At 37.7% G+C, this 256,729-nt stretch overlaps 1 protein-coding gene across 1 annotated transcript; it reads left to right on the top strand.

Moving 5' to 3' along the window:
* Positions 1 to 30,467: 30,467 nt before the first annotated feature.
* Positions 30,468 to 201,348, top strand: LOC120426361 (protein embryonic gonad-like). The gene is made up of 3 exons (XM_039591121.2): positions 30,468 to 31,623; positions 138,619 to 138,696; positions 200,278 to 201,348. The coding sequence occupies exons 2-3, from the start codon at positions 138,619 to 138,621 to the stop codon at positions 201,256 to 201,258; spliced, it is 1,059 nt and encodes a 352-aa protein (XP_039447055.1). The 5' UTR covers positions 30,468 to 31,623; the 3' UTR covers positions 201,259 to 201,348.
* Positions 201,349 to 256,729: the final 55,381 nt, after the last annotated feature.

The following is a 256,729-nucleotide window of genomic DNA, read 5'->3' as shown; positions in this document are numbered from 1 at the left end:
GAATTTCCCTGTGTTTATTTTTATCCCTTTCTCAACGGTTTTGAACAATGTAATTTCGGACAGCAGCACGCGGCTTCAATTAGCGGCGGAGAATGCGTCGTTGACCATTGTTCCAACGGGGAAGGTCTCTCGGCAGGTGGCAATTGGGCACACCCACAACTCACAAATCCTGGCCGCTGAAGTTCGTTGCACTTCTTGCTGCTGCTGCTGCAGTTGTGCGAAATAATCATTTGTGAGATCTTTGACACGGTGTGATGGACGGTGTTGGTGGAGTGGCCGGATTCAATTTTCACGTTCCTGAACAACACTACCTCTCTTGTGACAAACCCCTTTCGCGGACACGCCGGACAATGATCGAAAATGAGGAATTTTAATTTTCATCGCGTGAGGATTGCCCATCCGATATCATTTTCAGACCCCGAGATCCAGACCCAGGCTTGGAGCCCAATGATGAAAATAATTTATCTTGTGGGTTATTTTTTAAATGTTCATTATAAGCAAATTTGACAGCTGAATATGTGTCATTGACGTGTGGTACGTGTAACTTTGAGATTCCGGTTCAGACAAACCAGAGGAGTGGCGGAGGACACGAGAAGCTCGCGGGAGGATTGACGTCTTTCCCCAGAAATGATCAAAACTTGAAGGACTTGTTTTTGGATGAAGTGACCTTAATTGAGTGGCTGAACATCCTTGAAAATGAGCGCAAACCGCTATATATCAGATTGTTATGTAATTATGAAAAAAAAAAAAAAACAAACTGACTACATATTGAACTAAAAACTAAAGCGATAATTGCAATCCTTCGATTTGCAACGGTCCCAAGAGTTAATCAAAGCGATATAAACATCCCCTTTTAAACAATCGTGGTAAGAGCAAACAAAATCAATGGCTTCTAACACAACAAACGATAGAACGGCACTGTTTTCGAAGTACCGTAAAGTTCACCAACGAACAAACAACTGCCACCCCGGTTCAACAGACAGCCCAAGTCGAAAAACAATTTTTCATTACCACCGTTTTGTAATTTATAGCCCAGCCAAAAGTTACCTTTTGAGTCGCTGCTAAAAACCGACCCTGGCCGTAGTAAACCAAACAAAAAAGAAGAGGTATGAATTTCTAACAATGTTTTGATATGTTTGCATCCCGTGCCTCGTTTTTCGACACCTTTGTTCCACTTCCAGGATCCCTTTGGATGACAGCAAGGACGACGACTGTGGAGAGTCGGGGAAGAAACGGAGAATGAAAAATGGTTACCTCTTGACGATAAAAGGTGAAAATGTAACACAATTCGCACCCCGAGCTTGGAACCAAAACAGACAATGAATTGTTCTGTTGACCAACATACATATTGACTTTTATGATATTAATAAATTCTCGAGGATCGCTGAAACAGGACGACGACGACGGCGAACGACCTTTTTTGTCCTGTTTTGCTCGGTTAATGGATCTGTACCGACTGGAAATGATAGGGAGCGAACGAAGGCATTGAATGAACAGGGAGTACGGCAGGGACTTCGATCACGGTGAAGAAGGGAGTGCAAACCAGCTCATAAATTACGTGAACTATGAAGCAGTGACGTGATGCTAATGTTTAACATCGATTCATAATGCTTGGTTGGGGAAAGCTGTTGAATCTTCCTTTTTTCAGATCACCTTGCTGGACTGGTTTGTGGCCTTCTTTTATCTAAGCAGCGCACAGTGGGCGAAATGGAACCCAAAATCGGACTTAATTGAACGCGGCTGATTCCCTGGTATGAAAAATAGTGTTTCTTATGTAAAAAATTCGAGGAATCGATTGGTGATGGTTTCATCCACCGCACGAAACGGCAAAGGGTCCATTTTGCCCCAATTCCCCATTTTTAACATTTTTTCTTTACAATCGGTCTGTATTTAGAGCGGAGGCTTTATGCGGCCATCCAAAATGCACTTAGCTTATGCGAAAATGTCCCAGGAATCCAGTAAAAATATCCACTTGCACCGCAAAAATCATCTAGGGTCCATTTAACCCCAATTCCGCTATAAAAGCATTTTTGGCCGTTTTCAAATGTTAGGTCAGATTTAAAAAATCTGAAAATATTTTTATCGTAAAGATCAGACAATTTTACATAAGAATGACTATTTGCACTTGATAGTTTGACACATTTATGTTGATATAGAAATTAAACTTAATGAAAAGGTTGAAGAATCAGTTTTGGGCCAATTTTCCCAAACGCAGAATAAACTGCCTTCTAAATATTTTTTATTTTTATCAACTTAAATGTGTCAAACTATCAAGTGCAAATAGTCATTCTTATGTAAAATTTTCTGATCTTTACGATAAAAATGTTTTCAGATTTTTAAAATCTGACCTAACATTTGAAAACGGCCAAAAATGCTTTTATAGCAGAATTGGGGTTAAATGGACCCTAGATGATTTTTGCGGTGCAAGTGGTTATTTTTACTGGATTCCTGGGACATTTTCACATAAGTTAAGTGCATTTTGGATGGCCGCATAAAGCCTCCGCGCTAAATACAGACCGATTTTCAAGAAAAATTTTAAAAAAATGGGGAATTGAGGCAAAATGGATCCTTTGCCGTTTCGTGCGGTGGATGAAACCATCACCAATCGATTCCTCGGATTTTTTTACACAAGAAACACTATTTTTCATACCAGGGAACCAGCCGCGTTCAATTAAGTCCGATTTTGGGTTCCATTTCGCCCACTGTGCAGCGTAGCACGCATCCGAGAGGAATATGCTCTCAGGTTGGGAGTAAAAAGGTGAATTTGATAGACTATGAGAATAAACACGAAGTATCCGAGAGAATTCAATTCCGAATTTACGTAACGAAGTACGTTACCCGCTATTATTCACTCGACTGGTTGAATTTGACTAATTTTCTTTAATCTCGCACTTTTTTCGCGATTTTTTTAAATTTATTTTTTTATTTTGATGGAACTTTGTCCATGCATTCCTTATGTCGAAAGACGCTATTATTAGTCGTTAGAGTGCCCAGAATATGGGACTTTTTTATTCAAAACTTCGCTCTACAACAGGCCCGTAGCCAGGGGGGTGGGCTTCGGGCTGAAGCCTCCCCCCCCCGAAATTTTTGGAAGACATATGGAAGAGATGGAAGAAGAAGAAAAGAAGAATAAAAATTTGTTCTTCCAGCTCCCACCAACCCCCCCCCCCTCCCGAACCAAAATTCTGGCTAAACTACTGCTCCACAAGCTGACTATTGTTCAATGAGCTATTTTCTGACTCTGGGTCAAATATAAGAAAAATGGTTAACAATTACCCGTTGATACTCGAAGGTGAAGTTTGTATGTGGAAATTCGGTGCAATGTATGTAAAATCCAATTTGTTTACTGTTTGGTCTGCACAGTGCGCTACAACTTTGTAGAGCATACCAAAGTTGTAAAACTCGATCCTGAAAAGTTATTAGCGATTTAAAAATGTTATTTTTGAATAAAAAAACATTTTTTTCACCAGCTTTAGTGTTAGTGGGTTAATCTCAACCAATTTCGCTCAAAATTTGCACAAGTTCTTAAAATATCCCAAAAACAGCTTTTCGCTTGTGGAGAAGAGAGTCATTTTTTCTGGGCATCTTGCTGGTCGTACAAAAAGAGTTTGTAAATGTATGAAATTCTGTAACTTGAGACCGATTTGGTGTCTTCGACAAAGTTGTAGCTAGAGATTTTTTAGGATTTCACGGAAGCCGCGTAATTCGTGAAATTTTGCTCTGGGTCGTGAAATTTGACCATTACCGTAAAATGTCGTGACATTTGGAAAATTCAAAGAAAATTCTCATAAATTATCTTACGATTACCTTTACTTTTTCAAAATACAATTATAGGTAGGGCTAGTGATTTTTCACGGCAAAAAAAAAAGAAATTTCGCGGTCCGCCAATTACAAAACATTGTAATTTCACGGCAATTTCGCGGTTCTTTACAATCTGCATTAAAAAACGCAATAAATTTTTATTTAAGAATTACTATGTATACAAAGTGGCAGCGCGTGGCCGAATGGTTACGCTGTCCGCTTTGTAAGCGGATGATTCTGGGTTCGATTCCCATCTGCTCCAACCTTCCATCGGATGAGGAAGTAAAACGTCGGTCCCGGCCTTAGTTGTTGTTAGGCCGTTAAGTCAATCCAGGTGTAGGAGTCGTCTCCATGCCATAAGTACAAACAACACACCAAACCAAGCCTACTCCGGTGGAATCGCTGGCGGCGGTTGGATTCGCAATCCAAAGGTCGTCAGTTCAAACACTGGGGTGGAAGGTTCCTTGGAGTAGAAAGAGGTTTGGGTGCTCTCCCCATTCAAGCCTTCGGACTCCTAGGTTTGATTTTTGATATGTATACAAAGATACTGAATATGTTAGCAGTATTTCAAGTTCAAAGAAATTAACCCCTTGACACAAACCGTAAATTGAAAAAAATGGGGTCCAATTTTGAAAAATCTTGTAAAATTTTCATCAGCTAAATTTGCGATTTAGCTATTTGTTGAGATTTAAATGATTATAAATTACTGGAGTATCCACAAAACGATAAACACCTTAAACAACAGATTCATCAAAAGTACAATCAGTTAAATAACTGAAATATAATTGTTTTTGATGTTATGATTTTTAACGAAAGGAAAATTGGAGTAGTTTAAAAAGTTTAGGGAAAATCCCATTCGTTAACATTTTGTTATTGATAATAACAGAAATCAACAACAAACAACAAACAAAAATTTTTCCTTCAATATGTTAAATAAATTGAATAAAAACCTAGAGAATAAACTTAACTATTTTTTTTTATTTTCCTCGCATGCGTGTAGTAAAGAATATCTCAAACTGCTTTATGTTAGAAAATGCTTTTTTTTATAATTAATGGCTTGTACAATCAAAGAACTTTTTATTTATTTTTTCAAAAAGTTTTCAATCTTCTAAAAATCTTGTGCATGAATAAAAAATCTAGGGTTGAGGAACAATTTTACAATAAATTATATTGAAATTCACGGCATTTCACGATATTTACCAAATTTCACGGCAAAGGCAAAATTTCACGGATTACGCGGCTTCCGTGAAATCGCGAAAAATCACTTGCCCTAATTATAGGGATGCAATTTTTTAAGGAGAATTAGGAGAATAAAATTAGATTCAAATGATTAGTTTATAAATGGAATTTCACCTAGATGCATAAATTACGATAATCTCTTATAATGCGATCAAATAAAGCAGCCCGATTTGTCTCACTTATATTTCAACAATTTTTTACTTTGTAAATGCTTCAGATTTGTCGAAAGTTAGGCCAATGTAAAGTTTAGCTGTGTTTTTTTTTTTGCTAAATCCCTCTTAAATATTTTCCTACAAAACATTGGGGCAAAAAATATTTCGAAAAATAGAAATGTTCACGAAGAAAAGTTAAACAATCGATTGTAAACTATAAAGAACACATTTATTTCTGCATTTATGATTAATTGGGCAATTTAAGACCATCATCAAATTTGGATTTTTGAGACCACGGATTTAAAAAGTAAAAAAGATCTTTAATTCATTGACATTTTAATGTTCTTGAATTCATCTAAAACTTTACATAAATGAGTTGAAATAATACATTTTTGGGATCTTCAAAAACTATTTTAATGTGCCTATTTGTTGAGAAATTTAGAAAGGTATTTTGCGATTGCCATGCCGTGAAATTTCAAAACGAAAAGAAATTAAAAATGTGTACAGTCCTGACTCGATTAAAAAAAATCACTTCGGGTAAGGGTGATTCTCTACCAACTCACACGAAATCGGGAAAAACTTTTTTTCGTAAAACCGCGATATTTCGTGATGATAACAAGCACTCCCTTATGTTTGTATATCAAAATGTTTATAATTGGGTCCTTAAATGAAGCTTATATTGCAGATATTATTTTTTACAGCGATAAAGCTTATTTTTCTGAGAACAATGACCTTTTTGTACGACCACAAAAAGTTTAAAATGATTTTTTAAATTAATTTTGAAAAATTTACCTCGCGATCCTTCTTGACAGAAAAGGTCCCTACTTGAAAGCTAAAGCAAAACAGCAAAAAAATTAAGAAAATATAAATATTGAAATAACATACCATGTTTTCAACATTTGCATGGAAAAAGTGTTTTTTTAATGCATTTTAACACTAGTTCAGTTGTTTTGCAATCATTAATTTTCAAAAAATGTAAGATTTGACAAAAACAAAAATTTTAGCAAAAAAAACTTTTTGCGATACTAAACATAGAAAATTTTCAAAAAATCATTTTTTTTAAATCAACCCAAACATGCTAAAAATGATTCTAAACGCAAGGGAATGCAATTTAAATTGATTTCATCTGATTGCATTCAAATTTACATTGAAATTAAGAAGTTTTTTGAAAAAAAATATTTTTTTGCCCCCTGATTTTTCGGGCCAACTTCGAAGGGGGGGAGTCAAAAACTTTAAATAAAATTTGTACCAGCCTTAAAACTTAGATAAAATAATCGGAAAAAAAATCCGTGTTCCTTTTTCTACAAGAAAAGTCCTATTCATAACCTTCAACTTTGGCAAAGACATCAATCGATCAGAAATTCCCTTCTCAAGATACAGAATTTCAAGCATATACTTACCGATTTTGTATGCCCAGCCCCATAATGTTACGGAGACTTGACATAGGGAATGCATACACAAAGTTTCATCAAAATAAAAAAAAAGAGAAAAAAAGTCTATTTGCGAACTCGTAGAGAAGATTCAGTTGATGAATGAAAATCAGGGCTGTGGAGTCACAGTCTGAATCGGAGACGGAGTCGGATAATTTAATAGAGCTTGAGTCGTAGTCAGATTATTGCTTTTCAAAAGCTGCTTGACGTCAATAACACAACCAAGGCTTTACTAATCATATCCTCATGATAGTAAAACACCTGAAACTTCCCCACATGTAGTTAAAACGTACAGCAAATTCTCACACTTTTTTCGACCCTCAATCTCAAACTAAACTTCAGATGACCGCACAAAAGTGCACTTCGACACCTCGTTACCGCTTTTTGGCAGTAAACGCAGACAACCCCCCTCGAAGCTTGTGCCCCGCTGCCTTGCAAAGTTTCTTCGCCGGCTAATGAATTCCCGCGAAGCTGTAAAAACACGGTGACGGACTCAACAGGCGCCCCGAAAAAAACTAAACCATATCTTCGCGTAATCAGACCCATCAAAGGCGTGGGACCTTCTCGCGCGGTCTGGATCTGGTTTATTACGGTACTGGCGAGGAGATTTGTGCGGGTTGCTCATCGTTTGGCACTTGATGCTCTTGATTATCGTTGGAGTAATTCATGAGCTACTGACTGCTAGAAGTTTGTTTTATCTCTTTCTGGAACTAACATACTAAGCAAAGTGTGCCATTCAAAATAGTTTTCACTAAAAGGTTAAATGTTAATCCAATTCTTAAAGATACGACTTTATAGCAAGACAGCGAGTAAGAGAGTGAAATGGTCTTGAACCGATAATACGCTCAAGTTTTAGTAACCAAGTTAGAACAAGCTGTATGATCTTAGAATCATCGCATCAGATCCATAGTAGAACTTTTAATATTAGTAAACACCGCATTGATAAATCAATCTAATCGATAAAACCACATCCAAAGACACACATGGCACGATTCATAAGAGGAAAGCCTCCTCGTGCCGTTTCAATCATCGCGCGCATCTCAACTTGATACCCGAAAACGGACTGCTCTTGAAGCTTCCCCAAAATCCCAGCAGGAAGCAGCAGCAAATTGGACATCAACATTATTTATCGACACCGTGAAGCAATTTACGAACCAACAAACGGAACATCTCCGTGGTCGTCGTGCCTCTACTCTTCACTGCTGCGGTTGATTGGAGCATCTCAAGGAAGCGATCTTTACAGCTCTGCGACGTCGACGACGAACCGCCTGAGGTCTACTACCGTTTTTTTTGTGTGCCCGTTGGTCGGATTGTTTGCGTTCGCGTGGTCCAAAATCGAGTTTTAAAAGTCCGGTGCGTGAGCCTAAATAAATATCAATACGACCAATAAACTTACGCGGGGATCTGTTTTAAGAAAATTTGTAGGTATAGTTTGGTGGACTCAAAACTAGAGGTTAACGTGAATACTTCCATCATTGTCATGATTTTTCATTCAAAGATATAAATTTTGCATCGCTATCAATATTTTGACAAAATTCCTTTAACAAGTTGTTTAGAATAGTGCCCTACATGTGCTGATACTTTTTGGTAACGATTATCCCATGCCTTGTAAAGTTATGTAAATCGTCATTAATCAATGATTTTCTTCGAAAATGATCAACGGCTTCACCTTAAGCTTTGTGTAAAAAACTGATACCGTAAACTGGGGTGACTTTGATAGCCCGGGGTGACATTGATAGAAATTTGATTTGGCCACTAATTTTGATACATCCAATGTAACAGTCACATTTTTGCATATTTGTTCGATAATAAGCTATCCCTTAATGCTTACATACTCAAAATTCTCAAAAATGTTTAGATATTAATTTGACGGGCATTTGAAAAACCTATCAAAGTCACCCCGGGCTATCAAAGTCACCCCAGTTTACGGTACTTTGATCATGTTAAAAATTAAAAAGTGACAGCAGCTAATTCTGAGTCCGCCAGTCTATCCCACCAGTAGCCGTAAGACCCACCAGCCCAAGGTACTTGAATGAAGAGTCAAGAGTGGTCGCTGGACCTGATCCGGACCACTCGTCAACGCATGGTTGGACAAAATCAATTTACGCTAAAAGCTCCCCCTCCCCCCAGCTGTCCACCTGTCCGCACCTGAGGAAGAATCGGTCACGAGCAAAACTGGAACAATGCGATCATAAAGCGTCCAAATTCAATAAAATCATTTCGGTGAATTTACGATGACAGCGGGGATATTTATGTCATCAACAGCGGGAGCCGAAGCGCGTCTCTGGATGTAAACACATGTGATGGTGCTTTCCCCCACAAAAAAGAAGCATCTCCGAAAGTCTTGTTTACATTGGCCATTTTGTCGCGGGCTGCTATGATGGACCACGTGACCGACCGACCGAAGATCTCGGTGGAGGCTGCCGGGGATGATCGATCAGGGGAGCACGCACGCGGGAAAAAAATATTTACTCACGATTTATGTGGGTAATTAATTTCATGTTGATCAAGTTGGTATACCTTGTGATGATATTGCCCAATTTTGATCGAAGCAGCACTTTATGGCGTGCTGGTTATGTTTAATTTTAAAGAATACACTGAAACCTCGATGGTTTTGAGTCTGAGCCACTGCAATTCTAGGCAACCGCTACATATGTCATCCTTGTGGCCTTGTTGGATATCACATCAAATCAAAATCAAATCAAATCAATGGGTCATTCCATCTGAAGCGGAACAGCATTTGAAAACTACCCTCTTCGATCCTGCTCAAATTTGGCAGGGCTGTTGGTACTATCATAACATGCAAGAATCCTGAATTTCATCCAAATCGGACCATCCCCTCCATTTTTGTACCTCCCCAAAAATCGACTTTTTGACGATTTTGGAGCGAACCTCCTAGTTTCAAACGGCGATAGCTCAGGAACCACAAATCTTAGAAGGTCGGACTTAGACTCAATTTTGAAGGAAATTGGACGTAGATTCCATTTCCGTGATCAAAATTATGGTTAATTTATTTTATTTACCTGTATTACTTTAAAATTCGATATCTCTGGAACGGAACATAATCATTTCTGTCGATAAGTGATTCTTATGTAAAATTGTCCGGGGAATACGATGGTGAGGTCAATTAAAAAAAATAAGTTGGGGTGTTTTGAGATACGGCCGTTTGAAGTTTTCAATTGCGCAATACAGGTAGACAAAATAAATTAATCAAAATTTTGATCACGGAAATGAATTTTACGTTCAATTTCCTTCAAAATTGAGTCTAAGACCGACCTTCTAAGATTTGTGGTTCCTGAGCTATCGCCGTTTGAAACTAGGAGGTTCGCTCCAAAATCACCAAAAAGTCGATTTTTGGGGAGGTACAAAAATGGAGGGGGTGGTCCGATTTGGATGAAATTCGGGATTATTGCATATTTTGATAGTATCAACAGCCCTGCCAAATTTGAGCAGGATCGGAGAGGGTAATTTTCAAAATTGCACTTTTTCGTGCACAGTTGAGATGGAATGGAATGGAAAATCATCGAGTTGAATTTAATTTCAATATTTTGCCTTCCTCACTGAGGTAAGGCTATAATCCTGCTCTAAAAATGAACTTTTTATTGAAAGCTCAAAGACCCACCTTCATGTATACATATCGACTCAGAATCGAAAACTGAACAAATGTCTGTGTGTGTGTATGTGTGTGTGTATGTGTGTGTGTATGTGTGTGTGTATGTGTGTGTATGTATGTATGTGACCAAAATTCTCACTGAGTTTTCTCAGCACTGGATGAACCAATTTTGACCAAACCAGGTGCATACGACTTGGTTTAGGGTCCCATACATCGCTATTGAATTGTTTGAAGTTTCGATAACTAGTTCAAAAGTTATGTATAAAAATGTGTTTTCACATATATCCGGATCTTATTTAAATGCATGTAAACGATGTCCGGATCCATCATCCGACCCATCGTTGGTTAGGTAATCAAGAGACCTTTCCAACGAGTCCACAACATTGAAGATCTGGCAACCCTGTCTCGAGTTATGACCACTTAAGTGATATTTATGCACTTTTTGAAGCCGGATCTCACTTAAATGTATGTAAACGATGTCCGGATTCATCATCCGACCCATCGTTGGTTAGGTAATCAAGAAACCTTTCCAACGAGTCCACAACATTGAAGATCTGGCAATCCTGTCTCGAGTTATGACCACTTAAGTGATATTTATGTACTTTTTTGATGCCGGATCTCACTTAAATGTATGTAAACGATGTCCGGATCCATCATCCGACCCATCGTTGGTTAGGTAATCATGAGACCTTTCCAACGAGTCCACAACATTGAAGATCTGGAAACCCTGTCTCGAGTTATGATCACTTAAGTGATATTTATGTACTTTTTTGAAGCCGGATCTCACTTAAATGTATGTAAACGATGTCCGGATCCATCATCCGACCCATCGTTGGTTAGGTAATCAAGAGACCTTTTCAATGAGTCCACAACATTGAAGATCTGGCAACCCTGTCTCGAGTTATGACCACTTAAGTGATATTTATGTACTTTTTTGAAGCCGGATCTCACTTAAATGTATGTAAACGATGTCCGGATTCATCATCCGACCCATCGTTGGTTAGGTAATCAAGAAACCTTTCCAACGAGTCCACAACATTGAAGATCTGGCAATCCTGTCTCGAGTTATGACCACTTAAGTGATATTTATGTACTTTTTTGATGCCGGATCTCACTTAAATGTATGTAAACGATGTCCGGATCCATCATCCGACCCATCGTTGGTTAGGTAATCATGAGACCTTTCCAACGAGTCCACAACATTGAAGATCTGGAAACCCTGTCTCGAGTTATGATCACTTAAGTGATATTTATGTACTTTTTTGAAGCCGGATCTCACTTAAATGTATGTAAACGATGTCCGGATCCATCATCCGACCCATCGTTGGTTAGGTAATCAAGAGACCTTTTCAATGAGTCCACAACATTGAAGATCTGGCAACCCTGTCTCGAGTTATGACCACTTAAGTGATATTTATGTACTTTTTTGAAGCCGGATCTCACTTAAATGTATGTAAACGATGTCCGGATTCATCATACAACCCATCGTTGGTTAGGTAATCAAGAAACCTTTCCAACGAGTTCACAACATTGAAGATCTGGCAACCCAGTGTCTAGTTATGACCACTTAAGTGATATTTATGTACTTTTTTGATGCCGGATCTCACTTAAATGTATGTAAACAATGTCCGGATCCATCATCCGACCCATCGTTGGTTAGGTAATCATGAGACCTTTCCAACGAGTCCACAACATTGAAGATCTGGCAACCCTGTCTCGAGTTATGATCACTTAAGTGATATTTATGTACTTTTATGAAGCCGGATCTCACTTAAATGTATGTAAACGATGTCCGGATCCATCATCCGACCCATCGTTGGTTAGGTAATCAAGAGACCTTTTCAATGAGTCCACAACATTGAAGATCTGGCAACCCTGTCTCGAGTTATGATCACTTAAGTGATATTTATGTACTTTTTTGAAGCCGGATCTCACTTAAATGTATGTAAACGATGTCCGGATTCATCATCCAACCCATCGTTGGTTAGGTAATCAATAAACCTTTCCAACGAGTTCACAACATTGAATATCTGGCAACCCTGATCGAGTTATGACCACATAAGTGATATTTATGTACTTTTTTGATGCCGGATCTCACTTAAATGTATGTTACGATGTCCAGATCCATCATCCGACCCTTCGTTAGTTAGGTAATTGAAAGACCTTTCCAACGAGTCCACAACATTGATGATCTGGCAACCCTGTCTCGAGTTATGACCTCTTGAGTCATATCTGTGTACTTATTTTTCTGGATCTAAAAAAAATAGCTGAAATATGTGTCCAAACCACTCATATTACCCATTGTTGGTAAAAAGTGAGGAAGGCATCAACCACATAGGTGGATAAAGTTAGTTTTTTATACAGATTCTGGAAATAGTCTGAATTTTCATAGAAAAAAATTAAACAAACTTTTTCTATAACTTAAACAACAGTAAGAAAACTGATCAAATTTGTTTTTTTTCAACATTTTTTATTCTAAAAAATAGTTGCTAAGAAATTATTGTTTATATCGCAGCTTTAAAAAAATTGTGTTTTAATTTTATGAATTATTTCTATTTTTCAGAGACTCAAAATTAATCCACTTGTTTTATATTCTCAATTCAAGTAGAAGCACACACAACATGGTCCCCAGAATCATGTGTAATATGAATTGTGGATTTTTATGACTTGATTGCAGCAGCAACAAACCACCGTTATATTCTGTGCAAACTCAGTAGAATTTCCATTAAGCTCATCAATTTCAAGGCTTAAATCACATTATTTCGCCCTTTTAACATGTTATTCGTTATTTAAAAATCAGAAAACTTTTTTTTTCAAAACGTGTAGGAAATTGTACACTAGTTTCATTCAAACATCAAAAACGTCAATAGTTTCTAAGATATTATCGATTGAAAATTAAGGGCCCTATGGCCAGTAGTCATCGTAATTTTACCAAAGCAATTAATGGTCGGTTCCACATTGTCAAAAAAGAAAGTGTTTGAGGATTTATTTATTTAGCGTTTCAAACATATTTTACTAATGATGAACACTTTCATGTGTGGATTTCTTTTAAATTTTAGATTAAACTTAACTCGAATAGTAAGAAACAGTGCTGTTAAACGTTAATTAACGTTAACGCGTCCGTTAATCGTTAAAATTAACGTGAACGCGAACGGAGCCTACGTTGATCTTAACGAGAACGTGAACGGAGCACGTTAATTAACGCCGTTAATTAACGCGTTAATCCTTCTGAGGCCCCGACTTTGAGGGCCTGTATATCCCAAATGACAACATTTAGCGGGTTACTTCCAATTGGACTTGACTCTATAAGCTCCCGGAAGAGGTATTTGGCCATCAAGGCCACCGGTTCCGGCAACCCGGAACTTCCGGAAAACATATTTTTTACTGGTTTTATCAAGGAACAAGTATGTGAGTAAATTTTTCAAACGAATGTTTTTTTGTTAATCTTAACATTGCCTGTTTTGGGTCGATTCAGGCCAACTGTGGCCACTCCAGAATCGGTTCCAATGTACACCATATACTTGATTAACACAACAAAATGGGGCTGTTTAAATCGAGAAACGTTTAAAAAAAGAATATCCATGACTTAAGTTGAGGATAATTTTCAAAATTTATCAATTGTAATTCGTTTAATTTTATTATTAGCACATTTTAGCATAATTTTGGAAAACCTAGGATGTTCTAGTTCATCCGAAACATCCGGGAATGTTTTGCAACAGGCTTACCAAAGAAACAAGTCGACAACGGACAACGGATACTACCCAGACTGCTTCAGTAGTATGATAGGTTACAGTGCATTGTTGTAACAATTTATTGGGATGTTCTGAGTCATCCGAGAACCCCTTGGAGTAAGGGGTCGTGCATAAACCACGTGGTCTACTTAGGGGGGGGGGGAGGGGGTCCGAAATCCGACCGAAAAAAACCATGAAAAGCCATGGGGGGGAGGGGGGGGGTCGACGGTTGACCACGTGGCCTTTAAAAAAAAATCTTTTCTTAAAAAAAAAACAAAAAAATACGCGCTTTGAATTTACTTATATGCATACATTTTTTGTTACACTTCAAAACCATACAATTATTGTGTTTAAAATTATTACTTATATTTCAATGTCATAATATTTTCCAATTCAATATTGAATTATATATTTCGGCAGATTCATATCAATACTTTGAGCCTGTTATTGAATGTACACTTTTTAATACTCATGTAACTACGTCTTGCAAAAGTTTAAAAGCTGTTAAAAAATAAAGTGACAGTATCCAAAGTTAATATACCCTAAAAAATGCGTACCAAAATGCAAACACAATTTCTTTTTTTTTGTTGATGGTATCAAGTAGTTAAAAATGTGCTTGCAAATTTGCATTGAAAGTAGATGTAGTCTTCGATAGTTCTATTTTGGAACAACTTAAAAAATAAATATTGCTGACAATTTTATAAGATTTTCGTAACAAGGCAAAAAACTAAATATGTATTATAAATGAAGTATCTAAAAATGATTCTCTGCGAAGAAAAAAATTATTTTCAAAATCTCAGATCTTAGCTAATTACTGTAGCTGGTCCTATAAGTGATCGAAGAATCTGAATCGAAAGATTTCCTTTTGACACTTAAAACAAACTCAAGATATCTTGTATCTTCTCTCTCATGCAATATTTTTTTAAGTTCAAAGAAACTAAAAACCCCAATTTCAGGATCATCGCGCAAAATTTCAGTTTCACTACCTAATTTGCAAGTGAAACGTCTAACGATACATACTTTAAGATTCACCAAAAAATTTGATGAATATTTTGGTCTAAAATATATTCCTTATTTTATGGGTTACACCATTCGGATTGTTATATTACATAACAATTCATAAAATACACGTTTACTATCCATCGTTAAAGTTGTAGGTATTTTTTTTTAGTTTTTCATTTCTTGAGCCAAAGAGAAACATGGGCAAACATTTTAGATTTTTAGAGAAAAAAAACGAGCTTCAAGCAAACATTGTTTTTGTTCTCAATTATTTAAAAGAATAAAAAAATAGGGGCCAAAGGTGCCCTTTCCTGAAAATATTAGTTTTTCTTTAAGCTGAGAAAATATACTATACCCTCAACTTCATATTTGAGATAAAACCACTCAAATATATAGACACATTAAAATAATTTAAGTTTTAAAGATTCACTTAATTTTTAAATGCCGATATCAATTTGTGAAACAAATTTCAATACAATGCCGTTAAAAATCAACATAAATAAAACTCCTTAAAAAAGATGGAACGGTATTTTCAACTCGCTGGTTCTCGGGCATAACTCAACCAACCGGGACATTTGGCATCCGTGTATATTGGACATGCGTTGGGCGTCCCAGTGTTAATAATTTCAAAGATATTTAAAAGATTGAAAAATTAACTTATTCAATTTTTTTTTGTATTTATTTTGAGGTAATATCTCACTATCTCAGCAACCAAAAGTTGGATCAAAAATCTTAAATCATAGATAATTGCCTATTTAAACAACTGAAAAAAATGTAAAATAAATTCCAAATTTTAGCTCAATCTTTTTTTAATTTTTTTCAAAACACGTAGTCGATAGCAAAATCAATTTAAAGTAAGAGTAAGACTTAAACAAATTGGATGTCCATGACTAAAATAATGATTTTTAGCGCGTTGTCTACACCCGAGCATGGGTAAATAACAAGGGAAATGCGTAATAATACCTTTCTCTGGTATCAATACCAAATTTTGGTATTCCTGGACCCTTTAAAATTTGTCTTGAGGATTATGCAAGACCAAAATGTGGTATCATATCAATTTAAGGTATTGTTTTGATATTGCAAAATTGCAGAATTTGTCAATGGTCGAACACCACATTTTGGTATTCTTTTGGTATTACAGTGTTTTATCAAATTCCTCTGAAACTATGGGAAAATTTTGACTAATTTTGACAAAATAATTAATTTTGCGCTAAAATTATGTCTCAAAGCGAATGCTTTAATTGAAAACCGGAAATTTCAAACTTGATTTTAAACATTTTTGATATACCCCCTAAAGAAATGACTTGAAATTGTTGAAAATTTTCTATGTCAGGATGGCACATTTTGGTATTATTTTGGTATTAAAGTGTTTTATCAAATTCCTCTGAAACTATGGGAAAATTTTGACCAATTTGAACAAAATAATTAATTTTGCACTAAAATGATGTCTCAAAGCGAATGCTTTCATTGAAAACCGGAAATTTCAAACTTGATTTTAAACATTTTTGATATACCCCCTAAAGAAATGACTTGAAATTGTTGAAAATTTTCTAAGTCAGGAGGGCACATTTTGGTATTATTTTGGTATTAAAGTGTTTTATCAAATTCCTCTGAAACTATGGGAAAATTTTGACCAATTTGAACAAAATAATTAATTTTGCACTAAAATGATGTCTCAAAGCGAATGCTTTCATTGAAAACCGGAAATTTCAAACTTGAGTTTAAACATTTTTGATATACCCCCTAAAGAAATGACTTGAAATTGTTGAAAATTTTCTAAGTCAGGATGGCACATTTTGGTATTATTTTGGTATTAAAGTGTTTTATCAAATCCTCTGAAACTATGGGAAAATTTTGACCAATTTGGACAAAATAATTAATTTTGCACTAAAATGATGTCTCAAAGCGAATGCTTTCATTGAAAACCGGAAATTTCAAACTTGAGTTTAAACATTTTTGATATACCCCCTAAAGAAATGACTTGAAATTGTTGAAAATTTTCTAAGTCAGGAGGGCACATTTTGGTATTATTTTGGTATTAAAGTGTTTTATCAAATTCCTCTGAAACTATGGGAAAATTTTGACCAATTTGAACAAAATAATTAATTTTGCACTAAAATGATGTCTCAAAGCGAATGCTTTCATTGAAAACCGGAAATTTCAAACTTGAGTTTAAACATTTTTGATATACCCCCTAAAGAAATGACTTGAAATTGTTGAAAATTTTCTAAGTCAGGAGGGCACATTTTCGTATTATTTTGGTATTAAAGTGTTTTATCAAATTCCTCTGAAACTATGGGAAAATTTTGACCAATTTGAACAAAATAATTAATTTTGCACTAAAATGATGTCTCAAAGCGAATGCTTTCATTGAAAACCGGAAATTTCAAACATGAGTTTAAACATTTTTGATATACCCCCTAAAGAAATAACTTGAAATTGTTGAAAATTTTCTAAGTCAGGATGGCACATTTTGGTATTATTTTGGTATTAAAGTGTTTTATCAAATCCTCTGAAACTATGGGAAAATTTTGACCAATTTGGACAAAATAATTAATTTTGCACTAAAATGATGTCTCAAAGCGAATGCTTTCATTGAAAACCGGAAATTTCAAACTTGAGTTTAAACATTTTTGATATACCCCCTAAAGAAATGACTTGAAATTGTTGAAAATTTTCTAAGTCAGGATGGCACATTTTGGTATTATTTTGGTATTAAAGTGTTTTATCAAATTCCTCTGAAACTATGGGAAAATTTTGACCAATTTGGACAAAATAATTAATTTTGCACTAAAATGATGTCTCAAAGCGAATGCTTTCATTGAAAACCGGAAATTGCAAACTTGATTTTAAACATTTTTGATATACCCCCTAAAGAAATGACTTGAAATTGTTGAAAATTTTCTAAGTCAGGATGGCACATTTTGGTATTATTTTGGTATTAAAGTGTTTTATCAAATTCCTCTGAAACTATGGGAAAATTTTGACCAATTTGAACAAAATAATTAATTTTGCACTAAAATGATGTCTCAAAGCGAATGCTTTCATTGAAAACCGGAAATTTCAAACTTGAGTTTAAACATTTTTGATATACCCCCTAAAGAAATGACTTGAAATTGTTGAAAATTTTTTAAGTCAGGAGGGCACATTTTGGTATTATTTTGGTATTGAAGTGTTTTATCAAATTCCTCTGAAACTATGGGAAAATTTTGACCAATTTGAACAAAATAATTAATTTTGCACTAAAATGATGTCTCAAAGCGAATGCTTTCATTGAAAACCGGAAATTGCAAACTTGATTTTAAACATTTTTGATATACCCCCTAAAGAAATGACTTGAAATTGTTGAAAATTTTCTGAGTCAGGATGGCACATTTTGGTATTATTTTGGTATTAAAGTGTTTTATCAAATTCCTCTGAAACTATGGGAAAATTTTGACCAATTTGGACAAAATAATTAATTTTGCACTAAAATGATGTCTCAAAGCGAATGCTTTCATTGAAAACCGGAAATTTCAAACTTGAGTTTAAACATTTTTGATATACCCCCTAAAGCAATGACTTGAAATTGTTGAAAATTTTCTAAGTCAGGATGGCACATTTTGGTATTATTTTGGTATTGAAAGGTTTCATCAATTTTCTCTGAAACTATGGGATTTTTTTTACCAATTTGGACAAGATAATAAATTTTGTGCTAAAATGACTTGAAAAAAAAAACAAATACTTTAAAAAACGAGTCAATCGAAAGATTATTGAATTTTGGTGAATTTCAATCCAGTTTTATTTTAATAACACTTATTTTTCAATCTTGTTATTTTTCAGAATCTTCAAGAACTTCATGCACAGGCCGTTCATCAATGACAAATGCATTCGGTGTGGTGAAGAATATCACTAAGAACAACATGGAATCATCAGGTGAGTAGATTTGGCTGTTGCATATGAATCATTTCCGTTTTTTCACTAACCTCAACTGCTGCACTAAAAATGGTATGAAAATAACAAATACCAGCGACCAAAATGTGCTCTTGGTTGCCCAGTAATAGATGGTAAAATACCATCAAATCATACCAAAATCATGTATGTGGAAGACCACAGGAATACCAAAATATGATTTTCCAAGGGCGCGGGAATACCTGAAATTAAAACCATGGCAATACCAAGTTTTGGTATTCAAGCAATGTTAAAAAATCCAGAAGACCTCAACTTGGTATTGAAATGGTTCTATTTTGAGGTTTTATTTTACCCTTGGAATAACATGGTTTGGTATTGTTGTGCCCTTCCACATACAAGACTTTGGTATGATTTCATGGTATTTTACCATCTATTACTGGGCAACCAAGGGCACATTTTGGTCGCTGTTATTTGCTCAAGTAATACCAAAATTTGGTATTCCCGTGTTATTTACCCCTGCTCGGGCAACTTTTCCAAAGACACGAAATTGATTTTCGAGCAATTCTATACAAAATCGGTCTTTATTCTTAAATTTTAATTTTTGATTTTTTTAATCCGTCTGAAACCTTTTTTGGTGCCCAAGCCATTTTGCATCATTAGTTTGTCCATATAGTTTTCCATACAAATTTGGCAGCAATGAAAATTAAAAAATCTGTATCTTTTGAAGAAATTTTTGGTCGATTTGGTGTAAAATCGAATTTGCAATCTAAAAGTACATTAGTGAAATTTTCATAAAGTGCACCGTTTTCAAGTTATAGCTATTTTTAGGTAACTTTTTTTTAAAAATAGTTGCAGTTATTAATTTAAAAAAATAAGTGCCCATGTTTGCCCAACTTTGAAAAAATTTTTTTTTTTGAAATGCTGAGAAATTTTTTTGTTGCTTTGTTGCTGAGATATTGCCATGCAAAGATTTTAAAACAGAAAAATGGATGTTTACTACCCAAACAACCCATAATTTGCTTATGTCGATATCTCAGCAACTAATGGTGCGATTTTCAATGTTTATAAATAAAACTTTCGTGAAATTTTCCGATCTTTTCGAAATCAATATTTTCAACAAAAAAAAATTAAGACTAACATTTCAAAAGGTCGTAATATTGAATGTTTGTCCCTGTCTCTGATTCTTGTATGGAGAAAAAAATTAAACAGCTCGACTTTTTTGGACACACTGAATCATTGGAATCAATCATGCTTAATTAATAAGAAAAGTTGCTTTAGTTTGGATTTTTATGAATGTTTGGAATTAAATAAATATTAACTAGGAGCTTTCATAACTAGATATTTTCCTTAAAATAAAATGAAAATATTTTTTTCCTGAAACAAAACTTTTCTATTTAATAAATTTCGATTTTAAGAAAATATTTAAAAGCGCATTTAAATTAAATCATGAATGCTGTTTATATATCAAAATAGCTTTAATTCTTAAAGCATATTTATTCTGGATGCAATTAATTGCACTGCAATTCCATTATTTTGAATACATATGTTTTACTAAGTTGCTTGTTTTGTTGAGAGTATTTTTTACTATTTGTACCATTCCAATGAATTGTTATACTGTTATTATTTACCGTCAGTGGGGGTGACTATGGGTCAAAAAACGAAACACCTCTCGAAATTTCTTAATAACAAAAACAATTTAATTAACATCGAATATCTTTCAACGTACATTTGTTCTTAGATAGTTTACTAACATTTTCCCAAAATATGGTGGATTTTGATGAACACTGCCTTCAATGCCAATAGTTTGAAAATTGACCCAATCTCACCCCTTAGAGGGGGTGACATTGGGTCAAATGAAACTAAAATGATGCTGAAATTCAAAGATATGGTAAAAACAAGTCATCCAACAGCGTTTCTTGTTCGAGGGAATCGTATTGACACGCTACAATGTTTGAAGTGGAGATTTTCAAACATTTGGGTAGTTTTCGAGCAATTCTAACAAAAATATTAGAAAAATGATTTTTCGAGAGGTCATTTTTGGCCAAAAACGTACCCCAACTTTAGACATCTGCCAAAATAACAGGATTTGTTCTAGGAACGAGAGTTTTTCAGCGAAGTCTTTTTAAGATGTCCCCTACACAACCCCTTTAACAGAATTCAGTTTCATTGAGAATAACCTGAGAAATAGTAAAATTCGTAAATAATCACTTTGACCCAATCTCCCCCCAGACCCAATGTCACCCCCACTGACGGTACCTTAAACTTTGTGATATCATACTTTTTTCACACTTTTAAGTGAATTTCTGTTTTTTTTTTTATATATTATTAAATTGGTTTTAATGGTGTTACAGCACCTACACAAATTAAAATGTTTTCTATTTGACCCAATGTCACCCCCTCTAAAGGGTGAGTTTGAGTTAATTTTAAAACGATTGGCATTTATGAACGGTGTGATTATACTAGCCATATTCTGGGAAAATGTTGGTAAATTCAGGAGCATTCCCCAACATTATTTATTTCGATATAATTTGAAATGTTTTTATTGTGTTAAAATAACAACAGTAATATCGTTTTTTGACCAAAAGTCACCACCACTGACGGTACATCATTTGTGGATAAACATTTTTGACATCTATACTTATTTTGTCTTTTTTTTTTAAAGATTTTTCACCTGGGAGGAAAAAGCCACGTGGCCATATAGGGGGGGGGGGGGGGTTGGTTGGCGTGAAACCACGAAAAACCATGAGGGGGGAGGGGGGGGTCAAAAATTCTCCAAAAAAAAGCCACGTGGTTTATGCACGACCCCTAAAGACCGGTGAGTCTACCGCTGTAACAAGCAGGAGGTCGGCGGTTTTTGACCCCGGCACATACCCGAATAGCTTCAGAGAGTATGGTAGTAGGATGTAACAAAAATGACTTTTTGGCGGGCATTCAGGGGTTTGTTCCGGTGGGCATACTGAGCCCAAATCCCAAATATGAGCTTGATTGGACGCAACAGGAGCTGGCGCTCCGCCCTTCAATTTTAAATGGGATTTAACCCGCAAAAAAAGATTTTTTCAAAAATGTCAATTTTTGAGGCATTTTGGCCACTGAAGCGTTTACCAAAAACATCCCTGGTGTGTAGGCCAGATCCTTGCGCATCTTTTGGTATATATAACATTGAAGTTTGGAGCACCCTGGAGCTCGGTACAGACCTTCAAAGCTTGGCATTTTTTCGAAAAATCGGTCCCAGCAAAATCAAATGGCGTCTCGGGCGTCGCGAGACGCGACGCATATCTTTTTTGCCGGGGCCGGTTTTTCGAAAAAATGCCAAACTTTGAAGATCTGTACCGAGCTCCAAGGTGCTCCAAACTTCAATGTTATATATACCAAAAGATGCGCAAGGATCTGGCCTACACGCCAGTGATGTTTTTGGTAAACGCTTCAGTGGCCAAAATGCCTCAAAAATTGTCATTTTTGAAAAAATCTTTTTTACGGGTTAAATCCCATTTAAAATTGAAGGGCGGAGCGCCAGCTCCTGTTACGTCCAATCGAGCTCATATTTGGGATTTGGGCTCAGTATGCCCATCGGAACAAACCCCTGAATGCCCGCCAAAAAGTCATTTTTGTTACACTCTAGTATGGTAGGCTACTTTGCTAATGTGTTGGAAAGTCCTGAGTCATCCAAGGACTCTCTGGGGTTAAGATCTGCGGGTCTACCGCCGTGACAAGCCAGAGGTTGACGGTTTTTGACCCCGGCACATACCCGAATAGCTTCAATGAGTATGGTAGACTTCTTTGTTAATGTGTTTGGATGTCCTGGGTCATGCAAGGACTCCCTGAAGTTAAGATCTGACTGACAGCTTGTCACAGTTCTGCCGTCTCTACTTCCACCGTAAACATGGAAACCACCATGCAGCCCAACCCACGAAGCCTATCGTGGGGTGGGTGGGTGTTTGTGTTTTCATGGTAACCAGCGTGGTTTCCATGGTTACGGTGGAAGTAGAGACGGCAGAACTGTGACAAGCAGCAGGATAGCTGGCCTACTTGGATTCAGTGCTTTGCGACTGCGTCTGCTTGCACTATGCTAACTCAGTGCTGGTATTATCGAGGCTCTCGCGAGAAAATTTTCTCTCTCTCGAGTTCTCGCCGCGAGTCTCGAGCTGCCGAGAGAAACTCACCTATTGCCCGTGCTCTCCTCCGCTCGCGAACGGGCTTTCTCGCGAGCCAGAATTGCCCGTTCGCGAGAAGTTGAACGTGTTAGAAACGAACAAAAAACAACACAGCGATTGAAGTTACACTTCTATACCATCGCCTGGTTCGTATTCATAAGCCTGATACACAAATTGCTAGCTTGGGACGAACGTCTAGCACGAGGCGCTCGCGAGCGCTCGCGGCGAGAGCGAGAACGCGAACGAAAATGCGAGCGCGAGCGAGAAGAGAAAAGTACTACAAGTTCTCTCCCTCGTTCGCGAGCGAGAAATGCTTTCCTTCTTCTCGTTCGAATTCCAACAATGATGCTAACTGAAAGCACCCACGCCAACTGTAGGTTTTTTAACTGGACCACCGAAAACAATAGGCAGTGCATTACAAAAAAACATGGAATCATGGTCGTAGGCATAATTTTTTTCCATATTCAAGGTCAAGTTCAATACAAGGTCGGGTCATGAGGCGTCGGCATGATTCCGTAGCAACTTTTCAAAACGGCGTAACCTTGGATGTTGGCCAACGATAGCCGGTTCCGGAGTGGTCCGGTTGGGCCAGCAAACATAGGCATGACCATGACAGATGAAAGCTTTAAATTTCACAGAGTTCAACATGTTACATGTAGGGGGTTTCAATAAGGCAGTCTTCGGAACTGGGTACAAGGTACATTGGAACCGATTCTGGAGTGGCCACAGTTGGCCTGAATCGACCCAAAACAGGCAATGTTAAGATTAACAAAAAAACATCCGTTTGAAAAATTTACTCACATACTTGTTCTTTGATAAAACCAGTAAAAAATATGTTTTCCGGAAGTTCCGGGTTGCCGGAACCGGTGGCCACGATGGCCAAATACCTCTTCCGGGAGCTTATAGAGTCAAGTCCAATTGGAAGTAACCCGCTAAATGTTGTCATTTGGGATATACAGGCCCTCAAAGTCGGGGCCTCAGAAGGATTAACGCGTTAATTAACGGCGTTAATTAACGACGTTAATTAACGTGCTCCGTTCACGTTCTCGTTAAGATCAACGTAGGCTCCGTTCGCGTTCACGTTTAGGTTAACTTTTAACGATTCCGTTAAGTTAAACGTCGTTAATTTAAACGTTTAACAGCACTGGTAAGAAAGGCAAAAAGATGAATTTTATTAAATTATCACATTAGAACATTTTGATCTCAAATAATATTTTAAATCCTAATATAATCCATGAAATCTTTTTTGGATGAATACTTTCCGAAAATCACCAGTTTTTCAAAAAATCGTAACTTGGAAAATAATTAATCATCCGCCATACCCTATAGCTCAAAAAATGGCACTATTTGTCCATTAACATCAAAAAATTTAAGGGTAAAGTTTGTCAAATCACTCTCGAGATACAGATTTTTAAATATTTGCATCAAACTTTTCTATCGACTGCCTCTAAATTTGTATGGAGATCTGTATGGAAAAACCAATAAATTTCTTATTTGGATCATAAAAAATCGATGGACAAAGTTAAATCCATATAAAAAATATCAAATAAAAAAAAAGTTTTTTGCTAAATTTTAGGTAATTGCTCAAATAGCTTTTTAAAAATCATTTTTTCGTATATATTTAAGGGACTTCACAGATTCAAAATGGTATTTCAATGGCTTATAAAGGTTTATAAACTGTTCTGTAGAGTATCAGAATTTATAGAAAAAAAGTATGGTAGGATTATATTTATGAATTTTTGAGGTTATTTAAGTAAATATCAAAATTATGCTTGAAAAACTGATAAGCCCAAAAATTGAGTACTTTGCTTTGCTTACTTTTAGTATTTTGCTTTGCAAATGAAGATTGAATTTAAGAGTCTCCTTTGTCATGGTGATAACTAATGTCTTTCAAACCTGAAAAATTAAATCAAATAACAAATTATCAATTTTCATAACAAGAAATTTGAATCTACTTATCTAGCGTTACCAAAAGTTGCTAGTAATATTTCAAAGTACTTTAAAAAGATTTAATCTTAATTTTTCTGCAAATATATAGAGTAATCAATAATAAGAATAAAGAAAATTTGCCCAGTAAATCAAATAGCTGAATTTTGAGAAAAAATCATGATGGATATGTAACAATAATTTGAGCAATCCATTTTTTTTAATTAAAGACGTTGTTTTTTTAAGGAGTTATAAGACTATGGCAAACAAACAAACAAAATCGCACTTTTTTGTTTTTAAAAAATTTGCCAAACTTGCAAACTTGATTGCGGCAAACCTGCAAACAAAGCCAAATGTATGCAGGCTGACGTGGCAAATGATGCAGGCAAACAAACAGAGCAGGCCACCTGTCAAAAAGTTTATCTGCTTGCGAGTTTGTTTGTTTCTTTGTCATAGTCTAATACGCCCTTTAACAACGGCTTAAAAGTGGAAATTATGTCCAAAGCAAAACTTGGATCAGAATTTCGCTTAGAAAAACATTTTCAGAAAATACCAATTGACAAATTATCACGGACGAACTAAGAGAATCAAATGTTAGTTTTTAAAAATCTTGTGATACATTTTTTAAAGCCAAAGTATTGATTTTGAAAAAAAAACAGTTCTAATTTTCCGTAAAATCATTAAGTTAATTCATAAAAAAATATACAAACATTCGACAAATTGTCAAACTTATACCTACCTCGAAATTTGTAACAATCTTGTAGGACACGAGTTAAATGTGTCCCGTTGATGTCGAAAAAGGCGACTTCATCTGCTGCGAATGCCATAAGGAGCCCCAATTGTGCGGCCTTTTTGTGGTTTTGGTTCTTCTTCAGAGAGTCCCCCCGACCCGGTAAGTAGCGCACTCTCAGGCGTTGCCCCTTATTTATGCGCTCCGTGCTCGCCAAAAAGGATGCCCGTGCGCCCCACCTGGTCAACCTTGGTTTTGTAGGGTCTTTTGGGGCGTGACAGAGAGGCCGTTGGAAGGATTTTTGCTTCTTATTCAAAATACCCCAACTTGCCCTATTTATTCAGCGTTCTTCCCGTTGAACACAACTCCGAGGAGCCTAAGTAATTGTTCTACCTCCAAAGTTGAGTTCTTCTTCCCAAAGTTCACCGTTATATTTATGTTAATGGTAGCCGCGCGGTTTGCGGTTTCAGATTTGAGAGTGGACCCAGGTCAACCCCTCCCCGATCCTGGTGAATTGTGGGAGATGTGTTGTGTGCGTGTGTTTTTTTTGGAGGTTAAAAACTGGCAAGTCGGCAGATGATCATCTTATTTAAGCATTCATGTCAACACTTTTAACGACAAGGCTATGTGTTGGTTTTGGGAGTGGCAGAGTATCTTGATGACCGTGATTTATGGCTTTTCCGAGTTGTTGTTTGCTCTGTTTTAATCGAACTTGGTAACTTATGTTTTTTACTTGGAGGCTGTTATGAACTCTTCTACTTTATTTAGAAAGTTCTTTGCTCAAATTCCTGGATGAGCGTCTTCAGCGTCTTTCTACTCCCCGTAATGAAGAATTTAGAGTTCAAATCCCAATCCTTAACCAACCAAACCTCCAGTTCAGTCTATCCTCAAGGGCATCACGAAGATGCAGAAGCGCTTTTGGTATGTCACCAACCTCCCAAGGTACCTCAACTGGATCGCACTAAGAGGTGTCTTTCCGTTCCCATAAAAATACTTTCGCCCATTTCATGGATCCCGACAAGGGTCGTTATCGTCGTCGTCGCCGAGGACGGTACCTTGTCTGGTCAAACGTGATTGTCGCTTTCGAGTTATGCCCGGTCGCGAAGGTTGCCTTCTAGCAAAATATGCACTTAGGAATCGCGAGTAGCTGTTTTTGGATCGGTAAACTATCGGTTTTAGGCAGCAGCAGGAGCAGCAGCAGTGTTTACTTTTCAACAAATCCTATCATATATCAAGTGCCTTCATCAAAATAGTCGTATATCACTGGGAGTGTTTTAGTTGAAGTTGACTAGCTAGCAGTTAAGTGTAGGCAGAAGCAGGGACACCGAACAAACAATCTCATAAAAAGTATCGTAAATCATGTGCAGAAAAACTGCAAAGCATTCCAATGGTTTGTTTGTTTTTTTTTTTTGCAAACTTGATCTATATATTCCAATGAAGGTTTGCAATACCATTAAGTCTTTTGACGGTGCCATTTTTGGGGTTTCATGCAAATTTAGTATCACTTCAGCAAAGTTAGAAACAACCTGGATCGTGCCAAGTTTATGGACCATTCAATCACTGCAGAAGTGGCTTGTTTCCGGATCGAATAAATAAAATGAGTTCAGTCATCCCTCATATTCGGAACAGTTTACAGATCGGCAAATGTTCAAAAAATCATAGAAAAATGATAATTGAACCTAATGATTCGCTTTTACCTTCATTTGAAAGCTTTTCTTGCGATCTTTCGATTGCTATATCAAACAACTGCAAATTTTGACTTGTATATCAAGTTTTTGAAGAAAAACTGTGACCCTTGAAATCCACAAATTCGAAACACTTTTTTCTTACGGATGTAAACAAACTTTGGTTCTCTCCATGAGTACAGAGTTTTTACAAAATAATGACTTTACGCACTGAAAACAACGAAACTCAAGCTTAGTTATGTTTTATGAATGGTCTGATAACTTTTTTTTGTGAAAATAGCAGTTAAATTCAGGTGTTTCACAATTGTGGGAGGCACAATAACATCCTACAATTATAAAACAGGCAATTTGGAGGCAGTGTTTGAATGCTCTGAATAAAAATGTCTCGAAATGCAGTATTTTGTTCAAAAAAGAACTACTTTTACTAGTGAAATAGCAAGAGAATGTCCAAATAAAGGTCCTTAAAATAGTAGGGTCGCCAGAAAAGATGCATTTGGCAAGCTGTAGACAAATTATCACAAAAGTGTTCCGAATATGTGCGATGACTGTTGGTTCATAAGTTGATTGGAAGCAATTTACTGCACATAAGCATTCTAATCACTGTTGAGTTATTGATGCAGTTTGGTTCAAAATCTGTATCTTGAGACTGGATAAATTTGGTGTCCGCAGCAAAGTGTATGTTATCACATATGTGGAACTTTAGATTAAAAAACGAGGACAGGACAGGACAGGTGCTGCCTCTCGCGTTGGAGAGCTGCAACTTTTCTACCAGTTTTTATGGCAGTTTTGCACACCGATGGGTCGTCCATAGTGCGTGTAGTAAGAATATTTTGAATTTTATAAAATTATTAAAAGTAGCAAATTATGTATTTTTAGTTTTGGATAACAGCATGTATTTCCATCCAGCACATAATGTTGACTCAACGGCAATTCGGCTTGCAATTTAACTTTATCATTTTTGACTGAACCCTTGTAATAAAACTCGGAAACTTTTAAAGGGCCAAAGGTGACCGCCTTGGACGTCATCCATAAAGTATGTCACGCTAAAATCGGCCAAAAATTACCCCCCTCTCTCCTATGTCACACTGGCTCCATTATGTAACCTATGTGTTTTTCTTTTCCTACTTACTTCCTTAAAATCAAATTTTAATTTTCTAGTAAGTTTCCTTATATTCAACATTTTTAAAAGTTATTCATACGACAACATCCCATTTTTCGTTCAATTTGTTGATTTGTAGAATGTAATTTAATCGTAAACAGATACCGGCTACATGAAATATGCATTGACCCCTCATCCGATCAAAAGTGGTATCGAGAAATTAAAAGTGAGAGTGTGTGCGTGCAACATGGAGTTAAACTTTTCAAAGTGTCATGGTAACCTTCACAGCAACTTCATAGAAAGTTTAACTCCATGTTGCACACGAAAACGAAACTATTGGCACTACGCCCCCCGGGGCATGGCCTTCCTCTAACGTGGGATTTCTGCTCCAGCGCCTCTGACGAGACAGGAGGTTGCACACACTCTCACTTTTAATTTCTCGATACTGAGAAGATGCCTCTAGTAAACAAAATCGCAGCATGCCATGATTTGAATTTTAATTTTTCTGCTCGCGCGCCTCTCGTGTCAGTCGTTTGTTTTTGCAATTTATTTACTTTTCATGCTCCAAAATGAAAATAAAATTCATTTATTGCGCTTGAATTAAGGATGGTGGAAAATCATTTACTTAAAATATTTATGAATTATTGATGAAAGTATGACTTATGGAAACAAAAAAATCCAAAACAATTTCTAACAAAATTCAGATGAAAAATCAAATTTGCAATCTAAAATCACTTAACACATCTTTCCTTAAAGTGCACCGTTTTGAATATATAAGAATTTCAAGGGGATTCAAGTAAAACTCTGGAAATACTTTATAAAAAACTAGTTATAATTAACTAACCCTAATTTTTCATTTCATTATATCTTGGAAACTATTGGTTAGATTTTTTAATTTCAAAATTTTAGAATCAATTTTATTTAGACGAACTTTTTTTTGATATTTTCGAATGCTGGGCTGGATTTTAAAATTTTGAAATTATTATTGTAGAAAATAGCAGAAAATTTCCCGAGTGTTTTATTTTTTAATCAATCAGTCAATTAAATCCATAAAAATATTCCCCGATGTATCGCAGGTTTAAAAAATTGAGCTTAATTGATGATATGACACTGACAAAATCTCGTTTTGACAAAGTATTAACTATAAGAAACTTTATTGCCACAACCAGCAGTCCAATCAACAAGGATAAAAATAGGATTTATTGATTTGCTTTTCGTTTATATAGATTCAAGTTGATTGCATTACTATTCTTATGATTGTCAAAATTTGATGTTGTTTTTAATGTTTAATGTTGTTTTTTTGCAGCAAGTTCTGAAACAAAATATTTTATGTTTTTCGACCAAAATTATTCTTTACACTCCAGATAAGATTTCTAATTTCCCTTTTAGTTTTCGGATTGCAAGCCTTGAATTTCTTTTAGCAAATTTCGAAAGTTTTTAAAATCATGTAAAAGATGAAAAGTTAAAAATGACATGCAACCATGAATAAATTAACTTTGCATTTTTTCATATTTGCACAATCTCACTGCTTCATCCCTGTCCATAAAACGCATCTTCCCCTGCGTCACCTCCCCTTTACGTCGACAATCTCGCACCAACAACGACACTGCATCCACGTGAGAACCAAGTCTGCGCATCCGATAACGGCAACACGCTCGCCGATATCGTTTTCTTCTCTCGCACATCTTCTCCTCTCTCTCTCAGCCTCAATATCATCATGTTTACCGAAACCTGACATCGGCGGCGGCGGCAGTAGCATAAATCGTGCCGCAGGCACGCTCTCCTTGCGCGTCAAGCTCAAGCCATGCGAGCATCTTCTCTGCAAACATCACCGCGAGAGAGCGCGAGAGAATGATCATCATCGTCATCGACCGACGAGGGGTCCACCAGTCGGGAGAGTCAACCAGCTCTGAGGGCTTCGACAGCAAAAAAAGATGCGAAGCACACAACACAAATAATGTTATGGGTTTTACCTTGATTTTACCTATATGATTCCTCCAGTCGTGATTTGACTCTTCTCCGTGACACATCTCCCGCGGCGGACCTCAACTCATCGGCTCATCGGCTCGTTTGTTGGCTTCGGTTGGTTTGTTTTGTTGTCGTTACGAGTGATCATCTGGATCGCGAGCAGGATTGCAAGAACGAGAGCGCGGTTCGTCGCTTGCCGGAAGGTGTTCGCGCGTTCAAGTCTCCCGTTGAAACAAGTGCTGCTGGACTGGTGCGCGGGAAGTGTTTTGGATGTCCGGAGGGTTGTTTCGGAGCACCCAGTGACCTTGAAGTGTGCTGCTGATCGGATTTGAGAACAGCTGTTGACGGATTCAGTGCGTGGTGAGCAGCTTGTTGAGCTGGCCGAAGACCGTCCGACGGAAAGGTGTGCAGAAAATTGCCGTATGCTAATGAAGTGATATCGCGTGTGCGTCCGTGTGTGTGTGCGCCGCCGGAGAGGTTTGCTGGTCGTGCCGCCGATTAACGACTAATTATCAGCGAATTAGTGTCACTTTGTAGTGGACCGCCAACGGCACCGACTCGGTGCAGACCTCCGGGAAGTTCGTGTAGTCCCGACGGCTCGGCGCGCGAATCGCATTACACGTGGGGTGGTGTTGCGTTACCAGTGCACGTTTTGCGCCTTAAGAGGCGGCGACTTGAGCGCGACAAGTGCGTGTCGTAGCGCGGCGCTGAAGAAGTGGATGTTTTTGCATGTTGAAACAAGCTTCAAGTGATTACCACCGGCCTCCTGAACAGCAACAACATTATCGTGTGCGGGATTTATGAACTGCAAGTGGGTCTTCGTGTGCCTCTGCGAGCACTAATGAGCATCAAGGGAAGAAAGTGATACCTTCGAGACCGTCGACGATCTAGATCTCTAGACAACGGGTCAACTTGCCGTTTTTTGGTCCTAAAAGTTCAACCTGTGCGAGATTTCCGAGTGAGTTCTTCGTGGTTTAATTAACGGGTTTGACGCGTCGCAACTCTTGTGTGAGTGTATTTTTTTTCGGAGGTTCGAGGAACCCCATCAGACCATCTTCAGTCTACTGTGTGCAAGTTTTTGCGAGAGGTGTCTGGTACATCTCTTGGAGCAAAAAAAAAAAGACTTGCTAAGCTGCCACTTCCTGGATTCCTGGGCGCTTCTGCTGAGTTAAAGTTGCTGTTGGTGGAGCTCGTGGAGCGCAAGCAAGGTTAGTGGCGTTTTTCGATAAATTATAAAAATCGTGTTGGTTGAAGGTGCGATACAAAAAACTTTGTGTGTGAATAATTACTCAACTTGGCACTTGCATGGCAATTTGTACACACAGTTCACTGCACATTTTTGGGGTTGTTGAAGATGAGATGAGGTGTGGAAATAATTCGTCGTCCTCAAGATGACACCAAATAATTGGCTGCTCTGGCTGGAATAAATGCGATGACGGTGAGATTTTTTTGCTTGTTAGTTTGAGCTAGTTGCGGAAATTTGAATTCGTTAAGATTAGCTGCAAATCTGTTTTTGCATCATCTTCAGTAATTTTGGTGCAATTTTGAATCCAATCGATACAATATTTTAATTTAATTTAAGCTTATTATTAAAGTCTGACTAGATTTGAGAACAGACATTGAATGTATTACTACATATTGGTATAAAAATTCCATATTTTTCATGACCATGGGCATACGTGTGTTAGTTTATTAAAGGAAATTAATTTAAACTTAGTTTTTGCTTGTACTGTTTAAACTCATTTGCCAATATTTTCCGAAGCCTCCGGAGCATCGAATTTAATTTAAAAGTATGAAGAAATCCAATCAACTGTACAAAATCAAATATACATTTTTGCAATTCTGTTGTAAAACTTGTTGTAAAGTTCCTGGACATAATGACCTACTTTTCATCGCCAAAAATGTCAGTACTGAAAAGTACTTTTTGCAACTCCAGTTTTCTTATTTTTCCTGTTATTCTCGAATATCGAAACTGCCTACTTTTCTTCACCAAAAATAACAGAATCAAATGTTAGTATTTTTCGATACAAGGGCTGAAAAGTTCTACTTTTAAGCACTCAAATGATTGTTAAAGTTTATCTTTTCGACACCTAACAGAAATTGACTAAACACATGAACGTTTGACTTAAATCTCGTTCAAATTATGTTTTTCTGAATTGTTTTTTTTTTTCTTTTCGTTTTTAAAATGCACGATTTGTGCTGAAAAACTTCTATTTTAGCATCCTTTTCTGCACTTGCATCAAATAACTTTTTCGATACTCTTTTGGGGTTTGACACTTATGTTTATGGAAAATGACACTCAAGCGGGGAAACGAACGTTTCAAAAAAATCTTTTCAAATGGTTGTATTTAATTGAAAAAAAAATCGTTGCAGATTTTAATTTTTAACTCTCTTATTCATCCAACGAGGTTTACCGACTCATTCCGAAGAAATCTTTTAATCGAAACTTGCTGCATAAACTACTTTTTCTAGCATTATCTTTAATTTGAATTAATTTGAGTTAATTATTGACTGCCTGATTATATTTTAATTTAATTATAATTATGTAACAAATTCTATTAAGTTATCAACTTTCTTTAAATATCATAAAAATCATTAAAAAACCATCATCAGGAATAAGTTTGGTGGATTTTTTGCCTTCCTCACCTCACTGAGGAAAGGCTATAAAATCACTCGAAAACTGAACTTCTCAATTAGACCTCCTAGACCCACCTTCATGTATACCTATCGACTCAGAATCGAATTCTGAGCAAATGTCTGTGTGTGTGGTGAGATGTTGATCAAAAAATTGTCACTCGATTATCTCGACATTGGGTGAACCAATTTTGTCCGTTTTGGCGTCATTCGATCCGTTTTGGGGTCCCATAAGTCGCTATTAAAAATTATGCAGTTCAGTTAAGTACTTCAAAAGTTATGCTAAAAAACGATTTTAACAAAAGTCCAGAAGATTGTAAAAAGGGTGGTTTTTGTAAGAAAACCCGGCATGTTATACATTTTTAGAAAGGTATTTCAAAGACCTTTCCAACGCAACCAATACATTGAAGATCTGACAAACCTATCAAAAGTTATTAGCACTTAAGTGTTATTTATGCACTTTTTGGAAGCCGAATCTCAGATATCATGATGAAAACGTTGTCCGGATCTATCATGAAACCCGTCGTTGAACAGGTAATCAAAAGACCTTTCCAACTCGTCCAAAACATTGAAGATTTGACAACCCTATCAAAAGATATATGCACTTAAGTGTTATTTATACACTTTTTCGAGGCCAGATCTCAGATATTTTGATGAAAACGTTGTCCAAATATATCATGCGACATATCTTTGGATAGTTAATTAAAAGACCTTCCCACGAGTTTGTTTGGATAGCATTACCCTTTAAATGAGAGGAAGGTACCAACCACCTAAGGGTGGATTAATTAACGCTTTTTTCAAGTTTTTGTTCTTCCCCCTTCCCAACATTCCCAGAATCAATATGAATGTTGGCTTGAAGATACTCACATATTGTCTGAAAAAGATAAAACAAGTGTTTGATTTCACTGTCAAAAATATTATAAATTTAAAAAAAATCTATGCAAGGGTTTGTTTTCTCAGCGTGACAGACATAAACTACAACAGACTTATCTTAGCTTATGTAATTTTGTTTGGTTATCTGTAAACTTTAATCAGCTCATATTAAAATTTGATCCTTGATAAACAAAGTGAAACTATAATCACACTTACTGTGATTTGAGTGGTCTGGAATGAATTGTATTTTCAAAATATTGCCCATCTTATTAATTATCAAGTTTAAATGTGGATTGTAATGTTTCTCCACAGAATATTATAGAGCTTTATGTTTTAATGAGTGTAAGCTGCTTATTGTTCTGTTAACACAAATCTCTATCAGTAAAAATCTAAAAAAAAAAACAATATAGTTAAACAAATGTCCTCTATGGGAAACTTCTGGTACCTGTTGAACTTACCAAATAATACAATAATCACATTGTTAGAACATTATTTGGTACTGGCATGTCCCTGTTCAAAATATCCTAAAATATTTGAAGTACATTTTCAAGCACATTTCACTATTTTTCGCATCATTTTGAAGTAGACGAAAACTGGCTCTTGTTGGCCTTAGATAATACAGTACTAAATTAACTCTGGATGAAAATTTGATCTTGTGATCATTCGCGACCCGCTCACTTCGTTTTATATAAAAATACAATTAAAAAGTATAAATAACTGTAAGCGGTTAGTTTTATAATGAAATTCACACGTTAATTAAAGCAATGAGTTGATTAAATTCAGTATTTTCATACAAAATTTCCCACCTTTTCTTTATTTCCCATTTTAGACGAATTAAAAAAAAGTGGCGGCGATTTTGCTGTAAAAACGTTTTCAACTTAAAAATTTGTTATAAAAATTTATTATAGTGTAAGAAATTATTGAACTCGAATTCCTACGTATATTTTTCAATTATAAGCTGGTTAAATTTCGTTAAATACAGTCTAGATCCATTAGAAAGGCGAAAACTGGGTCCTCTACAATATTAAGTTTGTAGTCAAATGGTGATGAACTTTATTTTTCAAAAGATTTTCAAGACTTACTTATGTGTTACTGTTTTGAATTTGGGTCATTGGTATTAGTTGTTCAATGAATAATCTAAAAATATGGTATATTTTTAATGTTTACCAGTACAGTATAGACTCGATTATCCCAAGGCCTTGAACAAATTTCACTTCAAATAACCAGATCTCCGGGTAATACAAAAAATGTTTTTTTTTGTATTACTTTTATTGTCGAGCTTATAAAAATGGCCCTTTGACTACTCTAAAGCTATTTAGAATTTTGCAATCCAAGATGGCCGCCAAAATGGCGGTATTCAAATATTGAGAAAATGCATTTGATAATTTAATAGGGGATACGTCATTCAAATTGGACTAAATTTGGGTCGCAGAACCCGAATAAAAAAAAATCGGATAATCAAACTTCGGAAAATCCAACTTCGGATAACCAAGGGTTCGGAATCGAGTTTGACTAACACAAAAAATTATTCAAGCCGTATCAATAAAAAATCTAATAAAAGCACTTATCAAACAACAAACCATTCAAACCACAATTCCTTCGCTACGGCGCTAATTCGTTGATCCGGTTAGCCAGCCAGCAGATTACCGCTGCAAAATTCCCGCGAAATGTTGACAATCTGTTCACCAATAAAAATCGGTGCTAAAATTCTCAACTATCTGCTACACTTTAGTTCACCGTATCGCAGCTTTGATGGTGGCGGCACAAAATCAAAGCGTTCTCCGATGCCACCCTTCACTGGGACTGGAAACCCGGGGAACTCTTTGTTTTATGCCGCAAAACGCAAATAAAAACCGCCCGCTCGAACGCAAAATCAATATCGTAAAAATAAGCCCATATTGCGATCGCGAGAGTCGTCTTCGCGGTTGGTCATCGCTGCCTGCGGTATCGGATCTGCCCTGGGCGGCCAAAGACAATCCCGGCTGTCAAGATGCTAATTTTTGCGGCATAAAATCTACTAAAGGACCGTTTTCTCCGACGCAGGGTACGCGCGATAAAAATCGATTTCGAAAAAATGGTCGAAGATCAACGTTGGTCCAGTATGGCACACGACTGCGGAATGTGCACGGAAAATTTTCGGCTGTCAAAAGTGTGAAGAATTAAACACATTTTAGTCGCACATTTTTATTACGAAGGTTTGAACGATAATGATTTATGTAAATCTCAAGAATATCTTGTGAACGTGAATATTCACGATATCATGAACAAAAATTCATGAAAACGTGAATATTTTTTCCGTGCTTCAACCACTATTTTTACGATCCCCCAAAACCGATGATAAAAAGTGTAAATTAACAAATGACTAATGACCAGGTCACCCGTTTGGTCGTCTCTCCGTCATCGTCGCAGCCGTGCTCCCAGATCTAGATCTCTTCAGACGACACGAATTGGTTCGTTGTCATCGGCGACGGAGCTCAGAGTCACCACCGCCGATATGTCGGTGTCGGTTGATCGTGGGAAATGACATTCGGGAAACTGTTCGGGCGCGAAGTGATGCGTGTTTGTCTTTGCTGTTAACATGTTAAATGGTGTTGTTTTCTGGGGCCGTTTTAATTTCCTCATTGGGGCTAGCTGGGGGTCGTAAAATTGTATTGATTTGGAGTTTCGTTGGAGTGGTGACCTCGCCGAACGCACCTCTGGGAAATGGGCGAAGTTTTGGGGATTTTTGGAGCTTTTAACAGGTCAGTTTCATATTACAGTCGGAGGTTTTTCACCTAGTGTGACTGAATTAGGCGTTTGCGAGAGATTCATTTAGATGAATTCGAGATTTAAACGTTTGGTAAAAATTCTAGAATAGGATTTGAATTTTTTTTAATCAGTTTATTCAGGCCGTGATCAATTATTGGAAAATTCCAAATGGCGTCTGAAGTTCTAAGACTGTCTATTTACATAATTTCCACCACATGCTCGCGTAAATCAAACAAAAAATTCTTAATTAACCGAGTCACACAAATGCACACAAACGCGCTCGTTCCTAACAAATTGCACCGACTGCAAAAGGTTAATTTATTTCACCATCGTACTGCACTCGTCCAGTCGCGGCCGCAGGTACCTACCACTGGCGATCAACTAGATGACTGCGGCCACAAATCAAACCATCCATCCGCCCCCAGGACTGACCCCCCGGGCGAGCAAGCGCCTCACACCGAATTGGCGGCCGCGTTGATCAGTATTCCGCCGACGTTCACGCACTCAAATTAGCAGCACTGACCTAATGCCAGGACGGCGGCGGCAGATGGCGTGTGGCTTTGACTAAGCGAAGAACAAGCGCCGCATGCCAGGATTTTTGCTCGCCATCAATCAAACAGGTCCATGCGAGCAAGCGCGGGTCTTCCGACACACTGACTCTGGAGAGTGTGTGGAGAGTTGGACGTAGCATTCCCGGTGGTGACCTGTGCGACCAGCGCGCTGATGGAATTCCCCCTGCGTAGATGATGTTCTTGATTGCGCGAAGCGATGCACTGCGGAGATCACGTGACTCACCGGTGTGAACTTGTACGGAAGTGATTTGCACATTGCAGTTCTATTGAATTCTTTGTAGGATGCTCAAGAAATCCAAGATTTCCTCTTGTATTTCCACTTAAGCTGTACCTGAAAACTTATACCATTATTATATTTTTTAAACATACAATAGGGTAATTCTCCGCCAACTCACACGAAATCGGGAAAAGTTGCCCCGACCCCTCTTCGATTTGCGTGAAACTTTGTCCTAAGGGGTAACTTTTGTCCCTGATCACGAATCCGATAATCCTTTTTTTGATATCTCGTGACGAAGGGGTGGTACGACCCTTTCCATTTTTGAACATGCTAAAAAAGAGGTGTTTTCAATTATTTGCAGCCTGAAACGGTGATTAGATAGAAATTTGGTGTCAAAGGGACTTTTATGTAAAATTAGACGCCCGATTGTAGAGCAGATAATAACAAAAAAAAATGTTTTATAAACATAAGAGGTTTGGTTATATCCTTCACGAGTTATCGCAATTTTACGAAAAAAAGTTTTGTTATTTAAAAAACGGAAAAAAGTTTTGTTATCAAAAAACGGACCTCGGATTCGTGATCAGGGAGAAAAGTTATTCCTTAGGACAAAGTTTCACGCAAATCGAAGAGGGGTCGGGGCAACTGCTGTGTGAGCTGGCGGAGAATTACCCACCTAATCATTATTTTTTTTGTCAATAAAACATGATAAAGCCAATTCGGTAAACCTTATCTGTTTTGGCACCACTTGATTTTTTGCCTTGTTCATATTTTCAAACAGAAATTTTTAATCTGATCTAATCTAATCTAATCTAACCCTAGCGCAGGCAGTCATTCGAGGGCATGTTGGAAAATGCCTTAGGTTGATTAACGCCTAGCATCCTCTTGTTTATATTAACATTTGCAGTGCCCCATTGCAAAAGATTGCATTGAAACATCACAAACGTTAAAGCGGCCAGGCCAACTACATAAAGTTAACAGCAAAGATGACTCGTTGAATTAGATTAAGTTTGAGCATGAATGTTCAAACAACAACACAATTCTGAATCTACAGGGGAGGAAGAAACGTGGGGTTCTCCCGCTCACGTTCCTGTTTGTTAAGGCAACAAATCGTTGGAAGCCACCATGCTCAGAAGTTTTGGTGCTCCGGGACCCTCGGGGATGGGACATTGTATTTCCACAAATGCCTTGGACACTATTTGCCGTGGTTATAGCGCCACAACTCGTTCATATTGTCAAGCAGAAATTTTTAATTTTTAATTAAAGTATCTTAAGAATCAAATGATTTAAAAGTGTAAAGGATGACTTATCCTGAAAAAGCACAATTTTAGAAGGTATGGTTTAGCAAAGTTTTCTGCAAATTTCAAAATTTACTTTAATTTTATTTGAAAGTTTTCATTTCAGAATTGTCTAGTATTCAGTATCCCGATACTTTCCAAAAATTACTATTAAAAAAAAACTTAAACACGTCCGTCATATATTCTACTAAATCGGGTCTAGCTCATTTCCCCGAATGACATTTCCCCGAATGCCATTTCCCCGAAAATCATTTCCCCTAATTGGTCACATCCCCGAATACCACTTCCCCTAATCATCCACATCCCCGAATGCCATTTCCCCGAATATCATTTCCCCTAATCGGCTATATCCCCGAATGCCATTTCCCCTAATCGGCCATTTCCCCGAATGCCATTTCCCCGAAGTGACACTTACGCCAATTGCCGTTTATTTAAATTTAAAATTACCCGAATTTGCATATCCCCTAATCATCATTTTCGCTAAAGCCTTTTTCCATGACTAACAGTTATTTTCTTTCTCAATTTTCCGAACAAACAGCTTTTTCGGGTATGCTGTTGATTAAATGTTGTAAATTGGGTAGTAAAGCCCTTTGTCAATTTTTATGAACAACGGTAAGAAACACGATTAAAAACCATTTCTGATAACTTTTTTTTTCATTTTTATGCAAAAAAAAAAGTTATTGACAAGACAACATTTTTTCGATGGATCAACTATGGCCCCCCTGGATCGAGCTGTCAAGTAGGAGCTTTTCTGCCAAGAAGGGCCGTGAAGTGAATTTTTAGAAATTGAATTAAAAATCCATTTTAAATCCTTTGCGATCGTTCAAAGGGTCATTGTACTTAGTAAAGCTTATTTTTCTTGTGAACAATAATATCACAAATTTAAGCTTAATTTTAGGACCCAATTACTAAATTTTTTGTTGTTCAATTAACATTTGTGTTCAACCGCATGATTAGATGTTGTTTTTGAGAAATTTGCAAGGATTTTTTTTTCGAATTTTGTTCAAAAATGCAAAAAATCGAACAAATAGTTACATAAGGCTGGTACAAATTTTTGTTGATTATACTTTTCGCCAAATCCCAAACCAGCAATGTGAATAAAATGATCAGTGTGAACTGGGTTCTACTGATACGGGGTACTACGAAAACCGCACGGTATGTTTTTGAATCATAAAAAATAACAAAACTTCTATTGCATTATTATTATCATGTCTATAAGAAAAAGGTATTTGTTTTGAGAATATATAAAAAAAAAGTCTGTAACAATATTCATTGTATTTGAATGAATAGTACCAAACCTTCCAACACCACTTCCCCCCTAAAATGCTACGTCTGTTCTGAGTGAAGCCAAAAAGAAAGTTGATCATTCAAGGCCAATACGAACCTTTCAAGAAATATTATATGTAGTTTGATGTGATAAAAAGTGCCATCATTTTTTTTTTCTTATAGAGTCGACTCTCTGGCTGTCGATCTTCTAGATATCAATAATTCTCCATCTATCGATGAATTCTTCAGTCCCTGTTTGCTTTAAAAATCTCTTCCGGTTGTCAATAATTTCAGTTTTCATGGCTTGCACAGACATTTTGCTTGGCGAAACGAAGCTTTAAAGGGTGTTTGAAATTTGTGTGTTTTTGTTTGATGGACATTGCCATGATTCTCTCCCATAGCTGGGTATCAAGAAAAAAATATTTTCAATCGAGTCTTCATTTTGCATCGTTCTGTAATCTGATGATTCTCTTCCTCGACGGTCCCTTGGATATTGACAAGCAGAGAGTCGACTGTAAAATGCGATTTCCCCGAACGCGGTCAAGCCGAAATGCCCGGTGCCCAGGAGCGCGCGCGCTCCGGGGCACCGGGCATTTCGGCTTGACCGCGTTCGGGGAAATGGCGTTCAGGGAAATGACTATTCAGGGATATGACTAATCGGGTAAGTGGCATTCGGGATTGTGGCCCATTCGGGAAAATGGCATTCGGGAATGTGGACGATTAGGGGAAATGGGAAATTCGGGTAAATGGAATTCGGGGAAATGACTATTAGGGGAAGTGTCTTTTCGGGGAAGTGGCATTCGGGGAAATGTCCCTTCGGTAATATGGGTTTCGGGGAAATGTCATAGATTCTACTAAATCATATCAATTAAAAAATGGTCAAAAATCTTTTCTTTGTGATAAAAAGTTATTGAAAATGGCATTTTTTCCGCGCGCCAATTTTTCAGAACAGTCCTAATTATAATCTGCAACTGTCAAAAAAAAAAAAAAAAAAAAAAAAAAAAAGAAAACGATCAGAAAATCCTTATCCATGTTGCAGATTTTCGAAGGTTTTCATAGTATTTTTTTATGGACACTGAACAGCCTCCAAATTTGTATAGAGACTCATATGGTGAAACCAGTTATGGAATATGGCTTGTTTTGACCTCAGCTTCTGCCAAATCGAAAAATATAAAAAATCTAAACAAAACAGATGATTGCTGAGTAGTAATATAATATTTAAAATTTAATGGGAGTGATGACATTTAGGCTGAAAAGGGTATCATCATCATCATCAGAGAATCACCACTTTGCGATCAGTTTGCTCCAATTCCAAGTCTAACATCTTGCAAACTTCACCGTCTGTTAGATATCTCAGGTGCACGATCAAACTTCTACCTTCTTACATCGCAAAAGCCCGCATATTCCCAACAGCATCCAACGCAACATAGAGCAGACTTCAGTCAAATCTCCACCTGAGCACGCTGAAGTACAACCTGACTCGATCGCACCAGGACAACGGCAGCTGATCTTGTTCAACTTTCAAAAAATCAAATTCCTTCAAAGAGCACTTGCCAGCATCCACCTGGTCTGTTGCGCACAGCAAAAAATAAGTCGCAAAAATATGAAAATACAAAATAATAATAATGTATTTTTCAAAATATTTTAAAATTAAAAATAATACATTATTTAAAAAAAACACACTTTTTACCGTTCAGCGACAGCTCACAGCTATCTCGCGCGCGTAACAAGATCAAAATGTCGTGAGACAGATTCTCTCTCGCGGTGACATTTACACTTTTGAAAGCAGAGCAGCAACGAAGAGCGATCGGTTTCGTTCGCACACAGTCGCAGCCTTGCAGATTTATCACCACCGATTAGAGACGAATGTGATGAGCGTCACATTCTCTTTCACTGCGTCGTCGTCGCGGCGCTAATCAGCGAAATTTATCGCGCACGAGAGCGTTAGACGAACGCACTCGGTAGTGAGAGGGAGAGCGAGCGATCAATGAAGCGCGAAAAGGCGGTTCTTTGAAAGGAAAATTGCAGGTTACGCTGAGTGGTGATCTACGGTGACATTAGGATCGGTTGACAGACGTCATTGATCAGATGGGAATCGATAGTGGCATGAGAAAATCGATTTATTTTATGATTAAAATATCAATTTGGCAAAGTTGATTTTATGGAATAGATAAAAAAAAAACGAAATCTTAAACTTTAAGGTTCGTCACCTGTAATTCTCACGCAACTTGCCCAATAAATCCCACACCTGCTCCAGTTAGTCACTAAAACTAGATCACAATCTAACACTCTCGTCGTTCGTCATCGTCATCGTCGTCGTTGGCGGTGGTGGGAGAAATGGAATCGGCAACCCACAGCACTTTCCTTTGGCCAAACTCCGCCCATCGGCTCTGGCGCGCACGACGACGACGAGAGACATCGACGGTCGTGTAGCATGAAACTCCTGCGCTGCTGGGCTGGAGAGAGCACGCGCACACTCGGGCTTGTTGCTGATGGTGGTGAGAGAAAGAGCTTGGTTTGGAGCATTTGCGAGCAATGTCGCATTTTTCTCTAGTAGATGTGTTGTGTTTGGTTGGTAGATCATAATCGTCGTGGAATACTGTCTGGGAAATATATTTATTAATTTTTTTAAACTATTTTCATTATTAAGAAATATTGTTCCAAAAGTGAAAAGAAAAATTAAGTTGATTTTATAGCTTTCGGCCTAGATTGCTAATACCATTCACTACATTCTTCCTTTCATCTACACTTTTTGGGGCACCAGCCGTGGGATTCGAACCGGTGACCTCCGGATTGTGAGTCCCTGCGAGGTCTGTAATATTACTATGATACCCGGGCAGACTTTGAATAACTAAAATGCACAACATTTGTATTCGTTTAAAGAAGTGAGTCAAATTCTTTTTTTGCTTGATTTTCTTTTAATTTCAATTGCTTTGTTTTTTAAACTCCTCCTGAAATCGTTGCCCATTATTTCCGATTGCGATCCAGTTTTTCAATTTGCATACCATCCAATCAAACAGTTTTCAACCGGTAGCAGTCGGCGAATGGTTACTTTGTAAGTGCACCACTTGTAATTTCCAACCTAGCCCAGAAAGGGGGTGGTATTCCAAACATCTTAATTTTTCCGCAATCACCATCATTTGCTCCACCAGTGGTGAAGGATCGTTCAAACGAGAGAAAACGAACCATTCAGCATACCTCCTCCATTCATTCACTTTGGCGCGTAGACCTACTCAGAAAGCAATATTTTATAGTGCACCATAAAAATCATCGAAATAACTAGCTAAAAACCATCATCGCACGCTGAAAAGCATAATTTTACCTTCTTCCCTTCTACACAGCTTGAAGACGAGTCGCAGTCTCGTCAACGCTTGAGCTTCGCCAGGGCGGCTTGTCTAAAAGCGGGTAATTTAGCGCCAGCAGATTAGATTTATCTGTGCGCTGCATGCAATCACGACCCTGGATCCTCATCGCTGTGGCAAGTGTTAAAGGGAAAAGAAGGTCTTTGGCGGTACGCAACATCCCCACCACCACAACCTTTGCCAGTTCCCATCAATCTCCCATCATTGCTGGTGCAGCTTTTACGAGAGTTGAGTTAAGTCGGAGACCTGAAGCTAATGCCTATGCATGCCGGGTCGAAATTGAGCGATAAAACTACATTCTAGTATGCGAATTTGATTGGCCTGTGGCGGGACCTTCGATCTCGGAAGGGTCGGCTGGGATTGGGTTTGATGAGGGTCGTACAGAGGTCGTTTGATGGTACGAGATGTCTTGAAATTGGGATTTGAACTGTTGCTGATTAAACGTAACTATAAAAACTTCTTATTAATTTAAAGGAACCCAGGTATAAATCCTTCAAATTAGGGTTGTGGAGTTGGACTGTGACTCCAGGTCTTAAAAATGGACGTTCTCACTAACTTGTACTCCAGGAACAACTCCCATACAATGTTGTCGAGCCTAACAAAGTCTCTAACTCTTCAGAGTCAGAGTCAGAGTCAGAGTCAGAGTCAGAGTCAGAGTCAGAGTCAGAGTCAGAGTCAGAGTCAGAGTCAGAGTCAGAGTCAGAGTCAGAGTCAGAGTCAGAGTCAGAGTCAGAGTCAGAGTCAGAGTCAGAGTCAGAGTCAGAGTCAGAGTCAGAGTCAGAGTCAGAGTCAGAGTCAGAGTCAGAGTCAGAGTCAGAGTCAGAGTCAGAGTCAGAGTCAGAATCTAAAGCCAGCCCTACAGCGTAAAGTTAGCTTCAATGACGATTCGTTGAAATTGAGTAAGTTTGAGCATGTTCAATCAAAAATCAGTTTTAATTCTACAGGCTAGGAAGGCACGACCCATGGAATGCTTTTACAAACGTTGATCCCAGTAGCATACTCCAATCTAACTTTTATCACACCATTAACCTTCGAACTCTAAAGTGATCAGCTACCTCGCGGCAAACTCCATCAATCCCCCCACAACTCAGCAATCGCTAGCTGTCCCAGTCCTGTCTGCAATTACTCCCAAGCCTTACATTAACTCGCACCAACCACCCCTAGCTGCGTTCCTAATGAAACCATTACGACGCTGCACCGCACTCCATTACCAAGGTACTCCACACGATCAGGTGTGCGCGATCTCGGTTGTGCACTTCGCCTTCTTATGCAACTCTTGCAGTCCACACCACACAAAAACCAGAGGCGTGAACATGCTTGTTCTATTGATCTGGAAACATAGTCATTATCTCCAGCGCTGCCAGCGCTCAAACATCTTCATCGCACTCTCATTTGCTGCTGCTAGAGTAAAAGGAGAATCTCCCGGAGTGCGTATCTTGCGCCTACCATCGGGGTTCAATTGATTTGTTAGCACACGGTGGACTAGTGTCTACCAACCTCGGCATAGCTTGAGGCAGCCTAGATCATCGAGGTGAGATGCAGATCGCCGAGAAATTGCACCCTTTAGCGCACGCTGAACCTGCGCCATAGTTTGAAATACGAGAAGTGATCTCGCGATACGATCAGATGCAGCGGTCCTGGAGGTACGCACTCCATGTGAACCGGCTTATGCAAATATTGGAGCAGGGCGCTGTCGGCGCAGAGCGTCGTGTAATTTCAATAAAAGCCTATACTTAATACAGATTAAATTACAATTATTAATTATCCCCTAGGCCTCCGTACCTTCTTGCGTACCTCCTCCTCAAGGTATTGCGTGTGTTTCCTACAATTTCTCCCTTTCCCCGCGTGACTTCGCCGCGACTTCTGCTCGCTGACTTCGTCTATTTTGCATTAATTTATTTGCGTTTATGTTTCACATGGCTGTTCCAAAGCCTGGGCCTCTTTCTTCAACGTCGTCGTCGGAACACAATGTTGGCAAGTTGGTAGAGGGGCGCATTAAATAGCGCAAAAGTGATGATAAATTACCGGGCCACCGCCACGATCACGGAATCCGGAGCACGGTAGAGTGGCTATTTTTTTGCAACAAGTTAGAAAGGCGACAACCGATCCGGTGGAGGGGCGGTCTTTATTTATGGTTGGCTGCCGGGACTGGTGAAGGTGTTGACTCGATAATTGATGCGATTAGGGTGGGAATTAGGAGCGTGAGCTGTCCGCGGCATGGTGACCAGGTGGCGAATTAGGTGGGAATGCAGGCGCGTGCGCGTGAGTTGAACAGGACTGAGAAGTTGGATTACTCTGACTCTGACTCTGACTCTGACTCTGACTCTGACTCTGACTCTGACTCTGACTCTGACTCTGACTCTGACTCTGACTCTGACTCTGACTTTGACTCTGACTCTGACTCTCTTACTCTGACTCTCTTACTCTGACTCTCTTACTCTGACTCTCTTACTCTGACTCTCTTACTCTGACTCTCTTGCTCTGAATTCAAGAAATTCAAAAAATTCAAGAAATTCATAAAATTCAAGAAATTCTAAAAATTCAAGAAATTCAAGAAATTCAAGAAATTCAAGAAATTCAAGAAATTCAAGAAATTCAAGAAATTCAAGAAATTCAAGAAATTCAAGAAATTCAAGAAATTCAAGAAATTCAAGAAATTCAAGAAATTCAAGAAATTCAAGAAATTCAAGAAATTCCAGAAATTCAAGAAATTCAAGAAATTCAAGAAATTCAAGAAATTCAAGAAATTCAAGAAATTCAAGAAATTCAAGAAATTCAAGAAATTCAAGAAATTCAAGAAATTCAAGAAATTCAAGAAATTCAAGAAATTCAAGAAATTCAAGAAATTCACGAAATTCAAGAAATTCAAGAAATTCAAGAAATTCAAGAAATTCAAGAAATTCAAGAAATTCAAAATTCAAGAAATTCAAGAAATTCAAGAAATTCAAGAAATTCAAAAAATTCAAGAAATTCAAGAAATTCAAAAAATTCAAGAAATTCAAGAAATTCAAGAAATTCAAGAAATTCAAGAAATTCAAGAAATTCAAGAAGTTCAAGAAATTCAAGAAATTCAAGAAATTCAAGAAATTCAAGAAATTCAAGAAATTCAAGAAATTCAAGCAATTCAAGCAATTCAAGAAATTCAAGAAATTCAAGAAATTCAAGAAATTTAAGAAATTTAAGAAATTCAAGAAATTCAAGAAATTCAAGAAATTCAAGAAATTCAAGAAATTCAAGAAATTCAAGAAATTCAAGAAATTCAAGAAATTCAAGAAATTTAAGAAATTTAAGAAATTTAAGAACTTCAAGAAATTTAAGAAATTCAAGAAATTCAAGAAATTCAAGAAGTTCAAGAAATTCAAGAAATTCAAGAAATTCAAAAAATTCAAGAAATTCAAGAAATTCAAGAAATTTAAGAAATTCAACTCTCTTACTCTGACTCTGGCGCCAACTCCTCGAAAGTTTGCTGCAGATTTTCTATAGCAATTTGCACATTTAAGATGCTTTTTATCAAGGAGTTTTATACCAAACCATTTAAGATGAAAATCAAATTAGACTGAGGAAACAATGAGTCATAGTCACAGACCTCGAAGAAGTTTCGACTCTACCGCCGTAAAATCCGGCTTCAACAACTACTCCCATGAAAAGTTTTTGAAAATTTGCCGACTCAAACCCTCAATAAATACTCTATTTCATGAACTCTGCCTCCAACTTCAGCGCATACTCCACTTCTCTGAAACAACTAACACATTATTCTTCATTCATTCCTTCACGAAACAACTACAGCCCTCCAACATTCCCTCAATTCCAAAACGCCCAGCAGGTTCCACATTCTTGACAATTTCACACATATTTTCCAAATGTCACGTCTGCGGAACATCCCCCTCGGGAGTCACCCTCCTCTAAGGGCACCAGACGATCTACAAAACCGCCACAATTTCAATAAACTAGTCCACACACACATGTGCCCTCCTCGTCGAAGCCAAATCGTGCCGTACAATTACTCCAACCTCCGCCGGATTCATGTCCATCTCAATCGACGAAACAACTCCGCCGCACGTAGGCTGCGCGGAACATGTACCTCCCGTGATGCCCCCTCTCACGTCACGTCCAAGGGCGGAGCTTGTAGCGCCACTTCCAATTCAAACCCAGTACCAGACCTGCACCAAGGGAGGACCAAGGCATGGGGGGCAGACAATGAAAAAACGATTACATATATTTTTACATTTGCATCGCAACTGGTTGCATAATTTCGCGATTAATTGAGAGTTATGATATTGGTCCAGATATTACATACGGTCGTCATAATTGCGCGCACGGTGGCTTAGCCGGGGATGAGGTATAGAGTGACATCCACCACGGTCGTTGGGGGTTCTTCCAGCACGAAGAACCAGAAGCCACTACAAGCTGGTGAACATCATGTGGGCTCATGTTTTGTCCTCCGGGCCCCCTCTCTCCTTCGGAGACGCGCGCAGCAACAGGTCGTACACAGCTTCAGGGAAGATTCTCTACCTTGAACAATACCGTTCGAAGGACCCCGTATGAACACGTCGCAACTTCTCCGTCTGGTTCTGCCGTCGTCGTTTTCGTGATCATGTTTTTATAACAAATATATTTGAATATAATTTTCTCCTCCGCGACGACGACGACCTGCTCGAGCGCTACTGGATTTTGCTACCGGTTTCCAAGACCATCACCATGGCCATCGCGGTCAGGTTCAGCGCTGTGTTGATTCGAGAAGGATCAACCGGGAGATGTTACCCGCGAGAGCAAATTATCATAAACAGCGGTCATGTTCTTGACTGAATGGCAAGAATCGACGCCGCGGTGCCATTTCTTCCGTCTTGGTTTGACACAAGAATCGCCGGGAATGATAATTCGTTTGGCCGCCGGGCGATGGTTTCAGGTTTCATAGACACAATCCGGTCGTGCGCAAATGGTAGCACTATTAATTTCAATACGGTACCAGACAACAGCCGGGTTGTCCGCCGTTTGGACTGTTTGGAAAAAACACGGATTGGCCTAGGTGAGCCTAGTTTGGTTGGTGATATGTGGCGTCAAGGGCCGTCGGAAATGAAAGATGTCGTTTGGATGGCGACGTCGGCGTTGGATTAGCATAATACTAGTCAATGGAATCTTCGACGTTTGAATAGTTGTAAGGTTGAGACAATGAACGCTTGACCACACTGTGCAAATTTACAGGTTGATATGAGTTAGAAACCTTGCCTGTTTTGATTAGTTTGTCGCCGTGCTAACTTGTCGTACGTGCATTTTAAGCAAAATTGAGTTAAGAACGCCATTTTGTGCAGCTCTTAATGCCTCACCTTTTGACCTTCACAGATCCCCAAAATTCGATTCCTGAGAATCCTGATATATTCAACGAAATCCGAGAAAACTTCTTGCAATCTTGTCACTTCCTGAAAATTGAGCTAAGTGCGATAACTGGCCAAAGAGATTTCAGGTCAGAACGCGTTTGACGCACGTACAGGTTAGACTACCGTAAATATTTGTAATTATAACTCGGGACTCTGGCAACCAACTTCAACAAAACTCCGGGACAATGCATATAATGGTCAGCCAAACAAAACGTGTTTGTATTTGTTTACATTGCGGCTTTCGTTTTTGTTTATTCAAGGTTTTTCTCGAAACGTCGAAATGGTGGGTGCGAAAAGATAGCACGACGACGACGAGTTGTAACAATCCTTTTGGTATAGATTTGAATGTTTTAAAATTGACGATTTTTCCAAGAAGAACAATTTATTCGTACAAAATAAGAATTCAAAACTATTGGATTTAAACCCAGCAGAAATGGAAAAGACTGCGCCTTAACACGCACGGCTATCAGGCCATTGAAAAATGATAGGATACTAGATACAAGGTCTCTGGAGAGTAACGGTGTTAGTGTCTATAATCGTAACAAGCAAAAGGCGCCTTATTAGTAAAATTCAAAACTTCAAAAAACTCCAAAAATTTTCATGAAAAAATAGAAAAAAAATAAAAAAAATAAAAAGGATTCTAAAATAAAAATAAAAGTATGAAATTTTCATTAATTAAAAAAAAGAAATAAAAGAAAATCGAAAATTCTAAAACATTTAAAAAACTTAAAACAAATATGAAAAATTTAGGAAATTTTAGAAATTAAAAAAAAATCATGAAATTAGAAATTCAAGAAATTCAAGAAATTCAAGAAATTCAAGAAATTCAAGAAATTCAAGAAATTCAAGAAATTCAAGAAATTCAAGAAATTCAAGAAATTCAAGAAATTCAAGAAATTCAAGAAATTCAAGAAATTCAAGGAATTCAAGAAATTCAAGAAATTCAAGAAATTCAAGGAATTCAAGAAAATTCAAGAAATTCAAGAAATTCAAGAAATTCAAGAAATTCAAGAAATTCAAGAAATTCAAGAAATTCAAGAAATTCAAGAAATTCAAGAAATTCAAGAAATTCAAGAAATTCAAGAAATTCAAGAAATTCAAGAAATTCAAGAAATTCAGGAAATTCAGGAAATTCAAGAAATTCAAGAAATTCAAGAAATTCAAAAAATTCAAGAAATTCAAGAAATTCAAGAAATTCAAGAAATTCAAGAAATTCAAGAAATTCAAGAAATTCAAGAAATTCAAGAAATTCAAGAAATTCAAGAAATTCAAGAAATTCAAGAAATTCAAGAAATTCAAGAAATTCAAGAAACTCAAGAAATTCAAAAAATTCAAGAAATTTAAGAAATTCAAGAAATTCAAGAAATTCAAGAAATTGAAAAATGAAAAAAAAAATATTCAATTAACAAGAACATAACAAATATAAACAAATCTAAATTTTTTAGTAAATTTAGAAAATTCAAATAACGAAATATGTTTATCTCCCATGTTGCTCACCGTATTCATACTAGTTTGACTAATCTATTAAAAATGTCTATCAATCATTCCATCATCTATCCTCGAATTATTTAAATAAGTGTTATTAATTTCATTTTATTCTGTTCCAGGTAATGTCAACATAAGAAAATGTCAATCTATCAAATTTGGAAAAGGTTTGCACTTTATTTTCATTCATAGTCCTCATGTTCTTGGGAACTAGATAACCAATTTATCTACTAGTTTGATTACTTGCTTTTATTTGTATTTTTTAACCCTAGTAACGTTAATCAGTTATTTTGGATTATACAAATTATGTTACTATTCTGTTATTTCAGTTGATCCAGGATAATCACACGAATAACCCTTCCCTTTATCCCTTTCTCCTGTTACAACCCTGTGCCCACATTAAACCTCAATAAAATTAACTGTTAATAATCGCAATAACTTGCGCAATTAAACCCTTAAAATTTTACACATCCTCCCTTTTTTGCCCCAAAATGGAGCGAATGTTGTCGACGCTCAGTTCGCGGTTGGACGCCATAAAACCAACACCAGAACCGCTCGACCGCACGATTTTTTTCCTCGCGTTGGTTATCAGTCCACCCCAAGGTTCCCAGGCCCGGCTGGGGGGAAGCAGTGGAGAGGGGATCACCGCAATTCGAGCGCATTTCGAGTCGATAATTTGCCATTTTCTCATTTTATCGGAAATTAATCTTCGCGTACGATCTTAACGACAGCCCCCAGCAGCGGTTATTGGACCCCTCGGCATCCTTAAAGAGAGGCCCCTTGCGCAGAAATTAACCGAAAAAAACCTGGCCCCCAGAAATTGGAATCAAATTTTACGATCGTGAGCACACACAGCGCGCGCAGCTTTGACTGCCTAATAAAACTATAAAAGCTCAACGCAAAAGCTCGCATCGGTGGGAAGTCTCCGCGCGCTCGTTGTGGTGGTAATTACCGACGCAGTCCTGCGAGAATCTCCACAGAAAGGACTCATTACGCGCAACGATCGATCGGTACCTCCCAGGATATCGCTCGTTACCAATTTGCATAATGATCAGCCCGAAATGGGCTCGTTAAGCTGCACTGAATTAGTTCTTTAAAAATACATTTTGCAAACGCTAAAAACACACACACACAACCAGTCTTTTCGGTGATGTTTGTGGTGCCATTTTATGATCGGTCCACCGCTTCGTGTAACCAGAAACCCCACTCCGTCGAAGAAGATCCGCTGCCGTAGATCTTCGAGGTCGGTTTCTTTTGCAGGCCCCCAGCCATTATCAGGCGCGTCGCTTTTCGCTTTTATTTAAGGATTGGTCAAATTTCTTCCGCGCGCGCGTCTCACGAATCGATAAAGATGGGCAAAATATGACTCGTAAAAATGCAAATAAATTTACCCCCAGCCTGACTCATCCTCGGCCGTGAGTGACACGCCCAGTGGCTAGTCGGATTGTGGAGCGAGGTTTGTTGCGGGCAGCATAAAGCAAACCGCACCGGCTGTGACCGACTACTTTAGGGTAGTAAAGCCTGTGATTTAGAAGAGCTTTGAACCTGTTAATACTTATTTTTGGGATTTACGGAAGCAAAATTGCCACAGAGCAAAATTGTTCTAGGTGGTTCATTATAGGACATGAGAGGCTTGATGAAGAAATTATAAATTCTGATTCACAGTGGATAGTCTATTCACGCCAGGTTACACATGCTGCCATTTTGGATTTTTTTGGGGTCAGTATTTAGAGAAAAATTAGTGCTATTTAGTGCTCCAAGAGCAGATTTAGTTCTCTTCAAATTTCCATACAAACTCCCATACAAAATATTGACACTCACGCCAGGTTACACATGCCGCCATTTTGGCTTTTTTGGGTCAATATTTAGAGGAAAATTAGTGCAATTTGGTCCTCCAAGAGCAGATTTAGTTCTCTTCAAATTTCCATACAAACTCCCATACAAAATATTGACACTCACGCCAGGTTACACATGCCACCATTTTGGATTTTTTAGGGTCAATATTTTGAGAAAAAATAGTGCAATTTGGTCCTCCAAGGGCAGATTTAGTTCTCTTCAAATTTCCATACAAACTCCCATACAAAATATTGACAATCACGCCAGGTTACACATGCCGCCATTTAGGATTTTTTTGGGTCAATATTTAGAGGAAAATTAGTGCAATTTGGTCCTACAAGGGCAGATTTAGTTCTCTTCAAATTTCCATACAAACTCCCATACAAAATATTGACACTCACGCCAGGTTACACATGCCGCCATTTTGGCTTTTTTGGGTCAATATTTAGAGGAAAATTAGTGCAATTTGGTCCTCCAAGAGCAGATTTAGTTCTCTTCAAATTTCCATACAAACTCCCATACAAAATATTGACACTCACGCCAGGTTACACATGCCACCATTTTGGATTTTTTGGTGTCAATATTTTGAGAAAAAATAGTGCAATTTGGTCCTCCAAGGGCAGATTTAGTTCTCTTCAAATTTCCATACAAACTCCCAAACAAAATATTGACACTCACACCAGGTTACACATGCCGCCATTTAGGATTTTTTGGGGTCTATATTTTGAAAAAAAAAAGTGCTATTTAGTGCTCCAAGGGCAGATTTAGTGCTCCTCAAATTTCCATACAAACTCCCATACAAAATATTGACAATCACGCCAGGTTACACATGCCGCCATTTAGGATTTTTTTGGGTCAATATTTAGAGGAAAATTAGTGCAATTTGGTCCTCCAAGGGCAGATTTAGTTCTCTTCAAATTTCCATACAAACTCCCATACAAAATATTGACACTCACGCCAGGTTACACATGCCACCATTTTGGATTTTTTGGGGTCAATATTTTGAGAAAAATTAGTGCTTTTTAGTGCTCCAAGAGCAGATTTAGTTCTCTTCAAATTTCCAGATTTAGTTCTCTTCAAATTTCCATACAAACTCCCATACAAAATATTGACACTCACGCCAGGTTACACATGCCGCCATTTAGGATGTTTTTGGGTCAATATTGTTAACAATGAATTAATGATTTTTCAATTTGTATGAATAAGTACTCTGGCTGATGATGAGTAATGGACATGAAATTGAAAATATACAATAATTTTTACCTAAATTAATGATTTTTCAACTTTTATGATTTAGTGCTCTGGCTGGTGATGAGCAATAGACTTGAAAATGAAAACATACTTTGATTATGACCAAAATCAATGATTTTTCAACTTGTATGAATTAGCGCTCTGGCTGGTGATGAGCAATAGACATGAAATTTAAGATAAAGAGATATCCTGTTTCTGACAGTTGTTTTTATTAGAAAGCCTATTTTTCATTTTGTGTAGTGCCTTACTTTTTGACCTACACAGATCCCCAAAGTTTGTTTTCAAATCATTAAAAATTGAAAAAAACTCCGTGCATTGTTGTCACTTTTCAAATGAAAGAAGTTTCAATCTTGTCGTGCTATCTTGACACAGCCTGAAAATTGATGTAAGTGCGACAACTGGCCAAAGGGAACGCATTTGGCACATGCACAAGCCCGACTACCGTAAACATTTTTAATTATAACTCAGGACTCCGCAACCATATTCAACAAAACTTCAGAACTATGCACATAATGGTCTACCAAACAAAACGTGTTTGTTATTTTTTACATTGTGTGCTTTCGTTTTTGCTCATTCAAGGTCAATCATTGAAATGCGTTTTTCTCGGAACGTCAAAAAATGACGTACGACAAGATAGCACGACAGCGTCGAATTGTAAAATGTTCTAACCGTTTTCACGAATCACCTGTATTAATTGACTTGATATTCAAAATTAGTTAAACTGTTCTAATAGTTCTTCAATTATTCCAGCTTTTGAATGGATTCGTTTATTTCAATTTTTTAAAACTTTTTTATGATACAAATAAAACAGGTTGAGATTCAAACCTTCTGCCAAAGATGTCAAGTAACGCAAGTTGACTTCAGGAGATTAAATAAACTCTCATCCCTCAACCAACCCAAATCGCGCACCCACCGGCAGCTGCTGATAAAGGTGACAGCCCGGTCATAACAAAACATCGTTTTTAGCGCGCTTTCCTTCAAAATGCTGGAAGCTCCTTTTAACTTGACACCGATTGTAAACATGTCACCAAGCCGGCGACGACGGCCCTCAGCTCTCCCCTTCAACCGTGGCGGTGAGCTTTCAAAATAGCACCCTCTGCTAATAAAATATGTAAATGGAACAAAGTTGAAGTGACTAGCCGAGCTGAGGAAGACCGGTTCTGCCAGTTGAAGAGGTGACGATCATCGGCTCAACAATCGACGATATCGCGCGCGCGCGCATCGTGTTCTTGATCGCGGCTATCGAGTCTAGAAGGTGTTTGCTGAGAAGATCCGGGACAGGGTTGCCAATTGGCTGGGGTGCTGCTTCCTATAATAGGGAAAGGGAGATACCGACTGCACAAATTGCAGTGCTTTGGGTGCACCGCACACGCAGATTGCACTATTAATCAAGGGTTTAATCTGTTCTAATACGATTGGAAGTTATCGTTACGATCGAATTGGAATGGGGGATTATTCAGCACTTACGTGCAGTGTAGTTTCACACTTAATGGCATTTAGGTGCTTTTGAGAGTGAGGAAAATCCGTGATTATTAGTAACTGCCATTTGAGTTTTGAATTTTAAGGTTTCAGCTAAAAAATCATGATAATTGAATTTTACATGAAATCTTATGTAATTTCCCCGAACCTTTTCGTATGAACCACTCCTGATTTGGCCACGCTTATTTGCGCACGATATCTGTAGACAAAAAAACTCTAAACGTCATCTCGACGTCATCGTGCTATCTTGTCGCACCCGCCATTTTGACGTTCCGAGAAAAACGCGTTTTAATGTTTGACCTTGAATATACAAAAACGAGAGCACGCAATGTAAACAATAACAAACACTTTTTGTTTGGCTGACCATTCTGTGCATTGTCCCAAAATTTGGTTGAAGTTGGTTGCTGGAGTCCCGAGTTATAATTACAAATGTTTACGGTAGTCTAGCTTGTACGTGTGACAAACGCATCCTGACTTTCCTGGCCTGAAATCCCTTTGGCCTTTTGTCGCACTTACATCAATTTTCATGGAGTTACAAGATAGCACGACAAGATTGAAACTACTTTCATATGTAAAGTGACAAAAATACACGGAGTTTTTTCGGTTTTTGTTGAATATCTCAGGATTGAAATCGAATTTTGGGGATCTGTGAAGGTCAAAAGGTGAGGCATTGTGAGCTGCACAAAATGGCGTTCTTAACTCAATTTGGCTCAAAATGCACGTACGACAAGTTAGCACGATGGCGACGATCTCACGTGGCCCTTCTCAACTGTGTGGCCAAAGACATCAAGTGTTTTGCTTTTCCAATACCTCTCGTAAGCCCCACGAGATCCCAGTCGAATTCAGCTTCCAGGGGCCGCTGACTAACCAAGGTTCACGTTTCACATACACCCAATCAATCGGCTATTACGAAGCCCGAATCGTTGTCGCTCAAAAAACCTATTGAAATGTCCCTTTCTACAAATGACATCCCCCCGCGAAGAAGACCAGGTGACTCCGGCACGACCTACCGGAGCAGAAGCCATTAATCTGCCCGCGTCCCAGCGTCATCCTCGAACGAGGGTCTGAAATAAATCACTTGCTTACACACGAAACGAAAACAAGACGGCGCGTCCCGCTCGCGTCCCCGACTTGAGCCCGGGTCCTGAAGACGGTCTACAGCTCAACTGGCCAATTGGCGATTATTTCTCCCAAAGATCAATAAATAAATCAACCATCCATCATAGACCGGCGGGGCTAAAGTAAACTAATCAAATCTCAATTCAAACATGAAACGATTGAAATTACTTTTATATTATCTCGTCAGTCAACCGAGGCTGGGGGGGACCTTCAACCACTTGAGATGGCCCCACCAACCTCCACCAGTTATAAAGTCATCTTTTAGTTGAATGAATTAATTACAGGTACAAACGACTGATGTACGCATGGGGTGGCTTTCTACCTTTATCGAAGAAGTCGCGTTACGAGGAAATATTTCTTTGAGAAATTCTCTGCAATATCACAATTTTTTGTTTCAATTTTTATTCGTTTACCGTAACAACAAATCGTTGAAACCTTTGGAGTGGGCAGCGTATCGCTGATTTGACAGAGAAAACTCCCTCCTAAAACCGTACAAACCCAACGCAGTTGGGACGCTCCAAGACGCAATGCTCTGAAGATGGTCCACTTTGCTCACACGGCTGTGACGATGCCTCTAAACTAGTTAAATTAAGCCTGAACGATGCATGTCGAATTATTTTGAGTGATTTATTACGCTAGCGTACTGCGCTCCCAGGCTCTTCAAGTTGGTCGGTCGTACACGGTGACATCAGGTACAAATGTCCCTCCACTTAACGTCAGCGGATGGGAACGTGATAAAATTTGATGAGTTTGGACCCCTTGTTAGAGCCCGAGTTTTAGGGTTGGTTGATTTGCATACGAGAAGATTTGGACACTTTTTTGAAGATCTCAATATCGCCAGATCTATCCAGCGTGGAGTTAAGCGATACAAATCGGACTCTCTCTCACTCACCTTAAACTCGAGATGATTAATGAGTCCACTTCTGTTTTGTCACCTGGTTGCGGGGTGCGTGTTCCGGTTTTCTCATCGAACATTGCAGATCACATTCTGTTACACGTTCGTCGCCGAGCCGGCTCGCAGTCATTCCCGGTGTGCAGTTTTTTCGTAAATCTCGTAAAAAAAAGAAACCCAACCAGTTTCCTTATTATTCATTACACAAACGAGCAGCTCGACTTTGACTAATGATCATCTGGATGACACATCAAAACTCTGCCCTCGAAGAGCTGCTGCGAGGTATAATTCATTCCGGACAGAGAGAGAGAGAGAGGTCTCAACAGTCCTTTAAAACTCTGCAGCAGGAAACTGCACAACAAAACCTACCTACAGCGCCCGGTTTGTGCCCACCCTTCCCGAAGAAGTCCTGAACAAATTTTGTTCGCTCCACTGACAGACGACGGATAATGAGGACTGCAGCGTGAATTTATTCACGCCCGATCTTCGCTAATACCCGCAGTATGAACCTTTTTTGGCGGGGGGAGACCAACAGGACTCCCTAATTTGGGGCGCGCGAGTTCGAAATCTGATTAAGTGATATTTTGGGGCGGGAAGCCTCGGGGACAGGGCCCGGATTATATTTGGCCGGTGGACGGCCGTTTTTTGCGAACACCTCGAGGTAAGAGCGAAAAATACGCATTTAATTATAAGCCTGATTTATGAAGTATTTGGATGAAAAACGACGTCACCCGATTACTACCGTTGGGTTTTCGGTGGCGTAGGCCTGGAAGATTACGTACCGTCTACTGTGGTAAATTTGGTTAGATGGGGAAATTTGAGACAACTTTGAATTGCAGATTTAAAGCACTTGAATGTTCCAAACGATTGTCTCCATTCAGACTGCAGCTTTAAATTTGCATCAGTTTACGGTATTGGTGAAAAAAAGTTGGATGCAACATTTTTTGGATGTACAATAGGGTGACAATAAAAAAATCGACCTCAGAGATACCTCAATTCCTTACACAGCAAAAAATCCGATGGTAAAATCGCATGCAAATGCATGCACATCACCTTCATCGAAATAAACACTTAATAGTACACACTGCATGTACAATTTTTGCAAACACAAAAAAAGTTGCAACCGACGGGATTCAAACCCAGCACCAACAGTAAGGACTGGCGCCTTTGCCCACTCGGCCATCAGACCGGTAAAAAGCTTTAAGGATAAACGCATATATGAGCTTGACATTTTGGTCAATTAGATTTCTAATTTAGGGCGTAAAATTACATAAAATTACATTTAATTACATAAAACTAAGCAATATTTATTTTACACCCAGCACTTTACACGCAGCTGGATTACTACTTTTTTAGCTGTGTAGGCAAAAGTAAGTAACTGTGAAAATGTTGAGCAAAATCAGTTAAGGTTTAAGGGTCGCTATAGATCGCTAAAGTTGGTGAATATATCCTTTCATACATAAACGTCTTCTTTCAAACTCTAATAACTCGTCAGGATTAACTCAGATCTTGTGTAAAATTTTACATAAGTATGTCACACTTTACAATGATCCGACACATTTAACTCCATCTTTTGCTGAAATTTTGAAATTTTTGCTTTTCCCTATACATTTTTGCAAATTTTCTCATACTCAGATCAAGGACCAATAGCGATCCTTGAACCTTAACCAATTTGGCTCAAAATTGACACAGTTACTTATTTTTACCTATAGCATCAAGTCAGAAGGTATTTCTCAAGATTTCTATTTTTTTGTCACCCTTGTCCTAAATTCACTCCCAAAACTAAAATTGGTGTGAGAAATATTTCATAGTAAAAAATTATACGTATTTTCAAATAAATTACATCTTAGACAAAATTGTTAGGAAATTTCTCTTTAGATGCTATTTTTAAGCTCGAGAGCTTTTTGAGACTTCTAATTATGGAAAATACTTAATATCAACTAGATAGATTTATTTTTTTAAATTTGATCAAATTTTATTCATGGATTTCATGTTTAGGTTTGAAGATATTTTGATAAAGTGTACTTTTTAAAGTTAAAGGTATTTCTGGTCATTTGCTAACAAATTTGCAATTTAAGAATACTTTATGATGGAATAGCTGCAGTTTTTTATAGCTTAGAAAAAATATAATATTTTTGATCAAGTAGATTGGAGATATCTAATCCAGCTGATTGATAAAATACCAACTCTTATTGAAAAAAAAAACTGTTGCGATGTTTTTCAATCTTATTAAGCAAAAAATTTATTATTTCACCAATCATACCCACTACAAATTTAGGGCTTTGTAGCTCTTTCAAAAGGTTACCCCTGATTCCTTATAAAAGTCATAAAAGATTTATATTTTTACAACATCAAATCGGCCGATTTCATGCATTTTTGTTTTTGTGAATTTTTAGATTTGGCTCAAACTTTTTGGGGACCTTTCCTATGATCAAAGAAGGCATTTTGTGTCATTGGTTTACCCATGCAAGGCTTCATACAATTTTGGCAGTTGACCATACAAAAATGGTACGAAAATATTCGAAAATTTTGTATCTCTTGCAGGAATTTTGTGATTTATTTGGTGTCTTTGGCAAAGTTTTAGACATTCACGAGGAAAATTCAGAAAAAATAGAACACGAACAAAATATATTTGCCGAATTTTAAGGTCTTTTTCCCTTAAAAATATTTTTTTTTATGGCCATATTTGTTTATTTTAAAAGATTTTATTAATTGTTTTAATCCCAAAAACACAACTTTTGGTGAAGGTTTTCGAAAAATAGAAACTAAACTTGAAAACTTTTTTCAGTTTTTAATGCAATGCAATTTATAATGCAAAATCATATTTGCAACTTTAAATAGCTTGACAGATTTTCAAAATAGAGTGCACTGTTTTAAGATATAGCCACTATTTTTTTTATTTTTTATTGAAAAAATCTAGTTCTCAATTTTATTGAATAGTGTCCGTGATTGTCCATTCCTGAAATTTTTTGAAAAAATTAAGAAGATCAGAACATTATTTGTGAAATTTGAATAACTGAAAATAGTTTCTGAGATATTGATACTGGAAAATAAAAAAAAGCTGTTTGGATAAGACATTAAAAATCTTAATTAAAAAAAGCTTAATTGAAAATTTCAAGCCTGAATTTCCCAGATCCATTTATGTTTCTATCAAAAATTTGCAAATTATTAATTTGAGAGAAAAACATTTCTTTATTTTTTTCGTCTGTAGTCCCAACATGCAACATTTGTAAAAATATTAAAAAGTCTTTTTTGATAAAAAATACAAAACTATGCATTTTAAAAAAGAGCATCTTTGATTTTTTATTGCAATACAAAAAACAACAATAATTATCTTTTTCCAAAAATGCGTATCACTGATTAGATTACATATTTTATTTTAATTTGGGAGAACTTTTTTTTCTTAGTCACAATAAAATAAACAGAATGGTTTTTGTCCACTTGTTTTACATATTTTATTTTAATTTGGGAGAACTTTTTTTTCTTAGTCACAATAAAATAAACAGAATGGTTTTTGTCCACTTGTTTTCTTTAAAAAAAACCCAACCCGGGCAGACGGTAATAACAAAATTCATGCCATTTCGATAACAAACACTGTTAAAATAACAAAAAGTGTTATGGTTTCTTCAATCAATTTTTGCATAAGAGTTAAATAACAGTTTATGTTATCATAACAAAGTTCGTTATTGGTCTGATATTAATTGACATTAAAAACAACATGAGAATAACATATGTTATGGAAGAATGTCTCCAAATGTTATTGGGATGATCGGATTAGTTGTTAAAATAACACAAAATAATAACAAAGATTTGTCCAAAGAATAGTTTAAAATGTTATTAGCTTGTTATTACAATAACAATTCAATAACAAAAAAATCATAACGAAGAATAACAAAACATGTTATAAATAACATAAAATGTTATTGGGCTAGTATTTTCAAATATCTAAAAGTGTTATTTCCGTTTGCTGCGGAAATCATAATTTAATCATAATTGCCGAAGGCAATCCCTTCTCAAAATACAGTTTTCTGAATATTCTTATGTCCATTTTGTATGAACCTCTCGCAAAAATGTTTGTAGCCTTGGATTGAAAATATAATGACGCACAATGGCTTCTTTTGACAAGGTATGGACAAGTTTCTAAATAAAAAAAAATGCAAATAAAAGTCAATTTGCGAAAACGTAGAGAATTACTCAATTGACATTTCAAACTTTTTGATAATAATGGCCAGTTGACTGTGAGTCATCGGATAAGTTTCGAGACCATCCATAAACCACGTGGACAATTTCCTTCGGAAAAGAATTTTTTTGTCTGGTACGTGGACAATTGCTTACTCCCCTAATGAATGGTCACTATGAGACAAATTCATTCCATTGATCAAATATGATTGAATTGAAACTGTAAGCTTCAGTTCTGCGACGCAGCTTCAGTCACAGCCATCCAAAACAAGACTAATGAGTTCAACCAAGTGCAACCGGTGAATCCCATTGGAGTCACTTTCTTCAAGAAATCAACCCAAAAAGACGCAAATCGAGTTTGACATCACCGCATTCCGAGGAGAAATTTCGCGCTTGTGCCGGAAGTTCAGCTCGCTGCAGAAACTGACCTCTGAAGAGCCCTGAAGAAGCTGCAATTTCCCACACCAAATTTTGAGTTCGTGTCTTGCGATGTCGTCTTCAGGACCATGTCTCCACAAAAAAAACATCGCAAGACATCAGCGTGAAACCCGTTTTTGAGGGGTTCCGTGCAGTTCGCCCCAAAACAAGAAACGCTCGTAAAATTTACTCCAGTTTTAAGCATCTTGTCTCGGGGAGAAATTTAAATTAATTATGAACATAAAATCGGCAAATTGCTTTTAAATTGCTCCCAATGCGAACTTTACGTTTGCGGGGCTGGTTTTGTTTTGTTTTTTTTTCGAGTTCCGTGGGATTCGAGTTCGGTAAACCCACCAGCATCTCATCGGGAGAGTGTCAGATTACAACCCGTTGATACCTGTTCCAGGATCTGCAACGCTAATAAGTGGTAATGAAAAAGGCTCGTTAGACCACCTACGTGAATGGAATAAGGTTGTGTGTGGAGTGCACCCGCGGGAGTCTTTGGGCTAATTTTATTCATGAGGTCGTAAAATTAAACGGATTTGGTGGGAAGCCTTGGCTTGTTTTCACATGTTTCAGGATGGTGAAGTTGGCGACGTTTTCTTTTTTCAAAGTTTCGGCTCAGGTTTGCTGGTTCTAGAAACTGGTCATTCTCTGTCAACTCTCGCAGCTTTCTCCCGAACTTCTATTATATTTTTGAGAAACTACATATTTCGCTTTTTAATAAATATTTGAGTTACAAAGTAAACGAATCTACCTAGTTGTAGTTGGAATGGAATTGGTTCCTTGCAGTAAGCTCTTTTTTTGTTGTGCCACCGTGCCATACCTTCAACAGGTGTCCTAGTTTCTTGAACTCTCCCTCTTAAAAAGGTGTCACACGAACAACATTGTACAACTCAATTCCTTCCCTTCACCAGGTCAGGTTGACATCGTACAACAAGGGTATTTTCACCTTGTTCAACATCGTCGTAAAATTTAACGATAATGTTCACTCCTCTCCAGCGAGTTCAAAAAAGCAACAGCTAAAGGGGTGCGTCCACTATTTACTCTGTGGTTATCACTGATCCAATTTTCTAGGTTCTCTCCCGTTAAACACTGAAACATTCCAATTCTCCAAACCTCAGGCGGCGTCTGCGGAAGGCCCCGGCGATCTCATGCTCAAACAAGATCCGGATGTGATAATGGTTATTGCTTCTAACGTCGAACTCATCACTTTGACCAACCTAGGCCTAGCAGCAGCAGCTCTTCGATCGCTGTTTCGCGATCAATATGCTAATTAATGACCAACCAGCCGGTCGTTGGATCGCATTACCGTTGCGGTCAATTTGCTCCGACCTGCTCTCCGAGTGGTGGCGGAGGAGGTCCAAAACATATTTCGCGCGGCACACGCTCCAAGTCTTCTAACGAAGAGGGTGCCGGACGAGTACGCGTGGGTTGGCCACTCCGGTTAGGCTTAGCAGCGAAGGTGCAATTTTTCTCACATCGAAATCAACGAAAATTCCCAGGCTCAGGCGATGTTCAATCTGCACAAAACAGGATGGCATTTCCGCAATATTTTCATGACCGCTCATTACCATGTTCCGTCGGTGGTTGGCGAGAGGTTTGGTAATTTGTACCCCTTGGCCTAGAGAGGAGCCAAAGGTGATTATGTTATTACACACTTGAGATCGCGCAGCCGCACTCGCGAGCAATAAAATGTGACCGATTTTGCGCGCCGAATGGTAATTTTATTCAATTACCTTCCAAACACAGGCAAAGTCAAGTAACGTCGTTAGACCTGCGCCGAAAAACGAAGAAGATCGCGTTGGAGATACCGTTGTGAGGCGTTACTTTGGATTTATTTTTAAAATCTGAATCATCATCAAAGCTATTCAAAATCTAATTATTCGCTTTACAGCATTGCCTTGGCGTTCTCGATTACGAAATTCCTACACGAAACTAGGGGTCCAGAGGCTTGATTGTTGAGACAATTGCAATCCACTTTTGACACCCAACTACCCTGGGATTCAAACTGACGATTGGATTGTGGGTCCAACTACCTACAGGACTGTAATATTGTGTATCTGCAAAAAAATTGAAAGAAAAACAATTTAAATATTTTGAGAATGCTAAACAAACTCTTATGCTATATGTAATTGGTCCATGTTGAACAAACAGAATCTTCACAAAATTCTGTTTGAGGTTTCCATTGCTGAAAAAAATGCGTTTGAAGATTAAAGTTTGCAATTTGAATACTTTCAAATTGCAAACTTGAAATTGTTTCTTAAAGGAGGATTTCAAAAGAGCTAACGTCATGATTCGAATTCCCGGACGCTTCGAAACCCGGACACTTCATCTTGTTTTATCAATAATTTGGATATAAGTTCTAATTATGAATGTCAAAACTGTGTTATTTGATGAATTCCAACATCAACTTTCATTTAAAGTTTGTTTGAACGCTGTAGTTAATGCCAAAACAATTAAATACAATAAAATTATAAGTTTACCAAAAATGCGAAACATTTCAGTTGAAATATTTCATAGGCGTTCGAAGCACCGGGAAGGCAAAGCAAAAATTAATGGTTTCGATTTCCTTGAATTCTAGCATATTTTTATATAAACTATCGATTGTTTTGATGTTAACAGCTTATTTGAGACCTAAAGAATGCCATTCACTAACATTTCAGTCCAAATTTGTGCGATTCATTAGTAAAATCGAGTGTCCGGAATTCGAAGCAAAAGTGTCCGGATTTCGAATCAGCTTTTATCAGTGTCCGGGATTCGAAGCACAACAAGTCATTTTTATTTTAAAATTCTGATGAAAAATTGTTAGGAAAGACATATCTTGCATGCTTCTTCTTTATACTACATCCTTATGATATTTCTACATTTCCAACTTATTACATGATTTTTTGCCAGCTACAACAAAAATGATATGCTACTAAGTGTCCGGATTTCGAATCAATTGCAGCCCATAATTGTACGTTTTTTTCGTTTTCAAGAAATTATCTTGAAAAAAAGTGTTAAAAACTTGTTTAGATTTAGATTGTGTATTTTTTAAATTTTACATTTTTGACTGTTTCTATTTAAACATAAGACTTTTTATTTTGCTCTGTATATTTTTTTCAATCCTTTTTCAGCTATTGGTATTGTGTTTTGTACCCTTTGTCACTGTTAGATATTTGCTTGTTTTTGTTTTTGAATTAAATTAAAAAATAGATCGATTCTTTAATAGTTAATAAGTTTTCAAAAAATAGAAACAACAATCAAACAATAACGTTTTAAAAAATTCAGATTACTTGGAATGAGGAAAATAAGAATGAAAAACATACTTAGAAGTTCAAAAAAAAGTTTTGAAGGAATCTTATGAATTTACTTTAATTTAATGGTTTTTGCAGCATTGGCAAGTTAAAAATATTTATGATTATATAAAAATATTTATGATTATAATAAAACTTTCTTCACAATTAAATAATAATAATTGTACAAAAGCTTAGTTATTATTTTAATTAGGAGTAGTTCTCTACAGTTTCACTCATTTTATCGCGATTTTTGATTTTTTTTTTTATTTTTATGAAAAATTGACCAGGCATTCCCTATGTCAAAAGAAGTAATTTTGTATCATTAGTTTTTCCATACAGGTATCCATACAATTTTGGGGGCTGGTCATACAAAATGTATGAACTTATGTATTTTCTGATCGAATTAGTGTCTTGGGCAAAGTTGTAGATTATGATTAGGACTTTTCTGTAAAATGGGTATACAGAAAAAAAAACAGATAATTTAAAATTTATTTTATTTTATTACTTCTAGTTTAATTCCCTTAATCCATTTTTTTATCTTCGATTTTTTATATAAATACATCTTCTGAGTCGTAGTGGATAGATGGTGCAAAATCTATTTTAGGATATATGGAATTTAAAAAAGCCGGGACCGTGGTGTAGGGGTAAGCGTGATTGCCTCTCACCCAGTCGGCCTGGGTTCGATCCCAGAATTTTGAGACGAGATTTGTCTGATCACGCCTTCCGTCGGACGGGAAGTAAATGTTGGCCCCGGACTAACCTAAAAAGAAAGGTTAGGTCGTTAGCTCAGTCCAGGTGTAGGAGTCGTCTCCCTGGGTCCTGTCCTGGTGGAGTCGCTGGTAGGCAGTTGGACTCACAATTCAAAGGTCGTCAGTTCGAATCCCGGGGTGGATGGAAGCTAAGGTGTAAAAAGAGGTTTGCAATTGCCTCAACAATCAAGCCTTCGGACACCTAGTTTCGAGTAGGAATCTCGCAATCGAGAACGCCAAGGCAATGCTGTAGAGCGAATAATTTGATTTTTTTTTGAATTTAAAAAAAATCGTGTTTTGGTAAAGTGTCGAAAACCAAGACAAAAATATAAAATATAATATTTTTAAAGCAAAATTGAATTTGCAATCAGCAAATACTTTATATTTTGTTTAATAAAAAGTACAATTTTCGAGTAATGCAAGCTACTTTTAAGGGGACTGGGCCATTCGGCAGAATGACGGTCGGCGGAATGACGTTCGGCAGACAACCAGAAGGCAGAAAAGGTCATTCGGCAGACAAACATTCGGCAGAAAGTACATTCGGCGGAAAAGTACGAATGGCAGAAAAATGTTCGGCAGAAAAGGTCAAATGGCAGACAGGGTCATTTGGCGGAACGTCGATTGGCAGAAAAGCACATAAGGCAGAATGGTTCATATGGCAGAAAAGTACAGAAGGCAGACAAACAAATGGCAGAAAAGATCATTAAGCAGAATATATCATAAGGCAGAATATTATTTGGCAGACAAAGTCATTTTTGTCTAACTTCCTACCAGCAACTTTATCGAGACAGAACCCAGTGAGACAACCTGGACTGAGCTTACGACTTAACCTGTAGGTCCGACGGGGGCCAACATTCAATTTCCCGTCCGACGGCAGGCGTGACCAGACAAATCTTTAAAGGGCATAAAATTTCCGATCTTTTGCTGCCCATACATCAACGAAACGAAACTATTGGCACTACGCCCCCCGGGGCATGGCCTTCCTCTAACGTGGGATTTCTGCTCCAGCGCCTCTGACGAGACAGGAGAAACCGGGACCGACGTTTTACTTCACCATCCGATAGAAGCTCAGTGGATAAGGCGGGAATCGAACCCGCGTCTCATAGCATCATCGGGATCGGCAGCCGAAGCCGCTACCCCTGCTCCACGAGACCCATCATCAATGTTTTCTATAAAACCCACGTTTTTAAATACCTGGGCTTTTTGCCCAGTTTGATCCACTAGAAAAAAAATTACGAAAGTCCATACATTTTTGGCAGATTGCTCAAACGAAACCATAACAACGTTTTTGCTTAAGTATTTAAAAACGTGGGTTTTATAGAAAACCTTGATGTATGGGTATCAAAAGATCGGAAATTGTATGCCCTTTCCAATGCCACAGAGATTGACTTGTGAATCGTGGACCGGTTCGGATGCCGGCGGATTTTCCGACGATGAAATTTCGGGTTTAAACGAAATTCCAACGAAAAATCTATTCTATCGATACAAAGACTCCCAAAACGGTGTTATACCCACAATTAGCAATTCTATGGTAATATATTGACGTTCAGTTAAATTAAATGTTTGCAAAACTAAGTTTAGATAAGTTTTATATAGAATTTCCAGAGTTATTTAAACTTTCATACTAAGTAAGTAGTAAACTTGATATTCAAACCAAATTATTTTGTTAATCAGTCAAGGATGCCTATTTGGAGTTGGGAGACTGGAATTATGGTGATTTATCAACAAATAACTTTATTTATGTTAATTTTTCGAAAGGTGTAGGGGAGAGTGGGGAGACTTGATCCCCTTTTTTTGTATCGCACATAACTCTGCCAATTTCTCACAAAACTATGAACTTTTTGCAAGAATTGAAAGCTTAAACATACAACTATGTTTGGCTAATAAGGGTATTTCATCAGATAAACTCTTCGAATCATGCCAAGCGTTTTAAAAAAATATATATTTTCAAAATGTTGGGAGTAATTTGATCCCCTATTCAACATTTTGAAGAAATCTTAAGCAAAATGTTTCTTATTCATCCAATCTTTTAATTTTCTATAAGTTACAGCAATTTCACATTAAACCTGTACGTTTGTTTTCAAAATATAACAAGTTTAGCATGCAAAATATTTAAAAACTTAAAATTTTCTTTTTTAGACCAAAATTGAGCATGTTTACAAAAGCTGGTAATTTTTGTTTACAAAACTTTTGAAAAATGGTTCAAACTGCAGTAAGTTATGTTCAACTATACTGAAAGAAACTATGTACGAAAACCCAGCCCAATTATTTAATCTTGAGGCTGATTCCAGTGACTGTAAAAATGCAGGGATCAAGTCTCCTTGAACGCACTTTAGTGTTTTCTAAACTTATCAAAACAAAGAAAAAAGATCTCTTGGAAGTTTTTTGCAGCACTTTTTAGAAAAATGTGTGTAACTCAATCTAAACATTTTTTAATTTTTTTTCTTTGTTTTCTACAATGAGTTTTAGTTGATTTCACACAACTTTCTAGAACAAAGCCAATTGTTTTACCCACATGCTGACGAGATACAGGCTTGGGATCAAGTGTCCCCGGGGATCAAGTCTCCCCACTCTCCCCTACAAACTTTTGTTGCACCTTTTTTTATTTCTTTTTATGGAAATCATCTTTTCATGAGCTTTTTATAGCAAAATGTTCGGCATGAGTTTCTGAATAAACGTAGTACTAGGTTTTTGACAAACTTTTAATTGTTTATATGTTTCATCACAAAATGTGTATAGTGCCCAAGGGGTGTAAATATTTTTTTTACATACAGTACTTTCTTTTAATGTGTACCAACATTGACCAAAATATGACATCGGTATTACGTCTACAGCCCGAGTTATTCAACTGTCTCATTATAGACGCACTTGGCAGGAACAATGAGACACTCTACGAAAATCAATTATTTTCTAATAAAATGTCATGTTTTAGTATTGTTCCGTTGCAGGTAACTTGCCTTAATTATTTTAAAACAATTTTACCAACTTGAAACTTAAATTAACAAAAGTTATACCAAAAAGTATTAGAATTTTGTAAAATCCATATATTTATACCAAAAAACTTTATATTTTTTGTTAAATGGAGTTAAAACTCAATAAATTTGCCAAAAATCACTTTCAATTAATATTTTGAAAAGTTACATATAGTGCGTCCATCCCGGGAATTCCCAGGACAAAACTCCCGGGATTTTTCCAAAACCGGGAATTTCCGAATCCCGGGATTTTTATATTTTATCCCGGGAATCCCCGAAATCGGTAAAAATATCAAATTTTGGTCTGGAAATTCAGATTTTGTTGTGGAATAGATGAACAACGATTAAAAAATAAAAATAAAATATTAAGCATAATTTTACTTATAGAGAATAATTGTCAGATCCGTAAATTGCCGTAAATTGCTTAGCGCTTGAAATATTTTCGCTTCACTTTTATATTCATGAATTTAAATTGAAAAAAAGTAATTTTAAATATTTTTTTATGAAACATCTTTGGCAACAAAGACGAATGTATCGAATCAGAACAGCTGTTTTAGTTTATTTTTTGCATAATGTTTTGATTTTTCTGATTGATTTCGGTTAAAACAGAAACAGAACAAAACAATTAGTACACCGATCTCCAAATTAATTGCTCTGAAATCTCGTGTACTTATTCAGTTTGTACTTCAGATTTTCTCCAGTTGGCGGTAGGGACATTAAGATAATTTGTAAAATATTGTTTGTTATGATTTTATCTGCTGTTTTTTTATTTGTTGTTTTAGACATTTTAAAAAATTGTTGAAGCTTTTCTGGTCATGTCATATAAAAAATAAAAATATGTATTTATAAGAGACTTATTTAATTTGAATCACACTGGATTAAAAATTTTGATACATTTAAAAACCAAAGCACAAGAAAGAGCAAAAACTAATCTTTCAAGCTATTTAAAACGGCTATTCTTGTTCAGATTGAAGAGTAGATTTTCACCAATGAACAGTATTGAGCTAAATCCATGATTTTTATCGCCCTAGTTACATAGATTTTGAAAAGAAGAAAAATCAAAGTGTCTCATTGTTACCCATGGGCTGAAAGGAGTGAGAAACAATAAGGTAGCCCTGGATTCTCGGTATATTCTTAATTTTGGCCAAACCAAATGAAAGGACATTGTAGCCCAACTCATTCCCTATGAAACGTCAAAAAAAAATCTGGAGAAATGTTAGTTTTGGTGTTTACGGCTGCCTATGAGCGAAAAACTAATTTTTGTCCATAATTTACTTTTACACCCCAGAATCAAACATTAATGAATAACTTTTCAAGGGAGCTTCCATAACCAAAGCCACTATTATGGCAGACGTGTATCGTGTAGACACACCTTTCCCCAAAATATGAGCCTGTTTGGTTGAAACTACTACTTGTGAGAGCCATTTTATCATTGTTCCCCGTGTCTCATTGATGACTACTCTACCCTAACCTACATTGTCGTGTTTGCCATTATCATTAGAATTGTGAAATTTTGTGCAGTACAAGTGAAAATTATTCCCAGTCAATCAATCGGAATTCTGAAACGGAATTAAATTCGAATCGATTACGTATTCCGTGTCAAACGCAACAACCGATACGTACACGGAATAGGAGCGCTAGTTTATTGTAAACATATGGTACGTTCGTTTAAAGAGCCGGTGCGGCACTGAGTGACGCACTCGTCGGTGCCAGTTTTGGTTCAATCGAACGTCATTTGTCAGTGTGCGTGGAACTCGCATGAAACTGAAAAATATATTGAAAAGCACTAGAGTTTCAGTTCCAAGATGGCGGTGAAACTCTTGCGGCACTAGCGCGAGTTTCTTCAAACAAACACTTTGACAGCTCTGAGTGCGGCACTCAGTGCGAAACTAGCCCTCAAACGAACGTACCATTATAGAAACAGACCCCCAAAATTCGTTTTAAATACTGAGATATTCCACAAAAACCAAAAAAAAACTTCGTGCATTTTTGTCATATTCCATATGAAAGAAGTTTCAAACTTGTCGTGCTGTCTTGACACAGCCTGAAATTTGATGTAAGTGCGACAATCGGGTACTAAAGCCCTATGTAAATTTTTATGAACAACTGTAAAAAACACGATAAAAAACCATTTGTGATCACTTTTTTTCATTTTAATGCAAAAAAATATTGACAAGACAACATTTTTTCGATGGCTCAAGTATGGTCCCCTTGGAACGGGCTGTCAAGTAGGACCTTTCCTGTCAAGAAGGACCGTGAAGTTAATGTTTTAACTGGCGGATCAATTCTCAAATTTAGTTCTCGGCTTATCAGTCCCAGTAGCAAGTAAAACGAAAATTTTGTTTTTTTTTTTATATATAATATCATTTTCAAGGGTTTTTTTAAAATTGAATTAAAAATCCATTTTAAATCCTTTGCGGTCGTTGTACTCAGAAAAATAAGCTTTATCGTTATGACCAATAATATCACAAATTTAAACTTCATTTTAGGACCCAATTGGCCAAAGGGATTTCAGGTCAGAAAGCGTTTGACACAGATACGAGCTCGACTACCGTAAACCTTTTCAATTATATTTCGGGACTCCGGCAACCAAATTCAGCCAAACTTCGGGCAATGCACAGAATGGTCAACTAAACATAACGTAATTGTTATTGTTTACATTGCGTGCTCTCGTTTTTGTTTATTCAAGATCAAACTTTAAAACTCGTTTTTCTCGGAACGTCAAATACGACGTACGACAAAACAGCACGACAGCGATAAATAATTGTAAAGAGAGGTTTGGATTATCTTAACGTGAAGACTTCCATCATTGTCATGATTTTTCGTTCAAAGATATACATTTTGCGTCGCTTTCATTATTTTGACAAAATTCCTCCAACAAGTTGTTTAGAATAGTGCCCTACACATGCTGATTCTTTTTGGTAACGATTATCCTTGAAAATTTATGGAAATCGTCATTAATCAATGACTGCCAAGTAGGACGCCAATGACTGTGCCACAAAATTTTATAAATTTTGAAGCACATTTGATTTAGATCAAAAATTCTTTCAGTGGCTTCAAGAAGGTAATAACCGGCACATGCTGATTCCTTTTGGTGCTGAAATTCGTTAAATTGAATTTAATACAGAATCTATATATATAAAAAAAATTCGACGGTTTTGTTCGAACGCGAATCAGTTCAATACGGAGTGTCGGATCGAGGTGCTTTTTGTTGCGTTAGGTTGGTGTAAGCCCAAGGAAGGTTTATATGCTAAAAAATTTCCACTTTGGCCACTCTTGGAGCGATTCCGGAGCATCTGCAGATTGTATGGAAAAATGTACGTAAACTCAAATTTTGATCACAGGAGGCTGAATTAGCAAAAAAGCAAAAAACGTCAAAAAACGAAAAAAAAAGCAGAACGAAGTTTGTCGGGTAAGGCTTGTATTTTATAATGATGATGATCAATTTTCTTCGAAAATGATCAACGGCTTCACCTCAAGCTAAGAACCAGATTATCCGTTCGACGCAGTGATGGACGCAGAACTTTGCGGCTGTCATCATAGCCTGCCTGTCATCGACCATTGAACATAGTATGCTCTGAAGATTGTTCAACTGACAGATCACAGAAAAATCGAACTGTCGCAAAGTGCTGCGTCCACCACTGCGTCAAACGAATAATCTAGTTCTCACCTTTACCGTTTCAAACCTGTGGACACCTAGTTTCGAGTAGAAATCACGCAATAGAGAAACGCCAAGATAATGCTGAAGCTCGAACAAGTTATTTGTTTTGTATGATTGACCTGAAAACCGAAATTACAGCACACCACAATGGTCCTGAATAACAAAACCGTGCGTCGTCGCTAGAAAACCGCTTAACAATGTCGAAAAATATTGATATTTTGAATTTTGACGTCGTACGGTTGCACGGACGACAAACGATGGACGGACTCAGCAAGGTGTACAAAAGTACCGCGAAAATGTGATCTTTTTGTACTTTGATTTTGAGTCTAAACAAATAGATTTTTTAATTCATTATTGTTTTGTGTATTGTTTTCGAACGTTTCCAACTAAGAAGAGATCCTGCCAAACAAAGCTTTCTGCTGAATGGTTTTCTGCTGAACGACTTATTCGGCCCAATGAGTTATTCTGCCATTTGTACTATTCCGCTCAACGACATTCTGCCAAACGACTTATTCGGCCTAACGAGTTATTCTGCCATTTGTACCATTCCGCCTAATGACATTCTGCCAATTGATTTTCTGCCGAACAAGCTTTTCTGCCAAACGTATTTTCTGCCGAATGGCCTTTTCTGCCGAATGACCCATTCCGCCGATTGTTTTTCTGCCGTTCGGCTTTCCGCCGAATGTCATTCTGCCGAATAATTTTCTGCCGAATGGCCCAGTCCCACTTTTAAGTATGCATTTTTGATTTCTTTTCCTTTTTTTTCGAATATTTAAATTGTTCTTATGAGATAAACACCCATGATAAAAATATTTTTGAAAAGTTGAAAAAATGTCCTACAATTTTCTTTTTGAAACTTTTAAAATCGGGCAATTAGTTTCTAAGTTGCAACTTCACAAAGATCGATTTTAATCGATAAAAATGTTTTTTTTTTCATGTGTTAACAAATAAGCCTGTTTTTTATTTTATTTTCAGTATTCGGATGTAGTATGCAATAATAAAAAAAAATCTATTTGTAGATTAAATCAAAAGGAATGTTTGATTTTTTTGCCAATTCCATTGATAGAATATCCAATGACATCATAATGAATTACGATATTATTATTTTTTGAATTATTTTATAGAAGCCATATTTGAAAGAAAATCCAAGACTATATTAAGTTACAAGATACCGTAAACTGGGGTGACTTTGATAGCCCGGGGTGACATTGATAGAAATTTGATATGGCCACAAATTTTGATACATCCAATGTAACAGTCAAATTTTTGCATATATGTTCGATAATAAGTTACCCCTTAATGCTTACATGCTCAAAATTCTCAAAAATGTTTAGATATTAAATTAACGGGCATTTGAAAAACCTATCAAAGTCACCCCGGGCTGTCAAAGTCACCCCAGTTTACGGTATATGAAATAGTGATCTTATTATCTTCTAGTTATATAGTTGTATTGAATTAAAAATGTTAGAGTAAATATTTGAATCCAAAAGGGCTTTAGAAATGAGCTTTGCAGACTTTACAAATGCACATTTGCAATCTCCAAAGTAACAAAAATCTTGATATAATTACTAAAAATGTTGTATCATTAAACAACTATGTGTGAAAATACTTTATTTTATTGAAATAAATGTATAAAATGTCCTTCAAATTATTGGCAACAGATCAAAAAATTTGGCCAAAAACCTGAAATTTCCTTGGAACAAACGCGCTCTTGGTTGTGACAGTAATTCCAGTATGAGTCTCGTATGTTTGCCAGGTTAAGCACTCGCTCTTAACTCCATCCAACTTGCTGAGTTTCAATATTTATACAACTAATTTTGCCAAATTTTTGATAGAAACTTGCTTGCTCACTTCCTATTGGGCTAAGTATCACTCGATTTCAGTTGAGAACGCTTTTAATTAGCTGTAATTGAATGTCAAAGTGCTTATATGACAACATTAGAGGCACGCTAGAATTAGATGCTGTTCCCCTAAAAATTTCATATTTAAAGGTATTTAAACCTAAGGTGTCTTTCCATAACGCTACCTAATCTTACGACAAACTTTCAGTGGCCAAATCCACCCTTGCGACGGTTCTCCCATCGATGCACACCCCTCAGTAAAATTATTGTGGTGTTATAATTTCAACTGTTATTACCCACCGCCGCCGCCGAGTCTCATCATCGTTTCACACTCAATTGTTGTCTCACGTTTGTCTCGAACCTTCAAGACTCCTTCTTGCTCTCAACTCAGTCCGTAAGTAATAGCCGGTCATTAAAGTTATCATTATTGAATTGTTATGATATTTTCAATTTACCATGGACACTTTAGCGGTGCAGAATTTTGTTGATAGACTCTCTGGTTTGCGATCTGATCTTTAAGAGAAGGAGGAAGAATTGGCCCGACTTCGAGAAATGTGATCTTGCGCCAAGGTGATTATTGTAATTTGCGCTAATTTCGGAAATCGGTTCGATTGAGGTATCGAAACAATGTGCACGGGTATCGATGGCTTCTCGATCTTGAGGGGGAGACTTATTAAATTAACTAGAATTGGATGATTGGACGGGCAAATTTGGACCGATTTGGTCAGCAAATCGGGTATCGGTTTCACTTCCGCAAGAGGTAAGCTGTGGTTAAGGTATTTTGAACTTTGTAAGATTTCAAAGGTCTATTTTCGCTCAAATTTAAATTTTATGTATTTGGTCCATTTTATCAAACTTCGAAACAATACGGTGGTCTTCTCTCCAATCAAATAAAACGCTCAAAATATTAGTCATCAAAAATCTTTATAACCGCCAAACATAACGCTCTCTTTTCTTCGCCACAACCAAAAACCCAATCGAATTAGATCGTTCACCGCAACAGTTTTCGATTTCTAGAGCTCCAATTTTACCCCCTGCGGTGCTTCGTCCGTGTCCAAATTCCACCATCCAGCCACGGGGATGATCCGATTAGATCAGGGCCATTTGAAACCCCGAAGATGGGTCGATTTTTTACGATAATGACACTTTGGCCGTTGGAATGTGAACCAATTTTCGAGCCGGTCCAAAGTAAAAGTCCAACCGTGTCGTCCGAAATTAATTTTCATTAATAACATCTTCGTTTTGGTTTGCGGTCCGATTCCACCGAGCGATCTTCTTTCGGGAGATACCTTCTCTTCAGAGATCATGCCCCAAAGCGTGGGCGGCCCGAATTTGTTCGCTCGAAAATATTCGCCATTTTTCATTCGAAAAAGCACCCATAAATTCTGATTAAGCTACTCTCTGGCAGAGACTCAACCTTCTCCTCCTGTTGCTTCTCGCAATCGAAAATTTAATGCAAATTCAACAACACTTCTTCGGAGTTCGGTGCAAGTGTTATCGCGAAAGCAATTACCTTAAATTAGAGCGTAATTTTGGGACGCCCCCCTCATGTTTTGGCTAATAAACTTGCAAAAGTTACAATCTTGGACACATCGCGTAGCCTCTTTCGACGTTCGAGTCTTGAATGTGGCGTAAAACGATAACGAGCGCTAAAAAACAACGAACAAATCAGAAATCGATTAGCTCGTGCCGCCCCAAGTCAGCTGGGTGGTCGACCTCATTTGCAGCATTAAATCGATACCGCGCTGAAGTTGGGTACTTGATCGTGAGATGGAGCGTTGCAGCGACATTCGTTAAGGTGTGTAGTGCACTTCCAAAAGTGGTTGCAGGTGTTACTTGGAGTGACAACCGGAACGAATTGGAGGTGGCCCTTTTGGGTGTGTACTACAGAAATTGAAAATTGACGAATAAATGGACGATCTGGCAATCCTGTTTATTTTTATGCGTAGTGAGACTATTCTTACTTTTCAAGAAGAGTGCTGTTACTTTATGTGAAACAGAACTTCAAAAACTGATTTACAATTGTTTAAAAATTATATAGATTTTTTGGAAGTAATTAAGAAAATAGGCATCTGGCAACACATGTTAAAGAAAACAAACAAAACAAGATGAACAAAAATACTGAATCTTCCTTCTCTCTTCTTCATAACATTACTCCATCTACCGCAGAAAAACCTGCAACATTGTCTACCAACTGCCAGCCAGTAACTACACCTCCCCCAAGCTTGTTAAAACTGGTGCACCCCCTCCGGTCATCGAGTCTCATTACGCACAATTTGTACTCCAACCAGGCCGGTGTAAATCGGCAGGTCACGACTCGCTCCTATCAATTACCTGCTGGACGGTCTCGGTCGATCTATAACTAACGCGCCTGATTAACACACACACACAAAAGTGTGCAACACCAAATTGATCACACCTCCCCCCAAAAGTGACTATCCAATTACCGACTAATTCCCGCAAGACTAACCAGCAAAACTTCGGACTAGCAAAAAAGCTCCCAAAGCTCGTTAAACAGCAACCACCTCTCCAACTCAGCGCCCAAATTAATGTATCGTGATTCGCCTTTTCCCACACATTTTGACGGCTTCGGGGGCCTCTGCGCAGAAGAAAAAAACCTGTCATCGTCCCGACCCGGGGTATGAAAACGGGCTTTGATCTACATTACACAAGCACACCTTTCAACGGGGCCCGGACCAATGATACAGATATCTTCATTTGGGGCTGAAGTTGGGGGACCTTCCGCCGGTTAGCCACGGTTGATGGATGGTTGTTTAGCACCCCAACCTGAAATGTCCTCGGCCCCCATCACGATTGGGGGGTTTCAATTGGGTGGCAGGGTTTGCAGAAAAATTCAAAGGAAATATTTTTTTTTGTATTTGTAGACTTGCAACTTTTAAAATATTTTTGTTCCTCAGTGAAAAACTGAACTTTTTGAAAGTTTGAAACCCGGTACCATCAAACCCTCGCCTTGTCAATTCCTTCAAAAATTCGCCTCTGGTCGCTTCCAGTCAATCGGACTCGTTACTTCACGAAGATCTTCTTTTTGCTCTCTCGTCTGCCAACTCCACACGCGGATCATCAGTTTGGAGGTCTTGTTATGAGTTTGGACAGATAAACCCAACTCAACAAGAAATCGCAAAATTTGGGGGGAATTCGCTCGCCGTCAGACCAGCTGAGTTGAGTCTCAAACATGCCCAATCCAAAAATTAGATCAAAACGAGCGCAAAAAATACAAGCCGGTTCCACGCCGGTCAGCTGGTTGGATCTTCATCTGGAACTCCGAATCACCAGAAGAAGAAATTAACGATCGCGGTCCCCGGAGGGCTATAATTTGGCGAATTTCTCTTCGCCGTAACATGCTCCCTCGGAAACCCTGCCGAGACTAACTCTATTATGACATCTCAATAATGGGCGAATGGTATCAATTTCGTGAATCAATATTTGTTTAGACATATTTGCTCTACTTCTGTTTCTTCGAACCAGCAGCAGACATCGCCGGATGAAGTCGTCAAAGATTGGAGGTGACTTGCGTGTTCAAGAAACGTGTCGAAAGCTACACGACATGTGATTGAAGATTGTGTGGCGCTCCCTTCTAATTCGTGTTTGAGACGCCACCTCGCCACCATGTTTATCTGGAGACCACCTTAAGTAGCCTCCAGTGGGTCCCTCAATCAAGCAACAACATTGAGATATTAACCAGATCACACCTACTTTGGCCTACAAGGAGGGCAACATGATACTGTTCGACTATTAAGACCTTCGAAAAACATAAATTCTCGTCTCAAGTTGTCCTCACCCGCACGATCTTCGACTGACATCAGCACCCTAAGCACAGTGGGCAAGCTTCTGATCCAGCCCGGCCCGGTCGCCACTTCAACGGCGGCAGCCAGCGGCGTGACGAGCTTTTTTCTACCACCGCTCAGAGCCAACTGTCGAAGATCATTTTTGGGGATCAACAGTCTCTCAGCGGCTGAATGAATATCTGAAAATAAAGCAAACAAACTCGAGCGAGTACCCCGGGCCGGAGCAGCGCAGTGCAGCATTCCACTTGGTTGAAGTACGAGACATGACCTGCGCTCTTGAAGTGTACAAACCACCTACCCTCAGACTTTTGAAAACAAAAAAAAAAACTATGATTAAATTCACCTATCAGTTAAGACTGTACAAAAATACAAAAATACAAAAATACAAAAATACAAAAATACAAAAATACAAAAATACAAAAATACAAAAATACAAAAATACAAAAATACAAAAATACAAAAATACAAAAATACAAAAATACAAAAATACAAAAATACAAAAATACAAAAATACAAAAATACAAAAATACAAAAATACAAAAATACAAAAATACAAAAATACAAAAATACAAAAAAACAAAAATACAAAATACAAAAATACAAAAATACAAAAATACAAAAATACAAAAATACAAAAATACAAAAATACAAAAATACAAAAATACAAAAATACAAAAATACAAAAATACAAAAATACAAAAATACAAAAATACAAAAATACAAAAATACAAAAATACAAAAATACAAAAATACAAAAATAAAAAAATACAAAAATACAAAAATACAAAAATACAAAAATACAAAAATACAAAAATACAAAAATACAAAAATACAAAAATACAAAAATACAAAAATACAAAAATACAAAAATACAAAAATACAAAAATACAAAAATACAAAAATACAAAAATACAAAAATACAAAAATACAAAAATACAAAAATACAAAAATACAAAAATACAAAAATACAAAAATACAAAAATACAAAAATACAAAAATACAAAAATACAAAAATACAAAAATACAAAAATACAAAAATACAAAAATACAAAAATACAAAAATACAAAAATACAAAAATACAAAAATACAAAAATACAAAAATACAAAAATACAAAAATACAAAAATACAAAAATACAAAAATACAAAAATACAAAAATACAAAAATACAAAAATACAAAAATACAAAAATACAAAAATACAAAAATACAAAAATACAAAAATACAAAAATACAAAAATACAAAAATACAAAAATACAAAAATACAAAAATACAAAAATACAAAAATACAAAAATACAAAAATACAAAAATACAAAAATACAAAAATACAAAAATACAAAAATACAAAAATACAAAAAAAAATACAAAAAAAAATACAAAAATACAAAAATACAAAAATACAAAAATACAAAAATACAAAAATACAAAAATACAAAAATACAAAAATACAAAAATACAAAAATACAAAAATACAAAAATACAAAAATACAAAAATACAAAAATACAAAAATACAAAAATACAAAAATACAAAAATACAAAAATACAAAAATACAAAAATACAAAAATACAAAAATACAAAAATACAAAAATACAAAAATACAAAAATACAAAAATACAAAAATACAAAAATACAAAAATACAAAAATACAAAAATACAAAAATACAAAAATACAAAAATACAAAAATACAAAAATACAAAACCACAAAAATACAAAAATACAAAAATACAAAAAAAAATACAAAAATACAAAAATACAAAAATACAAAAATACAAAAATACAAAAATACAGAAATACAAAAATATAAAAATACAAAAATACAAAAATACAAAAATTCAAAAATTGCAGGACTTGTATTATAATTATAACTATATTATAATTCAAGGGTCGTCAGTTCCCGGGGTGGATGGAAGCTTATGTGTAAAAATGGGTTTGCAATTGCCTCAACAATCAAGCCTTTGGACACCTAGTTTCGAGTAGCAATCGTGCAATCGAGAACAGCAAAGCAATGCTGTAGAGCTGATTTGATTTTGATTTTGAAATTACAAAATTTAAGAAATTATGGCAATGGCTTATTCGCCAACCTAATTCATCTCTCTTCATAAGAAAAACAACCTCATCACCCTGAGATCACTTTCTGGACCACGGGGTCTGTGGGTTGTACTGCAAACCACGATCCTGAAGCGACCGATCAATCAAGGTGTAGGATCCCCAAAAAAGCAGCACGTTCCGCTCTCCCTCGCCAGGAATGCATTCATGACTGGTCGTACTTTTTTTCGGGTAGGACATTCCCCACCCTCCAAGCTCTCTCCACCTCCTCGAACTTGTGTCCAAGAGATGTCGATTGCGTGAGTTGAAAATTAAACCACTTTGCATTGTCTTGTCGTCAGTCAGTCAGAGTCGGAGACGTCGACGTCGACGAGTACGGGCAGGTTATTTTTTGTTGCTTTTCTCCCAACTCATTGTTTATTATTCAACCTGAACTTTGAGGATTTTGCTGCCCACACGAGTCTCGTCTTCCCTTTAAGATCTTCACCCCACCTTGGGGAGGGGGACTTTGGAGACAATGAGTGCCATTGTTTCAATTGGGTTTACCCTCGGCCTAACCGCAGTTTCTGAATTCGGAAGTAGAGCAGACCGCGGCGCGGTTGACAGTTCAGGGCAGCGTAGATCCAGCGGTCATTCGGGCGCGCGCGCGCTCGGTCTGGTCCAAAATTGGGCAGAGGAGAGAGTGTGGGTCCGTACAAGGACCACGCGGAGTGGTGGTCACGTGGAGTGGGCACCGTGATGGTGAGATTGAGATGTCACTTGGCGGGTTTTGGGTTTTCGGGGGCCTTGCTTTTTGGGAGGAGAAGAACCGCCTTGAGCAGGGTTAACTTGAACTTCTTTGTCTAGGCGGTGCCGGAGCTGTCTAAGTTGGTGTTGTCTTAATTAACATGGAGTTACCATGGGAGCCTCATTGGATAAATGCAATTTGAAGCATATACCATACTAATACCCCTATTAAGACATTGAAAATCGATTGAATTATTACATTGAAATCCCAAAATTCTTTAAATTTTTCAGACAAGGCCCAAATCTGCTTCGTCGGTATAATTGATGAATTGCAAAAAAGAAGATAAAAAAAACTCTCAACTGCAATGTTAATTTGCATACCACACTTCCTCTTTTCAACTTATTCTGAACAAACCAGCGCTCGTTCGAAAAAAATCTCAACAAAAACCAAACAAATCATCCACCTTAAAAAAGGAACAACTTTGACGAGCCCGCACTCCAATTCAGCACACCTCAAACAAAAAAAGGGTTCCCCTCCTGGTGCACAAAGAAATCATCACGTCATCGCACCAAGAAGCTCACCCAAAGTCAAGTACGTTCCATTTTCGGGCAGTCCTCCCCTTCCTTAAGGGATTGGGCAAGGGGTCCTTCCAGTTGTTCGTATTTGCATCGCACACCACCGGTTCGTATCGAATTGGGCCGCGACTTCGGCAAACTCTTCAGAAGAAGTTGAGAAGGCGAAAAAGGTCAACAGCCATCATCGCCGTCGGTTTGTTCCGTGAACCACTTTTGAGAGAGGTTATGTCGCGCGATTGTAACAAGTTTTTTTGAGGTCCTTTCATTGTGCGTTTGTTGTTACGTGCGTTAAGGTGACAAAAGGGGGATGCCGAGATGATTAATTATTATGGTTATTAGGGTACGTCACAAGAGCAGAGTCGTTTGAATTTTAATGAAGCGTGCGAAATCTCACACAATAAAGGTTCAGGAGGGACTGCTCCGAGGGTCCGTTCTACGAGGGCAAATGAGTAAAGCTTGTAGCGCGGCATGCCGCCGTCTCACAAGACACTCCAGAAGCCTTTCGTTCGTTTGTCAATGTTTACATACATAGAACAGCTTTTAAGGTCGCCGCGGCACATCGACCACGTCTTCTTCGGCGGTGGTGACTTTTTAGGTCACGTCCGGAAGAATATGCCACAGTCAGCCAGCAAGACGCGGTTCCGTAAGCGATGTCTACAATGTGTGTAGTCGGGCAAGATGACCATCTTCTACGACTATCGATTCTCTCTTGACTACGCCGCATTTTTATTGTCCGCACTCACAGCACCACCGTAAAGGTGGGTTGGCTGCTCCACCCCTTGTGAAGAACAGGGGTTCTCGAAATAAGGACCATCCATGAAACACATGGACACTTTTTGGAAATTTGGAAGTTTGGTGCCTTCGGCGAAGTTTAGGCGAAGTTTAGGAACCCGTTAAAAAATGTTTATGTTTTTTTTAATGTTTTTTTTTAAATTGACTTTAACTTTTTAAACACATTTATACTAAAAAGGGCAACTTCTACGTTATAGTTATGATTGTGCAAAATGTCGTATTGGAGTCATACAGTAAAAAATGAGAAAAAATAAGATGTTTTTAAAAAGATATCTACAATATTTGTTATATTCATTATTAAAGGTCAAATGAAATATATTTTTTTCGGAAAATGTTCAGTTTTTTACAAATATATATTTATATATCGTATAAAATTTATTACAATTTTAATTTTTAGTCTCTGTTGATCGGACTGCTGGTTGCTGAAGTACTACCAGTTAAATCTTTTCTCAGTATTATTTAAGTAGCCCTGATCCTGCGATTCTAGGAAGCAATTGTTCCTTTTCTATTGTTAAAAATGAAACTCTTGTGAAATTTTCCACTTCTGTCTATAATTTTCAAAATTTTAAAATCAGTTTAAACCATTCGAAAGGAATAAAAACACTCAGTTTGGGTAATCAAATCTGGATCTGATCTAGATTTTGAATCAGATCTAGATTTAAAGCAAATTAGGCACTGAGAAAAATTCACCTTTCGCAATATTTTAGCTTAAACAGTAAGTTATCTCAGCAACCAGGTGTTTGATTAGCAAAATCAAATGGAAATAAGGAAAAGTTTCCAGCTTTCAAAAATATTTTTGTCTACTGCTAAAGTAATATAAAATTACAAAAAAACAGAACATCTTTCGAAAAATTTCACCTGAAAACCTTAAACTTTTTTTTTATTTATTTTTGATTGCAAATTTGAAATTTTGTTTTGACCAAAAAAAAAACTAGCATCACATTTTTTTCAAAAAATTCTGGAAATTCATATCTCTAATTCCAGATTTTCACAATTCTTAACTCCAGCTTAAAAAATGCATTTTTTGACTCCTTAAAAATACATAAAATATCGACAATAAAATAAAGAATTTTGAATGCAACTTTAAGTGATAAAAAAGTTATTTCAAAAGTCGGGATTTTTTTCCGTGTACCTTTTTTCTGAAGTGTCCTGATCATAACCTACAACTTTGCCGAAAACACCACATCGATCAGAAACTCCCCTGGTCTTGCCTTTGTATGCAAAAATTGCTGAACTTAGGGACCCAATCCTGAAAAAAATGGCTATAAAAATATCAAATTTGGGTGTAAATCCTTTTGAAGATAGAAATTTAGGGAATGAACTAATAATTATATCGATGAATTCCGCAGTTTCAAAGATACCACAATGTGTATGACAAATATATTGGTGTTCCAAAAAAATTAATTTCTGGTTGATTTGTTCCGTTAAAATACTGTTTTTCGAATATCTATTCACCTGTCCATTCTGAATGACCCTGCCGCAACATTGTTTGAAACCAAATGGTTTCTTTTGACTTAGGAATTTATGGACAATAAAATAAAACAAAGAAAAGTCTCAGTGAAATATTCTTGCATGAAAACTTTATTTTGGTTATAAAATAACGCATGATAAGGAGATTAGAAGTTTAAAAGATTTGATGATTGAAAGATTTGAAGATTTCAAATTTTTAGTACAGTCCAGACTCGATTATCTGAAGGCCTTGGCTAATGTCACTTCGGATAATTGAATCACAATTTTTTTCGCTGTCTTATTTTCGATTGTTGAACTCTAGTATGGCCCTTAAACTACTCTAAAGTGATTGAGAATTTTTAAATTCAAAATGGTGATGACGAAATATTGAAAAAATCCTATGAATGTCTACTTTAAATATGTATTTTTAGTAGACATTCAACTATTTAAATTTGACTAAAATGGGGTCGCAGAGCTCAAATTTGATGTTTAAAGCAAGAATATATATGAGACACGATTTTTTTGGTAGTGATTCGATTATCCGAAGTCTCATACAAACCTTCGGATAATCGAAACTTCGGATAATCGAGTTTGGACTGTAATTGATGAATTTTTTTTTTATTTTGAAAATTTACTCTAGAAATTTAAGATTGAAAGAATTTAAGATATCATATTTATTTATTTATTTATTTATTTATTCAATTAAGTAACGTAAGACTTCATGTCTTTTAAAATGTTACAATGTTTCAAACTGAGTGAGGTGGTTTTTGTTTAAGCTTCTTGCTAATTTTGTGTTGCTCTCATTCCCTAACTAATTAGTCTAAACGATTGAGTTCTTCTAATAAACTCTGCTTAAAACTCACAATAGTGGTACACGATTTGGTAGATACTGGTAATGAATTCCAGAAGACAATGCCTCTTGCAAACATTGACTGACTATAATAAGAAGAATTAAAATGAGGTAACAAGTAGTTTAATGTGCGCGTTTGTCGAAAAGGTCTTAATTTAGATAACAAATAATTAGGTTTTTTAGTGAATATTATTTTCTGTATTGTACAACATGATCTGAATCGATAGAACTGGGCAAAAGGACAACCAATTAGTGATTTTTGCAAGTGGATAACCCTGGAGTAACGAGACAAATTGTAGACATATCTGATGCATGCATTAAGTGCGATACGAAGTTTGTTGATAGCTGCGGCCGAAGCATTAGTATATACAAAATCTCCATAAATGAAATGAGGAAATATTAAGGACTTAAAAAGCCTTGTTTTCGTGGCAGAGTCAAAATGTCTAGTAACTAAGTTAAGGCGTTTTAGCACTCCAAAGATTTTACCACATTGACTGTTTATGTGGGCATCCCAATCTAAATCAGATGTAAAGATAACACCTAAATTGTTAACTCTATTTACAAATTCGACCTGTTCGTTTCCAAAAAGTAAAGCAGGACAAACAATAGAAGATCGCAATTTGCTAAAAATTATTGCTTTAGTTTTGGACTGATTAATTGGCAAAAGGTTGTGTTGAGACCACTTGTAAATATTTGAGAGATCTTTGTTTATTTTATTTCTAATAACAGACAAATCAAAAACGGAATCAGAACAAAAATAAATCTGAACATCATCAGCAAACAAATGGATTGAGCAATGTTCTAAAACTAAGGGTAAATTATTGATAAAAAGAGAAAATAGTAACGGTCCTAAAATGGAACCCTGAGGAACACCAGATCCAATATTTTGAAAAGTTGATAATATCCCATTACAAAAGACAGCTTGACTGCGATGTATAAGGTAAGATTCAATAAGTTTTGCAGCTGACTCAGAAAAGAGAAAATCAGAACGAAGTTTGTTTACAAGTTTTCGATGTGATACCCGATCGAACGCCTTAGCAAAGTCTATTAATAACAGAATTGCAATTCCTTTTTTATCTAAAGTTAAAGCGATATCGTCATGGACTTTCAGCAAGGCTGTTTCTGTGCTATGATTTTTACGAAAACCAGATTGATACGGATGCAGTAGGTTCAAATCGTTGATGAATAAAGAAATTTGAGTGTTAATAAGTTTCCCAAAAACTTTTGAGAGTGCACTCAATATACTAATTGGTCGAAGGTTAGTAATTGCAGAGGAATTACCTTTTTTCTTAATAGGTATCACTTTAACGGTTTTCCAGCCCTGGGGATAGATAGAGGTCTTAATGATGCTATGAAAGAGGTGTTTAATCAGCGGTAAAATTAGTGGAAGCATAATTTGTATAAATTTGATCGGAACACCGTCTAGGCCAAAAGCGTTGGATTTTATTGAAAAAACCGAATTAATAATTTCATAATCAAGAAAAGGTTTGAAGGTAAAACCATTTGGACAGGCTGCAAAAGTGGGTATCGTTGAATCATCCATGGTAAAATTAGAAACGAAAAAGTCATTAATTTGCTCACTAGAGATATCAATACTATTACTACATCGATTATCATTTTTGAGTCCTAGTTTTTTAACGTTATTCCATAGTTGTTTGCTTGGAAGATTTGTGTTGAATTTCTTTCTATCATGAGTTGATTTTGCTTTTCTTATCAAAAAATTGGTACGATTTCTAAGAATTTTATAATTCACTTTATCACTATCAAGTTTAGAGGATTTCCAAGTTCGATAGGCAAGATCTCTGTTCAACATGGCTCTTTCAATATCAGAATTGAACCAACAATTTTCATGTTTTATACGCATTGACTTTAATGGAACGAACCGATCATGAAGATATGTTAAGTTTCTCATAAAAAAAATCTAAAAGAACATTAGGATTGTCAATACTATAAAAGTCACCCCAGGCAAAGTCATAAAACGCATTTTGGAGTTCAGCAAAATTAATTCTTTCGTAATTTCGAAATTGTACGGTACTGTCAGAGGTTTTAGATAAAGAGTAATTTAAAGAAAAAATGATCATATCATGATGAGAAACTCCAGGTAAAGAGATCTGATCATTTTTAAGAACCATGTGAGGGGAATCAGTGATAAAAAGATCAAGTAAAGAACAACCTGAACTGTAGAAATAAGTTGGCTCGGAGTTGATGAAAGAATAACAAAAATTAGATACAACTTCTCGAAGGTGTTGCAAACGATATGAATTATATAATAGGTTGGTATTGAAATCACCTATAAAATACGTAGAATTGTATTTAACGCTAAAATTTTCAAAATGGCTTTTTAAAATATCTGCACAGTTAAGATTAGGGGGATTATAATATACCGCAAGCAAAAAGTTTTCATTAGCATGACGAAAATCAAGTAGAAGAAATTCTGTAATTTGTCGGCCATAATCAGCATCGTAGATGGATTTATTTACAATACGACAGGACAAAGTGTCACGATAGTAAACACAAATGCCACCACCATGTCTGTTTCGATCATTTCTTATAATTTTATAACCCTCAATTGCAATCATTTGATCAGTGATCTTATCACTCAGCCATGATTCAGTCATACATATAATATCGAGTTTACTGTTTAATAAGACCGATTTAAGTTCATAAAATTTTGAGAAATTCCTAGCACAAATGCTTTGAACGTTAATGTGACAAATGTTTAGATGATCTTGATTCAACATAGCATTTAAAACAATACGGGGAATGTTTGCAGAGACACTTCTAATTCGGGAATTATCCATAATCAAAAATAAGTGGAGGTAGTTTCAAGACAGAGCATACTATAGGACCCAATTCATTTAAACTAATATCTAGGGATGAGAGGCAACACTTAAATCTACTTAACATTCTATAAGATTCCAAATCAAACTCCTACAATCGTCGCAGTTCACCCAGTACAAAAGTAAATCAGCAAATCGATGTTAACGGTCAAAGAAATGTTTAAAAATACAAAAAATATTATCAGTACACCATCACCTTCAGACTTCATCAGCAGCGGCACCAACGCGGTTCAGGTGAAACCAGGCTCGTCTCCAAGGGGCAGCAGCAACAGCGCAGCACCCATAACAGCACCCAGATCAGCAGCAGCAACTCCAACGGCACCCAACAACAGCAATAACTTTCAGGACGGAAAAGGGAATCACAGGATAACTCAGGGAACGGAGTCAAAGGATGGGGGCTTACGAGAAAGAATAACTTGAAGGAAAAGGAAGATTGTTAACTTTAGGGTTTTTGACTTTCAGGAGGGGATGGAATCATGGATAGCTGTGGATGGGAATCAAGGGAAAAACTGGGAAGGAAGGAGAAAAACTTTTAGGAAAGGGGTTTCTTGCAGCTCGCCAACAATTGCCCCGTCGAAAATACGCCAACAGGATCGGCACCAGCAGCAGAACGGACGCAAACGATGCCATCACGGGAGAAGACTTGATGAAGATGTCCTTGCTTCTTCAACTTGAGGGCTTCAGAGCGTACTTCACGGGCCTGGGGTGTCAAGTTTTCATTTAAGAAGATCCTGTTGTTACTTTCAAAGCCTACGTCTCGCAGTGTCAGGTTCCGACTTCGTAGGTAGCGGCCATACAGCTCGATCCTCTCGTTCCTGATAGAAAACTGGCACAAGATCGGCGGGGAAGTTCCAACGGTTATGGCTTGTTTGGACAGGCGTTTGAGGCTCACAATAGGCGTGTTTGCGGGGTTGTACGCAAGTTTGGCAGCAATCATTCGAAACAGCACCTGCAGATCTTCGTTCTGGCTGAATGGGACACCGTTGAGGATCAGGTCATGGGCACGTTCCAGGCGGTCCAGTTGATTTGACACAGCATACAGATCATTGCGGGTTTCGTCGAGCCGTTCGGAAACTTGTTTAACGCTGACACTGCAGTCAGTTTTTAGCTCCAACAACTTAGCTTCCACGCTGGTGATACGGATTTCCAGGTCCGACTTGCAGGAATCGATGCGTGAGTTGGTATCCTCGAACAACCCTTGAATTTTGGCCCACAGATCGCCAAGCGAAGAGACGTCATCGCCCATTTCGTCGATTTCCCTTCGACTACGTTTGTTGATGTTATTCTTGAGAGCGAGAGTACTCAACTTGTTCAGACTGGAAGAGCGTGTCACAGGTCTGTTTATATTCATCTGTCAACAGCGTTCGCAGTTGAATAGAATAGGCGATCTTCACTTTGCACAATTCTGAAGGGCTCGCAAAGAAAACGTGGACAATCGCAAATTGTTTTCGAGAAAAAATACACCAATTGGTGGTGCAGCTGCAGGCCTCCACGATCAGACGATCACAGCACTGGAGTTCTATCGCGACCGAACGTTTTGAGACAGTTTAAAATCAAACTTCAGGTAAAAAGTACCGATTTCGCCGCGACGATAGAGTTCTATCAACCGATTGTACACATACCCTTCAGGATTTTTTAGAGAAGGGTAAATCTTCATAAATTTAATTATTGTCATTAAAATTTCACCTTAAGGGTGCACAGCAACTAAGGAAGTTTTTAACATTTTACCAAAATATGGTGGATTTTGATAAAAATGATGCTCAAATACAACGATATGGTAAAAGTCACCCAACAGTGTTTCTTGTTTGAGGGAATCGTATTGACAAGCTACAATGTTTGAAGTGGAGATTTTCAAACATTTGGGTAGTTTTCGAGCAATACCATCAAAAATATTAAAAAAAATGGTTTTTCGAGAAGTATTTTTTGACCATAAACGAACCTCAACTTTAGACAGCTGTCAAATTATAAGGATTTGTTCTTGGAATGTGATTTTTTCAGCGAAGTCATCTTAAGATGTCCCCTACACAACCCTTTTAACAGAATTCAGTTTCATTGAGAAGAACCTGAGAAATGGTAAAATCCGTAAAAAATCACTTTGACCTAATCACACCCCCCAGACCCAATGTCACCCCCACTGACGGTACCACAATGTTTGTAGTAATAATATATATCACGTGATTAAATATGCATCTTTGATATAAAACTTTATGTATCATTAAAATTCTGGAGTTACTTTTTTTCTAATAAATAAAAATGTGCTAAAAACTTTTTGTATTGCGTTTTGGGTTATGACCTACAATAACGCAGAATTTAATTTCGCCAAATTGAAGATTTTTTCAGCAGGATTTGTATATTTTTTAGGGATGTTTGCCGGATTGAAATTAAAATATGCATCTTTAAAATAAAGTTGGTGTACAATTCTAGAATGATATTTTTTTGAGTGTATTGGTATTTTTTACCATTTTATAAGTGTTTAAATTTCAAAGTACCTTGAAAAATACCTTTGTTATGAGGGATAGATGTTCATAGTTCAAATACATAATATTATTTTTTTAGATAACGAGTTAATGTATAGATTGTTTTGTCAGCGATTTTCAAAAGAAATATACTGCCTCTGCTGATTTTTTTTCCGAGTTAATGAATGCATATAAGAATCCTGAACAAACAAATAAAAGTTTATTCTGAATGTTAACCTTATCGTATAAGTTTTTAAAAAAAATATAAGGGTCATTCCAAGTCAACTGAGTACACTTGTGGGCCAGACCTTCACCAATTCAGACCAAACTTTTACTGATATTTTTGCAATTTTAAGACCAAAAGACTTTCTCCTGGTTGCATTTTATAGGAAGTTATCCAAGGAATTTATTGGATATAAAATATTAACCCTCAAATTCATCCGATTTTCTTATTTTGTATTTTTTAATTGGATCACCATCGTGTTTCCCGGAATTTTAGAAAATAAGAAATTATTAAATGCCTCAAACTATAAGAAAATAAGAATTATTAAATGCCTCAAACTGAACCAAACCATTTGCGCGATGTGTCGCGCCATCACACTCAATTAATTATTTAAACTTTTGAACACCTTTTCAGAAGAATTTACTCAGACAAATATGCAAAGAGAAGATGCTTGCATTTTATTTTTAATTTTAACGGTTATATGTAGAAAATGTGACAAGGACGATTTCTGTGGATTTTTTTAAAATCATAATTTAGTTTTGTTAACTTCAAAACACAAAGAGATACTTTCTGAACCCCAGCAATAGCAAAAAAAAAAGATTATGGTGTCCGATGGAAAATATTTTCCTTTCTATTGCTCGCCACGCGTTTGTTGTGTGCGAAGAAGATCCCCGTCGATAGTCTCCGAAGAAGACCCGCGCAGCATTAAGGGCATCTGCCCTGCCAACCACCACTTTGGTCTCGGTGACCACAAACTTCAATTAACACAATGGCAATTATTGGTACCGGCAGGATCCTGGTCCGGGGGAGCGGTCGGAGAAAAGCCGTTTCCGCGGCAATGGTCACATCTTCGTGGTTTGGCCTTTTCCCGAAGACCCCGTCGCCGAAGACGCGGGTACAATTAGTTCCATTGAATTTGCGCGAGTGCACCGGCAGAGTCGCAACACACACGTGTGCACAAATTTACACACAATATAAATATGCACAAATTGCACACAGTTCATTCTTCGGGGGGCCCTTACGGAGCTGCACAACGTTTTCTGATGCAGGTCCCTCGTCGTAGGGAAAGAGAGATCTCGTCCGAGCCAAAGAAGAGTTTTATTGCTCTTGACGTTGCGTTGGCTTAACCGCAGTCATGGTGTTGCAGGTTAGGCTGCAACCGTACGCACCGCAAAACTCACACCCTCTCTTTTGAGGAGAGTAAAGTGCATTCAGGTGATTTCTGTGAACCATAAATTATGATGTAATTTCCCCGGGTCGCGAAACGATTTCAATTCATAGAAAAACTCCCTAGAAGAAGTTTTTCTAGTGAACTAATACTAGGAGTCAATTTGCATGGAACAGGTGCCTGTGACTGATGAGAAGCTGATCCCCTTCTCATTGGTTAACTTCAAATTTTCCACTTCAGCACCTTCAGCCAATTAGTTTACGGGAGAAACTCGGTACTGTCATTCATACATTTTCTACGCTCCAGTAAACCGGCGGCCACAAATCCTCATGTTAGTACAAAGTAAAGCAAAGCTTAAACCAGAGAGCGGAGAAACCTCCGACCAACCAGGGCTATTTCGTGTGAGGCGGAGTTTCCTCCACAACGTGTTCAGCGAAGCGCGAAAAGCTCAACAGCCAATCCCTCTGTACGAATGAGGTGGGGCTCGATGGAGTGATATGAACATCACTTTCTCCTATTCCAAATCTGACTCCAACAACAACTACCATGAAAATTGTTTAAAATAAAAAAAATCGACTCCGGGTCCAAAAAGTACCCGGCTCCATCGACTCCCACTCCGACTCCACAGCTTTGTTATTTCAAATGGCTCATTTTACCCCCCTCAAACTACAACGTATCACCAGTGGCACTACCTCATCTACTACTAATGGGGCTCCCCCAGCCACTTACAGGGCCCTTCCCTTCGGGCCAATCCCTCACTCAGAGCTCCCTCAGATTTCACGCGTCCACATGACGATGAATAATACGTTTTTAATTCCCACGAATCTCGGTCGCATTTAATACGGCGCAGGTCACTCGCGAGCCGTTCCATTAAATTGCAATTTGGACAACCCCGGCGTAAAGCTCTCGGAACATTGTTGATGATGATCCTCGGCAAAGAATTACCGGTTCACCGCCGCTGCAAAGCCGGACGATTCCCAGCCGAACTTTGCTCAACCCAAATACGTGGATTCAATAAGCGCGGGTTCTCGGGGCCGGATCGCGACTAATAAGAGGGCGCGAAAAAGTCCTTCAAAGTGCATTTTTAAAAGCCATTTTATGGCAGCGCTAAAAATGGCACATTCCCAAAGTTCTTTGCACAGTCGCTTTACAACGTCGCAACGGTCGTAAATCTGCTAAAAGCACACACTGGCGGTGACGACGACAACGGTCACCTGCAGAAACGACAATAAACACCTGTTGTGCGGTGCTACTCCACGCCCTCTCATGGATTTCATCCGCCCTAGCGAGTTCTGCGATGATCCGACTGACTGAAGCTTGAGAGTTTGTTCGTATGTCGGTGTAACTGGTTGTAGAATTGTATTTGGTTTTCATTAATTCCAACATTGAACAAAAAAAAAAACTGATTCAGTAGTACACCATCTGACTGATTCTATGGATTAATCTATGTTGAGGAATAATCTGTTTGTGAAATGTCCTACTAGGTGAATAGGTCATTCAGTAAAATGTCCAACTCGGTTGAAACAATCGTTTGGTTAGCTAACTTGTTGGTAGGGTTTTGCCTTCCTCACTGAGGTAAGGCTATAATCCTGCTCGAAAAATGAACTTTTTTAAAACAGCTCGTAGACCTATATTCATGTATACCTATCGACTCAGAATCGAAAACTTAACAAATGTATGTGTGTGTGTGTGTATGTATATATGTTCCCAAAATTCTTGCCAAGTTTTCTCAGCACTGGCTGGACCGATTTTGATACGATATGTCCACTTAAGTGATATTTATGTACTACTTGGAAGCCGGATCCCACTTAAATGTATGTACACTATGTCCAGATCTACCACCGGAACAATTGTTGGTTAGGTTATCAAAAAACCATTCCAACTAGTCCAAAACATTGAAGATCTGGTGTAAAATATAGGTATTCGGTGCCCTCTCCCCGTGCCATACCTTCACACTTAGGAGACCCGGGAGGCGGAGTCTTGTCGCAAAAAGAACGATACACACCTGTGGATCCGTTGACAAAACCGCAAGGTTTAAGAGGGCCACATTATAAGGTGTTACGTCGATTCCGTTTTTCCGTTGAAGATCTGGCAACCCAGTCTCGAAATATGGTCACTTAAGTAATATTTATGTACTATTTGGAAGCCGGATCCCACTTAAATTTATATAAACTATGTTCGGATCCACCATTCGACCCATCGTTGGTTAGGTTATCGAAAAACTTTTCCATTGAGTCTAAAACTGTTGGGACTGGGAACCTTGGCGGTTACCAGCAACAGAACCGCTACCAACCTGGAGGCTCACTACTGTCAGCGTGCTTGACAGGAGGCCCGACGTCAACAGTATCAACAAGCTTACGTCAGCATCCCAGTTCTGGTGTCATTCGGATTTGTGAACTCGTACAATAAAGTATTATTTAAATTCGTATCGTTTGTGTCCTTTTATTTCCTTCTCCGGTGGCCCAACTGTGCGAGTTTTCTCCGATACAACAAAAACATTGAAGATCTGGCAACCCTGTCTCAAGATATGTCCACTTAAGTGATATTTATGTACTACTTGGAAGCCGGATCCCACTTAAATGTATGTAAACTATGTCCAGATCCACCATCGGAACAATTGTTGGTTAGGTTATCGAAAAACCTTTCCAACGAGTCCAAAACATTGAAGATCAGGCAACCCTGTCAAGATATGTCCACTTAAGTGAAATTTATGTACATTTTTATTCAGGATCTAAAAAATAGATGAAATTTGTGTCCAACCCCAATATATCACCCATTGATGGTAATGAGTGAAGAAGGCTTCAACCACATAGGTGAATTAAGTTAGTTTTTTTTCGAGTGAAATTACTAAATCAGTTGGACGAACTTATCAGAGAAACATTCTTTTCAATAAAAAAGGGCTGATTCAACAAAATTCGGTAAATAACCTGTTTGGTAAAATATAGCTCTGAGTGAAACAACCTATGAATGAAATAACATAACCGTTTGAATTACCTATTAAAAGTAATAACCTTTTCAGTGAAATGACCTTTTCAATGAAATTGCCTGGTCAGTTCACTGACCCTTAGTATGAAATGACCTATTTGAATAAATGACCAAGTTATTGGAATGACCTGTTAAGGGAAATTCCCTTTTCAATTTAATGACCTTTTAAGTTAAATGTCCTATTTGTTGAAATGACCTATTTGGTAGAATGATCTTTTTGTTTAAATAACCTATTTGTTGAAATGACCTATTTATTGGAATGGTCTATTTGGTGAAATGCCCTATTTGTTTGAATAACCCATTTTTTAAACAACTTCTTTTGTTGAAACCTCTTTGTTAAAACGATATTTTTTGTGAAATAACCTATTTGTTTAAATGACTTATTTGGCGGAAAGACCGATTTGTAGGAATTTCCAATTTGATAAAATGATATGTTTGTTGAAATTACCTGTTTTTAATGAACTTTTTGATTCGGTGGCAGATTTTTGACCATGTTTTTTTAAGGCTAAAAAGTTGCGGATTTGTATCCCCTTAAACATTTAAAAAAATCTCGAAAATCAAAAAATAAGTATTTTGAGAAATTGAGTTCCACTAAAAAACTAACTTAATCCACCTATGTGGTTGGAGCCTTCCTCACAACAATGGCTGTACACAAGTTTCATCAATTTTTTAGATCCGGCTTCTAAAAAGTACATCGATATCACTTAAGTGGCCATAACCAACGATGGGTCGGATGATGGATCCGGACAAAGTTTACATACATTTAAGTGAGATCTGGCTTCAAAAAAGTACATCAATATCACTTAAGAGGCCATATCTCGAGACAGGGTTGCCAGATCTTCAACGTTTTAGACTCGTTGGAAAGGCATTTTGATAACCTAACCAACAATGGGTCGGATGGTGGATCCGGACATAGTTTACATACATTTAAGTGAGATCCGGCTTCAAAAAAGTACATCAATATCACTTAAAAAGCCATATCTCGAGACATGGTTGCAGATCTTCAATGTTTTAGACTCGTTGGAAAGGTCTTATGATAATCTTACCAACGATGGGTCGGATGGTGGACCCGGACATAGTTTACATACAATTAAGTGAGATCCGGCTTCAAAAAAGTATATCAATATCACTTAAGTGGCCATATCTCGAGACAGAGTTGCCAGATCTTCAATGTTTTGGACTCGTTGGAAAGGTCTTTTGATAACCTAACTAACGATGGGTCGGATGATGGACCCGGACATAGTTTACATACAGTTAAGTGAGATCCAAATATATATGAAAACACATTTTTATACATAACTTTTGAACTACTTATCGAAACCTCAATCTGTATAAAACTCGATCTATGGGACCCTAAACCAAGTCGAATGCAACAAGTTCGGGTCAAATCGGTTCAGCCAGTGCCGAGAAACGTGAGCTAGTTTGTTGGTCACATACATACATACACACACACATACACACAGACATTTGTTCAGTTTTCGATTCTGAGTCGATATGTATACATGAAGGTGGGTCTACGACGTTTTTATACGAAGTTCATTTTTAGAGCAGGATTATAGCCTTACCTTAGGAAGGCAAAAAAGTTGATTAAAAAATCTGCAATTTTTTCCGTGTACATACCTATTTTTTCTCAATAGTCCTCAACAATACCTACAACTATGCCGAAGGCACCAAATTGATCAGAAAATTCATTCAAAAGTAACAGCTGTTAGAATATTTACATACCATTTTTGTATGGACAGCAGCCAAAATTGTATGGAGACTTGTATGGGTGAACCAATGACACAAAATAGCATATTTGGTCATAGGGAAGGCACCCACAAAGTTTGAGCCAAATAAAAAAATACAAATAAAATCCATTTCGGGTTTTTGTAGAGAATTGCTCAACTGTTTGTTTAAATAACCTATTTGTTGATAATATCCTTTTTGTAGGAATAACCTATCTGCTGAAATTACTTGTTAAGGGAAATTTCCATTTCAATTTAATGGACCTATTTCAAGAAATGACCTTTTTGATTAAATGACATATTCGGTGAAATGACCTTGTTGTTTAAATAAACTATTTGTTGATATGACCTATTTGTTGAAACAACCTATTTATCAACGACTTTTCTGTTGAAAACTATTTGTTAAAACGATCTATTTTGTGAAATGACCTGTTTGGTGAAATGACCTGGAATTGAATTCCAGAGTAAATTTTCAAAACAACCTTTGACTCATGGTTTTCCTATGTAGATAGGACCTTTTTAAACTTTAAACAAGAACTGAATGAATGAGCCTACTTTTCTACAGCCTATTAAGATCTGTGAAGAAGAACCCCAACTCAGATATTGTTGACTGTTCTACTCTCAGCAAAGGACGCCTTTATTGGCAAAAGGTGGCATTTTTCCTTGCCAACGGCGCAGTTAAGTTCCTCAAGTCAACTCTTCCACGCTTATGTCTGTGTGTGTTTGTTTGATTGAGCTGAGGACGTCCGCGTGAACAAGAATGCGCGCTCTCGAAACGAGTTGTTGCTGACTGGAGAAGAATAATTGATCGGGTTCTGGCAGTATAGAAACGGGATTCACCTGTTTTGTCGTGCTTTACCTGTTTGTTTACATGGTGGTGGTGGTGCTGTTATGGCGTTGGGATGGCACTGGAGGCGCCACCGCTTAAGGCGGAATTGTAACCGGGATGATTGACGTGACAATGTAGGGTGAGTCGATCAAGATGAGGAACTGATTTGATCGTTTAATATTATTCAAAGATATAGGACAACCGCATTTCTGACAAAAAAAATCTGACACCATAATATAATTTTCAGAAGTTTTTAGTAAAAAGTTGATCATAATTAATTAATCATTTGCATAACAGGCCAATGAGATATAAAAAATGTTAGTAAATATATTTAACGGCGAAATAACAGCTTGCGATTGCCCTGCAAAAGACGCAAATTTTAATCACTTTAATGAAATTTAAATTAGATTAAACATAAAAATATTATTCTTAAATTACTTTTTCTTCTTATTACAGGTAAAACATCAACAAAATAAATACATTCGTACCGAATCGTAATCGTTCACTCCAGGTAAATATTCTGACTAGGCTTCATCAAATATGTAGATCAAGCCATAAATAAAAATCAGCTTCATCCTTCTTCAACCTCCAAAAAGCAACTTCTCAAGTATCAATCGAACATTCAGAAAATCCTTTCAAACTCGCGTGAAGTTTGCCCAAAATTCGTGATTGAATTTTTAACGAGTCCAATATTTCTCAATATACATCATAATTCCATGCAAATTTTGCGATGTCGTTGCTCAACTCTCAAAAAACCTCCAACCAAGCCATCTCTCAATCAGCCTCCGGATCGCTCAGGTGTGCAAGCCGGTGTGACACCCCACCCTGGGTGTGATGTCTTTCGTAATTTTTACGAGATAATTTTTCTGAAGTGAAAAATTCATTTTAAATGCAAATGTGTATACGCGCGTATGTACCCCCCTCAAGAGGGTAATCCAACACTGGCGTCCACCTGCGCGAGAGTCATCAATTTTTTTTTTCGGTCAGGCCAAGAATCAATATTTCGAACCGGAGTAGCGGAGGTGTAGCAGGTCTTCGCGGAGTGGCGGATCGGCCGAATTAAAGCGGAAATTTATATGCATTTAGATGACCATTTATTACCATTAACTTCGCGCGGAAGAACTGCTTTTTCGAGAGTAAATAGGGAATTAATTCAGGCGAGGTTCACGGGGCCGACACGAAAAAGGTGGTGGCGCGAAGAGGCCTCATTAGTCGCTGACAAATGGTTATTGAAAAATGTGCTCGTACGGTCCTGAAGATTTGGGTGTTTTTTCGGGGTTAAAATAGATAAATTATTCCAATATTTTGGACATTCCGGATCGAAGTGGTGCGATAGCGCACCAGCAACCGAAAGGAGAAGGCCTGCAGGGTCTCAGCGGAACGGTATCGACGCGTGCTCCCGGAGTTTCCATGAATTCCTGAATTTGGAGAAGTTGAAAAGGGGAGACTGGGGTGCTTTTGAAAATTATATTTAAAAATATACTTCTGTTGAGACGCAGGGTCGTCAAAGTGAAAGCGCAGTACATTCGAAAGGGCCATAATTTGTGACTTGCATTGTAGCTGTCAACTTTGTCTGCCAGCGGATTGTCATTCATCATGCGGTGTACACATTCACTTATTCATCAAATTGTCTCATAATCATTTCAAGCATTTATCAATCTTCATCTCACACAGCTGCTGTCGCCTGATAACAAACACCACAGCACGGCACATAAGCCACCATGCAAACTTCCCAATCATTTCGCGCAGAAATTTCTGTGATGAGCCCCGCAGGTGTGCACTTGATCGTGTTAGATAAGCGCCATCGCACAGGCCAAATTGTCATTCAGCGCAGGTCCCGGTAGTGTCCTCATGCCTCGTGGAGCTTTGCTGGTTGTTGTTCGTCCACAGATCTTCACAGCTGGAGCTGTGACAGATTTCAAATAAATTATCTCCAGCCGTACACATTCTTCCTAGCGGGAGGTTGCATTATTTGTTCTGAAGATGACTGCTGGCTGGGGACTCTTCAGCGCCAGAAGCATCGAACAGGCAAGCTCAGCTACCAATGTTTGGCAAAAGGTGGGGGATTCTCTGGATGTTTGATGCTCACTCGTTGCTATTTTCTATTTTTTAAATTATATTTGATTAAACTATAAAAGAAAACTAAAAGATCAATTCCAGCCCAAACAAGATTTTTCAGCTACTTTTTTACTTACGACCCTGTTGCACTCGAAGAGGAATTTTGAGAAGGACGTAAGTTATTTAAATATTTTTGTATATCTTAATTTTAATATAGCTGTACATCGTACAACAAGTGGGTGAAAACATACTTGTTGGATTTGACGAACTGACTGATTTTTGCGTGAAACTGTCTAAAGAATCGTTCCCTGCTATTGGTTTTTACGCTTAGACCTTTGAAAAAAAAAGTTTTTCTTTTTGCAACGCTATATTTATTTTTTATCAAAAAATATTAACTACCAAAAACGTGGACATACTTTCAAATTTGACTCTTAAGCTTTAAAATATAAAAATCTCAAAAAATTTCGCAAGTTTTTTGTTTTTTTTCAGTGTATTTTTTTCACAAAGCACGTAAAATTTAAAAAAAAAATGCATTTTTTGAATCTATTGAAATTTACATTCGATTTTGTTTCCTTTAAAATAACGTGTTCAATATTTAATCTAAAGCGGCCTAACATTTTAATTTGATTCTTATATTCAGAAAAAATCTTTTCATTTTTTTTAGATTTAGAAGGCTAGGAAATCAAACTGTAAACAAATATGACTGAGTGGTTCTCTACGATCTCGCAAATCGTTTTTTCTTTGTAATTTTGCCTTCCTCACTGAGGTAAGGCTATAATCCTGCTCTAAAATTGAACTTTTTACTAAAAGCTCGAAAACCCACCTTGGTGTATACATATCGACTCAGAATCGAAAACTGAACAAATGTCTGTGTGTATGTGTGTGTGTATGTGTGTGTGTATGTGTGTGTGTGTATGTGTGTGTGTATGTGACCAATAATGTCACTCAGTTTTCTCAGCACTGGCTGAACCGATTTTGACCAAACCAGTCGCATTCGACTTGGTTTAGGGTCCCATACGGTGCTATTGAATTGTTTGAAGTTTCGATAAGTAGTTCAAAAGTTATGTATAAAAATGTGTTTTCGCATATTTTCGGAAGATGAATAAATGGAAGTAAACTGAACCAAACATCATCATGTTATACATCGTTATTTAGGTAATTGAAAGACCTTTCCAACGAGTCCACAACAGTGAAGATCTGGCAACCCTGTCTCGAGTTATAACCACTTAAGTGATATTTATGTACTTTTTTGTAGCCGGATCTCATTTAAATGTATGTAAACAATGTCCGTATCCATCATCCGACCCATCGTTGATTAGGTAATCGAGAGACCTTTCCAACGAGTCCACAACATTGAAGATCTGGCAACCCTGTCTCGAGTTCTGACCACTTAAGTGATATTTATGTACTTTTTAGAAGCCGGATCTCACTTAAATGTATGTAAACGATGTCTGGATCCATCATCCGACCCATCGTTGGTTAGGTAATCGAAAGACCTTTCCAACGAGTCCAAAACATTTAAGATCTGGCAACCCTGTCTCGAGTTCTGAACACTTAAGTGATATTTATGTACTTTTTTGTAGCCGGATTTTTTTTTTTAAAATGAGAAAATATTTGATATGTGCTTCAAATTCAGTTGAAAATGAAATATCAATCGGTATTATTATTAAAAAATATTTTAAGAATTTTAGAAAAAAAATCTAACTTTTTATGAATTCATTCTCAAAATATTTGCATTATGTTCATTTGCTTAACTAAATTATTAAAACCATAGCAGCAACTAAAGTAAGTGTACATAAAACGTTAAATAATTCAAACTTTAAATCTTAATTTGAAAAAAAAAAGAAAAAACTATGACCATCAAAACATAAAATTCCCAACGCATTTTTTTAAGCTAATAAAAAAAATTCTTCCAAAAATTTCAATGTCTCCCAGTTTACGGTACTTGAAAATCATAATACAAATATTGTCTTTGGTGGTCTTTTGTACCAATAAAAGTGAATAGCAACAAAGAAACTGTCTAGTCAAATATTTCTTCTTCGATTTCAACAAAGTTTAAAATAATGTCACATTTATAAAAGTAATAATTTAATTTTTTAAATGTGCTTGATTATTATGTCAAATTTGGATGAAAGGGACATTACACATTTCTAAGTTAATTTTAAATAATTTCTGTTAGAAAACTACAATGTTCTTGTCAGAAAATTGCTACCTGATTCTAGATGTAATTTCTCCATGATTTTTAATTGTGTAACTTTAACATAACTTTTTTTTTTAAATATTCAGTAAAATTTAAATTCCTCTCAAAAATCCTAAAAATTATGTTGAGACAAAATGCATTATTTTGTATAATTATTAAAAGGGAATGACCTTATATTCGGATGAAAAGTCATTTGTCATTACACTTCAAAAAATAAATTTAAGTATAAATTGCACATTTTTTCTGAAACTCACTCCCAGATGCAAAAAGTCGTAAGAGCCGCTGTGACCTCCGGCATTAATTTTACTTTTTCTTCAAATTGAAACAACATTTCATTGGTTTTAAGTTTAGAGTGATTGAAGGACGTGTAGATGAACAATCGAAGCATTTTTGAAATTGGTTTTTCGTAAGTAGGTAGAATATCGATGCAAAAAGGGCTTTGTTTACCAACGGCTCTTACGTTTTTTTTTTAAACTAATCTGAGAATTATTATTTATTTTTTTGCTGAACTGTGACTCCGACTAAGGCATCGGCAAATTTTGCTCTGGCTTAAAGGTTCTCAGAATTTGGAGACTTGGAAATAGATCTTTGAAATTTTTCCGACTCCGACTTAAGCTCTTAAAAATGATTAGTTTTTATCGATTTGTTCACAGTGAGTATTCTCTTAATACCTTTTGTTGAACATTCTTCCATCACTGCAAATAATTTTCAAAAAAAAAGACAAATTTTGTTATTAATTTTTTTTCATTAATAACTTTGAGTGACCCAGATCTTATTTTTCAATGCGTCAAATTCAAACCTTGACCAATTATAAATATAAAATTGTATTATTTATGGATTTGCAAAGAATTCTCTCAACACGGACAATTTCTCGGAATGACACTGACTGCTCAATAGAGCGAGCGCCACAGCAAGGTGCTATGTCCGACAAACGATGCTCATCACGAACTGACCAGCATCCGGTGGATCCGACTCAAAGGATCCCCTCACAGCAGAAGAAGAAGACACCCCACATTCGTAATCTAATTATAAACCACGCCACGAGCTCGAATCAGAGCATCAAAACGGGTTCTGGCCGCCGCCGTCGACTCCCTGCGCGCCACTACTGTGAAAGCTCCGTTAAAATTCGACGCGCCGTAATGACTCATTCATCTTGGACGCGATTGGTGGTGACTTCATTAACACGTAGACGAGATGTTTTTCCTCGCGTCGGGGCCGTCTTCCGGCCCCGTCCGAACCACTGTGGGGAGTGGACGGACACCCATTGGAATTCCCTCTGTGGCTTTGAAAGTATCACAACACGCAGTCTCCGGTCGTACGCGTTGCTATTTGGGAAATTTGAATAACCATTAAGATCGACACTGCTGGTGCGGTATGGGGACGCCCGGCTGGTGATAGTGAAGTTTGGGATATCTTAAACAGAGGGAAAAATCTAAAACAAAAATAAGGTTTAAAAAGATGCATTTCATACGTCCCACCAACCTAATAAGCCTTCTCTCCTCTCAATCAGTTAATGATGGGTTAGCTTATTAGCCCTTTTCAAACGGCAACTGGTTCTATGCACTATACCCTCATTGTGCGGATAATAAGACTCACCATCGATGTGTGAAACCCCGCGCGAACCTCTGGTATTATACTTCACCGAGCTCTGTTCGAGGTATGAAAATTACCCGTTGCATCGCCACCAGTCCCAATTCAAATCTACCAACCGCGCCGAGAACCCGAGTACGCCGGGGATCAAAAGTGGCAGCCCGCAAATGTGTTGTGTGGGGAGGAAGCTCAATATGTGTAGGGAAGTCACGACTTGGCCGGCGCATTTGGTCTGAAAATGATATAGAAATTAACTAATTTCGGTCATAGATTAATGGCCGGAATGGCCGACGCCACCGACGTAGGTTGGAGTGGGGCCAAGGTGAGATGAGGAGGAAGGATCGGATCAAGTGTGATCAAAGATGCAACCGATTGGCGAATCGGTTTGATTGGTTTATGATTGCCTTATTTTATACAGGCGAGAAGTCGTGGATGGCCTTCGGGGCGGCTCCGGTGGTTGTGCGATAGGGTGACAAACTTGATTTAAGTTTGTACAAACACTATAATGCAATTGTATCAGTGGAAATTTCAGATATCAATGCTGCAAATTAAATGTTAAACAATTGTCAATTTTAGACAGAAGCTTATTTAAAGTTTTTGTCTCTCAAAATAAACATTAAACATGACTTCTAAAATGTTAAATACAAAAAGTATTCATCGCAATATGCTTTATAAATTAAAATAGTTATGTTACTGTCAAAAATTTACTACATTTTAACGTATAATTCTCTTTTTCGTTCGCATTTATATGCCTTTTCGTAATATGTGATCTCATGTATTCTTAAAAGTAAATCTAATCCACCGTTCTTTTTTTAAATTTCTATCAAAGCTTATTTGTCCCCTGATTTATATGGACAAAATTACAATTGGGAATTAAAACGCAATAATTTTGATAATACTGAAATTTCCAAAAAGTGGAAATTGTTGAAATAAAAGTTAAGTAGTTCTAATATATTTTCAAAATCGACTTTTTTATTTTATTATTATTTTCATTTATTTCATATATCAAAAAAAGACTTTGTGCATTATTAATCTTCATACAATTTTAGGAGCAGATCTTACAAAATGGATTTATAAATTTATTAAACTCTGTATTTTGATCGATTTGTTGTCTTCGGCAAAGTTGTAGGTTATGATCAGGACTTTTCGGAAAAAGGTACACGGATTTCTTTTTATATTTGGCTCAACATTGTCACAGATACTTATTTTTGTTTAAGGAATCGAGTCGGACGGTATCCCTAATGTCGTATTTTTATTGCCACCTTAATGATGGTGCATAATCTGGATTCGGTTCAATATTTTTGAAAAAAATTTTTTTTTTTTTGAAAATGACGACAAAACGGGCAAAAATAATTAAAAATCCTTTTCAAAAATCAAATCGACTTTGAAAACGAAATGAACCTTAGAATTATTTTTTTTGATAAAATTAACCTTTCTCAAGTCATAGCCATGTTTTTGTATATATTGCGCAATTCCCACTAACTTGGACTTCGCACTATATTATTGCTATCAATCGCACTATTGCGACTTGTTAAACTGCCTTGGAAAATTTAAACTGGAACTGTAAATAAACAAAACATGGTTGCCTAGCTTTTTGAACTCTTGTCGTCAAAAGTGCGAGAAAAAAGTGCGGGCTAAATCCAAGTTACAGTGCAAGAATCAATAATTTGGATTTTTTTTTTAGGTTTTTTTAACATTAAAAAAAAACTAAATGAAAAGCTGAGAAAATTTCCCGTAATTTTCTCTCTGAAACTTCGTAAATCGAACTAATTTCTGAGATACAGTCTCACAACGAATTCGCATCAATGAAAATGAGATTTTTTTTCCTGAGGAGTAAATATTCCCAATTTCACGGCATTTCACGGGATTGGCCAAATTTCAAGGTCCAGAGCAAATTTCATGGTGCGGCTTAGCTGGAGTCACAAAAAATCACTAGACCAACGCTCATTCGACGTTGCACGCACACACATAAAGGAACAAGTTTTTACATAAAAAGTTGGTATTTATGCGTGGAAATGTAATTTTGAATATAAGTTATGGTTGTATTAAGTGTTTTGCACAGTCTAGAACCATTCAATTGTTTAAAAATAGTCAAAATATTGTTTAGAGAGGATTTTACGAGTCAGTCATACGACACGAATTAAGTGAGTGTAGCTCATTTTTTCACGTCTCTCATTCTCCAGCAGCCGACCGGCATGAGTCAGGCAGCAGTGGTTGAACGGACAAAGTAGGCTTACAGTCACATGCTAGCAGTGAACTGACATTTTGGCTTGTTTCATGTGTACGCTGGGTTGGAAACATTTTGCAGGCCTGCTCGCAGCTGCGTTCTGTCATTTCTTTGGATTATTTTACTGTTATCCGTCAATTAGTATTTTGAATTTTGTCCAAAATAAATAAGTCATTTTAATTTTCAAATCTTTCGAATGGTTTATTGACTGGCAGAAAATTCTAAGGTTTTATACAAAAAAGTATAGAAAAACATGGACATCTGAAATCCACTATTTTGGAGCACTTCGTCTAAGAAATACTTTTTTTTATCATCACTTAGAAACAGTGCTACAAAATCGTTGATTTCAGGAGGTCGTGTTTTCTTCTATATGAATTCCACTTGAAATGATATTTTCAACAATTCAACGAATTCAAACAATTATCCCAATAAGATCAATGCTCAGTATGGTTTTGTTAGCAGTGTATTCTGTTTTTGTCTCATTCGATCCGTCTTGGGGTACCATAAGTCGCTATTTAAAATTATAGAGTTTAGTTAAGTACTTCAAAAGTTATGCTAAAAAAACGATTTCAGGAAAAGTCCGAAAGATCTAAAAAGGGTGGTTTTTGTAAGAAAAGCCATCATGTTATACATTTTCAGAAAGGTATTTAAAAGACCTCTCTAATGAGTACCGTAAAACGGGGTAACTTTGATAGCTGGGGTGACTTTGATAGGTTTGCGATTTTTCCGCAAAATGATGAGTACAATTAAAATACGTATGGAATGGTTTAGAATCATACTGACCGTGGTAATGACGTGTTTAAAGTACCAAAAGAAGAACTTTTCATACAATTTTGAAAAGTTTTAAAAGTTAGTTAACTATAGCAAAGAAATGTTGATGAAAGTCATGATTTTAAACTTCTCAAAGTGTCATGATTTTCTCATTGAACATGATTTTGAATCAGTAAACGGAATGAATTTTCGGATTTATTGGACAATTTTCCACAAGGAGAAGGTTAAATAAGTTTATAAACAATAAATTAGTGTATTTTTGATGCATAATTTAAATAATCTCCAAATTTATAGGCAATTTCAATTGAACAAATTTCATGTGAAATGTGAAAACTTGTGATTTGTGCTTCGAATTCAGTGTAAAATGCAATATAAATCGGTAATTTCTTAAACAAAACGAGTTTTAAAAAATTTCAGCGATTTTACCTAAAATTTAAATGTTTTTTTTTGTTAAAAGCTTATAAAGTTAGTAAACTAAATATAAACATTGATTTTTTTCCTTAAAAACTATATTAGCTACTTAAGTTATGGTACATTTAATGTACAAATAAAGTTTGAACTTCTTGAATATGATTTTCAAGAAAAACTATGACTTTCAAAGTCACCCCGAAATTTAAATAAGAATTTTTAACGTAACTATTTTTCTTTTAAAAATACTTTTTTTCCAAAATAGTGCATGGACTTTGTGTATCCATGTTGAAATCCTATCGAAGTCTTCCCGGTTTACTGTACAAAACATTATCAAAAGTTATGAGCACTTATTTGTTATTTATGCACCTTTTAGAGGCCGAATATCAGATATTTTGATGAAAACATTGTCCGGATCTATAATGTGACCTGTCGTTGGATAGGTAATCCAAAACTTTTCCAATGAATTCAAAAGATTGAAGATCTGACAATCCTATCAAAAGTTATAAACACATAAGTGCACTGGATTATGAAGATCTCACTACCCAATCTGATGGTATGAATAATGAGTCAAATTGATAGAACACTGAGATCTCATAACAATCTAGTAACCCTGATGCTCAACTTATGAATCGTGTGATTTGACTCTAGGACATGTGTTGCACAACGGGTGATGGAAATGATGTACTCGCTGCTGGAAGGTCAACCCGCGATATCCACGATGTGCACCGTGTCAAATTGAGCATTGCTGCCATAATTTAGCCGCTTTCGACGAGGGCCATCCCATAAATTATGAACTCATACCGAAAAAAATCTGCATACTCAGAGGGCCTACAAGCCACAAAATCATCTCCAAAAAAGTGTATATATCTTGTAAAAGTCATTCAATTCAATAACGACTGCTACGGCATCGTTAACGCCAGCCAATGGGTTCATAAATATCCTCGGATGGCGCAACGACCAGCCGATGAAAATGAGAATTAATGGCCAAAAGTGCAACGCTTCTGGAAAGTTTTGGTGAACACCCAAAACGTCCGTTTCACAAAGGGTTTTTTTTTGGTCTGTCGTTATCGGGATGAGCCCCCCCGGAAGAAAGTTTAAAGAGGTTCGGGTTGCCTAAAATATTGCACTAATTATGATGGTTTAATGAATTTTAATCAATGTACACAAGGAAAAAAGAGGGTTTTTTTTTCGTTTGAGGGAAGGGCCTTTACAGATTAAACGCCCTGAAGGGAGGAACCCATAGCTTTTGGTGGGCCCTTCGAAGAAGAAAGGCCATCCGATGAGGTATTTATGACATGATGCGTTGCGTGCAGACTAATGAAGCGACCCGCAATTAAGATCAAACATTGGGGTTAATTTGGTCCGAAAGGATGGGCGCTCTTGCTTGGGGTTAAATCATCGCGTTTTTCCCTGGGGGGTAGACGTAAAAAACGCATTGATTGGTGTGATGAGACATGTTTGCGAGAGGCATTCTCATAACTTAAGGAAAGTGACATCTTATTTGAATATGAAGAGCTCAAAAACTTCTACTATCATTTCTGTTGAAAATATTGACCTTATTGAACAAGCACTCATGAAATTCGAAATCACGCGCAAAGAGTTCAAATTAGGGGAGAGTGGGGAGACTTGATCCCTGGGGACATTTGATCCCAAGCCTGTATCTCGTCAGCATGTGGGTAAAACAATTAGCTTTGTTCTAGAAAGTTGTGCGAAATTGAGTAAAACTCACTGTAAACACAAAAAAAAAATTAAAAAATGTTTAGATTGAGTTACACAGATTTTTCTAAAAAGTGCTGCAAAAAACTTTCAAGAGATCTTTTTTCTTTGTTTTGATAAGTATAGAAAATACTCAAAAATTATTCAAAAAAATATTTTTTATACATGAATTGTTTGTAAAACTTATCAACTCCAAAACCCTTACGCATTTGACGTTAAATGTATCGTCATACTATTTTTACAATCAATTGTTTAAAAAAGTGCGTTTAGGGAGACTTGATCCCATAACTTACTGCAATTTGAACCATTTTTCAAAAGTTTTGTAAACAAAAATTACCAGCTTTTGTAAACATGCCCATTTTTTGTCTAAAAAGGAAAATTTTAAGCTTTTAAATATTTTGCATGCTAAACACAAACGTACATGTTTAATGTGAAATTGCTGTAACTTATAGAAAATTATAAGTTTGGATGAATAAGAAACATTTTGCTTAAGATTTCTTCAAAATGTCGAAAGTGGGATCAAAATACCCCCAACATTTTTAAAATGCCGGTTTAAAATATTTTTTTTTTTTGATTCCAAGAGTTTTTTTTTTGATGAAATACCTTTATCAGCCAAACATAATTGAATGTTTAAGCTTTCAATTCATGCAAAAAGTTCATAGTTTTGTGAGAAATTGACAGAGTTACGTGCGAAATAAAAATAGGGGATCAAGTCTCCCCACTCTCCCCTACATGGAACGACTCTTTTTTCTCCGTGTAGATACTCCATAAATTTTCCCAAATTCCAGGTGATAACTTAATGTACAACACCATTCTAATTGCAATAACCTCATCAGGTCTATAACAAGCTCTAGTTTGAAAAACTCAATGAGGAAGCCAAACCTCAAACCTTCAATCACACCTCATAGCACCTGATCTCAACCTTGGCAGAAAAACAGAACCCATAATAATTACTGTTTATTTTCGGGTGGAGACTCTGCTCCAAATCCCGCGCGGCCTAGCGCTCCGGGCAACACCCGCAGCTAGGCTAGTCCCAACAGGTGAATTTCCGCCGCGCAAGGGCTCTCATTAAAGGCCATGAAATTTATCACAATCATTTATTAGCCTTTTTTCGCGAGCCTCTAATGAGTGCGCACGCTCGGACAGTACCACTTAATCTGCGGTCCGGATGCTGGGGACGGATTGGACTGTGGAGGTCCACGGTGACCACAACTGAGTGGATTGTGGTTGGTCATCAGCTATGGGTGGATCGATGTTGCCGTATTGGTCAGGTGTTGAAGTGATGAGGGGATTAACCGTAAGGTAGAACTAGTTTGAATTACTTTATTTATACACGTTGAACTTTTCCCAAATTCTAATCTACTTAAAAAGATAGACTTTTACTCTTAAACTCTTACCAACTCTTCAACAAAAGGTATTGATAGAAATCTAGATTAAATTTTTAAAAGGTCCTGCACCCAAAACTGCGCAGTGCTCGTTCGTGAGAATAATGGCCTCAAGTTGAGAGAATAGTGGTACCATTCACGAAAACAGAGAACACTGCTCGAGATGGGCGAGAGAATTATTCTCTCGAGGTTCATTTGCAAAAAAAAGTTCATCCGTCAAACAAAAAAACAGTGTTGGTATTCTCGCGCTCTCGCGACAAAAAATCCTCTCTCTTGAGTTCTCGCCGCGTGTCTCGAGCTGCCAAGAGAAACTCACCGATTGCCCGTGCTCTCCTTCGCTCGCGAGTGTGCTTTCTTGCGAGCCAGAATTGTCGGTTCGCGAGAAGTTGAACGTGTTTGAAACGAACCAAAAACAACACAGCGATTGAACTTACACCTCTATACCATCGCTTTGTTCGTATAACCCGCATAACCCTGACAAACGGCTAGCACGAGGCGCTCGTGGCGAGAGCGAGAACGCGAACGAAAATGTGAGCGCGAGTGAGAAGAGAACAGTACTACAAGTTCTCTCCCTCGCTCGCGAGCGAGAAATGCTTTCCTTCTTCTCGCTCGAATTCCAACACTGCAAAAAACTAAAAGTGTTGACTACGGGAATCGAACCAGAGGCCTTTGGCAGACTAAAATAAAACAAGACTAACTCAGTGACTTGACTTGGGTGGCACTGAATCCTCAATAAATTTTGAGAGAATGATTCCCTCGACTCTGAATTTTGGGTGTATCTGCATAGGAAACCCATGACGGATAGGTTGTTTTGAAAATTGAATCTAGAAATAAGGTTTCTTTTCAACTCCACTGTACGGTACAGCTGATCCGTATACCTCCAGGCTGACCAGTAACTACCACCAGCACCGCGCAAACCTAGCGCTTCTGCTACTACCGACTGCGACTGACTGCTAAGGTGCAAATAAGTACCCCCGAGACTTGCCATTAGTTAAGCCGCTTATTAGCGTTGTTATTTTGACTGGTGGCTCTCGCATTGTACACATTAGAGTGGCCACTTCTTTTGCATGAGACCTGAGCAAGACCTGAGTCGTCGAGCAATCCACTTCTCATCTGCTGCTGTTGATCCCCAAGGTGGTACTGTTTCAAAACCTGTTGGACCCGGAGAAGCGACCCACCACCACGTGAGTGATACCCAGGCTACCGAAACAAAACACACACCGATGTCTCGAGGATCATCTCGGGCTGAAGAAGATTCTTGTGCCCCAAGTGAGGACTCTTCACAGGGTTGATACTTGACTCGAGACTCGGTGCAGCGGCAGCAAGTGCGCGGATAAATTATGCATAATGAGATTGCATTTACGATCACGAGCTCACCGCTCGGAACAGCAGAGTCCACGACTTCCCAGAGATTTGGATGGGGAAGGGTTACCAGATGCACGAGTTAAAACTCGTACTCCCAAAGCAACAATCTGGCAACCCAGTTAGCGTAAGTTAGCCCAGTTAGGCCAAGAGTGGCAAACGTGAACTGCTTCTGGCAGAGGTAGACCTTCACGATATGTGTACTGCTACTAGCGCTGCTGTACAGTAGGAATCTTTACAATCGTCATCGTTTTGTGCCTTCATTGTAATGGGATTAATCTCATTTCCGACCTCCTCCGGCAAGTTTGAGCTGTTGATGCTCTGTTGATTTATTTATTTTTATTTATTTATTTATTTATTTATTCCGTATTGTAACTTAAGACATTGTCTTTTTTAATGTTACATTGTGTGTTCTGCTTGAATTCAATTTACTTTAATGAACTAAAACTAACTTAGGTTCTCTTAATTAACTAATGGTTTAGATTGAGGTTGATAAGCAGATCACGCTTGAAAATATTTTTGGAAGGAGTTTGTTTTAATGTTACAGGTAGTCTTGATCGTGTTGATACATGCACGTCAGTCAGTAGCCGGGGTGCTTTATGACGATCATCAACGTTCTCAACGCAGACAGCTTATCGCTCATTTGCTGCCGGTTCGACTGTGTACAGTACAAAACTAGAGAGAGAGAGGTGACAGTCAAGGTATTCGACGAGTGATCCATTTTGTGAAGGACGTGTGAACCGTTGACGTGTCGGAGATTTGCACCCGTCGAATGGAGAAGCTTCATTAATCATCACCATAGACTGCCTCCGGATCAGCGGAAGGCGAAAGTTGACATTTGTTGGAAGTTTTTTTTTCTCTCTCAAGATTGTTCTGAAGGAACGCATCGCAAGAAATCGTTACCGTTTCAAATGTTTTGTAAACAAAGTAAGGATTAGATCATTTATCATGCGATCATTAATCTTGTCATAGCTTCTATTGGGCGCAATTTGTTGAACAAATATGTTGCTAATGTTGTTCGGCTTGTGCAAGTCTAGTCTTATCATCAATTGAAATTATGTAAAATTATGTAGGTTTTAATTTCAACATAATTCCAAAAATTAAGACGATTATCATCATACCGACTTCAACTTCCCTGAACGCTTCAACCTCAACATTGTGTTCACCCAAATTTCCACCAAAAACCAACGATCCTGATTGATGGACAATTAACGCGCAAAGCAAACTGCGAAGCCGCGATCGCACCACTCACTCTTCTCGGGACCACGAGGCGGTCAATTTGAAGGTGTCGGATTGATTTCAAATTCATCATTTTGTGACGGGTGCATGCGAGCGTAGACCGGCCCACTGTCGGGCTACCAAGATGAGCGAATGTTCAACACCTTTTCCCGCGAGGTGTCTGGGAACCGGGTGTCGATGGTTGCAGCGCAGTGGGTTTGTTTAATTTATATGTTAATTTCTTTTGGCGCCTCTGCCTGTCAGGGTTGATTAGGGACGATGTGAAGTGAAACGCGACGAAGGGTTGCGCCGTAATTAAAAGTGACCTGCTGAAAAGGGCAGTTGGCAGATTTTTGATTGCGCTTGTATAATTGCGTGCAGTTGTTTTTGACAAGAGGTTTTTGAAAGATAGCTTCTGAAAAGAAAAACTGAAAAATTAAAAAGGCCTCATGACTCAATTATAGTCACGAGCAATACAGTAAAACAACACATCAACTACATCAAGAACAAAATTTGTGTTACAGGCCTTGAAAGCAAAGCTTGATAAAAAAATAAATCAAATATTGTTACTTCACTAATAGATTCGTTTTTTTTACATTTAAATCGGATAGAAATTTGTAGAACTATTGTAATTGCACAGCTAAAAAAGTAGTAATCCAGCTGCGTGTAAAAGGCCTGGGTGTAAACAAAATATTGCATTATTTTATGCAATTTTATTTGATTTTACACCCTGAAATATGTAGCCCATCCGTATGGAAAACGTTCTTGACCGAAATGTCAAGCTCATACATGCCGAGTGGGCTAAGGCGCCAGCTTTTACTGTTGGTGCTGGGTTTGAATCCCGTCGGTTGCAACTTTTTTTGTGTTTACAAAAAATTTACATGCAGTGTGTAATATTAAGTGTGTATTTTGACGAAGGTGATGTGTATGCTTTTTCATGCGATTTTGCCATCGGATTTTTTGCTGTGTGAATAAAATGGGCTATCTGGATGCCGCTCAGAAAAAAACATTTTCTTAAAAAAATCCTGTAGATGCCATTTGAAAAGTAATTCTTTTACAGACAAACGATTATTAGAAGTTATTTAGAAACTTCGGATGTATATTGAAATCTCGGCAAAGTTTTTTTTTCAGTCATTTTCTATCATTTCTCTCTATTAAGATCAAGTTTTTCTCATTTTAGTCAGATTTGAGTAGTTGATTGCCTGTCACATTACCAAACGCATTTTCTCAATTTATAACTTTATCAAAAAAAAAAAAAAGTTGAAGTCCATTTAGATAGCAAATTTGAATTAGCTTTTGCCTTCCTCACTGAGGTAAGGCTATAATCCTGCTCTAAAATTGAACTTTTTATTAAAAGCTGGAAAACCCACCTTGATGTATACATATCGACTCAGAATCGAAAACTGAACATATGTCTGTGTGTATGTGTGTGTGTATGTGTGTGTGTATGTGTGTGGGTATGTGTGTGTGTATGTGTGTGTGTATGTGACCAATAATGTCACGCAGTTTTCTCAGCACTGGCTGAACCGATTTTGACCAAACAAGCCGCATTCGACTTGGTTTAGGGTCCCATACGGTGCTATTGAATTGTTTGAAGTTTCGATAAGTAGTTCAAAAGTTATGTATAAAAATGTGTTTTCGCATATTTTCGGAAGATGAATAAATGGCAGTAAACTGAACCAAACATCATCATGTTATACATCGTTATTTAGGTAATTGAAAGACCTTTCCAACGAATTTACAACATTGAAGATCTGGCAACCCTGTCTCGAGTTCTGACCACTTAAGTGATATTTATGTACTTTTTTGAAGCCGGATCTCACTTAAATGTATGTAAACGATGTCCGGATCCATCATCCGACCCATTGTTGGTTAGGTAATTGAAAGACCTTTCCAACGAATCTACAACATTGAAGATCTGGCAACCCTGTCTCGAGTTATAACCACTTAAGTGATATTTATGTACTTTTTTGAAGCCGGATCTCACTTAAATGTATGTAAACGATGTCCGGATCCATCATCCGACCCATCGTTGGTTAGGTAATTGAAAGACCTTTCCAACGAATCTACAACTTTAAAGATCTGGCAACCCTGTCTCGAGTTATAACCACATAAGTGATATTTATGTACTTTTTTTGTAGCCGTATCTCATTTTAATGTATGTAAACAATGTCCGGATCCGTCATCCGATCCATCGTTGGTTAGGTAATTGAAAGACCTTTTCAACGAATCTACAACATTGAAGATCTGGCAACCCTGTCTCGAGTTCTGACCACTTAAGTGATATTTATGTACTTTTTTGAAGCCGGATCTCACTTAAATGTATGTAAACGATGTCCGGATCCATCATCCGACCCATCGTTGATTAGGTAATTGAAAAACCTTTCCAACAAATCTACAACATTGAAGATCTGGCAACCCTGTCTCGAGTTATAACCACTTAAGTGATATGTATGTACTTATTTTGTAGCCGTATCTCATTTTAATGTATGTAAACAATGTCCGGATCCACCATTCGACCCATCGTTGGTTAGGTAATTGAAAGACCTTTCCAACGAATCTATAACATTGAAGATCTGGCAACCCTGTCTCGAGTTATAACCACTTAAGTGATATTTATGTACTTTTTTGAAGCCGGATCTCACTTAAATGTATGTAAACGATGTCCGGATCCATCATCCGACCCATCGTTGGTTAGGTAATTGAAAAACCTTTTCAACAAATCTACAACATTGAAGATCTGGCAACCCTGTCTGGAGTTATAACCACTTAAGTGATATTTATGTACTTTTTTGAAGCCGGATCTCACTTAAATGTATGTAAACAATGTCCGGATCCATCATCCGACCCATCGTTGGTTAGGTAATCGAATGACCTTTCCAACGAGTTCAAAACATTAAAGATCTGGCAACCCTGTCTCGAGTTCTGACCACTTAAGTGATATTTATGTACTTTTTTGTAGCCGGATCTCACTTAAATGTTTGTAAACAATGTCCGGATCCATCATCCGACCCATCGTTGGTTAGGTAATTGAAAGACCTTTCCATTGAGTCCAAAACATTAAAGATCTGGCAACCCTGTCTCGAGATATCCTAACTTAAATGATATTTATGTACTTTTTTGTAGCCGGATCTCATTATAATGTATGTAAACAATGTCCGGATCCATCATCCGACCCATCGTTGGTTAGGTAATCGAAAGACCTTTCCAACGAGTCCAAAACATTAAAGATCTGACAACCCTGTCTCGAGTTCTGACCACTTATAATGCCACTTATGAGCCCTTGAGTGATATGTGTGTTTTTTTGGATCAAATTTGTGTCCAAACCCATCATATTAAATATCACCCATTGTTGGAAAAGAGTGAGGAAGGCACCAACCACATAGGTGGATTAAGTTAGTTTTTTCATTGGTAGCTCTTACGTTATTTTGAAAAGTAATCAAGACTTAACTTGAGTAAATTTACATCAGAATACAATCAAATGGTTTTTAAATCAAGGGAATTTTTCAACCATTCAAAAAATATATTTTAAGAATAGATTTGAGCCGAAATCTGAATGCACCCTATTTAAAGGAATTTTAATAATTTCCTAAAAGGCTTCTCTATGACCAAAGAAGCCATTTTGCTTCCTTAGATTGTATTTAAAATCAAGAATGACATTTTAAAAGGCCGTTTGATTTTTTGCCCCTTCATAATTTTGGAATTAAAAAATATTTGTTTGGAACAATTCAGAAAATTTCATGAATGATAAATTTATTTGATAATCTGGGATGTTGGGATTTAAAAATAGAGTGCTGTTTATGTAAAACTTGATACATTTGAATTAAAATGTTTTAGTGGTTGTATAAATGTAATTGTATATGACCTCAACTGTGTCTTAGGAAGGAAAAGACCATTTTTCAATATTTATTTGGCGAATTTTCTAGGCTTTCCAATAGTAGTTTATGCAACAAGTTGCAAAAAGAAGATTTTTTCAGCACGTGTCGCACATTTATCCAACGAGGTTCACCGAGTTAGATGAATACGACAAGTGCTGAAAAAATCAAGGTTAGCAACGAGTTCCATACAACATTTTTTGCATTTCTGAAAAACACCCATTGAGTGAAATTATAAGTCGAATGTTCATGTATTTTGTCAATAAATCGTTTAAATCAAAAAAATGTTAAAAGTATTACTTTTCAAGACTAGTGCTGAAAAGTTCAACTTTTCAGCATCCATTTCAGTGCTGAAAAGTAGAACTTTTCAGCATTTGTTTTGAAATGTGTTTCTTTTCGATTCTGTTATTTTAAGTAGATAAAAGTAGGCTGTTTCGTCACGCGAGAATGACAGGAAAAGTAGGAAGTTTCAAGACTGAATTGCAAAAAAACATATTTTAGCCCTCACGGGCGGAAATTTTTAAATTCGAAAAATTATTGATTTTTTCTCTACATTGAACTTAATAAAAAATGTAAACATTTAAACTGCAAATTATTTTTGTCATAAATATAAAAAAGTTACTTAAAAAATTGATTTTGCTTGATATTCAATGACTTTGAAAAACATAAAAATTCTTCAAAAAGTCATAACTCAGTGGAAACATTTTTGCACTTGCTTTTCTGTTGCTCAAAAGCTGTCTTTTTTGTCACAAAATTTTGAAGATCTAATAAAAAGGATTTTGGGAAATGATAATTTGTTTGATATTGACAATTTGAGGTATCGGAATTTGAAAATTGAGTGCCGAAAACGCCAACTTTTATAGGACATTTTATAAGTCTTCGAATAAATTTTGGGCACTATTTTTTAAATCGTAAAATTTATGATTTTTTTTCTCTAAATTGAACTATTGATCAAGTTTTCAGCCGCAAATTCCATTTTTTTGCCTTCCTCACTGAGGTAAGGCTATAATCCTGCTCGAAAAATTAACTTTTGAAAAACAGCTCGTAGACCTATATTCATGTAAACCTATCGACTCAGAATCGAAAACTGAACAATTGTCTGTGTGTGTGTGTGTGTGTATGTGTGTGCGTATTCCCCTTGGTGCTCAAAATTCTTGCCATGTTTTCTCGGCACTGGCTGATCCGATTTGAGTCAAATAAGATGCATTCGATTCGGTTTGGTGCCCCATACTGCACTATTGAATTGTTTGAAGATCCGATAAGTAGTTCAAAAGTTACGTATAAAAAAGTGGCAGAGTTGCAAATAGATCTCACATAAATGCATGTAAACTATGTCCAGACCCATCACCCGACCCATCGTTGGTTAGGTTATCAAAAGACCTTTCCAATGAGTCCAAAACATTGAAGATCTGGCAACCCTGTCTCATGTTATGTAACGTTGAAGATCTGGCAACCCTGTCTCGAGTTATGACCACTTAAGTGATATTTATGTACTTTTTTGATGCCGGATCTCACTCAAATGTATGTAAACTATATCCGGATCCATCATCCAACCCATCGTTGGATAGGTAATCGAAAGACCTTTCCAATGAGTCCAATACATTGAAGATCTGGCATCCCTGTCTCATGTTATGACCACTTAAGTGATATTTATGTACTTTTTTGATGCCGGATCTCACTCAAATGTATGTAAACTATATCCGGATCCATCATCCAACCAATCGTTGGATAGGTAATCAAAAGACCTTTCCAATGAGCCCAATACATTGAAGATCTGGCATCCCTGTTTCAAGTTATGACCACTTAAGTGATATTTGTGTATTTCTTTATTAAGAAACAAGCCTTACCTGACAATTTTCGTTCTGCCTTTTTTCGTTTGTTGACGTTTTTGACTTTTTTGCTTATTCAGCCTCCTGTGATCAAAACTTGATTTTAACCTTTCCCATACAATCTGCAAATTTTCCGGAATCGGTTCCAGAGTGGCCAGAGTCGTAAGAATCTTCCTTGGACTTCGCATTCGAACAAAACCGTCGAAATTTTGTATATATATATAGAAGGTAGATAGAATTTGTGTTCAAACCCATCATATCACCAAATTTTGGTAAAAAGTGAGGAAGGCAACAACCACATAGGTGGATTAAGTTAGTTTTTATAAAAAAGTTTCTTATAAATTATTTTTGTTTGAAATTCAATTTCTTCTTCTTCTTCACCATATTCGATTTTTGATAGGATTTGAAAATATAAATACCCGAACAGACGGTAATAACTAAATTTAACAACTACTGTTAAAATAACAAAAAGTTTTATGGAATATTCTTGCAAAATCCATTCTTGCATAATGGTTTAATAACAGTTTATGCTATCGTAACAATTTTTTATTGGTCTGATATTGATTGAAAGCCAAAACAACATTTTTTTGTTATGCCAACTGTTATTGGGATGATCGGTTTAGTTGTTATTACAATAACAATCCAGTAACAAAAAAATCATAACGACGAATAACAAATCTTGTTATAAATAACATGAAATGTGATTGGCCTAGTATTTTCAAACATCAAAAAATGTTATTCCCAAGTTATTTCCGTCTGCTCGGGTAAGGCCATTGCGAATTTTAACTCTTTCCTTCAATATTTTGGCAAAAAATCAGAGGACAAATAATTATAGTAAACATAGAAAATTTTCAGGAAAATGCATTTTTCGTTGGTTGCCAAGCATTGAGAATTGCATTTTACTAATGCATTGAGCATGCATTTTATTTGTTCTACGGTTTTTTGAATTCTTTTTTTTTATAATTTCTTGATTTCTTCCAACTTTATAAACTTAATTGAATCATTTGAATTTCATAATGTTTTTATTTTATTTCTTGTATTTTCTAAACAACGAGATAAGCTTCTAATGTTTCTTGTCACCGCTAGCAAACCATAATCAGAACTTTTCATAAAGAACGCTTGAATTACTTTTTGCTGACATTTCCTGAATTTCTTAGATATCTTTTTTTTATAAATGGTTCATTTTAATTTTAAATTTTTATGAGGCTGTTACAAATTTTATTTAAATTTCTTTTTCACTTTAAACCACACAAACTATCAGATTCCCAACAACAGTTAATAAAAAGCCACTCCGATTTTCATTGTACACCATATTCTTGATTTACACAACGAAATGGGGGTGTTTAAATCGAGAATCGTTTAAAAAAAGAATGTCCATGACTTAAATTGAGAATATGACTTAAATTAAGAATATATGGGATTACGTAATTTTTCGGAAAATTTTCAAAATGTGTAAATTGTATTTTATTGAGAAATGTTATTGAAACATTTTATCATGGTTTTGGAACACCTGGGATGTTCTAGTCCATCCGAAACTTCCGGAAATGTTGTGCAACAGGCTTATCAAAGAAACAAGTCGAACTTCAAGATTTTGACAACGGATCCTACCCAGACTGCTTCAGTGAGTGTAGTAAGCTACAGATCATTATTGTAACAACTTATTAGGATGATCTGGGTCATCCAAGAACTCCCTGGAGTTAAGATCTTTGGGTCTACCGCCGTAACAAGCAAGAGGTCGACGGTTTTTGACCCCGGCACATATCCGCATAGCTTCAGTGAGTATGGAGGACTACTTTGCTGGGGTGTTGGGATGTGTTTGGATGTTCTGGGTCATCCAAGGACTCCCTGGAGTTGAAATCTGTGAATCTACCGCCGTAACAAGCAAGAGGTCGACGGTTTTTGACCCCGGAACATATCCGCATAGCTTCAGTGAGTATGATGGACTACTTTGCTGATGTGTAGGGATATTCTGGGACATCCAAGGACTCCCTGGAGTTAAGATCTGTGAATCTACCGCCATAACAAGCAAGAGGTCGACGGTTTTTGACCCCGGAACATATCCGCATAGCTTCAGTGAGTATGGGGGACTACTTTGCTGGGGTGTTGGGATGTGTTGGGATGTTCTGGGTCATCCAAGGACTCCCTGGAGTTAAGATCTGTGAATCTACCGCCGTAACAAGCAAAAGGTCGACGGTTTTTGACCCCGGAACATATCCGCATAACTTCAGTGAGTATGATGGACTACTTTGCTGATGTGTAGGGATATTCTGGGATATCCAAGGCCTCCCTGGAATTAAGATCTGTGGGTCTACCGCCGTAACAAGCAAGAGGTCGACGGTTTTTGACCCCGAAACATATCCGCATAGCTTCAGTGATTATTGTAGACTAGTTTGCTGATGTGTTGTGATGTTATGGGACATCCAAGGAATACCTGGAGTTAAGATCTGTTGGTATACCACCGTAACAAGCCCGAGGTCGACGGTTTTTGACCGCGGAACATATCCGCATAGCTTCAGTGGATACGGTAGACTAGTTTTCTGATGTGTTGAGATGTTTTGAGACATCTAAGAACTCCTTGGAGTTAAGATCTGTGGGTCTACCGATGTAACAAACCAGAGGTCAACAGGTTTTGACCCCGCAACACATCCGCATAGCTTCAGTGAGTATGGTAGACTACTTTGCTGATATGATGGGATGTTCTGGGACATTCAAGGACTTCCTGGAGTTAAGATCTGTGGGTCAACTGACGTAAAACGCAAGAGGTCGACGTATTTGACCTAGGGAAATATTCGCAGAGTTTCAGTGAGTATGATAGACTTCTTGCTGTTATGTTCCGTCCAGAAAGTCCTTGTTACAGCCGTAGCCCCTCGTGTTATAACTCAATGGAGTTCTTGGATGACCCAAGACAGTCCAATACATTAGCAAAGTAGTCAACCGTACTCACTAAAGCTATGCGGGTCTGTCCCAAGGTCAAAAACCGTTGACCTCTTACTTGTTACGGCGGTAGACTCATAGATCTTAACTTCAGGGAGTCCTTGGATGTCGCAGAACATCCCAACACATCATCATAGTAGTCTACCATACTCACTGAAGCTATGCGGGTATGTCTCGTAGTCAATAACTATTGACCACTTGCTCGTTAAAGCGGTGAACCCATGGGTCTTAACTCCAGGGAGTCCTTGGATGTCCCAGAACATCTCAACACATCAGCAAACTAGTCTACCATACTCATTGAAGCTATGCGGATATGTTCCGGGGTCAAAAACCGTCGACTTCTTGCTTGTTACGGTGGTAGATTCACAGATCTTAACTCTAAAGAGTCCTTGGATGACCCAGGGTATCCAAACACATCCCAACACCCCAGCAAAGTTGTCCACCATACTCACTGAAGCTATACAGGTATGTTACGGGTTCAAAAACCGTCGACTTCTTGCTTGTTACGGCGGTAGAGTCACAGATCTTAACTCTAGGGAGTCCTTGGATGACCCAGAACATCCAAACACATCCCAACACCCCAGCAAAGTAGCCTACCGTACTCACTGAAGCTATGCGGGTATGTTACGGGTTCAAAAACCGTCTACCTCTTGCTTGTTACGGCGGTAGATTCACAGATCTCAACTCCAGGGAGTCCTTGGATGACCCAGGACATCCAAGCATATCCCAACACTCCAGCAAAGTAGTCGCCCATACTCACTGAAGCTATGCGGGTATGTTCCGGGTTCAAAAACAGTCGACCTCTTGCTTGTTACGGCGGTAGATTCACAGATCTTAACTCCAAGGAGTCTTTGGATGACCCAGGACATCCCAATAAGTTCTTACAACAATGCACTGTAGCCTACCACACTGACTAAAGTAGTCTGGGTAGGATCCGTAGTCAATATCTTGAAGATTCGACTTGTTTCTTTAGTAAACCTCTTGCTCAAAATTTCCGGAAGTTTCGGATGGACTAGAACATCCCAGATGTTCCAAAACTATGCTTACATGTTTCAATATCATAACTAAATAACATACAATTCATACATTTTGAAAACTCTCCGAAAAATTACGAATTCTCAAAGATTCTTAATTTAAGTCATATTCTCGATTTAAGTCATGGACATTCTTCTTTTAAGTCATGACTTAAAAAAAGTTGCGTAAATCGAGAATCGTTTAAAAAAAGGTGACTTAAAAAAAGAATATGGTGTACACCAGATGTGTTGATTTTCCACTTTTTTTAAGGGGAAAATCTCGTCGGTATCTCAAACTATATTCACTTGGAAAAAATGTTTTCTCTTGGAATTTAAACATACATTTGAGTAGCATCGAATAACAATTCTGATATGGATAATAAATCTGCTTCGAATTAATTAGCTGAACAACATGAATGACCCGAGATAATTTTCAAAGAATGCTTCTACGATATTCATTGTCTTCAAGATATTACAAGGTAACATATCCTGCAGCTACCACAGTATCCGTTACACCGAAGTCAATGACACTCCCTGAACAAGTTTGTCAGCCCCGAACAAGTCAGTCACTCAGTCAGTCAGTCAGTAGGTTGAAAAACATTAATTGGTTTACGCCTTCCGTTTTACTGCTACCCCTCCAGAAGAGGACTCCCTTATATATGCACTTTGCAAGCCCAAGTCCCGAGTCCAAGTTATTTTATTGCCACAGTTGTTTTTCGTTGCCGTTGGCCGTCTTCAGGAATCATTCACCCCACTCTGCGAGAGGAGACACTCCGCGGACAATGAGGGAAGTTGATCCGCATCTCCCGGTGACTGATGGGGTGTCGTTTCTCGCCGAGTGTGCTCCTTTTGCTGGGGGGACGACCGCGAAACAACGGCAAAATGTCGAAAATTTCAACTCGCCGCGTTGGACGTGTGGAGCCTGCGTCCGATGAAATGAGCAAGATAATTTACTTACGTAAGGACGTGCACTCATTTGTACCCCTGAAGGCATCTCCGAGAAGGCCCCGGCTGATGCTGCAAGTTTCGAATTTCTCTCGGATGGTCAGGTCGTCGTCGCGCGGATCAACCCAACTCAACAATGACAGTTCAAATTATTTGGCCCCTGTGTGTGTGTGTTGTCGGCGACGACGATAAGGTGCGTGATGAAATCCGACTTAACGGGGCCCGCGCTCCGACAATGACTCTATAGAGAGGTTGGTGTTTCAAGAGTGTCAACCCGAACATGACCGCCGAAATGCGTAAAATTTATTCAAATCGTGAACCTGCGTAGGAGTAAACTGCTTCTTCGCTTCAACAAACAACGTACACAAAAGTCCGCCAGTTTTTCGGCAGCTTTCTTCAGTCGTAAGGCACCAACAGTGTGGAGATAATTTTGATCGAGAGCATCGTAAATTAGCGGCCAGTGGAGTTGGATGCTGGAGTGCCTCGGGGGCACCTCTGCAAACAACAGGTAAACGACTTTATTTTTATCTTGATGGCCGGACGAGCCGCCGGTTGGGGCGTTGATGAAGTGTAGCGTGGATGGATGGGGACCGGCTATGATCTGGAAGTGGATCGACTCTGTTGACCAAACGAAGCCGCGCGAGAGCAGTAGCGCATGTTTGTGCATAATTTTCGGGTGCGTAAATGTTGTGAGCGATCGATAGCGGACGGATTTTGTTTGGTTCATTAGTTCGATCTGTTTGGGTGAAATCGATCACTAGTGGAATCAATATGACGAGTGCTGAAAAAATCGACTTCTTCCACGAGGTTTCTGCAACTTTTTTTTTCCTTTAAGATTTATGTTGGCAAGTTAAACTTATCGGAACTGTTTTGAAAAAGTGCTGAAAAGTTGATAATAAAATATTTGAAATAAATCGAAAAAAACGCCGTGCAAAATTTAATGCTGATACATTAAAATTCTTTCCAGCTTCACATAACTCGTGGGCAGCAAATTTGCTACCGCGACTACTTAAACCTTGTAATACACTTTTCGAGGGAAAGCTACCCGCCAGATTTGCATGCCCAGCAGCGCCACCAAAAAGTCGACCAAGTCGCTTCATGAAAAAATATATGACCCTTGCAAACCCATAAATACGACTCAAAAAGTCCTTGGGCAAAGTAGCTTAAGTGTTTCGCATCTTTTGCCCAAAATTTGCAAGCAAGTATCATCTCTTGCGAGAAAAAAGACAGTTCGAAAATTGAAGTTTTTTTTCGGGGCGACAGATGAATCCGATTCGGGAAAATGTTAAAATTTTTAATAAAGTCATTTATCAAGCTGAGCAGCAGCGCTGCGCGGCAAACGCTTTTCAGGGCAGAGACTTCAACGGGTGCACAAGCGCGAGCGTGCGAATCGCTGTCGATTCGGTTACGGTCAAAAGTGCTCCGGGTTTGACCAACGCGAGGTGACCTGTGTTCGTTTTGGGAAAGATTTTACGGGAGATTGGGGTTTGTAAGGTAACAAGGTGTGTGTGTCGAGGTTGCTTGTTGCTTGTGCAAGTTGTTGATTTCAGGGTTGCAAATTTACATTTTTTTTAATTTTTTTTTTTTCAAGTTGTTATTTGCCGTCAGCCATGCCAGATATACGGATAAATCTTTTTACAGATTTTTCAATCCCAAAAATTCCAAAAATCTGTATATGGGTCATTCCAGTTTAACTGAGTACACTTTTGAACTCGACCTTCACCGATTTGGACCAAAATTGGAGGAAACGTTCATCTATTGATTGTGCTGATTGGACCATCCGTTTTTTTTGGCATCGCCCTCGTTTTTGACGATTTTCTGAAAAAACTGTTTTTTTTTTTCTTTCAATGATAACTTTTCAACTATTTGAGCAAAAGGTTGTATTTTATAGAATATTGTCCAAGGAATTCAATAAAAATGATATTTTAACCCTTAAATGCCCACTTATATTATATTTAAACGTTTTAAGTATTAAAATTCAGTTTTGACCAACTCCTTATATTTTTATTTGTTTTATTTTATCACCATCGTGTTCTCCGGACAATTTTACATAATAATCAATGTAGACCTCAAACTAAAATGAACTATTCGCGAGATACAGAGATTCCGAGTGCTGCGTAAAATCAAACTTTTTTCAGTAAAATCGCTGTATCTTGCCAATAGTTCATTTTAGTTTGAGGTCTATATTGATGTTATGTAAAATTTTCCGGGGAACACGATGGTTATAAAATAAAACAAATTAAAATATAAGGAATTGGTCAAAACTTAATTTTAATACATAAAACTTTAAAATATAATATAAGTGGACATTTAAGGGTTAAATTATCATTTTTATCGAATTATTTGGACAATTTTCTATAAAATGCAACCTGTGGAAAGTCTTTTCTTAAGTATTTGCAAAGGTATGATTAAAAGAATAAATGTTTTTTTGAGAATCGTAAAAAAGAGGGCGGTGCCAAAAAAAGAACGATGGTCCAATCAGCACCAAATTTGGGATTTCTGTTAACTATCGATAGATGAACGTTCCCACCAAGTTTGGTCCACATCGGTGAAGGTCGAATCCAAAAGTGTACTCAGTTGACCTGGAATGACTCATATACAGATTTTTTAAAAATGGTTATATTTGAAAGTATTAACTATTTAGTAAGTAATTTATGCTTTAATATGATTAAAAAGCTTAAATCTGTTGTTAATATTTTTAAAATGTCTTCTATGGATTCGAATTCGACTAGATACAGATAAAATACAGATTCATTTTCAAGAAAATACAGATCTCCCACAAAATAATCTGGCAACGTTGCACAGTGGTCCGAAACCGAAATCTAGCGTGACAAAATTGATAGCGGCCACACGTTAAGATTTAGAGCTTTGGTGTCTTCGGGACAAATGATCAGGGTCAATAGGGGCATCTTTTGGTATGGTGGACATTAGGGTGGTCCAAATTTTAGGGTGGTTCAGAATTTTTATTTTGGCGGGATGACGAGATAGCGCTTTGGTGTATTCAGAAAATTTGTAGGGAACACCATTCTCAGCAACTTTGCCCAAAGGCACAAAGCTCTATCTTCAAACGGGAAGTTTCTAGAGCCATTTTTGTAATTGTTGAGGTCTGTATGAAAAAATGATTTTTTTGAATTTATCAACGTCTTCTAGACATTTGTAGAGCCTATCAAAACATACATTTTATTGGTCAATTCTATCAAAAGTTATGGGCAAATAAAATTTAAAAATGCTCATTTTCAAATCAAGATTAAATGAGTTACACAAAAAAGACCTCCGAGATATTTTCAGAATGTGTACATTCAGATGCTTCTAAGAGCGAGGTCAAACTCCACCACCTTTTCGAGTTATTCACATTTCAAAATGGCGTCTTTTTCGTCGTATTTTGGCTATAACTATCGTTTAAAAAGTCCGATTTTCGCTCTCTTGGAAGATAAATGTATGTTTTGATAAGCTCTACAAATGTCTAGAAGACGCCAACTCGCTACGACTTAAGCCTGAGTTGATAGAATAAAAAAACTCATTTTTTCATAAAGATCTCAACCTAAATTGCAAAAATGGCTCTAGAAACTTCTCGTTTGAAGATAGAGCTTTGTGCCTTTGGGCAAAGTTGCTGAGAATGGTGTTCCCTACAAATTTTCTGAATACACCAAAGCGCTATCTCGTCATCCCGCCAAAATAAAAATTCTGAACCACCCTAAAATTTGGACCACCCTAATGTCCACCATACCAAAAGATGCCCCTATTGACCCTGATCATTTGTCCCGAAGACACCAAAGCTCTAAATCTTAACGTGTGGCCGCTATCAATTTTGTCACGCTAGATTTCGGTTTCGGACCACTGTGCGTTGGTTGCAGATCCCATCTCAGCTCTCCCCTACATCCCAGGAAGCCCAACAAGAAGCTGCCAAGATGCTCTACTTAAATTTTAAATTTATGCATTATTCTTTTATTTCATTTGTGGTGGCCCGCACACTTCTGGCCGGTCATCGCGCGTCATTCTTCACGCTTTTGGACCGATCGAAAAAGAATCGCCCCAAGAAGACGGGGGTTGGAAGCCGTTTCATTGTCATCGCAAAAAAAAAATCGATAGAGAATTGCATCCTGCACACCGGCTCCCTGCGGGAGGTGCGCGGAGTACAGTTAGTTCACGGTGAATTTTTAATGATCCTGATTGAGAGCTTTGCCGGGTCCGGCTGGGGGGAATTACGGGCAACTTCCATTGTGTGTCCGGGTGTCCCGATTTATAATTCGACACCCCACCAGATCGGTAGCTCAAGGGCGTGAGCGCGAAATTTGCAAGATGTTGATTTTAATTAAGACTGACGGACCACATCAATCTTGGCTTTGCGATCGAGTGCATCGGAAATCATTGACCTGCGATCGGCTTTTGAGTGGTTGGCAGGTGTGTGGAGTTGGAATGGAATTTTGGCGGGGACCACGGAATGCGACGTGGGTTGGGATTTCTGCGTGTAAGAACGGGATTATTGCACCCCGGAGTGACACTTGGTCAAGTGACAAGGTGGTTTGATTAATGGACGGTTGCATTTTTTTGGCGAGAAACACTGTCATCTCGCGAGAGACTGCGCTTAAGTGACGAACCCACTTACGACGTTCGATTGGTTTGACAAATTTGACGTGGTTGGATCAGCTTAAACAATACACGGTATTTATTGCTGGTAATAAAGTTAGTTGATGCATTTTTCAAAGAAAGACACGATTTGCGATGCACAAGGCACGTTTTGATAGCGCTCAAGTCAACAAGTCACAACAATATTATTAGCACGTCTAATAATCTCACGTCCGCTAGTCATACAAACTAGTCAACCAAGTCGGCACCAATAATTACACACACAGTGGCCCTAGCTCGGGCAGAAATTGAAATTCCCCTCACTAATCCAATTTGTAATATCAATCACAATTACAGAGCGAAAGGCTACCTCCCAGGGGATGCGCGAGCGCGTCAACCAGTCGGAGTCGCTGGTCGTCACTGCGCGCCTCAGCGCGTATTCCAGAGCCTAGAATTCCAACGATCTCCGCAGTCGTGAGTTTCAGGACGACCTGCAACTAACAACGACTTGAACCTGACAAATGCGCATCATTGATGGCGAGCACTGGTCATGAATACTAATCGAATGCTCCGACTTGATCTCTGTTGTCCTTCTCCGTCAGGAACTCCGCCAATCCCCTCTTCAACTGGACAAATTGTCACAGATCAGCCGGAGATTGAACCGCCGGGCACTTCTAGCACCTGATCCCAGAGTGCAAGTTGTGGTCAGTCCCGCTGGCTGGTAAATATTTATCAAGTGCCTATTTTTGGTAGGAACACGAGCGAGCAAGCGCGAAGATCTGCTTCCCCCGTGCGGTCCCTTTGGTCATAACTCGCCCGAGCTGGTGGTGCGTTCAATGCAATCAAATGGTGACAATCGCGCGCCCGGGTTCAAAATTGGTTCGGACGCCCCTTCTTCCGCGCGGGGTCCATAAACCTTGGAATCGCTACCGGGATCACCGCAAAGGCCAAAACATTATAAATTTCTACCACACACAATCAGTGTTGCCAGTGGAACCCCGGGAATCCGCGGGACGGCAATGTGTTGAACATTCAGCATCCATTATGGTCCAATATAGGCTCCACCAGCTGCTGCAGTGTGTGTGTGTGTGTGCGAGCTTATAATGCAATTTATGTGACACGGGAGAGCATAGACCTGCGACTTGCCTTAAACCCCGTTCGCCAGGGCAGGGTTGGCAGCCCCAACAACAAAAGCGCGATCTCCGCCGGCTGATAAACTCTCCTTACACGTACAGATCGTAAAGCAATTTGTATTGAAGAGGCCATAAATGGAGTGACAGAAAGGGAGCCGGGATGGGATCCAAGCGAACGCCAACGGATAATAGAGCAGAGGCTTTGAACTTCGCTGTGGCCTGAAAGCGGGGTTTGCTGGGGGGAAGCTGGGAAGATTGATTGGGACACCAGAAGCGGGCGACTGTTTTGCTCTGGATGTAGCGATGACAGCTTGACTACCGGGCTACCGGTTAGGGATTCAGAGTTTGAAATACATGGAGAATTCTTGGTTGATCTGGTGCAACTTAAAGTAACTTCACAAAACCACCCAGAAGTTAAACTTTCTTCAAAGACCGTCAGGCAACGCCTGGTCTGTAATACTGTTATAATCCTACGATCTTCATCCCGATATTTCACCTTCAGCGCAGATGATTTATGTCACCAGCTGTATCATTACCGAGCAGACGCAATCTTGTCGTTTTGCACTCTTGTTGCCCCCCGTAATACCATCCTAAAGAAGCGAAATTGAAAAAAGCAAGTTTCGCCAAAGTACAGCACAATAAAATATTTTAATGTATTCATAATAAAGCACCACCAGAGTCGTACGCTGCTACCACCGACTGCGGAATTTTGGGGGGCTTAACATGGCCGGTAGCACTTGGCAGTTCGTACGATATCGCGAAGATGCAGCTTCTGAATCTGGGTACGCAACAGTCCGGTGTGGCACACATGGTGCAAGAAATTCGGTAGAAGATGAACATGGTAAAGAAATCCAAGGAATGTATTTATTGAAAATGATGATTTACGAGGTCATTAATTTTCTTCGATTGCGCAATCGAGAGGACATTGGGCAATGCAGAAGGTTCCTACTCAACTTGTACGAACTCTCTGCAACAGCTCCCAATCCGTTGAAATCCGTGTGGTTTGAGTAAACCTCCGTTCACCTGTGAAAATAAGCCCACCTGCTCGTTAATTGACAGCTTGATCAACACAATCAGTGCCTTGAACCCTTTATTAAAGCATCATTTCACCTTCCAAAGGTCTCCAAAACGAATACCTCAAAGTGCATTTCACCGTACCGTTTTAATCTTCCACCGCCGGTCCAGATATGACCAAATTTCTACCTCCCTCTCTTTCCCTCTGGATGGTGTCGCTCCGTTCAAAATCTTATATCTTAATCGGCCCTTTCGTCATTAAACGATTCTTTCACGGGCGCACACACGCACCGCAGTTGCTTAAAATCTTAATTACAAAACTCATCAACTTTAACGCTTTTGACGGCGCGACCTCCCCGTGTGGCCACCGGATGGGGGCCGGCGATCTCTCGCTTATCGAAAGTGCGCGCCGCGATTAAGTGACAGAAAGCCGACACAAATCCGAGCGAGCATTTTGGATTAATGTGCGCGCGCGCTTTCGAGAGCGGGACCGAAAAGTGCGCCAGCCAAGTTGCGCAAAGTGCAGGTTGAGATTTGGCACCGGTCACCATCAGTCAAGTTCAGCGAGAGGGGTCACACTTATTTTGCCAAAAAAAAAAGGAACCGTAATCAGGGGTGACATTTGAACCCATGATGCTGGTATCCAGTTTTTAATTCGACTTTTTAAACAACTATATTTTAAATATGTTTTATATGACAAAATATCGCTTTTTTAGCTATGGTATAGTAAATCATTATTTTAAAAAACCTGAAAAAAATGCTAAAGAATTATTTTATTTGTGTTTTCTCTCTTGATCTCGAAATATTTTCAAAAATTTTAAACCAACCTTCTTCTAAAAAGGCCAAAAACTAAATTATTTTCGACCATATCAAATGTTTGGGTTAATAAAACATTTTTAAAAATCGAAAAATGTCACGATACCGCCAGCCAGTGGGAGTGACATTGGGTTTGGTAGATGAGATTGGGTCAAGATTAATTTTAAACGGATTTTGCAAATTCTCAAGTTCTTCTCTACGAAACTTAATTTGTTTAAAGTGTTGTTTAGGAACATATTAAGAAAACTTTGCTGACAAAATCAAAAATCAAACCAAAATCTCGTTCCTTTGAGCAAAACCTGACAATTTGACAGCTGTCCAAAGTTGAGGAAAGTTTTTGCCCAAAAATGACTTCTCCAAAAATCAACCCTATACATTTTTTTTTGCAATGCCAATGAAAAGTAGAACTGGGTGCTGAAAAGTTGAACTTTCCAACAATTGTATCGAAAAATAACTGTTTTCAATATGTTTTTGTTTTGAACGGTGAATTTACTTAAGGGGTTAAATACATGTAAATCGGCTAAAAAGTCAGAGGTAGATGTGAGCACACACTAAATTTTATTTAAAATCTGTTTTCAGGGCATTAAAATAAACATTTTCATCTATTATCAAAACAATTTTGGAGACATTTGGTTGTATCATTGCCAAGATATAGCTATTTGAAGTTAGCAGTTCAAAAAACGGGTGCCACGATATCTTAACACTGCCTTGAGCAAATCGGCTCAAAATTTTTGTGAAGACTCGTTAAACCGGTCCTGTATGCACGACGAAGGCCGATTTTCAAAAACATATTTAAAAAAGGTAAAAATATTTTTGTGGATTTCATATAAAATATCGTCAGTTTTTGATATTTGTATTTTTTAAAAAGCAAAATTTCAAGAACGGGCTTCGTCATGCACACGGGATTGTCTTGAGAGTCTTCACCCCGAATTTTAGCCAATTTGGTCCATCCCATCTCGAGATATCGTGGCACCCGTAAATCAACTCGACGATCAGAGAAAAACGCTCACAATGTTTGACAGTCCGCTTTGCGCACGTCAAAATTTTGAGCTTAAAATCTTATCTAACTCAGTTTAATTCTGTAATATCTTCATGAAACTTTCAGGAGTGATTGAAAATCATCATTTAAGGGGATTCAACAAATTTTCTGCAATATGAAATTTTGTGATTTTCTACATGTATGTAACCCCTTAGCACATGGATGATTGACATAAAATTTCAATCAAAAAGCGTTTTTAGGAATTGCAAAAAATGTTGTGAACAACTTGTTGCAAACCATGATTTTATCAAAACTTTCGTCGTATTTATCTAACTCGGTAAACCTCGTTGGATAAATAAACGGCACGTGCTGAAAAAACTGCTTTTTGCAACTTGTTGCATAAACTACTATTTTTAAATTTCGTCGTGAAATTTTTTACTTTTCCTATCATTCTCGAGCGACGATACGGCCTACTTTCCTCTACCAAAAAAAAAACAGAATTAAAAAAAAAATAATATCAATACTTATTTTTACTTTTAAGCACTAAAATAGGTGCTTAATAGAGAAACTTTTCAGCATTAGTATCGAAAAGTAACATTTTTCAATATTTTTGACATAATGTTTGTTTGACATAACGTTACATTGAAAAAGGTTTTTTCGGGATTGCAAAAAATGTTGTATGCAACTTTTAACAAAACTTGTTTTTTTTCAGCACTCGTCGCATTTATCCAACTTGATAAACCTCGTTGACTTAATGTATCGTACTGAAAACATGTTCTTTTGCAACTTGTTGTATAAACTACTGTGTTGCAATTCCGTCTTGAAACTTCCTACTTTTCCTGTCATTCTCGCGTGACGAAACAGCCTACTTTTATCTACTAAAAATAACAGAATCGAATAGAAACACATTTCAAAACAAATGCTGAAAAGTTCTACTTTTCAGCAATGAAATGGATGCTGAAAAGTTGAACTTTTCAGCACTTGTTTTGAAAAGTAATACTTTTCAACATTTTTTTTGATCTAAACGATTTATTGACAAAATAATTTCACTCAATGGGTGTTTTTCAGAAATGCAAAAAATGTTGTATGGAACTCGTTGCAAACCTTGATTTTTTCAGCACTTGTCTTATTTATCCAACTCGGTGAACCTCGTTAGATAAATGTACGACACGTGCTGAAAAAATCTTCTTTTTGCAACTTGTTGCATAAACTACTAATTCGAAACAGTTCGAAAAGTCTATCTATGTATTTGAGCATCATTTTAGTTTCGTTTGACCCAATGACACCCACCTTAAGGTAAACTTATGGGAAATTTGAATTACGTACTGAAAAATTAAGTCTGTCATACAGATATTCCCAAAAACCACCAAAAAAACAATTATTTCAACATTTTTATTTTTAAAATCGCTGTATCTTCGCAAGGCTTGGATTTAGGACAATGGTCAATATGGAAACTTATATGTTAAATGGTCTGGGAAATAGATTTCCACTATTGGATTTTAAAAATTTTGTCGTTTAGACCACTTTTCAAAAACAACAGTTTCAGTAAATGATTTTTGCATTTTTTTAGGAGAGACATACCATCCTGCATTTTTTGTCAGTCTTTTTGTTACATTTCAGGCTATTTCTTCAAAAATTTTGAACGAAAAAAAATCGTGACATCACCCTAAAATTTGACTTTTCAACTTAAAAATCAAAAAAATTCATAGAAGTGGCGTGTATTTTTGTTGCAAAGTATTTTTTTCAGAAAGCCCGTCCTATTTCCTACAAGTTTGTCTTTGACCACTTTTTGATACTATGCAACGGCTTCGAGATACAGTGATTTTTAAATTGCAAAATACAAAAGTATTTAAATACCTTACGCCCTTCTCAAATGTTATTTTCGAGTACTAGAAATTTTGTGATATTCTGAACATTGTTTTAGTGTACTTAAAGGCATACGACTACAACTTTTTAGAAGCCATTCTCAAGATACATATTTTTAAATATTATAATTGCCGTTTTGTATGGACAAGAAAATTGGTAAATTTTGGAAAATCCTTGGTGACACCTCAGGCTCGATTCCTTATGCCTTTGAGCTCTCTAGTAATAAGCTTGCTGGTTTTCTTATCTAGTTAGCATAAGAGAGCACAGAGGCAGCTATCTGTACTAATTTTGAGACAAATCGGTTAAGATTTAGAGGTAGCTGTTTAGAATTGAAATGTGTATGGAAATTTTTGAAAGAAAAATGTTTGCAGAAAATCAGTTTGGTTTTTTTCCCGGAAGATGGTGTTAATTGTTTGGAATTTATGTCAAGCGTGAGATTATATTGTGCAAAGCGATCCGCGTTGATTCTGAATATTTATCAGCATTTTTGTACGACACGATTTTTCACCACCAATGTTAACGTTCTTCATCGATCCCTTAATTTTAAAATATTTGGTTAAAAATTTGTAAAAAAAATCTTGTCTTGCTATGGACGAACTAATGATGCAAAATGACTTCTTTGGTCATTAAAAATTACACGCAAGGTTGCATTCTGAAAATTGGATTTTTGTTGATTTGTTTAAGTTGGAGGTCAAAAATTACCTCACTAACTTTTAAGTAACTATTGAATAGATGCTCCGCTGTGAATCCACATTAGTTCATTTATCATGTTTAATGTGTATTTATGCAAGCATTTAATGTTAGGAAATTTCAATGCTCTAGCAAGAGTACAAGTTATTACACCAGTTATTTTTTTTTTCATTTACTCACAGGTTCTTAAAATTTAGAACGATTTAAAAAGTTATTAGATTCTTTAAAAAAAAAACAAAAAAAAAATAAATTAAACTTCCACCACTGCAGTGCACTGTCCAAACCAAGGAACTCCAAGTGCGAGTGTGACACCGGTTGCAACCGCGCCCGGGACGTGCTCTTTTTAATTAAGACAATTATCAGATCGTCTTCGGGTACTTTTGGGACAGGGCGCGAGAAAGTCTTCACGACCAGACTGTGCCCTCCCCACGTGTGAACCCTGCCAAAAGTGAAAGAATAATTAATCGCAAAATTAATCAATAGGCCTGGCCACTGCAGCAGAAGCCCAACTGCACCGTTGATGGGCAAAGGCAACGCGTTAATTGTAGTTTTATTTTTCGGCACTACCGCGGGAGTGACCGCGTCGGGAGATCCTTATCGAACTTGACCAGGTTCTGCCCTCTGAGCAGGCGCAGAGCAGTTATACGGGAGCAGGAGTTTGTCACGACGCGGAATCTCACGCGTTGGGTAGCCGAGACTTGTGACCTTTTTGGTTTTGTGTTGTGAGAATTTTTTGAGGAAATCGCGTTCATGAGTCAACGAAAGGAAAAGTTTGTGATTGTTGGGTTTTGGATGGATATGTTTCAAAACTAAGTTTGTAAAGTATGAGTTCAAAATTGCACAACCGTGCACTGCAGATCCAATCATGACTTTCCAACAACCGTGACGAGACATCTCCCAGGTGTGCTCATCTCTAACCATGAAGAATAGAGAAATTATGTATCGCCAACTTCAATCAGCAGTGATAAAAAGTAGAATTATTATCAATTCCAATTGACAGATGTGTGACGATCAGGCGCGAGCGCGCGCATTACGATATGAACAACAAACCGGACCGGTGTCGCGCCGACTGTTGGTCAGTCGGTGAAGTCTTTGATCGGAATTCGATCAATCGGAAGTCGGCTGTCATCGGTGTCCGGCGCGCCGCCGCCTGTTTGATTAAGGTAACACATTTCCCCGGGTGACAAATTGCCCTTCTGGTTGGACCAGGTTCTTCAAGCTACGCTTCGGACCTCCAGGGGTGGTCCGACCTTTTGTGAAATCAAGTTGTCGTCTTTTTTGTGGTTATGAGGCTGTCAATGATTTTTTTAGTGATTAAAATTAGCCACCATGTAAGGGGTGGGGCGTTCTGGTGTATGCAAAATTTCCCAATTTTTCTCTCAGAAAAGTACATCGAAGAAACATTTGATGGATGGGTCTGTAGCCCGTGGCAATACACGAAACATCACCGGATTGTTTACTTACAAAATGTATGAAGCCCGTGTACGGCCGCCGTTGTGCGCTGCAACTATCACGTTGTCCTGGCACAAGTACGCTAATTGCAGAAGTCGTCGCTGTTGTGATATCGTGTGGCATTTGGCATTTACGAAGAAAACAAAACATTTTGCAAAGTTTTTTTTTTCTGTTTCAGAAAAGATTATTTCTTGCAAAAGATTGTATGCTCCAGTCTATCCCCCTGGATCTAATCTCACTTTTCAGAATTAATGTCATCATTCATCTCAAAAATTAATTTATAACAAGAATTACTAAACCTGAACTCAGTTGTTAGCTGTAGCTGTTTGCTGTTATTATTTGTGTCATTCTCCGCCAACTCACATTGCAGTTGCCCCGACTCCTCTTCGATTTCCGTAGAGCTTGCTATAAGAGGTTATTTCTAGAGTTTATTTTGAAAAGGTCCTATAAACCAAATTTTGATTTTTTGCTTTTTGGGTGTTTTTAGAAGCGCCTTGAGTCAGGGGTATTCAAAAACACCCAAAAAGCAAAAAATGAAAATTTGGTTTATTGGACCTTTTCAAAAAAAAACTCTCGATTTGGTCTTTGATTACGAATTCGACGTCCATTTTTCAGATATCTCATGACGGGGCAACGACCTCTTTTAGATTTCTGGATTTTTACTAGAACACGTTTTTCAGTGATTTGTGGCAGAGATTTGTAACAGTGAAGAGACAGAAATTGGGCGAGAAAGGGACATTTGTTTAGAACTGGACGCCGTATTTGATTGCTAACTAAAAATTTCGAAAAAACGTATTTCGTTTTTAAAACTGTTTTTTTTAAATTACTGTATTATTACTGTACAGTAATTTAAAAAAATAGTTTTAAAAACGCTGCCATTTGACACCTTGTTACTCAATTATCAAAAGTCGTGAAACATGTCAATTTATGGGAAATTTGATGTACTTTTCATTTTTTTCCATTTAGATCAACATTTTTACTTTGAAACTGCGGGTTTTTTTTTTGCAGGGGTACTTTTAAGAGTGTAATGATGTTCTGAGTTATGAGTTATGAGAATTTTACGATTAAGTTTGTTGTTCTTGTAAGACATTTTAAAACCTTTTTTTATATTATGGCTATGGCTTTGGTTATTATGTTTGAACTGAAAATTGTTTTTCATATTTGAAATAATCAATTGAATATTTGAATTTTAACTTTTAACTCATATCAGCAAAAAACAATGCTTTGAGAACATTAGCAAAATCTAATAAAGTACTCCTTAAGGGTGCACAGCAACCAAGAAAGTTGTTGGTTTCTTATTCCAAAATTGTCAGCTTTACGGACCAAATCCTGCAGCAATCTGATTAAAAAATAGTAAAATTTTGTTGACAACTGTTTACTAGACAGTCCTGTAGGGGGTGAAAAAAAATTGTTGGTATTTCTCGTAGTTCTGAAGACACTAAAATGGCTGCAACAAAAATCTTGGTTCAAAAGCTCTGGCTTATGTGCACCGTTCAAAAATGGTTGAACGGTAAAAAAAAAATAATTTTTTTTTGATCTAGATGAAACTTTGTCCAACTATTCCATAGGTCCAAAAAGCCATTTTACATCATTGGTTCTCTATACAAAATTGTCCAATAAATAGTGCTATGAAAATATTCCAAAATCTTTCCATGATTTTCTGCTCTATTTTACATTTTACATTTTTAAAGGGTCGAATAATTTGATTAAATTAATTTAATTTTACGTTTTTTAAAAAATATTTTTATTGGACAATTATATTTTTGTTGGATATTATCTCAAAATTATGAATTTTGTTTTTTTTTAGATTTTTAAATTTTTGATTCAGATTTCACAAATAATCCATTCACAAGACACAGATTTGCGAATATTTCCAAAGCAATTTTCTATCGACAGTAGGGTGCCCAGGATATGAGTTCCTTGAGCTATTTTGGGACTTTGGGCCAAATATGAGCAAAATTGGCCAACATTTACCTTTTGATACTCGGAGGCAGGGATGCCACATGATTTTTAAAAATGTCTGTGAAAAGGTCTATGTTTGTCTGTGTCTTTGTCTAAAATTCAAATAAATCAATTTACAGTCATAGAAATCTATCAAAAATTGTGTTTTTAAGCATTTGAAGACTAACGAAATAAGTTTCGATTGATATTTTAACAAAATAACAATTTAATGAAGTTTTTAAAAAGTCTGTGTACTTCAAAAAATGTCTGACACGAGCTCAAATGTCTGTGAAACACAGACAAATCTGTGTATCTGGCATCCCTGCTCGGAGGTGAAGTTTGTATGGGAAAATTCAGAAAAATGTAAGGAAAAACCAACACTCTAACGGTTTTGTCTGCAGGTTGTGCTACTACCATCAAAATATTCCCAAAAAACGAGATTCTCATTAGAAAATTATTTTTCAATCTTTGCAGAACATATCAAAGCTGTAAAGCACTATCTTGAAAACTTATTAGCGATTTAAAAAAGTATATTTTGCATGAAAAACTTTTTTTCACCAGATTCAGGCCTAGTTATCAATGGGTTAATCTTAACAAATTTCACTCAAAATTGTCACAGGGGTAATTTTTTCTTGGCACCCTACTGGACAGCCCTCAAATTTGTATGGAGATAAGGGGGAGAAAAATGATTTTACAGACACCTTTTGATTAATTACTTTTGCAAAATAAACGGTCTATGTCAATTTTAAGCCAAATCAGTAATGTTTTAGGGTTCGCTTTGCGAAAGTTTTGTGAAAAATATCTTTTTATGCAAAATCGTCTTTTTTAATTAACTGATAACTTTTCAGGATCAATTCGGATCGCTTTGTACTAATCGACAAAATTTCCACACCTTTCGATTTCAGAAAACATTTTTTTTATTCCAAAATTCTATACAAATTTCAATCTTAACAGCCTAAGCCCCTAAACCCTAACCAATTTGTCTTAAATTGGGACAGATGCTTGATTTTTCCTAAGTAATCGAGCCAAGGAGTGCCACCTAGGATTTTCCAAAGTTTACCCATTTTTCTTATCACCCTATTAGATATTTGTACAGAGAAAACAATAATGGAAAATGGCTTATTCCGACCTAAGGAATCGATGGACAAAGTTTTATCCGATTTAAAAAATCACAATGAAAAGTCGATTCGCTTAAGCGTAAAGAATTGCTCTGCTGGATTTTTTTTATTTTTTTTGTTTTATCTAAAGAAAATTTCATGACCTAATGACCTTATAACATTGATTTATTTTGTAAATATATCTCCTAGAGAATATAATGTAGCTTTTTATTTTCGGTATTTGCAAATGGATGTTGTTTTTTTTCATAAATTTCAATGATTTAAAGTCCAGATTCGATTTTCCGAAGGCCTCTGAAAAAAATCACTTCGATTAATTGAAACTACGGATAATTGAATCACGAAAAACCACTCAGAAATGATTTTGAATTATTATATTCAAGATGATATGCATGAAAAAATAAATTCTATGTTTGTTCTTTCACACACTAAAAGCGGAAAAATGTTAAAAAAATAAAAATTTCATAAAATTAAAAAAAAAACATTTATTTGATATCAAGATGTTGTTAAAAATCAACATATCACAATTCAACATAACAACGACGAACCAACCAAACTCTCAGTGGCCACACTCGAAAGGGCTTGAAACTCGGCGCGGTTTTTATTGATTTTCGATGCCGTCAGCTATCATTATTTGTAATTAATTATCACACAACGAACGCATCGCCGCGCCGCATAATAACGGCCGGACCACCACCGTCGGCCATGTTTTTATTCTGGTCATTTTTCGAAAAGACTCGCTGGGTGTCACGTTGAGGCCCAAATTGATTTTTATTTCGTGCAGGTATTTAAACGGAGTCGAGTGCTTAACAAAAAAACAGCGCTTCGAGCGCATCTTCACTTTATTGTAATTATTATTATCAGAGCGTCATTTGGGATGCATTTCGACCACGGAGGACTCGATGGACACGTCGGGGGTCAACCGCGTTGATTTTCCCCGTAAGTTGGTCTCTTGGCCCTGAGTCACTTTATTTTTATTATTTTGCGTATCGCTTGGGCTAAATTAAAATTAACTTTATCATTATGCTCATCGCGGTACCACCACCAGGGTAACTGATCTTCTCGCTGAGCTTTACCTTAACCTGGGTTTTTCTTTTTTTTTCACTTTTTTTTGCAGATGAATCAACAGTGTAAGGTGTGCGGTGAGCCCGCGGCCGGCTTTCATTTTGGAGCGTTCACCTGCGAGGGATGCAAGGTAAGAGAGCGAATTTACACCGCAGAGGTTGATCGTCAACGGGTCTAGAGCTAGGTTCTTGACCTGGACCTGTGACACGTTGGGTTGACCTGTGTTCCTTTATGCGTATCGTATGTGCAACTTGGATGATTCATGGGGTTTTCATAATCGTTTCTTTTGAGTGGCTGAGTGAAGCATTCTGCATTTTTTTTGAATATTTTTTGAAGGAATTTGGAACATTTTGATAGACCAGTAGATTCACTGAATAAATTGAAGAAAACAGAAACGTGATATACCATCTTCAAACGAGTAGAATTTCTTAGTCATACATTGTCCAAAACTCATATTCTCGATCTTAAGCATCGTTTACCGTTATAGGCACCCCCGGGTAACCTTTAAATCGAATCTGGCCGAAACGACCCCAAACGGCCCATTCCACCTTAATTGAGTTGTCGTCGCTAGGCAGAACTCCAGAGCCCATCTCAAAACTCATCCAATTTATGACCCTCGACGGGGCCAGCTCACATATGTTCGAGGTAATCGAATCCCCCAGCTGGAGGTCATGAGTACATGCACTCATTAGCTATCCCTGAGGATGCCCCGGTCGAAAAAAAAGAGTCGATCTTATTTTCATAATTAGCTAATGATACATTGATTACATCATCACGAACAACGGTAAAATAAACAAAGTAAGTCATAAAACAAAATTGAACCGGCACATCGGGCCGATGACGATCCTCCCTTTTCGAAAAAAAGCGACATTGGTTAGGCACAGTGAAGCCCTCTTTATGTCGATATCCTACACCGACAGGTCGTGAGTTTCGCTGAGGTTAACGCGATGTGAGGAATACATTGTTGGTTTCTACCAAGTGTCGGGGAGGGACCCCTCGCTAGGGCTCCCCTTCAATCAGCAATCATTATTCCGTCCTCCCCTTAAAAAAGCCTTAAAAGCGTCCCGAAAACAAGCCCCGTTCCGGCAGGTTCCCATCGAAGTCGTCATCACGTGAAAACTTTCAATAACTATAAAATTATTTCACCTCTTTTTGTGCTCGAGCTCTAATGATTGTTCATAAAAATTGATGGCATTATTATTATTTAACTGGCACGTTTTAAAACAACTCGGCCCTTTCGGGGGACTGCCGCCAGTCCGCGATTATCACGCCGGCCCTCGAAGTCTTATTATTTGGCCACGTCGCTTATTAAATTATCTCTCTCTCGGTCTCAAGCGAAATATAAGGCACCAGGGCAGTCGGCGATTCGGGTTTTTATAGCGCGGTCCTTAGTGCTATAATTTGGTACCATAACATATCGCGCGGCTGATCGCGATCGATTGGCCCTGACACAATGGAATGGGACCCAGTCTGGGTCTTTGTTTTTCGACGGTTCTGGTCACGGGATGACAGGAGGGGTTATTATTGGGCAGGTCCACACGAAGAGTGAGAGTGAGGTGGGGAGCGGTTTTCCGTGCTCTAAACGATAATGATGTTGATGATGATGACGGCGGTGACTATGGCTATTTGGAGGGAGGGGGGAGAAGGACAGGGCAGGGGTTCTATATGGAGATGTGGCCGTGATCGCTGTCTCAATGGACGAGCTTCTGGAATGAAATATGTAAGGCAGGGATGCCATAATGTTGTATGTTCTCAGTATCTATATTTTTGACAAAAAAATTATTCCAATACAAATATTCAGCTTCATATTTTATCTTCCAATCTGTATCATTGAACAAAGCTCGCAAAATTTAATCGAGAGGTATTGATGGAATAGTCGTGGCAATGTATCTAATGCAAATCTGTTTATTTTATATTTTTAGTTCATTTCTTACCAAAAAATAAAACCTCATATTTCGGACCTCCTTTCAATTTATCTTCCACAGAATGAATCCTAGGTTTGGTTTCTTAGAAAATTCTATAGCAATCCGCACATTGCCTTTCAAATATTGAGCTGTGTAATCCGTCTTGTCGAAAAATTAGCAATAAACTTTTTCTGGGGCTTCCTCACGACCAAAGAAGGTATTGTGCAACATTTATTCATCCGTTCAAGTCTCTATACAATTCTGGAAACCTTCAATATTCGAGAATCTGTATCTCGGGAAAGGATTTTCTGATCGATCTGATGTCTTCAGATAAATTGTAGGTTAGAATAAAGAAAAATTCAGAGAAATATAGTCATTTAAAAAATAACCAACTTTGTAATTTTTTTTTCCTCTCTTTACCCAAAATAAAACATTATTTCACTTTTAGTATATAAGTGGAAAAAATCCACTTTTGAGCCACCAAACAAGTAAAATAAATGATCAGATTTTTCAGATTTTCAGATTATGCATAAAATTTTGGAAGGGATGAATTTATAAGCAATACAAAGTTTATATTGCCAAGGTCAGCCAAAAAATAGTAGTTTTAAGATGTTCACTAGTTTTCCCAATTATCCAGGTTTGTATAGGGAAGCAACTCCCAAGTAACATTTTTCCAGGAGTTCTACAAGAGCTCTTCAAGATAGCTACAGCATAGCAGTTTGGACCGCGGTAGGATAAAATTCTCTTCAAAACTTTTCAGGTGTTTGGAAGAGTACTTGAAGAGAGTTTTATCCTACAACGGTCCAAACTGCTATGCTGTAGCTATCTTGAAGAGCTCTTGTAGAACTCCTGGAAAAAATGTTACTTGGGCTTATATGATCAAAATAAAAGTGGGGATCAATCAATTTAAATAAAGTATTCTTTTAAAATGTCATCCAAATCTGACATATTTAAAAATATTTAATAATATTGGAAAAATTCAAACAAAAATTATAGTTTCTACGACAAATCAATATTCTAAAAAATAGTCTTCTGATTTGAGCTCATTATCAAAATAAAAAAATCATTTTATTTTTCCTTGAAAATCTATCTTCTTGGGTTTTTTTAACTAATTTTTTTTAATTGGTCTGTGGGAATATTTTTTTTAATTTGTGTTGCCTCTAAACAATGCAGAAGGGGGGGGGGGGGCAAATAAAATTAATATTTAAATTTAAATTAAAAGCCTTGGGTATTAAAATGCAATTTACACTAGCCCAGTTTGTTATGCAATCATTGGTTTTAAATTTTTTAAGTATTGAGAAAAAAATTATTGTAATTTTAATAATGTGCATTGGATTTTTTTCAATTTTTTTTCAAGCGAGCCCAAACATGCTAAATATGATTTGCATTTCAAATATATGTTGATAGGACTTTTATTTCTATCAAAAATTTAAGTGTTATAAAAAATACATATTTCAAAACAAATATAACGTTTTGTAAAATGAATGATTTAAAAAAATACTATGTAATAGTTTTTTTCTGTACAACATACTGTTTTTTGACAATTACAGGTAGAAAATTAGAAAGATGTATTCTACAATAGCCAAGAAGATTCTCTAAATTTTTTTAAGCATTGCAAATCGTTCAAATAGTTTAAGAGATAAAGAAAAAAATATTATTTTAATTGCATTTCAAAATCAACCAATTTAATAATACAAACATTTTAATTAACTTAATAAAAAGTTGCTTAAATACACATGTTAAAATATTTTTTCGTAACTTAATTTTTTGGTTGATCAGATTTCTGTTTTTTGTTCAATGCTAAAATTTTAATGTTTTGTGATTTTTTTTTAAATTTTCTGCAACATTTTTTTAATCAAGCCTAGCACCTCTTTGAAACATTTCAAAATGCTAGACTTAATTTCAAAATATTAAAATTATTTTATAGGGAACAGAAAATTTCACATTTGTTGAAAATTGAACATAGACCGAAGTCCTTAAATATCGTTAGTTAGAAAAAAATATTGAAAAACTGTATTTCATCAGCAATCAGCTACCCGATCAAAAGATTGCAGATCTAGTCAATAAAAGACAAAAAATACAAAATACAAAATATAATTCAGTGTTCGAAATCCACAGGAAAATGACTTTAGGTTTTTTTTTCTAAATTGTTTGAAAATTTCTGGGAAAACTAAAGTTGATTTGTCAAATTCTTAAAAAGTTTTTTTGGGTCAACTTTGACCATATTTTTTAACAAATATCCCTTCAATTTAATGTCAAAACAATCGTGTTTTTTTGTTGTGCTCTCTCTTTATTGTGGTAAAAAGCTACTTGTTTAAGTAAACAAAAAAAATTAGGCAGTCAAAAATCACAAAAAGTGACTAGAAAATTATCTCAAACAACTAGTTGACAAAAGATAACTATTCAAATTTGTTATGCAGGCCTTTAAGACTGATAATAATTTAAATGCACTTAAAAATACAAAAAATAACGATAAAACATAAAAAAAAACAAGAAAAAATTTGTTTTTCGTTGAATAAAATGTAATATGTATTATGAGAAATTAACAATTAGCAATAAACAGTTAAATAAGAAAACAAGATTTTATTTCCGTTTTGCTTTATCATTCAGAAAACTTTTCTTCAAAACATACAACTTCACGACACGAAATCAATCAGAAAATCCGTTTTTAAGATGCAGATTTTGGAATATTTGCTTGTCTAATTTGTATTAAAATTAGTAAAAACTGTTTGAAAACACTCATAATGAATTTTAATTTTATGATTACAGAACGAGAAAGGATTTAAAACCAAGAGCAAAATTTGTTCTGCCATCTGCCAGCACTGCCTCGATATCCCCTCCAACCAAAATCCCCCAACTTTCCGTCCCCAAGTCTCGAAAAATAGTCGCCTTCCCCAACAGAAGTGTTTCCACGAGGCGAGAAAACTGACAAAAGGCCCCGAAGTGAAGGAAACCATCAACAAAAAAAAGTTAAAAGACGCCCGAGCAAATCATATCGTAAAACGGTCATAAATCCTTATAAAGTTATATTTTCGAGTAAACATAAAAATTTATAGCTTTATTAAGAGTTTTGTTACGATTTTTCGGGGTCTGTTTTTGCTTGACCGTGGAGAAACTGGTTCGATCGTCTTCGGAATCGATTGCGTGTCGTGGGGCTGTTTTTTGGGGTTTTTGGGACGGACGGCAGGAAGCGTTCCGAAGCGTTCGGTAATTACAGTCGGATACGGTCATTGCGTGGTGGAACTTTGGCGGTCTTAACATTCCGATAGAGTCCTCCCATTGAGCCTAAGTAGCGTGAAATCGCGAGACGGATCGCGCGAGATAATTGAGGGCTTTTAATCAGACGGCAAAACATTGCGAAAACGATTTATGGCTTATGCGTCGATTCGATAAGCACTGCATTTCCCATTCGCCCGGGTCTGTGGGTCATTTTTGCGTGAAATGTGTTGCACGAAAAGCGCATATTTTTGTTGTGGACTTCTTGGCGCATTTTGTAAAGTGGACCTGGGCGCGCTACTTAATTAGCCGCGACCGATGTTGATTGAGACACTTGGCTTGATGGAGGTGATAAGATTTTATGGGGGCAATTTTTGGGAAGTTCTCCTCGTTCATTATTGGGACAGGAGAAGAGTTGTGGGGAAATTGAATGATTTCATGGAATTTCGTTATCGAGGGCATTCTGTTTGTTTACCAGGCACCCCATACAATGTTGAAGCTTTCAAGACAAAAAATCAACCTTTGAAATGCATAGGACCAACTGGGACATTTGACCAACTGAAGACATTTATTTGACCGACTGGGTCATTTGATCAACTGGGAAATTTGAGCAAGTGGGCCATTTACCCATCGGGGACATCTGGTAGACTAGGAGAGACATTTGACCATCTGGGACATTTGACCATCTGAAAGACAGGGACAAACTGGGACATGTGACCAACTGGGACATTGGGATATTTTAACACCTGGGACATTTAGCAAACTGGGACATTTGACCAACTGGGACATTTAAACAACTGGGACATCTGACCAACTGGGACATTCAACAGACTGGGACATTTGACCAACTGGGACATTTGACAGACTGGGACATTTGACCAACTGGGACATATGAACACATGGGACATTTAGCAGACTGGGACATTTGACCAACTGGGACATATGAACACATGGGACATTTAGCAGACTGGGACATTTGACCAACTGGGACATTTAAACAACTGGGACATCTGACCAACTGGGACATTCAACAGACTGGGACATTTGACCAACTGGGACATTTGACAGACTGGGACATTTGACCAACTGGGACATCAGACCAACTGGGATATTTTAACACCTGAGACATTTAGCAAACTGGGACATTTGACCAACTGGGACATTTAAACAACTGGGACATCTGACCAACTGGGACATTTGACAGACTGGGACATTTGACCAACTGGGACATATGAACACATGGGACATTTAGCAGACTGGGACATTTGACCAACTGGGACATTTAAACAACTGGGACATCTGACCAACTGGGACATTCAACAGACTGGGACATTTGACCAACTGGGACATTTGACAGACTGGGACATTTGACCAACTGGGACATTAGACCAACTGGGATATTTTAACACCTGAGACATTTAGCAAACTGGGACATTTGACCAACTGGGACATTTAAACAACTGGGACATCTGACCAACTGGGACATTTGACAGACTGGGACATTTGACCAACTGGGACATATGAACACATGGGACATTTAGCAGACTGGGACATTTGACAGACTGGGACATTTGACCAACTGGGACATTTGAACACATGACTGGGACATTCGACCAACTGGGACAACCGGGACATTTGATAAATTTGGAATTGGTTTTGCCCTGCTGCAACTTATTTATCCAACTAGGAAGTAAACTTCCACTTCAACAAAATCGCTCCAAAACAATCTGTTTCTTGTAATACCCCTGATTAATGCCCTGAGGACAAACATTCTAAATCAAAGCCGCGCTCAAACAGTACAGCTCAACAGCGTCAATTCTGCTACCTAGCTACCTGGCGTTCATCAGGCTCTCAAGTTGAACCGTGCACCCTCATCAACCGCACACCAGCGACGATGCTTGATTAATGATGTTTTTGATCCAATTTATTGCCCAGACAAATTACACTTGCGCCAACCACCGACCGACCGCCGCCAATTTGAATTTGAACAGTTGTTTGTCGGCGGTCCGTCCATTGTGCCGTTTGCCCGCAATGAGCATATATGTTTACGGCTGCGAACTTTGACTGGCCATGTTCAAACGGTCGCGGTGTGTGTAGGAGCCGTTGTAGTACACGTGTACAATTTGCCTTGTATGGTCGGGTGCGTGGAAACCTTCTGGACACAGTGGGATCGGCGGAAAAAAGATTGGCTTTGGTCAAAGATGCAAATAAAATTTGAGCTCGAAAATTCAGTTAGTCATACGTCCAGTCCACATGGTAACTGTCCTAAGTCAGCCATTTGATCATATATCCCAGTAGGTCATTGGTATTAGAAGGTCATACGTCTCATTTGACCTTCCGTCCCAATAGGTCATACGTCCCAATGGGTCATTCGTCCCAGTCGATCTTTGGTCTCAAGTCATACGTCCAAGTCGGTAATCGTTCTTAGTTGGTCATTGATCTCGGTAGGTCCTACTTATCATTTGATCTTTTGTCCCAAAAGGTCATATGCCCCAGTCGGATGTTAGTCTCAATAGGTCCTACATCTCATTTGATCTTTCGTCGCAATAGGTCATTGATCTCATTAGGTCCTACTTTTCATTTGATCTTTTATCCCAAAAGGTCATACGTCCCAATAGGTCATTGGTCTTTTTTGGTCTTTCGTCGCAATACGTTATACGTCTCAGATGGTCATGGGTCCAAGTCGGTCATTGATCTCAGTAGATCCTACTTTTCATTTGATCTTTTGTCCAAATAGGTCATACGTCCCAGTTGGTCATTGGTCTGAAGAGGTTATACGTTTCGTTCAATTTTTCGTCCCAATAGGTCATACGTCCCAGTCAGTCATCGGTTTCAGTTGGTCATTGATCTCGGTAGGTACTTTTGATTTGATATTTTGTCCCTAAAGGCTATAAGGGTCCTACATCTCACTTGGTCTTTTGTCGCAATGAGTCATACGTCTCAGTGGGTCATTGATCTCAGTAGGTTATACGTTTCATTTGATCTTATGTCCCAATAGGTCATACGTCCCAGCGGGTCATTGGTCTGAATAGGTCATTGATCTCAGTAGGTCCTACTTCTCATTTGATCTTTTATCCCAAAAGGTCATACATCCCAGTAGGTCATTGGTCTCTTTTGATCTTTCGCCCCAATAGGTTATACGTCTCAGATGGTCATGGGTCCTAGTCGGTCATTGGTCTAAGTAGGTCATTGATTTCAGTAGGTCCTACTTTCCATTTGACCATTTATCCCAAAAGGTCATGCTTCCCAGCCGGTTATTGGTCTCTTTTGATATTTCATCTCAACAGGTCCAGTAGGTCATAACTTGGTAGACCATACGCCTCAATTGATCTTTCATCTACACATTCTAGTGAATCTTACGTTGGTTACACGTGCCAAATGATCATCGGTCTGAGGTGGCCGCACAATACATCGTAGTAGGCCATAAGTTTAAACTTACCAACTCTCACTTTCTACCACTGTGCCACTAGTTAATGAGTTGTGTACTTAGAGGCACACTTTGTGTGCACTGATTCGCACTGTACCTCCCCTCCCAGTAGAAACCCCCTTTACCGACCATTCTTCAACCTGCCCAACAGGCGGTAATGCGGTTGATTGCTAGGTTCATCAGATTCACCGCCGTCAGTTTTATTGGTTTTGAATGAAAGACCCAGCGGCCGGTTGAATCGAAATCGGATCGGATTATTTGGGGGTCCCCCCGTCCGTCCAAAAAATTCCAAACAGTCATTAGCACAGCGTGGTCGCGCGTCCAAGTTTGGGGTTTTAGGATCCGCAAAGGCCCTCGGAGCAAATGATCCGCCGGAATATGTGGAGTACGAGAGCAGTTCGCACAGTATGATGCGCGGTTGATTTATGGGTTTTTGGTAGCTTCCGCGTTGTCGTAGTCGACGGAATTGGTGTCTTAGGGTAATCAAAATTGGCTCCGAATGGAGAGCGGTAGCGCGGTGATAGACTTGCGCTTTGGCTACCGCGCGGGTTGATTGGTTTTGGAGGGTTTCCTTCGGGGGGATTTCCTGGAAGTCTATGGGTGCGGAGTAAGCCAGTGATTGATGATCGCTGGCAGCTTATACAGTAGTTTATGGAGCAATACTAAATTGTTGAAAAATGTTGCGTTGATTGATGAAGAAGCGGTGGGTTTATAAAAGAAATCTTTAAAATCGTTCATTAAAGAAGATTTAAAAAGTATAAGATTGTAATAGTCATCTTATTAGATCATAGGTTTATCTGCTTCAAATTAGAACAAACTAAAAGAAAAGAGTTCCAAAATCACTTCAGTGATACTTTGAATCCTGGATCATACCCATAATAACAACAATGTAGTCTAGCATACAGTCATGACCCGGTTTTGCGCGCCTCGGACTTGTACTGCTCCGGGTTTGTTTTGTACAGCTGCCTCGGTTAAGTACGGCCCAGTACTTAACTGAAGCACAGAGCTTATGGGATTTTTGCTATATAAGAGACATAAGCTATAATCCTATGAAAAATCATCAAAATTTCAAAAAATTACAGTGTTTTGGAATCGGGATGATGTCAGCTATCCATTGCAGTTATGATTATATAAAAATTTTCAAAAAATATTCAATACTCAATATTTCTCGAAAAAATACTCAAATTGCTAGTGCAATATGAGTATCAAATGATCAAATGATTAGGATTGTTTCATACATTTCGAAGTAATAACTTTTTTTTTGAAAATTCTCTAGATTTTCACAAAACTCCATATTTTTTAAAAAATACTCAAAATTTCAGTTTTTACAATATGGGTATCAAATGATTGGGATTGTTTCATACATTTTGAAAATACCAAACCAATTTTTTGAAAATACAAAAAAAAAATCATAAAACTAGAACAAGATAAAAAAGAAGAAAACATTCTTCAAATTCTTGATTGTTATGGTTTCAGATCACATTTTAAAATTTTGACAATTTAAAATTTTTAGAAATTCATACATTTTGACTTTAACACTTTTGGACAATTATACATTTAGACTTTTTGACATTTAGACATTTAGACATTTTGACATTTTGACATTTTGACATTTTGACATTTTGACATTTTGACATTTTGACATTTTGACATTTTGACATTTTGACATTTTGACATTTTGACATTTTGACATTTTGACATTTTGACATTTTGACATTTTGACATTTTGACATTTTGACATTTTGACATTTTGACATTTTGACATTTTGACATTTTGACATTTTGACATTTTGACATTTTGACATTTTGAAATTTTGACATTTTGACATTTTGACATTTTGACATTTTGACATTTTGACATTTTGACATTTTGACATTTTGACATTTTGACATTTTGACATTTTGACATTTTGACATTTTGACATTTTGACATTTTGACATTTTGACATTTTGACATTTTGACATTTTGCCATTTTGACATTTTGACATTTGAATCTGCCTATCCAAGAAACATCAAACCTCATCTAACATGATTCATCTTACTCTCGACCAACAATCCCCTCACAACTAATTCCGCAACACCCCAAACACACTCAAATTTCGGCGAGGCCAAGGGAAGCCGTCGCGCGATCGGGCCATTTATTGGCCACCTCCACTCTCGAACCTCCCAATTGAGGCGACCTCGTGAGCCGGCCATAACCGTTCATCTTTATGGCTCTATATTAAATTTAATTAGATCACCAGTCTCGGTAATGAGATTAAGAGTCGTTCGGATGAAGACGTGTCGTGATCGTGTGGGTTGTCACCAGCAGCACCGCTGCGCGCTTCGGGGATCGTCGGATATCCCGGTACGGTTCCCGCGCCCAGCTCTATTTGGAAAATTATAAAATCATTACCATCGAAGTCTAACCTAACCTCGTGTAAAAAGTAAATATTGTCTACGGGACGGCTGCAGACAATACCTGCACAAGTCGGAGCGGATCAGCTGCGCCAAGGTGCCTTAGTTTTTCCGCTCACCAGACTGTGCGCTGATTGAGGAAGTATTTAGACGCGAGAAAAACAGACAATTACTCGCTGGGCCACGGGTCTACCTCGCGGGACAAGTGTGGTGGCACGCGGGGGATGATGAATTAAAGCAGATCACCTCCGACGAGACGAGTGAACGGTCTGAGCCGGATCCCACTTCGGAAGTCACCGGTGGTCGTCGATTACGCCGATGACACTCTCCGGTAGTCGTTTGTTGGTGTGGGAAAAACAATCTCCGCGGAGATGACGGTTGGGCCGACTTGGAAGAATGATTGCCCGGGAGTCTAACGACTGGCGCCAAGAAGTGGGGAGTTTGGAAGGTTGGAAAGATCTACCTTTCTCTTGAAAAGTAGTCGGCGGCAGATTCCTTGAACACAAAACGGTGCCAACCTTTTCGTTCACAACCATGAAAACAGAGTTGACGAAGATCGAGCCCTTCATTGATCGATTGAACTCGTTTCAGCGAGTGGTCACGTGGTGGTCAGCGCAGGGAGTTACAGGCAAAATGCATGATGAATGATTCTACCCGGTCCAGAAGCCGCCGCCGCTGCCAGAGTGGATTAGCACTGCTGTCGAGAGGATCGGACTGGATCACTTTGCCATTTTAACACTCAAATGTCAACAGATACACACGTGAGAACCTTGCTCTTGAAGCCGGGGCTTGAGCTGTGTGTTCCTGTTTGCCACCTTGGGTTAATCAGAATGAATGAGCTCGAGCACGGCGATTGATGTTTTTGTTCTAGTTTGACAGCGAACCTGTCAGATTGATGAAGTTGCTCGTGCAAAGGGTGGGAGTCGATGGGAACGGGCTGTCAGTGCCTGGGAGCCGCTGCGCCCATACACATCAAAGATCTGTTTGTTACATTTTGCACCCAACTCAATTACAAGTACTTTCCACCTCAAGCAGTACTTATGTTACGCGCCGCACGTTATGCAAAATTCAGATTAAAATCAACAAGAGCAACAACCACAAAAAAAATCACCGAGTCTGCAATTCGTTAATTGTAATTATTTTGGATCAAAGCACCTCTCCCCATCCGCTACCGTCTGGCTGATCAGTTTGGTGGAGCTACCACCCTTGTCGATTCAAATGAGCGCCGGTAATGCCGCAAGCGCCGACACGACGCGTCCGTAGTTCGGCGGTTGTTGTTGGGCAGTCGGTAGTAACAAGTGCAGAAATATATGAATCAAACAATTTACAACGATGATCAGCGCAAAGCAGCAGCTCATCCTAAAAAAAGAGATGCTGAAGAAGCAAATCGTCTGGGTTGGGCTAGCCAACATGTTTCGTAGGGTGGTTCTGTAAAGCTACCACATAAATTTCTGTCTAACACACTTTAATCTTGATTTTGAAAGTTAATTGCAACGGCTTAACTGCCCATGATCGCATAAATGTCCCATATGCATTTTCATCACTTCGACGTCGTCGTGCTATCTTGTCGCACCCGCCATTTTGACGTTCCGAGAAAAACGCGTTTTAATGTTTGACCTTGAATATTCAAAAACGAGAGCACGCAATGTAAACAATAACAAACACGTTATGTTTGGCTCACCATTCTGTGCATTGTCCCAAAGTTTGGTTGAAGTTGGTTGCTGGAGTCCCAAGTTATAATTACAAATGTTTACGGTAGTCAAGCTTGTACGTGCGACAAACGCATCCTGACTTTCCTGGCCTGAAATCCCTTTGGCCTTTTGTCGCACTTACATCAATTTTCATGGAGTGGCAAGATAGCACGACAAGATTGAAACTACTTTCATATGTGTGTGACAAAAATGCACGGAGTTTTTTCGGTTTTTGTTGAATATCTCAGGATTGAAATCGAATTTTGGGGATCTGTGAAGGTCAAAAGGTGAGGCATTGTGAGCTGCACAAAATGGCGTTCTTAACTCAATTTGGCCCAAAATGCACGTACGACAAGTTAGCACGATGGCGACGACTTTTGAGTTATTGATGCAGTTTGGTTCAAAATCATGTGCTCTTTCATAAGAGCCTATAACATCCAGTACTTTGTTTTAGAAATCAGGAGGAAATCCAGTTTTTTCGCGAAAACTTAACACGTAGCTTTATGTGAGGGACGAACTTCAAATGTTTTTACAGTTTGCTGTTTTTGCATATGGGACATTTATGCGAACATGGGCAGTTAAGGTGAAACGGGACGCCAATTTTTGGACAACTTTTATTCAACTTTAATCAATTTCTGAACTCGACAGATTGCATGCTATCGACCGTTTTAGCGTCTGTAAAAACATTAATTTGTATGTTACGACATTTTCCTTAATAGTCAAGGCACGAAATCGAAAAAGGGCTCATTTTCGTGTGTCTAACGGCAAATCATGTAACAGGCCAGGTTTTGATGGATCTAGACTAAATCGACCCCGCTGAGTCCGAAAATCGCGGTCACGAAGCCGAATTCCTTAAGGGAAGCGAGATATTCAAGATGGCGACCAATATGGCGGCTATATAGAGAAGTTAACAATATCACAGAATAAAGGTTGTTGACGTGTCGATTTTAACTTATTTTGGGCCGCTGAACCCGAATATGACCATGAAAATTGGTCACGGCGACCCAGTAGCGTGTAATCCAAGATGGCGTCCAATATGGCGAATAGTGAATCTTCAAGTATTTTTAAACAACATGTAACAGGCTTGTGACCGATCAAATTTAACTAATTTGGGGTCGCTGAACCCGAATATGACCATGAAAATCGGTCACGGCGATCCAGGAGCGTGTAATCCAAGATGGCGTCGAATATGGCGAATAATTAATCTTCAAGTATTTTTAAACAAGATGTAACAGGCTTGTGACCGATCAAATTTAACTAATTTGGGGTCGCTGAACCCGAATATGACCATGAAAATCGGTCACGGCGACCCAGCAGCGTGTAATCCAAGATGACGTCCAATATGGCGAATAGTGAATCTTCAAGTATTTTTAAACAACATGTAACAGGCTTGTGACCGATCAAATTTAACTAATTAGGGGTCGCTGAACCCGAATATGACCATGAAAATCGGTCACGGCGATCCAGGAGCGTGTAATCCAAGATGGCGTCCAATATGGCGAATAGTGAATCTTCAAGTATTTTTAAACAACATGTAACAGGCTTGTGACCGATCAAATTTAACTAATTGGGGGTCGCTGAACCCGAATATGACCATGAAAATCGGTCACGGCGATCCAGGAGCGTGTAATCCAAGATGGCGTCCAATATGGCGAATAGTGAATCTTCAAGTATTTTTAAACAACATGTAACAGGCTTGTGACCGATCAAATTTAACTAATTAGGGGTCGCTGAACCCGAATATGACCATGAAAATCGGTCACGGCGATCCAGGAGCGTGTAATCCAAGATGGCGTCCAATATGGCGAATAGTGAATCTTCAAGTATTTTTAAACAACATGTAACAGGCTTGTGACCGATCAAATTTAACTAATTAGGGGTCGCTGAACCCGAATATGACCATGAAAATCGGTCACGGCGATCCAGGAGCGTGTAATCCAAGATGGCGTCCAATATGGCGAAGAGAGAATCTTCAAGTATTTTTAAACAAGATGTAACAGGCTTGTGACCGATCAAATTTAACTAATTTGGGGTCGCCGAACCCGAATATGACCATGAAAATCGGTCACGGCGATCCAGGAGCGTGTAATCCAAGATGGCGTCCAATATGGCGAATAGTGAATCTTCAAGTATTTTTAAACAACATGTAACAGGCTTGTGACCGATCAAATTTAACTAATTGGGGGTCGCTGAACCCGAATATGACCATGAAAATCGGTCACGGCGATCCAGGAGCGTGTAATCCAAGATGGCGTCGAATATGGCGAATAATTAATCTTCAAGTATTTTTAAACAAGATGTAACAGGCTTGTGACCGATCAAATTTAACTAATTTGGGGTCGCTGAACCCGAATATGACCATGAAAATCGGTCACGGCGACCCAGCAGCGTGTAATCCAAGATGACGTCCAATATGGCGAATAGTGAATCTTCAAGTATTTTTAAACAACATGTAACAGGCTTGTGACCGACAACATGTAACAGGCTTGTGACCGATCAAATTTAACTAATTTGGGGTCGCTGAACCATGAAAATCGGTCACGGCGACCCAGTAGCGTGTTATCCGAGATGGCGTCCAATATGGCGAAGAGAGAATCTTCAAGTATTTTTAAACAAGATGTAACACCGATCAAATTTAACTAATTTGGGGTCGCTGAACCCGAATGACCATGAAAATCGGTCACGGCGATCCAGGAGCGTGTAATCCAAGATGGCGTCCAATATGGCGAAGAGAGAATCTTCAAGTATTTTTAAACAACATGTAACAGGCTTGTGACCGATCAAATTTAACTAATTTGGGGTCGCTGAACCCGAATATGACCATGAAAATCGGTCACGGCGATCCAGTAGCGTGTAATCCAAGATGGCGTCGAATATGGCGAATAATTAATCTTCAAGTATTTTTAAACAAGATGTAACAGGCTTGTGACCGATCAAATTTAACTAATTTGGGGTCGCTGAACCCGAATATGACCATGAAAATCGGTCATGGTGACCCAGCAGCGTGTAATCCAAGATGGCGTCGAATATGGCGAAGAGAGAATCTTCAAGTATTTTTAAACAACATGTAACAGGCTTGTGACCGATCAAATTTAACTAATTTGGGGTCGCTGAACCCGAATATGACCATGAAAATCGGTCACGGCGATCCAGGAGCGTGTAATCCAAGATGGCGTCCAGTATGGCGAATAGTGAATCTTCAAGTATTTTTAAACAACATGTAACAGGCTTGTGACCGATCAAATTTAACTCATTTGGGGTCGCTGAACCCGAATATGACCATGAAAATCGGTCACGGCGATCCAGTAGCGTGTAATCCAAGATGGCGTCGAATATGGCGAATAATTAATCTTCAAGTATTTTTAAACAGCATGTAACAGGCTTGTGACCGATCAAATTTAACTAATTTGGGGTCGCTGAACCCGAATATGACCATGAAAATCGGTCATGGTGACCCAGCAGCGTGTAATCCAAGATGGCGTCCAATATGGCGAAGAGAGAATCTTCAAGTATTTTTAAACAACATGTAACAGGCTTGTCACGGCGACCCAGGAGCGTGTAATCAAAGATGGCGTCGAATACTTGAAGATTCTCTTTTCGCCATATTGGACGCCATCTTGGATTACATGCTCCTGGGTCGCCGTGACCGATTTTCATGGTCGTATTCGGGTTCGGCGACCCCAAATTAGTTAAATTTGATCGTTCACAAGCCTGTTACATCTTGTTTAAAAATACTTGAAGATTCTCTCTTCGCCATATTGGACGCCATCTTGGATTACATGCTCCTAGGTCGCCGTGACCGATTTTCATGGTCATATTCGGGTTCAGCGACCCCAAATTAGTTAAATTTGATCGGTCACAAGCCTGTTACATATTGTTTAAAAATACTTGAAGATTCACTATTCGCCATATTGGACGCCATCTTGGATTACACGCTCCTGGGTCGCCGTGACCGATTTTCATGGTCATATTCGAGTTCAGCAACCTCAAATTAGTTAAATTTGATCGGTCACAAGCCTGTTACATCTTGTTTAAAAATACTTGAAGATTCTCTCTTCGCCATATTGGACGCCATCTTGGATTACACGCTCCTGGATCGCCGTGACCGATTTTCATGGTCATATTCGGGTTCAGCGACCCCAAATTAGGTTAATTTGATCGGTCACAAGCCTGTTACATATTGTTTAAAAATACTTGAAGATTCACTATTCGCCATATTGGACGCCATCTTGGATTACACGCTCCTGGGTCGCCGTGACCGATTTTCATGGTCATATTCGGGTTCAGCAACCTCAAATTAGTTAAATTTGATCGGTCACAAGCCTGTTACATCTTGTTTAAAAATACTTGAAGATTCTCTCTTCGCCATATTGGACGCCATCTTGGATTACACGCTCCTGGATCGCCGTGACCGATTTTCATGGTCATATTCGGGTTCAGCGACCCCAAATTAGTTAAATTTGACCGGTCACAAGCCTGTTACATGTTGTTTAAAATACTTGAAGATTCACTATTCGCCATATTGGACGCCATCTTGGATTACACGCTCCTGGATCGCCGTGACCGATTTTCATGGTCATATTCGGGTTCAGCGACCCCAAATTAGTTAAATTTGATCGGTCACAAGCCTGTTACATGCTGTTTAAAAATACTTGAAGATTCACTATTCGCCATATTGGACGCCATCTTGGATTACACGCTCCTGGATCGCCGTGACCGATTTTCATGGTCATATTCGGGTTCAGCGACCCCAAATTAGTTAAATTTGATCGGTCACAAGCCTGTTACATATTGTTTAAAAATACTTGAAGATTCACTATTCGCCATATTGGACGCCATCTTGGATTACACGCTCCTGGATCGCCGTGACCGATTTTCATGGTCATATTTGGGTTCAGCGACCCCAAATTAGTTAAATTTGATCGGTCACAAGCCTGTTACATATTGTTTAAAAATACTTGAAGATTCACTATTCGCCATATTGGACGCCATCTTGGATTACACGCTGCTGGGTTGCCGTGACCGATTTTCATGGTCATATTCGGGTTCAGCAACCTCAAATTAGTTAAATTTGATCGGTCACAAGCCTGTTACATCTTGTTTAAAAATACTTGAAGATTCTCTCTTCGCCATATTGGACGCCATCTTGGATTACACGCTCCTGGGTCGCCGTGACCGATTTTCATGGTCATTCGGGTTCAGCGACCCCAAATTAGTTAAATTTGATCGGTCACAAGCCTGTTACATGCTGTTTAAAAATACTTGAAGATTCACTATTCGCCATATTGGACGCCATCTTGGATTACACGCTCCTGGGTCGCCGTGACCGATTTTCATGGTCATTCGGGTTCAGCGACCCCAAATTAGTTAAATTTGATCGGTCACAAGCCTGTTACATGTTGTTTAAAAATACTTGAAGATTCACTATTCGCCATATTGGACGCCATCTTGGATTACACGCTACTGGGTCGCCGTGACCGATTTTCATGGTCGTATTCGGGTTCGGCGACCCCAAATTAGTTAAATTTGATCGGTCACAAGCCTGTTACATCTTGTTTAAAAATACTTGAAGATTCTCTCTTCGCCATATTGGACGCCATCTTGGATTACACGCTACTGGATCGCCGTGACCGATTTTCATGGTCATATTCGGGTTCAGCGACCCCAAATTAGTTGAATTTGACCGGTCACAAGCCTGTTACATGTTGTTTAAAATACTTGAAGATTCACTATTCGCCATATTGGACGCCATCTTGGATTACACGCTCCTGGGTCGCCGTGACCGATTTTCATGGTCGTGTTCGGGTTCAGCGACCCCAAATTAGTTAAATTTGATCGGTCACAAGCCTGTTACATGCTGTTTAAAAATACTTGAAGATTCACTATTCGCCATATTGGACGCCATCTTGGATTACACGCTACTGGGTCGCCGTGACCGATTTTCATGGTCGTATTCGGGTTCGGCGACCCCAAATTAGTTAAATTTGATCGGTCACAAGCCTTTTACATCTTGTTTAAAAATACTTGAAGATTCTCTCTTCGCCATATTGGACGCCATCTTGGATTACACGCTACTGGATCGCCGTGACCGATTTTCATGGTCATATTCGGGTTCAGCGACCCCAAATTAGTTAAATTTGATCGGTCACAAGCCTGTTACATGCTGTTTAAAAATACTTGAAGATTCACTATTCGCCATATTGGACGCCATCTTGTATAACACGCTACTGGGTCGCCGTGACCGATTTTCATGGTCATATTCGGGTTCAGCGACCCCAAATTAGTTAAATTTGATCGGTCACAAGCCTGTTACATGTTGTTTAAAAATACTTGAAGATTCACTATTCGCCATATTGGACGCCATCTTGGATTACACGCTCCTGGGTCGCCGTGACCGATTTTCATGGTCATATTCGGGTTCAGCGACCCCAAATTAGTTAAATTTGATCGGTCACAAGCCTGTTACATGTTGTTTAAAAATACTTGAAGAATCACTATTCGCCATATTGGACGCCATCTTGGATTACACGCTACTGGGTCACCGTGACCGATTTTCATGGTCGTATTCGGGTTCGGCGACCCCAAATTAGTTAAATTTGATCGGTCACAAGCCTGTTACATCTTGTTTAAAAATACTTGAAGATTCTCTCTTCGCCATATTGGACGCCATCTTGGATTACACGCTACTGGATCGCCGTGACCGATTTTCATGGTCATATTCGGGTTCAGCGACCCCAAATTAGTTAAATTTGACCGGTCACAAGCCTGTTACATGTTGTTTAAAATACTTGAAGATTCACTATTCGCCATATTGGACGCCATCTTGGATTACACGCTCCTGGATCGCCGTGACCGATTTTCATGGTCATATTCGGGTTCAGCGACCCCTAATTAGTTAAATTTGATCGGTCACAAGCCTGTTACATGCTGTTTAAAAATACTTGAAGATTCACTATTCGCCATATTGGACGCCATCTTGGATTACACGCTCCTGGATCGCCGTGACCGATTTTCATGGTCATATTCGGGTTCAGCGACCCCAAATTAGTTAAATTTGATCGGTCACAAGCCTGTTACATATTGTTTAAAAATACTTGAAGATTCACTATTCGCCATATTGGACGCCATCTTGGATTACACGCTCTTGGATCGCCGTGACCGATTTTCATGGTCATATTCGGGTTCAGCGACCCCAAATTAGTTAAATTTGATCGGTCACAAGCCTGTTACATATTGTTTAAAAATACTTGAAGATTCACTATTCGCCATATTGGACGCCATCTTGGATTACACGCTGCTGGGTCGCCGTGACCGATTTTCATGGTCATATTCGGGTTCAGCAACCTCAAATTAGTTAAATTTGATCGGTCACAAGCCTGTTACATCTTGTTTAAAAATACTTGAAGATTCTCTCTTCGCCATATTGGACGCCATCTTGGATTACACGCTCCTGGGTCGCCGTGACCGATTTTCATGGTCATTCGGGTTCAGCGACCCCAAATTAGTTAAATTTGATCAATCACAAGCCTGTTACATGCTGTTTAAAAATACTTGAAGATTCACTATTCGCCATATTGGACGCCATCTTGGATTACACGCTCCTGGGTCGCCGTGACCGATTTTCATGGTCATTCGGGTTCAGCGACCCCAAATTAGTTAAATTTGATCGGTCACAAGCCTGTTACATGTTGTTTAAAAATACTTGAAGATTCACTATTCGCCATATTGGACGCCATCTTGGATTACACGCTACTGGGTCGCCGTGACCGATTTTCATGGTTGTATTCGGGTTCGGCGACCCCAAATTAGTTAAATTTGATCGGTCACAAGCCTGTTACATCTTGTTTAAAAATACTTGAAGATTCTCTCTTCGCCATATTGGACGCCATCTTGGATTACACGCTACTGGATCGCCGTGACCGATTTTCATGGTCATATTCGGGTTCAGCGACCCCAAATTAGTTGAATTTGACCGGTCACAAGCCTGTTACATGTTGTTTAAAATACTTGAAGATTCACTATTCGCCATATTGGACGCCATCTTGGATTACACGCTCCTGGGTCGCCGTGACCGATTTTCATGGTCGTGTTCGGGTTCAGCGACCCCAAATTAGTTAAATTTGATCGGTCACAAGCCTGTTACATGCTGTTTAAAAATACTTGAAGATTCACTATTCGCCATATTGGACGCCATCTTGGATTACACGCTACTGGGTCGCCGTGACCGATTTTCATGGTCGTATTCGGGTTCGGCGACCCCAAATTAGTTAAATTTGATCGGTCACAAGCCTGTTACATCTTGTTTAAAAATACTTGAAGATTCTCTCTTCGCCATATTGGACGCCATCTTGGATTACACGCTACTGGATCGCCGTGACCGATTTTCATGGTCATATTCGGGTTCAGCGACCCCAAATTAGTTAAATTTGATCGGTCACAAGCCTGTTACATGCTGTTTAAAAATACTTGAAGATTCACTATTCGCCATATTGGACGCCATCTTGTATAACACGCTACTGGGTCGCCGTGACCGATTTTCATGGTCATATTCGGGTTCAGCGACCCCAAATTAGTTAAATTTGATCGGTCACAAGCCTGTTACATGTTGTTTAAAAATACTTGAAGATTCACTATTCGCCATATTGGACGCCATCTTGGATTACACGCTCCTGGGTCGCCGTGACCGATTTTCATGGTCATATTCGGGTTCAGCGACCCCAAATTAGTTAAATTTTAACGGGCACAAGCCTGTTACATGCTGTTTAAAAATACTTGAAGATTCACTATTCGCCATATTGGACGCCATCTTGGATTACATGCTACTGGGTCGCCGTGACCGATTTTCATGGTCGTGTTCGGGTTCGGCGACCCCAAATTAGTTAAATTTGATCGGTCACAAGCCTGTTACATGCTGTTTAAAAATACTTGAAGATTCACTATTCGCCATATTGGACGCCATCTTGGATTACACGCTACTGGGTCGCCGTGACCGATTTTCATGGTCGTATTCGGGTTCGGCGACCCCAAATTAGTTAAATTTGATCGGTCACAAGCCTGTTACATCTTGTTTAAAAATACTTGAAGATTCTCTCTTCGCCATATTGGACGCCATCTTGGATTACACGCTCCTGGATCGCCGTGACTGATTTTCATGGTCATATTCGGGTTCAGCGACCCCAAATTAGTTAAATTTTATCGGTCACAAGCCTGTTACATGCTGTTTAAAAATACTTGAAGATTCACTATTCGCCATATTGGACGCCATCTTGGATAACACGCTACTGGGTCGCCGTGACCGATTTTTATGGTCATATTCGGGTTCAGCGACCCCAAATTAGTTAAATTTGATCGGTCACAAGCCTGTTACATGCTGTTTAAAAATACTTGAAGATTCACTATTCGCCATATTGGACGCCATCTTGGATTACATGCTACTGGGTCGCCGTGACCGATTTTCATGGTTATATTCGGGTTCAGCGACCCGAAATTAGTTAAAATCGACACGTCGACAACCTTCATACTGTGATATTGTTGACTTCTCTATATAGCCGCCATATTGGTCGCCATCTTGAATATCTCGCTTCCCTTAAGGAATCGGGCTTCGTGACCGCGATATTCGGACTCAGCAGGGTCGATTTAGCCTAGATCCATCAAAACCTGGCCTGTTACACGATTTGCCGTTAGACATGCTATTTTTGGGTTTTTTGCCTTGACTATAAAGGTGCTTCCAAAATCTCAAGTCGTGGTATCAATATGGCGCTGCCTTCCCGTTTCACCTTGAAATAGTTTTTAGTGATTTCTTTGTAGCATTTCTTTCTTTAACATTCCTACGGTAAAAAGTTAAAAAGATTTTTATTTTACATCAGAGATTTGAACTAGCCTCTAGATGAACCTAGAACTTTGTAGATCTTGATTTGATCTATCCTTCAATAGCTACGACTAAATTAGTCGGAGCAATTATTTTTCCACAGTTTTTTTTCAAGAATGCAATTTTACGCAGTAGAAATACAAAATTTATTAGCGGAACCTGTATATTATTTATCAAAAGTATCGGAAGAATCAAAGAATTATAATGAGATACTCAAATTTTAACTATTTAAAACTGCATACATGTTTGACGAGAACAAATTTCATGATATAAAAAGTTGGAATAAGCTATAGAGATATGATTTTAAACATTACATTACACATTTACCTCCTAAATACTACAATTTCTCCACAACACAAAATCACACGTACACTTTTATTTTCAACAGCATTATTTAAAGTTTTACACATAAGTTCTAAATTAATAATCCAAAACTACGTGATCCAGCAAATTTAAAAGTTGAACTTCGTCTGTTTCACAGTAAAATCGTTGTATTTTTTAAGGAAATATTTCAAAACATCTTAATCTTTACATTTTTTTTAAAACATTTTGATACCTTTAACTTCCCAAATATTTCGATATTCTTCCAAAATTATGTACAATGCAAAATATTTTAAATTTTCCTCTGGAATTCATCGCTATCATAGTAATATCGTTGTATTTGTTATGATTTTTTTTCAAAACACTCAGACTTTAAGTGTCAAAAACAGGTTTGAGTGTGTTTATATACTGAACCGAATACTTTATTTTGCCAAAATTACGTAACTTACAGAAAATTCAAATTTTTAAATTGTTTGAAAATGTTTTTCAATATCATCAGAATGGTAAATAATCTAACTATTGAAAAATATTTGCTTGCTATTTCAATTCCTGTAAATAGTTTAAGGAAGAATAAACGAGCTTTAAATATATTTTCGAGTAAAATATATTCCTCATAGTAAATTTGTTATTTTTGTGAGTTTTACCATTTTTTTGAAATATTAGTAGTTTCCCAGCTAAAATAAATACTTTGACTCTTATCATGTAAATGTGAGATTAATATGATTTCAATCTATGTTAACATTCTGTTATTTTATTATTTCTTTTGGAAAATAAACCGACTTTAAATTATAAGATGTTTTAATTTGTCGTAAATTCTAGTTTATGATCCACCAAAATCATAAGAAAAATCATCTGAAGATATGAGATGTTTTGCATAATATTGGTTTGATTTTTAATGTCAAAAATAAAAAATAACGAATCGTTTGAAAAATTCGCCTGCCATACAAATGGTTTTACTGGTATGTTAAAAACATTTCTAATTTAGATTTGCATTCTTTGTTAAGATAAGGTCCACCATTTGTAAACCAATTTTTACTGTAAATATTATTTCACTGAATGTTTGTATTTAAAAATAGCAAACATCAAATTTTTATTTCTTGGTAAATTGAAAATCTTTAGAATCGTTAACCTCTAAGTAAAATTCATCAAACAATCTATACAAACTTATTGATTGCAAATTTGAATACATTTGAAAAAAATTTCTTGTAAAAAGGTGCAGTGGTAATCCTGCAGGCATAACCATCATGACGAAGAAATTCGGACACAAAAGTAAATGAAATTTTTAGAGTATTCAATATTTGCGTTTCTTGGCCACAAAATCAATCAAGAAATAGTTATTTCGTAAGATCTATTTATTTTTGCTCAAAGATGGTCTCGTGGTATTTTGACGTTTGATAACAATTAAAACTTTCAAACGCTTCTTCAGCTAATCGTAATAGCAAAATTTTCGAGCCAGTTTATATGAAATCATTTCATCAATTCTCTGTTAAACTCTCGGCATTGAACAATTTTCAAAAAATATTTTGCAAGCAATAAAATTTATTACAAAGAGTCATTCTGAACTAGAGATGGGCAAAAAAAGAGCGAACCGCTCAAAGAGCCGGTTCACTGAAAAGAGCGAACGAACCGTGGCTCACAAAAAAAGAACCGCGGTTCTTTTTTAAACTCCGGTTTTGTGAAAGAACCGTTTCAATATGGCATGATTTTTGTTATAAATATAATTTATTATATTTTCGAAAAATGTAACATTAAATTTGTTTTTGAGAATTGAAAATGCAATTTCAAAAATGTCAATGCTTATAAAAATTAATCCCAAAAGTATACGATTTTCTAAACAAAATTAAATAAACTTTTCAGTGTGCAACTGATAGTTCATTAAAGTAAAAAACGTTCAAATTTTAATGAAAATAGAAATCTTATCCACTGAAAACAAATTAAAAAGCATTTCGGTTTTAAAAAAGTTCATCAATACTTCGATATTTTGAAAACTAATGAACCTAATGGGGATGTGCAAAATGCATTTTTAAACTCTTTTTTCATTAAAATGTCTTGCTATTATCTTTTTTGCGACTTTGGCCAGAGTTGAGGGATATAAACTTCAAAAAATATTTGGTATGGCCAAATTTATAAAAGTCCAATGTGAAATAACTTATAAAATCACACGGTTCTTGAAAAAAACGTATTCATTTAAATTTTGAAAAAAGAGCGAAAGAGCCGGTTCAAAGAGCGGCTCTTTTTTAAGAGCGAACGAAAATTAGCGGCTCCTAAAAAAGAGCGGTTTTGCCCACCTCTATTCTGAACCATGTGTTAAAGACACAACACACAAACCCTAGAGCTTGATACCCATATTGCCCCAACTCTTATGGTTCCGCCAAATGTCCCCTTATCGGAACATCCCTGGGGCCTCCGGCCACTCCAGGTGGTGGCCACTACTGCCAAAATGTCAAATTTCATGTCCAGTATCAAAATCCCTAAAGTTTGATTCCCATATTGCCCCAACTCTTATGGTTCCGCCAAATGTCCCCTTATCGGAACATCCCCGGGGCCTCCGGCCACTCCAGGTGGTGGCCACTACTGCCAAAATGTCAATATTTCATGTCCAGTATCAAAATCCCTAAAGTTTGATACCCATATTGCCCCAACTCTTATGGTTCCGCCAAATGTCCCCTTATCGGAACATCCCTGGGGCCTCCGGCCACTCCAGGTGGTGGCCACTACTGCCAAAATGTCAAATTTCATGTCCAGTATCAAAATCCCTAAAGTTTGATTCCCATATTGCCCCAACTCTTATGGTTCCGCCAAATGTCCCCTTATCGGAACATCCCTGGGGCATCCGGCCACTCCAGGTGGTGGCCACTACTGCCAAAATGTCAAATTTCATGTCCAGTATCAAAATCCCTAAAATTTGATTCCCATATTGCCCCAACTCTTATGGTTCCGCCAAATGTCCCCTTATCGGAACATCCCCGGGGCCTCCGGCCACTCCAGGTGGTGGCCACTACTGCCAAAATGTCAATATTTCATGTCCAGTATCAAAATCCCTAAAGTTTGATACCCATATTGCCCCAACTCTTATGGTTCCGCAAATGTCCCCTTATCGGAACATCCCTGGGGCCTCCGGCCACTCCAGGTGGTGGCCACTACTGCCAAAATGTCAAATTTCATGTCCAGTATCAAAATCCCTAAAGTTTGATTCCCATATTGCCCCAACTCTTATGGTTCCGCCAAATGTCCCCTTATCGGAACATCCCCGGGGCCTCCGGCCACTCCAGGTGGTGGCCACTACTGCCAAAATGTCAATATTTCATGTCCAGTATCAAAATCCCTAAAGTTTGATACCCATATTGCCCCAACTCTTATGGTTCCGCAAATGTCCCCTTATCGGAACATCTCCGAGGCCTCCGGCCACTCCAGGTGGTTGCCAGTTCCAATAATCAACTCCCGCTCATGCTGGCTTGCATGTCTTGGCGTGTTCATGCCTCCAGGCCATCTGCTCTAGGGTCTCCAAGCCATCTGCTACCGGGCCTCCAGGCCATCTGCTCCAGATGTTGACTCGTCGACGTCCAGCAACAGAATGAATTTTCGGGACCGACCGAGCCGCGTTTTGTTAATTTAGATCGGGGACGTATGCCCCGCCTTTTTGCGCCCATTCTCCTACATCTCCTTATTCGCTTTTTGCCGCGTCGACGATCCGAAAATTATGAGGTAGAGTGGGGGTGATTTTAGATACATCAATCTCACGTCTCTCGATTGACTGATTGGGAAACGTTTGTTCAACCAACCAGCGTGTGCTAAGAAGAGGGGAAATTTGCCGAGAGGGGAAGGTGAAACCAAAGCGTTTCATTTCGCTTCGCGAAATTTTGGATTGCTACCCTGTATAGAGCCCTAAGACGAAGTTCTTCGTCAAAATAATCAGATATTTATTGGCACTCCAACTACCATCCGGTTGTTGGAGTGCCAATAAATATCTGATTACCAGCTACGTTGGTATCATTTTCCTTTATTTTAGTATCGTTTCGCTAATCAAATTTGTCAATCTCTGTTCATCTATTTCTCAATCAAATCTTGAAATATTTGTATGATACTTCAAGAGTGGTAGGAAGGCTTCAATAGTCTTGCGACACAACTTTTCAAAATTTAAAGTTTTTTTTCCGATTTTTTGAATGCAACGGTTAAAATAACAATATGGGGACATATTAAAATACTTCAAGTCAGTTATGATCCAAAAGAACCACCCTTAAAACCCTCTAATCTCTCCAATACCTCGCCGTCTAGTCCGCTCCTCGCGCGCTCGCGAATTGATGATAATGATCAAGATTGTTTTTTCTTTGGCACCTCTCTCGCGTGGAATTTCATCCCAAAGAAGAAGCTCCGGCACTTTCATTTTTGTTTGACGGCACTCGTACCGGAACGGACATATGCTGCGAGTGAGTGCGTGACCGTTTGAACCCTTGAGCGCGCCGCGGCAGGTTGGAACGGAATTCTCGCGGCACGACCTTACGGCTGGAAGAACCCCCCGGGCTACGGTGATGACATTGTTGGCCACGCGCGGTCAAAACCTGGAAAGCGTGGAAACCTGCGTCGATTCCGGCAAGTCACGAGCCGTGTGGTTGTTAGCTTAAGGGGTAGTTTAGCTACGCTAACAAGCTCCTCGTACAATTGTGTGAGCTGAGCAACAACCTGTCAATTCAATTACTACAATTTTTGCTCCAAATCACCTGGCTTTACGCACTGCGCAACAAGGTCAGCTCGCAACCTGATGGACGTATTGTTGGTCGTGAACATTGGGGGTTTTTGAGGCTGGTGGTTATGGCTGTAGTTCCGTATTACCCGCGGTCAATGACGATGGAGTTGAGGGTGTAATCAAATTAAGCATAATAACAGAGAGGTGCTCCGTTTACTTGAAATTGAACTTTGTTGAAACTTACTTCCTGTTTCGGTTTTAGGGGAAAATCAGGACATTAAAAATCTTTTAAAACACTTTAATTTACCGATTTTGAAACTAACACAAAGAGAAGCTGGTCACAATTATCTCCGTGGGAATTCCGTTCAAATTTGGCAAAAAAACAAAACTTCATTCATGGTCTCAAACCCAAAACAAACATCCAATGTTGTGAGGAAAAAAAGTGCATCTCAATTTTCCAACCGGACAAGAAAATTGCCCTCATCGGTAGCATCATCAGATTTGGGCAATTTCGCGCGGGGTGCGATTCGACGCGGAGTTTCTCTTTCGTCCGGTCTAGTATCCACATGGTTAGGATCTCCGAGGTTCGTCGCTTCTTCTCGCAGTCACCGTGCCAATTTTCCCTCTCAGCGTCAGTTCAATTACCGGCTTTGTTTTGCTCTAGAAATTTTCAACAGTCTCGTCACATGGCGCATCTTTACAAAATAGATCACCATCCGTTCGACCTCCTCGTCGTCGTAGACCAGGCAGACTTCAACGAGGGGTGGGGCAATCAAAAGTGAAATTATTGTTAGCCCATCATCAATAATGGTCATTAGGGTAAATTTTCTATTATTTAACCATTTGCCCTCACCACTGCTGAGGAGCTGTCTGTCAAAACAGGTTTGCTACTGCTGCATCGTTTCTTCGAGAGGGCCTTTAATTGTAACAGCCTAGCGCCTAGGGAAATTACATTCAATTATGCTCTATTCGAATGAAGATCCTCCTTGCCATAGATCGAGAAGATCAGTGGTACCCAGGAGACCTCCTAAGGGCTAGACTTTGCCTACTTGAAAGTTAAAATTTAATTCTCTACATGAATTTAATTTTGAGTTTGAGAAAAATAAATTTAAAATTTACAAATTTAAGACTTCAGGAACTCCTGCTGCACACTGAACAACCGCTAAGTGCCTTCCCTTTCCCGGGCATAAGCCGTTTTGCTGCCCGTATATTAGTTCTGCATAAATAGGATAATTCGAGGAGGTCGAACGAAGCCAAAGGGTCTCTCGCTTCTCAACAGCAGCTATTACGGTCATCATCACCCCTCATATTGATTGTCCGGTTATTATTAGACATACACAGAGCAACAATAATCTGTGGCCATTTAATTGAACTAATTTGAATAAGTACCAGTAAACATACAAGAAGTACCTGTTGAGACGACCATCCTGCGAGCTGCTGCCGTTGAAAAGTGGCTACAAAGTAAACAAATATGCGGTTTTCAACCTGCAGGTCGTCGAGACCTCTAAGATGAATCATGATCATCATCAGCAGCAGCAGTAGCACTTTCCCTGAAACGACCAGACAAAAGCATACCACCATGAGCTGGCATGTATTTCTATAAAACCGTTCAAGTCTCGAAGGCTAGATCGTAGGTCGTCGACGGTGGTGGCATGCCGGCGACGACGAATAATAGGAGCACGAGCATAACCAAGTGTAAATAAAGCAATCACGGCGCGCGGTGGAGCCTGCGAGACAGTTCAGAAGACCCGGACCGCGGTGGTTGGAGTTGGAGCAGACGACGCGAGTCGAGGAGCAAACGGCCAACGAGAGCAAAGCATAATAGGCTAATGCGTGGCTGGCTGAAGATAATGAAATTAGATCAACAGGTTGTTGCGGCCTGGCGTCTACCAAGCCACAAACGAACGGACGGTGCGGTAGACCATTTGCCTCCTTGATTTAATGAGGTGATAATCGCAATTGATTGGTGGTGAGATTTTTCGTGCTTTTGTGAACTGCGGTGGGGGAACTTGTTTTTGTTGGGGCATGAGAAAATTTAAAATGGTTCGTGTTTGGCATCGTTAAGTGTTTGACCTTGAAAAGTGTTGCATTTTAGAGTTCTTTTCTTATTTACTTTTAAGGTTATATACAAGACTAACGATAACATTCATCCTTTAAAAAAATATTTTGCAACACTTATTTCGTTCATAGTGGAGTCGCTGGACGACAACTCACAACTAAAGGACTCGCAATCCAAAGATCGTCAGTTCGAATCTGGTGTTGGAAGGTTCCTTGGAGTAAAAAGAGGTTTGTATGCTCTCCCCATTCAAGCCTTTGGACTCCTAGGATCGAGCAAACACTTGCAATCAAAAAAAAATCAAATTATTCGCTCTACAGCATTACCTTGGCATTCTCGACTACGAGATTCCTACTCGAAACTAGGTATCCAAAGGCTTGATTGTTGAGGCAATTGCAAACCTCTTTTTACACCTGAGCTTTCACCCACCCCGGGATTCGAACTGACGACCTTTGGATTGTGAGTCCAACTGCCTACAAGCGACTCCACCGAGACAGGACCCAGGGAGACGACTCCTACACCTGGAATGAGCTAACGACCTAACCTTTTTAGGTTATTCCGGGGCCAACATTTACTTCCCGTCCGACGGAAGGCGTGATCAGACAAATCTCGTCTCAAAAAATGCCACCGGGACCTTCTGGGATCTGGGTGAGAGGCAACCACGCTTACCCCTTCACCACGGTCCCGGCACCATTCATCTAAAATATAACCCTGCAAAGTTAGAAAAAACACGAAATTTTAAAATTTTGTTCTAAATGAAAAACTACTTACTTAATCCACCTATGTGGTTGGAGCCTTCCTCACTTTACCTACCACTTTTATCAAAAATGGCAGAAATGATGGAATTTTACATAAAATTTATCTATTTTTTAAATCCGGAATAAAAAAGTAAATAAATATCACTTAAGTGGCCATATCTCGAGACAGGGTTGCCAGATCTTCAATGTTTTGAACTCGTTGGAAAGGTCTTCTGATAACCTAACCAACGATGGGTTGTATGGTGGATCCGGACATAGTTTACATACATTTAAATGAGATCCGGCTACAAAAAAGTACATTAAGGTCACTTAAGTGGACATATCTCGAGACAAGGTTGCTAGATATCCAATGTTTTGAACTCGTTGGAAAGGTTTTTTGATAACCTGGGTCGGATGGTGGATCCGGACATAGTTTACATACATTTGGCTCGTGCAAATCTAAAGCTGAATGAAGCAAAGCGTAAAGCAAAGGCGAACTACCACTCGAGGCTGTTCTGTACAAGCAACCCAAAGCTACTCTGGAGTCGAATCAACGACGTTCTAGGAGGTAAGTCGAAGGCAAACTCCAAAGTGCAGTTAGAAGTAAACCATGAAATCGTGGAAGACCCAAGCAGTGTCTCTAACATCTTCAACGACTACTTTGCCTCAGTGGGTGTTAATCTCGGCAGCCAGCTGACTTCTGACGGCAACATACACAAGTTTGGCACGATGAAGTATGCTACGCGATCCCTGTTTCTTCGACCAGTTACATCACTTGAGGTCCAGAACATAATTTTCGCACTAGACCCTAAAAAGGCGCAGGGTTATGATGGTTTCCCGGTTGCTGCCCTAAAAAGACATAGTACTCTTCTAGCAAGTGTCATCAAGGACTGCTTCAACGAGTGTGTCAGTCAGGGGGAGTTTCCGGCGTGCTTAAAGAGAGCTTTGGTCCACCCCGTCTTCAAAGGAGGCGACCCGACTAACCCGTCAAACTACAGGCCTATCTCAGTGCTTCCTGTCTTGAACAAGGTCTTCGAGAAGCTGCTTTTTGCCAGAATCTACAACTTCCTAATCGCCACTGAACAGCTATATCGCCATCAGTTTGGCTTCCGTAAGGGTTCATCGACGGAAGTAGCCATACTTGAGCTTGTTGACGAAGTTTCCAAAACACTCGATGATAAACTGTCTGCTGGCTCGATCTTCTTGGACCTCTCCAAAGCATTCGACACGATAAACCACCAAATGTTGCTGAAAAAGTTAGAGTCGTGTGGATTACGCGGATTACCGAACGCCCTTCTACAAAGCTACCTGTCCGACCGCATACAGCAAGTCGTCGTGTCTGGAATCCGCAGTGAGATCCAGTTTGTTCGTTGTGGAGTTCCCCAAGGAAGCGTTCTCGGACCGCTACTGTTTCTGATCTACGTCAACGATATGTCTAAACTGCAGCTCCACGGTAAGACCCGACTCTTTGCCGACGACACCGCCATTTCGTACGCATGCCCATCACCGGTTGTAGTAGTACAACAAATGAAGGAAGACATGGAGTTAGTGTTCAACTACCTGGAAAACAATCTTCTGGCTTTGAACCTCAGCAAAACTAAAATGATGATTTTTAGATTTCTGCATTCACAATTGCCAGAATATCCCTCACTTAGTGTACGCAACACAGTCATCGAAGAAGTAGCATGTTTTAAGTACTTGGGCGTCTACCTCGACAACCGATTCAACTGGGACAATCATGTGCGGCAAGTTATTGCAAAGTGCTCATCACTGTGCGGAATCCTCAGGAGACTGTCTAGAAGCGTCCCACACCATGTGCTCCTGAAAATCTACTTAGCATACATTCACAGCCGTTACCGATACGCCATTGCAGTTTGGGGCTCGTGTCCCAAAGTCTACTTAAAAGAACTTCAAGTGCAACAAAACCGCTGTATTAAGGCTGTCTACAAGCTACCCTTTCTACATCCAACACGTGAACTCTATTCAATGCCACAGCACAAAATCCTGCCAATGTATGGCCTCTACACACAGTCAGTCGCAGTAATTATGTACCGGATCTTAAACAACGTCAACATTCATCACAATTGGGAGTTTGAAGCTGCTATCCACGACCACTACACCCGAGGATCAACTGATTTAAGGAGGACAGGATTTCGTACTGAACTAGGAAGAAGAAGATTCAAAATCCGAGGACCAACCCTATACAACGAACTCCCGGAAAACATGAAAGAAGCACTCACAGTCAATGAATTCAAAAGAAAATTAACAATTTATACACGTGAAAATTTAAACAACTTTATTGTACGTTAGATCTAAGCGATGAATTGAATTAAAATAATAAAGTGTTACCAGCTACACACCACAACACACAACACAACACGACACAAGAAAACACAACACCCATAACATAACATAAAAACCCTTTAAAAGAACTAATGTTCACTAGGGGAATTATGGAATGCATTATGAATTGAAATGAAATAAAGATTATTATTATTATTAAGTGAGATCCGGCTTCCAAAAAGTACATCAATATAACTTAAGTAGTCTTAACTCGAGACAGGGTTGCCAGATTTTTAATGTTGTGGACTCGTTGGAAAGGTCTCTCGATTACCTATCCAACGATGGGTCGGATGATGGATCCGGACATCGTTTACATACATTTAAGTGAGATCCGGCTTCAAAAAAGTACATAAATATCACTTAAGTATTCATAACTCGAGACAGGGTTGCCAGATTTTTAATGTTGTGGACTCGTTGGAAATGTCTCTCGATTACCTATCCAACGATGGGTTGGATGATGGATCCGGACATCGTTTACATACATTTAAATGAGATCCGGCTTCAAAAAAGTACATAAATATCACTTAAGTAGTCATAACTCGAGACAGGGTTGCCAGATCGTCAATGTTGTGGACTCATTGGAAAGGTCTCTCGATTACCTATCCAACGATGGGTCGGATGATGGATCCGGACATCGTTTACATACATTTAAGTGAGATCCGGCTTCATAAAAGTACATAAATATCACTTTAGCAGTCATAACTCGAGACAGGGTTGCCAGATTTTTAATATTGTGGACTCGTTAAAAAGGTCTCTCGATTACCTATCCAACGATGGTTTGGATGATGGATCCGGACATCGTTTACATACATTTAAATGAGATGCGGCTTCAAAAAAGTACATAAATATCACTTAAGTAGTCATAACTCGAGACAGGGTTGCCAGATCGTCAATGTTGTGGACTCATTGGAAAGGTCTCTCGATTACCTATCCAACGATGGGTCGGATGATGGATCCGGACATCGTTTACATACATTTAAGTGAGATCCGGCTTCATAAAAGTACATAAATATCACTTAAGTAGTCTTAACTCGAGACAGGGTTGCCAGATTTTTAATGTTGTGGACTCGTTGGAAAGGTCTCTCGATTACCTATCCAACGATGGGTCGGATGATGGATCCGGACATCGTTTACATACATTTAAGTGAGATCCGGCTTCAGAAAAGTACATAAATATCACTTAAGCAGTCTTAACTCGAGACAGGGTTGCCAGATTTTTAATGATGTGGACTCGTTGGAAAGGTCTCTCGATTACCTATCCAATGGATATGGATCCGGACATCGTTTACATACATTTAAGTGAGATCCGACTTCATAAAAGTACATAAATATCACTTAAGTGGTCATAACTCGAGACAGGGTTGCAAGATCTTCAATGTTGTGGACTCATTGGAAAGATCTCTTGATTACCTATCTAACGATGGGTTGGATGATGGATCCGGACATCGTTTACATACATTTAAGTGAGATCCGGCTTCAAAAAAGTTCATAAATATCACTTAAGTGGTCATAACTCGAGACAGGGTTGCCAGATCGTCAATGTTGTGGACTCTTTGGAAAGGTCTCTCGATTACCTATCCAACGATGGGTCGGATGATGGATCCTGACATCGTTTACATGCATATAAATGAGATCCGGATATATGTGAAAACACATTTTTATACATAACTTTTGAACTAGTTATCGAAACTTCAAACAATTCAATAGCGATGTATGGGACCCTAAACCAAGTCGAATGCAACTGGTTTGGTCAAAATCGGTTCAGCCAGTGCTGAGAAAACTCAGTGAGTATTTTGGTCACATACATACATACACACACATACACACACACATACACACACACATACACACACACATACACACACACATACACACACAGACATTTGTTCAGTTTTCGATTCTGAGTCGATATGTATACATGAAGGTGGGTCTTCGAGCTTTTAATAAAAAGTTCATTTTTAGAGCAGGATTATAGCCTTACCTCAGTGAGGAAGGCAAAAAACATAGGTACAATTTTTTAAGGTTGCGGATATTTGAACACGACCTTTCTACGAATATTTTTTTAAAAGTACATTGATTTGCAATAGTAATCACCTTCCACCATGGCGTGTTGCGTTGAATTTTTAAGTGACGATAACTTAGCAAATATGCGACCAGATGAAAACCAGATGAAAATAAAAGGATTGTGGAACTTTCCGAGACTTTAAATAAAAATATTTTTCAATTTAACTCTGACCCTGACTCTTGACATTTGATATGGTCTAAAACAAATATTTTTGGATTTTTCAAAAATGTATAAAAGGCCAGGGAAATTTACCAAAATGGAATCAAAATGAAAGATCAATGGTAGTCTACTGAAACAAATGTTGCTAGAGAATACTCCAATGCACAGGTGTCCAAATCACAAAGCTTAAGTGTCTTCAAAAGAATTGTTTTTTTTTGGGAAGGTGCAATTTTTGACTTAGTAGGAAATTAGGATGGTTCACGAATAATTCTACCAACAGCGTCAAAGCCAGTTCTTCAAAAAATCATTTTTTAACGTATCAATTTAGGACTATGTTTTAGAGAGTGATGTTTTGAACACTTTTACAGTTCTTAAAAAATCAACATCTTAGTTTTCGAGAAAATAACATTTGATAATGAGATAAATATTTCTAGCCATTTAAAGGTTATAATGGTACCCCTTCCCATTTACAACAACTCTTCTGCAGACCCCGCACAGCTCCAAAACCATAAAAAATTTCGAAAAATATCTTTTCAACTTAGTTTTGCGATCTGGATCAATGTGCTTTTTGGGCAGCACAATACACAATTTTTGCTGTCATTATTGGTTTATTGGAAACAACAATTTGTTAACAATAAGTTTTTATGAAGTAAATTGTTATTTGAGAGTTAGATTATCTAACGTGACTTCCAACTCTGAACATTACTGCTATTTTTCCCTTTAAATTTATCTCACTTTTACTTTTAAAAAACTAACTTAATCCACCTATGTGGTTGATGCCTTCCTCTTTTTTTACCAACAATGGGTAATATGAGTGGTTTGGACACATATTTCAGCTATTTTTTTGAATCCAGAAAACAACGTACACACATATAACATAAGTAATCATAACTCGAGACAGGGTTGCCAGATCTTCAGTGTTTTGGATTCGTTGGAAAGGTTTTTCGATTATCTAATCAACGATGGGTCGGATGGTGGATCCGGACATAGTTTACATACATTTAAGTGGGATCCGGCTTCAAAAAAGAGCATCAATATCACTTAAGTGGACATATCTCGAGACAGGGTTGCCAGATCTTCAATGTTTTGGACTCGTTGGAAAGGGTTTTTGATAATCTATTCAACGATGGGTCAGATGGTGGATCCGGACACAATTTACATACATTTAAGTGGGATCCGGCTTCAAAAAAGTACATAAATATTACTTAAGTGGCCATATCTCGAGACAGGGTTGCCAGATCTTCAGTGTTTTGGATTCGTTGGAAAGGTTTTTCGATTACTCAACCAACGATGGTTCGGATGGTGGATCCGGACATAGTTTACATACATTTAAGTGAGATCCGGCTTCAAAAAAGTGCATCAATACCACTTAAGAGGACATATCTCGAGACAGGGTTGCCAGATCTTCAATGTTTTGGACTCGTTGGAAAGGTTTTTCGATTATCTAACCAACGATGGGTCGGATGGTGGATCCGGACATAGTTTACATACATTTAAGTGAGATCCGGCTTCAAAAAAGTGCATCAATATCACTTAAGTGGACATATCTCGAGACAGGGTTGCCAGATCTTCAGTGTTTTGGATTCGTTGGAAAGGTTTTTTGATAACCTAACCAACGATGGGTCGGATGGTGGATCCGGACATAGTTTACATACATTTAAGTGAGATCCGGCTTCCAAAAAGAGCATCAATATCACTTAAGTGGCCATATCTCGAGACAGGGTTGCCAGATTTTCAATGTTTTGGACTCGTTGGAAAGGTTTTTTGATGACCTAACCAACGATGGGTCGGATGGTGGATCCGGACATAGTTTACATACATTTAAGTGAGATCCGGCTTCCAAAAAGAGCATCAATATCACTTAAGTGGCCATATCTCGAGACAGGGTTGCCAGATCTTCAGTGTTTTGGATTCGTTGGAAAGGTTTTTCGATTACCTAACCATCGATGGGTCGGATGGTAGATCCGGACATAGTTTACATACATTTAAGTGAGATCCGGCTTCAAAAAAGTGCATCAATACCACTTAAGAGGACATATCTCGAGACAGGGTTGCCAGATCTTCAATGTTTTGGTCTCGTTGGAAAGGTCTTTTGATTACCTAACCAACGATGGGTTGTATGATGGATCCGGACATAGTTTTCATGCATATAAGTGAGATGCGGATATATGTGAAAACACATTTTTATATATAACTTTTGAACTACTTATCGAAACTTCAAACAATTCAATAGCGATGTATGGGACCCTAAACCAAGTCGAATGCAACCGGTTTGATCAAAATCGGTCCAGCCAGTGCTGAGAAAACTTGGCAAGAATTTTGAACACATACATACATACACACACACACACATACACACACACAGACATTTGTTCAGTTTTCGATTCTGAGTCGATAGGTATACATGAATATAGGTCTACGAGCTGTATTTCAAAAGTTCATTTTTCGAGCAGGATTATAGCCTTACCTCAGTGAGGAAGGCAAAACCTCAACTGAGAAAAAAAACACGCTCACATCGCTGAGCACTACTGCACTTTTTACGCGATCCTCGTTAATCCAAGATGATGGGCCATTTTTTTCCATAGCCCATTCATAGACCCCCCCCCCCCTTCAGTAGTACCCAAATGTGTGTACGGCGTACGCATATGAGTAATTAGGTTTAGTTTTTTCTGCTCTCACTCTGTTTGACTCATTCCTTTCTCCCCAATTTAATTTGTAGTTCCACCGACGGGGGGTGCACCTTCTTTGTCCAGTGAATGGTACAACACGCGTGTAATCCCCTTGCTTCCCGTCCCTCCCCACCCGGCATCACTCATTAAACCATAAGATTGTATTAACCCAAATTTTGATAAATCGTGCGCTTCTTACTGCGCCATTAAAAGGCTCGGACGCGCTTCTTCAGAAGAGAGAGAAAAAAACAAGTGTAGTCACCTCAAACGAAACCGGCGATTTCATGGTTTTAATTCAAGTAGCGCCCCAGCACAAACTAGTGCGGGCAGCACTTCTTCGTACGACCAGTAGCTCTCCAGAGAGCCCAAATCTAGGCGGCGGCGAGGCTCGACGAAAGTTCGTCGATGTGTGTTTACCCAATTTTTTCGTAACTCTTCAAACAAAAGTGTCATTGAGTGTACACATACTTGGGCGGACACACACATACACGGAGTCACACATACGCGGGTAATGACATGATGACACGCGGAGGGATGATGAAAGGTTTGCTCTGGTGTGGCTGGCTTGGTGAGCTTTGGTGTTCGCGGGGCACCACTTGAGACCGTTGACCAAGAGTGAAACTCGTCGGAGATCACCGAGTTTTTTTTTGTGTTTCGGCGTTGGACAGGTTAATGGGATCCTCGGTGCTCTCCTAGAGAGATATAGATGGTACTAGATGGCAAACGGTAGCTGATTGCCTTTCCGAACGGGAGTGGTGTATTTACCGGGTGATTTCTTGGAAGTCTTGGAGGTTGACTGATCGGTACTTGAACATTTTGGTGGATTTATTTTGTGTGAAGGTTTCGAGATCAGGAACTTAGATAGGATGTGACAACAATGAAGATGACGCAATAGATACAATTTTACAGAACGTCATTGCCAATAATTAGCAATCCCATAAATAAAGAAACAACTATTTTACCATAAAAATTAACCTACATTTCAACCCATGTAACTCAAACCCCACTAAACCGTATCACATCACGCACTAAATCATCCCACGATACCGATCATCTTTTTGACGACTTCCTCTATCCGGTCGGCCAACGCTCAACGGTGTCACTTACAAGCCACTTGACCCCTTCGCTCGAATCTCAACTCACTCCCCGAGTGCTTATCTACTCGCAGGCGAGCAAAGCCCAACTCGCCATCGAGCAAGCGACCAACTTTTATTAGCCCACACCATTAAGGCTTAAAGATTATCGAAAAAAAAATCGACGGTCCCAGGTGCGGTTCAAGTGACGCGCTGAGATCGGATGTTGGGAAATTGAAAAGAAGGTCCGCCAAACTCTTTACCAGGGGGCCCAAATCGAGAGCAAAGATGAGTGATTCACACGGTGCACAGGTGAGGAAGTGAACCCCGCTGAACTCGTCTCGCTCTGCTCATCATCTTATCGGCCGATTCACTCGCTGCTGATTGCGCTCGCGAGTGATTTTCTCACCGAATTCGTCTCAACTCGGCTTGGAGTGTCATCCGGAGGTCGGTCTTTTAAGAAAAAAAAGAAGGAATTCAAGCTGCGTCGGGCGCGATATGGGGACTTGTTTGGGGTCCAAGTTCGATTTTACGACCGGTCGTTACGAGTTTCGTTTAATTTTAAACGTTGCACTTTACTCAAAATCGTCGCTCGGAATGACGACCGCGATCGCGACTTGGGTGTGGCGGTTGGTGGTGGGAAGAAGATGCTTTCAATTTTGGGTTGACTTGACTTAAGTGGCTCTTCAAAATCACATTCGATTTGGCACGGTATGGTGGTGAGAGATTTGGATTAAACGACGGCGATGACCACGATGACGATAATCGGAGACGGTTGTTTGGCGAGCCAAATCAGCACATCAACGAGATCGGACGATATCGGCGATGCCGCCGCCTAAATGGAGTTTGGAGTGAAGATGAAAATGAGAGCCGATCACTTGAGACGCCAACTCCCACCTGAAATCAGTGCTATTTTCGGGTATGGAATCGGATCCACCTAGCTGAACAAGAATTTTCCATTTAAAAAATCAAAACACATTGTTTAAGAATTATACTGTCCGATTTTTCCTACAAAAATACCCTAAATTTAACAAAACTAAAGCGTTTACTGACATCAACTTGACAAATATCGAGTTGTATAATTCAACGAAAAAGTTTATTTAGAAAACAAAAGAATAACCTTTTATTTTTTTATGTACAATATCATCAGCTGTGAGCACATTGGTCCCAACACCTTTAAATCAGCGAATAATTCATTGATTTTAGCAAAAAATAAAAAAAAAAACACATTTTTCAAAAAATCACAATTCTGTGGTATTTCAACCGATTTTTGCTGTCTTTCAAGAAAAAATTGTTTGAGGATCAAAAACTTCAGCTAAACATTTGCATGCATGTTTTTTGTTTTTTGTTTTTTGTTTTTTGTTTTTTGTTTTTGTTTTTTGTTTTTTGTTTTTGTTTTTTGTTTTTTGTTTTTTGTTTTTTGTTTTTTGTTTTTTGTTTTTTGTTTTTTGTTTTTTGTTTTTTGTTTTTTGTTTTTTGTTTTTTTGTTTTTTGTTTTTTGTTTTTTGTTTTTAGTTTTTTGTTTTTTTTTTGTTTTTTGTTTTTTGTTTTTTGTTTTCTGTTTTTTGTTTTTTGCTTTTTTTTTTGTTTTTTGTTTTTTGTTTTTTGTTTTTAATTTTTTGTTTTTTGTTTTTTGTTACAAGTTACAAGATTCCACTTAAAATCTGCTTATCGCAAACTTATTTCGCAGCACGCAATTTCATTACATAAGAAACATTTGAGCAATTCTCTACGAAATCGGTTTTTTTTTCTTCAATTTTAATTTTTGTAATTTTTAATCCGGCTGAAACTTTTTTGGTGGCTTTGGTTTGCCCAAAGAAGCCATTTTGCATCATTAGTTTGTCCATATAATTTTCCATACAAATTTGGCAGCTGTCCATACAAAAATGATGTTTGAAAATTCAAAAATCTGTATCTTTTGAAGGAATTTTTTGATCGATTTGGTGTCTTCGGCAAAATTATAGGTATGGATACGGACTACACTGGAAAAAAATGATACACGGTAAAAAAAATTTGGTGATTTTTTTATTTAACTTTTTAGCACTAAAACATGATTTCCAAAAAAACACTATTTTTATTTTTATTTTTTGATTTGTTTTAGAGGACATAAAATGCCAACTTTTCAGAAATTTCCAGGTTGTGCAAAAAATCTTTGAGCGAGTTATGAATTTTTTAATCAATACTGATTTTTTCAAAAAATCGAAATATTGGTCGCAAAAATTTTTCAACTTCATTTTTCGATGTAAAATCATATTTGCAATCAAAAAGTACCATAGTAAAATTTTGATAAAGTGCACCGTTTTCAAGATAAATCCATATTTAGGTGACTTTTTTGAAAATAGTCGCAGTTTTTCATTTTTTTAAATTAGTGCACATGTTTGCACACTTTTGGAAAAAATATTTTTGAAAAGCTGAGAAAATTCTCTATATTTTGCTTCTTTGGAATTTGTTGATACGACCTTTAGTTGCTGAGATATAGCAATGCAAAGGTTTAAAAACTGGAAAATTGATGTTTTTTAAGTCTCACCCAATCAACCCACCATTTTCTAATGTCGATACCTCAGCAACTAATGGTTCGATTTTCAATGTTAATATATGAAACATTTGTGAAATTTTCCGATCTTTTTGAAAACAATATTTTCAAAAAATTTAAACCAAGACTAACATTTCAAAAGGGCCAAACATTCAATATTACGCCCTTTTAAAATGTAAGTCTTGGTTTAAATTTTTTGAAAATATTGTTTTCGAAAAGATCGCAAAATTTCACAAATGTTTCATATATTATTATTGAAAATCGGACCATTAGTTGCTGAGGTATCGACATTAGAAAATAGTGGGCTGTTTGGGTGAGACTTAGAAAACATCAATTTTCCAGTTTTTAAACCTTTTCATTGCAATATCTCAGCAACTAAAGGTCGTATCAACAAAGTCCGAAGAGCAAAATATAGAGAATTTTCTCAGCTTTTCAAAAATATTTTTTTCAAAAGTGTGCAAACATGTGCACTAATTTAAAAAAATGAAAAACTGTGACTATTTTCAAAAAAGTCACCTAAATATGGATTTATCTTGAAAACGGTGCACTTTATCAAAATTTTACTATGGTACTTTTCGATTGCAAATTTAATTTTACATCGAAAAATGAAGTTTAAAAATTTTTGCGACCATTATTTCGATTTTTTAAAAAAAATCTGTATTGATTAAAAAATTCATAACTCGCTCGAAGATTTTTTGCACAACCTGGAAATTTCTGAAAAGTTGGCATTTTATGTCCTCTAAAACATATCAAAAAATAAAAAAAATAAAAATGGTGTTTTTTTGCAAATCAAGTTTTAGTGATAAAAAGTTAAATAAAAAATCACCAAATTTTTTTTACCGTGTATCATTTTTTTCCAGTTTAGTCCGTATCCATACCTACAACTTTGCCGAAGACACCAAATCGATCAAAAAATTCCTTCAAAAGATACAGATTTTTGAATTTTCAAACATCATTTTTGTATGGACAGCTGCCAAATTTGTATGGTAAATTGTATGGACAAACTAATGATGCAAAATGGCTTCTTTGGGCATACCGAAGCCACCAAAAAAGTTTCAGTCGGATTAAAAAATACAAAAAAAAATCGACTGATCGAAATCCTAGAGAACTGCTCATTTAGCTAATTTCAAGCACAAATGCGTGGCGCTTTCCGCGATCACTTTCACCGCAACTCCCGATACGGTTCTCGAGAGTGGCCACTCCAAATCTCCATATATCGCGAATCACGCACATCTCCCAGCTTGAAAACGGCCGCAATTGGCCGTCGTTTGAATTGTTAATTAAAAGCCGACTCAGATCGGCGAGGTGCGCTCGATCGTTCAAGGTGTACCAGGACCTGGTACGACGGTCGGTGTGCGGAATTAATTCGCGCAAAAGGGGGAAGATGAGCTGGTTCGCAACAACAACAACCAGATCGGGTAGACGCGGGTTCCCAAGCTGCCATTCACTTCTGGAGAAGCTCGTCTTCAGCGCTGAGACTCAGCTCAGCTCGTATGGTAATTTATTTAGCCGGTGAGAGATGAAACTTCCCCTTGCGGATTGTCTTCTAGGATGGGCTCCTATAGATTATTTTATGGCTTGTGAATGCACCTGTTGACATGGATGAATATTTAATTGGCACTCGAGGGGCAATTATGTTTGTAAGGCTTGGAGTTGGCTGAGCTCTGCACACACTCTAGATGATGCGCCACGTTCTTGAAAACTTGGAAAAGGTCTAGGTTATCACGGTTATCATGGGTGAATTGAATGCTTATGATGCAGTTATACCAAAGCTTGAGGTATCACTAACCAGGGCTGTGTGATTCAATTCTCTTGAAGTCGATCGTTGTCGTATTCAGCGTAACTTAAGTTTCAAAGTGGAATTGAAGTCACTGAAAAAGATAACCATTTTTCTCTAATGAAACAATAAAATACCCCATCACGGTCTTGTGATAAACTCATCTAGGGAATTGTTCAAATAACTTTTAGCGCGCTCCAGTTTGTCAGTGCAATTTATGCCGACTAAGCCTTCGGAGCAGACTCCAGCACTCATGACTAGACCAGATTTGCCGTTGATAACCCAATGGAACAGTTTCACGTACTCTGTCTGGCTCGCAAGTAATGTCTAGCAGCAGTACGTAGTTTGTTATAATTTACTTTACTCGGGAATCCATGGGAACATTACCTCTCGTTTAGTGCTACTCTCAAGGCTCGCTGGAATGCTGCGTCGTCCTCGTCATCGCCTGGAATCTCCACTCCAGACCAAACCATCAACAGCAGAGTCAGCACATGTAGTTCATATAAATCAGTCGAAAATGGCTCAATGTTGCGATTCTGTTAGTCATCATCGGAGAGCTTCTTTGTTTTAACCGCCGGTCGACCTGCTTCGTTTGATGAACTGTGGGTAAAGTCTCAATTAGACGTCTGAGGAGACCCACACAGCAGTGATTGGGGTCCTACACGTGCCCGCAAACGTTGCAAACGAATTGAGCGCGCAGATTGAAGGAGATGTTCAAATAACTATGATTAAGGGAGACGTTTGGGTCCAACGTTTGGCAGGTTGAACTTTCGGTAAGTGGTGTGGGAAAGTTGAACTCTGCCAAACTAGTTTCGTACTGGAAGGTAAATGTCAGCTGGTTTCTGCTGAACGACCTAGACCTGATCTAATAAAAATGTATCTAAAATTTTAATGTGATTTGAAACAGCAAATCGAATACTAATTCGGCTTCTTCCCAAAAATGGAAGCACAGTCGTCCCCCACCTTGATTCTCTACTGATTGCGAACCGCTAATTAACTGATATTTTTCACACAAAAATTAAGCCCCGAAAATTGCCCCCAATTAATCAGTTCGATGCTGAGCATATGCATATAATTAAGGCTTGAGCCACGGAGCAAGCTGCGAGATAAGCCCGCGGATGGATCTTGAACTGCGGAGCAGAGTCGCGGGAAACTTCGGTGATAACTTTGTGCACTCAAAGCGGGAGAGGGTAAATTTTGTGACAAGATTTAGTTTTTTTAATAAGTGTTTTTTTCTGCTTAAGACTTCACATCTGCTGTAAAAAGTTAGGACATGTAACAAGGTAGCGCACAAGCGCCCAAATACCAAACAAAGCATTTTATAGCTGAGGAGTCGGAAACCAACAACAAAATTGTTGAAAATTAGCTGACTCCGACTCTGACTCGCTTGTTGAAGATTCAGTGACTCCAACTCCGACTGCAGCTTCTCAGTAATTTCTGACTACTAACTTCGAACTTACTTCGAATCCTTCTCTAGCACTTCAAAAACAACCAACTCTATCGCTTCGACTTCCACTCCAACTCCACAGCCCTGCAGTTAAGTAATAGTTTTGGATGGAACCAAATTTGCAAAGAATCAGTCTACCAAGATTTTATAAATTTCTCTAAAGTAAAGAAATGTCGGGATTTATCAGAGATACTAGAGAAGATCGTTTCGGAAGTTATAGTCACTAAAATTAAAAAAAAAAACCTTTCCGAGCAGGTGGAAATAACTGGAAAAGTTCAAATTCTGTTATTGTCAGGAGGTCAAAACTTGTCATTTAAACACCCAGATTAGCTGTTATAATTACAAAAACTAATAACAGAGATTTGTTCGAAAAATAACTCGTTCTGTTATCAAAAATTATTACAAGAAAATCCGATAACAGAGAAAATAAAGGTTCCTGATAACTCAATTTGATATTGAGGAGATATGTTTTTTTGCAATTGTAAATAGGGGTCATTCTCCGCCAACTCACACAGCAGTTGCCCCGACCCCTCTTCGATTTGCGTAAAACTTTCCTTTAAGGGGTTATTTTAGTTCCTGATCACGAATCCGAGATCCATTTTTTGATATTTCGTGACGGTGGGGCGGTACGACCCCTTTCATTTTTTGATTTGTAGCTCGCAACCGTGAAGAGATAGAAATTTGAAGTCAGAGGGACTTTTGTGTAAAATAAGACGCTCGATTTGATGGCGTACTCAAAATTCCGGAAAAAAACGTATTTTTCATCAAAAAAAAAGCTAAAAAATAGTTTTAAAATCACTGCCATTTCCCGTTACTCAACTGTCAAAAAACGTGAGACATGTAATTTTATGGGAAATTTAATGAACTTTTCAAATCTGAAATAACCCAGAAGGGTCATTTTTTTCATTTAGAACAAAAATTTTCATTTTCAAATTACGTGTTTTTTCTAACTTTGCAGGGTTTCATTTCAGAGTGAACAATGTGCTACAAAATTGTAGAGCAGACAAAAACAAAATTTTTGATATATAGACACAAGGGGTTTGCATGTATTCTTCACGAGTTATCGGAATTTTACAAAAAAGTTTTTTGAAAAAGTTATGATTTTGACCATTTTTTACCAGTTTTTCGAATTTTTAACCCCAAAAACTCAATCGTGTGTTTTTGAAAGTGTTTTTTTTTTCGTAAAGTTCAGCTAATTTTGCATAAGAATGACCCCTTGGACGATTGTTGTGACTCGTGCATTGCGAGAATCAGAATTAAAAAAAAAAATATTTTTGTGATGAGTGAGTGTATCCAGTTTGTTTTTTTTTATTTTCGAAAAATCCCCACATACAAGCAGTGCACAAGCCACAACAAACGTCTAAGTAGTCATCCTTATGCAAAATTAGTTGAACTTTCCGAAAAATATACTTTCAAAAGCTAACGATTGAGTTTTTGGGGTTAAAAATTCGAAAAACTGGTAAAAAATGGTCAAAATTATAACTTTTTCAAAAAACTTTTTTGTAAAATTCCGATAAATCAAGAATACATGCAAACCCCTTATGTCTATGTATCAAAATTTTTGTTTTTGTCTGCTCTACAATTTTGTAGAACATTGTTACACTCTTAAATGTAACCCTGCAAAGTTAGAAAAAACACGTAATTTTAAAATGAATAGTTTTTTTCTAAATGACCCTTCTGGGTTATTTCAGATTCGAAAAGTAGATTAAATTTTCCATAAAATTACATGTCTCACGATTTTTGACAGTTGAGTAACGGGAAATGGCGGCGATTTTAAAACTATTTTTTAACTTTTTTTGATGAAAAATACGTTTTTTCGGAATTTTGAGAACGTTATCAAATCGGGCGTCTTATTTTACACAAAAGTCCCTTTGACACCAAATTTCTATCTCTTCACGGTTGCGAGCTACAAATCACTGAAAAACGTGTCTTAGTAAAAAACCAGAAAAATGAAAGGGGTCGTACCGCCCCACCGTCACGAAATATCGAAAAATGGACCTCGGATTCGTGATCAGGGACTAAAATTACCCCTTAGAGCAAAGTTTCACGAAAATCGAAGAGGGGTCGGGGCAACTTTTTCCGATTTCGTGTGAGTTGGTGGAGAATTACCCATAGCTGATTTTTAAATTGTTTGCATATTTTTAGTTTATTATAAACTTGCTTGGTTTTAATTAAGTATTAAATAAAATCAGTTAATATTGGCAGACGCCTGACAAATTTTGTTCAACATTTGAAAAAAATATATTATTTTTACCAAGACCAGTCCAAGTGAGCAATCAACCAAAATGTTCGAAAGTTTTAGCAATAAAAAGAGTAAATATTTCACTTTTTTTGTTATTTAAACACTTTCGATCAAACTATTGCTAACCTTGGGGGGTATATCAATATTTAAAAGAATCAACTTTACATTTTTCACTAATCAAAAAAGTTTTGGCATGAATACTTCATTTCATGGTCAAAATAAAGTCCATGATGAAATTGGTAAAAAAAATGCATAGTTCTTTGAACTAAGTAAATTTTCAAACTATTTGTTAACATTCAAATTTTAATTTTTTTATAAAAGTTTTGGTATCAAGACCACATTTCATGGCTAAAATAATGTCCTAGACAAAATTGGAAAAAAAATCCCATAGTTTTGCCCATATTTAGCTAAATAAAGGTATAACAAATTGGGTTACACTGTTGTTGATTTCTTTAAGGGGGTGTTTCGAAAATACAAAAAAGCAACTTCCAATTTTTTAACTTCTAAAAAAAGTTTTAGTATAAAAACTACATTTCGTTGCCTTGATGAAATCGGTCAAAATTGTCCCATATTTCTGGCCATATTAACCAAAATAAAAAAAATAAAAACAAATTGGGTTGTGAAAAATTGGTCACAATTTTCCCATAGTTGGAATATAATTCAACAAGAAGATATTTAATTTGTTGAATTTTTATGATATTCCAATGTACACCACCGCATTTTTTTTTTCGCATAAAATTTCGGCGCTTTCGGCTGATTGCATTTATAATACCATTCAAATTTTGAAGGTTTTTGAAAAAAAAACATCCTCCCCAAAAAAATTTGAAAACATAAGATTTTTTTTAAATATTTGCAACAGCATTTACAAGATGACTTATTTTTTCGAGAATACTAAAATTTCTATACCTTATTCTCGATATGAATTGGGTAATCATTTTAACTTTATTTATTTTTTTCTTATTTTTATTTTCGAGGTATTTTCTGAAAAATTGAGTATCGAAAAATCTAATAAAATGAAAATGCATACAGAAATTAGCATGGTTTGATACCCATATTGCAAATTATGAAAATTTGATTATTTTTTTTTTAAATGATTTTTGGAATATTTAAAAAATATTGTGAAACAAAATTTGTTATCAATAATTAGCTTTAGTTTTTTTTTCTAGTGAGGTGTGATTTCAAGTTTTTTGCATGTTTTTGTTATTTTTTTCGAAAGACTTTATTTTTTTGTTGCAGTATTTCATATCGGAAAAGTACCCAAATTTTCAAATTTGGTGAAAAATTAGTTATTTCTCAAAGAAGCAGATTTTTCAACTCACGATATCTCGGATACAATAAGTTCGATTTTCGTCCCGCCCGTGTGGATCTGTTGGACCGCACACTGGACTCACAATTCAGAGGTTGCCGGTTCAAATCCAGCAGCGTGCGCTCTAAAATTCTTTGCATGCCAGACTTTTATACACTTAGGAGCCCAGGGCGGCAAGTTCCTTGTAGATTAGAAGACACTATTTTTCAATGTTAAAAAGTGAAACATTTCTGAGACTTTGTGCTCTTTTCTATTGGAATATTTTAGAAATCACAATAAAAAAAGTAACCTTTTGAAAGGGCAAAAAAATCTTTATTTTGGACCTGGACAGACATCAATATTGAGCTTCCCGAGCAGACGGAAATAACTTGGGAAGGTCAGTTATTGATATTGTGAGAAGATCGAAATATGTTATTGGGATGATCGGATTAGTTGTTAAAATAACAAAAATCAATAACAAAGATTTGTTCGAAGAATAACTTAAACTGTTATTATGTTGTTATTGCAATAACAAACCAATAACACAGAAGGAATCATGAATAAATAACAAGATTTGTTATTTTGTGCGGAGAGGTGGAGCAGCATAATAACAAAAAATGTTATTGAACTGGTATGTCTCCATAACAAAAAAAGTTATTGTTTTGGTTTATTTGTAATTTGCAAATAAACCTGCAGTTGCCATAACTCCTCTGTACTAGTCAGGGCTGCAGAGTCGGGTACCTCCAAGCGACTTTGAATCCATACTTTGAAGACAACTCCGACTCTGGATGCAGGATATGACGTCAACGACGACTTTAGCTCTCCAAAAATACCCGACTTCACAGATTCCGATTCCAAGTAAAAGTTGCTGAAAATTAGATGAATCCGATGCAGTCTCCGAGGTCACACTCCAGCTCGAACTTCAACGTCAGCTCCGACTTCCTGGCTCTGTGAAAATAATAACAGTTTTTGTTATTCACACTTCAAAAATTCCCAATAAATAAATCAATTCCGTTAGGGAATATAACAAAATAAAAAAACAAGAACTCTCAAAAGTTAATTTATCGGATTAATTTTAGCTTGAAACCCCATTTCATGACCAAAATAATGATCCCGACGAAATTGGTAAAAATTATCCCATAGTTCTAGCCAATTTTAGCAAAGTCCCTTAGGGGGTATATCAAATAATTAAAAAAATCAACTTTCAAAATTTCAACTTTTTAGAATAATTTTAGCTTAAGGACCCCATTTCATGGCCAAAATAATGACCCTGACGAAATTGGTCAAAATTATCCCATAGTTCTAGCCAATTTTAACAAAGTCCCTTAGGGGGTATATCAAATAATTAAAAAAATCAACTTTCAAAATTTCAACTTTTTAGAATAATTTTAGCTTAAGGACCCCATTTCATGACCAAAATAATGACCTCGACGAATTTGGTCAAAATTATCCCATAGTTCTAGCCAATTTTAACAAAGTCCCTTAGGGGGTATATCAAATAATTAAAAAAATCAACTTTCAAAATTTCAACTTTTTAGAATAATTTTAGCTTAAGGACCCCATTTCATGGCCAAAATAATGACCTCGACGAATTTGGTCAAAATTATCCCATAGTTCTAGCCAATTTTAACAAAGTCCCTTAGGGGGTATATCAAATAATTAAAAAAATCAACTTTCAAAATTTCAACTTTTTAGAATAATTTTAGCTTAAGGACCCCATTTTATGGCCAAAATAATGACCCCGACGAAATTGGTCAAAATTATCCCATAGTTCTAACCATTTTAAACAAAGTCCTTTAGGGGGTATATCAAATAATTAAAAAAATCAACTTTCAAAATTTCAACTTTTTAGAATAATTTTAGCTTAAGGACCCCATTTCATGACCAAAATAATGATCCCGACGAAATTGGTAAAAATTATCCCATAGTTCTAGCCAATTTTAGCAAAGTCCCTTAGGGGGTATATCAAATAATTAAAAAAAATCAACTTTCAAAATTTCAACTTTTTAGAATAATTTTAGCTTAAGGACCCCATTTCATGACCAAAATAATGACCCTGATGAAATTGGTCAAAATTATCCCATAGTTCTAGCCAATTTTAACAAAGTCCCTTAGGGGGTATATCAAATAATTAAAAAAATCATCTTTCAAAATTTCAACTTTTTAGAATAATTTTAGCTTAAGGACCCCATTTCATGGCCAAAATAATGACCCCGACGAAATTGGTAAAAATTATCCCATAGTTCTAGCCAATTTTAGCAAAGTCCCTTAGGGGGTATATCAAATAATTAAAAAAATCAACTTTCAAAATTTCAACTTTTTAGAATAATTTTAGCTTAAGGACCCCATTTCATGGCCAAAATAATGACCCTGACGAAATTGGTCAAAATTATCCCATAGTTCTAGCCAATTTTAACAAAGTCCCTTAGGGGGTATATCAAATAATTAAAAAATCAACTTTCAAAATTTCAACTTTTTAGAATAATTTTAGCTTAAGGACCCCATTTCATGACCAAAATAATGACCCTGACGAAATTGGTCAAAATTATCCCATAGTTCTAGCCAATTTTAACAAAGTCCCTTAGGGGGTATATCAAATAATTAAAAAAATCATCTTTCAAAATTTCAACTTTTTAGAATAATTTTAGCTTAAGGACCCCATTTCATGGCCAAAATAACGACCCCGACGAAATTGGTCAAAATTATCCCATAGTTCTAACCATTTTAAACAAAGTCCTTTAGGGGGTATATCAAATAATTAAAAAAATCAACTTTCAAAATTTCAACTTTTTAGAATAATTTTAGCTTAAGGACCCCATTTCATGACCAAAATAATGATCCCGACGAAATTGGTAAAAATTATCCCATAGTTCTAGCCAATTTTAGCAAAGTCCCTTAGGGGGTATATCAAATAATTAAAAAAATCAACTTTCAAAATTTCAACTTTTTAGAATAATTTTAGCTTAAGGACCCCATTTCATGGCCAAAATAATGACCCTGACGAAATTGGTCAAAATTATCCCATAGTTCTAGCCAATTTTAACAAAGTCCCTTAGGGGGTATATCAAATAAGAAAAAAAAATCAACTTTCAAAATTTCAACTTTTTAGAATAATTTTAGCTTAAGGACCCCATTTCATGGCCAAAATAATGACCCCGACGAAATTGGTAAAAATTATCCCATAGTTCTAGCCAATTTTAGCAATGTCCCTTAGGGGGTATATCAAATAATTTAAAAATTCAACTTCCAAAATTTCAACTTTTTAGAATAATTTTAGCTTAAGGACCCCATTTCAAAAGCTTGACCCCATCGGGGTCAAAATATTGACCCCGACGAAATTAGACAAAATTATCCCAAAGATCTAAACATATTTAACAAAAGAAAAAATAATAACAGATTGTGTTATGGACACTTAGAAACTTTTCCATTTGTGCGATTTGTGGTAATTTTATTTCTAAGTCAGTATACCGAACGAATAACAAATTTTGTTATTAGGAGAGTTTTTGAAATGTATAACATTTCCTCTTATTGGCGTGTTATTAAACATTTTCAATATAATATCACTTCAATACCAAATTTTGTTATTTTATCAGAAACTGTTATTATTTTTTCTTCTTGAAGTTGAACTTCAGGTTAAAATAATAACACTTTTTGTTATTTTAACAGGATTTGTTATTGAAATATTATCAATTTTGTTATTACCGTCTGCCCGGGTTGATTTTTGAAATACGAATTGATTTATAAAAGAAAGCAGAAAATTTCAAAAAGTTTCATTTTTCAACATTGGAACTTCAAAACCAGTATAGTTTCCGGGATGTTGCGAGTTGAAAAATGTAGACTGAGAAAAACATATTTTTCACTAATTTTGAAAATTATTGTTAAATTGTATAACAAATTGAATCTGGCTCTAAAACAAAATCATATGCCATCGACTGTCAGAGCTCTTTCACCTGGGTGCAAAGCCCCAAACCCTCAAGCCTGCTGGAATCGATTGCTGCTGCTCCTTCGTCGAGTTCGCACAGTGCCTTTTTCCCTCATCCTCGACCTGTGTATCATTTCGTTTATTTGTTTATTGATATCTCCTTATAATTATATCATTAAATTAATTGGATTCGAGACACCGTGGACCCTCGACCCGCGGACGGGGGCTTCCGTTGAGGACGCGGACCCCACTCTCCAAAACGAGAGGTTCCCAACTGCACACCAGCCCAATGCACATTCGGCAATGATAAATTATGAAACATGTCGGAATTGTACGCGATTGTACGCGGTCACGTTTTGTCCGCGCCGGAGAATCGAACATTTTTGAAATGACCGCGGGCGTCCTCGCGGAACCAGGTCGTTATCGCCGGGCTGACCCCCGGGTTCGAACCATTTTCGTAATGTATCATTTTGGTGCGTTTTATTGCCAGTGGTCAATTTTGTCTCTCCCAGATTTCAATTACCGATGCGCGACCACCACCGGTGGAAAGTTGCGTGCATTTCCCAACCCTTTTCGCGAGAGGTTTTTTTTTCTCGGGTGGGCACTTTAATCGAGCAATTACTAGGCTGGCAGTGGTCTGCAATCGCCAAATCATCGCAGAGACGTCCAGCGACGTAAATGTTGTAATTAATGTTCGCGTGAGCATCGCGGACAAAAAAAAAACGGTTTTGTCGAGCAGTTTGTGGTGAAGAATCTGCCAAGAAGAAACTTTCGTTTTCCGAAAAAAAAAAAATCAGAAAAACGAAATAATAAAAGTGCAAAACTCATGTGGAGCACGATGAAAAGTGCCCTGCGAACTTACCCGAGCAAAACGAAATGATGTTACAAAGTTTTATTGAGTTGCATCTTGTTCTAAAATTAACATGTGAGATTTGTTGACAAAGCCACGAAGTTATTTCAAAGCGGTTGAATTTAAAAATGGTTCAAATGTTTAAATTTTTTGGAGAATTCTTTCTCGATAATAACACAGTTTGTTAATAGTTGCTATCAAGAAATGTTCTTAAACCCTAACATTAATATATTGTGTGGCTGTTTGGAAACTGATCGGTTGATCATTCTCACTTGTAGTGTAAAAGTTTAAAAATTGTACTTGCTACAATAACTGTTATTTTATACATCGAGCCAACTCTTCTCGGGTCACCAGAAATTAAACAAACACTGCTCTTTCTCGCGGTGTACGTCTTCGCCGTCAGGGAGCTCCTACTCAAGCAAATTAAATTATACACATTTCAAGCCCCTTAATGAGATAGTTTCTCATTTCGATGCACTAATTTGAGAAGGGGTTTTCGGAACGAAGAGGAGTATGAATGTTTTCGATTTTTCGTTTTCGCACACCGATAAAAGGTTGCATAACTAACACAGTTTGTTGGAAATGGCCCTGAGCGGGGATTAGGATTCGTTAGCGATGCATAATGTGGACCATTCATGAGGATCGGAAGGCTGCCGAATTTGTTGATTGATTACAACCTGAAAAGGTGTCTCTTTGGTTTAATTTGAACTGGATTAAATTTATGAAAAATGTGTTCAAATCTGTCATTAATTTCAAGTAATAATAATCTTCATCCCTGACACATTTCAGACGCAAAATACTGGTTAAACCGTTTTCGATTTCCATATTGGTCAAACAATACCCCTGTCCCAAAACGGGATCATCACACCTGATCTTCTTTTGGACCAAAGGCAGTCCCAAATCCGACCCGTCATCGAGTGAAATCCCTGACTAATTCATCCGATTTTGGCAGGGAGAATTGACCACGCGTACGTGCCCGAATTTCAATGGCGACCTGTCATCACTCCAAACTTGCAAATTCAATTAGTCTTCCGCGACGACTGCTCGATGCTCTAATTGCCCCTCAACCCCCGGATGGTGATGGGAGCCTCTCCGGAGGGCAGTCGAATTCCGGCCTGGTTTGTCCACTCTGAAGTGACTCAGCGCGCGAGCGCTAAAAATAACATTTAAATTAGCTGAAAATCACGACCAGGTACTTGAGTTGGGGGACCACACCTGACTTGGGAGAACTCTTTGGGAAGATGAAGTTTAACCTTCAATTGCTCCAAATAAAATCTTAAACATTTTTAAATACAAATTTTAGCTAAAATGTTAAAAGCCTAATCTAACAAAATTTAATTATTTTTTTTGAATGTCTTTAAAAAAATTACGATATTATTGAAATTTTATAAGCCAATCTCCAACAGATTTTTGCAGCTAGTCAAACTATTCTGCTACGATTTAATCTTCCGTGCCAAGCAGTGTACCCAGTAATTAGACCACTTTTTGTTTAACGATTATGATGATTGCGTTACGAGCAGCCCCCAGCCACCACCGGGAGATGATTCGGATCCAGGGTTTTACGACCCTCGAAGAAGTCGTCCACTCAGCGACGTTGGACGCCCCGGACGAAATGTCAGCTAATTAGAATGATAAAATTCACTGCTAAAGTAATAGATGGTGGGCCGCCATAAAGTGGTCCTAGTCTCGTGTGTGTGATCCAAATATCAACCCAAAACGGTAACAATTTCCCAGCCGAGCTTAGAGCCTGAGCCTGAGTGAGTGGTCCAGCGGTCGTAAAAACCGCGACTTGACAAGAGCTGGGGGTGACCATTAATTATACGGCAATCTGCGGTCAACCTGACGACGACGACCAGTCTACGGAAGGCCCCGTCCGGATCAGACGAGTTACGGAGCTGACGACGGATGACGTTTCATCGAGTTGGCCAAATTGACGCCTGTGGGGGCCATTTGAGGGAGCTCGTGCGGGTTCATGATTATTGCGTGCAAATTTATTGATGCTACAGGGGTGGCATTTGGAGGCCCCGAAGGAACGCAGCGGTCATAAAACGCACTCGTGGTCGCCGGTTCAAATCACCATGAAAGTGTGAAGGTTGCCGCGAGGAAGCAACGCTCTTCGTTGATCTCCGAGTTTGGTTTCTCACGGAACTGCAGTTTCAAATTACCTCAAGGCCACTAGCTAATCAGCTTCTCAGTGGGGTGTTCGAGCGACTAACAGCACGGACGATCTTCTTCAACGTTGTTTGTCACCTGCAATGATCGCAACTTTAAGGTTTGAAACAATCAACCTACAAAACCACATATGATCAGCACATCTCCCCACCCCATCGTAACGTTACAAACCCAACAAACTTGTTGCCATATTGGACCAAAATCGATTCCTTTCTCTTCACGAGAGAGAGAGAGAGAAAGGGTACATGACCCTATTTTGGACCTAGTACCTATTTTGGACCTATTTTTATGAATCTACCTCGATTCAGGCTTTTAAAGTACGAATTCACTGAATCCAACCAACAGAAAGTGTAGGCAGAATCGTTTTGTATCTTACCTCCGCCAAACCAGCTCATCATCATCATAGCCAACTCAATCGAGGCGAAGGAGGAGCATTCCTGACTGGCAACTAAATAACGATCACATGAAATGGTTTACGACAGCAAGAAGAGCAGCAGCGATGGCCTATGAAATTGCAGATCAACCAAACCAGGACTTCGGGGCCTCCTCCAATCCACCACTGACATCTGGAAATAAGTTTAATTTCCGCGCGTTGCCTGTCGATAAAACGCATAAAATGCGCCTTTTGCGACGACTAACAAACGGTTTTAACAGCGCCGTAAAAGATTATTTATAAACAGAGTCCAGAGTGGCGTATGAACGCACATTGATCACTGTGGGCTTGGAATTTTTTTTTGTAAAATAAAATATGCCTGATGAGCAACTCAAAAAAAATGGTTCTTATTGAATCGACCTTCTTCAACATCAATGAAAATTTATTGACTTGTTATCCACCCCTCCGTCACAAAATATCGAAAAAAGATGCTCGGATTCTTGATCAGGGACAAAAATTACCCCCAAGGAATTTAAGAGTGGTCAGAGCATCCGCTGTGTGAGTTGCGGAATATTACCCATTTCTTTTTACAAAACCAAAAACAAAAACAAAAACAAAAACAAAAACAAAAACAAAAACAAAAACAAAAACAAAAACAAAAACAAAAACAAAAACAAAAACAAAAACAAAAACAAAAACAAAAACAAAAACAAAAACAAAAACAAAAACAAAAACAAAAACAAAAACAAAAACAAAAACAAAAACAAAAACAAAAACAAAAACAAAAACAAAAACAAAAACAAAAACAAAAACAAAAACAAAAACAAAAACAAAAACAAAAACAAAAACAAAAACAAAAACAAAAACAAAAACAAAAACAAAAACAAAAACAAAAACAAAAACAAAAACAAAAACAAAAACAAAAACAAAAACAAAAACAAAAACAAAAACAAAAACAAAAACAAAAACAAAAACAAAAACAAAAACAAAAACAAAAACAAAAACAAAAACAAAAACAAAAACAAAAACAAAAACAAAAACAAAAACAAAAACAAAAACAAAAACAAAAACAAAAACAAAAACAAAAACAAAAACAAAAACAAAAACAAAAACAAAAACAAAAACAAAAACAAAAACAAAAACAAAAACAAAAACAAAAACAAAAACAAAAACAAAAACAAAAACAAAAACAAAAACAAAAACAAAAACAAAAACAAAAACAAAAACAAAAACAAAAACAAAAACAAAAACAAAAACAAAAACAAAAACAAAAACAAAAACAAAAACAAAAACAAAAACAAAAACAAAAACAAAAACAAAAACAAAAACAAAAACAAAAACAAAAACAAAAACAAAAACAAAAACAAAAACAAAAACAAAAACAAAAACAAAAACAAAAACAAAAACAAAAACAAAAACAAAAACAAAAACAAAAACAAAAACAAAAACAAAAACAAAAACAAAAACAAAAACAAAAACAAAAACAAAAACAAAAACAAAAACAAAAACAAAAACAAAAACAAAAACAAAAACAAAAACAAAAACAAAAACAAAAACAAAAACAAAAACAAAAACAAAAACAAAAACAAAAACAAAAACAAAAACAATGACTGTAAATTGATATATTTGGATTTTAGACAAATGCACAGACATACACAGACTTTTTTAAAGACCATGTGGCATGCCTTGGACCTTCAAATCTGCAAATGAATTTTTCAAAGGACCTTTTCAAATATACAGCTAGTTTTGTTGGATGTCAACATATTTTTCCTGAAAAGCCAAACTTTTTTTTTGAATTGTGGCGCTATTAAACTGGTTCAGCCATTCCGGAGATATAGTTTTTTTTTTTCTGAAAATGTGGTTTTGCAAAAATATTTTAAGTTTTGGGCATTAATTTTGTCCATTAAAACTCACACACTTACACTTTTTTACTAAAATTGTTTAATTCGACCGATTATCTGATGAATAGAAAAATCTGTAAAATTTTAGCAACATTCGATAGGTAAATTAAATATTGTTTATTTCACAATTGATTGTTGGTGAAATTATGTTAATTTTATCAGATTTTTCAAGTACCGAATTCAGATAAAAAATCTATGTATGTTAATATAAAATCCCTTAAAATCTCAAATATACTCAAATACCCACTGTGATGCTAACCAGTTAGACAAACCAATCCGGGGGGCGTAATTTTCTTCGTGATTTTTACTATTGTAGCGCAGTTTGCAATTGTAAAGAGATTCAAATCTCTCCCAACGCGAGATGGCCATTTGAGGCGCCATAAAAGCTCGCACAACATTGTAAGGATACGACCGGCCGCAGGTCCTTCAGCAAAGTCATCATACCGCTTTGAATTCTTATAAGGTCTATTTTATTGTTGAAATAGATTGGCCAACGCCGTGATACTTTCGCTAATTTTAACGATCGCCGCGGCATCAGACATCGGAATATTGATCTTCGATCTGGCCCCGCGAGTAACGATCAATTAGTGGCGTGATTTATGGTGTGTACCTGACTCTCGGCCAGATCTCCTCCGCTCCAGGACTCCAGTAAGTGGGTGCAAACGAGAGGTGCCGATGAGAGGTTCGTCCCTGGCTAATGGCCTAATAGCAAAAATGAAGTGCGCTGTAAATTAGCGTTTTGTGGGAGTTTGAAGTGCGCGCGCGTACGGGTGAAATGGATTGAGCGGTTTTTATGATCGGTTCTGGGCCCGACTTATCTCGGAACGACCCCGGGTTGGATGCTGGATGTGGCTAATGAACCTTCTCGCTCAGGTGAGACGACCCGCGCGAGTGCGTTAATGTTAATCAGCATAACTATGAAAAATGTAATCTCTGTTTGATGGCAGGTACTTTTTTGTGCGACGATAAGTTTCACGAGTTTTTACTGCTGATGTGATCTTTATGTGGCTTTGAAGATTTGATGCAGATAGTACATGGTTGGACTCATGTCTACATTTTTGTCTACTAAAAAAATAAGGACTTCAATCTTCAAGATATTAGCAACTCCCATGAAAACCATAAATCTCCGTGATATTTGAAGAATTACTTCTAGTCCGAAGACGACGTCCCAAGCCTGCCCCAATAAATCCATCTTTTCGATTTTTCCCAAGATTAATGCCAACGTACCAGCGCGTTTTTTGTACGAATCTTACCCCAGTGCTCCATCTTCATTAACAACCCATAACAAGCATTAGTCGTCAATAAATCCAACCGCGTTCGAACTGATCGAGCTCAAAATGTCACCTGATGAGGACGCGAATGGATCCAAGCGGATCCATTCCCCCGACGATATAAGAACTGTCAATCTTGAGCAAAAAAAAAAAAACACAGCTTGCAAGAACCCTCGCGGATCAACAACATTTTCCCGCCATAAATGGCAATATGACGCTCTGCGGTGGTGCACTTGAGCCTGGTACACTTCAGGCACAGAAGCGGTTCAATCCAATCTAATGTGTAGCAGACTTGGCTTGAACTGACTTGCGCGGTCTCAAACCTGGAGAGACTGCGGGGAGGTAGAATCATGTCCGACGTCTGACTGCATAATTATTCAACATTTTTATTACAAATAGTGGCTGGTTTGTTTACATGCGAACGATCGTTTTGATTTGATTGGACGCCGAGATAAGCCTGGGGGTCAACGGGGGTTGTGTGAAGTACAAGCCCACGCGAATGCCCCGGGGAATGGAATCTGAGCTATTTGTGACAAATTTATGGAACACTTGCTGGACGTGGATGTCCGGCGAATGGTTCTGAATTGGCTACTTGAGCTTCTGGCCTATTTTCATTTAACCTGTTCAGTGAATGTTTTCAAACTCGATGTCATAGACTTTGTAGTCCCCATCAAATTCCTATCAAAGTTGCAACTTTGATGACCTGCAATTCCAAAGCGCATCTCCAACTCCGATATTGCACACGACTTCCCCTCGAACAGCATCCCCCGCAACACCACCTCAATCAACCGAGTGCTGAACTGCTTCTAAATCGGGTCGTAAAACAACCGGAGCACGGCTGAACGATCAACAGCGATTATCTTGTCGAGGTTCATTTAAAATTCATCGACAGTCACCACCGGTTCCAAGCCGTGGTAGACCGATTTGGCCATCCTTGACGGAGCGAACTCGGAGTTGTTGTCGCTGCTACCGTTGACTGCTTGGCTGGTGCAGAGATGTCATAACATGTTACTTCCTTGCAGAGGCTGATGATCAGTGCGGAAGAGGTTAGGTTCGACGAGATCGGGCGCTGGATGCTGCTTCGCAACGTAGATCGATTGAAACTGTGGATAGTTTTAACCGTTTTAGGTTCTTTTCCAGTCAGCGTTCAATCATGGCCTAATTACCTTCCCCCAAAAAATACGTTTGTACTCAATAACCAATGACAAACAACAACAGCAATCACTCTAATATCGCCATCAACTGAATATCCCTTTATTGCCATCACTCCAAATGGGGCCACCACATACTACTTATGCTTCAAAGTACCGACCATTACGGGTGACCTTGCTACCGTTGAAGTCGTCGTCGTCGTCGGCGATGTTTTGCTAACATTTAGATTGATTGAGTGAAGCTGCTCTCGTAGATTGAAGGTATTACCGACGACGACTTACTGACCTAGAGATTGCTTTACAACTTCCATTCCGAGATCGCACGGTTCTAAATATTGAAATTTATGGTTCTACAGCGGGAAGTCATTTGTTTGAGGTTAGGTCGCGATCTGTCAAACCATTGCGTAACTCCGGTAGTCACGCCGTCCAATTAGCTCAAATTGAGTTGGTTCCCGCGGCTTTTTTGGTCACGATCAAGATGACCACAGGTGACGAAAAAAAAGAGGTTCGCAGTACTAACAGGAGGACACCCCCCCTCAGGGTGTTGCAACCACCCTTTTTACGGGGCGGTTGAACCTCTAACGAAGACGACCTCCAGTTTGCCTCCGGGGTACGCCGCCCATAACTGGCTCAGCGATCGTCAAGCATTTCTCACGGTCCCAGGCGAAATTCGGACAACACCTGAGTGAAGATGGCCACCGGCATGTGTGTCGTGATGGAATTCGGAACGCAGCGGTAAGAAAAACTGTGCGGCACTAGATAATAATCATTGCCACTTGAAGCCGGGGCTGATTTGGCGGTGTGGCCACAGATGGTGACGAGGGTTCACACTTGAGTGGTCCAGTTTTTGCGCGCGGGTCGTCGACGACGACGGCGGAGGTATTGAGTTGTTAGAGCCTCCACGCGACTATCATAACTGTCGTCACCCATCAGATTCGATTGGGGATTATTAGCCGTTTGACACGCTCAAAGTCAGTTGAACGGGTCTCTTAATCAAACACTGATTGAGAGCTGTGGGGACCTCACGTTGAGGTAATATAAATAATCAGAGTTTTGAGTAACGAAATATTTGTTATATATTTTAAAGTTTAGGATTGTTTAACTCAAGAATTTGATTTTCCTGTGCCACCGACGCAACCATTTCAATCGATTTCGAGAGATCATCATTGCTTCATCAGATATCAATCGATCAATCGCGATCAATAACATTACAACAAAGGTGAACCTCTACCAGTAGCAAATTTGCCATTGACGCGACCTGCTCATACGAACCTTCTGTAAGGCTACCAACCTTACACAAAGCTACTTTGCTGAACAATCAACAAACACCCGGCTACTGGCCGTACGTGAACCCATTTCAGCCCTCAATAAGGCCATTGCGTTGAAATTGACTCAATGACCGGCCGGTGTGAGGTCCATCTCGATGAAGTGCTCAATAAGCGCGAATCTATAGCTATCTCTAAGACCTGGGGGCCCCCCTGCCAAGATATTGAACGACCTGCCACGCGGCCTGTCCTTATCGATGGATTGCGATCATGATGAAATGTTGTCTTCAAGCTGTGCGCTGACCACTGTGTTGACCAAATGGACGCCATGAATCGGAGAATTTTCAGATGGCTTTATCGCGATTGATAGATTTATCATTTCTGCTATCGCAACCGGGGTTAATGGTGCGCAGTAGAAAGGATTTTCTGGCCATCATTTCCACCTCTGAAAAGGGGGGTTTAAAGTCCTGGGAGGGCACTTGAAGGTCTCTCGGGAAACGGCCTTCACGATTTAATAGATCAGATAGCGCGTTGATGTCTTGAGCGGATCTTGAGTAATGACTGTGTTACTTTTGATCTGCAGTACGATTATCGACTCAGGTGGTCAATGAAGTTGCGAATTCCAACGGAAAAATAAGCTTTTTGAAAAATATTCGGTCTGATATTTTTAAATTCTGAACGTCACGCCGTGACCTCGTTTATTGAGACATCGCTTAAAATTTCACGCCACTCAACCTCCAGTACAATGCGTTCAATTCCTCAACTTCGGGGCCCCGGGATAATTGACTTGTAGAACTGGTTTGGCAAAAAATGGTCCCCCCTCCCCCTCGGAAACTCATCTCATTTCTGCAGCCCTGCATTTATGAATAAGCATTAACGCATCCTTCTTCTTCTTCTCCATTTCTTCACAGTCCTTCTTCGGCCGCACTTACAACAATTTGTCGTCGATTTCAGAGTGCAAAAACAACGGCGAATGCGTCATCAACAAGAAGAACCGAACCGCGTGCAAGGCCTGCCGGCTGCGCAAGTGCCTCGTAGTCGGAATGTCCAAGAGCGGCTCCCGGTACGGTCGGAGGTCCAACTGGTTCAAGATCCACTGTTTGCTGCAGGAACAACAGGCGCAGAAGAACAGCAGCAGCAATAACAACAACAACACGCTGGCCAGTAACAACAATGACACTAGCAGTAGCAACAATAACAACAACAGTAACGGAAGCAACTCCCCTGGGTTGTTACCGAACGGGTTCCTCCCAGCGAACTTCCTGTCAAATCTCTGCAACAACAACAACAACGTCCCCCTAAAGAAAGAGCTCAAAAGACCCATCTCTCCAAGCGATTCCGGAGCATCGTCCGCCGATCCGGACGAGAGCGCCAACAACCCATTCGCGGCGGCCAACAACACCGCCCGCACCACGATCTCCCCCAAGGTTGAAGTTCCGGAGGTGACCCTCACCAAGATCAGCCCGAAGACCCCCAGTCGGCGAACCCCCTCAACATCATCCTCGTCCACGACCACCACCTCGGACACCTACCGACCCCTCCTTGACCGGATGTCCCCCTACCAACTCCCAACACCCTTCCGACCAGAACCCTCCCCGTACTTCCCAATCCCGTTCGCCATCCCACCCGTCTCGTTGGCCCTCATAGCCAACAAGCATCACCACCAGATCAACGCGAACCACGAGCAGCACGAACCGATTGACCTGTCGATGAAGTCCAAGTCAAGTTCGGGGTCCGGGTCGCCCAACCGGATGGGATCTCCTCTGCTACCGGCGGATGTTAGTGGTGCTGGGGACGATGGGGAAGATTTAAGCTCGGTTGCGGCGGAAAGCGCCCCACGACCGGTGCCGCTGGATTTGACTTTTGTTAGGACTAAGGCGATGTCGGGGTGACTTGGGGCGTAGTTTTAGGTCTGTTTGAGCGTAATTTTAAGTATTGTGAAAAGGGATTCTCTTTGAAATGGTTGGTAGATTATTTGAAAAAAGATTATTTAACTGGAATGGAGGAAAAATCTATGACATTTTTCATTATTAATTAAAAAAAAAATAGTCAGAATCACTGTCGTTTCAAACTCATCACATGTAAATTCAACCCATACCGATGGGCTACATATTTCTGAATGTAAAATCACTTGACATTTCTTAAAATAATGTAAAAAATATCTTTGACAAAAATTTTGCAATGTTGTTCAGAAATGTTTTTTAATGATTTTATTGGAAGATTGAAAAAAAAATATTTTGATTATTACGACTTTTTCGATGTAATTTTACCCTAATTTATGGGGAATAAGTAAAATTACAATTGAAAGTATGTAAAGTTACACATTTTATGAAGTAATATTACCATTTTTTGTGCAAATCTGTTAATATTTCTGGACGTAATATTACCAGGATTTTTACCATGTTTTTTTTATGTAACTCTTTTTGATTCTGATTTACAACAATTTGTAATCACCAAACCATCATTCGGAAAAAAAATCTGTTCAATGACGAGAGCAGTAAAATACTGAAAAAACAACATCAAATTAAAAACACTATTCAAGAATTTCAGCATTAACTTAACATGGGGAAAGAAGCATAGCATGATTTCATGACTTTCTGGTATTGTTGATTCCAATCATTCTAGAAGAATTTTCATTTGGTTGAAATTAAAAAATAAGTGAAAAAGAATCATAATGTAAATTTGACACAATAAACAACATAAAAAAAACAAGTTTAAAAAACCGAATGATTTTTTACTAAGTTTGAGGAAATGAAAAAACCTTGACTAAATAAAAAAGGTGCAGGTTGTTGTTACGATAAGGCTCAGTGATATTTCACGCTCAAAAATTGCAATTTTCACGGGGCCCTTAATTCCAAACCATTAAAATTCACGGAAATTTCGCGGAACGTGATAAACGTTAAAATAATTCTGAAAATCTTATGTTAAAATTACAGAAACTTGTTATGCTTAATTTGATATTATTTTTCAATAAACTAAAACGTATCTTCACTATATTTGAACGCGGCACAAAAAAAAAATCTTTTCTCAATTTCCAAAATAGTTTACAGCTTGATTATGAAGTTGATTTATATATATTTTGAAACGAAATATAGGACATATGTGCATTCTCATTTATGAAACTACATTTTTAAAATATTCGGTTGATATTTAATAGTTGAAATTTTTTTGATTTGTCCAGCCAAAATTATTTAAAAATTATTAGCTTGAATTTTTTGCGACATTTTGCTAACTAGATTTTTTAGAGGTTTTCAGCTCAATTTTCAGAAATTACATTAAAAATCAAAATAAGAACATAAATCAAAAATAAGTGGTATTTTTCAAATTTCTATGGGAACTAGGTATCCACTTAAATAATCAAATAACGTGAAAATTAAACAGGACTCAGAATAACTGTTATGTTTTTAAAATGTGATTTCAAAAGTAATTAATACTATTCATTTAATCTTGAATAAACCAAGCTAGAATCCAATGGAAATATTACTAAATTTAATCAGTTTCCTAAGAAAAACGGTTATTAATACTCTAAAAAGCAATTTATTTTTTGAATATGTTTCTCTAATCCAATGGAATTAATTTTTTTTATTCTATATTCTGATTGCTTGCTCCTCCTGTCAATGATATATTGAGGAAATTGAGAAGAATGTTTCTACTAAATGTAACATGAACATGAAAGTTTGCATTTAATTGGCTTCTAAAAATAAACAAATTCAATTTAAAAAAAAATCTGTTCAATCATTATAAAAATTATCAAAATTTACTTTTTCAGTCAACTTTAACAAGTTTTGACTGAAAAAGTCAAAATAAGTAAAAATTTAAATTTTTTGGTAAGAGAATAACTGCAATCAAATGATTGATAATATTTATCATGTTTGTGATAAGTTGATGATTATTTTAATTTTATTATATTGTTATTTTAAAGAATTGATTTGAGAAAATTGATTAATTTCACGAATTTCACGCCGTCCGCGAAATCGTTGAAATTCACTAACCCTAGTTATGATAAATTTGCACAAAATAAAACTCTAGTGAAAAAAATAAGACAATTTGGGGATTTTTCATTTGATATAATTCACAGTAAAAAAATGTGTAAATTTGGAAGGTTGAATATTACTTCCTTATGTTGTATTACCATGATTTTATTTACTTTCTTGCTTAAACTGCAAAAAAATGAAGGTTTGAAAAAAATCTTATAGATTGTCAAAGAAATATGAATTTTTAAAAAGATTCATTACCAATTCTGGTAGAAGTATTTCAACCCTTTGCTTGTCATATTTTTTGATTTCTTTGTGAGAATTCTCAAAACAAATGAATCATTTTCAGTTATTAATTATTATTCGTAGTTTTGGCCTACTGTTTTTTTTTCATATTTTTAAATTATTTGGAATTTCAGAAATTTAAAATAAATATTTATTAGGTTGCACCAAAGTCTGCCATAACTGAATCTGGGACAAAATAAAAATTAATGCATACTTATTTTTTTACATTAAAAGTAGAGTATATTAGCGAAAACAAGGCCAAAGTTGACCTCAGCAAAATACTTTTTCATCAAAACATTGGCAAAGTTGTATTTTACAAGTTAAAACATCTAAACCAAAATATTCTAAAAGTTGAGCATTCTTTTTCAATGTTTTTTGAAGATTCAAAATTTGTTCAAAAAGTGATTTTTAAGATCGAAGCTCGTAGGTTTGGGTATTTCAGGGTTAATTTTTTTTAATATTGAATATTTTTAATATTTAACAAGGCGAAATCATTTTTGAAGTTTTAAATTTTTTCTATGGTTGCAGAGACATCGACGGGTAATATTCAAACAAATCTTCTGTCCTTGGGCTATGTATAAAATATAGATTTTTTGACAGATTGATTTTGTTGCCAAATTTTTATGATTTATTCAATTAATCTTGAAATAATTACATCGTTTTACTCCAACGAATAGTTTACTGATATAGTGAACTTCATTTCAGTTAAATTAATAACACAAACATGCAAACATCTCCCAATGATTTCACAGAGAATCTCTCCCTATTGTAAAACCCTTTTCAGTAACTCTTAAACAAAAGTGCCAAAATCGCCCAGTTAAAAGAAAGAAAAAAAACGAAAAATCCTCGCATGGAAGGCAAACTAACGATACTTGACACTCAAAATTCGTACTCATTATTATACAATTTGCAAACAAAAAAGCCAGTGCTACGTATGAGCTATTCTCCAGCGAAGGCCTGGAAAAGAATAATAAAATGCTCAGTGATTTCAATCTCTACTTAGTTAAGATATACTTTTATACATCGAAACCAGTACCAGTAACTTATTCTGATAGCGACAAAAATAAAATAACCTGAAAAATTGAACATTTGTAGCCAGTATTGGGACCAATTTGCCAGTTTTATACAACAGAAACGAATCATTCATTCAATGCTCCCCATTACCATTATTGTAAAATAATACTCCACAACCGGGACCAGTTAGAGTATTTAGAACAATGTTGAGCCAAACCTTTTTTGTAACATAACCTCAACCCCGAACAAGAATCAATAACTGATGGTGCCAGATGACATTGTACAAATTACATACTCAAATGCGGTGGAATGTCCTGCCGCGAGGACTTCGCAGCTCTCCGCTGGTGGTATTTTGTTTTATCTAGAAAGAATGCATTTGTTTTTTTTTTTGTTTATAAAGAAGTAAATAGCGTAATTATCACTTGTTTAAGCAGTGTGTTTCCTTGGAAGTAACTATTTATTGAATATGACTCACCTTTTTCATTACTTAACTCTTCATACCTTATTGCTAAATGTTTGGCATTTTTCAAAAACATACATGAACATTTTTTAATTTAAGTGTGTAAATAGTATTAACTTGTTTTAGTGAAATTTTAGCAGTGTAGTCAACCGCCCTATTTATATAAAAAAGACATTATGATTTTATTAAAAGAAATACATGTTATGTTTCAGTTTTATGAATTTCGTGTTTTGCTATTTGAAAGAAACTGACTTTCTTACAAAAAACGTACGATTAGTGCAACGACCAGTCAGGTCATACGGTCTAGACAACCCCTGGACAACCCCTTATTCCTTCCAACTTCGTCTTCGCCGAAGTCTTTGTCGAAACAAGCGACTTCACGGGTCTCTCGTTAAAAAGTGTTCATAAAACCGTTTTTAATGTCGTCCACCAAAAATGCAACCTGCAGGAAGATGCGCCCTTGTTAATGACCAAAAAATTGCCGTCACTTGCGACTTGGAGATGCTGCAACAAGTCGTTGATCGCGGGTAACGAGGTCCCCCCAATATGATTAATTTCGACTTTATAACATGCACTTCACGGTGTCACCTTGCTCGTTGGTCGTGTGAGATCCAAGGTGTGGGGTAACATCTGTGCGGGTCCAGCAAATGGTGTCAACCTTCATTTGCTGCATGGTGGGAAAGTTTGCCTTTGAAGGCACAGCGGATGACCTCGCATCTACCATCGGGAAGGGAGTTGTGTTCATTTTGTGATTTTGAAGTAAAAAAAAAATACTCAGTTATTTTATCTTTGTTTATTGTGAATTATAAATCACACATTTTAAAATGGCCGATCAAAGAAAGTACACACATACACACACACACACACACACACACACACACACACACACACACACACACACACACACACACACACACAAAGGTTTCCTTTTTTGACATTGAAAATTGGACTCATATAAAAGTTAATTGGAATTGAATAAACGCTTTAAAAAAACAATTGTCTTAGTTCATTTTCTTAACATGGATGCTTCTTTGCAAATTATTAACTATAATTCAAAAATAATTAAAATAAAATAAGAATGAAGGAAACTTTCTCAGCACTATAAAACATAGTGAACCTTGAAACTATTTTCAAAATATCTATTTATTATATTAATTTTTGATTCCATATTGATTTCTGCCGATTTTAGCATGACGCACTAAAGGGATGACACCTTTTACAGGGACACAGGGACAATAATAAATCAATCTACTTCAAAGTAAACTTCTTGGACAACTTCTGTTCAATTGAAATCAATTTCTGAACACATATTATGAACAGTTTATATCCCTCGACTCTGATCAAAATCGATGGGGAAAAAAAGAAGAAACCAAATCATAAAAAGCAATCCTTTCGACATTTGAATGAAAAAAAGTGCATACAAGTTCAGATGATTTGTAATGATTAGTTTTCAAACTCCGGTAAATCGGGGAGACATTGATAGGATTTCAAATTATTTTTGGAATATCTTCTTACTGTTCAGGCTTTTCTCAAGCTTATTATTTTTAAAACATGTACTGAGGTAGGCCACACAAGGTCTAAAAATCCTTGGTGCTTTTAAAAATTGAATCAGAATTAATGTGTTTACATTTTATTTTTAGGTCATATGTACCATCGCTAAAAATGCTAATATAGTTTCAAAGAAAAAAAAAATCAATGTTTATATTTAGTTTAATAAGTTTATATGCTTTTTCACAAAATTTATATAAATTATAGATGAAATTGTAAAAGGTTACAATTTTGCCTGAAATTCGTTAAAATAAGTTTTGTTTATGAAATTATCGATGCAGGTACGAATCAAAAGTTTATATGAAATTTGTTCTATTGGAAATGCCTATTAATTTGATGATTTTATTGAATTATCTTTCAAAAACGCATAGTATTTAATATATCCAATTTTTTTCCTTCTCCTATTAGAAAATTGTTCTAAGAATCCGAAAATGCATTCCGTTTTTTGATTCTAAATCATGTTCAATGAGAAAATTATGACACTTTGAAAATTTTTAAAAATTGAAATTAGTCAACATTTTTTTAATTATAGTTACCGTCAACTGGGGTGAATCGGGTCACATGGGGCGAATTGGGACAGCTGTTTTTACCATGTTGAAGCATAATATTTTGATTTTTCTGGTTGGTTTTGGTTAGAACAGACTCAAACCAACAAAATGTGTACATCAATTTCTGAGTTTAAAAACATTTAATACTCTAAAAATTTCTATCCCTATTCAGACTGTAGTCCCGATTCGCCCCAGATGACGGTAACTAACTATTCAAACTTTTCAAAACTTTATGAAAACTTCTTCTTGAAGTACTTTGAACACTTCTATACCATGGTCAGTATGATTCCATAGCATTCCGTACGTATTTAATTTGTACTCTTCATTTTGCGGAAACATTTCAATCCTATCTAAGTCACCCCGTCAACCAAAGTCACCCCGTTTACGGTACGAAAAAAAATAATGTCGAAATTTTACTAAAATACTTTTTTTTCGCCAGTTCAAACATGGCAAATCTGATTATCAACTCAGAAAATAGCAATTAAAATTGTTTTAGGAAGTTTGTTTTCTTTAAAAAATATGTTTATTGAAAAATATTGTTTGCCTCTCGATTTCTCGTGTCATTTTTGAAGGGGGGCGTACTTTTATTACGTAACGCAAAAAAATGGATTTCGGACCCTCTCCCCCCTCTTAACAAAATGTCTATACAACTTTCAGAAAAAAATGTATGGGTACGGCCTTATTATGATTTTTTTCTGCTCGCATGGATAAAAATTTAAACATTCCAAAAAATATTAAGTATAACATATTTCAAATAATTAAAAAATTGCTAATGATTGCTATAGTTTGCTAAATTTTCAATAATTAAGAACTGCTCGTTTTCAAAACAATGCAAAAACAACCTATTTAAAAAAAATGTTTGGCTTAAAACTTGCTGAATGTAAATTCATGCAGAAATATTATTTCTGAAGCTTCAATGATTTTTCGAAAAACTAGTCTTGTTTAAAAACATGCACAAACTAAAAAACATTTGTTCAAATGTAGTGCCATTCCGTTTTTAGCAATATGAATTTTTCAAGTATATCTGCTTGACATAAATCAACGTCAGTTTTCCAACTGTTCATTATTGTGTGAAGTTTTTGATTGGGTTTTCGATATACAATTTAGAAGTCTAAATAAGTTAATATGATCATCAGTCATTTTTGACGAGAGAAAATGTGTCGAAAAGTCGTTTTGCCAAACACGGGATGGGTGTATGAATTTTTTAAAAGATTTTCTCATTTCTAATAAAATCTAAAACCACTTTAAAAAAGAAAAAACTGCTGATGTTCAAAAAAATGCATACACTCAACAAAAAGCTTCTAAAACATATTTTTTCTAGGTATAACAATTATTATCATACAAATTAAGTAGAAATTAGACACCTCTTATTCTCGTTTTGCAGTTTTTTTCCTTAGATTTAGACTCTAACTCTTATTGTTTTACCACAGCTTTTATTTTTATAATAATATTTGATGATACAAGAAGTTTTGGTTTATCTCCAATTTATATATTGCAGATTGATTAAAATTGATTTATAAAATTCATCTTGATTTTACTTCAGAAGCTACCTCTGATGTCAAATCATCTACCCCTTAGGCGTCGGCACATTCGTTTGAACGCATTGTCCGCTGCGTTGAACCTGTGCAAACAAACCTCAGCCTACAGTCAGTATGCTTTGAATAGTAGGGCCCATTCATTCTGCGGTCGGTAACGGATGCGTTTCAAAAGGCCAAACATCAGACGTGCGAATTAGCGCGATCGTGCGCACAAATAGTGCGAATAATACGCCGTTTTGCGACCGTCGAATAGAAATGGAAGCACCCCTTTTCTCTTCACAGAAGCTGACGCGACAGATGAATGAGTTCTTTTGACAGAAGTAAGCAAATGGTATACAGGGTTGTATCTTGAAGTATTTTGTTCAAAACTTTTTATTTTTAATTTCCAGGAGGTTAATTGGGCTTTATTTGGCAAATACAGTCAAACCTCTTTTTACGCGACCTCCTTTTGCGCGAAATTTTTTTTACGCGGTTTTTTTTACGCGAAGAATTCAAAATAACGCGAACTTAATTTACGCGAAAAATTCAAAATAACGCGATCCGATTTCCGGAAGTCACGAATAGAATATCTATCTGTTCAACGGGTGTTTGTACCGGTGTATTCACCATCGGTATAGCTTCAAGTAGCTTCAGTGAGCCACGATGGACTCTCTGCGATCTGTTAGAATGTACGAGGTCATCCAGGAACTCCCGGAAGTCATGGCCTGGATATCTACCTGATCAACGGGAGTCTATATGGCTATATTAACCATCGGTATAGCTTCAGGTAGCTTCAAAGGACCACGATGGACACTATGCGCCATGTTGGATTGTTTTGGGTCATCCAGGAACTCCCGGAAGTCATGGCCTGGGTATCTACCTGATCAACGGGAGTCTATATGGCTATATTAACCATCGGTATAGCTTCAGGTAGCTTCAAAGGACCACGATGGACACTATGCGCCATGTTGGATTGTTTTGGGTCATCCAGGAACTCCCGGAAGTCATGGCCTGGATATCTACCTGATCAACGGGGGTTAAAAATGCATTGGTATAGCTTCAGGTAGCTTCAGTGAGCCACGATGGATTCTCTGCGATCTGTTAGAATGTACGAGGTCATCCAGGAACTCCCATATGTCATGGCCTGGATATCTACCGAATCAACGGGGGTCTATATGGGTGAACTAACCATTGGTATAACTTCAGATAGCTTCAGTAGACCACGATGGACACTCTGCGGCATGTTGGATTGTTTTGGGTCATCCAGGAACTCCCGGAAGTCATGGCCAGGATATCTACCTGATCAACGGGGGTCTGTATAGCTATATAAACCATCGGTATAGCTTCAGATAGCTTCAGTAGACCACGATGGACACTCTGCGGCATGTTGGATTGTTTTGGGTCATCCAGGAACTCCTGGAAGTCATGGCCTGGATATCTGCCTGATCAACGGGGGTCTGTATACCCATAGTAACCATCGGTATAGCTTCAGATAGCTTCAGTGGACCACGATGGACACTCTGTGGCATGTTGGATTGTTTTGGGTCATCCAGGAACTCCCGGATGTCATTGCCTGGATATCTACCGGATCAACGGGGGTCTGTATGCCCATAGTAACCATCGGTATAGCTTCAGATAGCTTCAGTGGACCACGATGGACACTCTGTGGCATGTTGGATTGTTTTGGGTCATCCATGAACTCCCGAATGTCATGGCCAGGATATCTACCTGTTCAACGGGGGTCTGTATGCCCATAGTAACCATCGGTATAGCTTCAGATAGCTTCAGTAGACCACGATGGACATCCTGTGGCATGTTGGATTGTTTTGGGTCATCCAGGAACTCCCGGAAGTCATGACCAGGATATCTACCTGTTCAACGGGGGTCTGTATGCCCATAGTAACCATCGGTATAGCTTCAGATAGCTTCAGTAGACCACGATGGACACTCTGCGGCATGTTGGATTGTTTTGGGTCATCCAGGAACTCCCGGAAGTCATGGCCAGGATATCAACCTGTTCAACGGGGGTCTGTATGCCCATAGTAACCATCGGTATAGCTTCAGATAGCTACAGTAGATCACGATGGACACTCTGCGGCATGTTGGATTGTTTTGGGTCATCCATGAACTCCCGGAAGTCATGGCCTGGATATCTAACTGATCAACGAGGGTCTATATGGCTATATTATCCATCGGTATACCTGCAGGTAGCTTCAGTGGACCACAATGGACAATTTGCAACATGTTAGATTGTATTGAGACATCCAGGAACTCGTCTTCAAATGCGAATGCAAATTCTAATGGGACATTTATGCGTTGATCAGCAAAATATTAAGGCCTGGCCTGGCCATGACTTTCGCGAGTTCCTGGATGACCCAAAACAATCCAACATGCCACAGGATGTCCATCGTGGTCCACTGAAGCAAACTGAAGCTATACCGATGGTTAATTCACCCATATAGACCCCCGTTGATCCGGTAGATATCCAGGCCATGACATCCGGGAGTTCCTTGATGACCCAAAACAATCCAACATGCCGCAGAGTGTCCATCGTGGTCTACTGTAGGTATCTGAAGCTATACCGATGGTTACTATGGGCATACAGACCCCCGTTGATCCGGTAGATATCCAGGCCATGACATCCGGGAGTTCCTTGATGACCCAAAACAATCCAACATGCCGCAGAGTGTCCATCGTGGTCTACTGTAGGTATCTGAAGCTATACCGATGGTTACTATGGGCATACAGACCCCCGTTGATCCGGTAGATATCCAGGCCATGACATCCGGGAGTTCCTGGATGACCCAAAACAATCCAACATGCCGCAGAGTGTCCATCGTGGTCTACTGAAGCTATCTGAAGCTATACCGATGGTTACTATGGGCGTACAGACCCCCGTTGACCAGGTAGATATCCTGGCCATGACTTCCGGGAGTTCCTGGATGACCCAAAAAAATCCAACATGCCGCAGAGTGTACATCGTGGTCCACTGAAGCTATCTGAAGCTAAACCGATGGTTAATATAGTCATATAGACCCCCATTGACCAGGTAGATATTCAGGCCATAACTTCCGGGAGTTCTTGGATGACCTAGTACCTAGTAACAGATCACAAGGTAATCATCGTAGGTCACGGAAGCTACCTGCAATTATTACGATGGTGGATACACTGGTACAGACCCTTGTTGAACAGGTAAATAATCAGTTCATTACTTCCGGAAGTTCTTGGATAACTCAGAACATCCCAACCTGCTGTAGAATATACAGCGTAGGTCACTGAAGCTATTTTGAATAACCTGGAATTACATTATTATTATTAACACTCCTCCGTCCAAGGCATATTTCACTTACACGGACGACCAAGCCTCCGAAACAGTTGCTTCGCTAAATTCAACTCGCTCGCATTTGGCTCCATTTCAACCAATCTTGATCGTTCTTGCAGCATTCGAACCGGAAGGATTTCAAGGTTTATCTAAAACAAGAACGAACCTGATCCGACTTACCTGCTAGTAACACCGACTAAATTCGTCGAAGCAACTCTTTTTAGGCGCTCGTTTTAGGGAACAAGTCATGGCCAAATCAACAAGAAAGCATTAAAATTTGAAATCAACCATTCAAATTTAACTAATTTGGGGTCGCTGAACACGAATATGACACTTAGAATATTCCAAAGTATTCAGAAATCCAGAAATCCAAGATGGCGGCCAATATGGCGCCTGTAGTATATTGGGAACATATATTTGAGGGTGTAATAGTGATTCAACCACTCAAATCTAACTAATTTGAGGTCGCTGAACAAGAATATGACACTTAGAAAATCCCAAAGTATTCAGAAATCCAGAAATCCAAGATGGCAGCCAATATGGCGCCTGTAGTATATTGGGAATATTTATTTGAGGTTGTAATAGTGATTCAACCACTCAAATCTAACTGATTTGAGTCGCTGAACACGTATATGACACTAAGAATATCCCAAAGTATTCCGATATCAAGAATTTCAATATGGCGGCCAATATGGCGCCTGTAGAATATTGGGAAAATTTATTTGAGGGTGTAATAGCCATTCAACCACTCAAATCTTACTTATTTGGGGTCGCTGAACATGAATATGACACTTGGTATATCCAAAGTATTCTGAAATTCAGAAATCCAAGATGGCGGCCAATATGGCGGCTGTAGAATTTTGGGAATATTTATATGAGGGTGTAATAGCCATTCAACCACTCGAATATAACTTATTTGGGGTCGCTGAACACGAATATGACACTTGGTATATTTCAAAGTATTCAGAAATTCAGAAATCCAATATGGCGGCCAATATGGCGCCTGTAGTATATTGGGAATATTTTATTGAGGTTGTAATAGTGATTCAACCACTCAAATGTAACTATTTTGGTGTCGCTGAACACGAATATGACACTAAGAATATCCCAAAGTATTCAGAAATCAAGAAATCTAAGATGGCGGCCAATATGGCGCCTGTAGAATTTTGGGAATATTTATTTGAGGTTGTAATAGTGATTCAACCACTCAAATCTAACTGATTTGAGTCGCTGAACAAGAATATGACACTAAGAATATCCCAAAGTATTCCGATATCAAGAATTTCAATATGGCGGCCAATATGGCGCCTGTAGAATATTGGGAAAATTTATTTGAGGTTGTAAAAGCCATTAAACCTCTCAAATCTTACTTATTTGGGGTCGCTGAACATGAATATGACACTTGGTATATCCCAAAGTATTCTGAAATTCAGAAATCCAAGATGGCGGCCAATATGGCGCCTGTAGAATATAAGGAAAATTTATTTGAGGTTGTAAAAGCCATTCAACCACTCAAATCTTACTTATTTGGGGTCGCTGAACATGAATATGACACTTGGTATATCCCAAAGTATTCTGAAATTCAGAAATCCAAGATGGCGGCCAATATGGCGCCTGTAGAATATAAGGAAAATTTATTTGAGGTTGTAAAAGCCATTCAACCACTCAAATCTTACTTATTTGGGGTCGCTGAACATGAATATGACACTTGGTATATTCCAAAGTATTCAGAAATTCAGAAATCCAATATGGCGGCCTATTTGGCGCCTGTAGTATATTGGGAATATTTTATTGAGGTTGTAATAGTGATTCAACCACTCAAATGTAACTATTTTGGTGTCGCTGAACACGAATATGACACTTAGAATATCCCAAAGTATTCAGAAATCAAGAAATCTAAGATGGCGGCCAATATGGCGCCTGTAGAGTTTGGGGAATATTTATTTGAGGTTGTAATAGTGATTCAACCACTCAAATCTAACTGATTTGAGTCGCTGAACAAGAATATGACACTAAGAATATCCCAAAGTATTCCGATATCAAGAATTTCAATATGGCGGCCAATATGGCGCCTGTAGAATATTGGGAAAATTTATTTGAGGTTGTAAAAGCCATTAAACCTCTCAAATCTTACTTATTTGGGGTCGCTGAACATGAATATGACACTTGGTATATTCCAAAGTATTCTGAAATTCAGAAATCCAAGATGGCGGCCGATATGGCGCCTGTAGTATATTGGGAATATTTTTTTTAGGTTGCAATAGTGATTCAACCACTCAAATCTAACTGATTTGAGTTGCTGAACAAGAATATGACATTTTGTATATCCCAAAGTATTCCGATATCAAGAATTTCAATATGGCGGCCAATTTGGCGCCTGTAAAATATTGGGAAAATTTATTTGAGGTTGTAAAAGCCATTCAACCACTCAAATCTTACTTATTTGGGGTCGCTGAACATGAATATGACACTTTGTATATTCCAAAGTATTCTGAAATTCAGAAATCCAAGATGGCGGCCAATATAGCGCCTGTAGAATATTAGGAAAATTTATTTGAGGTTGCAAAAGCCATTCAACCACTCAAATCTTACTTATTTGGGGTCGCTCAACATGAATATGACACTTGGTATATTCCAAAGAATTCTGAAATTCAGAGATCCAAGATGGCGGCCAATATGGCGCCTGTAGTATATTGGGAATATTGATTTGAGGTTGTAATAGTAATTCAACATCTTAAATCTAAATAATTTGAAGTCAATGAACACGAATATGACACTTAGAATATCCCAAAGTATTCAGAAATCCAGAAATCTAAGATGGCTGCCAAAATGGCGCCTGTAGTATGTTGGGAATAATTTTTATTTTTTTCTGGATTTCTGTATACCTTGGGATATTCTTAGTGTCATATTCGTGTTCAGCGACACCAAATTAGTTACATTTGAGTGGTTGAATCAATATTTCAACCTCAAATAAATATTCCCAATATACTACAGGCGCCATATTAGCCGCCATCTTGGATTTCTGAATTTCAGAATACTTTGGAATATACCAAGTGTCATATTCATGTTCAGCGCCCCAAATAAGAAAGATTTGAGTGGTTGAATGGCTTTAACACTCTCATATAAATATTCCCAAAATTCTACAGGCGCCATATACGCCGCCAGCTTGGATTTCTGGATTTCTGAATACTTTGGAATATACAAAGTGTCATATTCGTGTTCAGCGACCCCAAATTAGTTGGATTTGAGTGGTTGAATGGCTATTACACCCTCAAATAAATATTCCCAATATACTACAAGCGCCATATTGGCCGCCATCTTGGATTTCTGAATTTCATAATACTTTGGAATATACCAGGTGTCATATTCGTGTTCAGCGACCCCAAATCAGTTAGATTTGAGTGGTTGAATGGCTATTACACCCTCAAATAAATATTCCCAATATTTTACAGGCGCCATATTGGCCGCCATATTGAAATTCTTGACATCGGAATACTTTGGGATATTCTTAGTGTCATATCCATGTTCAGCGACCTCAAATCAGTTAGATTTGAGTGGTTGAATGGCTATTACACCCTCAAATAAATATTCCCAATATTCTACAGGCGCCATATTGGCCGACATCTTGGATTTCTGGATTTCTGAATACTTTGGATTATACCAATTGTCATATCCATGTTCAGCGACCTCAAATCAGTTAGATTTGAGTGATTGAATCACTATTACAACCTCAAATAAATATTCCCAATATACTACATGCGCCATATTGGCCGCCATCTTGGATTTCTGAATTTCATAATACCTTGGAATATACCAAGTGTCATATTCGTATCCAGCGACCCCAAATTAGTTAGATTTGAGTGGTTAAATGGCTATTACACCCTCAAATAAATATTCCCAAAATTCTACAGGCGCCATATTGGCCGCCATCTTGGATTTCTGGATTTCAGAATACTTTGGGATTTTCTAAGTGTCATATTCTTGTTCAGCGACCTCAAATTAGTTGGATTTGAGTGGTTGAATGGCTATTACACCCTCAAATAAATATTCCCAATATTTTACAAGCGCCATATTGGCCGCCATATTGAAATTCTTGACATCGGAATACTTTGGGATATTCTTAGTGTCATATTCGTGTTCAGCGACCTCAAATTAGTTAGATTTGAGTGGTTGTATCACTATTACACAATCAAATATATGTTCCCAATATACTACAGGCGCCATATTGGTCGCCATCTTGAATTTCTGGATTTCTGAATCCTTTGGAATATTCTAAGTGTCATATTCGTGTTCAGCGACCCCAAATTAGTTACATTTGAGTGGTTGAATCACTATTACAACCTCAAATAAATATTCCCAATATACTACAGGCGCCATATTGGCCGCCATCTTGGATTTCTGGATTTCTGAATACTTTGGGATTTTCTTAGTGTCATATTCTTGTTCAGCGACCTCACTATTACACCCTCAAATATATGTTCCCAATATACTACAGGCGCCATATTGGTCGCCATCTTGGATTTCTTGATTTCTGAATACTTTGGAATATTCTAAGTGTCATATTCGTGTTCAGCGACCCCAAATTAGTTACATTTGAGTGGTTAAATGGCTATTACACCCTCAAATAAATATTCCCAAAATTCTACAGGCGCCATATTGGCCGCCATCTTGAATTTCTGAATTTCAGAATACTTTGGAATATACAAAGTGTCATATTCGTGGTCAGCGACCCCAAATTAGTTGGATTTGAGTGGTTGAATGGCTATTACACCCTCAAATAAATATTCCCAATATTTTACAGGCGCCATATTGGCCGCCATATTGAAATTCTTGACATCGGAATACTTTGGGATATTCTTAGTGTCATATTCTTGTTCAGCGACCTCAAATTAGTTAGATTTGAGTGGTTGTATCACTATTACACCCTCAAATATATGTTCCCAATATACTACAGGCGCCATATTGGTCGCCATCTTGGATTTCTGGATTTCTGAATACTTTGGAATATTCTAAGTGTCATATTCGTATCCAGCGACCCCGAATTAGTTGGATTTGAGTGGTTGAATGGCTATTACACCCTCAAATAAATATTCCCAATATTTTACAGGCGCCATATTGGCCGCCATATTGAAATTCTTGACATCGGAATACTTTGGGATATTCTTAGTGTCATATCCATGTTCAGCGACCTCAAATCAGTTAGATTTGAGTGGTTGAATCACTATTACAATCTCAAATAAATATTCCCAATATACTACATGCGCCATATTGGCCGCCATCTTGGATTTCTGAATTTCATAATACTTTGGAATATACCAAGTGTCATATTCGTATCCAGCGACCCAAATTAGTTAGATTTGAGTGGTTAAATGGCTATTACACCCTCAAATAAATATTCCCTAAATTCTACAGGCGCCATATTGGCCGCCATCTTGGATTTCTGAATTTCAGAATACTTTGGAATACACAAAGTGTCATATTCGTGTTCAGCGACCCCAAATTAGTTGGATTTGAGTGGTTGAATGGCTATTACACCCTCAAATAAATTTTCCCAATATTTTACAGGCGCCATATTGGCCGCCATATTGAAATTCTTGACATCGGAATACTTTGGGATATTCTTAGTGTCATATTCGTGTTCAGCGACCTCAAATTAGTTAGATTTGAGTGGTTGTATCACTATTACACCCTCAAATATATGTTCCCAATATACTACAGGCGCCATATTGGTCGCCATTTTGGATTTCTGGATTTCTGAATCCTTTGGAATATTCTAAGTGTCATATTCGTGTTCAGCGACCCCAAATTAGTTACATTTGAGTGGTTGAATCACTATTACAACCTCAAATAAATATTCCCAATATACTACAGGCGCCATATTGGCCGCCATCTTGGATTTCTGGATTTCTGAATACTTTGGGATTTTCTAAGTGTCATATTCTTGTTCAGCGACCTCAAATTAGTTAGATTTGAGTGGTTGAATCACTATTACACCCTCAAATATATGTTCCCAATATACTACAGGCGGCATATTGGTCGCCATATTGGATTTCTGGATTTCTGAATACTTTGGAATATTCTAAGTGTCATATTCGTATCCAGCGACCCCAAATTAGTTGGATTTGAGTGGTTTAATGGCTATTACACCCTCAAATAAATATTCCCAATATTTTACAGGCGCCATATTGGCCGCCATATTGAAATTCTTGACATCGGAATACTTTGGGATATTCTTAGTGTCATATCCATGTTCAGCGACCTCAAATCAGTTAGATTTGAGTGGTTGAATCACTATTACAACCTCAAATAAATATTCCCAATATACTACATGCGCCATATTGGTCGCCATCTTGGATTTCTGGATTTCTGAATACTTTGGAATATTCTAAGTGTCATATTCGTATCCAGCGACCCCAAATTAGTTACATTTGAGTGGTTGAATCACTATTACAACCTCAAATAAATATTCCCAATATACTACAGGCGCCATATTGGCCGCCATATTGAAATTCTTGACATCGGAATACTTTGGGATATTCTTAGTGTCATATTCTTGTTCAGCGACCTCAAATTAGTTAGATTTGAGTGGTTGTATCACTATTACACCCTCAAATATATGTTCCCAATATACTACAGGCGCCATATTGGTCGCCATCTTGGATTTCTGGATTTCTGAATACTTTGGAATATTCTAAGTGTCATATTCGTATCCAGCGACCCCGAATTAGTTGGATTTGAGTGGTTGAATGGCTATTACACCCTCAAATAAATATTCCCAATATTTTACAGGCGCCATATTGGCCGCCATATTGAAATTCTTGACATCGGAATACTTTGGGATATTCTTAGTGTCATATCCATGTTCAGCGACCTCAAATCAGTTAGATTTGAGTGGTTGAATCACTATTACAACCTCAAATAAATATTCCCAATATACTACAGGCGCCATATTGGCCGCCATCTTGGATTTCTGAATTTCATAATACTTTGGAATATACCAAGTGTCATATTCGTATCCAGCGACCCAAATTAGTTAGATTTGAGTGGTTAAATGGCTATTACACCCTCAAATAAATATTCCCAAAATTCTACAGGCGCCATATTGGCCGCCATCTTGGATTTCTGAATTTCAGAATACTTTGGAATATACAAAGTGTCATATTCGTGTTCAGCGACCCCAAATTAGTTGGATTTGAGTGGTTGAATGGCTATTACACCCTCAAATAAATATTCCCAATATACTACAGGCGCCATATTGGCCGCCATCTTGGATTTCTGGATTTCTGAATACTTTGGGATTTTCTAAGTGTCATATTCTTGTTCAGCGACCTCAAATTAGTTAGATTTGAGTGGTTGAATCACTATTACACCCTCAAATATATGTTCCCAATATACTACAGGCGCCATATTGGCCGCCATCTTGGATTTCTGGATTTCTGAATACTTTGGAATATTCTTAGTGTCATATTCGTGTTCAGCGACCCCAAATTAGTAAAATTTGAATGGTTGATTTCAAATTTTAATGCTTTCTTGTTGATTTGGCCATGACGTGTTCCCTAAAACGAGCGCCTAAAAAGAGTTGCTTCGACGAATTTAGTCGGTGTGACTAGCAGGTTAGTCGGATCAAGTTCGTTCTTGTTTCAGATGAATCTTGAAATCCTACCGGTTCGAATGCTGCAAGAACGATCAAGATTGGTTGAAATGGGGCCAAATGCGAGCGAGTTGAATTTAGCGAAGCAACGGTTTCGGAGGCTTGGACGGAGGAGTGTTAAAAAAATATAATATTTTATAAAACTAAAAAATACTGAAAACTCTTTTTACGCGAGCTATTCAAAATAGCGCGAACTTTTTTTACGCGATTTTTTTTTACGCGAGAACCAAAATTCGCGTAAAAAGAGGTTTGACTGTATCATTTTTGTTTTCATGTAATTTTTCAAAATTTTGCCGTATTTTAAAAAGTGTCACCATCGGACCTCATACGTAGTCTGCTAACTGCTCATGTCTAGACTAAAGATTTGTCATTGACCAGCATTGTGCAGTTATGAGTATTTGGCGGCAAGTTATTTCCAACTCGTGTCAGCTATTTAAAAACCTGATGAACTCTTCCACCAACCAGACCTTCTAGCATCCGATTGCTAATTGGTACCGTAAACCAGAGGCACCGCGGTCTCGGTTAAAGGGTCAATTGATCTGGCAGCGACAGCTAGACGGTCCAATTGGCCCCTGACGACAGCCGAGCTGCGTATAGACCCAAAAGGTGCTAACTGTGACAAACAGTGAGTCATTTGTCTTTTGACGGACGGACTGATTGAAGAAATAACGTGGCGTTGGTTCAAATAAATTCATAAAATAGAAAACAAGAATTTTAAACTAATAATTGCCACAAGAAACAAATTAGAATAAAACATATTCTAGAATTCCTTTTTCTAATGATTGCATTCCTCCATACTAATGCACTTTGCAAATCTCCCTAAATGCTCTGAATACCTAATTTCCCAGAACTTCATACATCCCAACAACAATCGCACCGACGACGATCCGTTCTTCCTCAGCGGTGTGGTCGCAAGGTCGGGCACGTCTTTGTCGCATCAGGGCCCAGAGCAATTACCATTCCAAGATGATGAACAATTTCATTGGCGGCAAAGTACCAGTCCAAAGTGGTGTTCGCGGTGCTGCCCTGGTTGTTTACCTTGTATTTGAATCACGGAACAAAACTGGGGACCGCCACCCGATACCTTCTGGAACAGGTTCACCGCCAAGTCTTCCCCGGCGCGAGCGATCCCTTTGCAGAGATAAATCGCGCGATTGTCATATAATAGACTAATATTTCATGAAATATTCAAATGGGATATAATAATGGTAATTGCGAGTAAGAATTTTTATATTTTATTATTCGGTTGCACCCGCCAAGATAACCTATGCGAGGTACAACAAATGGAACGGGACGAGGGGGGTTGACTTGCCGCGACGAGAAGATGAGATGAGCCGCAACCAGCAAGGGGGTTCCACCCGTGGCAGATCCTCCAGAGGTAGAGAGAGCGATATTCTAGTGGTGACCGACGAGACGGCTGCGACAGCCGACATTGTGGCATATAGTGCTCCGTGGTGACTTCTGTAGGATTAGGGAGGTTCTATAAAGTTTGAGATGTTGATTGTTGGTTTGTTATAATGGCTACGTTTCTTACATCTGAAATTATTTTACAAATTTTCTTAGCAAAAACACAAACAACATAATTTTAATTTCAGAAACAAAAATTTTAACTGCTCTTCTAACATTGCTTCTGAGCAATTCCAGCTAAAATCAGGTATTTTTCTGGTACTTTTGTACCCGACCCTCTCCGATTTCAATGAAACTTTGTAGACATGTTATCCTAGGCCTATATAAGCCATTTTTGTGTATATGGAGCCAATAGTACTCGAAAATAACATTTGAGAAGGGCGTAAGGTATTTAAATATTTTTGTATTTTGTAATTTTAAAATTACTGTATCACGAAGCCGTTGCGTCGTATCAAAAAGTAGTCAAAGACAAACTTGTAGGAAATTGGACGGGCTTTCTGAAAAAAAATACACTGAAACAAAAATACACGCCACATCTATGAGATTTTTTGATTTTTAAGTCTAAAACTTAAATTTAAAGGTGATGTCACGATTTTTTTTCGTTCAAAATTTTTGAGGGAATAGCCTAAAATGTTACCAAAAGACTGACGAAAAATGCAGGATGGTATGTCTCTCCTAAAAAAATACAAAAATCATTTACTAAAACTGTTTTTTTGAAAAGTGGTCTAAACGTCAAAATTTTTAAAAACCAGTAGTGGGAATCGATTCTCCAGACAATTTTACATAAAAGTCTCCATATTGACCATTGTCCTATGTCCAATCCTTGGGAAGATACAGCGGTTTAAGAAATAAAAATGTTGAAAAAAAGGGTTTTTGGGTGGTTTTTGGCAATTTCTATATGACAGACTTGGTTTTTCAGTCTCGTAAATATTTTTACCGGAAAGCTCGTCCAATTTCCCATAAGTTTGCCTTTGACAGCATTTCAATTGGATGTAAGGGCTTACAGATATAAGCTTAATTACATTGCTAATAACTGAAAATAGAATATTTTTTTCAGTGTGGTAGAAACCAGGATAGTAAATTTGCTTACGTAAATATAAAAACGATATAAATCAAAAAGCCCAAAAAGGCAAACTTATGGGAAATTGGACGAGCTTTTCGGTAAAAATATTTACGAGACTGAAAAACCAAGTCTGTCATCTATAAATTGTCAAAAACCACCAAAAAACCCGTTTTTTCAACATTTTTATTTTCAAAACCGCTGTATCTTCCCAAGGATTGGACATAGGACAATGGTCAATATGGAGACTTTTATGTGAAATTGTCTGGAGAATCGATTCCCACTACTGGTTTTTAAAAATTTTGACGTTTAGACCACTTTTCAAAAAAACAGTTTTAGTAAATGATTTTTGTATTTTTTTAGGAGAGACATACCATCCTGCATTTTTTGTCAGTCTTTTGGTAACATTTTAGGCTATTTCCTCAAAAATTTTGAACGAAAAAAAATCGTGACATCACCTTTAAATTTAAGTTTTAGACTTAAAAATCAAAAAATCTCATAGATGTTGCGTGTATTTTTGTTTCAGTGTATTTTTTTCAAAAAGCCCGTCCAATTTCCTACAAGTTTGTCTTTGGCCACTTTTTGATACGACGCAACGGCTTCGAGATACAGTAATTTTTAAATTACAAAATACAAAAATATTTAAATACCTCACGCCCTTCTCAAATGTTATTTTCGAGTACTTTTGGCTCCATATACACAAAAATGGCTTATATATGCCTAGGATAACATGTCTACAAAGATTCATCGAAATCGGAGAGGGTCGGGTACAAAAGTACCATAAAAATACCTGATTTGAGCTGGAATTGCTCTTCTAAAACATTTAGGTTTACATGAAATATTTTCTTGCATTCATCGAACATTTCTGGCTTAATTTTTTATGTACAGTCGACTCCCTGGTTGTCAGCATCAAAGGGATCATCGAGGGAGAAAAGCATCAGTTTACAGAACAATGCAAAATGAAGACAAGATTAAAAAAAAAATGGAATTCCGTTGTAAAACTACTAACTTTTCCACCGAGTTTTCCAAAATATCAAAGGTGCTGTGCAACTATGTCTCACGAACGCATGCTTTTTTGTGCTAATAATAAGCACTTTAGCATGAGATTGAATCGCCATATTGATTTTCATCGAAGATTCACTTGTTTTTGTCTGATTAGTAAATAAAGTAGTGAAGATGAGTTCGTTTTCGAATGACGAAAGTATTTTAGAGCATCCATTTGAGTTTTAAAAGTGTAACTTTTCAGCACTTTTATTTGAAAGCAAATACGATTTAGAAATTAGTTACTTATCTTGACGGCATATAATATTATTATAATATATAATATATATATATATATATATATATATATATATATATATATATATATATATATATATATATATATATATATATATATATATATATATATTATATATATTTATATATATATATATATATATATATATATATATATATATATATATATATATATATATATATATATATATATATATAATATTATTAAATTGTAAAATTTTGAGAACAATAACAATTTTATCATATTCCAAAATTCTCAATTTTCCTAAAATCTCAAATTTTGAAATTCACGGATTCCCAAATTTCCAGATTCCCAAGTACCAAAAATCCCTAATTCCCAATCTTCCGAATCAAAAATTCTCAGATTACCAAAATCTCAAATTCCAAGATTTTTATGTTTCCAAATTTCCTAATTCTTCGATTTCACCTAAATTTCAAAATATCTTTATTCCAAAATTCCCACTTTTCCAAATTCCCTAATGTTCAAATCCAGAATTCTAAAATTCTCATAATCTCTCATTCTTAGATTGCCAGATCTCAAATTCCCAGACTCAAAATACCAAATTCTTTGATTTTCAGATACTTCAATTCCCAGATTTTCTTTTTTCAAAATTCCAAGATTCCAAAAATTAAAAGTTTCCGAATTCTTTCAAATACTAAAATTACTCGATTTTCAAAATTTTTAATTGCTAGACTACCAGACTACCCAATTTCCAAGTTCCAACATTCCTAAAGGCACAAATTCCTTGATCAAAAATTTCCTGATTCCCATATTCAAAAAATCCCAAAAATTAGAATTTCCATATTCTCAAATTCCTTAAGTTCAAAATTCCTGAAATCCCAGTTTTTTAAATACCAATTTTCTTAATTGTCAAATTTTCTTATTTCCATTTTCTTAAATCTAAAATTCTCAAATTTCCAATTTTCTAAATTTTTATATTCCCAGATTCGCAAGTTCTTAATATCAAGAATTACCAAAATTCTCAGCTTCCCTAATTCTCAGATTTCATTATTTCCAAATTCCCGCATTTCAAAAATCACAAATTTTCAAAATTCCTAAATACCCAAATTTTCAGATTCCCAAAATCTTGAATTCCCAGATTCTCAGATTACCCAATATCCAAGTTACCATATTCCTAAAATCTCAAATTGCTTTATACCAAAATTGACTGACTGATATTTCAAAAATCTCAAACACTATTGCGGATTTCAGAGATTTTTAGACAATCATGCAATTTGTGGAAAACTCTCCAACAAAGTGCACACCTCAAACTATAGCAGAAAAAACTATCCAAGACACACACCCTAGTTTGAAACTGTTCTAAAGTGGTCGAAAGCAACAAAGCTCAGTCGAGACATGCACCACTCTAGGTGAGAGTGGGGAGAAGGGGTAGGATTTCAAGTGTGCAAATATTTGGTGTGCAGTTATGATTTGCAAAGGTGGAGAATTTGGTACAAAGTGTGCAATACCATTTCCAAAATCCTAACTTCTTTAAGTCCAAAATTCCGTAACTTCCAAATCTGTTTTTCAAATTTTCTAATTTCTACATTTCCATTTTCTTAAATCCAAATTATCAAACTTCCAAATTTCCGATTTTTCAAATTCCCGGATTCAATTTTTGAAATTCCCAAACTTCTAAAATCACAATTTTGATTCCCAGTTTCCTAAATTCCCAGATTCTTTGATTCCAAAAAAATCCCCAATTTTCAAAATTGAATTCAAAAATTCCTTTATTCCAAAATTTCTAAATTTTTAGGACACACATAAACACTCATAGATTTGTATTTTCAAAATACTGCTGTATTTTTTTATCCATAAAAGTATACAATTATTTTCGAAAATAAAAAAAAAATAAAAAAATTGGGAAATTGAGATTGTGTGAAAAAAGGCACCGTAAAACGGGGTGACTTTGGTAGGATTTCAATTTGTTTCTGGAATATTTTCCAACAAGTAAGGTTTTTCTCAAGATTATTATTTTTAAAACATGTACTGGGGTAGGCTACACAAAGTCTATGCACTATTTTGGAAAAAACGATTCAATGGTGTTTAGCAAAATAGTTACGTTTAAAATTCATAGCTTAAATTCCGGGGTAACGTCATAGTTTTTCTTGTTAAAGTCATATTTAAGAAGTTCAAACTTTATTTGTTCGTTAAGTGTACCATCACTAAAGGAGCTGATATAGTTTTTAAGAAAAAAAATCAATGTTTATATTTAGTTAAGTAAGTTTATAAGCTTTTTAACAAAATACATATAAATTTTAGGTGAAATTTTTAAAAAGTCGAAATTTTGCCAGAAATTTGTTAAAATTAGTTTTGTTTATAAAATTATCGATTTATATTGCATTTTATACTGAATTCGAAGCACGAATCACAAGTTTTCACATTTTACATTTCACATTTCACATTTTTGCAATAATTTTTTTTTAATTGTGTTTCGAAAACACATATTATTTATTATTTACACACTTATTTAACCTTCTCCTAGTGGAAAATTGTCCAATGAATCCAAAAATGCATTTCGTTTTTCGATTCAAAATCATGTTCATTAGAAAAATCATGACACTTTGAGAAGTTTAAAGTAATGACTTTCATCAACATTTTCTTAACTTACTTTTTAAACTTTTCAAAATTTTATCAAAAGTTCTTCTTGAGGTACTTTGAACACTTCTCTACCACGGTCAGAATGATTCTAAACCATTCCTTATGTATTTTTATTGTACTCTTCATTTTGCGGAAAAATCGCAAACCTATCAAAGTCACCCCATTTTAAGGTAATTTAAAAAAATGGCATTTTTCCGTGTACCTTTTTCTGAAAAGTCCTCATCAATACCTACGACTTTGCCCAAGACACTAAACTGATCAGAAAATTCCTTCAAAAGTTAAAATTTTTCAAATATTTACGTACCATATTTGTATTGTCAGCTGCCAAAACTGTGTAGATACTTGTATGGGTGAACCAATAACACAAAATGGATTCTATGGTCGTAGAGAAGGCCCTCATAAAGTTTGAGTAAAATAAAAAAAATGCAAAAAGTAAAAATGGTTGAAATCGGTTGATTTCGTAGAGAATTGCTTCTTTTCTCAACCTCCCCTCCCCTCCCTTTGCTGTATGGAGCGTGGACTATCGGCATACCCCCCTCGTCCCCCCTAAAGTGTCTACGTCGTTTATGGGTGGCCCCTAAACCGCAACCCTTTGTTCTTGATTGCTGAGTGCTTTTTGTTTTGTTTGGAGCCATTCATCAATCGTCCTGATTCAAAATCGATTTTTTATTGATTCCTTTATGTTTTAAATGTTCAAAAAATTTCAATTAAATGTAATTTTAATTTATCTTTGACAGAGTCATGTAGCCCAGTGGTAACGCTTCCGCCTCGTAAGCGGTAGATCGAGGTTCAAATCCCGGCTCGGAGCAACACAACTGGTGATCGTTTCTCTTCTAGATTCGATTGCTTAGTAAAAGGGAAGGTAGTGCATCGTCACAAGCTGGAACTTATCTCCGACATCTTAGGAAGGCGACCTATGGAATGTTAACAATAACCTTAACATGTTAACATTAGTTGCGTTAAAAACTGCCACTGAATCCGCTTTGTAAATGCTCAATAAGATAATCAAAATGTTTAAAAAGTATCTCCAAATTCTATGCAACAATACCAGAACCACCCTCTGTTCCAAAACCTCACCGCTCATAGTCGCGTCTTCCGCGGGGATTGTTTTTGTGTCATCTTTAATTTGCTACTTTCTAGGTATAATCTGTAGGATGCCGCCGCCACAGCAGCAGCACTCCAGTGCATCCAGACATGAGTTATAAGTTTATGGTTTCGGTTTTTTCGTTGTTGCTGAACATTGTGGAGTCCCCCGCCTCAGACCAATAGGGCAATGCGCGCACACTTTAAACTGTAATAGCTTTCTGCGGTTTCTTACACGGATGACTGTTTGGACCACCAATCCAAGTTCCGACAGCAGTCGTCGTCGTCGTCGTTTGTGTCGTCCAACAGTCAATTGGACTCATTTTCCACTCGCTGACAGAGACATTGTCTACTAACATGATGTCTGCCGCCATAACCGGTGGTTGGTATCACATCGATTGTCGGTAATAGGTACGGTAGCAGAAGCGCCAGTCATCGTGGTTGACAATTGGCGGACAAATAAATAATGATCGTCATGCAAAATATGGGAATGCAAAAGAGAACCCGTCCCGTCGTCGGGGCTGGGATGATATCACAAAGGGAGGCGCCACAGTCACAGGGTTTGGTTGCTAACATTGTGGACGGGTTGACTACTCGCTGACAACCCATGGGAAAAATGAATTTTGCGCTCGCGGGATTTGCCGATATGGAGAAATGGGTCATTAGGCATCGATGAATGGGCTGGAATTATGAATCGACCTGCATGAAGATGCATCGTGAGTGCAAAATCTTAAAAAAAAGTACTTTGAAGTTCCATAAAAAAAATTACAGTAAAAGTTTAGAAAATAGTGATCAGGATGATTTATTTTGATTGAATTTTCTTTTTAAGGTTTAATTATTGAACCCACCTACTTTGTCTAGAGCCAAAATTTGAAGACAATTTTTTTCAATTCACCTTGAAAAAAATGTTTTGCAACAGTTCACAAACTTATTCAATTTTAAATTATCTCAATTCTGTAATTTGGTTTCTATTTTAAGTATTTTCCTTTGCATTACAAAAGATTTATACAAGATAGAGCAACTTAAACATCAGAGCTAATATTCCATTTTACTGCTTCTAACAAACACTAATTGGGTCTAGATTCTGCAAATCATAGCTACATCGTAAATGAATAACGACCTCCAAAACCATAGATCACAGTATCTCCTAAAAAGCGTCTCGATATACTTTGTATAACGAACTATTAAATTAAGACCCATTATGCCGAACCCATCTATCACGATTGTTATCGAAAAAATCGCTGATGACCCTTTATAGCCCCCTCAGAGGAGGGGGACCATCCTTTAGAAAAGCCGTCACCAACAATGTTGCCTCACTTCCGAGGTTCGTCGCTCGCCAGCCGTTGAACTCTCTTCCAAACCAGAGCAGACAATAAATAACGCCGAAATGCTCCAGAAATAGGATTTGTTTTGGTCCCCATCCGGCACAAGCCGCTGCGAGAGAGATTGGCCCAAATATTATTCCGAGCAAAACTATCAAAATAAAGCCATTAAAGGGTACAGCTCTGAGGCTCTTGGGAGAGGGACACAATTTATGGCTGACTGAATCGTATTAATGTTTATTCATTTGAGCAGCAGTTTTCAGTCAATGCTGTGGGGTAAGAGGCAAGAGAGCTAGAAACCTTTCAATATTTATACGGCCACAATAAATAACAATATGTTATAAATGTCACATTTATAATATTATTAATATTTTTTGCCGGGGCTTCTCCACGCGCTGACGCACCGAGAGCGGAACGACGATTTGAGGGACCTTGCGGCAAAAGACCGGAATAATTGCTGTTTAATCCAGCAAACGATGAGAACCGACTGGGGGCACGATTCGCGCAACTTGAGTGCGTGCTTTTTTTTTGTTTGCGCGTGCACAGCAAAAATTGTAGTAATCCAGCTGCGTGTAAAAGGCCTGGGTGTAAAATAAATGTTGCATTATTTAATGAAATTCTATGTAATATTACACCCAGAATTATGTAGCCCATCGGTATGGGAAACCTACTTGACCGAAATGTCAAGCTCATATATGCGTTTATCCTTTCCATTCTTCATCGGTCTGATTGCCGAGCGGGCTAAGGCGCCAGTCCATACTGTTGGTGCTGGGTTTGAATCCCATCGGTTGCAACTTTTTTTCGTGTTTGCATAAATTGTACATGCATTGTGTAATATTAAGTGTTTATTTTGACGAAGGTGATGTGCATGCTTTTGCATGCGATTTTACCATCGGATTTTTTGATGTGTGGACGACGAGCTTTCATCGCCTCTCTCTCTCGTTGGGTTAGGTTAGGGTTAGGGAGGGAATGTTAGGGAAGGACCCAACGACAAGTTGTTTCATATTCATAACCTGCGCCAGTCGAAGGAGAACCGTGTAGAGTTACATATGATCGGGACTATCAACGTCATCAGATGGAGTTAAAAGGTACACCCAAATGCAAAATTGGTCAATTTAACATTTGACAACCATTCAACAACAACAATTCTGATAACTTCATAGTGAATAACCAACAAAGATCAAAATTGAGAAAATACGATAACAATTTCATTTTGAGTGCATCCTTTCCGACGCAGAACTGCCGGCAGCAAAACGGAAAATTGCATTGCTATTCAAATTTTTGAGCGCTCGCGCGCACATTTTCTGTAACAAATGACTCACTGTGACATATGTCGCTGCGTCGGGCCGGTAATGCTATTCTACGCGGATCCATGATCAGTGATTTATCACCCCCATACGGGAAACTCGAAAAGCGTTGTTGCTGGCTTGGGGGCAAAATTACGGATGGATTGATATATTGATTCGAAGTGTGGCGTCGATGAATGAGAGTGGAAAGTTTACGGGACCTGGATTTCAAAAAATGTTATGGGTATATAAAAATCTGAAACTATACAAAATTATAAAATTTTGAGAAAGCCAATCAAAAATTTCTTGTATTTGTTTGCAACATTTTTGGGATCTTTTCCTACCCATAAAACAGTTTTGGTTTTCCTCTTCTTACTGAGAAAATGCTCTAAAATCACTCGAAAAATTTATTTCTTATTTAGACCTACTAGACACACCTTCACACAAACATTTTAAGCCAAATTAAGTTAGACGCCATTTTGTGCAGCCTCCCCTTTTGACCTTCGTAGCATTTAATAGTGGCAGTGCGTGGCCGAATGGTTACGCTGTCCGCTTGGTAAGCGAATGATTCTGGGTTCGATTCCCATCTGCTCCAACCTTCCATCGGATGAGGAAGTAAAATGTTGGTCCCGGCCTTGGTTGATATGCCGTTAAGTCATTTCAGGTGTAGGAGTCGTCTCGATGCCATAAGTACAAACAACACACCAAACCAAGCCTACTCCGGTGGAATCGCTGACGGCGGTTGGACCCGCAATCCAAAGGTCGTCAGTTCAAACACTGGGGTAGAAGGTTCCTTGGAGTAGAAAGAGGTTTGGGTGCTCTCCCCATTCAAGCCTTCAGACTCCTAGGTTCGAGCAGAAACTTGCAATAGAGACCACAAAAGACCCGGGGGTCATCAATGTGGATGATTTGATTTGATTTTTTTTTAGCTTTTGCATAAGAATTTTAGGACGCCCTATCCCCGGATGGCTGCACATCGCTTATTCCACTGTTTGGTGTGGCTGTATTAAACCCTCATCCGGAACAATAATCCAACATGTGAGATACCATGACTTCATCTTTAGATGAGTGTGTAATACAACCCAGGACATAAGGTGGTCCTTATCGGGTCTAAGCTATCCTTTGGAGAACAGAATGTTAGTAAACAACTATCTAAAGTGCGCAGGGATCCCTATGTCACCTAAGTGGTATGGATGCTTGCATGGAGTTTTTGGACTTATAGATCCCCAACATTCGATTTCAATCCTGAGATATTCCATAAAAACTGTGAAAACCTCGTGCATTGAACTTGCTACCTTGACGTTTTGCCACACAGGCATGTCCTACTTGAACAATAAGTTGGAGTTTTGGGTAATAAATTCTGTTACTGTTTGAGAGTGCACGAATCACTTTAATGTCTATGGCAACATTGATTCCAGGAACTTGAATTGCGAGCCCCACGGGTTTTTGAAAAATCTAAAAATATTCAAATTCCATTTAGTCCAATTTGACGCATTATGGAAATTTGATTTTGAAAACTAAGAAATGTAGATTTTCAGTAGAAATAAAAAAAGAGAAAAAGTTACACACTTTGAAATCTTTCATTTATTTTATTTAGCTGAAAATTATATATACAGGTTTTCCGATACATTTATGAACATTGTTTTTTTTTTTTTTTTTATAAGAACAATAACTAGAAGGGAAACATACTTGTATTAAATCACAATTTTTTGTTGTCAATGACTCTTGATTGTTCATGAAAATATTTCACGATTAAACTGAGTTAAACACAATTTAAGCCTGAAATTTTGCCATGCGCAAAGCGAACTGTCAAACTTTGTGAGCGTTTTTCTCTGAACACAGAGTTTATTTACGGGTACCACGATATCTCAATGGATGGACCAAATTGGCTGAAATTTTCGGTAAAGACTCTCCTGTGCATGACGAACCTCGATTTTAAAAATTTTGCTCTTTAAAAAAAATACAAAAATCAATAACAAACGATTTTTAATATGAAAAACAAAAAAAAATCTATTTTTTAATAATCTTTTTGACAATAGACCTTCGTCATGTACACAGAACTAGTTAAGCGATTCTTCACCAAAATTTTGAGCCGATTTGGTCAAAGCAGTGTTGAAATATCGTGGCATCCGTTTTTTGAAACTGCTTACTTCGAATAGCTATATCGTGGCAATAACACAACCAAATGTCTTTAAATTTGTTTTTTAAATACCGTAAAACGGAAACGGAAACGGAAGTTTTCATAAGATTTTGAAAAGTTTAAATAGCTAGTAAACTTTTATTAAGAAAATGTTGTTAGCATTATTTTAATTTTCTCAAAATGTCATGATTTTTCCAATAAACATGATTTTGATTTGGAAAACAGAATGCATTTTTGAAAACTTTGGAAAGTTTTCCATTAGGAGAAATTAAAATAGGTATGATATGTCTGCCTGTGTGGATCAATCGGACCGCGCACTGGACTCACAATCCAGAGGTCTCCGGTTCGAATCCCGAGGCAGACGCAAAAATTCTAAGTGTTAATATAGGTATTCGGTGCCCTCTCCCCGTGCCATACCTTCACACTTAGGAGACCCGGGAGGCGGAGTCTTGTCGCAAAAAGAACGATACACGCCTGTGGATCCGTTGACGAAACCGCAAGGATTTAAGAGGGCCACATTATAAGGTGTTACGTCGATTCCGTTTTCCGTTTTTTTATGATAATAATGAATGTTGTGTGTTTTTGAAAAACAATTTATAAATATCTTAAAATTTATAGACATTTTCAGTAGAACAAATTTCATAAAAAATGTGAATACTTTTTAATTCGTGCTTCGAATTCAGTTTGAAATGCATTACGAATCGATAATTGTATAAACAAAACTAGCTTTGTTTAGGCAAAATTGTGTTTAGCCTTAGCGATGGTTAATTTGAGGTAGAAATAAAATTTGAACACCTTAAATCTTATTTCAACAAGAAAACCTATGACTATCAAAGTCACCCCGGACAATTTTAATAAGAATTTACAACGCAACTATTTTTAAAACACTATTGAAAAAACTTTTTTTCATTGATAGTGCATGGACCTTGTGTGGCCTACCCCAGTACATGTTTTAAAAATATTATTCTTGAGAAAAACCTGAACAGTTGGAAAATATTCCATAAATAAATTGAAATCCTATCAATGTCACCCGGTATACGATACTCACTTTTTACATTTCCGGGTTAAATATTTCTGAATTTCTTGGATAGCTTAGAAATATAGGGGAAAACAGATGCTTTTTTGTATGTGGAGTATTTTTCTTTTCTTCGTTTTAAACATTGTACAACGCTTCGTACAAAAAGATTTTTTGTATGAACAAAAGGAGGATCTACCCAAAAATAATCCACGTGGTTTATGGATTTTCTCCAATCTACTAAATCAAATTTAAGGAAATTTGTTATGAAAAAAAAAACCGGTTAATATTGATCCTTGCACTGTAACTTGGATTTGGCCCGCACTATTCTCTCGCACTTTTAAAGCCGCAGTTTCCACCAAACTGGACATTCACACTTAAAAATTGCGATTGACAGCTGAAAAACAAGAAGCGAGCAACATCGGCTCGCTTTGATCATTATCTAGGAAATTTTGAATTTTCCAAGGCAGTTTGACAAGTCGCAATAGTGCGATTGGTAGCAATAATTTACTGCTAAGTCCAAGTTAGTGGGAACTACGCAATATTAGGTCAAATTTTTTCGATGTTTTTTTGAATTTATATGGATTTTTTTTGTTTGCCCCGGTTGTATTTTTTTCTTTTCTTGGTTCTCTCAAAATGTGTGATTATCAAAGTATCATTAATATTTTTCGTATTAGGGACCATCCATAAATCACGAAGCCATTTTTTTTTAAAACCTCAACGCCCCCCTCCCCCCTCTCATCGTGGACAATTTCCATACATTTTTTTAAATTTTTGTATGGGTCGTTGACAACAGCCAACTAGCCCCCCCCCCCCCCCTATCCCCCTTATGTGTCCACGTGGTTTATGTTGGTCCCTTAAATTTTGATTTTAAAGCCGGATGCAAAAAATATCGCGTGTTTCTTGTTTTTTTATACAACATTTTTGCATGTCTGATGTCAACTTTTTTTAAAAGTTATGTGAACAAACTGATAAAGAAAATAAATCTTTCGTTCCTATAAAATATTCCAACAATACTTAAACCAAATATATAAATACCAAAATTAAACTTCAGCAAGGCTAACTTCCTGAAGAAAGCGAGGTTATTATAATACACAATCAGGGCTGTGGAGTAGGAGTCGGAGTCGGTCCAGTCAGGTCTGTTTGGAGAGCTTAGAGTCTTAGTTGCTATATTTTTAAAAGAGCGATAAAATGAACCTTTCACACAATTACACTTTGTTCTATGTAGTATCAGTATTTAGAGTTTCCTAGTGCTCTGTAATATGTTATTTACTTTATTTATTTGTTAAGATTTGGTTTTCCAAAAACATTATTTCAGTTAAAATATAACTCAGTGTTCAATCACTATCGGTGATTTGCAACCTCAATGTTCTAATTAGTTTTTTTCTTTCTGGAATCAACCCTAATGTCGTAAATGGTATCAAATATTCTTCTAAATGAATTTTTACAAAATTTAACAAGTGTTTAAAAAAAATCAAAATTCTTTCTTGCTTCTTGCAAAACAAAAAAAATCTTTTTAAAATAATCCGTGGACCGCTGGCTGTGCTGCCAATCCTACTGATGCCTTATGGTGCAATGGCAACATTTCCCTCGAATTAATCCAAACCCCCAACCCGGTCTTACCCTCGAAACTCACAGCTCTCTCACGAGCATCTTCTTTCAGACCACTGCCGGCCGTCGGACACGACGACGCGCAAAGCCGCCCATGGGAAGATAGAGATATTTTAAGTGGAGTAACGTCACCTTCCTCATGCCCGACCAGCCCGGCCAGCAATAAAGTTTATCTATTTCGAGCCGAGTCACGGGAATTTGTTTTACGTTGACCATTTAGAGTGTCACTGAAGAGGCCGGCCGAGGAGGTCTTCATGGGGGCCAGATTTTGGCCGGTGTTCCTTTCTCCGACTGGAAGAAGATGCACGCCGTGCTCTCCTCCTACGGGAATGCCCGTTCCCTTCGAGAGCACCAAAATTATATCGTCACGATCGTTTTGTCAAATTCGCTCAACTGGGAAATGTGGCTTCCGCATTTTTCAACTCGTCAGCTTTTGCTTGGAGATTGAAAATGGTTTCGAGGGAAGAAGGTCGTGATGAATTGTATACAGTGCATGGTGCTGAATTATTCAGCTGGCATTTGAAGGTCAGTTCTTACTTTGTTGATTACGATTTTGTTCAATTCCATGAGATTTCTTTTTGAAGACATGCTTTTGACTAGATTAAAAGATCAAAGAAAACAGTTAAACAAATCTAAATTGAATAAACTAAGACTATAAATCTTGGCAAAACCACCCAACACCAGCAAACCTTCACTGCACTTTACATATTAATTATTCAGCATCGATCAGCTTCCCTTCCCATGCGTGATAAGTCCATATTAGGGTCCTTGTGGCCAAGTCGCCGCCATCAGCTGGTGATAGCTGCTATGATAATCGCTTCTAACCTGAAGCTACCCAAAGACCCAAAGAAAGACCATCCTAGTTTGGTCTAGGCAACCAAAATGGCACAACAGGTAGGCACTATCCACACTGTCCTAACCTAGAGGCGGCGGCAACAGTGAGTTGAACTCAACGAAACATTAATGAAAGCTACCCTCCCCCAAAGTGGACAGGTTCTTGGGAGGGTGGTGGAGTAAAACGAAGCGGGAAAAGCACTTTGATACCAATTGGGATGAAAACATACACGTGCGTCCAGATGGCATTGCCATGTAAAACCTGGCGATAATAAATTCCAATTGCCTTAAAATTGATGAAGTGCAATCACGATGGTGATGTAGTAATTATCACCCCCTTTTGGTGATGCGTGCGTGCGAGGAGCGGTGGTGTCGATTCAAAACGAGACAAATTGGCGATGAAAAACGAGTGATGGGAGAGATTTTTCACTCGGGATAGTGAAATTTAAACGATTGGAGTCGTGAAAAGGGATAGTTGATCAATTACTTGGTTAAAATGTTGCTTGTTCCATTAAAAAAAATAAAAAGGACGAAGAGAGATGAGAGATGAGAGATGAGAGATGAGAGATGAGAGATGAGAGATGAGAGATGAGAAATGAGAGATGAGAGATGAGAGATGAGAGATGAGAGATGAGAGAACAAGCTTCTTTAGTTTCATTTTGAGACAAATTTTCAGGGCTGTGGAGTCGGAGTCGGAGTCGGAGCCGGAGTCGGTGGAGTCGGGTCTTTTTGGGGACCTGGAGTCGGAGTCGGAGTCGGAGTCGTCAAAACTCGAACAGCTGGAGTCGGAGTCGGAGCCGGAGTCGACTAAATTTTAAGAGCTGGAGTCGGAGTCGGAGTCGGAGCCGAAGATTTCTGATAACCCGGAGTCGGAGTCGGAGTCGGAGTTATCTTAAATTCAACAAAAAATATGTTTTTTTATTGTTCAGTATTTACTATATAACAGCATAATTAACAAAACTTCTTATGTTTTTAATAGTTTTTTTACGTCGCATGCAATGCGTCGCCATTTTTTCATTTTTTTTCTGATAAATCGATGCCATTATGTTTTTGAAACTTTTTATTGTGATTGGAAAGCTCTAATTGTGTTATTTCACTATAATCACTAAATGATAACCTCTTACCCAAATATGTAGTATCATAATTTAAAAAAATATAAAAAATATTGGTTTTGTAGTCAGACATATCTAATTGATTTTTACTGCTTCCTTTTGCCTATATATATGTGCCCTTTCAATTCAAATATGACCAAATTTCATCATGAAAAAAGAACACACACAGTCATCTTTTACCCCGATAGAGAATGTCTTGGAGGTTTTAAATTAAATCATTTTTAGGAAAAAAATTACGAGGTACATAAAAAGATTGAAAATAGTAATTACTGTTTTTGGAAATCGAAAAAGAGTCACTGACAGTTTAACTTTTGTAACAAATAAAATAATTAAAACTAACAAAAAATATCAAAAGAAGTTGCAACTAATTTTGAAATCATCATTGAATGTTGATGTTGATGTTGATTTTAGGTAAACTATTTGATATCGTTGCAAATCATCGTTGAACAAATCTCAAGACTTCAGTACAAAAATGAACTAATAAAAAATGTATAGAAGAAAATGTAGGATTTTAATTTATTTTTCAAATATTATAAAAAAAAACGAAATCAAAATATTATCAACCCGTAAGAATTTTCTCATACTGTATGTCCCACGCCAATATGACGGAAGGTGATTATCATTGCAAATCAATGTACCTTAAAAAAATGAAATACTTGTGACTTAGAAAATATTTTACTTGTGGATATTTGTTTTTTATTATATTTTAAGTTTTTTCATATATTTTGATGGAGGCGCAAGATCATTCATAAAGCTTCGTTTTAGGTGAAGATTCACGAAGTATCGTGCGACGCCTTTGTAATGTATATTAATTTTTAAAATTAAAATAAATTAAAAAATTCCAGGGTAAAATATTTTCCTTTTCACAGATATTTTCAAAGGACCTCTTAAGCGTCCTTTCCACGTAGAAATTGTTCAGATACTTTTAATTATTCATTCAAAAATAACAATTTAATATTTAAATTTATTAGCTTTGAATACATTATTTGCAAGTTTGAGGTTAAGCAAATAAATCCAAATTTACTTACAAAACTGTTCTTCTCAAAATGCCTCTAAAACTGAAGATATTTTTTGATTTCTGTTTCCATAACGTATAAAACTTGTAACCTAGAAACTTTTTTTTCGTTTTGTGATTCGAACTTATTTTTCTTGAGAAAAACATGACACTTAGAGAGTATTTAAATAATCTTATTTATCAATGTTTTAAAAATAATTAACTAATAATAGTTGACTAACTTTTGAAACATTTAAAAATATGTGGAGTCGGAGTCGGAGTCGGAGCCAACCATTTGTTGAAAGCTGGAGTCGGAGTCGGAGTCGGAGTCGGCTAGAGTTGGTAGGCCGGAGTCGGAGTCGGAGTCGGAGCCAACCATTTGTTGAAAGCCGGAGCCGGAGTCGGAGTCGGAGTCGGCTAGTCTGAGAAAGCCGGAGTCGGAGTCGGAGTCGGAGTCGTTTGAAATATGACCCGACTCCGCAGCCCTGCAAATTTTGTTAGAAGTAAAGCTTTCAGTACATTGTTGTCACAATATTCCCGTAAAAAAAACCAACAAGTTAACCCAGAAGAACTCGTGATGTCATTTTTCTGCGGACCACCCAGAAGTCGATGCTCTTTTTATTTCGTACTTCAACCTGTATTACTTAGCCATCAGGGACCAATGTCAAACTGTGTGCCATACTACCGTACCATACCAGACGATATTAACCCGTTGCAGTGCTATAAAAGTTTATAATTATCGTTCCCCAGTGATACCTGCCCGAGAGCAGTGCCTTCGGGGTTTCGCGTTTCCCGTGTAGACATCTATCGCGCGCTGGAGATGTGATCATCACCATCAACCGAATCGCTCAACCTGTGTGTGTGGGACATGGATCCAAGCCAGCAAAAAAAAAAGAGCACTTCTTACATTATAGACTAATTTGATTAAGTTAATGTGATACTTTTTATCAAGCGCCTCTCGCCAAGCTGTCAGAAGAGCCCGAGGCACTTCTTCAACCCCCGTTCCCCAGGTCGTCGTCGTCGTTTTCGGAGGAGCCTTGACGACTGGAAGCACTCCTCGCGCTGCCATGTTTGTTCAAGGGAGGACGACGACAGGCAGAATAATGCACTATTTTATTGCACTCGAGCGTTTGAAATGTGCAACATTTGCGGTGCTGCCAAGGTGCCTCGGATGTGTCATTCAATAGACTGTATCGTCCCGCGCACAGAAACAACTCCCGTGCACAACCCGAGGCTCTCAAGTCGACGGCGACGACACCGACGATTGGCAGTATAATTGCTAAATGTTTGCCTCCAGCGGGAGTTGAACCGCAACTGTCACAGAGTGTGTTTATCCCCCTCCATATCGGGGAGGGTCCAGGATGGGAGCCATAGATATCCGCCGTCGGAGAAGGGGTTGGTAATGATCCGGCGTTGAACGCTGCCATTTCCTTCCAAGTATTAATTGCTTATCACTTGTTGTGGTACAGTAACTAATTTGTTGCGATTAAAATTATGTCTCCCATTTGTCAATCGCACACATGTTTCCTTTCACGTGGGGGAAGAGAAGAGATTTGAGCAGGAGAGTTGAGTCGCTCCTTTGGGAGTGCTTGGAAAAGCTGCCAAGTTTCTAATCGTTTTGCAGTTACAGCTGATGGAAAGCTATCGTGATAAGTGCAACATTTTTAGTTGAACTAACAGCTTAAAAAACTGGAGTCAAGTGATATTCAATCATTTTACATGAAAGTTATTATTGGATTTGGAGATTGAGTCAGCGGAGTTGAGACTTTTTGGGAAGTTGAAGTCGGAGTCAATAATTCTTAAAGGTTCGAAACAGGGCTGAGGAGTTGGATTCAGAGTAAGATTCTATGAAGTTGGGTATTTTTGGAGACTTGAAGTAGTTGGGGTCAACAAATCATCAGGATATCCCGGAATCGAAGCTGGAGTCAGAGTTATGTTCAAAATAGTAATAACCCAACAAGTGCTGCAGTTTTTGATTGATCATAAAGCACCAAGAGTTAGTACCCTTCGAAACCTATTCCATAATTCAACAACTTCATGTGATACCTACTCTTTACCAGGACAAACTGACAAACAAGATAGCTTCCATATTCTTCTTTCTTCTTCCACCGCAACAACTTTTTACTCAGCCACGATAAGAGAGAGAAGAAAAAAGTTATCGCCAATCGGTCGGTCGGCGAGATATATTGCGCGTGTAATTTAATTACGGCAAATATTTATTGGAAATTAATTGCTACGACCAAGTGTGCCGCCAAGCGTGATTCATTCCAGCCATTCGTCACGGCTGAGTTTGTTTTTTTTTCTCTCAACCCAACTATGAAGTTTTTCTAAAAGAGTTGAGTAGATTGGCACGTGATCGTAATAATTTGTTTGCAGTCGATTTCCGGTTCATATTTAAATAAAAAATAATGTGAAAATTTAATGCACTGTAAGAGGCGACTAAAAAGCATAAGCTGAGATGGATTTACAAAGTCAGTCGAAGCAATTGAGCGTTATAGTTTCCAGCTGTCGATTGCCTGGTATGTCGATTTATTGGAAATAAGGCAAATTGCACAAAAACCTGTTCGATCAGCAAACTGTAACGAAAAATGAGCGCGCCGCCACCACTCTTGGTGGTCAATAAAATTATAACACTTTGCGGTAGGGTTGTGATAAACTTTATCTTTAATTTTTAGAATTTTCAGATTTAGTTTTTTTGAAAATTATGGTCGATTTGGTGTTTTTGTTTTAGGAAAAAATAGCAAATTCCAGATACCATTTTGAGATGTAGAATCAAACTTGCAATCCGAAAGACCTTACAATTTTATAATCAAGTGCACCACTCCACTTTGCAACACGAGTTTTTCCATACAAGTCTCCATACAATTTTGCGGGCTGGGCATTCAAAATGGGCATCTTGCGAAAGGATATTCTGATCGATTTTGTGTCTTTGGCGAAGTTGTATGTAAATATTGGGACCTTTCTTTAAAAAAGAAACACAAAAAATAGTACAAAAATGCATCTTCTGCGCTAGAGTTTAGGATGGTGCTCATTCTGGTCCAAGAGACATGAAATTAAAAAAAACTGAGACTTTTGGAAAATCGAAAAAATAACAAAAATCAGATTCGCATTTTTTTATAATTATGCGCACCGTTTTAACGTTTTAGGCCTCTCTAGGATATTTTTTTCGCAAATTTTTCAATTAGACTAGCTCGTCGTTATATGGACTATTTTGAAAAATGATCATATAAAACCTGGTGTCTTTTGAACCTAAAACAATCCCCTAAAACTTGGAATCGATTGGTTGCGTCCACACTTTGTGTTTTTAATTTTAATTTTGTATGGGAAAACTTTTTTTGTTTTTTAATTCTAGTTAAAATTGAATAAAATCTCCAGAACAATCCCGAAAAAAGTTTGGTGCTATCTTGCTCCTGTCAAAAGATACAGCGTCCTCAAAACTGGTCTAAGAAGCTCGAAAATCTTATTTTTCCATATAGAAATCCATACAAAATTGAAATGCAATGCGCAAAGTGTGGACGCAACCAATCGCTTTCTAATTTTGGGGAGTTGTTCAGGGACCGAAAAGCAAAATTTAAAAAAAACCCCTTAGAAGAGACAAAATCGAACTAACAGTTATCGAAATACCGCAAGTTAAAAATTCAAGACTAATAAGACTCTGGTCAAGCGATGAACAATTTATTCTGAATACTATCGATTACTATAATTGTTTTACAATTACAAAATAACACTTTAAATAAGATTTGCAATGTCCTTAAGTCACATTGAGAAAACCTTATTGTTCACAATAGGTTAACTTTAAAAGGCTATATCTTGGCAAACAAGAGGTCCAGTCAGGGTTGCCAGTAGAGCGTCCAATTTCCCGGGGTTACAAATTTCCCGGGAAACGGGAAATTTTCAGCCAATTTCCCAGGAAATCCCGGGAATTCCCGGGAAATTTTAAATTTCTTGAAAATTGTAATGATCTTGGTTTTAATTAATATTATGCAAAAAAAATTTATAGGACATCAACATTAATGGTTAAAATAAGTGTGAAGATCAATTAACAGCTTGACTGCATGTAAAAAATCATTCAACTACAAGAAAATGTATTTTGGTATTTTTCGATGAGAAATTTTAAACTTGCCTCTGTGACCAGTTAATTGGAATGAGAAAAAAAAAACATGCAGAAATTATGTTTTTCATGAAAAATTCTGGTTTCAGCTCTTGAACAAATGGTAAAGCTTTTTAGAGTTGGTTTTACTCCAAACAACTCATTGTTTTCAAATATTTGAAGCAAGCTTTGAATATTTTTTTGCATTTTTTGAGAAAAAACAATAGAAAGTAATTTCTCAATGATTTTTTTTTGTATTATTATGCAACATGATTTAAATTATACGATAAATTAACATCATTCCACAAAAAGTCTTCTTTTTTTCACATTTAACCCTCTAACACCTGTAGTTGCACCAGTGCTCCATAATTCTTTTACTTCAAATTGTATTTCTTAAGTACTAGGTATTCAACCAATTGAATAACATCAATCTGTTAAAAGCTTACCTAATTGTAATAATTTAATACTCATTAAGCAAGATCTATTCCCAGTTGCTTCAAAAATTTATATTATTACAAATTTCCCGGGAAACGGGAAATATATTTTTTTTCGGGAAATCCCGGGAATTTTTCTCCCGGGACGGGAAATTGGACGCTCTATTTGCCAGGTTGCCAGATAAATCTGGGAATGCCAGATTTTTCAAGTGTTAGCCAGATTAAAAATTAAGCATTATCTGTGCCAGATTTTGCCAGATTTATCATTTTCTGCCAATTTAGTAAATTTTTTTGATTCAAATGAATTATTTTAACCGAAAATCGAAATTTTTTGTTAATATTTATTTGATTACAAATTAAAATTCAATCTCTTAAGGACGAAATCGGGAAAAGTTGCCCCGACCCCTCTTCGATTTGCGTGAAACTTTGTCCTAAAGGGTAAATTTTGTCCCTGATCACGAATCCGAGGTCCGTTTTTTGATATCTCGTGACGGAGGGGCGGTACGACCCCTTCCATTTTTGAACATGCAAAAAAAAGGTGTTTGCAGCCTGAAACGGTGATAAGATAGAAATTTGGTGTCAAAGGGACTTTAATGTAAAATTAGACGCCCGATTTGATGGCGTACTCAGAATTCCGAAAAAACGTATTTTTCATCGAAAAAAACACTAAAAAAGTTTTAAAAGTTCTCCCATTTTCCGGTACTCGGCTGTAAAAAATTTTGGAACATGTCATTTTAAGGAAAATTTAATGTTCTTTTCGAATCTACATTGACCCAGAAGGGTCATTTTTCATTTAGAAAAAATATCATTTTAAAATTTGGTGTTTTTTTCTGACTTTGGAGGGTTATTTTTTAAAGTGTAACAATGTTTTACAAAGTTGTAGAGCAGACAGTTACAAAAAAAATAATATATAGACATAAGGGTTTTGCTTATAAACATCACGAGTTATCGCGATTTCACGAAAAAAAAGTTTTGAAAAAGTTACTTTTTGCGTTTCTCTTTGTTTCGTCGTCCGTGTCTGTCGCGGGTGACCATGAACGGCCATGATCAACGACGACCAACATTTTCAAAACTTTTTTTCGTAAAATCGCAATAACTCGTGATGTTCATAAGCAAACCCCTTATGTCTATATATCAAAATTTTTGTAATAGTCTGCTCTACAACTTTGTAGAACATTGTTACACTCTAAAAAATAACCCTCCAAAGTTAGAAAAAAACACGAAATTTTAAAATGAAATTTTTTTCTAAATGAAAAAATGACCATTTTGGGTCAATGTAGATTCGAAAAGTACATTAAATTTCTCGAGTAACGGAAAATGGGAGAGTTTTTAAAACTTTTTTAGTGTTTTTTTCGATGAAAAATACGTTTTTTTTCGGAATTCTGAGTACGCCATCGAATCGGGCGTCTAATTTTACATAAAAGTCCCTTTGACACCAAATTTCTATCTCATCACCGTTTCAGGCTGCAAATTATTGAAAAACACATTTTTTTCTCATGTTCAAAAATGGAAGGGGTCGTACCGCCCCTCCGTCACGAGATATCAAAAAACGGACCTCGGATTCGTGATCAGGGACAAATGTTACCCCTTAGGACAAAGTTTCACGCAAATCGAAGAGGGGTCGGGGCAACTGCTGTGTGAGTTGGCGGAGAATTACCCGTATATCCTCCTTCCCCTTCCCAATGGTGATTTTACGATTTTCTTCTGCCAGATTTTTTTTCAGTACTTGGCCAGATTTTTTCAATTTTGACCCGGTAACCCTGGGTCCAGTCAACAAAGTCAAAAATAGAAAATTTTCTTACCTATTTGTTTCGATGGGTGCTTCTTTATTGAAATTTTTTTAAACTCCTTATTGAAATATTTTTAAAGTGAAAAAATAGAACATTTCAAAAATACCTTAAAATGTCAAACATAAATCTCCGATACTAGATTTTGCACTATTCTAAACATTTGCGCAAAAGATGATTTTTTAAGTTCCTTGAAAAGTATTTGAACAGAATATACATATTTTGAGAATTCAAATTTCATTTGCAAACCAAGTTTGCGTTCGATCTGTTAGTTTATTACGCAATGTTTTAAAATGTCTGAGTTTTTTCATAAAACCTGAGAACAGATCATACTACAATAAATACGCAAGTGTCGCAGTGGTCCGTGTCTCTTCACAGTAAAAAAAAAAACTGCCATGCCGAGTTTGAGCCAAATCGTAGCACTTTTGTTCTGGTCCCTGCAGCATGCTGGTTTAACGTCGAGTCGCTGAATAATGCTCTGAAAATCATGATACAATTAGTCGTTCTAAAATTGGGTCGTACGTTAATTGGGAGATAAAATGTTGGAATCTTCAACAAAATTGCTTGGATTGGAATGCCAACAACTTTCTGGATGAGAAAAGAAAACCCCAACAATATTCCTGGAATGTAAAATTTATGAAACGACCTAACTATGAACCACCCTGATTTTCAATCAAGTTCAAAGTTGCTTCTTTTCATTTTAACAACTCTGTTAGAAACACCAAACTCCAAAACAGCACCGTTTTTCGGAAATCCAATTTCAACTTAATTTTGCAAAAAATAAAAGTTGTTTTGTATAAAAACCGAAAAACTAAGCGATTTTCTTCCTCAAAGATTTGAGTGAGTTTTACTGACATTGCATGCAAAAACAGGTGGGATAGTTATGCTTTTCTGGGCAGTATAGTGGAGTACTGGAGTAGTTAAAAGTTTATAAAAAGAAAACTTAATTTTTGTATTCTAAATTCCTGCATCCACCCCATACCTCCCATGGTACATACATAAGTGATCCAGCATAACGTTCTGATTATGCTGCTAGCAGTAGGCCTCTCACCCTCTCTCCCCCTCCCAGCACTCATCGGTCCGCTGCATAATATGGCGATTATTAATTTGGAGTAATTTGTCTCCATCAGTTGAGAGTGACTAAATTGGTCAGTTGCGCGCGCACGTTTGTGCACCCTCTCCCTCTCTATGGCCAAGTCGGCCAAGTTCTGTGCTGCGGATCCCAAAAAAAACAGCGTTGCAGCGCAAAATTTGTCGCGAAGCTTTTTTTTTGCTCGATCGAACTGGCCGCCGCCGGCAATTCGATTTGTTGCCCATTCGGACAGATCAGCCCCCGAAGCGGACAGATGAATGATTGTTGCACCTCAATCGCGATCGCGAAAAAAGGCGCGAAACTGCCTGGCTTCGGTGGCTGCTGCCGGAAAAAGTGGGAAATTGCTTTGAGATGGAGGCCGCCGCGGTCGGGTGCCGGTTTTTGTTGAGGCAGTGGTGGTCAGGTCGTTATCAGTTTAATCACGTAATTGAAATGAGTTTCACGATTCTTTTCGGGGGGGTGCGCAATCGCAGAGGGACCTAAGTACAGTAGGGGACAAATTGATTTATTTTAACCTCAAAATAAAGTCATATTGTTTTCGATGTTTTTCTTTGAATTATCTAAATTAATAAAAAAAAGAACTGTGATGCTAGATTGTTAGAAAATAAATTACAAACTTAAATAAATGATCATTTTTTTTTTGAGAACTCAAATTAAAATCAAAGTGCGTTTTAAAAATTATAAAAAATGTTAGTTGAAGGAAAGTATTCTTCCATTCCGACCCCCACTGTTTCGAAGGCATGCTACCGGTGTAAGTGTGGTGAATTGGCCATGTTTATACTACGGTAGGTCGGTGGATGTGTTTCACTTTTTTCGGGCGACTCTTATCGATATTACATCGCTGATATGGGGTCCGTTTAAGGGAGCTTGTTCTGCTCCAGTTTACTTCCCCTCCTTCCCCAGCTCGATCGCTACTAAGCTCTCCTTGCCAAAAACAGAAATATTCGCTGAGTTGCGTGAGGGATCATTAGGGTAAGATGAAGATACTTTTATTTTTTTTTGTATTGTCAACCATTTTTTGCTTCTGAACAATAGGCAATTGTTTAAAAAGACCCGACTCCAACTTCAATCCTGGTTGCAACTCTTGAAATAAGTAAAATATTAATGTATATTGATTTCACCTCACTGACCCCTTTCCAAAAGGACCAGTAGTAAACCAGAAGCGTCAGTCGGCCAGTGGGTACAGATACGTGAACTACACACACGGCTTGGAAGGCACCTCGATGGATGGACCTGGCCAGCAGCCGAGGATCGAAGCCTCCTCGCGTGATCGAAACGCCGAAAAAGGCTTGTCGACGATGATAAATAATCGCTCGTTTGACAGCATTCCGTGATGTTGCAATTTGTTCGACTCTGGACCCCGAGAGTCGAAGCCGAAAAAATCTTGTAACTTGTTTGATCGAACAAATGACCAACTGGAATAATTTGGGTATTGCAGGCACTTTTTTGCTCCAGGTTCGAGCATGGAAACGAAAACAACTCAAAAAAACTGTCCCGACTTGTAGAGCAAGCGCTTGGGTGAAATTAATTACCCACTTGTTGGACACGACGGTCGAAGGCTAATTTGTAGCGAAATCTTCTTCAACATTTATCTTGGCCGCCCGCCAGCCTTTCGGGGCCAAGCTAAAAAAAATTTAAGGAAGGACCGCTCGCAATTAATTGCATGCAAGCAAGTCACGGCTCGAATTTCACGGAGGTCAAGTGTGCAGAGGTACTTCTTTTTCGGGGTCCCGGAACGGAACGCTTCTGGGGTAGGTGCAAGCCGTTTTATGGGCAAACAAATGTAATCGAACTAATTTATGAGTTCGTTAATGCGGTGCAATGAGAACTGCTTCCTTGGCATGGGGAACTTTGTAAACTGTATTTAATAGTTTAAACATAACATTTTAAGGAGGATTAACTAACAATCTGCAGACGTTGGCTTAACGAACGATTATATAAAATGTATATCCTAGTGCGTCAACTTCTAACAATTTAACGATCCAAGAGCAAGCAAGGCGTGTTGAAAATCTTTTACGGCTAGATCGTAACAAGTTTTAATGTTCCAAAAGCTCGAATTAGAATATCAAGCCATAATGGTGATGTTGGGCATGCACAGTTAGCAAAGCTTATTAACATTATTACTATATTGAATGTTTTTTAAAATTTCAAATCCGTAATATTTGACTTTGATAATAAATTGATCTCAGTTGAAAGGTTCTCCAAATCCCTGAATTGCCAATGTGACATCCTGGAACAGAACTGCTAAATTCTAAAAAAACACAAATTGAATTGAATTGATAAAATTTAAGTAAGTTTTTTACCTGTGGAAGGTGCAAAAACTATCCAATTATTACCAATTATCGGAACTAAGATCTTCGTGAACTTTACCAAAGACACCATATTTTTTAGGATTTTTTGCTAAAAAGTTATCAGCTTCCAAAAGAGTGCGATAATTTTAAAACTTGATTTAATGACAAAAAAAGATTTTGTGTTTGAGTGTTATATAATTCAAGGCTTCTAAAAAATACTTTTACAAGCTTTCAAAGATTCTATAAACTCTACATTTGACTAGAGTAAAGTATTATCTGCAAAAACTGGAATATCGTGTTTTCAAGCACCTCAATCAGCAAAAAAAACACTTCAATACCACCTCCGTAATTCCAAAATATCTCCGATGGTCAGGAACCATTTTTCCAAAACTCATCATATCCTGAAAAAAGGAGTATTTTCCCGTCGAATGAAACTGGGTAGATCGGAGTCGTGTGGTGTTCGTTGGATCGATGGGAGAGTGAATCGACGCGCGCGAGCCCGCGGGAAAGTGGTAGAAAGTTCTCGAAATCATTGAAAAGGGGGTCGCGGAGTGCCCAGAGAAGTTGGGCCATCAGTCGTGTGGTGTTCGTTGGATCGATCGAAGTGTGAATAGGCGCGCGCGAACCCGCGAGAAATAGATCGGGAAAGCATTGAAATAGAGATTCGCGTCGTTGAATTATATGTTATATTTTCATTTCGTTTTGAAAGCCCATCCCATAGCATCGTTGCTCGGATGGCACGCCGGCGGTAAGAAGTAAAAAATACGCGATTGATAACGATTGTTTCACTTTCTGGTCATATCATCTACCAAGATGAATCCTGACCTTTCCTTTCCTTCCCCTACTAACACAATTCCCCCACTTCCCGTGATGCTTAAAAGAGATGCTGTGGATTCAACGGTCTCATGCGGTGTCAACAGGTATAGAGCGACAAACTCTGTGTCTGATGAGTCTGCAACTTCAACTATCGGACTAACATTCCTACCTTTGTTGAACTGCATCTCCTTGGGGGGGCGCCGGTATTGACTTAAAGCAGAGATCTTCAGGGGTTATACAGTGAGGATGATTAGCTCCCACTATTCATCTGTTGGTTCATTGTGTAACTTCAGCTGATCCGTCAATAACGGAGTAGCAGCTCATTGGCAGTCAACCATGCTCATGCTCATGCTCATGCTCTGCTCATGCTCATGAAACTGGGTAGATCGAAATTGGTCAATTTTTCGCAAAGATACAGCGTTGAGAATTTCTTAACTCTTAACTTAACTTTTTTTTTCCAAAAACCAAAAAAGGCATTCGATTTGGCAGCCTATTTAAGTTGAAAACCACGAATCACAGCTTTAAAAAAAAAACAAAACTCTCCTCAGTTTTAACGTAACGTGATTTATTTAATTTATTTAGAAACTAGTTATAATTTCAGAAGTTATTTATTATGAAACATTGAATGCATACATTACTAAGCACTCACTGAATAAACGTTGAATGCCAATCTATTATCAAAACATTTTTTTTTATAAACTAGATCAAGGGAAAACTATTTCGGAAAAAAAAACTAGAAAAAAAAGTATAGAACAGATTTTTAAACTTGAAAAGCTAGAATACTTTCAGTAATTGAAAATAACATTTTTGTATGCGTCTATAGTAGGGTGCCCACAATATGGGACTTTTCCTCTAAAATCGTGAAAATGTATGGAATACCCAATTTTCTTACAGTTTGGTCTGCACGGGGCGCTACTTCCATCCAAATATTCTCAAACGTGAGATTCTTATTGAAAATTTAATGCTTGACAACTTTGTAGAACACACAACAGCTGTAAAACTCGATCCTGAAAAGTTATTAGCGATTTAAAAAAGTCATTTTTGTATGAAAAACATTTTTTTTCACCAGCTTTAGGCTCGGGTATCAATGGGTTAATCTCAACGAATTTCGCTCATAATTTGCATAGATGCTTAAAATAACCCATAAAACCGTTTTCCGCCTGTGGAGCAGGGGGTCATTTTTTCTGGGCACCCTAGTCTACAGTTACAAAAAATTAACCTTCTTAAAAATTTGTTTATAAATAAATGTAGAGTCAAATTGTTTCCAATTGAAGCTGTGTCATTATTTTCAGGTCATTGAAAATTGAATGTTGGCATAAATTTAAAGGGTTGGTATGAGTTCACTCAAAAATATTTTTAAAATCTGTTTTTAGGCTATTGAAATATACGGATTCAACCATTACCATAATAAATTTTAAGACATTCGCTTGTATCATTGCCAAGATATAGCTATTTGAAGTTAGCGATTCGAAAAAACGCTGTTTTGACCAAATCGGCTCAAAATTTTGGTGAAAACTCGTTAACCCGGTCCCGTGTGCATGACGAATGCCGATTTTCATCGCTAGTTTTTGATTTTTAACAATCAAAAGAAAAAATCTAAGTCGGGCTTTGTCATGCACATGGGATATGTATTGAGAGTCTTCTCTACAATTTTCAGCCAATTTGGTCGATCCAATCTCCAAATTTCCTGGAACCCGTAAATTAACTCGGTTTTTGTTGTTGATGATTTGACAGTTCGCTTTGCACTAGGCAAAATTTCAAGTTTCAATCGCCTGTTTATACTTTAATAATAAAATATCTGAAACTTTCAGAAGTGACTGAAAAACATCTTTTATGTGGATTTCTTAAATTTTTTGCAATATGAAATATATGTAACCCCTAATGTTTTGCTGTACAATAAGTTAATATTATTATTTTTTAGTTGTAATCATTACTTTTTCAAATATTTGAACGAAGCCATAATGCAGAATGGCAAATAAAAGAATAAAAGATCAAACAAATGAATAGCTTACAATTTTAAACAAAATGGTAGAAAATATTCAAGTATCAATTTCAATAAATTGAAATATTTTAGCGGAAATGCTACTCATTCCCACTTTTCAAAAATTGAAATAAGAATTTTGTGAGCCATTTATTTTTGCACCCTCATAATTTTGAAGATAAAAAAATTTGCTTAAAAAATAAAGATTCGTTTTAATTTTTCATAAACTGACCAAACAAAAGACTTAAATAGCTAAGAAGCCTTTCAAACATTTACTCTCCAAACTATTCCCCCATTTTTTCACAAGTGTACAAGCTTCCCACTGACAGCGCAACATTGTCGCATCATCATTCAATTAACTTTATGCTCCCTAACGAGTCCCTGGCCCTGCTGGATTGACTTTTAATCGCATTTTTATCGCTACAGTTCTAGTCTGGTGAGGGAGTCCGAATGGTGGCGGTACTAAAATCCCAGTAGAGAACTGTTTGCAAAGTAAGAACTTTCTTCCATGAAAATGTGTTTCACTGATGGTGGATTATAAGGTTGATTATTTTTAAATTTGAACTTAGTTCTAAAACAATTTAATATAAATTTAAAAGAACTTTATAGTGAATTTGGAAAAAATGTAGGTTTGAAGTGTAAAAGTTTCTTTTATAAGTTAAATATTCTAACCTTAAATTGAAAACCTAGTGTCGTTTAATATCAACTCTGCACGGCATACCGACCCCAGGTTAAGCTAGGTTACTTACTTTAAAGATCAATAGAATAGCTGCGATAATGTTGCCCAGAAGTCCTGCGTTCCGAGGCCGAGGCAAAAAAGGTCGCAACTCCACTCCGCAGTGTGTCCGTCTTAGCGATGTGCGATACACATTTTTTCCCTCTTCCAAAGACTACCAGCTGAATCCCGGGGAACGTCCCCGTTCGCCGGCGGGACCGCTATGGTTTTCAAAGAGCCGACCGTCCCGCGAGTTGAACTCGACTGCCGGCATTGCGCGGTGTAATTTTAAAGAATGGCACACACAAAAACATCGGTATCATCTTTAATCTTGATGTTAATTGGTACTGTAAATAATTTTCTCAAACATTAATGGATATTTGCAATAAAATCAAAGCTATTTAAAGAAGATATTGTATTTATGGTCCGCGGGATCAGTGCGCGGTGCCGCAGACCTTGGGAAGCCGCCGCGCGCTGAGCTGGAATTTGTGCCGACATTCGCGAGATGTAGAGCCTCCCTTCCCCGTGAGAGGACCATATCGCGCCAGCAGCGGCCACGTGGACTTTAGCAGCGTTTTGTGTCCGTTGCCGACTGTGATGTTGCTGGATGTCGCGCGGAACTCTTTTTGTCTTCTTTTGTAGAGTCAGTTGAAGGACAGACGGTGGCAGTTGATCAAAGGTTTGGGATTAAGAGTAGAAATAGTGGGATTAATTGATGGTATTAGCAGGTCACTGCTGAGACTGGAGTAGGGAATGTCATGAAGCGCCGCTGTAAGAGTTTAATTGCTTCAATTACGTTGAAGATCGTTAAAAGTGTGTGATAAAATTTTAAGCGCGTTCTTTTAATTACAGTTCATTGGAAAATGATTTACATTCTCTCCTGGAAATTATCCAATCGCTCATCTCTTATCTCTCATCTCTCATCTCTCATCTCTCATCTCTCATCTCTCATCTCTCATCTCTCATCTCTCATCTCTCATCTCTCATCTCTCATCTCTCATCTCTCATCTCTCATCTCTCATCTCTCATCTCTCATCTCTCATCTCTCATCTCTCATCTCTCATCTCTCATCTCTCATCTCTCATCTCTCATCTCTCATCTCTCATCTCTCATCTCTCATCTCTCATCTCTCATCTCTCATCTCTCATCTCTCATCTCTCATCTCTCATCTCTCATCTCTCATCTCTCATCTCTCATCTCTCATCTCTCATCTCTCATCTCTCATCTCTCATCTCTCATCTCTCATCTCTCATCTCTCATCACTCATCTCTCATCTCTCATCTCTCATCTCTCATCTCTCATCTCGACCTTGTCGTGCTATCTTGTTTCACGTCGCTTTTTTACGTTCTTAGAAAACATGTTTCTATGTTTGACCTTGAATAAACAAACAACTGAGCACGCAATCTAAACAATAACAGATAGGTTTTGTTTGGTTGACCATTATGTGCTTTGTCCTGAAGATTTGTTGAATTATATTGCCGGATTCCCTAGTTATAATTACAATTTTTTACGGTAGTCGGGCATGTACGTGTGTCAAACGTGTTCTGACCTAAAATCCCTTTGGAAAGTTGTCGCTTTTACAGCAATTTTCAGGGTGTGTCATGATAGCACGACAGGATTGGAACTTTTTCATATGAAGAGTGACAATAATACACGGATTTTTTCGGTTTTTATTGAAATCGAATTTTAAGGATCTGTGGAGGTCAAAAGTTGAGACATTAAGAGCTGCACAAATTGCGTTCTTAACTCAATTTAGCCCAAAATTCACGTGTGACAAAATAGCACGACAGTGATGAAATCACCTCCAACTGAACCGAATATCTCAAAGCATTGCTACCTTTTCACCTCGGCTGACAGTCGCGACAACCAGACATGACATCAGTATGCGGCAAGTGGTTTTTGGTGTCGATTCTTCAAGGTGCCATCATTAGATGACATTGTTTGAAAATTTGACATTCCTTGTGCCCCGAAACGGACTCTGTACGGTGAACCCTAACTGGGCTTAGGACCGCCACATTTCGGACGGCCGCCCAAATTCGGTTCGACACCAACAAATAAATGGACATTCCTCCATCGCAGGATCCAAATTCTTTGCCGGACACGGAATTCCGAAAACCAGTTCGCCGCTGCTAAGACAATTACCCTGTCTGTTAGTTTTTTTCAGGTTTGAGTCAGAAAAGCGTCTTGATTTAAAATTTCAAATGAGCGTCAAATGCCATTCCGATATTTAGCATTAATGAGTTGGCTTTATGGGCGTAAGTATTTCGAACGTTTGCAACAGCGCACAACCCGTCGCTTGATGAACTGAAACGTTTGATTTTGTTTTATTGCTCACAAATGAGTTGCGTTGTTTGGTTTGGTGTCGAAATGATTTCATGGTTTGCGACAACCAAAAAAAAAATCAAAAAGTCTGCATACTTTTGTCCTCTGCGACAAATTTACCGTTTTCCCCTCAGCAACCTTTCATTAGCTATGGATCTAGATCCAGTGGCCACCTACTCCACGAGTGCCATCACGATCCCGGCATAACTCATCCATGGTTCGTGGTCAACGTGGCCCAAGATGGAACCCACCCCGGGGTTGACAGATAACTGCCCGCTGCTGCTGCTGGCCCGGGGGCCACAAAACTTGAAAAATATGAATCGTGAACGGGTGTCGTGAATACAAATTTCTCCCCAGAAATGACGACAAGGGACGATGACTTTTTTTGTGTTGGTCGAGCTTCGGTTATTAGCATAATCAATAAATAATAATGCGGCGGTGAGATGTGTTTCGGTATTCCGGAGTGCTTTCGACGGAATCAGAGCAATATTGGTTTTGGACGGGGCTCATCAGCGAGTTTGCACAATCCCTGGAAATGTGCTTTTGGAATGAAATGATTTCGTTGTGGGACCGATTAAATGGCTGTTGAAGTAGGCATATCATCGAGTTATGATGGTATAATTTACTCGTAAATAATGGGTTTATCGGTGGATTGTGGCTTGAATAGGTAAAACAAAGCATTTCATTTGAATTAAGAAGCTAATATCTGATTTTGCGGTTTCTCTATTGGATCGAATCATTTCACAGGTTTTCAATGTTCTTATATCCTATGCCCGAAAAGTTTAATCCTCAAAGATCTAAAGTCCTGATTATGTAAATATTCTAAATATCCAACAGTCAAAAAGTTTTGAATTTAAAAATCTAACAAAACAAATATTCATAGTTCTTAGTGTCCAAATGATCAAATGACCAAATGACCAAATGATCAAATGACCAAATGACCAAATGACCAAATGACCAAATGACCAAATGACCAAATGACCAAATTACCAAATGAACAAATGACCAAAGTACTATTGTTAATTTGATTGCGGTGACCCGCGGTGGATTTTCTTAAAATAATTCGAACTGTCAAAAATCCACCAAAGCTTCTACCACACAAGATAGCACACAAGCGACAATATATTGATGAGAAAGTTGCGATAGACTCCCCAATGAAATATGACGATTCAGCTCTGAAAATTTCGGGAAATAGCCCCTCATTATTAACATGCCGTTTTTATCCTAAAGTACATGAAAAAGTACACTAAGGGACAATGTTGGGATTATTTTTTATTGGCATTGAAGTAGGGGAAATTCTCATATGTTTGGCAGGTTAAGCACTCGCTCCTAACTCCATCCAATTTGCTGATTTTCACTATTTAAACAACTAATTTTGCAAAACTTTTGATAGAAACTTGCTTGCTCACTTCTCATTGAGCTATTTATCACTCGATTTAAGTTGAAAACGCTTTTAATTAGCTTTAATTGAGTGTCAAAGTTCTGACCTGCCAACATTAGAGGCACGCTGGAATTAGATGCTGTTCCCCTATTTGAAATTGTATTTGAGTAATTCTCGCTGAAAGTGGACCACTATTTACACAAGGTGCTCAAAAATCAAAAGCAGTGTACTTTTCCAATAGCCCCCACTAAGTTATGAACGAAACCATGTTTGGTTGGTTGAAATTGTCCTCACCTCGGCGCCTAGAAGCTAAAACATTTTTTTAAATTGGTAAATTTTTGACTTAGGCGTGTCTACAAAATTGGATATAACTTTGCAAAACTTCAACGAACCCTTGATGTTTAGGGGTGTTTTGGAAAGGAAATGAGCAGAGCTTTCAAATGCACTTGTCAGAAAAATACCGTTCCATACATTTTTTAGCCACAAAACACCAATGTATTTTTAAAAGTCATTTTTGAAGGCCGGCGCCCCGCTTTATCAAAAAACTGACAAATCCATTCGAAAGCTGAGACGATTTCACATAAAGGACCAATAAATCTAAGGTGTATGTTCCTCCTATCTTTTTTAATCTAATTTTGATTCTGCGAGCACAGCGCTCCGTTCGCATTTCGGGTGTCCAAAATGTTGCAATTTGCTTGCCCCATTTTAAGGTTTTGTCAAAAAATATAGGTGCTCACTTTTTAAATGATAGTTTATTGTCCAAGGATCAAAATGCACTTTCGATAATTGACCAATATTTATGTTTTTTGGTCCTTCTAGGCAATTTAATGTCGATTTTTTTTTTTTTTTTTTTTTGTAAAATGCTCACTTATAATTGTGTGGAATTTTTTTCAGCAGAACTAATGAATGTAGCATGTAGGAAATTTCACCACAAATTTTTTGCTCTAAGAGAAAACGCCATTTCGATACTCCAGCGCCAAGATATTTGAATTTTAGTGAGAAAAAAAGTGGCAATTTTTAAAAATTTCTCAGAATTAACAAGCTTGGCCTATTATTTACATGCGGCATATGTTTTGTAGGTCGGGGTATGGTTTCTTATAGTTATTTTGGTCGCTGAATTCGGATCTGGAATCAAATTTCAGATAAACAGTGAACGGTGATATTTTAGCCACGCTCAAATATTATTTGCGTGTATTCCCCATAGCCACTTAGGGATCGGCAGCCGAAGCCGCTAACCACCGCGCCACGAGGCCTTTCAAAAAAATCAGAAGTTGAAAAAAACAATCTCCATAAAAAAATCCGTGAGTAAAATATCAATTAAAGGTGAGCGAAAGATGAAGTATGACCAAATTCACTAGCGATTAAAACTAAATCATAATACCGCAAATGACTTTTGGGCGTGGCTCCAAATTTAACTGTTTATCTGAAATTTGTTTCCAGATCCGAATTCAGCGACCAAAATAACTATAAGAAACCATACCCCGACCTACAAAACGAATGCCGCATGTAAATAATAGGCCAAGCTTGTTAATTCTGAGAAATTTTTAAAAATTGCCACTTTTTTTCTCACTAAAATTCAAATATCTTGGCGCTGGAGTATCGAAATGGCGTTTTCTCTTAGAGCAAAAAATTTGTGGTGAAATTTCCTACATGCTACATTCATTAGTTCTGCTGAAAAAAAGTCCACACAATTGTAAGTGAGCATTTTACAAAAAAAAAAAAAAAAAATCGACATTAAATTGCCTAGAAGGACCAAAAAACATAAATATTGGTCAATTATCGAAAGTGCATTTTGATCCTTGGACAATAAACTATCATTTAAAAAGTGAGCACCTATATTTTTTGACAAAACCTTAAAATGGGGCAAGCAAATTGCAACATTTTGGACACCCGAAATGCGAACGGAGCGCTGTGCTCGCAGAATCAAAATTAGATTAAAAAAGATAGGAGGAACATACACCTTAGATTTATTGGTCCTTTATGTGAAATCGTCTCAGCTTTCGAATGGATTTGTCAGTTTTTCGATAAAGCGGGGCGCCGGCCTTCAAAAATGACTTTTAAAAATACATTGGTGTTTTGTGGCTAAAAAATGTATGGAACGGTATTTTTCTGACAAGTGCATTTGAAAGCTCTGCTCATTTCCTTTCCAAAACACCCCTAAACATCAAGGGTTCGTTGAAGTTTTGCAAAGTTATATCCAATTTTGTAGACGCGCCTAAGTCAAAAATTTACCAATTTAAAAAAATGTTTTAGCTTCTAGGCGCCGAGGTGAGGACAAATTCAACCAACCAAACATGGTTTCGTTCATAACTTGGTGGGGGCTATTGGAAAAGTACACTGCTTTTGATTTTTAAGCACCTTGTGTAAAT

Source organism: Culex pipiens, chromosome 2 (genome assembly GCF_016801865.2).
Source record: "Culex pipiens pallens isolate TS chromosome 2, TS_CPP_V2, whole genome shotgun sequence".
Taxonomy (NCBI): Eukaryota; Metazoa; Arthropoda; class Insecta; order Diptera; family Culicidae; genus Culex; species Culex pipiens.
The sequence above is the reverse complement of the archived record's forward strand: the minus strand, read 5'-3'. Positions and strand labels throughout refer to the sequence as shown.

What these genes read in the sequence shown, in the direction of transcription:
- LOC120426361 (XM_039591121.2), top strand. Translation starts at nt 138,619, where the DNA reads ATGAATCAACAGTGTAAGGTGTGCGGTGAGCCCGCGGCCGGCTTTCAT. An exon ending in TCACCTGCGAGGGATGCAAG is followed by an intron (nt 138,697 to 200,277) that starts GTAAGAGAGCGA and finishes ATTTCTTCACAG; the next exon opens with TCCTTCTTCGGCCGCACTTA.